This window comes from Rhinatrema bivittatum, chromosome 9 (genome assembly GCF_901001135.1).
Source record: "Rhinatrema bivittatum chromosome 9, aRhiBiv1.1, whole genome shotgun sequence".
Lineage (NCBI taxonomy): Eukaryota > Metazoa > Chordata > Amphibia > Gymnophiona > Rhinatrematidae > Rhinatrema > Rhinatrema bivittatum.
The window spans coordinates 53,365,659-53,641,894 of NC_042623.1; the positions used below are offsets into that span (position 1 = coordinate 53,365,659).

The following is a 276,236-nucleotide window of genomic DNA, read 5'->3' on the forward strand; positions in this document are numbered from 1 at the left end:
ACTTATTGCACTATAAACCACATCCTCAGGTGTTTCAAACTTGCTAAAAGATTGAAAAAAATTGAAATTCCTAAGCAATATATGCAAAAAATAGTAATTAAAAACTATTTTGTTTCCCTCTTGCAGTTGTCTTCCAAAGTAATACTCATACTGGAACAGGCTATAAGTGTTCACTGTTGAGTCAACGCAAGGTTAGCTCTGTCGTGGGGTTGTAAGATTTACAAAGTTGTGCTCCTTTAGAGCTATCCAATGTAACGAGGGTTTTGCTTTATGATCACACACTGCTGTATGTCCTCCTAGCTTTTACCCTGGCTCCTAGATAGCGCCTGGAGGATGCTCATTTTATTTTACAGCCAATCTAGGGTTGCTAGCTCTTGGGAAATATTATTACTGACCTGTTAAAGGGGGTTTTTTTATTTTCTTTTTACTGACAACTTCTTTACTATCGGTGAAAGATAAAAATGTCTACATCTCCCTGAAGAATTTGCTAAGCAGAGGGAGAGGAAGGTCTCCTGAACGTTTTTGTTGTCTGCCGCCACTGCTGGCAGTGGAAGTCTGAATAGAAAAGCGACCAGGGTTGCCAACCGCCTGGAAATTTACAGGCACTGTAAATATTGTACATTTACAAACAGATCTGTCTTTCAGCTATTTCTACTGCAAGCTACAAATTATGGGTGGTTGGCAACCCTAAGCCAGCTGCCTCAGTATTAAATCTTGCCTGTCACGGCTCTTATTTCATGCTATCTTGTCTCTTGCACTCACTTTGGATTTAGACTGAGTCAGGAACTTTGAACCCCCTAGTGACTAACAATATTTGAATGAGGGCTACTATAAAACCACATGCACTAACATTTCACAACCTTATTTTTAAATAAGGTATTGTAAATTACATATCATCCACCTATCTCTGTTTAGTGAAATCTCGCCACAAATAGGGGCTGAATTAGCACAAGCACCCCTGAGATCTTTCAATTTCCAGTCACCCTGAGACTTTCTGGATTTGGGGGTGGGGTGAGGGTGCACGTGTGCCAGTAGCAGCAGGCACACACTTTCTCATATATACACATGCACAACTAACACACTCGCATATTCACTCTGCAAAAAAAACAAAGACACCTAGAATCTTTCTACACCATATCATAACAGCACTAAATCTCAGGACTCTAACAGCAGCAACGTTATCTATGAAAAGGCAGCAATGCAAATATTATACCATGCCCTAGAACACTAATACACCATCTAGTAGGGAAACCGAATAAGTCGGACTGCTAGAAATCCTTACAGAGAAATTACACACTAACAGAAATGCTTCACCTCAGTTACACATGCAGAACACAGGTCAGCCCTTACCTAATACAGAATAAGGGGCTTCAAATACAGACAGAAATAAAATGCAAAACCTGAGAAACAAGGCTGAAGAAAGAACAAAATACAAATGTATAATGCACATTCCCAAAGATACTATAGCATATGCCAATCACTAAAAACTCAAAATATATACACATTTTTTTTTTACCTATGTTGTCTAAACTTATTTTTCTAATCAGTTGGTCCCAGCCTCTTTTTAACATGTTCCCCTTCTCGATCTTTTCATAATTACTTTTTCAGGATCTCTTTTTTTCTTTCTAGCAGGCCAATACGGAACGGTGCGCTCAGGTCGAATGCACCGTTAGCCCCCGTTTGGACGCGCATTTTCCACACGCTATTATTACCCCTTATACAGCCAAGCCGCACATTTTACTTTCAGAAATTAACTCCTGCCAAAGGCAGGAGTTAATTTCGGACAGTACCAGACAAGTGTACAGAAAAGCAGAAAAAGCATAAAAAATAAAAAACATCGGCCTGCAGGTTGGAAAACGGACGCTCAATTTTGCCGGCGTCCGTTTTCCGAACCTGTGGCTGTCAGCGGGTTTGACAACCGATGCCAGTGAAATTAAGTGTCGGCTGTCAAACCTGCGGACAGCCGCTGCTTCTGCCAATAAGGAGTCGCTAGGGATGCGCTAGTGTCCCTAGCACCTCCTTATTAGTGCGGGCCCTCATTTGAATATTGAATCACGCGCCCAGGAGAGGTGCCTGGGTGCGTGTCGAGAGAGCGGGCGCTCACCTCGGAGCGCCGGCTCTCCCGCGCACTTTACTGAATCTGCCTGTATGTCTTCTGTTTTGTCCTGTCTTCTTCTTTTCCTCCTTCAGACATGCATACAGGCTCTCTCTCATGCTATCTTTCTCACAAACACACACATTCTCTCTGTAATATATTGTCTCTCACACACATTCAGGCTTTTCACTCCAACATGCTATCACTCACACCCTCACTGTCTCATACACACACACACACACACAGTCGCGCTCACATGATCTCTTGCTCTCACACACACAGCATTCTCTCTCACACACACACTCTATCAGGGCCTCAGCTTCCCCTTTGCCTCAGGCCTTCCATCCTTAGGCTGCCAGGCGCTAAATTCTCTGCTGCTGGGCCTCTTCCTGGGCCACCATGGGATGGGCTTTGTGGTAGTCATGACCTTTTTGGGCTGCTGCAGAATGGGATCTGTGATGGCTGTGTTACAGAACCACATTTTTGGCCACCATGACAGATGCTTCCCTTCTTTCTTCTCCACATGAGCCTGACGCTCCTCTTCCTTCCTGCCAGTGCGGCTCCTGTAACTTTTCTTCCAGAGCACCCGAAGTTTTAGGGTATCAGCCTGGAGGTTTAGCAATTCCTTCAGAATTCCCGAGTCTCCCGGCCAAATCTGGAGAGTTTTCAGGTATTAATACAAGTTTCAGATTTGTAAACAGTAACGTCAGTTGTCAGGGCTTCAACTGTAACTACGCAAAAAGCGGTTGGACTGTTAGCTATAGTTAGTTTGGGTTACATCAAAAAAGAAAAATAAACAGGGATTGATAGTATTCTTCAAATGTAACAGCTGCACAGAGACAGTGGTAACTAGCCAATTAGCACATTTTATATGTTTTTATTTGTGAATATATGAATTTATTAGAGAATAAAATAGCTTTCACATCGCACTCAAGGGAAAGCACACATTTAACAGCTTGCACACTTCAGCTTTGTTGGTGTAGATGAAAAGATTAGACGATGCCAGATTTGCTTTCCGTTTTGTTATTGCTGGCTGATATGTCAAATTTACCTTTGTTTCTACAGCTCAAAACACTTCCCACTCTTTTTTTTTTTTTTTTTAACAATGTTTTCTATTTTTTGTATCTTCTTAACTAAAGCTGCATGGCATGATACAAACCTATGAAAACCAAGAAAGTATTGTGAATAAAATGTTTACCCAAGCAAAGCTTTGTGTAAATATAAATTGGCATCTAATGCAATTTATATGGCATGGGAAACAATATTAAAGAATTAAAATGATTTACAAAGAGTATAGAGTACACTATACTAGACTCATTTGGACTCCAGCTCTAACTGCTCTTTGTAGAGTGAATGGACAGGTTTTGAGTCAATTTCCTTAAAGGAAATCAGTTTCTTCTATGCTAGATCCCTGTCGTTTCCAACTTGTTAAAAATTGGAAAGATATTACGTTTGATATAATAAAAATGATGATAAATGGATCTTTGAGTGAGGGTGAAGTTCCAGAGATCTGGAAACAGGCTACCATAAGGCCCATCAAAAAGGATGTTAATTTGCCATCTTGTGAGCTGGCAAAAATTACCGCCCAATATCAAACTTATTCACCATAGCTAAGGTTTTGGAGAAAACTGTGTGGAGCAACTGGAATATTAAGTGCAGGATAGTCAGATTTTAGACATGTATCAATATGGTTTCCAGAGAAATCATTCTACGGAATACCTATTGCTCTGTCTTATGGATATATTATTGGGTTGCTTGGATCGGGGCACCTTGGGTATCCTGATTTAACTAGACTTATCAGCAGCCTTCAACATTGTCCACCTTGAGATTTTATTAGAAAGCTTGTGTGCTCATGGCCTAGGTGGTATGGTGTTGAAGTGGTTTCATTCATATCTGACTAATAGCAAAGATTTCAGATGGGTCAAACATACTCTGCATGGCATAAGATTCGAAGGGAGGTGCCACAGTGTTTAGCACTATCGTCGATGCTTTTTAACATTTATTTAGCTCTGATTGGAGCTCTTCTTTCTTCATTGAATGTCAAATATATTATATATGTGCCGAAGGCATCCAATTTTTTTTGCCATGTGGTCTAAGTGGTGATGTTCCAGAGGCTTGATTGCAAGACATAGAGGTACATTTTCAAAGGGGCACATGGGCATCCATGTGCAGGCAGTTCCCGGCGCGAGCACATGGATGCGCCGATTTCATAACATGCACACATTGATGCACGCATGTTATGAAATAGGCTACCCACGCTCATATGCACGTGTCCGATTTTATATTAGCGCGCACATATTAGGCCGGCCAATGGCACGGATACCCTGTCACATGGTAAGGGCAAAGGGCCATTGGCGCCATTTTGATTAGTGGCAGCCGACGGCCCAGGAGCAGGAGATCACTCCCGGGACCCCAAATGGACCACCAGGTACCTGTAAAATGTTTTGGGGGGGGGTCGGGAGGGTGGGGGAAGCAAAGGGATTAGTTTTAAAGGGTCGGTGTGGGTTTAGGGGTTATTTTTGTGTGCCGTTTTTCCCGCCCTCCCCCAAAACGATAAGAGAACCCCCACGATCAATATTGTGGGGTTTTCCTATCATTTCGGGGGAGCCCCCGATTTCTGACGATTTTGAAAATATCGACGATATTTTCAATCGTCCGAAGCCCGATTCACATCCCTATATATAGTTGACTTATGGAAAGCTGGACTGTTCCCCTTTCCAATGGTGCTCAATGCTAAGGAAGGTAATTACTCTTCTGAGGGTATCTGGCTTTTTCACAGCTTTAGAAAAAAGGAGTGAAGATTTAGATAATTTTTTTTAACTGTTCCAAGACTAACATTGTTTATGAGGATGAAAGGGGGATGGAGGGTTTTATTAGGAGTTTTTGAAGAATCTCCTTAAAGGACATATTTAGCAAATTGAGGAGTAGATTTTAAAAGGTTGCGAGTGCACTACCCATGTGCGCATGTTATAAAATTGGGGGTCAGCGTGCGCAAGGGCCTGGGAGGGAACTTCCCAACCCTCTAACCTAACCTCACTTCCCCTTCCCCTAACCTTCCTGCCCCCTAGCCCTCACCTAGATCTTCCCCCCCTCCCCCCGACCTTTATTTTGCCTGTTGCGCCCGCCTCTGGGCAGGCGTAGGTTGCGCCCGCCTGCAGCCTGCCGGCATGCAATCCCCCAATACAGTGGCAAATGGCTGCTGTGCCGGAAGCCTCTGACCCCGCCTCACCCCGCCTCCCAGACTGCCCAGCCCCCTCCCCACCCCTTTTTTGAAGCCCCGGGACAATCGCGCGTCACCGGGCCTTTCTAAAATAGGCCCGGCGCGTGTAACCTCACTTCTGCGCGTAGGCTTTTTAAAATCTATCCCTGAGTGTCTAAAACGGTCGACTATGGTTTTTTTTAATGTTTTGCAATGAGTTTTTTTCTTTATAAATGCATGTAATTGACTGAATCGTCTACACATAAGATGACGTCATACACTGTGATTATTTCTAATGGGCTCGTAAAAAAATCAGTGCTATAATCACTTGTTTTGCTATTAATATCTAGAGAGTAATAACATGATCCTAATTATATAAACAAGATCTGTCCCATATTCTGTGCTTTGAAATGCTACTACAGACCTATAAATCTTAGCGCTTGACAATTCTGTGACCAAGTGTCCATTAGCGTCTCCATTCATGTGACTTTGAGTAGAGTTCAGCCGGGTGAGCATAATGGGGGTAAACATCCAATCAGCCCATACACTGTATTTACTTTTCACCCACAGAGTATGCACCAATAATCAAAGTTAAACTAGGAGGGTAGTTTTGTTTTGATTCTTGCCTTTGGAAAAATGACCTGCAGAGATTTGTGCCAGCTTTCTCTGCATGTAGCTTTCCCATGAGAAACAGTGTTTAGGTTTGATTATACAAAACTGCTTGGGTTGTTGCATGTCCCACTCTTTCGCCACCTCCAGAAATGCCTTCAAACAATGCAGGTAAAATTATCCATACTGTAGAACAATGTGAGTAATTTGGCCTATATTGAGGGTGGGCAATATTTGAAGCCCCCATTTTCATGGGTACAACTGATTGCTGCCCTCCCTAGATATTGCACAATTAGCTCAGAGCTGCAAAGGCTCGCAGAAGCCATCACTGCTGTAAATGAGATGAATCGAGCTCTTTCTCCCCAATACACTTAAAGGTGAATTTTAAAAGCCCAGCGCACGCCAAAACCGGGAGACACCTGCACCAAACAGAATTTAAAAGCTGCCCATGTATGAGTGCAGCTCCTGCTATCTGCACAAATGAAAAGTTCAGAAAAGGGGGGAGGGGCACGGGCATTCCTGGATTTCACCTTGAAATTTACCCCTAAATACTTGTGCGCCCAGGCACATGCCGGGGCCCCTTGCTGCGTAACTTTACTTCTGCTATGGATGACATGTAAGTCATAAAACAAAAAAAACCCCAAACATCAGCAGGGTTTTAAGGGTCAAGGCCAACAGGGGAGAAGGGAGGCTATTAAGTTAGGGGGGTTTGGAAGTCCTATCCCTTACCTGGGTGAGCTGGGAATAAACTGGTAAAACCGGTCATGGCGTCGTCAGGCGTCTTTTAAAACCCCACCACTTACGGGGCAGAAGCGGCGTTTGTGCGCATAGGTGCGCATCCACTGAAAATTGCGCGCCCATGTACGGGTGTTCGGGCTATTTTAAAAGGTGTGCGCGTATACGTGTGTATGTTATAAAATGGGCGCGTCCCTGGGCGAGGGCCGATGAATGTGCGCACATGTGCGCCCGTGCACCTATTTAAAAGTTACCGGCTTAGTGACTCCTCCCTCACGTTGCCCTCTCCGCATGGAGGTGGTGCAATGCAAGTGGGAGAAGGGGTTTCCTTTGTACAGTTAAAGGACTGCTGTAATGTGCTTGTAACTTTTACCATTAGCAACACCACAAAAACAACTTTCAAATCAAAAATAATAATTAAAAGCACATACAATGACATGTTTTTTTTTCATAAGAGATTCCTCATACATTCCCAGTGCTGCCAAGTAACCACTGGCCCAGGCTCCTTACCTGGTGCACTCTTATCGAAAGAGCCTTCCAACCCCCATCCAATAACATTACAAATTAGAGACTGATTACCTTCACATTACTTTAGCAACAAATAAGTCTTCATGACATGTAAACAGAAATGCACCATCATATAGATTTATTTGGTTTTAGTTTGCTTTTACTGTTCTTAACAGCTAACTTATTTCATACTTTTTAACAGAGTTAGCCGTTACTATTTTATAATGTATTGTATTTATTTTATGTTTGATTTATGTAAACCATTGTGAAGGCACGTCTGATGTAACGGTATATAAATAACAATAAACTAAACTAAACATAAAGTCTTATGTAATAGGGAGAACTGATAAAGGGTCTATGAGCTAAAGGAGATAGGCTTCCCCTACTAGCGCAGTTAAGGGAACTGCTCTGTTAACTTAGCAACGGAGCGCCTAGTGAAAGACCAGAAGGTGGCAGCTCATGTCCTGGGATTCCAGCAGGCCAATAGAGTACAGTGCGCTCCGATGGAGCGCACTGTTAACCTGCCCTTGGACGCGCGTTTTCCTTTACCCCTTATTCAGTAAGGGGCGGAAAACGCGTGTCCAACCCGCGGAACCTAATAGCGCCCTCAACATGCAAATGCATGTTGATGGCCCTATTAGCAGGTCGATACAGTAAGGCCGCAGTAGAAACAGTGCGGCAGTGTCAGGCGCACCCTTCCTCCCCGCACGCACAGTCCTCTAGACCTAGCGCCTGATACTCTCTTCTAATCGCATGCAAATGCATGCCGAGGCTGTGAAGCGTTAGGGAAGGGTTATGCCCGCGCAACCCATTTTACTGTATAGGCGCTTAATACAGCGCCTATACAGTAACCTGGGTGCGCTGGTACCTGTCATTTCAAATGTCATTTGAAATGACAGGCACCGGGAGGAGGGAGGCGGGAGGCGGCGAAGCGACTTACTTTCTGCCTTTGGTTTTTTTGCTTTGCCGCTGTGTCTCACCTCCTCCCGGAGCAGGGCACGAAAGCAGTCTTGCTCCGGGAGGAGGTGAGACACAGCGGCAAGCAAAAAAAAACCAAAGGAAAAAAAAAAAACTTTTCTGAGCCATCAGCAGCGGCGGCGGGATCCGGGGGGGGGGGGGGGGTGGGTACGTGTTCAATCGGGCGAATAGGCAGGTAGGCGACAGCGGCGGCGGCGCAGCAAAAAAAACCAAAGCGACAAAAGTAACTTACTTTTCCGCGGCAGCGGGGCAGGGGCAGCGGCAGCGCGGGGGGGGGGGGGGGTAGGCGGCGTGTTCGATCTGAGCCATCAGTACCTCCCCCGATGAAGATGGCCGCCTGCACAGGGGAAAGCGTGCAATTGGCCGCTGAAGACGTGACGTCACGACGTTTGGCGTCACGGGGTGTGACGTCACGTCCTCAGCGGCCAATTGCACGCTTTCCCCCGTGCAGGCGGCCATCTTTTTGTCTTCGTCGGGGAGCTACTGATGGCTACTGATGGCTCAGAAAAGTTTTTTTTTTTCCCACCTACCCGCCCGCCCGATCGAACACGCCGCCTACCCCCCCCCCCCCCCCCCCCGATCCCACTCCCGCTGCCGCGGAAAAGTAAGTTACTTTTGTCGCTTTGGGTTTTTTTGCTGCGCCGCCGCCCCTGTCGCCTACCTGCCTACTCGCCCGATCGAACACGTACCCACCCACCCCCCCCCCCCCCCCCCCGGATCCCGCCGCCGCTGCTGATGGCTCAGAAAAGGTTTTTTTTTTCACCTACCTGCCCGCCCACCCGAACACGCCGCCGCTACTGATGGCTCACGCCGCCGCTGTTGCCTACCTGCCTACTCGCCCCGATCGAACACGTACCCACCCCCCTCCCCCCCGGATCCCGCCGCCGCTGCTAATGGCTCACGCCGCCGCTGTCGCCTACCTGCCTACTCGCCCGATCGAACACGTTACAGTGCAGATAAGTGTGGGATTGGGGAGAGGTCCCCCAGAAAATTAAAGAACCCCCCCCCCAGTGTTTAAAAAATTATAACAGTTCTTAATAAAAGTAAAACCTCTCTTTTCCCGTTCCCTTTCCCGTGCGATTTTGGCACTACACTACACTAACACCTACTAGGGGGAGGCGGTAAACCAACACGTTAAGGCCGCGGCAAAACAGCAGGTTACTGAGGAGATAGTATCAGCGCCCGTTACAGTATCGGAAGGGAATAGCTAATTCCTTCATTATACAGCTTTTTCGTTCATTTACATGCTGGGTGCGGAAAGGGTTATGTGTCTATTTTAGGAAGCGCTAAGGACGCGTGAAACTGGAGACTGTATCGCTGAATGGCCTTACTCGTCTGTATTGTGCGCTCCCAGCACGTTACAGACGGGGAATCTTTAACTGAACATTACTGTATCGACCTGTAGGTATTCCCACGCAATACAGAAAGTAAAATGTGCAGCCAAGCTGCACATTTTACTTTCAGAAATTAGCGCCTACCCAAAGGTAGGCGCTAGTTTCTGCCGGCACCGGGAAAGTGCACAGAAAAGCAGTAAAAACTGCTTTTCTGTGCACCTTCCAACTTAATATCATGGCAATATTAAGTCGGAGGTCCCGAAGGGTAAAAAAAGTAAAAAAAAAAATATGTTTAAATGGGCCAGCAACTGTCGGGTTGAAAACCGGAAGCTCAATTTTGCCGGCGTCCGGTTTCCGAGCCCATGGCTGTCAGCGGGCTCGAGAACCGACGCCGGCAAAATTGAGCATCAGCTGTCAAACCCGCTGACAGCCACCGCTCCGGGCTAAAAGGAGGCACTAGGGACGCGCTAGTGTCCCTAGCGCCTCCTTTTGCCCGTTTCTACCGCCGGGCCTCATTTAAATAGAGAATCGCGCACACAGGCAAATGGCCTGTGCGCGCGCCGGGAGAGCGGGCGTTCATCCGCTCTCCTGTGGACTTTACTGAATCGGCCTGCAGGTTAGAAAACAGGCTGTGCTGCTGCGGGCCTGCCACGGCCAGAGTGTAACCCTCCAAATGCATGCCCCTGCAGTAGGACTGTTTTTCCCCATCATGCAGTTGTCTAGTTACCTTCAATGTGACCTGCAGCCCGGATGCTGGCTGGATAATCTTGAAACGTTCTATTTAAAAAAAAAAAAAAAAAAAAGTAAAAAAAAATGTAAAATGACAGCAAATGCCAAAAGTTGTGGAAATGTCTGGAAAACTGTGGCATTCTTCCATTATATGGCATTCTATCCCAGGGAGCAATGAACAGTTTGAGGAAATTTTGAGTGACTGATCAGTAAATGTATAAGAGGGATTTCCCAGAAGTCCCCCGTTAAATTATATTTAAAAAAAAAAAAAAAAGTGGCTTATTTCACGAGAGACCTTCATAAAAAGACTTGGCACCATGAAACTTCAGAACCGGAAGTACTAAGCATTATTCTACTAGACTCAAAATGGGAAAACTCTTTTCAGGACATATGGTCTGAGTGTAATACTGCTCTACGATTACATGTCCCTCAAAGAAACCTCAGATCAGCCAATAAAGCACGACTAACCATTCCATCAGTCAAAACAGCAAAATTGACCCAAGTTAGAGAGAGAGCGCTATCCTTGGCAGGACCATCATTATGGAACACATTACCACTTGAGGCGAGCTTAGACTTATGAAAGAACTAAAACTCTTCAAAAAGAGCTTAAAAACTTGGCTATTCAAAAAAGCATTTCACAGTGAGGTCACTGAATAACAACAAATACCTAAAGCGGAAAGTCACCTATAAAAATCAGAATGTTTTTTTATTGCTTTAATCATAATTACATTTTAAATTAAAACAGTTATCACATATGATTACCACAGAATCATATAAACAGTATCTCAAACACACTTCTCATTTAGAGTATATTATGAACTATGTAACCGTAAAATATTGGCACCCCATGGATAACTTAGAAAGCAAACCAAACCTATTTTGTGCCTAAATGTGAACCGTTGTGATGGTGCATCACTGAATGACGGTATAGAAAAGTTTTTAAATAAAAAAAAAAAAATAAAATATTTTTGCATATTAAGGTCAAAGCATGGGGCTGGCCTCATGGCTCAGGTCACAGCGCTGTGGTAGGGGGAATCTGCATTCAAGGGTGTTCCAGATGCTGCACCCAAGAAGGGAGAAAAGACAGCTGCTGCTAAAGTCCAGTTGATATCCCTAGGAGCAGAGGGCATAATATGTATTCTACAATGGGCAGAAAGGGAGTGCAAGATTGTGCAGCACACGATTTGTGCAGAATCTGCCCCTATCCTCTATGGGTCCTATTCACTGATAGTTTTCACATGTAAATTTTGCTTTATTGGCAATTCATTTCCTGCAGGGCCTTTAGAAGAATTAGGTTGATTAGGCAGCCATTTAGAGGGTCACAGCCTTGGAGGGGTGGCATGAGGCGGGGATGGCATCTCCTTCTTCCCTCCTGCGCAGATCTGCGCTGGCGGAAAGGAGATGCCGTCCCAGCTGTTCTGGGTTATTCCACGTGGCCTGGAAAAGTGGGAGGCAGCAGGATCAGCCAGAGCATCGAAAGCAGGAGGCAGCAGGGTTGAGCCGCAGAGCTGGAAGGAGTGGGAGGCAGCAACATTGTGCTTCCAGAGAGAGACTGAACATGTGTGTGAGTGAGACTGAGCATGTGTGTGAGTGAGACTGAGCATTTGTGTCTGTGCAAGAATGTCTGAGCATGTATGCGTGGGATTGAGCATGTGTGTCTGAGCATGAATGTGAGACCGAGTATGTGTGTCTGAGCATGTATGCGTGGGATTGAGCATGTGTGTCTGAGCATGAATGTGAGACCGAGTATGTATGTCTGAGCATGTATGCGTGTGATTGAGCATGTGTGTCTGAGCATGAATGTGAGACCGAGTATGTGTGTCTGAGCATGTATGCATGGGATTGAGCATGTGTGTCTGAGCATGAATGTGAGACCGAGTATGTGTGTCTGAGCATGTATGCGTGTGATTGAGCATGTGTGTCTGAGCATGTGGATATGCATTTGTGAGTGAGCAGGTGTGTGTGAAAGAGAGAGCAGAAAGTTTATGTGTATTGTAATACCATGCCCACCTCCCGCTAATCCAAGATGATCTTGGAGCAGCTGGAAATGTTACCCTTACTATCTACTGTATTCTCTGAAGTATCTGATCCAAACTGTTTTGCTTCAGATTGCTTGGTAGCTCCTGAAAATAATCAGTTTTTAACAAAATTACCTCAAACAGTCTAACATTACTTCTGAAGCAGATGAAAGCCTCCTCCTTTCCTCTAAACCTCTACGTTCTATCTTCTTAAAGGGCTAAAGTTAAATTGCCACTTATTTCTTGCTTCTATTATTGACTCCAGTCTTGCACAGGGCTCTTTGCCATTTGAACTAAAGACTACTAAAATTCATCCAATATTCTAAAAGGCCTGCTTCGATCCCACTATTCCAAAAAATTATCAACCCATTTCAACTTACCAAAACATTAAGAAAGCTGTCTTCTTTCAGCTCTCTTCTTTTCTTGAAAAAACATGTCTTACATCCAAGTCAGTCAGGATATCGCAGAGGCTACGCCATTGAAACAGCATTATTGACACTTATTTCTGAAACTGGTTTAGGCCTCGACCAAGGAAGAGCTGTGCTAGTAGTAGTCTGTTTAGATATGACAGCAGTCCAACTGTTCCTATCAAGGTTATCAGATATAGGTATATTTAACGGCTTTAAATCGGTACAAATCTTTCCTCACTGATAGATTCTTCCATATTGATTGGAATTCCAAAGTATCTCCACCTCATCCATTGACATGTGGCATCTCTCAAGGCTCTCTATTGTCACCTATTCTTTTCCGTTTATAGATTTCACCATTAGCACCTCTTATTCAGAGTCTAGGGTTTAGTCCTTATCTGTACGCAGATGACATTCAAATAGTAGCCAGCTTTGAACCAAATTCTCCCTCTTCGATACCTGAACTCAATGATTGTCTAACCAAAATCGCTGAGTGGTTATTTTCCTTCAAATTGGCCTGGTCCACCTTAAGGCCCAGCCCAGAAGGGAATCCTGGCCCCTTAGAAGGGGAATAGGAGAGCAGGCCCAGGCAGGAACAGGGAGGTCCCGGAGAGAAGAAAGAACAGAATATGCTAAAACTATCTACATCTGATTGTGGTGAACTTTTCTTTAAAGACTGCTGAGGTAAGCAGGTCTTTCTGTGCTTATTTCATTTTGTGTAAATAACTGTAAAGAGCAGCCGGAGTCCCGACTCTTCTGTCCTCTGGCACATCCCCCCCAAATCACGGGCCGCTCCCAGGGCTTTACAGTCTATGCGCAGATTTCCCCCCCTTTAAATATCACTTCCTCAATGAAGGCCACAGATGCATAAGTCGCTGCAGAGTTTGCAAGTGCAGATACCCCACCAGGAAGTACATGCAGGGAGTGGAAAATAAACTGACTGCTGCTCATACCCTGCAGGACCATCTCTGGTCCTGCCCCTGCTACGCCCCCTTTCCCCATGGGCATGGTGGAATGAAATGCACCCATGCAGTTGACAGTATGGGCACTTTTCGGGGGGGGGGGAGGAGGGGGGCAATTTTTAAAGTGCCCTTCTCTGCGGGCACTGTGCCCACAAGAGAATACCTTTGGAAATTGCCCCGATATACCTAAACAGAGGAAAGATGATATTGCATTTCCTGTATTTCATCTCTAAACATACCAGTATAAATGGAAAAAAAGACAGTAAGAATATTTGCAACTGGAAGGAAGAAAATGTTAAGTTATCTGAGGAATATTCGTTTTCCCATATAGGAGCCCAAACACCCAAATAAAGAGACAGGCCTTAATCCTACTTCAAAATAGGCATTGAACACTGTAATTCATCTCTTGATAAAGCCATGAGTTAAATATTTCACTGAAACCTGCATTTCCTGAGATGCCAGAGTTGGCTGAAGGTTTCGTAGAGCAGACCAGTAAAGACGGAATGCGAAGAATTTAGATGCTGACAAATGAAGAGATAGTCACTACTTGACTTTTATCAGAAAGATCACAGAATGAAATTGGCAAAGCTGCTCGTTCTTCTAGGGTCTATATTTACATATATATTAGATCCCTTTTATAGAGAATGTTCTGGTATGCTGATGTTTTCTGAACTTCCAGTTCCTTGCAATGTATTTTGCTGAAACCCAAACTCCTGCTATTGTAAAAAAAAATGGGTGGGTAGCACATATTCTATACGTGCAGGGACAGATTTAGGATTCAGCCGCCTCTAGGAACTTTTGGTGCTTTTACCCCCACCCCCACAGATCTGTTACAGAGTAGTAGAAGGCTGTTCTGCACTCAATGTGATTCAGCAGAACTGAAAGGCAGCAAATATTAGGCAGCCTGCTGCCCCTAAATGTTTGCCGCCCTAGGCATAGCTGTAATGCCCATGGTGCACAGGCACCACCAATTTTAAAACGGGGTGTGCCATGCTCTACCAACTGCATACACATCCAGGAGAGCAGCGACAGAGAAGAGGAAGACGCTCACGAGGACGGCAGTGGATGACATTTTGCCGGTGGCTGAGAAGAGAAGCAGGACCAAGAGGCCGTCGGTGGACCCCATCTCATCGGTGGCCAAGAAGAGAAAAAGGCCCACAAGGCTGTCAGAGGTCTCCATCCCACCAGTGTCCGAGAAGATGAACAGGTCTGGGAGGCCATCGGCAGACCCCATCCCACTGGTGACCGAAGAAAGAAGAGGTCTGGGAGGCCACCTGTGGCCAGGAAGAGGCGCAGGCCCGGGAGCCCACCAGCGGCCAAGAAGAAGAAGCCCGTTTTCCCATTTCTCTAAGTGTGCCGGGCTTCAAATCATGTGCGGCCAGGATGTGCTCTATGCTGTTCTTGTACATTGCAAGATCACCATAGAGGAAGTACTAGCCCCACAAGTTTTGAATAGTGTGGGACAAGCACATGAGCAGCAGCGGCAGAACAGATTCTTTTCTCTTCTCAGCCACCGGCGGCCTCTCAGGACTGCCCCTCTTCTCGGCTGCTGGCAACCTCCTGGGCCTGCTCTTCTTCTCAGCTGCAGGTGGGATTGGGTCCACCGGTGGACTTCTGGACCTGATGGAGAGCCTGACTGTGTTTTGTCTTTGTGTATGTGAGTGCCTGTGTGTGTGTGTGTGTGTGTGTGTATGAATGGTAGCCAGCCTGGTTATGTGTGTGTGAGAGAATGGTAAGCTGTCTGCCTTTGTGTGAATGGTAACCTGCCTGGGTTGTGGGGGTGTGTGTAGTATGAATGGGATCCTACTTGGTGGAGGGGATGTGAATGGGAGCCTGCATGAGTGAGTGTGTGTGTGTGTGACAAAGAGAGAGAGCATGTGGATGTGAGAGCCTGTATGTGTGTATGTATATATGGGAGTGGGAGCCTGTGAGAGCCTTTTTGTCTGTGTGTGAGAGAACATGTAAGAGTGAGAGCCTGTGTGTGTCTGAGGGGGAATGGAAGCCTGTGTGTGAAACAGCAAGTGAGAGTGAGAGCCTGTATGTACGTCTGTGGGAATGGGAACATGCGTGTAAGAGTATGTAAGTGTGAGAGCTGTGTGTGTGTGGGAATGGGAATATGCGTGTAAGAGCATGTAAGTGTGAGAGCTGTATGTGTGTGAGTGTGAGCCTGTGTGTGAATGAGAGCATATAAAAGTGAGAGCTTACATACGTGTGAGGGAATGAGAGCTTGTGTATGAGAGTAGCATGTGAGAGCATGCATGTGAAAAGAGAGCATATGAGAGTGGGAGCCTTTGTGTATGTGAGAAAGAGCATGCAAGAGTATGATTCTGTGTGAGAGAAAGCTTGTTTATGAGAGCGCACATGTGAGAGAGAACCTGGGTGAGTATGTGGAAGAGAGAGAAGAAACAGAAAGAATAAATGAGACCCTGGAAAGGATTAAGGAAAGGACAGACAATGGGAAAAAAAGAGACTGGGACCAACTGATTAGAAAAATAAGATCAGACAACAAAAAAATTTTGCCTTTCAGCTATTGGAATATGCCATTTTTTGGAATGTGAATTTCATTTATATTTGTAGTTTGCTTTTTCTTCAATATTCCAGAGTTCACAGAGCCTAGTTTCTCTGGCTTTCCATTTCAGTTTTTCCTGCATGGTTCTGTTTCCAATGTGTAGTCTCTTATTCTGTATTAGGTAAGGTCTGTTTGTGATTGTGGGAAATATGCGCTTGCCAGCAAGCCATTTCATCAGGGTTAAACACTAACTTCCCTTCTCCCTGACATTTGCCTGAATAAAAGCATCACTTGTGCTTAAGCCCCTCTGCCTAGGAGAGGATACCTGACTTCATGTATTTCTCTGGCCTATAATTAATCCTGTTAGCCTGAAAGAAGGGCTGGGTTTTCCCTAGTCAGAGGCAGGACAAAGTCAGGAGGTATAGATTTCAGCAGCCAATGATATGATCCGTGCACACCCCCTGAGCCAAAGCCAATGGTGTAATGACTCTTCTGTTGCTATGGGAAAGTAGCCAATCATGTAATGACACATCATCTGCCTTTGTATGAATGTACAATAAAAGGAAGAGGCTCGGGAGGTCAAACCCTCTTTGCGCTCTTTGCCCTCCCTCCTCCTGCCTGCCATGAATGCTGCTGTCTGATGCCTATTCATTACTGCTACATGTGGTGACCCGCGACAGTGATGATAAACTCCATGCTTATTTCGGCTGGACATAGCCAAGGTACGTACCGTTCAACAGATTTGCTATTGTAATATATTTAAAAAAAGTACTTCTTAGTAATTTTTAAAAGTATTTCTCAGCAAGTTTGTTCCCCACACCCGTAAGCATGGGTAATGGTTTGACTGTACAGCAGCGGCTACATGCCAGACAGCTGCAGCAGATCATTAATAATCATTATTTCATCACCAGAAGAAAAATAGCGCAAGTCAGCCTGGGGGACTTAGAAAAATTAATAAGTGAAATAGCTTGCCGTTGCCCTTGGTATTCGATGGAGTCTGGAACTCTAAATACCCAGAACTGGGTCTCAATCGGCAATTATCTTCATACGGCTCCCAGAGCTCCCATAAATCTAAGATTAACCTGGCAAAAATGTACAGAAGCCATCGAATGCAAAGAAAAAAAAGGTTTAAAAACAGCAGTTTCAAACCATGTGCTTTTAGAAGCAGGCAGACATACCCTTCCCCCATCTTCTCAGTCTTCCTCAGAGCCAGCAAATTCTTTGTATCAGCTCTCCATAACCACACCCAAACTAGTTCACACCTTCCCCATTTCTTTAGAAAACCAGTCCTTGAGAACAATAGAGCCACCACCTGGCCTGGGTGGGGTGATTAGCATTGAATTTCAGCAGAAACTGCAGAAAGAAAACCTTACAGAAACAGAATTATTAGAAGGACTTCAAGCCTTCCCCATCTCAGAAAAGAACCATGAACAAAGGGGGACAGAAAATGAAATAGAACATCTGGGGACACACACTCACATGGCTCCTGTGGCTTCCTCTGCATCCACCTCAGAGAAAATGCCCCAGGAAATAGAAAACACTGAGGTCAGAAAAACTAGCCTTCCTCCATCTTGCCTGCAAGCCCTTCCCCCACCAACCACCATGGGATTTCACCTAGAACATGGAAATCTCACAAGAGAGGAATTATTGAAAGGGATTCAAGCCTTTCCCATTACAGAAAGAAACAAAGAACTAGGTGTGGCAGCAATAGAGTTGAGTGCCATGAGCAGTGGCTATGCCCACAGGTCTTCAAAGAAATCAGCATATCATTATGAAAAAAAAAGATTTAATTAGACTCCTGCGTTACAAGCAAAGAAAATATCAATATGAAAAAAATGATTTAATTAGACTCCTGCGTTACAAGCAAAGAAAATATCACTATGAAAGGAAAAAATGGTTTCCCTTTACAAACAGTACAAATTTGGAAAAAATGGTTTCCCTTTACAAACAGTACAAATTTGGAAAAAATGGTTTCCCTTTACAAACAGTACAGATTTGGAAAAAAAAAAAAAAATGATTCCTATTTGAAATTCAGTTACAAAAAATCTGCATACTTTGAGAGTATTTTCCCCCACAAAGTGTATGCAGAGCTTATGTTAAAAACTGTACTGAGATTTGAATAATATTCTGTGTAAATTACATGTGAAAGTTTCCCTTTTGCAAAGTTTATTTGGCTCACATTTAAAATGACTCCATTTCTCTAAGATTTAAGTTTATAGTTTGAATTGCTACTGTGATTCTACCTTCAGGACAAAAGTGGATTGGAATGGTGTCTGTCTGCAAAGAATCAGTCCTTGCCAAGCCATTGTCTGTGGTTGATGGTATCTATTGTTAAACAAAGTAAATCTTTAAGTTCCTATTGACTGAAGGATTAATTCCTTGGGTGCAGTTCTTTTCTTTTGAGAAACACTGCTCCTTCCCCCCTTTTTCTGTAACTCTTGCTAGCCACTCATGGGGGAGGGAGGGAGAACTTTTGAAAAGAGAAAAAAAAAAACTGGACTTAGTACTGCAGTTTCTCTCTCTAGTTTATATATGTTATAACTCAGACAGATTAATAGTAGTTACAGTCACTTTAGCATGCAGCAGACAGAGCTGAGCAAACAGCATGTTTAATTTCCTATTCTAATAATTATAAGAAGAAATTCTATTCTGATATTCCACATTGAAAGTAAGCTCAGAGTATTATTGATTGCAACCTGGAACAATAGTTGCAATCTATAATGTAATGATGAGGTCTCCACTAGGAGGCGCTATGTTATTCTACAAGTTATATTATATTATTGTTTTAATAATTCTGTTGTATAATAGTTTTTATTTTTCAGGCCTACAGACCTTCTGTATTAAGGACACTTCAGTTTTATTTTTCACAAAAATTTATACAGAATTCTGAACCTTAAAATTTTTACTGACAGAGGTTGCTACATCTAAAGCAATCCCTCCCAAACCTTTTCTTGCAAATCCAAATTGATTTTATTAAATTGAATAATAGAATTGATTTCTTCAAGGTTAAAAAAGTAAGAATTTCACTTTAATCCTTACCTTAATAAATTTTTGCTGTATGCCAGTTTTTAATATTTTCCAGATTGACACTGCCATGAAGAGATGTGAAGATGGACACTTTGCAGTTTATTTTAACATTTTCAAACATTTTTCTAACGCCTTTTGACTTTTGATTTTTGATCCTTGATCTAATTTTGTTTTTGATAACTTTTTGATAAGGTTTTTAGCTCATATTATGTGTTATCTGTTGTCTGTCTTGATGCAAGAAATATTTGCAGGATGGATGAATATGTGTCAGTTTTGTGTAAATTAATATTTGCAAGATGAATGAATATCTGTCAGTCTTGTGTAACATATGTTTAATGTAATGTCTAATATACTTGTCATTTGATTCTGCTTACTGCAAATGACTTTTCCTTTAAACGATTAATTTACATTTATTGCTATTTTACTGAATGAAAATTGATCACTGCATAAAAACTTTCTTGATAATGGGGTTACGTTCTGAAAACTAAAAATGGCTCTGCTTACTGCAGCCATTCCTTTGCATGAATTTTGTTAATTGAATATTAAATACTTATTTGGCATCCCCTACAACACCACAGGGCAAGCCATTGTGGAGAGAGCAAATCATACCCTTAAGAGCTCTGGACCAAACAAAAAGAAAAAAGGGGGATTGCCCCTGGATTTTCCCCTAAACAGGATTGGCTGAACAAAGTATTGTTTTAAATCACTTAAAATAAATTTAAGACCACAGCCATGAGTAATCATTATGGGACTAGGGTTAGTCACCCACAGCCATCAGTTTTGTATAGAATATTTAATGTCTGGTACAGTCCCGTTCCCTTAAAATGGGGAACGAGGATATGTTTCTCTGCTTGCTTCCACAGGTATCAAGCCGTGGAGAGATGGAAAGGTGTCCAGGTCTACAGGACCCGATCCCAAACTTCTCCCTGAGCCTCCACAGCCCTCAGAAGGACAGAGATCGGACTCCTTGCAAAAAGCAGCACCACATGACCTGGGGACAGATCAAGGCCCTATCCAACCAATCTGCACAACTCTTGGAACAGCAAGGCCTTGAGAAAACTCCAGAGAACTTATTAGCCGCTTTTTCTTGCCTGAATGCCAACTCATTAACAATTGTGTTCTGCATCCTCCTCCTTTGCCTTATTTCTCCAGCTATGGCGAATTCAGAACAAGGACTCTGACAGTACAACATGTACATCCTCTGCACAGAACTTTTCACACCTGTTGAATCGAACAGACTGTTGGATCTGCACACACATGCCAACCCAAGCCTGCGGAGAACTACTGATGCATGCTGTACCATTTAACCTTACAGTATGGACTAATTATCCTTTACAGAGAGGTTTTCATTACTTCTCCAGTTAATAATACCATACTACACATTGGTAGCTGTATTCAAGAGACTGCCGCTCTTTGTTGGGACTATGATACAGGGGATGGAAAGGGAATTCAGGTGGGAAATATCCATATTGTAACTGAACTTTTGTATTAATCACTGAACACTTACAAAATTATACCACATATATGTATGCAATTGGCAGATTACAGGATGTGCAGTGGGAGACCCAAGCAGGTACAGAAAGTATAGAGGGGATGAAGGATTTACCTTTTGTAGTTATATAGCCCAAATGATAACCAATGACATGTCCACTAATCTGTTAGGAAACATATGGATGTTATGTGGGCGTAGAGCATATATGTACATTTCCCCAAGATGGAGAGACAGATGCACTTTAGGCTACATCCTCCCCTCATACTATGCAGTCAAAAATTTACCCAAAGCAAGGCTCTGTAACAAAAGGGAGGCGATAAAAAATCCCATAGAAAAGTATACAGAAACTCAGATAGCTAGAAGCCAGTTTCCCCTAATGGGGACAGATATGAATTACAGAGACTTACACATCCTAGCTAACTGGACGACTGCCATATTTAATCAGACAGTCCATGCATTAAAACTACTCACAACAGAAGTCTCTCAGATTAGAGAAGTAGCATTACAGAACAGCTATACCTTAGACACTATTTTAGCTTTAACATTAGAAACCATCTTAGCCTTAAAGGGTGGTGTTTGTGCATTAATTGGATCTCATTGCTGTGTGTACATATCAGTTTATAAAGCAAACCTCACACATACCATAGAGCAGATAGAAACCATGGTTGCTGATGCACCACTTTCAGACAGAATACCAACTTCTCCATGGGACTGGCTATGGTCCTGGCTCCCTGATATTTCTGGTCTCAAAAGGGTGATTTCTATTATAATTACTGTAATTATCTTAATTATTTGCCTGTGATGCTGTATTCAGTGCATACCCAACCCTCATATCCTAAACAAAACCTTGCTCTCAGCCCGGATACAAAGATGTCTTGTAAGATGCCTAATAGGGAATCACGAGCCCTGCAGAGTTGGCACACCACCTGCACCTGCTCTGGGTGATATGGAGATTCAGAAGCTCATCGGCAGCTGGCACACCACGCCGAATCAGCTTTCTTCTCTCCATAATCCCTCATCCCCTATTTCCAGCCCATACCAAGACATAACAGATTTCAGTAAGGGTCTAAAGCTTTACTGAGCTGCCCTAAACAAAAACAGAAAGGGTGAGATGTGGGAAATATGCGCTTGCCAGCAAGCCATTTCATCAGGGTTAAACACTAACTTCCCTTCTCCCTGACATTTGCCTGAATAAAAGCATCACTTGTGCTTAAGCCCCTCTGCCTAGGAGAGGATACCTGACTTCATGTATTTCTCTGGCCTATAATTAATCCTGTTAGCCTGAAAGAAGGGCTGGGTTTTCCCTAGTCAGAGGCAGGACAAAGTCAGGAGGTATAGATTTCAGCAGCCAATGATATGATCCGTGCACACCCCCTGAGCCAAAGCCAATGGTGTAATGACTCTTCTGTTGCTATGGGAAAGTAGCCAATCATGTAATGACACATCATCTGCCTTTGTATGAATGTACAATAAAAGGAAGAGGCTCGGGAGGTCAAACCCTCTTTGCGCTCTTTGCCCTCCCTCCTCCTGCCTGCCATGAATGCTGCTGTCTGATGCCTATTCATTACCGCAACAGTGATGCACAAGTGTGACAGAGGTGCAGTATTTTGACTAGCATGTAGTTTCTCTGTAGGGATTTGAGGCAGTCTGGCTTGTTCTGTTTGCCCACTAAGTGGTGTATGAGTGTTCTAGGGCCTGGTGTGTCACATACAGACTCTCACAAGCACACACATGGGAGAGAGCATGTGTGTGTGTGTGAGAGAGGGAGTGTGTGTGAGAACATTGGCATATAAATGAGAGAGGAAGTATGAAAGAATGAATGTGTTAGTATGTGTGTGTGTGTGAATGAGAGAGACCTCCTACTTCTCCCAATCTATGATAATCTCAGGGTGAGTGGAAATCAACAGGTCCCAGATATGGAGAGCAGGAGTTTTTTAATCCTTAATAGTTTTAATTATTGGGTGTAATTTGATGTTTCTATTGTTTTGAAATATTTTATTGGGGGGTTTTTGGGAGAAATATTAGAACATTTTCTAATTAGTGAATGTTTTATGTTTTGAAATATTTTATTGATGTGTGGGGAATATTAGCACAAATTTATGCAAGTTTTTTTTAAATTATTGGAAGTTTGTCAGCTGTGTTGACATTCTTTTTATTAGCATGTTTTTAATGTTATGAATTATGCGTTTTATCTCTTGATTTTATTGTTTGATGTTTTGTGGGGAATAATAATACAGTCGGGCTTCTGGTTTCCACTACAGTTTTTGTTGGCATATTTCTATTTTGTAGTTGGTGAGAGTTTGTCTGTATTTTAAAGGTCCAGTTCTTGTGTAAATTGAATTCTTGCTGTGAAAATTATGGTACCTATTACTGGCTTTTACGGCATTATGTCCTCTCTTACTCATTCCTATTTTTAAAAAAGTTTGCTCTTTATTAATTTCATGTGCATGCAGAAAATATCGTAGCTGCTGTTAGTAAAGTAGATAAAGGGATGGATTTAGCTAATTTTCCCTTTTAAGGCTTGGGTTGCTATGAGCATAAAATTGATAGGCTTTTTACATCAAAGAAAGTAGTACTCCAAGGTAATGTAGGAGGGTGGACTATGTTCTAGGGCATCTGGCAGCAGTATATTTTCAGGTGCACCACCAACTTCAGCAGTGACCCTATGCCCCTGCCCTAGGCACAGTTATAATGGGTGCCTATTGACAAATCAAAGGCTGCATAAGTGGTTAACTTAACATACATCATTGTAAGTCTTTTCATGTTTTAAAGTCTTATTACAAATAGAAAAAAAAATCAACAACTAAATTGATTAAGAAACTAAAATATAGAAAAATGCCAGTCTTTGAGAGGAGGAGGAAAAGGGGTGCTGTCATTAATTTATAAATTCTTTATAGGTCTGTAGATGGTAAGTTATAAAATATGCTAACTTTTCAAAATTCGGAAAAGAAATAAGTTGGAAAGGCTATATTCCTAGAGGCAATACAGAGTGTAATGATCCAGGAGTGGTTAAGGTTGCTAGGTGATGTTGTTCTCTTGCTTAATTCCCACAGATAAATACAAAATATCTATACACTGCACTTAGATGATTTTCTCATTTATTGTCACTATAAATTGAATATATCTAATAATCTAAGACTAATAAAAATGGCAATGCACATAAGAATAGGGTATAATGTAAACTAGGAAAAATAGAAATGTAATAAGATACAAGAAAGTATATGCATAGAATAAGTAAATAAAAAAGCAGAGAATATAGATAGATAGATAGATATACAATACAATTCTAAATCTGCTTATGCCCCTGAGATTGTTCCATGAACCTCAGCAGTATAGCAGTCAATCACTCTCTAGGAACACAGCACAGCACAGTATGGCATGTCATCAACAGTATTGCGTTTCCACCAATACTGAGGTATTGATCTTGTGAGTTGGTTTATATAGACTATCCTATTCTTTGTCTGATTTTCACGCCAATATCCAGCCATCAATCATGCTGTGCTTCTGGCCTGCAAGAGAAAGGAGTAGGATAGTTGCTGGAGATGGTAAGTAAAGGTGTCTTTTTTTTTTTTTTTTTTTTAATTTATTTATTTATTATTTTTGTTATACCGAGTTTCATGACTGGTATCACATCAACCCGGTTTACAAATAACAAAGAGTGTAAAGCATAACGTAACGTAATAAACAATATTCTCAATAGGAACCTTGAACTTTAAATACAGTGAATCAGATAAAGGATGTGAGAAAGTTACAATAAAACAGGGAAAAATTAACTTGGAACTGGAAGAGGGGAGAGAATGAACAGAGCAATATTTACATTTCAGCCAATTGATGTAATAGAATAGCAAAGTGAATAAATGTGGTGGTACATCACTATGACACGGTACATAAGTAACTAATGGTAGGAGAGAGAGAGAGAGAGAGAGAGAGAGAGAGAGAGAGAGAGAGAGAGAGAGAGAGAGAGAGAGAGAGAGAGAGAGAGAGAGAGAGAGAGAGAGAGAGAGAGCACCTTACTATAGTGCCTATGCCCTACATAGGTATTTGAATCCCTATGGGAGGGCTACCTACTAACTCGGGGTGGGGATTAGGTATGAGCGTCGGGGATTGGGGGCCACTTTCGCATTCCACATGAGACCTACGGACAGAACAGTGGTCTCTAGTGCAGATTTGCTGGCCGTCGGAGTGAGGACGCTCACTCCAAGAAGTGGTTTGGGCAACGTTCTCTCTACCTAGCTTGATGGACACTCTACCTGGGCAACAACATGCTAGGTGGAGAGAATGTTGGCCAAATCTCCTCTTGGAGTGAGCGTCCTCCTTTTCCTCGTTTGCACCGTGTCGCCTAATTTAAATACTGGATCGCTCGCACCGGCGAGGGGCCGGTGCGCACGCCGGGAGAGCGGGCGTTAGTCTGCTCTCCCACGGACTTTACTGGATCGGGCTGATAGCTGGTTAGTTCCTGGCAACTAGCTGGCCTTTCTCACTTCATTTTCCTTGTAGTTTTTTTGTTTTTAGTGGGGTAGTTCAGATCTCACCCCTTTTATGATTAGTGTCCCATATATCTTCTGCAGCAGCATTCTGAAATCCCAAGGCTTGTATTTATTTTATTTATTTATTTAATAACTTTTATATACCGACGAACGTTGGGAACATCTCGTCGGTTTACATAGAACAGAACTTAGCAACAGGCTTTACAATTATTGCATAATTACATAAGGAACATTAAGAACATACAAATAACAGATTAGATTATACAAGTAGAAATTAGCAAAGTGGGATACGTGTATCTTTCCCTCCTCGTATGGTTCAAGTTCTATGTTTAACAATTTTTATTGGCACTCCTAAATTAACATCATCCTGCGAAGCTCTTTTAAGTTTATTTTTCTAGATTGACTGCCATTTTAATTGTTGGGTATTATGTCATCTGTCTGTTTTGGACATTTTTTTTTTTTTAAATATTTTTTATGAGTTTTTAATTGTTGGATGTTATTCTGTTCATCAGCTGTTTTGAAACATTTAATAGTATAGTTTTACAATTATTTCTGTGTGGGATTCTATAGCAGCTTGGCTTATTCTGTTTTCCTAATAGGAAGGGTATTAGTGTTTAGGGCCTGGTTTAATATTTGTAGTGTTACCTTTTCATAGATAGGGTTGTTACTGTTGGAGTGCATGCCATAATGCAGGTGTAACTTTGTGGAGATTAGTTTGTGTGCATTATAGATGTGAATCGTGTGCCAGATCGTCTTAACGATCAGATTCGGCTGGGGGGGGGGGGGGGGGGGGGGAATCTGATCGTTAAGACGATCTGGCACACGATTCACATCTCCTATTATAGTAATAGGCCAGATCCTGGGACTATGTTAGGTGCTCTATTATAATAATAGGCCAGGGGCTGATGAGTAAAGTGGCCATCCAGTGCTCCTACCATGTGACAGGGGCCGGCCAATGGCACGGATACCCTGTCACATGGAAAGGGCAAAGGGGCATCGGCGCCATATTTTTTTTTTTTAGAACAGCTGATGCCGAGAAATCTCTCCCCGAGGCCCCCCTGGATCTCTCCTCTCCCCGAGGCCCCCCTGGATCTCTCCCCGAGGCCCCCCTGGATCTCTCCTCTCCCCGAGGACCCCCTGGACCACCAGGTAATTTTAAAAGGTTTGGGGGGGGGGGTCGATTTAAAGGGTCGGGTGTTTTTTGTTTTTTTTAGCGGCGCGGGCCTCCCTAGCGATGTGAATTGGATCGGGAGGGTCGGGAGGGTGGGGGGTTGATTTAAAGGGTCGGGTGGGTTTTTTTTTTTATCGGGCCATCGGCGCCATTTTAATTAGTGGCAGCCAAAATGGCGCCGATGGCCCGAGAGCGGGAGATCGCGCCGGGGACCCCCCCCCCCCCACTGGACCACCAGGTAACTTAACATTTTGGGGGGGTTCGGGAGGGTAAGGAATTGGTTTTAAAGGGTCGGGGTGGGTTTAGGGCTTGTGTTGGTGTGCCGGTTTTCCCGCCCTCCCCCAAATAATTCCCGTGCCCTATTTAACGATACAATACAAATGCCCCTGACGATAAATCGGGGGCATTTGTATTGTATCGTGCACTCTAACGATTTTGGACGATTTTAAAATTATCTGACGATAATTTTAATCGTTCAAAAACGATTCACATCCCTAGTGTGCATTATTGCAGATCCTGGGACTATGTTAGGTGCTCTATTTGTTTCCATTTCTCCAGGTTTGCACTGCATGCAGAGTGGCTTTTTTTGGTTTTTCATTCCAGTTTCTGTCTCCATATTTATAATTTGTGGTATTTCTGTCCTTGGTGAAGGTCGGCTTTATGTGTGTGACCAAAGTGAGGTATTTTACTAGCATGTGGGCATTTTATCAATCTTATTTGTTGTGTTTTCTCATTAGGATATGCATTAGTGGTAAATTAAGTACATAAGAACATGCCATACTGGGTCAGACCAAGGGTCCATCAAGCCCAGCATTCTGTCTCCAATAGTGGCCAATCCAGGCCATAAGAACCTGGCAAGTACCCAAAAACTAAGTCTATCCCATGTTACTGCTGCTAGTAATAACAGTGGCTATTTTCTAAGTCAACTTAATTAATAGCAGGTAATGGACTTCTCCTCCAAGAACTCCAATCACTTTTTAAACCCAGCTGTACTAACTGCACTAACCACATCCCCTGGCAACAAATTCCAGAGTTTAATTGTGAGTTGAGTGAAAAAGAACTTTCTCCGATTAGTTTTAATTGTGCCACATGCCAACTTCATGGAGTGCCCCCTAGTCCTTCTATTACCAGAAAGACCTCTCATGATTTTAAACACCTCTATCATATCTCACCTCAGGCTATTTTGCCTGGTAGTAAAGGGAGTTTGTTTTGCTTTTACTGAAATGTCACCAGAACTAGAATATCTTTTTTGTATGGTGAGTTGTATGGGTAATGACCTAGTTCTGTTTTGACCCATTGTTGGGGGTTGAGGGGGTTCCCGTGGATGCAGAGTGTATGTTTACATATAGCCCTGTGATGGTCATATGTTCAGTGTGTCATGCATGTGAAAACCATCTGTCAGGTGTGTCCTGGCTGAAAAAGGTTTGAGAACCACTGTTCTAGAATATTGTATAATATTTGCATTGCTGCCATGTCATCGATAAGGCTGCTGCTGTATGAGTCCAGAGATAGTGCAGGTATGGTATGGCAAGGTTCTCTAGAATTTTTGTTTGGCAGTGGAGGATTTGCAATTGCTGAGATATGTGTCTGTAGAAGAGGAGGAAAACTGGTGAGTGTGCATGTAATGTAGGTGAGAGTCTGGGAAGTGAATGAAAGGAATAAGTGAGTATAAGTGTATGTTTGTGAGAATGAGCATATATATGTGAGAAAGCGTATGAGAGTGAATATGCAAGCGTGTTAATGTGTGTGTGTATGTGAGAAAATTTGTGTGCATACCAATGTTCCCTCTAACGACTGGGTCGCTGTGATCATAAAACTGATGGGCTTTTTGCATCAAAGAAAGTAGCGCTCACAGGGTAATGAAACAAAAAATGTTTGCACACAGCAACCCAATCCTTAGAGGGAACATTGGCAGGCAGGGAATTTCTGGCTCCTGGGGCTGAAGGCCGGAGCAGGCAGGGACTCTCCCTCTCCCATCCCCCAGGCTCGGCTCAGACGCAATCCCCGGGCTGGGTGGTTGCCATGGTTCCCAGGGTCACATGCGTGCTGTGGCTTCCCTCTGGCTGGGAAGCGGCGGCCGCGAGCGGGAGATGCTTCACTCCCCATCCCCAGTGCCATCCTCGCTCCGCACCGAGGAGACGGCGGGAGGGGGGGGGGGGGGAGGGGAGCGTCACCTCTTAAGAGAGTGAAGCGGGCGAGTCCAGAAGCCACCCCGAGCGGGAGCCGGGCGGCTGGAGCCGGGAGCGTGATGAGGCTCGCGGTCCTGCACTGACCGTGCGGGAGAGACGGCGGCGGTATTCGCGGTCCCCCTCCCCTCCCCAGCAGCATCTTCGGCGGGGGACGGAGGGGGGGGCGGCACCCTCCGATCCGGTCCTGCGCCGCGGAGCTCGTTTCGGTGCGGACAGGGGAGCCCCCCGCGCCGGCGCCCGCCCCGGGAGATGAGTATAGAAATCCCCGCAGGGCTGACCGAGCTGCTGCAGAGCTTTACCGTGGAGGTGCTGCGGAGCCAGCCCGGGGACCTGCTGGAGTTCGCCCTGCAGTACTTCACCCGCTTGAAGGAGACGCAGAGCAGGGGGGCCGCCTTCGGCCATGACGGCGACCTGGCGTTCAGGGCTTCCAGAGGGGTCAACTTCGCGGACGAGCCCATGCAGACCGATTCGGAAAACGGGGAGGACGAGGAAGAGGAGGAATTCATCGGTAAGGGCGCTGCGCTCGGATCGGGTCTGGGCTGCTGATGCACGTTGCTATTTTCCCCACTGGAATCAGTTGCAGTTTATATATATATATATATATTTTTTTTTAGAAGTCCAAAAATTCCAATGATCCAGATTTGGAAGCGGGTCAACAAAAGTACCAACCACTTTTTTTTTTAATAGAAAAAGAATAATTTAAGGAAGTCCTTTTATGTTTTGAGGCGCGTGTGGCTTTAGGGAAGCTCCTTCACCCCCACCCAACCGTAAAGAAGCCTTCAAAGATCGGTGGAAGGAAGCCTTTTATTAGCTTGCACCCAACTCTCCCAGATTGGCGATTTGAATTTTACACCAATTATGAGATGCCTAACAGGGATATTCTGTGGGTTTTTTTTTTTTCCTACATCATAAGGGATTCCTCCCTGCTGGGGCTGTAGGCTCACTTATGAAACGACTTCCCCCCCCGTACCGTGTGCACGGGGGCTGGCTTGGACTTAACCATCTTTTAATGAGGGAAACAGTATGAAAAATGTAAGTTGTAATGGGAAAAAAAAAAGATTCGGACTGAAGTCTTTTTTTTTTTTTTAAGCTGCAGGCGTCATTCATGCGGATCGACCGAGGTGTCTGGAATCGGTGACCTCTTTATGCAGTTTTCTGAATGAGTGCAGGGATGTTGGTGCGAAAGGAAAAGGCAACATAGTCTTTGGGGAGGAGGCATGCGTGCGTTGCCTGCAAGGGTTGGAGCAGAACGGCAGCAGGCGCTGTGTCTCAGGTGACAAAATCCTGGGTTGCCCTTACGTGCCATGGCAGACGGGAGAAACCTCCTTTTCTGGCATGGATTTCTTTATTAAACGGATCTGTGGAACCGGGCATGCCCAGTGTTTCGTGCGTGGGCTATTGCAGCAGATTTTTAGTTATACTAGGTCTGATGATTGATGGTGTGTGTAGGGTGATCTGCAGGTTATGTACAGAAGTGCATTTGGAAATCGGGCATATATATATTTTTTTGTAGCGGGTTCTACATAGTAATGACAGCAGCTAAGCAATTTGCTTATGGTAGTAACTTGCAGGGTAGACTTGATGGACCATTTGGTCTTTATCTGCTGTCATTACTATATGTTATTAAGCAGAACACACTATAAGAAAAAAAATGATCTGCCCGATTTCCAAATGCATTTCTGCACCAAAGCCATCAACTACTAGGCGCATTTTTAGTACAGTTTACTAGCAGTTTTTTTTTTTTAGTTGTTGGCCATTTCCATGAACGCTGATTGTGATGTGTTTTAGTATTTTAGTTTCTCCTCTGTGTGCTTCCTTTTTTTTTTTTTTGTCTTGTATTCACTTTGACAGAGGTATTTGAGACCATGGGCCTTTTTTAAAGGATACCAGTCAGATCCAGGTTTGCGGGGGTTACCTTGGGATTATTCTCATTCACTTAGAAACTCGATAAACCCACTGCATCTGGATGAAGAGTGAAAGCATAGGCCTTTTTTTTTGCCACAAGAAATGACTTTAGATCAGGGCCATCCTTGGTGAGGAGGGAAAACTAATAGGGGGCATCGCCATGGTAGCCCCATCTCCAACAATTTCGTGTCAGCTTGGAGGTGGATCCATGCACTTCAGCCTTGCAGGGCTCTGCAGCGGTTGATGCGTCCTGGGGCCGGCGCCCTCCTAAGGTCAGCCCTGCTGTATACCATCGTGCTGCACTGGAGGGCTTTACAAGGACTGGTGGCATGTATCATGTTACATAGCTGCGTCTGGGTATTTCCTGCTGCATCAAGCTATTTTATAAGCTAAGGAGAAGTAACCTTTCCAGCCTTCTTTGACCTTACTAGTGTAGTCCTGTCCTTTTGTGTCATGGATGACTGCAGTGCACACATCCATTTCATTGATCGTAATGCGCTTTCCTGTGACCACGCTAGGCGCATGGCATTGACCCACACAGCTGATTTCTGATAATAATATGGGGCGGGGTTCAGTTACATTCGACCTTGCCTGTTCAAAGCTAAAGGCTGGTTTGGAAGGACATGAAGTCATTCAAGGAGGTGGGCAGGTCGTTTCAGATTTGTTTTAAAAAAAAAATACAGGTCACCTTGTTCACAGATTGCAAATTCCTTTTGCATAATTTTCTTATCCACATTGAATAGATTTCACCTGATAGAATATTTTAATGTGATTATTCAATATGCCCATTGTAAACCAAAGAGAAAAGATGAATTCCTTAAGGCCAACTTTCGGGACGCGATGATGGTTGCGGGGCTCAGCCCGGCAAGCGTTGCTGAACGCTGAATGCACGACGGCGATGGGTAATAAACACTGATAATAAATCAGCAGCTAAGTTCAGCGTCGCCCCGTTCGGTTAGTGACCTTTCTGGAGCAGGTTTGCGGCTCGTCCAATAATACAATGGCGGTGCAGGAGATTTTTTGAGGAAGGTTGGGGGTGATCCGCTGATCGTCGGAAAGTTCTTTTGCTCGAAGCCCCGCGCCCTCGCCGGCGGTCCTGCGCCCGGGGTTGGGGGAGCGCGCGCGCGCGCGCGCGCGTGGTTAATAAAGGTCGGTGACGCCGGATTGGCTGCCGCAAATTTCCCTGCTAGTTTTTTGAACCCTGCTGTAATTGATTACGTCATCCCGCAGACTGAGAGAGAAAAAAAATCAAAACAACCCCCTCCCCTCTCTCTCTCTCTCTCTCTCTCTCCCCCCCCCCCCCAAGCTGTTATTTAAAAGCAGAGCAAGAATGGTGATGCGGGAGAATTAAACGGGAGCAGTCAGCACTGTGCCCTTGAACAATGTCTGTCAAATTTGGATCGTACAACAACGTCAAAAAGCCCGTGCATTTAACCAGCGGTAAGTGGATCGCTGGGCTTTATTTACTTCTCCCTGTGCAGCCTTCCTTGCAGGTCGGGTCTTGTGATGGGCAACCCTAAAGATAAAAGATTTTCTTATTTCCTCAACTTGGCTTTTTTTTTTTTTGTACGCAGCCCCCGGAATGGCATTGGGTATCATAATGCAAGAGGGAGACGGAATTGTTACGGACTGTAGGGCACCGCTCAGATATTTAGTTTTGCGTTATTCATTTATACAATGGTTTGCTGTGAAACACCTTGTCCTCTGACAGAAACACTTTCGATCACCCACAAGAAGAATATTTGAAGCCTCTGCCCCTCTTCACGACACACACCTTATTTTTTTCTTGATTCTGTGCTTGTGTTTTGGGGTCTTCTGCAGTGTTAGATGCATTGGACAGTGAATGATTAAAAGATCTCGGCAGGCAAAAATACTCTGGGAAGGAACTGCAGGTGCCGGGCTTACCGTAAATGCCTAGTGGTCAGGTTTCATGGTGCCGCGGTTCAGTTTTCTGACTGTGCTTTGAATTTCACATATTTACAGTCCCTTTATAATGGCTTCTTATTTTCTCTTTATTATTATTTTTTCATTGCTGAATGTATGAAAAATAAAATGACTTCTAGGCTGGGGTTTCAAAGTAGAGATCATACCATCACTACTACATAACAGGCTCTAATCAAAGTCTGCAATGAGCTTATTTTTATTTTTTTTGCTTCTGTCTAAATAGCTGCTGTCTAATTGCAATAAAACAACTTTAAAATATTGCAAGGCTGTTGGTTTTAAATGGTACTAAAATGGTACTAAAACAGAAGATACAATCCTTGTTCTTTGTTGGACTCTGGGTTTGGTGTCCTGATAGAGCAAGAAGGGGATGCTGAAAGGGTGAACTTGCAGGAGAACAGTCTGCTGCACTTTTAGGAGTCTTCCTTGTGATAACAGAATACTCAACACCACAGTATAATTGCCATTCTCAACCAGCTGGTTTTAGGGTAGACATCAAAGAGTCTTGAAAAGGTTATATTCACTCACTATTTGACAATATTTGTGGGCAGGATGGTTGAAGGCAGCTATTCCGTAAACTGACACAATGAACAACCATATCACACTTTGCAGTCCTGGAGTATTGCCAAATGTGTTCAAAAAGTTACTTTTTCAATAGTAGGGAAATTCAGATAACAGGTATTTTGGTCAGAGAACATGTGGTTGAGAAAAATGAGAAAGAAAGCTCCAAGAAATGAGATCTTATAATTCTTTTGCAAAAGTATAGTTTGAATTGAGTAAATTGATATTTAAATGATTTATTGGTTTTATTACACATTTTATTCTGTTTGGAACTTTTCTTTACCGAAGATTACACGCAAGCTAGACAGTTTGGTGACTTCAAGAGAGGGATGTGCCCCCACTCCTCATGCACCCCCCCCCCCCAGCCTTCTTTGATAAATCAGGGGCAAAAAACTGGTTCTTCCACCACATATCATCTCTGACAGCTGAAGTCAATGCTCCTGTCAAAGATGTTCCCCGTGCTACCACAGCATGCACCCCCCCTGGCTGTGGTCCTGACTGTTAGGCAGCTCCAGAATTGTACAGGTTATTTTCATCCATCAGAAAAAGGTACCCATCTCTTTTGTTGGTCCTTTAAAAATGAATCACAACTTAAAAATGCTCCCGTTTTCTACAGGATTCTGCACTACACTCAGTTTTATGGTAATTTTTATATTTGCTGTACTCCGTATATATAATCTTGCAAGCAAGAGCTGACTGTTGATTTACTGGGTGCACACAGTGCTAGAGAATTATTTTGTTCCCAAATTGAATCGGTCGTCAGTGACAGAGAGAGCTGCGGCTAACCTGGAGATGATTTGATATTTACTCCACTCCTGAAGGGACTCTCACTCTGCAGGACAGTAGCCTGAGAGGCACCATACTGACCAGCAATCATCAGCATCAGAAAATGTTTATTTTTTTTGTCTCACAAATAAGATTGAAGTAGTGCTTTTTTTTGTTTACTTATGGAGTGGGATGAGTTGTGTATGTATTATTTGTTTCTGAGGGACCCTGAGGATAAAATAAAGGAAGATAGTAAGGGGAAAAAAAGCATACTTCTTAAAATACATAAGCATGCTCTATTTATGTCATAACAATTATAGAATATATAAAACATCCATTATATATTACTCCAATTTATTATGGGCAGCTGTTTCATTATTTGCAAAGCATACTTTGCTTCAAAAGTGATGTTCATGTTAAGGTTAAATCTGCAGATAAAAGCTGACTGTTTTGGGGTTGGTTTTTTTTTTTTTTTGCTTTTCATCTAAAGGAGGTCCCAGGTGTCTGTTGCCAGCTGTCTGAGCAGCAGTTGGCTGGAAGGAGAACTTTGCATTGCTCTTACTGAAACAAGAATGTCCTTTGTTTTTGCCCAGGTTGTTTCGTTTTTTGGAGCTGTAGCACTATAGAAGTGTTGGGGGTTGGGTGAAACTTTTATTGTTATTATTGTTGGTGTTGTGCTCGATGGGCTTTGGCACGCTCTGTACCCTGAAGCCCTGGCAGGAGGATGTGTTGGGTGAGTCAGTTACATTTGCCATCCATTGTTTCTTCCTGAGGTGTTTGAATGGGAGTCCTGCTTTATTTTATTTATTGTTTATTCACAGATTTCTATTCCGCCTATTAAGCAGCAGTGCTGTCTAGAATGGGCGTAATGTTAGCCTGCTTATTTTTGGGCTCTTTTGCCTCTTCTTTTGATCTTGCCCTCATGCTCCCTTAGTGTTTTTTCCCTCTAATATAATTTATTTCTAATGTTCTCAGATTTCTAGCTGCATGTTTTATTTTGTCTAGGTATTTATCAGTCTGGTGATTGCTGGAGGTCTGATAAGGATCTGCACCCCAGTTTGCCTAGGACCACCTCAGAAATGTAATAACATCCAGGTTGAAAAAGGGAAATCATTATGATTTTATCTTTTTGGCTGCCAGTTGCCTTTCGTTTCTGCTGCCGTTGGCATTTTAATGAAACTCATGGTGCTGACTAACCATAGAATTTATCATTCCGCTATAACTATAGCGGAATGATGAGCCGCGGCCAGAGAAGGGGTGAGGATGGGGGTGATAGTGTGCAGCCGGCCGCATGGCGGCGGTGCATGTTCGCCCGCTGCAGTTGCAGCCGTGCCGTGCCGCACACTATCGCCCCCATGGCACCACTGGCAATAATGTCGGCGATAATGTGTAAAACATTATCGTCCACAGTGGAACAGGCATAAACATTTTTCTTACCCTGCCCAAACCCCGCCCCTTTCATTCATTTAAATGTTAAAGTCACGATGCAGTTGTTATCATGTGCTTTAGGGTGTTATCGCACGCGATAACGGCCCATTGCGATTTGAAAAAATGACCCCTTAATGATTAAGTATGGGAGGGATTTATCAAAGTTTTGCTGAATTTAAAAAATAATGAAACTATCCACCTATTCAAATTTCTTGTACAAAACTTGAGCAATTTTGTTTGTACCGGAACTGAAATTCAGTAAGCGACTTCCCCCTTCCCTCTCACTTTCTGTAGAAAAACTACCGAACTCCTTGAAAATGATACAAAACAGCCCCCTGAATTCCTCTCAACATCTCGCTTTATTGTAATAGTAGTAGTATTTTTTTTGCTTGGTTTTTTTTTTTTTTTTGGGATGTTCCAAAAATACATGGGTGACAGTTTTATTGTTCCCCTTGGCTAATAACAACCCATGTCAGCCAGCCCTTGTGCCGTAAATGTTCCATGTCAGTAAGTGAGTGGTGTGACTGGACAGGCATGAACCCAGACTGGGAGCAGGTTAGGTATCTGGAGAGAGAGTGAGAGAAAAACCAGGGCCCTAGACCTACGAAGTGCGCTGGACGTGGGACCTCACGCACTCAGACGTAGCCAGCCAGCTGCTCTTTAAAACATTTACCTCAAGACGTTTCTTGGGTATAAAACAGAGCAGAAAGGTAAAATCTAAACACACGGTTTGTGTTTCAGGATCTAAATATCCAAGCCAAGGACACGCACCCACATTCATTCCGGAAACTGGACTTTTTGTTTATTGATTTTTCACCATGAGCTGACATTATTTGATTTACTTACAGTAGATATTCCAAGTTAAAACAGGTCATAGTGTTTTGAAAAATGACTAAAAAATTGCATAAGAAAGGCAGCCCTATAAACCTTACATAGACAAACAGTTGAATTGGCACAGGTTTTCAACTTTTATTTTAAAGCAGAAGCTAAACATTTGTTTTTTAAATATAACCCAAAGACTCAAAACCGTGCCTGTAACAAAATGCTTTCTTGTTTTGTCTTTAGGAACAGATGACTCTAGACAGGGATGTTACTATATTTCAAGGGGAACTTTCCATAATGATGCCCGATATTTATATAAACCGTAACAGTTTGTCACAATCTGAGAACACCTTGAGATTCTCCTGATACTCAGTTCATTCTCTAAGGGATTTTTTTTCCTTTTGCACCCTTGCAGATTGTGGAACGAGTCACCCATTTGCAATATAGGGGGACGCCACCCAACTGTCCTCGTTCCTCAGTGCGTGAGCAGTCATAGCTTGTCCCTGGCTTAATTTGGGGGGGGATGGATGGCCCGGAATGCAATCCTGGCACTTCTTCTTTTCAGGCTCGAGAGGCAGAGCTGTCAGGGTGTTCTGCTCCGGTCCCTCCCTCCCAGGCCTGGCCGAGTTCCACCCCTTTTTTTGTGCCCATTGCCGAGGGCTTAACTTCTGGCAGAACCACCTTTTTTTCTGGGACCTGAGAAAGTGGAGCAGAGCCAGCAGAGTTTATATCAGTTCTGGCTCCCCTGCGAAAAGTTGCCAGTGGTTGCGTGGATCATTTATGGCCCACCCCCTCCCCAGGCCTCGGAGGAAGCAGAGCAGGACAGAGCGCGTTGGGACTCCCTATGAAGCCACATGGCTTTGATTTTTCTTCAGTTTCTCAGCACAATTGAGGCTGTGAGGGAGACCCAAGGTCAGAAAGACAGGGGGTGAATGACTGTCGGCCCCAGCGCTTCGGCCACTGCTGGTTGCGTTGGCTTCCTGCCTTTTATGCTGTCATTAGGCCCTGCCACCCCTGCTGCTGGTGACCACATAGGTGAGGGCAAAAAAAGGCCAAGAGAGAGAATGAGGGGATGTTGGGTGGGGGAAGGAGGGAAGGAGAATAAGTGAAGGGATTGGAGAGTGGGGAAGGAGAGTGAGTGAGGAAGTGTAGTGGGCATGAGGGGATCAGAGGGAGAGGAGGGCGGATGAGTGATGAGATGTGGGAGGGCAAAAGAGTGAGTGAAGGGCTTGGACGGACTGTGGGTTGTGTGGGGAGAGGGGGAAAAGTGAGTGAGGGGATCAAAGGTGCTGTGGAGCGTGAGTGAGGGGATTGGAGGGACTATGAGATGTAAGTGAGATGTTCAGAGTGGGGGGCAAGTCTGTAAGTGAAGTGATCAGAGGGGGTGGAGAAGGAGAGTGAAGGAGGGGGGGATAGGATTGGGTGTGGTAGGGGAGAGGGATAGAGGAGAGTAGGTGAGGAAAGCATGTGGCATTGCTCCCTTCATTTCACCCAAAGCAGGCCATGCTTTTGAATTCCAGGCCACACACCCCTGCCAGGAAGACTGAGGACAGCAGACAGCGCACACCACTTTGCTCCCACCCACCCCCAGGCAGACGTGAGTCAGCTGATTCGGGTTTGAAATGGATGCCTGTACCTTACTGGCTGAGGAGGAGAGTTGCTGGAGAGGATAATTTTCCAGGAGGAGGAAGGGCTCAAGGACTACCAGGGATAGGAGGTTAGACTTAGGGGCTTTAGGACTACGGGGGGGGGGGAGAGACAAGGACCACTTGGGAATTTATGGGGGGAGAGCTGGGGATAGAGGATCAGGATTGCCAGGGCAGAGAGGGGTGGGGGGTTAGAGTCCCATTCTCTCTGTCCAGATTCTCCTCCCTACCCCAGTGATCCTGCATCCCCACCCCCCAGCCGTCCTTGGCCTACCAGTGCTCATCGAGCATGTGAAGAGAATGAAGGGTATGTGCTATGTGAGAGAGTCCTGCCCCTTTGCACAGGTCACACTTGGCTCTGGCCCCACTATCTCATCCCCTCCACAGTTCCTCTTCCTTGAGTATCTAGGACATTGGGCCGTGGGTTCTCAAAAAAATGTATCTTGAGTTAAAATCAGAAATTCAATGTGATTATCATGAGCTAGAAATTTAGGAAATTCCTTTCTACCCTTTTTTATTGTCAGTTAGAGTGTACGAGCACCTTTACTTACTTTCTTTCACTTTTGAAAACATGATGGGCCGTATGCATCAAAACTCTGAAACATCCCAGTGGATTGATGCAGATTAAATGATAAAACTGTTGAATGAAATGATCAATAATTGTGATCATTTGGGTCACGTTCCTCTTGCTGGCAAAGTGAAAAAGTTGCAATAATTTCTCTCATGTTGGAATTTAAGATTCAGAATTTGGTAGGAAAATTTATGTTCACTTCATCAATCTTCCATACCATGTCCGAGAAGCAGGCCAGCAGCTTCAAGTTGTGTACTAAGTACAAACACAGGATGTCCATCACTGATCATCATGAGGTTTGCTAAAAGTATCTAAAACAGGGACACATAATGGTTTGGGCCAAGAAGGTCAAGTTTCCTGCCAGTTTATAACAAAAGTCCAGCTCATCAAAGCTGGCATCAGAAGACTGTGGAGCCACACTGATTGCTGTGACCAGGCCTTGGGAAAGAGACCCTCATTGAATGTGTCAAAAGAAATGTCATTCCTCTTATTTGAAATCCACAAAGAGAAAATGGAGTGAATGCTGCACTTCAAGTATACATTAATGGACGAAAGGGGAAGCGCAGCAAATTTTAATGAGTCCCAGAACAACTTCAACGTTGTAAATTTTTCAACACTTTATTAGCAGCAACTCCATTGCTTAAAGAGACATAATATTAAAACAGGACCCCCGACACGGACCCGTGTTTCGCCAAACGCGGCTGCATCGGGAGGGACGTATTTAAAGCGGGATTCAAATGCTGTAACAGAGAAACATTATTTAAAATAGGGGAGACTCAAAACAATGGATCCATACAATGAATTCACACATTGCAAAAGGACATTTAAACACGATATCCTCAAATTAAACAATAATTGAATAATTTGAATCCCGCTTTAAATACATCCCTCCCGATGCAGCCGCGTTTGGCGAAACACGGGTCCGTGTCGGGGGCCCTGTTTTAATATTATGTCTCTTTAAGCAATGGAGTTGCTGCTAATAAAGTGTTGAAAAATTTACAACGTTGAAGTTGTTCTGGGACTCATTAAAATTTGCTGCGCTTCCCCTTTCGTCCATTCCTCTTATTTGAACCATGACAAGGAATTTGTGTGCTCAAGTGCGAAACCAGAGAAGAGTCAACCTCAAGTAGAGGTGCTGAAGCATCAACATGCACAGCCCTGAGAGTAAGGAGATGGAGGATGTTCCACACTATCCAAAGCAACCACTTCTGGAGTTAAATTCTGCCTCCTAGACACAGCCAATGCTGCATCAGTCTACAAAGGTGTAGTCCAGAGTCTTCAACATTGACCTCTAGAGAGCAGAGGATGATGACTCCTTCCTTAAGAGGCCAACCCTGGTGTTCTAATCGGCACCTTTTGAGGGAGTGTTGGATAGGAGAATTGCCAAAGTGTTCGTAGAAGCAACTGAGAAACTGGAGGCTAGTATTATTTAGGGGTGTTGAGTGGGCTGAGGATATTGAGATATGATTGGATGGGCTATTTTAATATTAAATGGATATTTTGTTAACTGGTTTATGGCTTAGCCTCCCTAGTGAAAACAGGCTTGGTTTAATTTTTTTCCATTTTGATGTATTGATGTTTTTGATGTATAAATTGTTTTATATTAATATATTTTACTGATCTATTTTTTGATGTATTAGATTTATGTATTAATGTAAACCATTTTGATCTTGATTTGGAATGACGTTATATAACATTTTTAAATAAAATAAATACATTATATATTGATGTGTTATTGTACTATTTCTTTCTTTGTAAACTGCTTTGAGTTGTACTTTGGTGCAAAGAAGGCGGTTTAAAAATAGAAATTAACATAACATAACAAGTAGAAGTAGCACATTCAATATAGGTCATGGGCTTTTTCCTGAAACTATCATTGTAAACTAACTCACCAGGAGTCACCGAGGTGATGTATAATGTTGTTATAAACTGCTGTACACTCTTCCAAAGTGGAACCGACTTTGTTAAATAATGTTTTTCTTTTTTCTGTTGAATTTTCAGGGCTTATTCAGGCACTGCACTCTCTGTAATCCTCTAACCTCTTGCTGTGCCATAGCAGGGTGCTTTTCATGGAGTCTTAGACATCCAGTCAGGGTCCACTAGAGTATAGGAGAGATACAAGGGGAGGTACAAAACAGTTCCCAATGCTTGTTAACCTTGAAAATATGAAGGGCAGTTACTTAGTTTCAAGAAACTTATTTTTACCTGTGAAGAGTGATAACTTGTATGTTTCAGGTCCTAGCAGCACCAAATTTTCAGGATGTGTCAGGGGGTCCAAGGGGATCCTGACAGGTATTTTGTTTTTAATTCAGATTCATGCCAGGATGCTTATGCATGCATGTATGCATCCCAGAAACTAGATGTCACAGTTCTGAGTAGAACTTCTTGCTAATAACTGAATTCTTTGAATGTTGTGACTTCTTTTATTAGACAGATGTGAGAACAATCCCAAGATGTTGATATTTATTTATTTATTTATTTATTTATTCTTTTTCTATACCGACATTCTTGACCCATCATATCATATCAGTTTACATCAAACACATGAGAAGTATTTTGAACAGGGGATGACAACTTGGTTGGTAACAGGGTATTAACATTTTTCCAAACCATTTAGAGCATTATGAACCGCTTTCAAAATCAGGACTCATATTCAGTTTTGAACCTCTTTCAAAATCAGGTCTCATATTCAATTTTGAACCTCATATTCATTATGAACCGCTTTCAAAATCAGGTCTCATATTCAATTTTGTATAAAACCGAATCACTCTAGTTTTGTCTAGCATCAATATGGCTACTAGAATTTAGCACTACAGAATGGATGATCTAACTGGTCCTGAGCCTGGTGTGGGTGACCCAGGAGTATGCCATGTGCTCCCTACTAGCCATTCACCCCATGGTGCGACCATACCTTGAGTATTGTGTGCAGTTCTGGTCACAACATCTCAAAAAAGACATAGCAGAATTGGAAAAGGTACAGAGAAGGGTGACCAAAATGATAAAGGGGATGGAATGATTTCCCTATGAGGAAAGGCTAAAGAGGTTAGAACTCTTCAGCTTGGAGAAGAGACGACTGAGGGGAGATATGATAGAGATTTATAAAATAATGAGTGGAGTGGAACAGGTAAATATGAATCGGTTGTTTACTCTTTCAAAATGTACAAAGACTAGGGGATATTCAGTGAAGTTACTAGGTGATACATTTAAGACAAATAGAAGAAAATATATTTTTTACTCAACTTATAACTCTGGAATTTGTTGCCAGAGGATGTGGTGAAAATTGTTAGTGTAGCTGGGTTTAAAAAAGGTTTAGACAAGTAAGTCCATAACCCATTATTAAGGTGGAGTTGCAGAAATCCACTTCTTATCCCTGGGATAAGCAGCTTGGAATTTCTCTACGCCTTGGGATCCTATCAGGTTCTTGTGACCTGGCTTGGCCACTGTTGGAAACAGGATCCTGGGCTTGATGGACCTTTGGTCTGACCCAGTATTGCAAGTCTCATGTTCTTATGTTGAAACCTTGTCAGCAAGCTTCTCATGGATTTCGGGCATCATGCTGGAGCCTATCAGGAGTGCTAGAGAGGTATAAGTGGTCTTGAAGAGGATAAAAAATAACAGTCAAGAATAGGAACTTTACATTGCAGCTTGTTGCTGAACTTGAGTTGTCAGCTTTAATGTTGCATTTTCTGACAATCTAAGGCATTTTAGTTTTATGGCATTTATTGAGTTAAAACTATGGTTAAAGACTCTGATTTGGTTTTGTGGTCGATCCAGTGATTTTGTCTGAGCTTTTTAGTAGAACATGAAGCGAAAAGGGTTTGCACCCAGTGTTCTACAGAAATATGTCACTCACACTTGTATACTAGTCTAGCATTGTGAAGTGAATGTTATTGATTGATTGCTTAGCACATACTGCTTGACAGCAGAATTCAAAGCTTACAGAATGGAGAGGCTTCTACAATCCTATTTCTCTTATCGTTGTTGTTGTTTTTCTTAAACAGTAGCCATCTTTTGCCCTCATGTTTTGCAAAGTCAAAGGCCTGTGATGCTGATCGCAGGGCAAGAGTTGACCACAGCCACCAAGTTTTGCTATCAAATGTTATCAGCAGGGGAGGACACTGAATGGAGGCAAACAACTGATCCCCAGTTCTCTTACTAACTACATTAGTATTAATGCAATTATGGAATGATCTCTAAAAAAACAAAACTGTAAAAACCCCAAAAGCATGGAAAGTTTTGGCAAAGTTAAATTAGGAACAGAAAACTTCAATGAAGGTAAAGACTGTTAAATGATGACATCAGTGGCAGCTCATGTGTAGCATGATGATGCAATCTCACCATCAAAACTAAAGAGACTATGAAGATAATGTTGACAGGGTATGATGGAGGGGAGGAGTCTAGAGAGGGTGGGGGTGACAGAGGAGGAAGGGTGAAGTGAGATTCTGGGTGGTTAAGATAGGGAGAGGACACATAGAGGGGGGAGTAATGATGATACTGCTTGTTGCATTACCTAGTTTTTGACCCACCAACATCTACTGCACATCAAACCCTATAAAAGTAGTCTAGGGATGTGTTATCTGTTGTGCCATTCGTAAATAGCAATGACCAAGAGCATAACAAACTTAATTATAGCCAGGTACTTGACTAGAAAGATAGTCATACTATCAATGAACTCTGGTGCTTAACTTTCATTTTTATGGTTTCTTTAAGTGGTTTTATGTCATTGAGCTCTGAACTTCTCTTGTTATCACTGATAGATAATATCAGAAGGGGTTTGGATAATGGTCACCAATTTCTGCTTGTTTCACTGGATATTTCCTCAGATTTTGATACCATCGATCATGACATTCCCCAATATCAACTTTGAGAATGTGGTATCTCAGGGAATGTCCTAATTTGGTTCTCAGCATATCTTAGTAACCTTTCACAACAGGTTAAATTTTGTAATGATTTTTCACAATGGCAAATGTTAAAATCTGGTGTTCCACAAGCTTCTGCTTTGTCAGCAGTATTATTCAATATCTGTTTAGCACCAATTACTAAACGTCTAGCTAGTGTTTGTGATGGGTATAAAATTTATGCTGATGACATACAACTCTCCATTCGGTTACATCCAGCTTGGAGCGAAACTCTGGAACATCTTCAATTTGTATTTCCTCTAGTATTCAATGGCTACACCAAAATAAACTCTTACTTAATATGTCCAAAACAGAGTTCTTATTGATTCAGAGACCACATTCTACTCCTCTGCTGAATTCTATTTTGATTGACAGCTCAAAGTTTTCAATTAAAACTCCCATCAAAAGCTTAGGGATCTTGATTGACTCCTCTCTTTCTTTCCAGCCCCAAATTAAATCTGTAATCAAATCAGGGTTTTTTTATGTTACGTGTGTTAGCAGGATTAAGACATCTTCTGCATAATCATGATTTTCGTACAATTGTTCAAGCATTGATCTTTCCTCTTATTGATTACTGTGACGGTCTATATTTGAGTCTTTCGTTAAAATCCTTACATCCATTACACCTGTTGCTGAATTCTGCTGTGCGACTGATTACTGAGACTAAGCGACATGAATATATTATCCCGGTACTTAACAGTTTGCGCTGGTTGCCAATACAACAGTGAATTGTCTATAAGATCGGAATGACAGAATGTCTGATTGCATAAAAAAGTTTAGACTCCTCCTAAAAATTTTTTTGTTAAAACAGGCATTTGATGAAGAACTCTGCTGTTGACCTTCCTGCATAATATGGTGATGAGATATTGTGATTCTTTTATGTTTTTAATGTTTTTTTATATGTATTTATTATTAATATTTTATCTTTTTTGTACATCACTTAGGCCACTCGTGTTAAACGATAAATAAATCTTAATAAATGAAAATGAAATTGGAACCCAATGATGGAATATCAAAAGCAGAGAGACAAAACAATGATCACAAATAGTGATTACAGTTTTAGCCCTACCATGTACTCCAGATAACTTTTATTAGGTTGTGATTATACAAACTTGTTAAACTGAGAAAAAATACATAGTCCCCAATTGTTTCTAGGATTTTCTATTTTATTGAATTCATATAACTGCAGTCGGCAGTTTTGAGCCAAATAAACCCAGCTGATGAGCTAAATTAGAGTTGATAGTGAATGATCACAATCCCTGATCCAGATTATTTTGTCCGTCTCTAAACAAAGGATTTATTTATTTTTTTAATTTTTGGACTGGCAGGTTCCTCCTGCTATTTTGAGCCTTCTGTCACAACTATCTGGGGTTTTCCCCCTATTTGTATATTCCCCTCCCAACTCAGTCCAGCAAAGGTCCTTGGTGTTCTGGTACACCACAGCTCTCACTGGCACCGAGTTAATGTGGACCCGGAGTCTGACCACCAGGTGCTGCCACTGTGTAACGACTGGGACTCCCTCCCTCCCTCCCCCTGGGGCTCCTGCAGTATCCCATGCTCTGATCAACCCTGGGAGCAGACTCCCGGCTAAGAAATCAGACCCAGGTCTTCTGTGTAGCAATGGCCACTTGAGCCACTGGGCTGGCCTAAAAGCTTTAATTTAATTTAATTTAGTCATTTCTTAATTTCTTTCCTAAAACTTTGTCCAAAGTGATTAAAATTACTAGCCAAAATATAAAAAAGTGTGTCATAAAACATAATCCTATAAAAATCAACATAAAATATACAAACATACTAACATAACATAACATATACTACCATTAAAATATATAATCAGAATATACATCATCTACATGAATATCTGAAACCTAATATCCATTAAGCAATGCCCAACAGCACTAATCTTCCATTGTGCATAAGAAATAGATAAAAGTAGATAGATTTTAGATATTTTGGATTTTAGATTTTAACATCCATAAAATAATGCACATTGTCAATACTAAACCTTCCTTTTTACACAAAAAGCAGGCCAGGTAGTAGCCAAAGTTAACATTTTACTACTAATATTTGTTAAGTTTTCATTCACTTGTTAAGTTTTCATTCACGCATATCCAGCATAGCTCCCTGCTTCAACGGCAGGGGAGAAGAAAACCTGATACTTCACGCATATCCAGCATAGCTCTCTGCTTCAACGGCAGGGGAGAAGAAAAACTGATACTTCACGCATATCCAGCATAGCTCTCTGCTTCAACGGCAGGGGAGAAGAAAAACTGATACTTCACGCATATCCAGCATAGCTCTCTGCTTCAACGGCAGGGGAGAAGAAAAACTGATACTTCACGCATATCCAGCTTAGCTCCCTGCTTCAACGGCAGGGGAGAAGAAAACCTGATACTTCACGCATATCCAGCATAGCTCTCTGCTTCAACGGCAGGGGAGAAGAAAAACTGATACTTCACGCATATCCAGCATAGCTCTCTGCTTCAACGGCAGGGGAGAAGAAAAACTGATACTTCACGCATATCCAGCATAGCTCTCTGCTTCAACAGCAGGGGAGAAGAAAAAAGGATTCGCACTCACAAAGCGGGGAGTAGCTGGCTTGTTACGGCGGTTACTACCCCAAACCAAATAAGCCTGATACTTCACTTTCAATGCATATCCTGCTTCAACGGCAGGGGAGAAGAAAAACTGATACTTCACGCATATCCAGCATAGCTCTCTGCTTCAATGGCAGGGGAGAAGAAAAACTGATACTACAAGCATATCCAGCATAGCTCCCTGCTTCAACAGCAGGGGAGAAGAAAAACAACCAATAAGGGCTGAATAACACAGTCTGGGTAAAACAAATAAGCATGGGTGTAGCTTGCTTATTGCGGCGGTTACTTCCCCTACTACCCATAACTAATCAAGCTTGATATTTCACTTGGTTGCAGCTCCATCACTGCTCTCTACATTAATGGTGGGGGTGGAAGGGAAATAGAACCAAAGAGCTAAGAGAAACAGATAAGTATGAGAAAAAAATGTGAAGCTTGCTGGGCAGACTGGATGGGCCGTTTGGTCTTCTTCTGCCGTCATTTCTATGTTTCTATGTTTCTATATTCAGTAGTGACAGTCTTGAAAAACTACCACTTCCATGTTGCAAAGAAAGTGCCTGGATATTTCACAGGCCTGTAAGTAAACCCTATATTTATTTATTTGATGAAAGCCCTATATTTATTTATTTGTTTAAAATGTGCTCAAGGGCTGACTTTGGAATGTTTTAGGTTAAAATTAAACAGACTTATCAATGTATGGTGTACAGTGATGATGACTGGGAGAGTTTTTTTCTCAGGTAGATAGTAAACTCTGCTTTTATACTAGCAAGAGTAGTTTTCACACCGAGAGAAGCTACCTGAGTGACAAAAAAGTGTGTGTGTTTGAATGCATGTGCGTAGACAGACAGAAACTGAGAGGACAGAATAAGCAAAGCACCTCAGAATTTATTTTTATATGGTTTTTCAGAATTTGTAATTTAAGAGTGTGTAGTACAGTTGCTGCTAGTTGACCACACCCAGGCCCCTTTTGTGTTTTGGGATCATGTGTTTTTGTGTTTTTTTAACTCCAGTCTTTGAGTCTTCTGAAATTGAAGTCCTAGATGTCAAATTAATTTGTGGCCCACAATGCTGCACATGTCTAGTAGCACTATAGAATTGGTAAGTAGTAGTAGTAGTAGTAGTAGTGGTCAAAGGTCAAAATTTTCCATGTCTGGCTAACACTCTAAGCAGATCTGTTCATCCATTTGACCAGCAAAACATCTCCAATCTATTTATTTATTGATTATTGAATTTATTAATTTCATTCCAGCAAGATCCCAATGCAACTGGCAAACATATAGAAAAACAAATAAACCAATCAGTCAATAAAAATATATCTAACATAAAATATTAACTAGTACAGTCAAACCAGTCCCATCTTTATAAAAACAAACTGCATATTACCCCACCCACTGGACCACCATATTAACAAAAAGCTTGAGTAAATAACTATGATTTCAATAGTTTGCAAAATTGGGCTAGAGCATCAACAGATCTAATCTCCAAAGGAAGATCATTCCACAATATAGGAGCCGCTACTGAAACGATTCTGGTTCTAGTTCTTTCCAGCCTCACTTCCCAGACCCTTGGTACACAAAGGAGGCCCCACTAAAAGGAGCGTAACGACCTAGCGAGAGCATAGCGAACAAGCCCTTGATCTTATGGCCTATCTTGTATACTCCACAACTTCCCACAATCTTTAATTAAGATGAATTGCTCCATAAAACAAACTTTTAATAGGCTTCTTGCTACTGCTGCTTCTCTGGTGGTCTCTTTCCTAAAGGCAGCGGTTCAATTCAGTTTAAAGGAGGTTACTTTCAAATAAGTATAAAGATGAAAGACAATGAGTGGTGATAGAAAATAAACTGGTGAAGTGTGATGTCATTACTGCTTAATAATACACTCCACTCTGTTGAATACAATGTAAAAATAAATACTCTCCACTCTGATAAATAAAACCATGCAGTGCTTTTTTTCTGGGAAAAAGGGTGCTGTTATTCCTATGCAGGGCCTTCCTTGGGGGTAGGATGGGAAGGGGCAACCGCCCAGGGTCCCACCCCCTACATCTGGCTGCAGAGCCTATGGAATGACAGCATTGCAAATATTACACCCAACCCTAGAACACCAATACACCACCTATTTTGGAAAACAGAACAAGTCGGACCAATACAGAACACACCACTGAAATTAAAGGCTAGCAGAATACCTCACCTTGTTCACAGAGTCAGAACATGGATCAAACCTCACCAAATACAGAATAAGTGACCACAAATTATAGATAGAAATTTACTGACAAAAACGGAACTGGAAATCCCAAGAGGCCAGACTCTACATGCAGCGCAATACTGGAGACATAGAAGCAGAAGTGCGTTTCCTGTACTGTGCAAAATACAAAGATAGCAGACATGCTGCACATTCACGTTCCTAAAGTTGACATATTTCAATCACAAAACCAAAAGAAAAAGGCTTTTTTCCCCTACCTTTGTTGTTGACATTTTGGACCCTAATATAACACCACCCCCCTCCCCCCTTCACAACAACGATAGGTGCTCAGCAGCTCCAGCATAAGATCTCCCTTCCCCCACATTGAAATTGATGATGATGGGGCTTGGTGGTCCCAACATAAGATCCCTCCCCTCCCCCCACACACACACAAAAGAAATATGATGGGGGCTCAGGGACCCTATGGAGTACATTTAAAAAAAAAAGCGTGAGCGTGTACTTTGGTTTGCGCACCAGGCGCAAAGAAATGTACGCTGGATTTCAATAGATACGCGCGTAGCCGTAGCCCCCGGACTGGCACCACAACCCCCCGGAACGCCCCGAACATTGCGCCGCTCCCCGACACGTCCCCCTAGCAAAGCCCCGGGACTTACGCGCGTCCCGGGGCTTGCGAGCACCACCAAGCCTATGCAAAATAGGCTCGGCACAAGCAGGGTTTTTTTTTAAGGGTTACGTGCGTAACTTATGCGCTTAACCCTTTTAAAATCCGCCCCTATCCTAACATTTCCCACCCTCCTCACAGTACTTTGCCCTCTCCGTTCCCCCCATCAAGGTCCTCTCTGTCTCTGACCTCCCACCTCCCAGCAGGCAGGCTGAATCCCCTCTTTCTTTCTCCAGGGGCCTAGCTTCAGTCTTCTCTCTCCCATTTCCCTACCCAGACCGCAAACTCTCTTCCCCAAGAAGAGAGGATACAGGGCAGTGGCATCTGACACGCGTTTTTTTGAGGGACCATAGGACAATTCAAGCAGGTGGAGGAAAAGGTGTTGGTACTCAGAACCAGCATGAACCTGCTGAAAAAGCCCTGAAAAAAATGATAAACAACTCTACTCCACTTTATATTGCAAGACACCCCCTACATCAACAGAGATGCCCACTAACTCCAACTCATCAGGGCTATCTGACTGTCTTCTCTGAGCACATTGTGATTTGTAATTCCATATTTTACATTTAAAAAAGCAGAACCACAAATCTCAGAACATGGAGCGAAGGTAATTAAAAAATAGAGGGTTCGCTGAAGTGTGCCTTTTGACTTGGAGTTTGTTGGCAGCTTTAATGTTCTGCTTGCTGGTTTTAACCTTCAAGTACGAGGGCGGAATACTGTTTTATCCCTGCAGCAAAGCTGTCCTTGAAGTGATGGCTTCATGGAAACTGTTGTTAATATTTGTAAAAGAAGGCCAACCCGGTGACTCAACTGAGGACCTGAGTTGGACTCGCAAGTCAGGTCTTCTATCGCTCAGTCCGGCCAGGCTGAGGATGCTGAGGAGGGAGCGTTCACAGCCCCTGGGGGAGACGGAGTCCCAGCCAAAGTGCAACGTTGACGCTCACCAAGAGGATTTAGGGCCCATGCTCGCAGGGTTCCTGGAAGAGCTCAGGTGCATGGGCTGCTGAGTGAGGATTCTTGCTGCAAAGACTGGGATAGGCGATTTGGGTTTGTGTGGGAGGGGGAGGGGGAGGGGGGAGGATATTAAAATAAGGAAAAAAATCCATGGGTTGTTCTGAACGAAGGCTCATGGTACCAGATCCCAGCCCTGGCTCCAGAAGGAAATTGCCAGGTCCAAGAGAAAAAAAAAGTATAAAAGAGTATAAGCTGCTTTCAGCTTACAACCGGCCTTGAGAGAGTGAAAGGCAATCTGCATTGGGAGTTCTCAAGAGCCAATGTCATTGACTTGTCTTACAGCAGCAGCATAAGCTCGATTCTTCAAAATATCGACTAGACTGCCTCTTAGCTCTGTTCCTTCAGTTTTTTGCTCTCATTCCTAGGTGGCTTTATGGCTTTTTAAAATTTCCTTCATTTTCACACTCTTTTAATTCAAGGTTGTCCACCTTTTTTTATGATCGCACTTCCTATATTCTTACTTCACAGTGCAAGAAGGTTCTTAGGAAAGCCAACATAGGAGTCCTTTGATTTACTTCGATTCATAATGATGGGAGCAACTAAGCAGCAGAAGACTGCCAACCTTAAGGCATTAAATCAAAAAATCGGCCGAAGAAAGGAGCTAAAGACTTTGTTTCTTTTAACTACTGACTGAATTACCACTTTAATATAAGAAAAAAGATCCAGGGATTCACTTGTTACTAGCTGACGTTTGAGATGTCTTTTACCGAATCAACAAAAGCGTTTCTCTTAACTGTAGCTTGGCTTTAGAGTGTCTCAAAGGTCCCTCATTCAGCTCTCTGTGTAAAGAAGGTATCTTTAGGGTCCATGCTCAGCAGGGCGCCGTACGGCAGAAGTACGTGTGCACGTTGGAGCCCACCCAGGACCCAGCCAATTTTTCAAGGCAAGGTACCTGCGGTGCGCACTTGAATGATGGCATGAGGTACGCGCATTTGCAGTACCCCTACTGCGTACAGAGATTTTAGAAACGTATTCATAGCCGTGTAGTTTCAAACCCAGTTTCCTCCCCCTTGCTTCACCCAACTCCTCTTGTTAAAGCAGCTATAAGTACACACGGCATGGAAGTGCACGCAGCTGAAAACCCACTAACACAGACTCAGCCAGTCTGCGTTAATTCCTCTTCTGCGTACCTTGATACCAACTAAAGCCTCTGAAAATGTACTCCTCCATGTACAAGAAAGCACATTTTCATTTAACACAGATTTCCTTTGTGACTAATGAGAGTAAGATCTGTAAGCAAAACAAAGCTATGTCAGTTAAGTCGGGGTATATAGCAACAACTAGAAATGACTCACAGGTGTAACCATCATGAAAACAGTAATTATTATAATGACTGGGTGCTGCAATTAAGCCCACACCAGGATACTACAGCTCCCTACCATGCTGTCATAGTGCGACCTAATGGGCAGAGAAGTTGTTTTGTCAGAGCGAAGAACTTGTGTTTGTTAGGAGAGGGAGACACACTTGTTAGGTGCCATTAGGTGGTATAAGTTCACAAGTTCATGTGTATTAACTTCGTCTGACGTTGCAATTGTACCGACCAAATTGATAAACCAATGACATCAGAGTAAGATCTCTTAGCTCTAGCACAGTCATGGCATCTGTGTACGTCTAGGTAGGCCTGGTCTCCTGCGTCATACCACACTTGAGGTATGTTGTTCTTACAGCACGACCACGTAGCTGGGCATGTGTTGTATGCCTTTAGCTTGCAGAATGATGTCTTGTTTTGATCTGTGGCTGCATTCGTTTTTTGGCTCTGCTTACGGGTTGCTCGAGGAATGAAATAACGTTTTTCAGAACATGAGTTTGTTGACAAGATTCAGGGAAAAAAAAAGCAGATTGCACTGAAATCCTGTTTGTTCAACAGAGTGACACGATATCTATTAACCTATCTATATAATTTTTTAGCTAACAAGTGCAGTCACGTTCCATTTTTTTTGCTGTACACTTTCTTTGATGCAGCAGTTGGACAGTTCACAAACTGGACTTGCTTGATGGGATTCAGGCTTTTGCTCAGGTTCAATAAGGGGGTCTACTTGATCCAGGAGCAGCGCTATGTTTTGCCATACAGATTCTCTGCGTTTGACATCTGCCTCGGGCTTCTGCTCCCTGATTTTCAAGGGCCACATTCAACTACTGGGCAAAAAAACCTTTTGAGATTAAAATGCAAATATTGACTTCATTCTTCTTAGGTGGACTCGAAGTATTGTAGCGTAGAAGAGTCATGATGAGTATCTGGAAGTGTGGCATGTGACTCTGGACTTTCAGGTTGGGTATCATTATTGTATAAGGGGCGAGAAGTGGGGAGGGCAGGAAATAGGGGAAGCACTGGATACACAGGTTGGATTTCTGATGAAAGCCATTGGTCAGAGGGTGAGGAGAACAACCTTTCTTTGCAACACAAAGAGAATAAAAGAGAAGCCAGACCACAGTGGGCGTTTATGGATGTCACAGAGAAGAGTTGTCACTGGTTACAGGTTTTATGTTTTAAAATTTTGTTTAAGCAAAAGTGATATTTCTAAGACAGATCTATGGTTTTTGTGTCACCAGCTTATTATCTAAGTTCTCCGATTCAAACCTGCAGCATCATTATCATGAGCATGTTTTGGGGAGAAAGAGGGAGGGTTTGGCTTAATTTGATTAGTTTGTGGGGCAAAGACTAGCTAGTAGGTGGGCACCGTAATGTAGCAAACAGCGAGACCAAAATAATAAGGTGAAAAAGGAAGCAGAGAAAACTAAAGTGTGAGCTGATTTCAAGCTCAGAACAGCTGCAGGCACAGGCTTGAGAATTCTCCTTTTCTCTTTGAGGGATTGTAATCCATCACTTGCGACTCGCACAGTTGGCTGCAGTCTGAAAGTTGTGTGTTGCTTTTTTTCAAGCAGTTTGGAACGATCTGTAAGCAGGATGACCTCCATTTATCCTCCCGTCGCAGGGCTCGCTTGATTTTGGGTTTCCATTTCTTTGTGTGTGTGTGTGGTGAGAGCAGGAGTATGTGTGGGGAGGAGGGGGTGGGTGGGCGTAGGAATGTGAGGGCAGCATGGTGTGGAGCATGTGGTGGGTGTGAGAGCAGTGGACCGAGGTGTGTAGGGGTGGGGGGTGGATTGTGTGCTGGGGGAAGCACTTCTTTGCTTGCACCATCCTTTGTCAGTTGCTTCAGTTATTTTCCCTCTTTTTCTATCTGCTTGTGTTGCTTTGTCCCAAAGTGCTGGCAGGGTGTGTATGAATGTTGCTGGGGGGGGGAGGGGGTGCAATTTGAAATGCAGCACTAGTCAGCATGCTAACAGTTCAGACAACTTCTGTTTCCTATAAAAGGCAATGGGGAGTTTTTGGGAGGCCCAGCTCTTTGAAAATATTGACCTGATGTTTCTGGTTTCTGAACTCTTCCAAGATATTCACATTTCTGCCTGCATGCTAAATTTGGTGAATTTCTGTCCTGTTTTTTGGAGAATTATTGTGCCTACAGACAGATGGAAATCGCTCTCGTATATTGGAAAGCATAAACAAAAAGATGCAAGTTCTGATGGTATTGTAGGATCAGTACTGGGATGGGAGGCCTCCAAGCAAACAGGGTCCTTAGGAATTTTGTTGAGGGCACAGCAGAGGGCGCTCTTTCCTCTGACTCACTACTGAACCGAATATACAGGATCTTTTTAGAGTATACCATTTTGCTGGTAGGTATCTTTCATTTGAGATGTTAAACTATGGTTCTTTCTGTATGGATATGTAGGATCCCATGGAGAGTAGGGATGTTAATCTTTATTTATTTATTTTATTTATTTAAAGTCTCTTTTATACCGATGACCGTTCACACATCGCATCGGTTTACAATTAAACAGTAACAGATGGGCGGAAACCCTTACATATAACATTGTAAATCAGCGTAACTTTTGGGCGGGGCCCTTACATGTAACTGATAAAAAGGAGGCTAAAACTTGGAAGGGTATAGAGCTGACTATACTGGGCAGAGTCCATGTAGTCAATAAATAGATACAGCATAATCACTATATACATATAAGAACAAAACTATATACAATAGATAATGACATAAATAGCCGATTCAAAAGTACCAAATCGAAGGGCATAATACAGATTCCACAGGGTCGAATTCCTTAGTCATATAGTAGGATTATTAGTTAAAAAGAGTTTTAGTAGAACAGGGGGGGTTTAAGTAATGGCTGGTGAAATCTGGTAAGCTTGCTGGAAGAGCCATGTTTTCAGTTTTTTTTTGAAGGTAGGAGTGTATGTTTCCAGGCGTATATCAGAGGGCAGGGAGTTCCAAATAGATGGGCCGGCGAGAGAGAAAGCTCTGCTTATGGTGGAGGATAATTTAAAAGATTTGATAGGTTGGGCGCGTAGGGTTCCTTGGAGGGCTGTACGTGTTGGTCTATTCGAAGTACGGGGGAGGAGTGGGGGGTTAATCCAGTTAAGGTTAGAGTTCAGCAGACTTTTGTGGATGATAGAAAGGGCTTTATAGCGAATTCGGAAATGTATAGGGAGCCAGTGAAGTTCGATAAGTGTGGGGGTGATGTGATCTCTTTTTTTTGTATTAGTTAGAATCCTAGCGGCAGCATTTTGTAATAGTTGTAAGGGTTTAGTATGAGTAACGGGAATGCCTAGCAAGAGTGCATTACAATAGTCTACCTTAGATAAAATGATAGACTGGAGTACAGTGCGGAAATCAGAAAAGTGTAGCATAGGTCTAAGTTTTTTTATGGTTTGGAGCTTAAAATAGCATTCCTTGATGATGGATTTAATAAAGGGTTTGAAAGTAAGATGGTTATCAATAAGAACCCCAAGGTTGCGAACGTGTGATGGGAAAGATGTGGAAGAGTATGCAGGTGGGATGTCTGGGAGCGGGGGCCCATTTGATATGATTAATAGTTCAGTCTTACTGGGATTTAGAGCTAGTTGCATGTCGTTTAGTAATGTTTTGATAGAGGAGAGACAGGATTCCCATTTAAGAAGAGCAGTTTGAAGAGAGTCAGAGAAAGGGAAAATGAGTTGCACATCGTCCGCATATATGAAATGCATTAAAATGGCCTCATTTTAATGCAGGTTGGCCAATCTACCCTCTGTAGGAAGAACCCAATTAGGTGCAGAAATACACTTGGATGTATTATTTATCACATAAGCTTTGCAGCACTTTTAATAAAGAGCATTATGTAAGTGAATAAGGGGAATCTTTGCTGTCTGTTGATATGCTCACTTCTGCTACTCAATCCTCAAATAACTAAGATTTCACTATACCATAAAAGTTATCACAAGAATATTTCTGTTTGTTTACATAAACATGCAACAAGTTGAATAAATGCTGTGCTGGTTATTTGCTGGTTTAGTCATTAAAAATGAGATCTTGCAGCAAGGCTGGTGCAATGGTTTTAGGCGCCCTGGGGTGAACCTTACAACTTTGCATCCACTGGCCCCACCCTCTCCACACTCAATTAAAAATTATGCATTTATAATAATGGTGTTCTAGGGCCTGTGTAATATTTGCAGTGTTGCCTTTTCATAGTACCCCAAGTGGTCCATCCAGTCTGCCCCGCCTAAGTAGAGTTGTTATGGTTTGAGTGCCAGCACTTAGTACTGTTTTGATATGGGAGGTTTATTATATTGTAATTATGATTCTGTTTACTCAAGCCCATACCCAATGTGTGTTACAGTAGGCCTAATGCCATATGGGTTCCAAGTGTCTTTTTTGCAGCATTTTCTGGTTGGCACCACAATAGTGCATGTAAATATAATATACATGTTGTAACTGAAATGTTTACTACAGAAGATTGTACTTTGAATGTCCTTTTTCATGTACAATCTGATACACCTATTATAAAACAAAACAAACCAGGCTGCTATAGATCCTTACACAGAAACTATACGCTAGTAGAATACCTCATCTCAGTCACACCCTCATCAAATACAGAATAAAGGGATCATAAATATAAATAGAAACGCAGACAAAAATTGAACTGGAAACCGCAACTAGCCTGACTTTATATGTGGCAACACAATGTGAAAACAGAAACATCACCATTCCTTATAAAACATCAAACAATAAAATATAAAACAATCATAATAGTAAAACCATACTACTAAACAGAATAAATATTTCAAACCAGCTGCAAAATAGAATATCTAATCATTAAAAACTCATATAAAATGTTTAAATATTTTCCAAATGCCAATAAAATATTTCAAAATAGCAGACACAAATAACATGCAATAATTAAAACTAATAAGGATTTAAAAAATTCCCCATTCTCCATACTTGGGGAATTTTGATTTCCAGGTGCCCTGAGATTATCATGGATTAGCAGGGGGAGGCAGAAGATAGAGAGAAGTTGTTGCACACAATCTTTCTCTTCTCTCATATATTTTAGACTAGCTATCCCATCTTGTTAGGTTTACTATATAAAGCACGTATTTAATAGGGTTTTATGTGAGACATATTGTTCCTAATGCTCTAGAAGGGAAAGTTAGAATGATTTTATGTGGGGATTAAGTGGTTTAAGTTTGTCCATTTTTGTACATGTGATTGCATTTGAATAAAGATTTGTAGCAAATGTCTATATTGTAATTAGGTTTTGTGTAAATCCATAGGTGCTTTTTTCCCCACTCCCTTTGGAGTGTTTTTTGCATACAATAAGCACCAGTTAGCAACACATATTGCAGAAAAGGACCAAACCGTCCATCCAGTCTGCCCAGCAAGCTTATGGTAGAATCTGCCATGCCATACAAGTCACTCCCATACTTATCATGTACATACACACCCACACTCATATTCTCGCACACACACTTTTGGCCACATACTCCCACACACACACACATTCTCTCTCTCTCTCTCTGTAGAGTGAAGCACTTGTAGGTGAGTAAGAAGAGCTTGAACTGTATGTGGGAACACACAGGGAGCCTATATAGTGACTTTAGAAGAGGGGTTATATGGGTGTAGTAACTTTGGCAAAAGATAAGTCGTGTAGCTGAATTTTGAATAGATTGTAGTGGAGAGAAATTGCTCAGTGGGAGATCTATGAGGAGCAGGTTGCAATAGTCTAAGCGGGAGGAAATGAGAGAGTGGATAGTGGTCTCTCCCAAACTGCTCCCACCACTGTAGCCTTCTCAGTCCACCCCAGTCCAGCATTTACTCCTGGTGGAATTCTGTGCTACTGTGGAGTGCAAAATTTGCGCAGGATTTCCCTCCCGCGCAGAACTTGCATTATCCATGCAGAATTTGGAGGAAGGCTGGGTGGGCCTCAAGCTGAGCCCATCCTGTTCACGGTCAATGATCAACAAGGCCCGGTGGGGTGCAATTGGAACCCATTCTGCTCTTAGCCAAAGACTGGAAGAGGCCCTCCAGCGGGCCGTGAGCAATGCCTAGCGCGCTCGCTGCTGAGGAGAGAGGAGGCCTGGCAGCGAGCCATGAGCAAAGCTCATCCCGCTCACGACCAAGGAGCAACAAGGCCCAGCAGGCCATGAGTGGAGCCCATCCTGCTTGTAGCCAAAGATTGGAAGAGGCCCTGCAGCAGGCCACTAGCAGAGCCCATCCCACTTGCAGCCAAGGATAGAGGAGACCCGGCGACAAGCCACTAGCAAAGCTGATCCTGCTCACAGCCAAGGAGCAACAAGATCCAACTAGCCACAAGCAGAGCCCATCCTGCTCACGGCCAAGAATGAGGGAAATCCAGCAGCAGGCCATGGGTGGAGCCCATTCCGCTTGTGGCCAAAGATTAGGCCCAGAGGGAGAAAGAAGCAGAGGCCCAGGATAGCTGCAATCTTGCAGCAGAATGGGAGAGCTGACAGTTGAGTCTATGTAAAAGAAATAGTAAGTGAAGGTGGTTGGTGGGTGTGTGTATGAGAGAGAGAGGAATTGTGTGTGTGGGAGTGAGATGGGATGTTTGTGTATGAGAGGGGGAGTCTGTGTGAAGAACTGTGCGTGTTTGAGAAACAGAGGAAGCCTGTGTGAGAGTGTGTGTGTGAGGGAGAGAGAAAGAGAGGGAGCCTGGGTAAGAATGTGTGGGTGAGAGGGAGGGAGCCTTGATGAGGTTTTGTGTGTGTGGGTGAGAGAGGGGGAGCCTGTGGGAGGGTGTGTGTGTGTGTGCACAAGAGAGAAGGGAGCCTGTTTGAGGGATGTGTATTTGAGAGAGGGACAGAGGAAGCCTGTGTGAGGCTGTGTGTGTGTGTGAGAGAGGGACAGAGGGTGCCTGTGTGAGGGTGTGTGTGTGTGAGAGAGGGACAGAGGGTGCCTGTGTGAGGGTGGGTGTGTGTGAGAGAGGGACAGAGGGTGCCTGTGTGAGGGGCTGTATGAGACAGAGGTCAAACTCTGGTAAAGGAAGGCTAGGGGCTGGAGAAAGAGAGTGGAAGCAGGTTGAGCTTGGAGGGAGGTGGGAGAGTTAGTGGGGGCAGAAGAGTTGAGACCTGAGAGGGCATAGTGAAAAAGGTCTGGTCAGAGGAGAAGGTGGAAGGGACAGTCTTACAATGTACTTCGAGGGAAATTGTGCAAAAAAATGTCAAACTCTGCATCTTTGAATAATAACGTTTCTGTATTACTTTTTACATTAAGTACTCAAAGACCGTGATGTATATAAAGTTTGCAGAATTTACATTTCTGTGTGCAGAATTCCCTCAGGAGTAAGCGTTGCCCCCGTCACTGTCTCCTCATTGGCTGTCCTGCTCAGGCCCCTTCTCTCTAGCCTTGCCGGTCCAGATGGGCTGCTCGGCGCTTCCATGCCGAACCGGGGCTTCCCCTGGGCGGCTTGCACGCACCACACCGGCTCGTCCTCCGCTGGTCTCCTCGGCCCCGCAGTATTGGGAAACCCCCCCCCCAGAGGCAGCAGGAAGGAGCATCAGCGGTGACCTGAGTGGCGAGCAGGTCTGCAGGCAGGAGGCCCTCGGCTGCAGGGCTGTGCCGGTGTTCCCCTGGCATCTTCAAGGCCCTGCGGTCCGGGAAAGAAAGGCTCGGTGGGGAAGGACTGCTCTTGGTTCCTCTCCCTTTCAGCAGCAATGGCAGATTTACAGAACGTTACTTTTGCTCCTAGCAGCAGCTTGGTTTTTTTTTGTTAGCGTGTCATGAAGTACAATTTATTTGTGAACCCCCACTCCCACCCCAACATCAAGCTCCGCCCCCCCCCTTCACAAACCTGACCGCTCTCCACCCACCCCTTTGAAATGAATCTTCATCATGCTGGAGGGTCTTGTTCTTCACCAGCAGGAGGGACTTTGCCAGATGACTCTGCCTAGCGGTGCTTCACCATTTCAACACTAGTAGAGCGTAGCGGTGCTGGCAGGAGGGCTCTCACAGCCCTCCTGCTGTGAAGATTGGGACCCTCCAGAATGGGAAGGATACATTACAAGGGGGTAGACGTGCGGTCAAGCTGGTTTTGATGGGGGGAGGTCTGGATGCTGTAGGATGAAGGTGATGTCAGCGTTGGGGCTGGCCTTCATGTTGGAAGGATTGGACCTTAAAGGGAAGAGGTGGAAGTTTGATGTTAGGGAAATTAAACCTTTGAGGGGGGAATTGGAGCTTGATGTTGGGAAGGATCAGACCTTGAAGCAGGGCGTTGTGCAAGAGTCTGGCCTTGATAGAGAGGTTAGGGGTATGAAATACCTGCCCTTTTAATGTGGGCTGGTTAGCAAGGGGGATTTTGAGATGCAACTGGACACTTGTAGGCTTTAGCATGCATATTAAACCTATAAAAGCTGTCCTGAGGCAGCTGTTAAAATGTAGGCCTGGCGGGAGCATACATGAAATAGAACATGGGAGACAGCACACCACGCCATTTCACATGCACTTCAGAAAGCCCAATTTTCATATGACTTTTCCTCATTTAATGCAGGTACCTGCTAGCATGTGGGCCACCTGTAGCGTATCAGTAGCACATTACATGCTATATTTTGCACACACTATTCTTTAATGCTTAGCTCTAAACTAAGTGGTACAAATCACCAGTCATGGCAGATGTTAAATGTGTTTTTTTGTACTGTCAGTTTTCTCTCACTTTTTAAACTCCTTCCTCAGTAGGGTTGCCACCTCTTCCAGGTCAGTCCAAACAGGTCAATCCAGTCCTGGGTTTGCCCCATTGCATGCATTAGGTTTTAGTTCTACTTCTCCTAAGAAAAGCAGAACTATGTTTAAGAACATAAGAACATAAGAACATAAGAAAATGCCATACTGGGTCAGACCAAGGGTCCATCAAGCCCAGCATCCTGCTTCCAACAGTGGCCAATCCAGGCCATAAGAACCTGGCAAGTACCCAAAAACTAAGTCTATTCCATGTAACCATTGCTAATGGCAGTGGCTATTCTCTAGGTGACCTTAATAGCAGGTAATGGACTTCTCCTCCAAGAACTTATCCAATCCTTTTTTAAACACAGCTATACTAACTGCACTAACCACATCCTCTGGTAACAAATTCCAGAGTTTAATTGTGCGTTGAGTTAAAAAGAACTTTCTCCGATTAGTTTTAAATGTGCCCCATGCTAACTTCATGGAGTCAGTCCTGCATGCATGGTTTCCATGCATGCAGGACTGACTCAGCCTGCTCAAGTCAATCCAAGCCAGTTGACAGTCCTATTGCCCGGACAGAATCCTTAGACAACTCCATATCTTCTCACTGTCTGAAGATTGGAAGGGGAAGCCTCTTCCTGAGACTAAACCCCTCAAAAGGCCTCTTCTGCCAGCAGTGGTCACTGTAGTAAATGTAACTGCCTTCTAGTGCTGGAGCACATCACCTCCATGATACACCTGAGCTTAGTCAGATGGAAGGCTCAATCCCCAGTCTCCTGTGCTGCAGGGCCTGGCATTATGGCTAGGGCAGGGGGGTCAACTCCAGTTCTCAAGAGCCACAAACAGGATATCCATAATGAATATGCATGTGAGAGAAGTTTGCATACAATGGAGGCAGTGCATGGAGATCTACCTCATGCATATTCATTGTGCATATCCTAAAAACCTGGTGTGTTTGTGGCTCTCAAGGACTGGAGTTGGCCATCCCCTGGGCTAGGGACTCCAACTGGCTCCAGTTTTTTCTAGGATTAGGTTGATCCAGTCCTGGATTTACCCCACTGCCATGCATGATCTTGTAGTTCTGTTTTGCCTAAGGCAAGCAAGTTCATGTAGGCAGTGGGGTAAAAAAAAAAAAAAAAGGATTGGATTGGATCAGCCTGCAATCCTAGTTACTGGTATGGCTGAGTCATGGAGCAAAGTAAAGGTCAGATGTGGTTTGTCTATGGGAAAATGCTTTATACATATGGACCTTAATGTTATTCAATCATTTTTCACTGTATTGATTTTTATGTAAAATATTCCACCTATCAAATTTGAGAAAGAAGTAATAAAAGAGCATGATTTTCACAAACATCTCATACTATGGTTTTTGAATTGATGCCTTTACCTTTTGTCTACTTATGTTGGCAATATCTCTGTTTGATCTGTGCACACAGATATTATTAGACTGTTTTAAATTAAGAGCAAAAAGGGAACTTTGTTAGAAAAAGCCCCAGGAATAATTTTTCTATCATCAATTTATTATCATTTTTGCAAGCAGTGGAACAGAACAGACATTGAATAATACCAACACTTCAAGTTCAAGAAAGGATCACATCTTTCAGAGAAGAGATATTTTCAGCTGATGCCTGTGCCCCTCCTTCCTCTCCAGCATTGATGTGGTGGCACCACTTTGCCATGTAGAGCCATTATTAGCAAGGTTCACGAAGCATGGGACTGTGAGCTGGCACACGCTCACGGTCTCCACGAAGCCCCACCTCCTCTTCACATGAATTTCTTTCTCTAATAGGAAACCCCCATGAGGAGGGGCTGGGACTGGCATGCAGTCTGTGAGGGCAGGGCGGCTCACAGGCCCATGCTTCATAGAACCTGTTTGACAGCTCTGTACAGCAGAGCGGTGCTCAGCACACCGAGGCCAGGGCAGTCAAAGTCCAATTGCATTTCAATTTGCAAGTTTATGAATAGTATTCTTGAGGGTTGGGTCATATTTTTTTTTTTAAAGGAACATATTAAAAGCGCATAGCCAGGAAAGAAAATATACCATTTAAGTTGGCTTTGGAAATGCAAATAGAGTTGCTCGTTCTCAGAGAGATAATGAGAAGAAATTGTAGTCAGATGGGGGAAGAGCAGAACATCTTTATTTCTCCTGGTAGTCTGGATTAATCAGTGGTTTTCTGTCTGACAGTATCTCTAATGTGGCTCACAGCTTTGTAGTTCGGAACATTTTATCATTTACAGTTAATACATATTGCTACCTCTGAAGTAGATGATCCAGCAGCACATAGCTGATGCCCAAACCACATAAAAGATATCAAAGGGAAGAAAGGACCAATATGATTTTTATTATGCTATTACAGTAGCGTTCAGTGATTTGCTTAAGGTAGCACAGAGTGCCAGTGATATCAGGGTTTCAAACGTATGTCCCCAGAGTCCTCATGACTAGTATGGTTTTATGCTTTTCTTCTATCCAAGCAGAACAATGGAAATCATAAACAACTTTCAGGCCGATACAGTAAAATTCGCAGGAGAGCGGGCAAGCACCCGCTTTCCCGACGAGCACACAGGCCACTCTCCTGTGCGTGCGATTCAGTAAAAAAAAAATATTCAAATTAAGGCCCGCGGTAAAAAGAGGCGCTAGGGACACTAGCGCGTCCCTAGCACCTCTTTTTTGACAGGAGCGGTGGCTGTCAGCGAGTTTGACAGCCGACGCTCAATTTTGCTGGTGTCGGTTCTCAAACCCGCTGACAGCCATGGGTTCGGAAACCGGACGCCGGCAAAATTGAGCGTCTGGTTTTCAACCCGCGAACCACGGGCCGATTTTAAATTTTTTTTTTTTTAATTATTTTTAACTTTTGGGACCTCTGACTTAATATCGCCATGATATTAAGAAAGTGAACAGAAAAGCAGTTTTTACTGCTTTTCTGTTCAGTTTCCCGATGCCGGCAGAAATCAATGCCTACCTTTGGGTAGGCGCTAATTTCTGAAAGTAAAATGTACGGCTTGGCTGCACATTTTACTTACTGAATCGCGCGGGAATAACTAATAGGGCCATCAACATGCATTTGCATGTTGCGGGCGCTATTAGTTTTGGGGGGGGGGTGGGGGGTTGGACGCACGTTTTTGACTGAATAAGGGGTAAATCTAGCGCATCGAAAACGCGCGTCCAAAAGCGGGTTAACAGTGCACTCCACTGGAGCACACTTTACTGTATCGGCCTGCTAGTAAGGATGTGTGAGGGAGTACATTGGAAACTCTCTCAAACCTCTGCTATCTAGCCCAGTCCTCCTTAAGGATCAGCACCTCAGGGGATCTGGGTGAAGGGAGGCTCTCCTCACCATACTATAAGGAGTCAGGGCCCAGAAGGGTTTGACAGGAGCTGGGGAGCAGGCAGGAAGCCACTCTATGAGAAAACTTGTTATGTGTGATGTCTCTCTGTGACCTGAACTTTAAGGTGAGCTGCATCATTTATTTGCTTTGCACCTTGTTTTTTTCCACTGTAAATAAATTGCACAAAAGGAAACTACCAGAGTCTGCCTCCCTTCTGGCTTTTTTCAAGCTGCTATCGCCCAAGTTACCACATATGGTGGGAGAGGTGGGATTTCTTGCCTAAGGGGGAAGCACAGGCAGGAGCCCAAACAGCAGCAGCAGCAGCAGAAAAAATAAAAACAAAATAAAACCCTTGCAGTTTTTTTTTCTCTTTTTTCTGGGGCCTCCCAGTTCCTCTCACTCAGCTGAAGCTACAACAGGTGAAGGAGGCAACCCACCTGTGCAGTCAGGGTTCAAGCAGTGAATCGAGGACAGACAGACAGGCCAGCGGTTCTTATTTGGTTTTTTTCTCCTCTCCTTTCCCCAGAGAGGTACCCCGTTTGGAGGTGGCTCAGAAAGCAGGGAAGATGAAGCAAGTGATCCAGATCCTTGCTATAGGGCAGCAGCAATTACAGAACACCCTGCAAACTCCAATTGATCAGTAGCAGGCACTGTGAGAACAACTTATGTAGCAAAACACAGTGCTAACTCCAGTAGCACAGGCCATGCAGAGCACTGTGACCAGGCCACGTTCCGTGTTGCCAGACGTATTTAAGATGGCCCCAGGAGAAGATCCTGACTGTTTTCTGAAGAACATTGAACAAACCACTCAATTGGCAGGCTGGCCAGAAGATAATTGGACTACCTACCTAAGGAAACTACTCACTGGGAGTAGTCACGAGGCCTTCCAAACCGCCAGTCTAGAAGGGAGAGTCTTATATCAGGAAGTCAAGGCCACCATCTTAACGAGAGTGGGACTCACCCAGAAGTCTACCGACAGAGATTTCGACAAGGAGTTCTTCAACCTACAGAACCTTTTTCACCGACTTAAGGACGTGGCTTGGAAGGGGCTGCACCCGGAAGGGAAGATCGGGGTGGAGGTAGTCAATGCGGTTTTGCTGGAACAATTCCTAGAGGGTCTGGAATGCTCTTTGTGGCAGTGGGTACGTAGACACCTGAACCTTATGCTAGAGACTGCATTGGAAATGGAAGAGGCTTATTACCAAGCTCAGTCTATCCCTGAATCATCATGGGCTCAAGGGAGACCTCCTAATCCAGGCAAGGATTCTGGAGTCCTAAGGATAGGAGTCCCCAACAGCCAGTGGAGCTAGACTTTTCACCTCAATCACAAAAACCCACAGGATCGCCATGTTTCAGCTGTGGAGAGAGAGAGGCCATTTTCAACAGAACTGTCCATGCAGGGAAGAGAAATCAATGGATGTTAATGCCATAGCCCCACACTTTTTAATTTTGTGAATCTCCCCAGCTGGGGAGTCTCTACTTTTGTCATTGAGCTAGATGGTATTCCAATCCAGGCATTAGTAGACTCTGGGAGTGTAAAAACGCTCATTTGAAGAGAATTAGTAAGGCAAGTCCAGATTGACTACAACAGAGTTGTGACCTTGGCATGCATCCATGGGGCAAAGCAACAATAAAGATGGTGAAAGCCCAACTTACAATGATTGTAAGAAACAACAAAAGTAGGGCCAAAAAACTTTCTTGTCTAATTTCTTGTCTTTATTAATCATCCGTGTTTATATGACCACTCAGATGTATCATCAGATATGCAAATCTTAACAAAGGTTACATCTTAGTTAGTTAGTTATTTTATATACCGTCGTTCCAAATGAAGATCACAATGGTTTACAAGAATAAGATTCACATTTTTGGTCAACACATACTTTGGGAAGACATATACTCAGGTCAACAAGAAATTTGGTATAACATAGTCTATGGTATTATAAACTTAGATCCACACATATTTAGGTATAGTACGTGCTTTGGTATAATACAAAGAGTGGTCATGTGAGTCTATAGTAGTGTGCTTAAATGCCATAGAAAGAGAGATGTGGTTATAGTCATGAGATTCTTTCATTCTCTTGTTATTTAGTATTGTCTTTGTCCTTTTTAATATTACTCTGCATTCTGATAGGGTTAGGTTGAGTAATAAGCATTTTTAAATAGCCAAGTCTTTAGTTCTCGTTGGAATCTCTTTTTTTTCTGGGATCATTCGTATTGCCTCTGGTAGTGAATTCCATAATTTAGGACCTGCTATGATGACTAATAAAGACAAGAAATTGGACAACAAGAAATTTTTTGGCCTACTTTTGATGCATCCATGGGAACCAACAGAACAGAGGGGGGAGTTCTTCCTTGGCTCCCCTACCCTGTGGTGATAGGATGGGACTGTCCAAACTTTGAGATCCTGTGGATTCAACTTACATGCAGCCATAACAATGAAGAATTGGCATCTCCAGAACTCTTTCCCTTAGAAGATACAGACTTGTATCATAAAGATTTTAAGACTTCTATGTCCTGGAGGCATTTTTTTTTTTTAATTACAGGAAGAACAGGAAGAACATCAACCCACCCAGAATGTCATACCTGGCTCCTTTGAATAGGAAAAGGGGGGTGACCTGGGGGGGGGGGGGCTTCAGGCAGGCCCAGAAGCATAGACAGAGGGTAGACAGAAAGCTGGTCCCTGGAGCGCAGGGTACAGGGTACAGATCCTATTCCTCCGTATTTCTTAATTAAAGGGACCTGCTTTAGAGTCAAAAGAGGAAGTGTGGAGGGGGAATGGACAATTCCTAGTTCCAAAACCACATCGCCAGAAGGTCATGCAACTAGCACACAGCCATCTTCTAGGGGGGCACCTGGGGGAGGAAAAGACATGAAAGAAAAAATATTGGTACAGTTCTATAGCCAAGCCTACATAAACAAGAGCAGTTGTATTGCTGCTCCTAACCTACCTGCCAACTCACAAAGCCTGTCTGTGTACAGGTGGTACCTCTCATACCAATGCTCATAATCAAGACTCCTTTTAAAAAGGTGAGCGTGGACCTTGTGGGACCACTAGAGAGATCTAATTGAGGAAGTAAGTACATCCTCCTCATTTTGGACTGTGCCACAAGATATCTGGAGGCAGTACTGCTATGGAATATGAAGACCCCAATGGTGGCGACCACCCTAATGGAGGTTTTGTTCATGACTTGGGCTGCCCAAGGAGATCCTGATGGATCATGGAACCCTGTTCATGTCCAGGGTAATGAAACAACTCTGCACCTTGTTCACTGTAAAACTCTGTGTACCTCGGCATATCATCCACAGACCAATGGCCTTGTTGAGTGCTCCAATCAGATGCTCAAACAAATGCTGAGGAAATTTGTGGATGAAGACAGCAAGAACTGGGACGCATTGCTACCCTATGAGGTGTTTGCTATCCGTGAAGTGCCTGTTATGGTTAAGCGGTGTTTGGGTGGATTCTTGGGTACTGTGGCAGATGACCACGCCCAAGGGGAGGGGCCCCGAGGGGAGCCACAGTACTGGGCTAGACTCAGGACGCACAAACACAGAATTAGATCTTTTATTGTACAACTTGATGGATACCACCAGAGGTGGCAGTAGTGAGGTAGTCTGGATGTAGCAGTCTCGGGATCCTCGTCAGAGGGGACCCTTCTCACCCCGTTGGTATAGGGGAATTCCGGTGTAGGTTTCCCAGCAAGGCAGTGCTGTAGATGAGACAGACTGATAGTTAGATTACTCACTAGATGGTAGCTGTAGGTATGCGATTCTACCAGGCTGAAGTAGATGGTACTGGCATCAAGGCAGGGAGAGCAAGCCCTCAAGGAGCGAGTACCTGATCCCTGTAAGGCACCTGAAATAAACCAGAGGGCCCCCGAAGAGCGGGTACCCAGGTAGTCAATACCCCGAAGGGCAGAGAGAAAGCTTCCAGCAGCAGCACGGAAGTGGCAGAGTAGCATTGACCAGCCGAGACCAATCGTTGCTAACTTAACTAGCTAGCAAGCAAGGGCAGGCTAAATATCCAGATGACTTGACATCACTTGAGGGAGACGCTCTCGAGGTTCGCGCCAATGTTGGAATAAAGATGAGGGTAGCGCGCCCGCGCGCCCCCTCGTAGGTCCTTGGGAGGAGCATGGCGGGAGGCAGCACCATAGCCATTCCAGGGACGCCAGAGAAGGCGGCTTGCAGTCGCGGCGGTAGCCATTTTCCCAAGGTAAGCGGGAGGAGCCACAAACAAGGTGAGGCAAACGGGGCGAAGTCATCTAGTACCAACGGACACAACAGTGCCACAGAGCTCGATGGGATTTTCCCCTTTTGAGTTACTGTATGGGAGGAGACCAAGAGGAATCTTGGATGTAGCCCGTTAGACTTGGGAAGATGAAGGGAACCCCAGGCAGAACTTCACTGACTACATTCTCTGAGTGTAAAAAGGGCTGGGCAGGCAGCCTGCCTATGCCTAGAGAAGGCTCAGGCTACCTAATCCCAAGCTTAGAATGGCTCCACAACCCAAAGAGTATTCCAGTGGGGGAACCACATCCTTGTCCTCCTCCCATCTTTGTAAAGCAAGACGTTAGCCTGTTGGCAAGGACCCTATGAAGTTTTAGAGAAAACAAGGCCTGTGGATTACAAAATAGCGCAGCCAGATAGATGAAAGAAACTCAGATCTACCATGTAAACTTTCTGAAGATGTGAGTTCCACAAGTGTGTGGAGTGGTAGAAGAAGAAGAGTTTGGTCCAGAGGTCGAACCTGAAGAGGACCAAACCCAGATTCCTTTCGGAGAGCAGCTGTCTACCATACAGACAGTTGACTTAAAGCAGCTTGTAAAGCAAAATGCGATCATCTCGAACCTACCAGGTTGTACCCACCTAGTACAATATGACATCATCATGCATCCTGGAGGAGTTGTGCGGCAATGTTCCTATCAGATTCCCAAGGCCAGGCACTGCATCATTGAGACCAAAATGAAGGAGTTGCTCCGTCTCGGAGTGATAGAGGAGTATAATAGTGATTGGTCCTCACCCATAGTGTTGGTGCCAAAGCCAGATGAGAGCATAAGGTTTTGCATTGACTTTAAAAAGATCAATGAAATATGAAAACTTGATACCTACCTGATGCCTTGAATGGATGAGCTAATTGAGTGTCTGGATCATCCCAGTTCATCTCTACTCAGGACCTTACCAAAGGGTTCTGGCAGGTACCTCTCTCGCTAGTTGTGAAGGAGAAGACTGTGTTCTCGATGCCAAGGGGACATTTCCTCCCTTTTGGACTCCATGGTGCTCCCGAAAAGTTTCAGCACTTGGTCAATCGCATGCTCTGCCCACATCAAAGGTACACAGCCGTCTTCTTGTATGACATCGTGATGTACAGCCCAGATTGGAAGACACACCTAAGCCAACTCCAGGCCATGGTATCCGGTCTGAGGATAGCAGAATTGACAACCAGCCCTAAGAAGTGTCTTACTAGGAGGGCAAAAAGTCCAGTATCTTGGCTGGAAAAGGGCAAGATCCATCCACAAACCCAGAATCTGAAAGTGATTATCCGGGTGCCAGTCCTGCAAACAAAAGCGAATGTGAGAGCATTCCTAGGCTTTATGGGCTAAATAAATGAATAAATATTTTTTTAAAAATAAGTATTCTAATACTTATTGTAAACCGTTGTGTTGGCAAAACCGAAAGACGGTATATAAAACTTGATAAATAAATACAGACGGTTTATCCCCAATTACTTGGAGAAGGCAAAACCTCTCACCAAGCTTTTGTTAAAGAAAGCACCAGAGAAGGTCCAATGGCCAGCTGAAGCAGAAAAGGCCTTCCGGGCTCTGAAAGGTGTTATGCATTTGAACTGGTCCTGATAAGTCCAAACTTCACCGAACCTTTCACGGTGCAGACTGATGCCTCAGTTTATGAAGGATTTGAATGATGTGGGAATGGCTAGTACTGAAGGGTTGGAGGAATTCCACTCTGTAGGTTTAGTGGAGTTACAGAATATATTGGCTGTAAGTAAAGATTCAGATTGTGTGTTTGATCCATGCCCATTGTTTTTGATTAAACAAGTGCCTGAGGATTTAAAAGAGGAATTGTTGACAATCATAAATTCTTCTCTGTCATAGGGCTGTATGCCAGTCCTTTTGAAGCAAATGGTGATCTCTCCTTTGATTTAAAAAAAACAACCCAAAAAAAACAGCTTTGGATCAGAAAGATTGTGCTAGCTATAGACCAGTAGCTAAGAGCCGTTTCAAGTCCAGTTATTGAGAAAGTGGTATGTAAGCAGTTATCTTTGTATTTTAGAGGAGATTGATGGATTAGATGCACATCAATCAGGGTTTAGAAAGAGTTATAGCTCTGCAACTGCATTAGTGGCAGTTAATAATTGTCTTATGCAGTTAAGGAAAAAAGGTACATCAACCCTGTTGATTTTTTTTTTTTTAATTTAATTAGTGCGTTTCACCTAGTGGATCATGAGATCCTACTTTGGTGATGGGTGGAATAGTCATGCAATGGTTTGAGTCTTTTCTTTCACATAGGACTACTGTGAAAAAGGTGAATAAGGAATTCTCAGGTAAATTTTCATTGCATTGTGGGGTCTCTCAGGTTTCCCCTTTGTCTCCTCTTTTATTCAATATTTTTCTACAACCTTTGGGTCATTTTATTTGTTTGTTGGGTTTTAAGGTGTTGTATATGCAGATGATGTGCAATAGGTGTGGCCTTTAGGGGAAGATTTGAATTCATTCATGTTGTTGACTCAAGAGTTTAGAGAAGATTGTCAGTTGGATTGAGAGAAATAAATTGATTTTAAACGGCATGGATTTTTGTTGCAGGGAAGGAAGATGTTCCATCTCCTGGAGTTCTTTTGATTAGTGGAGAGACAGTAAAATCCTCATCTAAGGTTAGGGATCTGGGGATGATGTATGATGAGTTGTCTTTTGAGTTTCATATTTCTAACCAGGTTAGATCTACATTTTTTAAATTAACGTCAGCTACAGAGGTTAAGAAATATGTTGCGTTTTGAGTCTTTCCAAATGGTGGTTCAAGCTTTGGTCTCTCCAAAATGGGATCACTGTAACGGGGGTCTTACTCGGTATTTCTGAGAAGGCTGTGCAGCATCTTCAGATAATGCAAAATATGGCAGCAAGGGTGATATTTTTCTAGCCCCCGGCAAATTAGTGCTCGACCTCTGTTGATACAGTTACATTGATTACCTATCAAGGAGCAAATCCAATTTAAGATCTTGGTTTTGATGTTTAAGCTTAGGCAAGGTTCTGGGCCAGAAATAGCTGGTTAAACCTTATGTGCCTAATAGAAGCTTACATTCGGGGCATGGTTAATATGTCACTATATCCAAGTTAAATATTTAAATTATACAGTTTATATTACATAATTTTATTAATTACAAGTAAAACTATTCTATATTATTTATTATCATTATGTTAAATTGTCATCCAGTTATAATGTTCCATATGTACCACTGTTCTATGTAAAGCCCCCTTATCTCTGTTGGGCAGTTTATCGTTATATGTAAACCGGAGTGATTTATAGTCTCTATAAGAACCTCGGTATATAAAAATTAAAAATAAAATAAAATAAATAAATAAGAAGCATTGTTTACTATATCTACAGTTGAAGAGGTACGTACTGTTGGGTGCAGGAAGAGTGATCTCTGTAAGGGGTCCTGAATCATGAACTCTATCCCGTTAGACATTAGGATTGAGTCAAATTATTTGACATTCAGGAAAAGGGTGAAAGCCTTGTTGTTTTGGGGTGGGTGCAGTTAAAATTGTCTGATGTGGTCTGTTCTTAATCTGGGTATTTATTTATTTAGATGTTTAAATTCTGCTTTTTGCAGCACTTCAAAATGAATTACATTCAGGTACTGTAGGTATTTCTCTATCCCCAGAGGGCTTACACTCTCAGTTTTGTACCTATGGCAATGCAGGGTAAAGTGACTTGCCCAAGGTCACAAGGAGCAACAGTGGGACTTGAATACTGGTCTCCTGGTTCCTATTCTGAACCAAGAACAACCACTAGGCTACTCCTCCACTCTTAAGCATGATGTGGAAGATTTGTAATGTATTTTTAATGGTTTTTATTGTAGTTTATATTATTGTGTATTATATAGTGTTGTGCACCTTTCCAGTCAGCTTTTGCTGATTGTACGTATATAAAAGTTGAAACGTATATAAAAGTTGAAAATAAATAAAGTTGGCTTGGAAGCAGTCTTAGTCCAAGAGAAGGATAGTCAAGAACATCTTGTGACATACATTAGTCAGAAACCGATGCCTCGGGAGAGGCATTAGTCAACAGTTGAGGAGGCGGCCTTGGTAGTCAAATGGGCCTTAGAGGCCTTGCGCTACTGCCTGCTAGGACGGCAGTTCATACTCTTAACGGACCTATGGATAAATAGAAATAGATTTCTAGCCCTACAGCCCTTCAACTACAAAATATGACATAGGGCAGGAAAGGAAACCGCCAATGCAGATTTCCTGGCCATAGAGATGACATTGGTACAGGCAGCCACTCACCAAATAAGAGTGAGATGAGGGGAAGGGTATGTGAGGAATTATACCGGAAACTACCTTAAGGGGACCAGCCACTGCTAGCTAGCCAGGTCCTCCTTAAGGATCAGCCCCTCAAGGGATTCTGGGTGAAGGGAGGCCCTCCTCAACATACTGTAAGGAGTCAGGGCCCAGAAGAATTAGATAGGCCCCGGGGAGCAGACAGGAAACCACTCTGTGAGAAAACCTGCTATGTATGATGTCTCTGTGCTATCTGAACTTTAAGATGAGCTGCATTATTTGTTTGTTTTACTTTGCACCTCATTTTTTTCACTATAAATGGCCGGAGTCTGCCTCCTTATTCCTTCTGGCTGTTTCCAAGCCGCTATCGCCCAAGTTACCAGAAAATGGTGTAGGAAATAGGATACAGTGATATCACTGTGCTTCACCAGCTATGACACTGATGTGGTGATGCTGGTAATGGTCATACTGCTCGATTTCAGTTCCATGACAATTTACTTGAGGCACAACAAGAAATTCAAATCTAAACAATCACATTTCTTGAGCTCCCAAAACAATACAAATTATTACACCGGACTAGAAAGGAGCTTCCTGTCTGAAAAACAACCTATAAAAGTGCGTGTAGTGCTACAGTGACCAAATTTGGTCCTCCAGTGCAACAGGCAAGTCCAGTATTCAGGATACTACAATGAAGATGCAAGTTTACTGGACTTTTGGCTGACCTGGTAAATTTGGCCTTGTCAGAAGGTATAGTCCCACGTGGACTTAAGAGAACACAGCTTTGTCCAGTGTTTAAGAAGGGTATTTGTGGGTCAGCCCAATGTGGAGATTATAGGCCTATCTCAAACAATCTCAAATGGAAAGATTTTGGAAAAAGTTGTTTTTAAGCAGTTGAAAGTTTTTTTGGATATTAATAATGTTCTCCATGATAATCAGTGTAGATTTAGACAGTATCAAAATAATGAAACAGCATTGGTTGTGGTGAATGATTATTTACTTTGAAAGCTTGATTCAGGGGATGTTGCGATTGCAATTTATTTAGATGTATCCTCGGCCTTTGATTCGATTAGCCACTCTATGCTAATGGATCGATTTGAGGGAACTGGGTTTTGGAGGTTGAGTGTATCAATGGTTTCAGTCATTTTTGGATTCCAGGCAGCAACAGGTGTATCTCAACTCTAATACTTCACATTGGTTTATATCTAAGGTGGGTGTTCCTCGGGGTCTAGCCTGTCATCCATCCTCTTCAATATATATCTTCTTTCTTTGTGTTCCTTGTTGGGCTCTTTTGATGTCTTTTTTAGGTGTTATGCAGATGACATTCAATTGTATTTTGTTAGCTCAGGTGATAGCATTTTCTTAGTTGGCTTACTCAATGTTTGACAGCAGTTGGGGAATGGATGCACTCAAATGGTTTAGTTTTGAATTTTGATAAATCAAAAGCCCTATGGGTTTCGTGGAGGCCCAGACTGGAAACTTTACCAACTATTACAGTTGATGGGGAGATTGTTCCTTATGTGGATCGTGTAAAAAAAACTGGGAGTTATTTTTTATACCAGCCTGGATTTTAGGATCCAGCTGCGCCCTATTCTCTCCTTGGGTTATTTTAAGTTTCGTCTTCTTCGTCATTTAAGGCCTTGTTTGGATGTGTTGGTTTTCAGAACGGTAGTCCAAGCTTTCATTTTTACTACTGAGGATTATTGTAATTCATTGCATGTCAGAGTACCGCAAAATTGTCTGCGAGCATTGCAGCTGTTGCAAACCTTAGCAGCGCGTTTGGTTACAAAAAGGTCATTTCGTGAGAGTAACACTCCCCAATTGCAGCAGCTTCATTGTTTACTGATTTTATACCAGTTAAAGTTTAAAGTGTTGATCATGGTCTTTAAAAGCATTAAAAACTGTTCATTTTCCAATTATTGCTAAAATGTTCACATATTACCAATCTAGTCTACCTCTGAGATCTGCTAATCATCAGCAAATGGTGGTCCCTATGAGGGGGTAGCCCGATTGCGGGCAGCAAGGAATCGTGCTTTATCATTGATTGGTCCTAAATTATGGAATGAGTTGCCAGTAGAGCTTTGGATATTGTCTGATTTAAAAGCCTTTAGGAAACACCTTAAGACCTTACTGTTTAATGAAGCATTTAATTGATTTTATGTTATGTTTTTATTGTTATTTCTGTTTGTGATTATATTGCTTTATGTTAAGATGTGATCCACTTAGCTTAAAAAATTTCACTATAAGTGAACTAAAAATATTTTTAAATAAGGAACTACGTATGTCTGAGCCCCTTTTGCCATGAGACAGCCTCATAGGTAGAGCTCTGAGATCTGCACCAGCAGTGGGTGAGTGAGTCATAGCACAGGCCAAACTATGATTGAGTCCAAAAGTCTATACAAGGACCAGGCTGTAACTGAAGCCAGGCAGGGATAGGGCTGATGGCTTGAAACAAGACTGAGGCAGAGCTGAAGACTGCAGCAGAGCTACACGCAAAGACCAAAGCAAAGCTGAAGGCTGAGAAGACAGAACCAAGTAAAAGCCAAAGGCAAGAACCAGGCTGAAGGGCTTAAGCAAGACAGAAGACTAGAACCAGAAGGAACAGGAACCAAGGGAGTCAAATCAAGGTCCAGGCAGGCCAAGTAGTCGTGAGCATGTAACATCATCATCAGGATGGGTACCCGACTCTCCCGCCAACATGCGCCGAATCATATGCACCAATGCTCACGCATGCCCTAAGTGTCTCTTCACCAGGTCCTAGTATCACACACATCAGAGCATCCAATGGCAACTCCTTGCCTCACGATGAATGTCCACCACCGAGGAGTCTGGGAGGGCAGCTGGATTCCGACGTAGGATTTATGATATATTTCCATATGTTTGATCATCTGATTAGATTGATTTAGAAGATTTTGGTTATTCTGAAAACTAGACCTGCTTCTAGCCCTCGAAGACCACATTTGGCTATCACTGGTATAATTGATGTGAAACTGAAGCAGCTCAGGGTAAGGGGAATGCACACATCTGAAGTTTCATACAATATCGATGTAAATCTTCAGTCCCAAAATGTGTGACAGGAGACAGTGAAGAGTCATTTCCTATTAGCTTTGTTAAACCTAGCAAAACAAACCAGGGCTCAATGGATGAACAGTAATAGCCTAGTGCAAACAGAGATTTTAGAAGCTGCGTGACTGGGGTAGCGAGTAGTCATACTTCAAGTGCCTTAGCCTGAAATCTGACTGCGGAGTATGCAGCTGAAGCTGCCAAGGAAGTAATGACCTGATAGATGTTAACATAAGATAGCAGCCCATGATAAAGCCTTTAAAAGCGCAGTGCTGCCTCTGAACGTTTTTGTTGTTGTAAGTGCTGAGTGCCAGTAACAGTATTAATCTGGGGACGGGGAGGGTTGAGGGGGGATTTTTTTTTTTTTTGCAAGTGGTGATACCTTTTAATGGACCAGCGAAAGAATTATCCAGTGATGTTGCAACATGGAAGCATTTGAGACCAGACATTTCTCTTTTTCAGATGATCTTAGGATCATTGGGCCAATGGAAAAGGTATCACATCTTGCAAAGAATCCATCGTTTTAAAAACATGCTTGTCTGCAAATTTCTACTTGAGTGCTAAATTTTGAAAAAAGATTATATATATATATATATATATATAATTTATTTTATGTTTTTATTGTTATTTCTGTTTGTGATTGTATTACTTTATGTTAAGATGTGATCTACTTAGCTTGAAATTTTTCACTATAAGTGGACTAAAAATGTTTTTAAACAAATAAGGAACTGCGTATGTGTGAGCCCCTTTTGCCGTGAAAAAGCCTTGTAGGTAGAGCTCTGAGATCTGCACCAGCAGTGGGTGAGCGAACCTTAGCATGGGTTAGACTATGACTGAGTCCAAAAGTCTATACAAGGACCAGGCTGCAACTAAAGCCAGGCAAGGGACAAGACTGAGCATGTGATATCATCATTGGGGCGGGTACCCAATATGTATAGACTTTCAAACATTTCTAGCAGTAATCCAGTGGGAGAGGGCCTCAGCGATGGCCCGGTGTTCATTTCAGAATATTCTTGTTAATTCAGTATCTTTAAGCAATTACTTTGTAAAGTAGTATTGTATCATTTTTGGATTTAGTTTCTCTTGAGTGTGGATTCCCTTTGCCAGACCTTTCCAGTCTGGGCAGCAATTCTGGCTTTAATCCCCACCACAACTTTTTTTTTTTTTTTTTAAACCATCCCAATCTGGCAGAGTATCGCAAACTATGCAAAGTGAGCCTCTCCTCCCCAGTAGTGCGTTTGAGGTCTGGAAGCAGGGCCCTCGAGAGAAATCTGGGGTTGCCTCTCCTTCAAATAATCCTTCTAAACTTCATTGCCAACCTAATCCCTGTCATTTAAAAATCGTTTGATAAATCCTAAAAAAAAGCTTTTTTTTTTTTTTTACTTTCCTAGCTTCGATGATGAATTCATCACTGAGTTATGGTCCGTCTGCGTTCTCTTTGTTAATGTTTATCTTGCATGTATGTCTCATTCCTCAGGTTTATTACATTGTAACATCACTGCCAGTGCTCACCCGGAAAACTTTATTTACACACTTTTATTTCATCATTTTAGGCTGTCAGTTTAGTTTCAGAGTTTTGCTGCTTTGCTTTCTTTTGACTCCTGATTAATTCAGTCTTGTTTGAAATTTAGAAAGTACTTGGACCTGGTGCCTCTGTGATGCTTCCAGCTTCTTCTGATCCTTGTGTGTAAGACTCAAAGGAACTCTCCAGATGTTGTAGTAATCCAGTATATTTTCAGGTTACACAAAAAAATTGTTTGTTTGTTTTTTTGTTTAAGTTCCATGCAGGAATTTTTAAACCTAGTAGTTTTTCTTCCGAATATAAATTGCAGTTTTGGTAAACACGTGTGTCTTATATGTATGGATACATTTTCTAACCATATCCCTTTTTTTTTTCTTTTTAAAGCTCCAGTGATAAACAGATTCACCAGGCGGGCATCAGGTAAGTTTGTAACACTTTTTTTTGGGAAGGGGGGGGCATTGTAAGGGATGCACTATGTAGGTTGTTGTTACGGTGTCCCTGCAGCTTTATGTACATAAATGATAACCACTGTGACTCTTACAGATTGCTGTATAATAAGAGAAACCTAACTTTTCTTGTACGCTGATTAATCAGACTGGAGATGCAGGGCGGGTTGGTCAGAAATTCTGGTGTCACAGCATTGTGCAGGATAGCGCTTGTTTGTTCTGTGTCTGGTTCTCTTCTTTGAAAATCTTGGCTTGAAGATGGCAACTGCATTGCAAGAGCTAAAGTCTGCTTCTTCCCGCTTTGGAAAATGATTTTTGTGACACATATTCAAAAAGAGTGGGTTCTAGCCACACACAGACATTTTGGATTCACCCTTGGAGGCTCATGGACTGCATAATCCGAATAGCCTACTTTAGGCCATTTTGCTCTCACAGTCAACTTAGGCCTGGATTCACTATTCTCGCAACTTAGGCCTGGATTCACTATTCTCGCAGAGAATAGTGACTCACGCGGTATCGGGGGGCGGGGGGGGGGGCAAAGCGGGGGGCGGGCCTGCAAAAGCCGGCAGCCATCGCACCACTGCAGTGCGCTGGCTGCCAGCTTTCGCGCCGAATAGCTACACCATAAAAGGTGTAGCTATTCGGCGCGAAATTGGCGGCGATAAGGGTCCTTACCTTTCGCCGCCAGCGATGTCTCCCCAGCGTCGGCCCCCGTGCCGCCCCAACTCCTCCTCTTCCGGGGCCAACTCCACCCCGATCACCCTATCGTACGCGAAATGTCCCTTTTCGCGTGCAAAAGCTATTGAAAATGACCCCCTTAGATGGTGATCCTGCTTTTCTTTCTCCTCTGTTTGAGCAAGCTTCAGCCTACAGAAAAGGAAACTGATAACACTTACCCTCCCCACATTGCCTCTCTTCATTCGTCTCTCTTGGCCTTCCTTCCTTGGGCCTTTCTCTAAATCTATTTGCTCCCCGACCCCCCCCCCCCCCCCCCCCCCCAAAAAAAATATGAAAAGACTACCATAACGCACTCGTGGAAAACATTTGTTTCCTTGAGTTACGAAACCCTGTCAGATTCACATCTCGTTTCTCACAATGACATTTCCGCATGCAGTGAAAAATCTTCAGAGGAATATCCATGTTAGTCTAGTGTAGCAAAAATGACAGGAAGCGAGTAGCACCTACTAATTTATTAAAGCATTAGCTTTCAAAGACAAAGTCCACTTCATCAGAGTCCGTATGCGTACTAGTAAGAGGCATCAGTAAGTATTATTGAATACACTCCATGGGTAATGAACTGCATAGCCTGGCTTCCTCACTGCCCTGTAGATCAGATAAGTGGGATTCGTTCCCCTACCAACAGATGGAGGCAGAGGGCAAAATGTTTGACCCGATGTCCCTTCCTATGTAGCCTGGCACAGCAGGGAAGGCATCAATAGTTCTTTGCCTCCAGCAGATGGTAGGCAGAGGAGGAAGGTGTCTGGGGCAATGTTATGTTATGTTGTTTTTATTTATATACTGCTTATTTAAAAAAAAAAAAAAACCCTAAGCAGCTAATAAGATACATACAAAAATTGTGACATACAATTAAAATCGAAATGTAAGAATCTAAAATCATATTAAAAATAAAATTAAAACCAGCAAAAGATAAGATCAAACTATTGAAGATTGGATTAAGCATAGATTAAGCACGGACAGTTTTAAATTGCTTTTTTAAGGATTTTTGACATTGAATCAACTGTAAATCATCAGGTAGGCGGTTCCAATATTCAACTGCGGCAACAGAAAAAGCACATTTGCGGGATTCCATTAGTCAAGCCTGCCGGAAGGATGGAACTTCAAACAGAAATCTTTCTGAGGGTTGTAGGGCTCTTATTTATTTATTTATTTGTTTATTACTTGATTTTCTATACCGATGTTGGTATTTACCTTCACAACGGTACTGAGATAGTAAGGTGTTAACATAGAAGAAATCCTTGGAATTGATAATTGCAGAAACTGTGTATCAGATTAGCAATTTTATAGCTAATCCTAGACTGAATAGGGAGCTAGTGAAGGTCAGCCAATGCAGGGGATATATGTTCACAAATGGAAAATCTGGATATAAAGTGAGCTGCTGCGTTTTGTAATGGCTTAATGACTTAATCACAGACAGTGGCAGACCTAGATATAAAACATTACAATAATCTACAATAGGCATGTTCAACATCTGGACCTCAGACCTAAAATCCCCTGGAAGGAGCAGAGGTTTGAGAGGACGTAACAGTCTTGAGTTTATAGAAGCCAGATTTTACAATGGCTTCAATTTGGGAGATGAAAGACAAGGAAGAATCGATAATACTGAGATTCCGATCCTGAAGATTAACTTTCATTGACTCTCTATAAATTAAAATAGATAATTGTCTTGGAATGGCATTTTCAGGCAATAGTCTCTTAGACTGTAATCTCTAGGGAGTCCTTGGCCGAGCAGGGGGTTTGGAGACTGGGATGATAGGAAGGGGCTGTTCTTCTCTTCCACTAGGGCAATCAGAACATAAGATCCCTGGATTTCTCTTGAAGTACAATGCTTCCCCTTTAAGAAACTCTTCAAGAAAAAAAAAAAGAGAGAAGAGAAGTAAAGGGAAGGGCAAAGAGAGCCACAGTAGATAATCAGTATCCAGAGGCCCACAGTGGGGACTCGGCCAGAATTTTCAGTCTCACCGGGAACACCCCTTCCCTCTACTGTGCCTGGAGCAAGGTATGAAAGGCGGGAGGAAGTGCAGTGGATGTGAGGCCTACTATGTCGTGAGCATAGCCAGCTCCTTTTGTAAAAGCTGTGATGGCACTGAAACGAGTGCGGGACCAGTTAGGGAGGGGCCCGTGGCTAGGACAGTAACCATGGAGCTCCAGGCCCCAGCAGAGGTAGAATTTCCTGTGGGGCCTCAGTCAGGCAGAGCGCTCTAGATACTCTTCAGTGGTCTCAGACTTGTTCCTGGCAGGCCCCCAACAGGCACAGGAACCACAAAAATTGGAGGAGTGTAAGGAACTGGGCTTTCTTTACATCTGATTTTGTGATGGTACTGCACAAGGTATTTTGCAGGCTAAAGTCAGAAAGAAACAGGAGGAAAAGACAGATGATCTAGGAGAAATGGAGCCTAGGCAACAAAAAAAAGCCAAAATTGCAATCAGATCAATTGGTTCAGCTGCAGGAAGGCTCCATCTTAGATTTAAAAAAAAAAAAAAAGATATTGATTCCATGGTAGATTCATTAGAGGGATGGGAGGAAGGGGAAGTAGTAGAGCAAGCAGTAGATGCAGCAGTTCAGCTGTTCAGAGGTGAATAGTTGGGGCAGCTGATTGCTAAAGTTTCTCAGGCCTTGAAGATGGAAGATGATCAACCCAAACTAGAGGAGCCAAAAGGGGAAACGATACTGGCAGGGGTGCAGAAGCCTTCTAAGGCATTCCCAGTCCATGCAGCCATAATGAAAATGCTGGGACTGAAGTGGGAATGCCCAGCTGCAACGTTTAAGTGCAGAATGGAAAATTATACATACTACAGCAGGAACAAAAGGATCAGTTGTGCCAGTTATCTAAGATGGATGCAGTGGTAGCGGCAGTTACCAAGAGAACCACAATTCCATAGAAACATAGAAATGATGGCAGAAAAGGACCAAATGATCCACCCAGTCTGCCCAGCAAGCTTATGCCAGTATCTGCTGCACTGTTCAGCTTACCCTCATGTTTATCAGTTTCCCAGAGTGTAAAAGTCAGGGCCCTTGGATGCTGTCTGAATCCAATTTCCCTTTTCCCACTGTCATTGAAGCAGATAGCAATGATGGAGTTGCATTAAGCCTAGAAACTGTTATTTGTTAAGGGTAGCAAGTGCCACACCAGCAAGTTACCCCCATGTTTATTTGTTCCCCAAACCGTAAAAGTCGGGGTCCTTGTAGGTTGCTGTATGAATCCAATTCCCCTTTTCCCACTGCTGTTGAAGCAGAGAGCAATGATGGAGTTGCATTAAGCCTTGATACTGTTATTTGTTAAGGATAGCAACTGCTACACCAGCAAGTTACCCCCATGCACTCTTTTCTTTATTTCCATCCTCTAGCCTTTAGGGATCCACAGTGTTATCCCATGCCTCTTTTAATTCCTTCACTGTTTTAGTCTTCACCACCTCCTTCGGAAGAGCATTCCAAGCATCCACTACCCTCTCCATGAAGAAATATTTCCTGACGTTGGTTCTGAGTCTCCTCCCTGGAATTTCATTTCATGACCTCTAGTTCTATTGATTTCTTTCCAACAGAAAAGGTTTGACAATTGCGCATCATTAAAATCTTTCGGGTATTAAGGTCTATATCATATCTCCCCTGCACCTCCTCTCTTCCAGGGTATACATATTCAGATCTTTCAGCTTCTCCTCATAAGTCTTTCAATGCAGACCCTTCACCAATTTGATCGCTCATCTTTGGACTGCCTCTATCCTGTCTTTATCCTTTTTGTGATATGGGCACCAGTATTGAATGCAGTCCAGATGAGGCCTCACCAAGGACCTGTACTAGGGCGTTATCACCTCTTTGTTCTTACTGGTTATTCCTCTCTCTATGTAGCCTAGCATCCTTCTGGCTTTAGCTATTGCCTTGTCACATTGTTTTGCCACCTTCGGATCATCAAGGTCCCTGTCCTGGTCCGAACGCATTAGTCTTTCACATCCATCACATACAGCTATTTTGAATTGCCTCACCCCAGATGCATGACTCTGCACTTCTTGGCATTGAATCCCAGCTGCCAAAACTTCAACCACTCTTCAAGCTTTCTTAAATCACTTTTCATGTTATCTACCTCTTCAGGCGTGTCACTCTGTTGCAAATAGACAAACTTTACCATCTATTCCTTCCGCCAGGCCACTCACAAAGATATTGAACAGAATCAGTCCCAAAACCTATCCCTATGGCATTCCTCTTAACACCATTCTTTCTTTAGAGTTGGTTCCATTTACCATTACTCGCTATCTTCTATCTGTCAGTCAGTTTGCAATCCATGCTACCTTGGCACCCACTACCAAGCTTCTAATTTTGTTCACGATTCTCCTATGTGGGCTCGTATCAAAGTATTTACTAAAATCCAAGTAAGTCACATCCAGCATTCTTGCCTGATCCAATTCTCTAATCACCCAATCAAAAATATCAATCAGATTTGTCTGACAAAACCTTCCCCTGGTGAATCCATGCTGCCTCAGGTCGAGCAACCCACTGGATTGTAGATAGTTCATTATCCTTTCCTTCAGCAGAGTCTCCATTAATTTTCCCACTACTGAGGTGAGGCTAACCTGCCTGTAGTTTCCCCACCTCCTCTCTGCTCCCACTCTTGTGAAGAGGGACCACCACCACTCTTCTCCAATCTTGCGGCACCACTTTTACCAGGGATCTATTGAACAGGTCCTTCAGCGACCCCACCAGCACATCTCTGAGCTCCCTCAGTATCCTGGGATGAACCTCATCCAACTCCATGGTGTTGTCCACTTTCAGTTTTCCTAGCTCTTTCCATACATTCTCTTCTGTAAATGGAGTCTACTCCACCCCCATCCATAGTCTTGTCAACTAGTGATGGTCCTTCTCCAGGATCTTCTTTAGTGAACACCGAACTGTTTAATATTTCAGCCATTTCTTTGTCTCTCTCCACACACTCATCATTTTCATCTTTCAATTTCACTAAATTACTTCGGACCTTTCTCCTTTCTCTGACATATCTTGCTTTACCTCTTTGGCAATGCTTTCTTCCACCTGACTGTTTGCTTTCTTGATTTCTTTCTTCATCTCCCTCAGTTTCACCAGGTATTCTTCCCTGTGTTCCTCTTTATAGGATCCTTTATATTTCTTGAATGCTCCTTTTTTGTCTTTATTTTATCAGCCACCTCCTTTGAGAACCAGATGGGTTTCTTATTTCTCTTACTTTTGTTTACTTTTCTAATCACATCGATTTTGTTGCCTTTGTAATTGCTCTTTCTAGTTTGGCCCACTGTTCTTCCACCTCTCTCATTTTCTCCCAGTCTTCTAGTTCTACCTCCAGGGATGTCCCCACTTCAACAAAGTCTGTTTTTTTGAAATTCAAAACTCTGGTCTTCATACAACCTCTGTATGCTATTTGCGATATCAAACCATACCGTTTGATGATCACTGGTGCTGAGGTGGGCACCCACCCGGACATTAGAGACATTATGCCTGTTAGTGAGCACTAGGTTGAGTATAACTTCCTCCCTTGTGGGTTCCATTACCATTTGTTTGAACAGAGCCCCTTGCCAGGGCATCCACTCTCTCTCTACTTCTGTTAGATTCCACGGAAGGGATTCTCCAGTTTACGTCCAGCAGATTAAAATCTCCAACAATCAACACTTCTACCTTCTTTCCCATCTTGAAGGAGGAGCTGCACTGAAGGAGACCCACAGGATAGGAAGATGGAGTTCACTTTAAAGAGATCATTTGAAGTAGCCAGCCTTTCAATTCAGGCAGCCATTTGTGCAGGTTATGTGGCAAGAACATTGCTTAGATGGATGCAGTAGTCCCCTTGGGTCGAGGACCCGTTGCATCACAATCCAGCAGTACTCTGATATCACTGCTAGAGTCTGCAGTGGCTTTAATAGTGGATTCCCTGTATGATTTGGTCAGGGCATCGGTCAAACAAGTGGCAACAATTGTGTTGGCCAGGAGACTACTGTGGCTGAAAAACTTGGGCAGCAAACTTAGACTTCAAGGCCAGATTGAGCAGATATCCATTTAATGGTAGGCAGCTCTTTGGGGAGTTGCTAGAGAAGCTAGTTAGGCCTGGGGAAATTGAAGCCATAGAGGCTACTCAGGATAAAGGTAGGACTAGTTTTAGAGGGGCCACTAGCGGGGCCAGGGCAAAGGACTATAGTTAGTATAAGCCAGGTAGACCTCTGGCACAGCAAAAGTATAGACCACTAGGACAAGTAGAGCCCTTTTGAGGAAGCAGATGCAGTGGCACAGATAAGGACACCAAAGGGCCACAGCAGGCAGAAGCGGCTAGTGACAGTGCCCAGTGCCCCTCCTCAGTCCCACCAGTAGGAGGCCAACTACAACAATATTACAAGGAATAGGTAACAAAGGACCAATAGGTCCTAGAAATGATATGGTGGGCCTGGCAACAGCTCTCAGAACATTTATGAAGGTAATAGTCATAGTAGCAGCCGCCTTACACAGAGAGCAAATAAGGGTGCACCCATATCTGGATGGTTAATTGATAAGAGCAGACTCATTACAAGAGGGGCACCAGGCAACAGCCTGAGTATAGGAAGATAAAAAAAAAGTATCCTTGCCAGACAAAAGAATTCTCAAAGTGCAAGGCCCAAATAAGAGGAATGCACTTCGTGAGTATTGAAACTTGGTCCCGAGGGCATTCACAAACGCCCCATTTGAACCGCTGAAAGGAGCCACCATAAAAGACTTAATGCTAAAGACAGTCCTATTGGTAGCAGTTTGTTCTGCCAGAAGAATGTGTCCGAGTTACGGACCCTGTCATGCAGAGACCCTTACCTCTCCTTTTCTGGAGAAAATGTCAGAGTCCCATCCTTCCTACCAAAAGTAGTGCCAAAATTCCATGTAAATCAAGCGATTACTTACCAGGTTTCAGAAAGGAACAATATCAGGGACAGGAGAAGGATCTTAGATTTCTGGATCTAGAAGCTATGAATGTATTTAGAAAGTCTGAAAGGCTCTTTGTATTATTTGCAGGGGCGCACAGAGGGGAAGCGGCCTCAAAGGCATCAATTGCTAGATGGATTAATGAAGCAATGGCATCAGCATGCATAATGAAAGGAAAGCGAGTACCGCAGGGGCTGAAAGTCCACTCCACGAGGGCTCAGGCAGCCTCATGGGCAGAGGTAGACCCAGTAGAAATGTGTAATGCAGCTACCTGGTCATTACTGCATTCATTTCCAAAGCACTATAGGCTGAATCTTCAAGAAAGGAGATGCAGCCTTTGCCATGGGGATCTTACAAGCAACTCTAGGTTGCACTCCACCTGGGATAGGTACAGCTTAGGTACAGCCCGCTTGTCTAGACTTGCCTGCAGGATCTTACCTGCCAATTGGCTTTCTTTGCATCCTGACAGATCAGTCCAGACATGATGAGGGGGCGATAGAAAATATTTTTTTTCTTTTGATTTCACTTGTTGATCACAAGTATAATGAAATGAAAGACAATAGAAAATATCAAGCAAACAAGGGACTCCCTGTTCCCTTTGCTTTTTCCTTTTCACCAAAGGGCCACAAAATAAATGTGACACAGGGAGGGTGAGCCTGCTCATTCATATTTGTTTCCCAATTAGGGAGCTTGTATCTGAATATCATTTACAATATTCTTTTATCGAGTTCCAGAAGAAACCCTATCCTTTAGCTTGGGCAAAGAGACAACTGACACTTTCCCCGCTGGGGAGGGACATCAGGTAAAATATTTTGCCCTCTGCCTCTATCTGCTGGTTGGGGGATGGAATCCCACCTATCTGGACTGGTCTGTCAGGACTCAAGGAAAGACAATTAGCAGGCAAGATTGAATTGAACCTTTGCTGTATTCTCATTTGTCGTAGTAGGAGTAGCTTACTCTCGGTTACTAATAATATGAGCTAGGATATTTGGGGTGAAAAGGTAGGACTCAGAGTGGATAGGGACGTTGTCTGTTGGAGGACTAGAATGCAGCATGACGCAAACAGTCCCCTCTGATTCATAAATGCCATTGTGTTAGTACAAACAAATGATTGAGAATCGTGGTATCAGCAGAGTATGAGAGAAAATCTCTAAAGAGACCATTCCCAAGATTGTTAATGCTTTTCGTCTTCTAGGTGATAAATCTACTGCTCAGGGTGAGGCTGTGGGCAGAGAGTTGGATGCGAGAGAGAAATTATTAAATCTTGCTGGGGTTTTGGAAGATTCTGTTACTGAGGTTCAAGATGGGGCTACTTTGTTAGTCATTTTTGCTCGCGAATGTGATAAGCAATGGACTCAAACTTTTTTTTCCGTTTTTAAAGATCCTTCTTTTCTTGGTTCTAAGATAAATGTATTCCCAGATGTTGTTAAGAAGACACAGGCTCATAGAAAAATGTTCTTTATTAAAAAAAACCCTAGTGTTTTGGCGCTGGGTGCTTCCTTCTTACTTAGATTTCCCTTAAGTGCCTGTTAAATTTCAAGGTGTTAATTATATTTTCTATGATCCCATTCAATTGGAGAAGTTCCTACAAAACAAAACTACTCCTAAATGAGTTGTTTGTTAGCCATAGTGAGCCTGGGATGTACCAACTATCAGGCCGATACAGTACAGTGAGCTCCGGCGGAGCGCACTGTTATCCCGCGTTTGGACACGCGTTTTCAACACGCTAGCGTTACCCCTTATTCAGTAAGGGGTAATAGCGCGTCGAAAACGCGCGTCCAACTCCCCCGAAACTAATAGCGCCCGCAACGTGCAAATGCATGTTGATGGCCCTATTAGTTATTCCCGTGCGATTCACTAAGTAAAATGTGCAGCCAAGCCGCACATTTTGCTTTCAGAAATTAGCGCCTACCCAAAGGCTGGCGTTAATTTCTGCCAGGAAAGTGCACAGAAAAGCAGTAAAAACTGCTTTTCTGTACACCCTCCGACTTAATATCATGGCGACATTAAGTCGGAGGTCCCAAAAGTTAAAAATAATCAAAAATAAAAAATATTTAAAATCGGCCCGTGGCTCGCAGGTTGAAAACCGGACACTCAATTTTGCCGACGTCTGGTTTCCAAACCCGTGGCTCCTGTCAAAAAAGAGGCTCTAGGGATGCGCTAGTGTCCCTAACGCCTCTTTTTACCGCAGGCCCTAATTTACATATTTTGTTTTAGTGAATCGCGCGCACAGGAGAGTGGCCTGTGCATGCGCGAACTTTACTGTATCGGCCTGTATGTTAGGATAACAGGTGTTTTTTCCTTTTGTAATTTTTCTTTTTCTCTCCCCATTATGTGGTATGCAATAAATTTAACATTTGCTTTTGTATATTTTTTATGTTTTCTTTGTATACATTACAGATGTTTCCTAATGCAAGGTATTCTTGTAATAATGGTAGAACTTAATAAACAGAAAATTAAAAAAAAAAAAATTTGGCAGGACTAGCAATCTGACAATAACTAGTAGTCAAAATACAAATATCATGGTTAATAGGCACTGGCAAACGGCACATTAAGGGCCTGACTTTAAAAAGCATTAAACGCTTAAAATTGGGCTTTATATGTGTAAATGCACTTTACCCATGTAAGTGGGCTTTTGATAATTGCTACAATATAGGCCACTGAATTGTCCATAGGATATTCACGAGTAAGTGCACTTTACACCCGTAAATGGCTTTTTAAAATTGCTACCATTGTATGTTACATTTACACATGTAACTCCTTTTTAAAATTACCTCTAAATGAAGATCCAGTGGTGAAAACAGCCACCAGTCAGTGTTCTTAAATCTACAATGGAAGACAAGGACCCTATAATTAGAGGCTGCATTCTTCCCTCATTTCATGGATAATTTGATGTGCCTGCACTGAACGGAATAAATATAGTTTTTATGCTAATTGAGTAACAGCTAGACAAAATTGTTGAACATATTTGAGCTCTGCAGTAGCAATTGAATAGCACAATATGATGGCACATATTCAGTGACTGCCGAATACGCTCTGGTAAGGAAACGAAGATTATTTCTTAGAAGAACGTGGATGCACACAGCCCCCAGTTTCCTGTTGCAGCTCAGGGGTAGATTCTGCAGCAAGAGTTGGAAAGTTCTAAAGGGTCTCTGTGTCAGTGGCTCTCAACCCAGTCCTCGGGACACATGTAACAGTCAGGATTCCAGGATATCCATAATGAATATACACGTAGTAGATTTGCATGAGCTTCCTCCATTGTAAGATGAGCTATCTCATGCATAGTCATTCTGGATATCTTGAAAATCTGATTCGCTACGTGTGTTTTAATGACTGAGTTGAGAATCCCTGCCCTATATCATAGTGCTGGAATGAGTTATTCTAGCAACCTCCTATGGGGGTGCCTTCTGGAATGGTTTGATCCAGAAGGTGTTAGGAGCAATTCACAAGGTTAAAAAAAATATGTAGGAAGTGTGGATATTCTTAAACATTTCTCCCAGCATTTATACCCCTCAGTGCTACAACTGATAAATCTACTGACTATTCTAAATGTGACACATTTTGAATAGCCGTCATACTAGGCATCATCAGTAATAGCTTGTGCTTTATAGACCATCTGCTTTATGCATAGTCATAGGCTACATGTTTTTAAACATAGCAATAGTTCTCTTTTTTTTTTTCTTGTATATTTTCTTCTGCACATAAAACCACCAGATCAAAAAACTGCAGCACTTATCTGAACAATAAAGTAGGATCGTAGAGTCTTGATTATAGCATACATTTTGTTATTGAAAAATGCCAAACGACCCTTCAACACAGGCTGTGTTGTGACCGCATTCTTCCTTAGGTGAGGCATGATTACTCCATGTATTTCCAATTTAACATATTACAGCTTTTTATTAATGTTTCCAACAATAAACAGGGGGAAAAAAACATGTCTAGTGTTTTTTCAAAATCCAAGAGTGTTCTATTTCGCATTATAAAGGGAAAAGCTTCTGTTCAGTATTCAGCTGCTTCAAAATGGAAACTGGAAGTGACCTATACGGAACTTGCTGGTATTTATGCTCTTCTCCCAGGACAGAAGGATGTTAGTCTTCAAACATGGGTGACATCATCCAATGAAGCCCATCATGGAACTTTGATCTCAAAGATTCTAGAGCAGGGGTCAGGAACCTTTTTGGCTGAGAGAGCCATAAACGCCACATATTTTAAAATGTAATTCCATGAGAGCCATACAATATGTTTAAAACTAAATACAAGTAAATGTGTGCATTTTATGTAAGATCACACTTTTAAAGTACAATAAGTCTCTGAAAATATTACACCAGGCCTTAAGACACCAATACATCTCCTATTAGGAAAACGGACCAAGTCAGGCTGCTATAGAGTCCTACACAGAAACTACACGCCAGCAGAAAACCTCACCTGAATCACGTGCTGTCCCTCACCTAACATAGAATAAAGAGACCAAAACGCATAACAAGAAGCATGTAGACAAAAACTGAATTGGAAACTGCAACAAGCCAGAGTCTCTGTATGCAGTGTAACAAAGGAAAAAAGAAACATCACCCATCCTTATAAAACAAATCAAGAAATATAAAATCATCAGCAGTAAAACTGTACTAACAAAAAGAACAGATTTCGAAACAGCTGATGAGTGGAATATCCAATAATTAAAAACTCATATAAAACATTTCCAGATACCAACAAAATATTTCAAAATAGCAGACACAAAGATCCAGTAATGAAAAATAATAAGGATACAAAAATTTTTTTGCTCTGCATACCTGGGAACGTTTGATATCCAGGTGTCCTGAGATTGTTCTGAATTAGCAGGAGGTGGGGTGGTTTGCTTGGAACTTTCTCCTCTCTCAGTCACATACCAGTGCTCTCTCTCACACTGGCTCTCAATGACACACCTATACACACATGCTCTCAGTCACTCACATATACAAATGTTTTTTCTCTCTCACTTATATAGGCTCTTAATTACACATTTACACACATGCTGTCTATCTTTTCACGCTTACACACACACAGGCTTTCAATCACATAAATACATGCTGTCTTTTTCTCTCACACACAGACTCTCATTCACATGCTTACAAACATGTCCTCTCTTTCTCTCATTTACACACAGGCTCTCAATCACATACTCACATGCTCCCTCACCTAAACCAGCTGTCAATCAGACACAGACACACATGATCTCTCTCTTACTTATACACACAGGCTCTTAATCATACATACACATGATCTCTCTCACACACAAAGGATCTCAATCATACACACATACTCTTTCAAACAAACAGGTTTCAATTACAAACTTACACATACAGGTTCCCAATGGTAAACTTACATTCATGCTCTCTCTCTCACAGGCAGGATCTCAATCACAGACATACTCTCTTTCACATATACAGGCTCTCAATCATTCACATACATGCAATCTCTCACTCACACACACAGGATCTCAAACACACATGCTTGCTCGCTCATTCATTCACTCTCTCTCTCCCCCTTCCCCCCCCCCCCCCCGGGAACTCGCGGCAGCAGCAGCCACCTCCCAACGCTAACCTCCTTCATTTTCAGCCCTCGCGGAGGCGAAGGCGGAGTCCCATCGGCCGCGGTTGAAGATTTTCATTTTCCTCCGAGCCGCGCTGCAGTCTTCTTCCCGTCGGACACTAGCGTGCCTGCGCGGGTCTTCCCGCGCAGGCACCCGATGCTCTCCACTTCCTCTTCCGGGCCGCGGGAAGAAGAGAGCACGCCGGTGCTCTCTTCTTCCCGCGGCCCGGAAGAGGAAGTGGAGAGCATCGGGTGCCTGCACGGGAAGACCCGCGCAGGCACCCGATGACTCCAGCGCTGGCACCCGGCTGACACCCGATGACTCCCGCGCAGGCACCCGGATGACTCCAGTCGGCGTGCTCTCTTCTCCTCCCCCCCGCGGCCCGGAAGAGGAAGTGGTGAGCATCGGGTGCCTGCGCGGAAGAAGAGACCACGCTAGTGGGGGGGGGGGGGAGAAGAGACCATGCCGGTGCCGCTGACTCCAGCTGTCCTGCCGCGTTCCGCCCGGGCTGACAGCATTTTAAGCCCGGGCGGCGGAGGACCGGGGAGCAGCTGGGTCAGCGGGGAACCGCGAAGTATGGCGACACTTGTCTGCGAGCCAGATGCAGCCCTCAAAAGAGCCATATCTGGCTCGCGAGCCATGGGTTCCCGACCCCTGTTCTAGAGCTTTCAGCATGCTCTACTGAGCATGTGCAGCTGTAGTTATTTCCCTGCCTCCTAGGCAGAGTCTCTCAGTCTTTCTTTTTCCATGGAACTGTGTGGTCATGGTATTCAACTTTGCTCTCTCCCTCAAAGCTACTGCTATGATTTCATCTAAAGATGCAGCTATTTTTTTCTATAAAACCTTTTGGTTTTCCCTTTTTCATATTCTTATCTTGTGGTATTATTTTTTTTTCACATTTTTTCCTTCTATTCAGCTAGATAAGAAGGGGCCATTCCATAGGTGGGCAAGAGGCATTCCACTTATGTGGCATTCCACTTATGTCGCTAACTCTAGTCGGGCCGTAGTACTATCCTGCAAGTTAGCTGGATATGTTTATTTAGCTAACTAGCCAAGCTGCGTAACAGCTGAAACTAGATCCCTACAATTTTAATTGTAAAAAAAAAAAGAATTGGAAGAAGGATCCATCTGAAGAAAATAGGAAAAAGCATAAGCATTGTCAGTTAAGTGGAAAACATTGATAAGGCAGGCTAAGAGAGAATTTGAAAATAAATTGGCAGTAGAGGCAATAATTCATAATAAAAACTTTTTAAAATATATCCGAAGCAAGAAACCTGTGAGGGAGTTGGTTGGACCGTTAAATGACCGAAGGGTTAAAGGGGCTCTTAGGGAAGATAAGGCCATTGCAGAAAGACTAAATGAATTATTTGCTTCTGTGTTTACTAATGAGGATGTTGGGGAGATACCAGTTCCGGAGATGGTTTTCAAGGGTGATGATTCAGATGAACTGAACCAAATCACTGTGAACCTGGAAGATGTAGTAGGCCAGATTGACAAACTAAAGAGTAGCAAATCACCAGTTCTGAAGGAACTCAAACATGAAATTTCAGATCTATTAGTTAAAATTTGTACCTTATCATTAAAATCATCCATTATACCTGAAGACTGGAGGGTAGCCAATGTAACCCCAATATTTTAAAAAGGCTCCAGGGGCGATCCGGGAAACTATAGACTAGTGAGCCTGACTTCAGTGCCGGGAAAAATAATGGAAACTATTCTAAAGATCAAAATCACAGAGCATATAGAAAGACAGTTTAATGGAACACATTCAACATGGATTTACCCAAGGGAAGTCTTGCCTCACAAATCTGCTTCATTTTTTTGAAGGGGTTAATAAACATGTGGATAAAAGTGAACTGGTAGATGTAGTGTATTTGGATTTTCAGAAGGCGTTTGACAAAGTTCCTCATGAGAGGCTTCTAAGAAAACTAAAAAGTCATGGGATAGGAGACGATGTCCTTTCGTGGATTACAAACTGGTTAAAAGACAGGAAACAGAATAAGATTAAATGGTCAATTTTCTCAGTGGAAAAGGGTAAACAGTGCAGTGCCTCAGAGATCTGTACTTGGACCAGTGCTTTTCAATATATTTATAAATGATCTGGAAAGGAATATGACGAGTAAGGTTTTCAGATTTGCAGATGATACAAAATTATTCAGAGACGTTAAATCACAAGCAGATTGTGATTTAACATTGCAGGAGGACCTTGCAAGGCTGGAAGATTGGGCATCCAAATGACAGATGAAATTTATGTGGACAAGTGCAAGGTGTTGCATGTAGGGAAATATAACCCAAGCTGTAGTTACACGAAGTTAGGTTCCATATTAGGAGCTACCACCCAGGAAAAAGATCTAGACATCATAGTGGATAATACATTGAAATCGTCGGCTCGATGTACTGCAGCAGTCAAAAAAGCAAACAGAATGTTAGGAATTATTAGTAAGGAAATGGTGAATAAAACAAAAAATGTCATAATGCTTCTGTATCGCTCCATGGTGAGACTGTACCTTGAGTACTGTGTACAATTCTGGTCACCGCATCTCAAAAAAGATATAGTTGCACTGGAGAAGATACAGAGAAGGGTGACAAAAATGATAAAGGGGATGGAACAGCTCCCCTATGAGGAAAGGTTAAAGAAGTTAGGGCTGTTCAGCTTGGAGAAGAGATGGCTGAGGGGGGATACGATAGAGGTGTTTAAAATCATGAGAGGTCTAGAATGGGTAGATGTGAATCAGTTATTTACTCTTTCGGATAATAGAAGGCCTAGGGGGCACTCCATGAAGTTAGCATGTAGCATATTTAAAACTAATTGGAGACATTTCTTTTTCACTCAACACACAGTTAAGCTCTGGAATTTGTTGCCAGGGGATGTGGTTAGTGTAGTTAGTGTAGCTGGGTTTAAAAAAGGTTTGGATAAGTTCTTGGAGAAGCCCATTAACTGCTATTAATCAAGTTGTCTTAGGGAATAGCCTCTGATATTACTGGCATCAGTAGCATAGGATCTTCTTAGTGTTTGGGTACTTGCCAGGTACTTGTAGCCTGGTTTGGCCTCTGTTGGAAACAGGATGCTGGGTTTGATGGAACATTTGATGGAAGAAGTATGGCAACTTCTTATTTTTCTTAAATGGAAAGATCTGTATATAATTGAAAGGAGAATGGAACTGCATGGGTACAAACGATAGTCCTTTATCAAGGACAATGATCTGTGCAGCAATAAGAGGTTCACTCAACAGGTTTACAGTATAATTGCTGATCGAGTCGGGTCTGTAGTCTGATGTTGAATTGTGTGTTGTACCATGGCCACAGCTCTTCCTGTGTCTCGTGATAAGGACGGCATCCCCAATAAGTCCTTCTGGCCCTGTAAGATCCATGGGCTTCCTCTAAAAAAAAAAAAAAAGAACAGTGACACTTTTAAACTAACAAGCCATATGCTATGTCAAGACTCTATGATCATACTATATTGTTCAGATAAGTGCTGCATTTTTTGATCTGGTGGTTTTATGTGTAATAGAAAATATACAAAAATAGAGAACTATTTCTGTGTTTTAAATCATATAGCCTATGATTATGCATAAGGCAGATAGTCCAAGATGCCCAAGCTATTACTAATGTCTAATATGACGGCTATTCAAAATTTGTCATATTTAGAATGGCCAGAATTATGGATTGTAGCAATGAGGGGTTTAACAGTTGGGAGCACTATTACACCACTCCTTAAGTATTCACATTTTTCAGACTCTTTTTTTTGTCATTCTTAAAAATTACCATCCTTAAGGCCCAGACAAAATGTATTCCACAGTGATTTTGTTTAGTCACTCAGAATCATCACTATCAAAAAATGTTTCCAGTGTGGGTATGACCCAACATTCTCCTCAATAAGGACAGAGGCAAAGAATTCATTTAGTTTTTCTACTACTTCCTTGTCCTCTCTGACCACCCCTTTTATCCCTCAGTTATCAAGCAAACCAACAGACTCTTTCACAGGCTTTTTGCTTCAAATGAACTTGAAAACGTTTTTATTACTTGTTTTTATCTCTATGGCAAGCTTCTTTACAAATTCTCTCTTAGCCTGCTCATGTGGGTCTGCTTTCCATTTTCTGAAAGATGCTCTTTTGGCTTTAAATGCCTCTTTCACCTCATGCTGGCAGTCATTTGATTTTCCTTCTATGTAATTCATGAAACTTGAAGATGTAATAAATCAGATTGACAGACTAAAAAATAACAAATCACTGGGACCAGATGGTAGTCACCTCATAGATCAGAAGGAACTCAAACATGAAATTGCAGACCTGTTTCAAATGTATCTGAAGACTGGAGGGTGGCCGGTGATGCCAGTTTTTAAAAAGGGCTCTGGGTGATCTGGGAGACTATAGACCGATGAGCCTGATATTGGTGCCAGGCAAAGTGGTAGAGGCTATTCTCAAAAACAAAATTACTGACCACATAGATAGACATGGTTAAATTTGGGAGAATCAAAATAGTTTTTGCAAAGGAAAGCTTTGCCTTACCAATTTACTAGATATTTTTTTGAAGGTGTAAAACATGTGGATAAAGGTAAGCTGGTTGATACAGTGTATTTGGATTTTCAGAAGTCATTGACAAAGTTTCTCATGAGAGACTTGCCAGGAAATAGGAAGGTTATGTAATTGGAGACAGTTTCCTATCTGGATAAAAGACAGGAAGCAGAGGATAGGACTAAATGATCAGTTTTCCAAATGGAGAAAGGTCGTTATTGGAGTACCCCAGGGGTCTGTAGTAGGACCAGTGCTGTTTAGTATATTCATAAATGATCTGAAAAAAAGAATAACTAGTGAGGTGAGAATTTGCGGATGACACAAAATTGTTTCTTGTCATTAAAACAGCAGCAGATTGTAAGGAACTGCAGAATGATCTTGTGAGACTAGGAGACTGGTCATCTAAATGGAAGATTGCAATTTAATGCAGAAAAGTGCAAAGTAATGTACGTAGGGAAAAATAACCCCGACTACAGGTATTCGATGCTGGGTTCTGTGTTAGGAATGTCCACCCAGGAAAAGGACGTTGGAATCTTTGTGAACAGTACCTGGAAATCTTCGGCTTAACGTGCGGTGGCAGTCAAAAAGGCAAATAAAATGTTAGGAATTCTTTGGAAAGGAACAGAGGAAAAAAGTGAGACTATCATAATGCCTTTGTATAGATCCATGGTGCAACCACAGGGAGTATTGTATGCAGTTCTGGTCACCCCCATCTTAAAAAAGACAGAGCGGACATAGAAAAGGAGAGTGATGACAGAAAGGATAAAAGGGATGGAAAAGCTCCCTTATGGAGAAAGAAAGACTAAACAGAATAGGGCTTGGAAAAGAGACGACTGAGGGGGGAATATGATTGAGATTTATAAAATCATGAGTGGGATGGAATAGGTAAATAGGAAACGGGAATGGTTATTTATCCTTTCAAATAACAGTAGGACTAGGAGACACTCCATGAAACTAGCAACTGGCAGATTTAAAACAAATCATAAGAAGAATTTATTTTTTCACTTAGCGCACAATCAAGCTATGGAATCTGTAGCCAGAGGATGTGGTCAAGACAACTAACATAGTGGGGTTCAAAAGAGGATTGGACAAGGTTTCTGAAGGAAAAATCGATACCAGTTATTAGCCAGGAAGACTTGGGAGAGCCAGTGCTCATCCCTGGGAGTGAGAGACAAGAACTAGGTCAACCGTTGGAGATCTGCTCGGTACTCGTAGCCTGGATTTGCCACTGTTGGAAACAGGATACTGGACTTGATGTGCCTTTGGTCTGACCCAGTATGGCAAGTCTTAGGTGTGGACTGACCACTATCGGAGACAGTTTGCTGGGCTCCATGGACCTTTGTCTGACCCAGCATGGCATTTCTTATGTTCTTACATTCTCTCAACATATGCGGTCTACCGGGGACACACTGCTCTGCATTGGATCCAGTGGGTCCTACTAACTGTCCTATCCAATGGTACATTTATTCTGTCCACGTTACTAAGGATGCATCCGAGCTTCCAGCTACAGGCTGTGACTGCTTGTAATATATCTCTTCTTACCCACTTTGTTCCCTACAGTCTCGGGAAAATAATCATTCCAGATCCCCACTTATTTCCTTTCAGCACCCAACTTTCCCATGTCTAACCACAAGGCTCTGCAGTAATCTAAATCGGGGATCCCCAAACTCTTCAAGTGAAGAGAGGGCCGGAGGTGGGGGATGGGGTGACCTCCTTAGAGTTTACTGAGGGGAGGGAGCAGCATGTCTGGTCCTTTCATTGATTTGATATGCTGGTAAAGGGGGGAGGGGGAGGAAGTAGGGTGCAGAATTCTTGGGGGTGTGGCAGGTAGTAGGAATGTCAGTAATATGTCTAGATTTCTTGGATGATGACATCTGTCATATTCCTGGGAATCCTTCCCCCTGCATTTGCCCCCTGAAGTGTAGGGATGTGTGTGTGTGTATATATATGTATGGCGCACTCCTTCCATACATTCAGACTTCCCTTCATTTCCATCTCACTCACCCCTCTCCTCCTCCCCCTTTTTTATCCCCTCCCCCTTTGACTCTCACCTCTTTCCTCCCCTCATTTATCCTCTCCTCTTATCCTTTTACCCTCTCACCCCCGCCCACCTCCTCAGTAGGGTTTCCAACTGATCCCAGATCAACCAGACACACTGATCCAGCCCTAGTTTTGTCCCCTTGCATGCATGAACTTATAGTTCTGATTTTCATAGGGAAAGCAATGGGATAATCAGAACTACAAATCCATGTATGCAATGGGGCAAAGCCAGGACTGGAACAGCCTGTTTGGACAATCTGAGGTCAAATTAGCAACCTGCCTCTCATGGGAGACCAAAGGCCCTACCAGCAGCAGTAGTATCCCCCTTTCTAACCCATTCCCAGCAGCCTGACTTTTTTCTCTTCCTACTTGCTGCACTACGTTCCCTCCTGTGCAGCTCTTAGTCCTGTTGGTAGCAGGTCCTCCTCCTCACCATCTCCTACATGCTAGTCTCCTGCAGGCTTTCTCTTCCAACTCGGTGGCTGAATCTGAGGTGGCAACACCTCTCGAGGTCAGCAGCGATAGCAGCTCCTCTTAGCGAAGGTAATACTAAAAGTGGCAGTAGCAGCCAATCTTAGTGATGATCATGGCTGTGATGGCAACAGTTCTTCTCAGCAGCGCACACAGTTCCTTTCAGCCTCTTCCCATGTCCTGTGCTTGAGTCTACAGAAGCTGCTGGGGGGATGAACCCGGCCCACAAACAGAAGGAGTTTGGGGTGCAGTCAGAGGTGCGTTAGGCGCCATGGGTAACTGTATTTCGATGGGACTTAGTAGGCCGGTAAAAATGTGTCTGTGGGCCGGATGTGACCTGTGGGCCATAGTTTGCAGATCCCTGATCTACATACCCAGCCAGGAATACTGCATGGTTTGTATAGCAGATTGACAGTGGGCTTGTTTGTCGTCTTGCCATTTTGGGTCCAAAAGAGAGATTTTTGTAGGAAAGTTTGTGCTGCTGTACTGCTATTGTAATTGTTCAAAATGTATCTGTCAGGTGACTATTTTCACTACCATGCAGATTCTTGACCAATTCAAATTTAAGGTGATGTAAATGTGCATCAGCAGGATAGACACCTTCTAACCTTATTTTTGCCCAACAGCATCCTCTTGTTTCTTTGGGTTCCAGCTGCAGTGGGGCAATCTCCTATAGGGGCCATCGTATCATGAATCTTCATTCCTGGTTCCCTGAGAGTGTTCCTCTTCCCCGCTCCTATCTAAGTCCAGCTATCACAGCAACAGTCCTCATCCAGGAGCCACGTGCTATGGCCACCTCTGAAGACAGTATACTCGCATCACTTCTGAACCAGTATCTGGCACTCCCTCCCAAGAGCCATGAACATGGCGTCTATAGTTTCTATGGTCCCTACCAACCCAGGGAGCAATCACCAGGCTCACAAATCAAACCCTGAGCACTTGCATGTCATCGAGTAGTGCTGCCACCATGCCAAACCCTTTGAGAAGCCAGGACAGCACGAATCAGAAAATAACTTGGCATTAAGATTGATGTAATGTGACTTGATTCATTTTTATCGAGATTCTGGCAGATCTTTTAGGATGTTCTCATAGCTCCAAATTTTCAGTTCTACTATTAATAAGCTTTTAGTGAGAAAATCTTTATGAACGTAAACATATCTGCATTTTTGTGTCTTGCTGCTTTTCGTGATTATAAAATTGCTTGTGCAGATCACGCTGTTTTCAGCGAACCCCGGGGAAGGAAGCCAGATGTCTGGAATTCACAATTGTTGGTATCACACACAACTTTGATATTTCTTACCAGTTTGGCCTTTATAATTGGGCTCTAACCTTTCTGTTCCGGAACTCCTGAGGCACTGTTATCTAGGAGGACGGTTGGAAATAAACTGGTGTCTTGACTTCCAGCAGCTAAGAATAAACAGAACTGCAAAATTAATGGCAGTGGCTCCAGCAGGCTTTTTGTGGCATCCAAGAGACCAGATGTAACGGACGTTTGATTCATTGTTTACAGGATGTCAATATGGAATAGTAGAAAAATGAAGGAATATTTGTCTAAAGTACATGGGTTTATATTTTAATTTTTTATTCTTTTTTTTATATTTATTATCCCTTTTTACATAGAACTGTACTCAACATGTGTTACAAAAAAGTACATAAACTGCATCCTAGTAATGCAAAACTAAAATATCATTGTACAGTATAATAACCTAAACGTAAAACTTTATAATAAAGACAATGTAAGACAATAACATAATTCCAAACTGAAACTCACATTCCCTTTTTCTCCTCTCAGTGAAACTCCCCTACCCCACCAGTTGAACCAAACTAAATCCCAGTACCTAGCCCCAAAACTAAACCTGAATACCTCCACACCCGAAGGAGCTAAAATCTCGTCTGCTTCTTTATCTGCGATGTGGATTCTGTTTTCCTTTCAGATTTTCTCACCATTTTTGATGATCACATCTACTGATGTTTGACCTTTCTCAGCCGTGAGGATACGAGGAGAAAGATCTTCGGCTTCTTTTGCTGGCACCGTTCAACAATCAGCTGCAGCCACCGTTGTTTCATGTGATCATTTGCTTTTCCGTCAGAAGAGCTCCTTTCCTCCATGACTCTCGCTTCTGTTTACTTTCTTTGAAGTCTCTTTCATCATACTCCTTCTCACTCATGTCCTCCGGCATTTTTCCGGGTTTTGTGCTGCCTACTCCTACTTGTTCTATAGGGCAGCTTCCTGCAGGCCCCTTTTCATTGCTGGCGTCTCAGCGTTGGTTCTTCTGTAGCCACATCCGCACCACTTCACGCAACTTTACCTCCATTCCCGACTCCACTCCACCCAAATAACTGTGAGTGGGGCATCTTCAGGATTTCCAGTGTAAAGAGCAGACATCCAGCCCCAGTCAGAGCACTGATTGCTAGGAGGCTGACCCGAGGCCAGCATACTTCTATTTTGTAATGAAACACAGAAGCAGAGAATAGGACAGGCGATGACTTCTGCAAGGCCCATAGAGTCTGCCTATTTTCATTTCCTGTTACAATATCACAGACCCATTCTCCACCATTTTTCTTCCCTCCCCCTTACTCTCATCTTCCCCTAATTGAACTCTCTCCTTGTTATTGCCTATTTCTTTCCCCATCTTGCTCTCTTGTTCTCTCTCCCCCCCGCCCACACTCTTGCTCTCCCCTCTCCCTCCCCCCACATTCCTCTCCTCCTTGCTTGCCCCTTTCTCTTCCCATCCATGCTCTCCTGATGCACTCTCTTTCTCACACACACACACTCACCCACACCCACAAACTCATGCTGTCTCCTCTCACTGTCCCTTCCAGCACTCTCTGATCTCTCCTCTCACTGACCCTCCCCCCCCCCCACCCCACACACACCCATACACTCACTCTTCTCTCTCCTCCCTCCCCCTTTAATCTCTCACAAATGCACACTTTCTCTTGCCCCCTCCTCTACCGGGATCCAGGCGGGACTGGAGAGAAAGACAGCGCTTCCCTGCCTCTTGCTGCATTTTCGTTCTGACTACCACAATGAACCAATCAGAGGTGGGAGATGGAGAATTAGCAGCAGGGCTTCCTCCTGCCTCTTGCCTCAAACTCCATCCTGGTTGTCATTATTCAGCTCATACAGAGGAAGGAGGAAACTTGGTTGTATAGAAGGGAGGTGATTTCTAGGTGCTCTCCCAGAGAGACCTGGAGAAAAGGCAATAAACCCTGATTCTCCAAGTCATATCGGGAAAGTTGCCAGCTATGATGATTAATGCAAGTGCTCTGACTGTCTGTTGCTGTTTCCTGCTCTCTGTGGGAGCCGAGTTGGGATGTCATCGCTGGTGTGCCAGCGGGCTGACGAAAGGAGCTGCTAGGAAAGCTCAATTTTCAACGTTTTCTCCGTTGCCCAAGGCACTTTACCTGCTCTGTCTGCTGCTATTTCCTGCTAACGGGCCGATACAGTAAAGCGCTCCGGCGGAGCACACTGTTAGCCCGTGTTTGGCCGTGTGTTTTCGATGCGCTATTTTTACCCCTTTTGCAGTAAGGGGTAATAGTGCATCGAAAACGTGTGGCCAACCCCCCCCCCCCCGAAACTAATAGCGCCCGCAACATGCAAATGCATGTTGATGGCCTATTAGTCATTCCCGCGCGATACAGAAAGCAAAATGTGCAGTGAAGCCGCACATTTTAATTTCGGCCAGCACCGGGAAAGTGTACAGAAAAGCAGAAAAAACTGCTTTTCTATACACCCTCCGACTTAATATCATAGCGATATTAAGTCGGAGGCCCCAAAAATTAAAAAAAATTTAAAAAATTTAAAAAAAAATTAAAAATCTGTCCGCGGCCTGTGGGTTGGAAGACAGATGCTCAGTTTTGCCGGCGTCCATTTTCCAAACCCGTGGTTGTCAGCGAGTTCTCAAGAACCGATGCCGGTAAAATTGAGCGTCGACTGTCAAACCCGCTGACAGCCGCCACTTCTGTCAAAAAGAAGGCGCTAGGGACGCGCTAGTGTCCCTAGCGCCTCCTTTTACCGCGGGCCCTCATTTGCATGCGGGCCGATACTGAATCGCGCGCCCAGGACACTGGTCTGTGCTTGCGTCGGGAGAGCGGGCGCTCGCCGGCTCTCCCGTGCATTTTTCTGTATCCGTCATTGTGGGAGCCAAGTTGGGTAGCCCTGCCCACTCTGAAGTCATCGCTGGAGTGCCATCAGGCTGATAAAAGGAACTGCCCACCGGCAAAGGGCCGTGACCCTTTTCCTGGCCCTTCGCTTGGACTGATGTTTGGTATGTGGCTGTTTATTATTTTTGCTATAAATATGTCGGTCATTTCAACACTGATAGGGGAGAGGTTGATATAATCCTTGCAAGAAACCTTTACAAAACTCTTTTAGAGTTCGGTCCAGGTTGTTGGTCTATTCCCCTAGGGTATTGGCTCTGGAGATGAGATTGGTTTTATCAAGATCAGGGATCGCTATCTATTGCTTATGTTAATATCTGCTCTATTAAGGCTAAGATAGAAATAATAGAGCAGTAATTATTTGATGTAAGTCCAGAATTCTTTTTTTCTTTCAGAAACATGGCATGCAGCCTCGGATCTTTCTTTGCTGCAATTGATTTGTCCAAGGGGCTATCCAGTTTTTACATAAAAGTAGAGCTGGACGGGAGGGGGGTAATTTTTTTTAAAACCAAATTTCCATTAAAGGAAATTTATCTGGAGTTAGGGGCCAGAAGTGAAACTTTGGTGGTAAAATGGAGAGACTGAGTTCTAGTTCTTTTATATTGTCCGTCAGGTTCCCTGAATGGGGATCTGTCTATATTGGGAGATTTTTTAATGGCTGTCTCAACTTGAACGGTTAAAATTTTTTATGATTGGGGAATTTAATATGCACCCCGACCTATTATCCTAGAGTTGTTTTTCAAGAATTTGAATTGTTGATGTCTTCATTTGGATTAAGTCCTTTGATTAATGTGCCAGCTCCTAGAGCTGGATATATTTTGGATCAGGTCTATGTTTCAGATTCATATGTTGAGCAATTTGTCATGGGAAATATTAAGATGGAGGGTGAGCCATGGTCTGATCATAGTCTTGTTTCTTTAAAATGGAGCTTTGGTGTGCAGTTAGATCATGCTCCAGAGGGAATAGTTTTTAAAGAGGTTAGGGCTTTGATAGATGAAGATAAATTTAGAACAGAATGGGGAATTTTGAAAGGGAAGGTAGTTCAGGACTCTATTGAGTCCTTTGCCATGACTTTTCTTGATACCCTGGAGGAGGAGGTGTCAGATAAAATCGCGCCATTACAGCAAAAAGCAATAAACATTAAAACCGGGAGGGTACCTTGATATAATAGGGATTTACACGATAAGAAAAGAGTAGTCAGGGAAATCAGAACGGAGATGGCAAAGATCCCCAACTGTCGAGACTTGTATGTTGTATCAAGATGCTCGAAAGGTATTATAGGGCTCTAGTGAATTCTGCCTATAAAGCTTTTTTTTTTTTTTCTGTTAGGTTACTATGGTCACTAAATCGCCCAAAGGAGCTGTTTAGAACTATTAATGGGCTAATAAACCCATCAGATAAGTGACAGTCACAGCCTGGGTTTACAGCAAAAGAATTTGCAAATCACTGCATAGCTAAGTCAGACATTTTGCTGTCTAGGATACAGGGTCAGCAGAAGTGGAATATCAATGTGCTAACTGATACCTGGGAGATTACGTGGGATACATTTGAGCCCGTGTCGGGAAAAGAAGTGGAGGTCCTTCTGAATGAGTTTAGAGCTCATACTTTACTTTGGATTGGGCCCTTCATGGATTTTTTCTTTATTAAAAGAGGAGTTCATTGGATATCTGGTGGGTCTGAGAAACCTCTCTTTATTTGAGGGTTTAGTTCCTGAGAGACTTAAGAGATCACAAGTCCGCCTATTTCTAAAGAAGGGGAATTGGGGATCAGATCAATGTGGAGATTACACGCCTATTTCTAATCTAATTTCACTTGGGAAGGTTTTAGAAAGAGTATTTTTTAAACAATTGAAGGACTTTCTGGATACACATAGTGTCCTTCATAGAACCAATGTGGGTTTAGGCAGTACCAAAGTACTGAAACAGCTTTGGTTGCAGTTAATGACTATATATTCTGGAAAATTGACTTGGGGGAGGGTGTGGTTGCAATTGATTCAGATATTTCTTCAGCTTCTGACTCTGTTATTCATTTGAAGTTAATGGATTGCCTGAAGGAGTTGGGTTTTGGGGGTAAGATAGATTTGTGGTTTCAGTTTTTCTCAGAGTCCAGACAAGAAGAAGTGAGGATTAATTCTAATATATCAGAGTTGTTTGCATCCTCAGTGGGAGTATCCCAGGGATCCATACTATCGCCTACTCTGTTTAATATTAATCTTTCTTTATGTTCTTTGAGCTCTTTTGACATTTTCTTTAGATGTTACACAGTTGATGTTCAATTGTATTTTTCTAGTTCAGGGGATGGTGTACTTCTTTTTCCCCAGATTATCCAGTGTTTAACAGCAGATGGGGAATGGATGGGTTCCAATGGCTTGGTTTTGAATTTTGCAATATCTAAAGCCCTGTGGATCTCTAGAAGGTCCAGAGCTACTATTGTAATTAATGGGGAAGTAATCCCCTTTGTGAGTCAGGTAAAGAATCTTGGAGTCATTTTTTATATTCATTTGGATTTAAAGGCCCAGTTGTATACTGTTCTCTCATCAGGTTATTTTAAGCTTAGGCTTTTGTGCCATCTAAGGCCGATTCTGGATGGGGCAGATTTTAGAACTGTAGTTCAAGCTTTTATTTTGTCAACAGTGGATTATTGTAATTCACTGTCTGTGGGCTTCCGTCCAAAAACGTTTGCATTTTTTATAACTCCTGCAAAATTCAGCTGTGCGTTTAGTCACAAAAGGCACACTACAGGAGCGCATCACTCTCCAACTGCGACAGCTTCATTGCTGCCTATTTTATCTCAGGTGAAATTTAAAGTGTTGATTATGGTTTCTTAAAGCCTTGAAAAGTAACTATTTTCCTTACTTTGTGAAAATGTTTAAACCTTACCAACCCTCCCGATCCTTGTGGTCCGCTAGTCAACAGCTTTTAGTGATCCCTTCTATAGGGGAAGCCCGATTACAGGCAACAAGGAATTGAGCTTTGTCAAAAATCGGTCCAAAATTGTGGAATGATTTGTCCATAGAATTGCGGGAGTTGTCTGATTTGAAAATTTTTAGGAAACAGCTTAAAAGCTTATTGGTTTAAAGAAGTGTATAGTTGAAAATTGGTTTTAAATGGAAATAGTCTTGATGTTTGTTTGTGATTTTATTGTTATATGTTAAGGTATGATTTGTTTAGCTTGATTGTTTTCATTATAAGTGGACAATAAATATTTTCAAATAACTAAATAAGGGGTTAGATCAAATAAATTTCCACAACGCTTTTCAGAAACATGCAGGAAAGCCGCTGTTCTCAGTAACATATTCAGTGGCATTCTTAGCTCAGAAATATATTGCTGAAGTTTAAAAAAAAGAGGTCCAGAGTTGCACTATCTCATGTTTGCTTTTTGAGTGCAGCAGCACAGCTGGGGATAGATAGATAACAGATTGGCCCAGCCTTTTGGCTTCAGAAGAAGGGCTCGGTAGGTATGGCTCCTAAAATACTGCTACTTTCTATGGAAACCTGTCATTGATTTTTCAGGCCAGATCTAGTTATATAATTGTACAGCAGTAGTCTACTAGTTGTTTAATGTATTGTTTTATATAAAGATTAGCACTATATGAGTTAAGCAACTAGAAGGGTAATTTTCGGCGGGCCACAGAGGGCTAAAGTTTGAGTGTGTAAGGTGCATGCAGACTTCAGCCCGAATTTTCAAAACGGACTTCTCTGCATAAGTCCACACTGAAAATTAGCGGGGAAGCGCGAAGTGCAGCGCTTCATACGTACACCCATTTACATCCGCTCGTTGGCAGGCGTCGACCTGGGTCCAGATCTATGCACGGACTTCTGAAAATCAAAAGTCTGCAAGACTATGCGCATAAAACTGCGTTTTACGTGTGTAAATCGGGCCCCTAGTTTTGATCAGTTTTTTTACCTGGACATTTTTCCTTTCATTAGCGTGCTCTAGCTAATAACATCAAGTTGAAACACCGGAGGAAATTTGAAATCGGCAGCTTTCATATTTTCAGACTTTCCTTCCTTCCTTTCTCCTCTGACCCTTTTTTCGCTGGGTGTGTGACTTGCTGAGGATTATGAGAAAAGAGAACAGCTGGATGAGTACTTCCTCTCCATCTTAATTTCCTCTCTGGCCATTGTTCCCCCGGATTGAGCTCAGGCTCTGCTAGCTGTCAGCATATCGCCTTACTTCTCGCTGTGTAAGTGGTAGCTTTGTATGAAATAACCTGTCAGTGCCACTCCATCGGCTGGATGCCCTGAGTACTCTGAAAACTGCTGACCGGCAGTGATTAAAGCAAAACCCCTTTGTACAGGGCTCAGTGCTCTGTGGCGTTGAATTCGGCAGGGTTATGAATTCTCCAGTTTCAAACTAAGTCCTCAGGGCAGCTTTTATGTTTAAATCTTTTTATTAAACAAACAAGAGAACAAATATCGCGCAGCACACATTTTTTTCTTTCCTACGCTGTTCGTCTTGGTATGGAATACTGAAACATTCCCCAATACAAAATTCCACACATCCACCCCTATTATCCCCCCTAACCCTAGCTCTCCTCCCTCCCCAACTTAATCCATGTCCAGACTGCTAAAACAGTGCAACCTCAGATTGAAAAAAAGATGCCTAATCTTACTTAGAAATCAGTAAGTACCAAGCTTCTGGCTTTATGTGGTAAGAATTGCAAATAAGCCTCGCAGATCTCAAGATACTGCTTCCTATGTTTAAAAGTTCCCTCTGTGGCTTCACATTTTCCAGCACTACGAGATTATGCAATATATTTCTCCAGTGTGTTATAGACAGTGGTTCTGATTCAGTCCAAATGGCAAGAATAGCTAGCTTACCTAAAGGAAATGCCTTTTTTTAACAATGCATTTTCAACTTTATATCCAGGCGAGAAAAGTGTTTTGATAGCCCCTATCATAAAGACCTGGAGACGAGTGTGTATGAAATTGCAGCCCGGTTATAAAGGTTCCTCTTCTCTGTCCATTAGAAGAAATAATAACTTTCTTCCAGAATACATCATAGATTTTTTTTTTACACTTTGGAAGGCTAAAAGGGTACTTTTAGTTGATCGATTGACAGATGGGGAGGGGGCACAGTTACATCCTTCAGAGACAAACAATTGAGGAATAAATTGGAGCTGTGGACACGTGACCTGGTCCACAAACCATCCTTATCTTTCCCACAGGCCTCCAAATGTAACATAACCCTGAAAGTCTAACCAAATTGAAGTGTGGTCTGAAATTTCAAGGGAGACCCATTTTCTAGTTACTAATAAATAATCCAGCCAAGATTGACTTTTATAAGCACTAGCGATATGCATGTAATTGCGCTTTAATGGATGTAGAGCTCTCCTTGTGTCAATCAGGTGTAAACTTGTGCACATAAAAGACCATTCCTCTGTCCAAGTGAAACACTAGTGCCCTGAGAAGATCTGTCCAAATGATTATCAAAAACACAGTTAAAATCCCCTCCTATAACCCAGGCACTAACAGGATACTCCATTAAAACATTTTTCATTTTGATAAAGAAAGGGGGATTATGCGAATGAGGCGCATATATATTGCAGTGTACTACAGGAAATCCAGGTGGGCATTGACTGCGCCCCTTTTGTTGAAGTTACACTGGTTGCCAGTGAGGCTGCGATGTACATTTAAGCTTTTGGACCTAGCATTTAAGATCTTGCGAGGCTTGGTCCTCCTCACATGTCTGGTAAGATTAACTGGAGACCTTCTTTTAGACATATACATTCTCAGTATTGTCATCAACTCTAGCTTCCCCCCAGACAAAGCTTACCGTCATGTTAAATTGCAGAATCACTCATTTTCCATCTCAGTGCCCAAAGTTTGGAATGATCTACCGTTATGTATCAGAAAAGAGCTGGACCTGATGCATTTTAGGTGTAAGGTGAAAACCTGGTTGATGGAGTTAGAGGCATCTTAAGGAGACAACAACAATGATTGTCTCATATATATTTTATGCCAGTTTAGCCAAACCAAAAATGAATTACAATGGTTTATAAGTTTTTTTATATTTTTTACATTGTATTTTATTTTTGTTTTTATGATTTCATTGATATTTGTTTATAATTATATACATTGCTTTGAAAGATTTCATTGTGAAAGCTGAAAAAGATTCATAAATTGCACATAAATAAACTAACAAATTAATAAATTAATAAAGAGTTGCTTCAACAATCAAGTATCTACTTTCCTCATCCCTTATTATCTTAACGCTTTGCAGAGGAATGTGTTTACTCACTAATAGTCAGCCCTGCACAACTTCTTTCCGAAGAAGCAAACACCACCTACCCATCAGAGCCGTAGCATGCCTATGGCCAATATGGCCTCAGCCGTAGGTGCTGCTCTCCGAAGGGCGTGTTAGTGCCACAGGTGATGTCACCTATCACTGTTGTCAGCGTGGCGTAGCCCCACCAGAATCACCGGCAGGGCCTTAAAAGGAGGAGGAGCACTGCGGCCCCTCTGGAATCGACGACGGGGTTGCCCTGAGGAGGAGAAAGAGAGACCATCACAGCCTCACCAGAATTGTCGGCAGAGTTTCAGTAGGAAGAAAAGCACCGCTGAAATCATTGGCAGGGCCTGAGGAAAATGAGAGGCATAGCAGCCTCATTGGAATTGCCGATGCGGCATTAGGAGATGGAGGGGAAATGCTGCAGCCCCGCTGGAAACATCAAAGGGGCCTTAGGAGAAGCGCTGCAGCCTTCCTGGAGATTCTGTCAGGGCCTTCGGAGGATGAGGAATAGAGCTGCCTGCTCTACAGGAAGTGCCCTAGGCCAGAGCTGGGTTGACCCCAAAAAGAAGTCATCCTGTTGGCCACAGGGGCTGAAGACTGAGCCTGCTTCTGTTGCTGCTTCTTGAAGTGAGAGAAAAGTGAAAGAGAGCATGTGTGTATGTGTGAAAGATCATTTGTGTGTTGTAAAGCACACTATGTTTATGGCCAGGGACACAAGAACACTTAGACTCAGTAGAAAGAATAATTTCTTTTTATTAATCAGTATGAGTAGTTCTTGTGTCCCTGGCCATAAGCATAGAGTGTGCTTTAGAGTGTGTGAGACTGAGACCCTATCTGAGAGAAAGCATATGTGTATGTGTGTGAGTGAGAGTGACAGCATGTGTATGTGTATTTGTAAGAGACCAAGAGCGCGCATATCTGTGTTTGTGTGGAGAAAGTTTGTATGCAACAGCCCTCCTTCCAATCTGCCTGTTAATCCATGACAATCTCAGAGCCTCTGAAAATCAAAAGTTCCCAGGTATGGAAAACAAGGATTTAAAAAAAATATTTATTAGCTTGAATTATTGGGTGTTATTTGATGTCTATTTTGAATTATTTTATTGGTGTTTGAAAAATGTTTATATGTTTTAACTACTGGATGTTATTCTATTCATTAGCTGTTTTGAATTACCTATACTTATTATTGGTGTGGATTTACTACCATTGATGAAATTTATATTTCTTGATTTTATTGTTTTATGAGGAATGGTAATGTTTCTTACAGAATTTTGCTCGTTGAGCTTTCCTGTACAATTTTTGCCTGTACATGTCTATTTATATTTTATGTTCTCTTCTGTTTTTGAAGGTCTGTCTATGTTCTGCATGTGTGACTAGAGTGTAGTTTCTGTGTAGGGATCTATAGCAGCCTGGCTTGTTCTGCTTTCCTAATAGGGGGTGTTTTAGGGCCTGGTGTGATATTTTCAGGGTTACCTTTTCTTAGGAAGTTCTTGCTGTTTGAATGCTGGCAGTTAGTGCTGTGTTGATATAGAAAGTTTATTGTATTGTAATTCTATTTTCTCCGGGCTTTCTGAAGGCTATGCCCATGCCCTTAGCACTTTACAGTATGACTAATACCATATGGGTTCCACGTGGTTTGCTTTTTTGCAGAATTTTCTGGTTGGCATTACAGCAGTGCCTGTAAATACAATATGCATATTTACAGTGATATCTCAGAATACTGTACTTGGAATATCCTTTTGTATGTAAATTCTGCTGTTATAAATGTATAGCTTTTAATTATGTATATGGAGGGTGTGACAGGGTGGAAGGTAGGTGCAGGACTGTAAGGTTTGCCTAGGAGCTTCTAATACCTTGCACCAGCCTTCAGCATTGCTGCACAAACATCTAACAGACTCCCAACTCTGGTTTCATGTGTTGTAATGGGTGAGGGTGCAATTTTTCACTTGGCCATAGGTGCCAAATTGCATGCCTACAGCTCTGCTACCCATTGTTTTCTTAATTTGACATGCTTGAGATCATTCAGCTTGGTTTCTTGAAGCATGGCTATATCAGTCTTGAATCTCCTAAGAGCTTGTAAAATTTTATACTGCTTTATGACCAAGCCAATACCCAAGATATTCCAGGAGGTAACTCTAATTGTGCTAGGAACCATTAGTCCACATACCTTCAGTCAGCAGAGACCTCTCAGCCTAGATCTCTGTGACCCCCCTCCCCCTCCCCCTGAGGTTGTCACCCACCCATTGCCCTTCCCTGAAGCCCAGCTTCCCTATCGTCTCCATTTTCCTCCTTACTAACCCCTATCCCTTAACCTACTAATACCCTCAACAATCTAACCAGAACTCACCCCCAACCTTGGTGCCTATCATATTATAACACTTGAGGCCCCTGAACCCCTCCATATAAATGATCCTTTATATTGCAACTCCAATAGATAATTCAGAAATAGTACAGAGTTCTATTTATTATCTATTTGTTTATTTTAGTATATAATGATTTATTGGGATTAATTATTCTAGGGGTTTGTGATTATCTTTATTTTCTTTTTATTGTATCTTTAATTTTTTAATTGATTTTATTCTGTTTTACTTTAATGATGTATGAATTGTTTGTCATAAATGATATATAATTAGTTACTATTCTATTTTACTCATTTTATGGATATATTAGTTATCTGCATTTGTAACATGTTTTTATTTTATTTTTGCTTTATTATACATTGCTTAGGCTACAGTTGTAAGATAGTTCAATCAAGTGTGCATAAATAAATAAAACAAAAAAGGAGGAAGAAGAAAGTGGAGGAAGGTAGAACACCCCCTTCCTTGAGAAAAAGATTGAAATGTTATCGGAAAAGAGAGAAAAAACCCAATGCATACAGAAATTCCAAATCAGAAACCAAACGAAAAAGCTCACAGTGATGGATGATTCTGTCATCAGAGGCATTAATATCTTCCCTTGCACAAATGCAAAGAGAAAAGTGGATAACAAACCTCAACTAAATAGGTCACAAAAGGAGTCCAGGAACAGCAGTAACCTGAGCAAAGAAAGCTGGAAAGCTATGAGCACAAATGCTCGTAGTTTGGGTAATAAAATCCCAGAGCTGCAAGCCCTAATGGTGGAGGCGGACTTGGACATTGTTGCTGTCACGGAAACATGGTTTACGGAATATCATGACTGGGATACGGCAATACCAGGCTATAACTTGTTAAGGAAGGACAGAGAGGATAGGAAAGGGGGAGGAGTGGCTCTATATGTCAGAAACAATATCCAAGCATCTGAGCTGCAAGGAAGATGGGGCAAAGAAGAAGCACTATGGGCAGACTTAAAAAAAGATGGGGCATCCATTTTTATTGGAGTGGTTTACAGGCCTCCAAACCAAAAGGAAGAGCTGGACAGAGATCTGATTGAAGACATCCACAGGATAGCAAAGAAAGGAGAAGTGGTGATCGTTGGAGACTTTAATATGCCAGATGTAGACTGGAGAATCCCATCTGCAGAATCTAAAAATAGTAGAGAAATAGTAGATGCCCTGCAAGTAGCTTTATTCAAACAAATGGTAATGGAACCCACGAGAGAAGGAGCTATACTCGACTTAGTGCTCACTAATGGAGATAATGTCTCAGACGTCCAGGTGGGTGCCCACCTCAGCACCAGTGATCACAAAAAGGACACAAAAAAGAAGCACAAAAACCCAAGTTTTGATGTTCAAAAACACAGACTTTGATGAAATGGGGAAGTACCTGGAGGAAGAACTAAAAGGCTGGGAAAACGAGAGAGATGTGGATCAACAGTGGACCAATCTAAAAGGAGCAATCACCAAGGCAACTAATCTATATGTTAGAAAAGTAAAGAAAAGCAAAAGAAAAATGAAACCTATCTGGTTCTCAAAGGAGGTGGCTGACAAAATAAAGGCTAAAAGAACAGCATTCAAGAAATATAAAAGATCCCAAAAGGAGGAACACAAAGAAGAATATCTGGTAGAACTGAGGGAGACGAAGAAATTAATCAAGATGGCAAAAAGTCAAGCGGAAGAGAGGATTGCCAAAGAGGTAAAGAGTGGTAACAAAACATTTTTCAGATATATCAGTGAAAAGAGAAAAGTTCAAAATGGTATAGTGAAATTGAAAGGTGGAAAGGATCAATGCGTGGAGAGAGACGAAGAAATGGCAGAAATATTAAATGAATACTTCAGTTCTGTGTTCACTAAAGAGGACCCTGGAGAAGGACCGACACTAGTTAACAAGAAACTGGAGGGGAATGGAGTAGATGTAACTCCATTTACAGTAGAAAATGTATGGGAAGAGCTGGTGAAACTGAAAGTGGACAAAGCCATGGGGCCTGATGAAGTTCATCCCAGAATACTGAGGGAGCTCAGAGATGTGCTGGCAGGTCCGCTGTGTGACCTATTCAATAGATCCCTAGAAACGGGAGTGGTGCCGAATGATTGGAGGAGAGCGGTGGTGGTCCCGCTTCACAAGAGTGGGAACAGAGAAGAGGCTGGTAACTACAGACCGGTTAGCCTCACTTCGGTGGTGGGAAAAGTAATGGAGTCACTGTTGAAAGAGAGAATAGTGAACTATCTACAGTCGGGAGAATTGCTGGACCAGAGGCAGCATGGATTCACCATTGGAAGATCCTGTCAGACAAATCTGATTGACTTTTTTGACTGGGTAACCAAGGAATTGGATCGAGGAAGAGCACTCGATGTCATCTACTTGGATTTCAGCAAAGCTTTTGACACTGTCCCGCACAGGAGACTGGTGAATAAAATGAGAAGCTTAGGAGTGAGTGCCGAGGTGGTGGCCTGGATTGCAAACTGGTTGACGGACAGAAGACAATGTGTGATGGTAAATGGAACTCTCTCTGAAGAGAGAGCGGTTTTAAGCGGTGTACCGCAGGGATCGGTGTTGGGACCGGTCCTTTTCAATATCTTTGTGAGCGACATTGCGGAAGGGATAGAAGGTAAGGTATGTCTTTTTGCGGATGACACTAAGATCTGCAACAGAGTGGACACGCCGGAAGGAGTGGAGAGAATGAGACGGGATTTAAGGAAGATGGAAGAGTGGTCGAAGACATGGCAGCTGACATTCAATGCCAAGAAGTGCAAAGTCATGCATATGGGGAGTGGAAATCCGAATGAACTGTATTCGATGGGGGGAGAAAGGCTGATGTGCACGGAGCAGGAGAGAGACCTTGGGGTGATGGTGTCTAATGATCTGAAGTCGGCGAAACAATGTGACAAGGCGATAGCTAAAGCCAGAAGAATGCTGGGCTGCATAGAGAGAGGAATATCGAGTAAGAAAAGGGAAGTGATTATCCCCTTGTACAGGTCCTTGGTGAGACCTCACCTGGAGTATTGTGTTCAGTTCTGGAGACCGTATCTCCGAAGAGACAGAGACAAGATGGAGGCGGTCCAGAGAAGGGTGACCAAAAAGGTGGAAGGTCTTCATCAAATGACTTATGAGGAGAGATTGAAGAATCTAAATATGTACACCCTGGAGGAAAGGAGGAGCAGAGGTGATATGATACAGACTTTCAGATACTTGAAAGGTTTTAATGATCCAATGACAACGACAAACCTTTTCCATAGGAAAAAAATCAGCAGAACCAGGGGTCACGATTTGAAGCTCCAGGGAGGAAGATTCAGAACCAATGTCAGGAAGTATTTCTTCACGGAGAGGGTGGTGGATGCCTGGAATGCCCTTCCGAAGGAAGTGGTGAAGACCAGAACTGTGAAGGACTTCAAAGGGGCGTGGGATAAACACTGTGGATCCATAAAATCAAGAGGCCGTCAATAAAGAGTGGGTGGCTCGCCAGAATGACGGCTACTGCCTGGAGATAATACCCTTATTCAATAAACATACACATGGTTACTGTGACTCCAACATCACTCTAAGCTACAACAGCAAGAGGAAATGTGGAAAAAAGGATTCGCACTCACAAAGTGGGGAGTAGCTGGCTTGTTACGGCGGTTACTACCCCAAACCAAATAAGCCTGATACTTCACTTTCAATACATATCCAGCATAGCTCTCTGCTTCAACGGCAGGGGAGAAGAAAAACTGATACTTCACGCATAGCTCTCTGCTTCAACGGCAGGGGAGAAGAAAAACTGATACTTCACGCATATCCAGCATAGCTCTCTGCTTCAATGGCAGGGGAGAAGAAAAAAGGATTCGCACTCACAAAGCGGGGAGTAGCTGGCTTGTTACGGCGGTTACTACCCCAAACCAAATAAGCCTGATACTTCACTTTCAATGCATATCCTGCTTCAACCGCAGGGGAGAAGAAAAACTGATACTTCACGCATATCCAGCATAGCTCTCTACTTCAACGGCAGGGGAGAAGAAAAACTGATACTACACGCATATCCAGCATAGCTCCCTGCTTCAACGGCAGGGGAGAAGAAAAACAACCAATAAGGGCTGAATAACACAGTCTGGGTAAAACAAATAAACATGGGTGTAGCTTGCTTATTGCGGCGGTTACTACCCCTACTACCCCTAACTAATCAAGCTTGATATTTTACTTGGTTGCAGCTCCATCACTGCTCTCTACATTAATGGTGGGGGTGGAAGGGAAATAGAACCAAAGAGCTAAGAGAAACAGATAAGTATGAGAAAAAAATGTGAAGCTTGCTGGGCAGACTGGATGGGCCGTTTGGTCTTCTTCTGCCGTCATTTCTATGTTTCTATGTTTCTATGTTTCCTCTGATGTAACATAAATACTATTCTACTTTGGTGATCCAGCAGGAGATGAAATCAGAACTAAAAATTATATAATTAAGTCATCTGCTTCTTTCCCTAGATTCTCACTGCACTGCCATCCAATGGAATCTAGCATGTCCATCAGTAGCTCTCAATAGTGGAGATATACAAAGAAAGAAGTAGGGGTCGCCTTTAACCCTCTCAGCGATAATCCCATCATGAAAGGCTCTGCGTGGGTGCAAATATCATCTTGAAATGGGGACTTGTTGCTTTGATGATATTCAGGGGCATGATTGTCAAAATCCACGGGCCACATCAAACCTTTAACAATGGCCCATATTCATTATGCTAACTCCATTTAAAGCTGTTCTAGTGGTAGCCTATATCTATCAAGGGCGCAGAAAGCCAAACTTTTGCCTCCCCATCGCAAGCACAGACTATTAGCCTACATATCATGCAGCCTGCAGGGACTGCAAAAAGATCTTTTTAGTGGAGAATGGTAAACAGTGGAGTGCCTCAGGGATCTGTAGTGGGATCAGTGCCTTTTAATATATTTATAAATGATCTGGAAAATGGACTGAGTGAAGTGTTCAAATTTGCAGACAATACAAAATTGTTCCAAGTTGTTAAATCACAAGTGGATTGTGAAAAATTGCCGGAGGATCTTCCGAGACTGGAACATTGGGCATTTAAATAGCAGATGTGGACAAGTTCAAAGTGATGCACATGGGAAAAAGTCACACACTATAGTAACACAATGTTAAGATTCCATATTAGGAGTTACCATGCAGGAAAAAGTCTTGGGTATCATAGTGGGCAATACTTTGAAATCCTCGGTTCAGTGTGCAGTGGCAGTAAAAAAGAAAACAGAAATTAAGGAATTATTAGGAAAGGCTTGAAGAATAAGACCGCACCTGCATCGTTCCATGGTGAAGACCACACTTAAGAGTACTGAGAACAGTTCTGATCGCCACATTTCAAAAATATATAGTTGCGCCAGAAAAATGATAAAAAGGATAGAATGGCTCCCCTACAAGGAATGGGTAAAGAGGATGGGTCTGTTCAGTTTAGAGAAGAAACGTCTGAGGTGGGATATGATAGAGGTCTAGAAAATCATGAGTGAAATACAACAGGTATATATAAATCAGTTATTTATTCTTTAAAAAATACAGACTAGAGGGCACTCCATGAAGTTAGGAAGAAGCACATTCAAAACAAATTGGAGAAACCTTTTTTCACTCAACATACAATTAATCTCTGGGATTCATTACCGGAGGATGTGGTTAAGGCAGTTAGCTTAGCTAGGTTTAAAAATTCTTGGAGGAGAATACAATAAACTGTTATTAACAAAGCAGACTTCAGAAATAGCTATTACTTATCACTGCGCGATAAACTATTTACTGTTTGGGATCTTGTCAGGTACTTGTGACCTGGATTGTCCACTGTTTATAGGCTTGATGGATCCTCAGTCTGACCCAGTATGGCAAGTTCTTATGTTCTTATCTCTGCATTTTCTGCCATTTGAAAAAAAAACTGTGCTCTTTCTTGATATTGCACTCTGAGCTTTGCAGGAAACTGCAGGGTAAATCTGATTTTTTTTTTCTCCACCAGCCGGGAGCAAATCAAGGAAAATGCCCTGCATCTAGCTGCTCCCTCACAAAGTAGCCTTGAAATACCAGGACCTTAGATCCTACATATTCAAGCTCCCTCACTGCCAGTAGGCTCTCATTATTTCCATTTTGTGGGAGAAATTAAGGATTTTTGCTATTACAATACTGGGCTTTGCAATTTCCCCTTCTGTGGGTCTAAGAGGTGAGCTCTCTCAATCCACAGAGGACCATCATCAACAAAAGCTCCAAAATCCCCACCAAAAGGTACAGATTGTTGCGACGTGACCTATTTTCTAGATCTTGTGGCTTCTCTGTAATCTGATTACTGGTCTGTTTCAGAGTGCTCAGCTTGGATTCAAACCTCCGGGCATTGTCTTCTGTCCCTGATATGCACATCTCAGCCTCCCGCAGCTGCAGCTCAAAGGGGCTGATGCAGTATTTGTGCGCAGAAAACGGCCGCTCAGTGTTGAGCGCCTGTTTTCCTAACACGCGCCCAACTACCTCTCCTGGGCCTGCGATCCAATATTTAAATTAGGGGTCGCACAAAAAAAGGAGGTGCTAGGGAAAATTTGTGCATTCCTAGCACCACCTCGGAATCGGGTGCACAGGAGATGTGACTGTGAAGCGGGTTGGGAAAGCGGACACTCAATCTTTGAGAGTCCGTTATCTCCCGCTACCAGCATAGACACGCATAATGTTGCTTGTGCCGGCCGCAGCAGACCCGCGGTTGGGCCCACTTACCCCCGTTTGCCTCCTCCAGCGCCAGGTTCCGCCTCTCTTGCGGCCGTGGACAGCCGCCTCCATGCTCGTGCTGCTCCCAGCTCCTCCGCAGATGTCCCAGCTCCACAGGGAGACGCCGTCGTCTTGCGCCATGCCTCTCCCTAGGCGCGCGCACTTGCTCTACCTTTAAAGGGGCCACGGCAGGAACCCAGCCCGTGGCCCCGGATGATGATGTCACTGGGTCCCAGTATATAAGACCGGGCCCAGCCCAGGGCTTCCTTGCCTTGCCAACAGGTCTCCACGCTTGTCGTGTCTAGTTGTTTGTTCCTGCTTCGTCTGTGTTCCTGATTCCTGGTCTTGCCTTGTTCTTGATATCTGTTCCTGTTCCTGTGTTCATCTCTACCCCTTGTCTTGCTACTGACTGATTCCCAGCTTGACCTCTGCTTAATCTGACTACGCTACTGATTGATACCTGGCTAGACCTCTGCTTCGTCTGACCACGCTACTGATTGATACCTGGCTTGACCTCTGCTTCGTCTGACTACGCTATTGATTGATACCTGGCCTGAACCCCGCTTGTCTGACTTCGTTTCTGCCTGACTCTTGGTTTTGACTTTTGCCTTGCCTGACCATCCTGTGCTTGACTTCCAGTTTGATCCGAGCCTGTGTTGCCACTTTTCCTTGCCTGCTGCCTGCTCTGACCACAGTCTCTTCTTTCACGCCTCTGCTGAATCTGCTCTGCACTTAGCCTCTCAGACTTCAGCCTGTTCTTATTCAGGTGCCCTCTGTCTAGTTCCTGTTCTCCTTGGCGCCCAGGCCTCCGGGACTCTGCCTTGTCTGGACTTGTTCTCCTACCGCTGCTGACCCCTGGCTGACTCTCTCACCGCCTCTCGGAAGACCTCGGACAGAGGCCCACTTAAGACCAGCCGGCCCCAGTACCCAAGGGCTCAACTTGCGGGGAATGAGGGCTGGTATTGGCGAAGCTCCAGCCGGCCTCTGTCAATCAGCCAGCTCCGCCTACTGACGGTGGGGACCCTTAGGGCCTGCCCTGCGGGTAGCGTCAACCCCACTTCGGCCCAAGGGTCCACCTCCTGTGCAACACACAAGATACATGGTCCAGGCAGTGTATCTTGTGTGTGTCTATTGGGCGTCCATATTTTTTTTTTAAACTAAATCTGCTTTATTTGATTCTTCCTACTTAGAATCGTAATGATACTATTAGGAGGAATCATAGAAAGCAGGATTTTTCTTTTTTTCTATGTGCTTTTGAGTGTGGCACACCTTTATGCCAGCTCTGGGCTGGCGTAAAATTTTCCACGTTGCAATGGGCGCATTAGCTACTTGAGAAATTTTTTGCATCGTGGGGATTAGCTAATAGCCTCATCTACATGGAATTTACATGTGATGAGCACTATTAGCTACGCGGTGATTTGGACATGCGGTTTGGACACACTAATCCTTGTATTGCATCGGGGGTTATGGCCGCACCTCCAAAACACACATCCAATCGCGTGTTAAACTATGCGATAACCACTGCGCATGGCAATGCATCAGCCCCAAAAGTTGTTAATTGTCCACTTACTCTTTCCAGTTTATAAAAAATGTTTTAGAATTTTGTTCTAAGGCAAACACCACTGCTGAGAGACATTGAGGGTCACTCAATGGGGATGATGGATTTTCCTCCAGTGTGTCGGCCATTTTGCGTTCCATTGTTCTGCCCTTGTCTTTCTTCTTCCTCACTGTGTTTGTGGACATAATGGCTCCTCACTGTTGTCAAAACCTCTCCATTCCAACTCAATAAGCTTCTTGCACTGTGGCATCACCTTAGAATTAAAAATATCTGCTTGATTTTCCCCATAGTTTTGATGGGTGAGGGGCCTCAGGAACATTCAAGGATCTTGTCTCGTGCCTTTCATAGCATCATATGCCCCCTCATTTCAGGATTTGGCCCCTTCTAACCCTTCTCTGGCAGGGTGGGAATGCAGTCCTTTAAATGGCTTACACAACTGGTTCCACAGACTATGCAAAATGTATTTACAATGGAAGGGTGCAACAATTAAAGAAAAAAAAACCTTCCCAGCCCGTAGAAATAAAAGAAAACCTGTTTCTTTCTGAGCACTGCAGGTCCTTGAGGCCTTTTTGGACAGCTCCCTGCCATCACCAATCTGCCACACCAAACTGGTCAACGCAAAGAGCATGTAGCCTGCCAGACAAGAGCCGGCTAGATGCGCACCTGTGTTTCTGCTAGGATTTATTGTGCTTGCAGCCTTCCCAGCTGGAGTGTCCGTACCGATATTGTATCTGTCTCTTACACCAGACAACAACACAACCCGCAGCCAATTCCTCACCTTCCTCTCCCTTCTATATTTCTCATTCCCTCTGCCTTCACTCCCGCCACTCTTTATTCTCTTTCACCTCCCATCTCAGTTGCTCCCTCTTCTCTCACCTTTTTTTCCCCCTCGTTCCCCTCCCCTAACTTCTCTAGCTACCCTTAGATATGCCTTTGACTTCTGGAGCTCAGCTGCCTTGTCATTTCCCACCCCAGCAGAGAGCACCATATCCCCTGCTGCTGCTGCTGCTCTGTATCCTGCCTGCCCCTGGCCACGCCCCTCCTCAGTGACGCAGAACTGCTTGTCCACCTAACACTGCTCCAGCACAGAGCCAGGCTCCTCCTTCCTCTGCTATATCCCAGTTCATGGAGCGCTCAGAGCTGTGCTCCCCTGCTGCTGCTTGTACGCTCCTCCTCTCCACCTGACTCCAGCATTTTAGAGCCTTTCAAAAATAGAGATGACTGAAAATGTGCTAGAGACCTGAAGTAAGACAGAACCACGGTGAAAACCTGAAGTGTCATCCAGCAAACTCTGAAATTGCAACTGCAGTTTTATAACATGCACTCTCAAACAACAGAACAATATAATTTAACAAGTTAAAATCACAATATAAAGCAGTCAAGCTTAACCAAATGACAGGAATAAATATGAATAAAATACATAATAATCCATACTTGCTAATAATACTAAAGTGTTAAAACAGCACAATATAAAACCCACAAAAGATAAAACAAATATTCAAAAACTATAGATTCCTGATTAAATAGAGATATGTTAATAACTTAACTATGAGCATCTTTTTTTTTTTTTTTTTAACAGGAGGTGGCAGGATACCCCCTCCTCCATTCAACAGCATTCAATAATCTCAGCCAAAGGATAAGAAGGGACCATCCTTAGCACATCACTCAAAACCCCATCTTTGACACTATGCTTGATCTTAGTAAAAAAGCTGTCAGCATCTTTCTGACCTACTTACACAGAGCAGGAGGCTAATTATTTTACATTCCAGAAAGACTTAAAACCTCTGGTTTTTACAAATGTTTTAAACTATTAGTTAATTGTTTTGTTTTTTAAAATATAGTTTGGTCTCCTACCTAGATTGTTTCTGATTATTTTGCTCTTGAGCATTTGCTGTTATTCTGTATTCTGTTTAGCATTTTTTATTCACTATTTGTTTTATTATTATTTAATGTTTATCATTTTAATATTTTCTGTATTTCTTATTCGCATTATAACGAATGTCTATTTTCATCTTGTTTTACTGCTTTGGCATCCATTTTTATGGAAAAGCAGAATATTAAGTTTACTCATACACATCTCAGGCAAGTGTTTTGCTGAGGTTGCCTGCTTTGCAACCAACATTGGCTTGGGGTTTGTCCCAAAATTAAATCAGTCTTTTTTTTTTTCCTTCAGCATCTCCAAATTGGTTTACAATTTGCTTTTTATCTCCTAACTTAATAATGCCATGTAATTAAAATGAAAAAGCACTGTTAAATCATTCCAGCCATTCCATGTTGCCTCCTTCTGCATATTCTAGTTTTCTCAGACTTCCTTTTCCTGGGTTACTTTGGAATTCCACTGTCTCTGTGAAACCAAATTGTTTAATTACTATAGTTCAGTGCAATTCTATTTTATTTATTATTTATTTTATTTATTTTATTTATTTTACTATTTTTCTATACCGGCTTTCACGACTGGGGGTCGCATCAAACCGTTTTACAATTAACATTTCGTGCATTGAACAAAAAACTTGGGGAACTAAACTGGTGCAGGTTTTATAATTTACCAATTTATATATTGGTAAATTATAAAACACTTTTCTAAAGGAAAACAGTTTTTCTTGGTCATTGAAACAAACTACAACTGAAAGTCACCTGCCATTTAAAAACAAAAAAAAAGTCTCATGCATTGACTTTACCATGCAGTAGATCTGTTAGATTTTCCCAGATTTCTGCAGTCATTTTGAGGATATCTGTTTCTAATTTGGCTGCTTGCATATGATTTACCCTTTGTATTGCTAAGTGGTGCTAAACTTTGCACAGTCAGAAGTTAATTAGTGAAACACCCGCTGACAGCAGTTAAAAAGATGTATTATTTAGCAGTCTGGCTCCAGCATACTGTGAATCTCCTAACATGGTGCCACAGGTTTACTTTTTTCCATGTAGGATGAGTAGAAAGAGAAAATGTCAATCTCTGCTCGCCCTGGGATTCTCATATTGAAAATTTAATGTATGTTTGGGTGGCAGTGTTGCTGATATGATTGCGAAATCCAACCATACAGGGCTTTTGCAAATATTTTCAGACCTCACATTTTAATAAAATTGTTTCTCCTGATTGCATTTCTGTTTATGCTGAAAATATTGTGGTAGTTTATGGTTTAAAGTAAAACTGGCTTGTACATGAAGCTTGTCTAATCAGGATATTGTATATATTAGGGACACTCTTTAAGAGCATGATTTTGAATCCTAACAGTATCATTTCTGTGCAGTTACCTCTGTATTAAGACCACCTTTACATAAGGGCCAATATGTCTGTCATTGATATGGTCCTCAGTGCCCTGAAGCAGCAGTTCGAGTTTGGAAATGCATAGTGGTACCATGGTGCATTATCAGCTTAAAATTGAATGGGTGACTTTCTAAGTGTTGAAGTCCCTTTTTCAGTTTGCTATTGAGCAGGGGAGGGAGGTGGGAAGTGTTTGGGTTGGGGATAGGTGGAGGTTAAGGAGTCAGTGGGAAAACGTACCATTTGTTCTGTTTTGGGTCAACAATGAGCATTTTCTGTTTGCTTCTAATATTTATTGTTGTCTTTCATGTAGTGCATGGTTTAATAAACTTTTAAACTGAAAAAGAAATTGTGTTGTAGACCATCCTGGTGACTCAGGTGGTAAATGTAGTGCTCCACTATGCAGAGTGATACCTGGTGGTCAGATTCAGGGCCACTCTGGACTTTCACCTTGTGGAAAAAACATACAACCTCTCTTTTAAGTTCTGACTGCAGTTCTTAATAACATTTAGCTGTGAGGATATATCTTATTTATTTATTTATTTCAAGTTTTTATATACCGGTACTCGTTTTCACATCATTTCGGTTTACATAGAACGGTTTAACAAAACGAAGAGGTACATAGAACCAGAAGAGTTAACATAAGGGCAGGAAGATTAAGAAGGTAACAGCATTTAAATATAATTCGAACAGGGTTGTAATATTTACAATTTCTGCAGGAAGCGGTATTTATTTACACATTCACTGTTCTATGTAAAGCCCCTTATCTCTGTTGGGCAGTTTATTGTTATATGTAAACCGGAGTGATTTGTAGTCTCTATAAGAACCTCGGTATATAAAAAATTAAAAAATAAAATAAAATAAATAAACATTCAGTCGGGCAGGTAGCAGACAGGAGAATATGTACCATACCTTAGACCAGTGATGGCCAACCTTTTGAGCTCAGTGTGTCAAAATTCATAAAAAAAACCGAGCATAACTCGGGTGGTGTGTCACTTCTAGAAAAATCCATAATTTTGTGATATTTGTAGCTCTAATCAACAAAGTTATAATTTTAATATATATACTGTATTTATTAATAAAGCAAAAACAAATAATTCTTTACCTTACCTGCTTAGTGACTTTTTTGTTGCTGAATTTCATTGGCTAAATCTTCAATTGAAGGTTGGTATTTCGTACACTTCAAGTCCAAGCAAGCATTACAAACTTCATCTGTCAGTCGGTTTCTTTTATTGGCTCCCATTCATGTTCACAACACTCCCTCCCCATCTCCCAGGCATGCACACATTCATTCTCAGACACACAGACCCCCAGGCAGGCACCCATGCATTCACACACATACACCCCCAGGCAGAGTCCCATTCATACACATTCACACACTAAAGGTAGACCCCCCCTCTCTTTCTTTTGCCAGCAACCTCAGAACCTCTCTCATTCCTCTGCTGCCACTGTCACTGATGCCGCGTGGCTATTGCGGAGGTGCCGATTGCTGCTACTGACACTGAAGTCCATTCTGCTGCCTCCTCTGTGCAGGCCCCGTGGGCTTCCACTTTCTCCATGCTGATCTCGTACATTGTGAGATCCGTTGAGAAAGTGCTATTCTTGCACATTCCCAAAGAGTACATGTGCCAATCACTAAAAAGTACATTTTTTTTTTTTTGCCTTTGCTGTCTGATCTTAGTTTTCTAATTGGTTGGTCACAGGCTTTTTTTTTTACCTTCCCTTTCTTATTTTTTTGCCAATTCCTTTTATATTGTCTTTTTTTCTGTTTCTTTTTTCTCCATCTTCTTCCCTCAAACACACAGTCAGGTTCTCATTCTCACATGCATTTCTCTTTCTCACACACACAGGCTCTCACTGGCACATGCTCTCTCTCATACAATCATTCATATACACAGGCTCTCACTGGCACATGCTCTCTCTCATACAATCATTCATACACACAGGTTCTCACTTGCACATGCTCTCTCATACAATCATTCATACACACAGGCTCTCACTGGCACATGCTCTCTCTCATACAATCATTCATACACACAGGCTCTCACTGGCACATGCTCTCTCATACAATCATTCATATACACAGGCTCTCACTGGCACATGCTCTCTCTCATACAATCATTCATATACACAGGCTCTCACTGGCACATGCTCTCTCTCATACAATCATTCATACACACAGGCTCTCACTGGCACATGCTCTCTCTCATACAATCATTCATACACACAGGCTCTCACTGGCACATGCTCTCTCATACAATCATTCATATACACAGGCTCTCACTGGCACATGCTCTCTCTCTCTCTCACACACACACACACACACACACACACAGGCTCTCACATGCTGACTCTGCAAACATTCAGGTCCTCTCTCTCAACTCACCTCATACACGCACTCTACGGGCCCTCAGCCTCTCTCTCACCTCTGGGCCTCCTCTTCGCGGGTCGCCGCAGGATGGGCTCTGCAGCGGCCCTGATCTTCTCGGGCCGCGGCAGCCCTGCTACCGGGCCTCTTCCTCTTCTTGGGCCGCTGCGACTTGGGATTCGCAGCGACCCGCGGCGGCTCCTCCTCTTCTGCACGCGCTGATTCGCTTCCTCCTTCCTGCCCACGCGGCTCCGGCAACGTTTACTTGCGGGGCCTCACAGGCAGGAAGAAGGAGCATCAGCGCGTTGTCTTGAGCCTCATCGCTGCGACGCATGAGCCTCCCTGCGCCCGGGGGCATTGGTGGAGGGTAGGGGGAAACTAAAAAACACATTTAAAGGCTCGGCGCAGCTGAAAAAGAAAAGGCTCGGCACAGCCGATAAAAAAAAAAAAAAATTCCTGATAGTCCTCGAAACGCTGCGCGTGTCAGCCAAAACGGCTCGGCGTGTCACCTCTGACATGTGTGTCATAGGTTAGCCATCACTGCCTTAGACTATAGGCCATAACTGCATTTTCTCTTCCAAGAATATGAATTAATTCTTTGAAATACTTTTGTTGAATTAACAAGGGAGACTGTGCATAGTGGGATATATTTTCAATCTGATTATAACAGAGCTCATTAATTGGTCAAAAGAAAGAGGAATGGTAGAGAATGAGGTGACGGCTACCTTGATTATTTGTTAGTAATAATTTTGTTAGGTTTCCCACAGTGACAGTAATCTCTGAATTAGATTTTCACTGGTATAATGAGATATAGCCGGGGCACTGTTCCCTAATGGAAAACATTGCTCTTGACATATCAGAGCAACGCAGATCCTGACAGTCTTCGGCCACAGTCCCTTACTCCCTATGTGTCAAATCCAGAGAAATTTGCTCCAACCATAACCTTCAAATCACATTTCTAGGCTTGTTTGTACCAGTGCTGTTCCTGCAGCACAAAGCCGTGGTGGAAGATGGGCCACCTCTTGGGCTACATTTGTGACAAAGAACATTCTTAGCTCTCGCACTGCTGCAGGCTTTCTTCCTATTATAAAATTTATTTATTTATTTATTTATTTTTAATTTTTATATACCGGAATTCCTGTATGCAATACAAATCAATCCGGTTTACAAGTAACGAAAAGGTTGCCCTGGTCTGGGAGGTTAGACTGGGGTTTTTTACATAGAACATTGAACAATAACAATCAACCATTGAACATTATTACAAGGAACAGTGAAAGTAACAATAGTATTTAACAAACAAATATTATTATTATAACATTATTCAACAGAAAGAATAAATAATAGCAAAGCTCTAATTCTTCCTTGTATGTTCACAGGTTTCTTTAAGAAGTCACCTGCCTTTGTAAAAGCTGTCTTAAGCTTCCGCTATGTATGAGGAATAATATTCACTAAATAGTGAAATGCAAATTTGGCCTTGTGCATTTAACTGTAACCCTTCATGTAAAATGGGCCCAATTCCTGAAAACTGGAGGGTGGGCAATGTGATGAAGATTTTTTAAAAGGACTCCGGGGTGAGCCTGATGTCTGTGCTGGGCAAAATGGGCCATTCTTAAAAAAAAAAACACAGCCACTTGCCATACAGATAAACATCACTTTAATAGGGAAGTGGCAACATGGTTTTAGCAAGGGAAGTCTTGCCTTACCAATCTATTAGAAGTTTTTGAAGGTGTAAATAAACATCTGGAATAAAGGTAAGCCGGTTATCTGGTTTTTCCAGAGGCATGTGACAAAATCCCCCATGAGAGTCTTGGAATAGGAGGTAATATTCTGTTGTGGACTGATAACTGGTTAAAAGGCAGGAAACAAAGGATTAAATGGTCAGTTTTCCAGATGGAGAAAGGTTATCCATGGAGTGTACTGGATCCTGTGCTGTTTAACATATTCATAGATGATCTGGAAACGGGATCAACGACTGAGGTGATCAAATATGCAGATGACATAAAATTATCTCGGGTTTTTAAAACATCAGCAGATTGTGAGGAACTGCAGAAGGACTTTGGGAGACTGGGAGAATGGACGACTGAATGGCAGATAAAATTTAATGTAGAAAAGTACAAAGGGTGGAGGGTCACTTATAATTGAACTTTTTTATACCACTCTAAGAGGGGGCATTATGAACTTGGGATGAGGTTTGAAGGGTGGGGTGGGTTTTGGGGGGTACGAACAGCACAGTTACCATCCTTGAAGATTTAACGTGATTTGGAGGGATGAAAGGTGAAAGAAGAATAGATTTTTACACTTTGCTCTCTACCTATCTTGATTGCAGCTAGGTAGAGAAAGCATCAAGCTAGGTAGAGAGAACATGGTACAAATCTACTTTTCTTTTACCTTTTATAATAAGGGGATTAGCGCATCCAAAACAACGCATAGCTAATAGTGCTCATCGCATGTAAATTCATGTCAATGAGGCTATTAGCTATTACCCCCCCCCCGATGCAAAACATTGGCCATGGCGCCCATTTTATCGCTGCAAATTTAATGCCTGTCTGGGAGCAGGTGTTACAGCATGCAGTGCTCAAGGCTGATGAAAAAACTGCAAAAAATCGTGCTTTCTCTGATTCGTCCCTATTAGTATCCTAGTCGTACTAAATAGGAGGAACCACAGAAAGTAGAATTATGTTCCGCTCAAGGGCTTTACAAGGGGCAACCACAGAAAGCTGCATCCCCAAGGTCTGGCCCAATCGGAGCCCCTGCCGGCAGTAAGTGAAGGAGTGCATACATTAGTATTAAGGGTCGGTCACTTGATATTAATTTATTCACTCCTTCACTTCCTGCCGATTGGTCCATTCCTGTCACATGTCAGTGAGAGCACCAATCCCCTTTCAGAAGGCTGCCCTGAAAGGGGATTGGTCCTTTCACTGACAAGTGTCATTGAAAAGGATCAATCAGGAACAGCCCTGCTGGTGGTGGGGAGGTAGCTCTGGCCAGGCTGTTCCAGATGCACAGCCACTTCTCCTGGGTGCCCGATGCAGTGCGCTAGGGATGTACAAATTACCCATTGCGCGTCCCTTTAGCGCAGCAGCTCATTTGCCTATTGCATCAAGCGCCCAGCACAGGTGGACGTGCGTGCGTTCAAAAAACGTGCGCCCGGTTTGGACGCACATTTTTTATGCACTGATATTGCATCGGCCCACAAGAGGGCAAGTTTCAAAAGTCATTTACTTGAGCAATTTGGCTGTCTGAAAATGGCCCGCCCTTTCCATGGATCCAAATAGACACAGGGATTGACAACGTGCACACTTCTACCTGTGGGGAAAAATAGGCAGGATTAGGGCAGAGAGGTAACAGCGCACACAGTCCTGTGTTTTCAGAGAAGAATGCATTATTCGTGCATTACTGTTCTCCTGGTCATTTTATCCTCAGTGGAAACACCAAGTATAACTTTGAGGAAGTGTGAGTTATGCAGGGGTTTCATAACTCCTGAATAAGTACTAGCAAGCAGAGATTCCCAAACCTATCCTGGAGGATCCCCCACCAACTGGGATTTCAGCATATTTGCAATGAATATGCATGAGACAGATTTGCATGCAGCTCTATCTATCTCATGCATATGCATTGTGGATATCTGGAAAACCCGACTGGCCAGGGGTCCCCAGGGACAGGTTAGGTAACCACTGCCATCCCTGTGTACCTAATGTTAAATTGGTTCCTTAGTGAGAAGGACTCCTGGTGAAGTTAATGAGTGCTAATGAACTGATTACATGCAAATGTCACATTGCCCTTGATAATACATAACACAGATGTTGAGGGATTACACCACATTCAACATTTTCCATGATGCATAGACGTAGTTTCACATTTGGTAACTGTGTGTGTCAGAGACAGACCCTGAAAAGTCAAACAATTTTCCTTGTCTGACAGCGCAGCTTAAAATATTTACAAACATTATACACTTTATACAGGAATATTTTAAATAACATGGATTAATCAATTAGTTGCATGCAAACCAAAAAGATGCAGAATGTTAATGAGCAAACCAAGAAATAAAAGTTTCAAATAGTGGCTATGCTAAAAGAGAGAGAACCAGATCCGCATGAACCAGAGGCGGCTCGAGGCAATCTGCTGCCCGAGGTGAGGGATGAGATGGCACCCCTCTCCCTCTCCCTTTTCCACACCCACCCATACCCCTTCCCAAAACGCAAAAACGTTATTTCACACGGCAGCAATGTTGCATTCCAAGCCACTTTGCTTCTGGCTCATTTCCGTGGGTCGCCCGAGGCATTAACGGATACCGCGATCACCCCGCCACCATCCTTCATCCGTCAGGAGAGGGACTTCCCATCCCCCCCCCCCCCCCCCACCTCCAAACCCCGGGCAGTGGCTCAGGGGTCCGTGCCAGTGCCGGCAGGCTCCCCTCTCACCTCCGCCCTTATTTCTCAGCTCTCCATCCTACCGGGCTTGTTGCAGCAGCCAGAGCTGTAGCCAGGCAATTTGGCGCCTATGGGCCAAGTAAAATGTGTGCCCTCACTCTATACACGACATGAGCTTGAAGACTATCTTAAATGTTTTAACTTAAAATTTAACATCATTATTTGTAATCTATAAGTGTGACCCTGATCCCAAAATTGTGACCCATAGGTCTGTATGGATGTGACCCTTAACGTTTGCCCAACTGATTATTTTTTCATTTATTCTTTCAATTTAATATAACACTGGCTATTAAACAAATCTCTAAACTGTGCACAGTGATTATAACATCCACAACCCATCCCAACATATTCTAAAACAAAAATGATCTCTTTTTTTCTATAAGCAAATAGGGATGGAAAAAGGCATGTGTGTCTTAAACCGTAATATCATGCCTTTTTCTCTTCTGTTGAATTATGGTATTTTTTATTATATTAAATTTAAATCATTTCTCTTTGCTTCGGCCGTTAATCCCCTCCCGATGCCTTAATAAACTGACTACTGCTCACAAATCACTATCTCTGGAGCCTCTCCCCTTTTATATTTTCCTTCCCTCCTTATCTCTTACATTTTGGTTTGCCTCTTGTTACATGTTTTATTGTTTTGCTTTTATGTGACTTTTATTATGTATATTTATTTGAAATAATTTTGCCTGACTTTTTAGTTGTAAAAGTGCTATATAAACGTTTTTAAATAAATAAAAATAATTAAAGTCTAGATTTCACTGACAACAAAACACTCTCTCCATTACCAGGTGCATTGTGCTGCACTACAAAACCCTGCTAAAAACATACTCAGAACTTTTGTAGAAAACTGCAAGACAGCAGTTTTCTACAAAACAGCAAAACAGCAACAACCTTACTTATGAGAGGGAAGCACTACAAATACTACTACAGGCCCTAGAACACCAATACACCTCCTATTGGAAAAACAGAACAAGCTATAGATCCCTACACAGACAGTACATGCTAACAGAATCCCTCAATGCAGTCATACAAGCACAACACGGGCTGACCCTTACCTAATACAAAATAAGGGTCCACAAATTAGATTCAGACACATGCAGATAAAAATCCAAAATGGAAACCACAGTGCAACAAGGGAGAAAGAGAAGCAGAAATAGAAATGCAACATATAACGATATAAGAAATGCGCATTCCCAAAGCTTGACACATTCCTCTCTTGTTAAGATGAAAATAAAATGTTATCTTTTCTACCTATTGTGTGGGCAATTAATCTAGTCTTGATCTCCTTCCCATTTTCCATTTTTTCTCTCTCCTCCTGCTTCTCCCTTTCCTTTCCTACATCTGTCTCTGACAGTGATCTTTCCCTTACATTTTTATTCTTGATTTCTCTTCTCTGCCCTCTAATCTCAGACATAACTTTCAACTCTCCTCTTCCCCCTCTAATCCTCCAGTCCTCAGTCTCCCTCTTTTTACCTGTCACCTACCTACCAGCTTTTTATCTCCCACCCCTTCCCGTTCCCCCCATCTTTCATGCATCCCCAAACTCGTATTCCTTTTCTGGTTTTCACCCATTCCTTAGTTTCCCATTTCCACCTTCTGTACTCACACCCAGCCCAACCCTTATCTCCCTTCCTCTGCCTCTCTCAGCTCCAGCTCCCTTCCTTCTCACACTTTTCCTCCTTGGCCCCTTTGTTTTGTCCCTTGCCTCCTTTCACTGCCTTCTGAGCCCCTTTCCCACCCTCTCTCACCTTCACAACTCCCAACTCCTTTTCCACTGCCTCTCATGCTCTCTCCAGTACTCCAGATCCTTCACACCCTCACTCATACTTTCCCCATCTCATCTAACACCCCCTCCCCCACTCATACTCACCCAACTGCCAAGTTCCTACTGTCTGCCACAAGTGACTGCTCAGTCTGTGTCCCTGTTCTACCCCCCCCCCCCCCCATCTCAGATTCTCTGCCCTCCTGAGACCCCAGATTCCCAGTCACTGAGATCCTGCTCTTACCCCCTGGTCACAGAGTCCCCATTCTTCCCCTAGTCTCCAAGTCTCTGTTCCTTCCCACCACCCAGTATCTGAGCCATTGTCCTTCACCTGCTCTCTCTCTCCCTATCCCCAAGGGACCACCCTGTTCGCCCCTGCTCTCCCACTCCCATGTGACAGTGCCATTCTTCCCCTGCTCTCCCGGGCTCCCTTCTACACCTTATCTTCCCAGAAATCCCCACATCTTTTGTTTGGCAGGCTCCTACTACAAATACAACATCTTTTCTTCTGACCCGGTTATGGGTTCAGACCGTGCACACTGGTATCCTATCCAAGGGCTCTACCTGGGGGGCTTATCTGATATAAACACACACAATTACTGGGATTATACCTGGTGGCTTGAACCCAGAAGCGTATCCCCTATACAAATGGCCACACACAATTACTGGGATTATACTTGGGGGCTTGAATCCAGGAGCTTATCCCCAACTCAAAGTGCCACACTCAGACTTTGATTCAGTACATCACAGTTCCAGGTAAGAAGGTAAGTTTGTTTGAGCAATAGGAGGATAGAACAAATAAAATCAGATCGTATAGAAGAAGTAATGGTAGATAATAACAATTGCTACATAGATATAAAAAGCTTACATTTCCAAAGGATCAGCCGTACCATCACGTCCAGGGCTCTCTCTCCTCCTCTCTCCCCCTCTCTTTCTCGCTGTCTCTCCTTATACACTACAAATGTTTGTGGAAAAAAGCGATGTTCCCTCCCTCTGAGGTCTTAGCAAATTTCAGACACAGCTGTGTGGCCTTCATTCTCTCTCTCAGGCTTTCTCATAGTAGGACCTAGTGGATTAACTAAATAAACAGACTCTTGTCTGTTCGAAAACATTTCACAGTGCAAGACAGTAAACAGGAGTTCACTCAGAGGTTGGCCCGTGGCCTTCAATATAGTTTGTGTCTGGGTGAAAACTCTGAATCCATACAGCGTAACCTCTATATACATCCTCGGCAAAAGTAACAAAAAAATGACTCCAGCAGACCTGCAGTTGAAATCTCAGCCCCGTTGTTTGAACCGCCGGGCTCTGTCTCTACGGAGCCCCATGTGGTTCAAACAACTGCAGTCTGAATTACACTCCAGGGCTTAAACTGCTGCTGTTTGAACCCTGTGGAGATCTGTAGAGACAGAAAGCCCTGCAGTTCAAATAGTGGGGCTGAGGTTTTAGTCGCTGGGTGGAAGAGGCACCGGCTGCCAAGCTTGAGGTGGGAAAGGGGAAGCACGCGCTTCTCTTGCACTGCCAGCACCGCGATGGATTTGTCGTTCACGCGGTGGGCTGGTGGTGTCCTTGGGCATTGGCGCCTACGGACGAAGCCGTATTGGCCTTAGATTAGCTATGGCTCAGCTCCCGATCGTTTTTATTCTCTGCCCTTGGCCCTTTCCGCTCTTTTTTTTTTTTTTTCTGGGCGACTGGTGCGGTGGGAGAGGAGTAGTGGCAAGAGGCCAAAACAACCCCCCAAAACAGCAAAATCATGAGGAGGGGAGAAGAAAAGAGACAGGGTGAAGCGGCTGCTAGAGGAGTTTGGAGGGGGGACGACGACAGATTTTGCTGTTTCCAAATTTTGCCGCCTGAAGCGACCGCCTCACCCTGCCTCATTATAGAAGCACCCCTGGGTCTGAATTAAGCACTTTGTAACCTACTTCACTGATGCTTTAGGCAGATTTTTTACCTTTGGTTGGTGAGATGGGCCTGCAGTCTTTTGCTTTCACTTCTATAGCCCTTAAGCTGCAAAGTCCCTGGCTTGGAGCTTTCCAGACGTGTCCCAGTCACCTCCACAATGAATGCATTTGCATACAGGAGGACTCCAGTGGCTGCATTTGTATCTCCTGGATGTTGGTTGGAGATGTCCTGGTCACTGGGACAGGCTTGGCAAGCTGTGCCCTCACTGGACTGACTGGGTACTGAGCGTGTTGTTCAGCCTAGAAATCTCACCCCCCTCCTCTTTCGCAGAAGTTGGCACATTAACGTGTGCTTTCAGAGTCAGACGTCTGCATTTACAGAGGAGAAGCTGGCACCTCAAGACATTCAAATTCTTTTTGCTTGCATCATACCCAAGTACCATGCAGAGCATGAGCTGTGGAGGGGGCAGTATTTCACGAGCTTGTTTCCTTGCTCGGTTTCCATTCATAATGTGTTACATAAAGTGTGTTTGCACTGTCAGCTGAAAGGGTCTAAGCATTATTCTTTTTAATGCTGTGGCAGATTTTTGGCTTCCTCCCTTAAGTTTTGCAAGGCACTGATACGCAGACAAATGTAGCACCAGTCTCAGAGGTATCCAAAGAAAATACAGGCAAGAGTATTCTGCACATAGGAAAATGTCAGCAGGGAAAGAAAAAGGATGGTGTTCCTAGAAAGAGAAGTAAATGCAGTTGTATCTTCTCATCAGATACTCTTAGGCAGGGCTCAGTTTGGAGACAGGAAGTGGAACTGTGAAGGGAGTGAGGTGGGGGGCACCAGCTTTGACCTGTGCAAAGGGGCAGGATCAGGGCTAGGTGTCAACTCTCTTTCTCTCACTCACACACATACACGCACGCACACGTATGTACCTGAATCCAAGCCATGCGGCTGCCCTTGTCTCAGGGTAAGCAGCTCCAACGCCCTCTGTTCTTCTCTGCTTCTTCCAAGGGCCCAGGACAGGGGGAGGCCATAAATGATCCATGCAACTACTGGCTCTGTTCTTCTATTTCTGGGGAGCCAGAACTGATTTACACTGCTGGCTCTGCTCCTCTTTCTCGTGTCCCAGGAAAAAAAAAGGTGGCAGAATGCCATTCTGGGTTGTTCTGTCAGAAATGGACACAAAAAGGGGTGGAATTAGCATAAGTTTGAAAGTTGTGAGCAGTCGTGCCATTCATCAGGACCAGGATTAAAGCCTTGACAATTGGCACGACGGCTCACAATTTTCAAATTTGTGCTAATTCAAACCTTTTCTTTGTCTGTTCTTTGGTCTGCAGTGTCTTCCTCTTCTGTTCCCTGCAATACAGGAAAAATCTGGAGGGGGAAGAAGCGAGGAGGGGCTGGATTAGAGAGCGGACTCCATGTTCCCTTCTCTGTGTGCTTCAGGCTCAGCCCCTCCTCTTCTCTTCCCTGCAGGCTGCCTGGAGGGGAGGGGCTGGAGCCGAACACTCCTGCTGCTCTGACTCTTAAGCCTGAAAAGAAGTGCCTGCCGGACCTGTGTCCCACCCCATTCCCTCACACATTGACTCATTCTGTGAGATCTGTCAAGAGAATTGCAAAGCGGATCCATCTTTTTAGCATTTATAATTTTCATAGAAACAGAGACCACACTACTAAATATTAGACACTGAATTTCAGGGCATGATATATGTTGATATTCAGTATTGTTCTGATTTCATTTTGTGTGTATGGTCTAAATGTATGACCCCTTTACCTAAGATAAGTAAATCCATACCCTCACACAGGGAGTGGTTCAATCCAGAACACCTCTCCTATTTCACAGCATTTGATCTCGGCCAGTAGGTGGGTTACTCGGACCTTGGAAAGAAGTCTAGAGATGTCACCAGGAGGAGTGAGAACTATTTCTAGCAGTTCCGTGGAGAGCCAGTTTGCCAGAAAAATTGGGAGTAACTGTGAAGATTCAGCAGGATCACCTTGAGCCCTCTCTTTTGAATAGAAACCTCTTGCTAGCTGCAACCTTAACAGGTTTGGCACCAGGAGAGGCTTCCTGGAATCCAGTGGATCAGTCTTATCAGTACCCAAGTCCATTCTTCCATGGGATCAATGAGTAGACTCCATTTGCGGAATGGCATCCCTGATCAGCCTTTAATCATCTTCTGGTGAGAGGGGAGTGACACACCCCATGGTTTGGGCTGGTGGCCAGACATAGCAATAGTTTCTTACATTGGCTGTTAAAAGCCCGATGTATCGCCGGCATTCAGTTAACTCAGGTTCCTCCACGTGATATTTTGTTTGATTGGTCACTTCTGCAGGGTGCGTGTTCAGCCCGCGGGTTGTTTTAATCATTGCCAGATAAGTTATTTTATGCTTTAAAACTGATTTTATGAAGTGAATTGTACAAAAGCACAAACGTAGCATAGAATATGAAAGCAATCTCAGTAATTTTAAAAATCTCTACAGAAGGGCTTTGACCCCTCGTATTCTACTAGGGTCAATCATCTGAGGCCATTGTGACTCAGAGACAAAAATCACTCACAGTAATCACATATCCTTAGAAGCTGTCCATATTTTATTTAATTTGAGAAAATATGTCTAAAAATTATCTGAAATATAGAAATCAGCAACCATCGTAGAACCTGAGGCAGCTCATATTTCAAGGGGGAAATCAAGTCTTTTAGAAGACTGTTGAAATGTACTCTTAGGGTACAATTTTTGTGAGCAGTCTTCTTTCTTCATTTGAACACTGTCCCTTAACCCATTCCTCTGACAATTTTTCAGAAATATTTGCTAAGAGGGCTGAGCTACTCGGTGACTTCCTTGGATTCTGATTTCTAAATGGGAATTAAGAGGGCAATATTCAAACTGCCTGCATTGGGGCAAAGCCCGCGGATACATTTTACTTGCAGAATTTGCACCAGTAATCAAAGCAGAACAATCCAGGTAGTCTTGCTTCCATTATCGCTCTCGTAAAAATCACCCACAGAGATGTGCGCATGTTTATTTCAGTGGATAATTTTTCCATTGGAAACAAGAATTTCAGTATTCAAAGCAATCCATTTAGGTAACTTAGGCAGATAAGACTTATCCAGCTAACTTACATGGGATATTTAGCAGCACAGCTGTGCTGCTGAATTTCCCCGTATTTACTGCTAAATGCATGGTTTTGATTATAGAAGATTACGAGTGTTGTTGCATAGCCTGCCTTCTTCCACTCCCTCCACCCACCCCATTAGCTTCTCCAAACAATGTGTGGGTAAAATTAGCCATAATATAGAACCACACAGGTAATTTTGCCCACTTTAAGGGTGGCAAATTTTCAAAGCTCCCATTTCCACAGGTAAAATGCTTTTTTACCAGCAGAAAGAGTTTGAAAATTGCCCTTCCCAGCTGAGATTGCAGACATCAGCTAGGATTGGTTAAATCATGAATTTTTTTATTTATTTAAAGAAACTTAGAAACATGACGGCAGAAAAAGACCATAAGGCCCATCCAGACTGCCCCTCCATCCAATTAATTTAGCTTTATAATTCTCATCACTTTCATAGAGATCCTCAGCAATTATTTATTTATTTGCAAATTGTTTTTTTATACCACCTATATGACCATGCTTTGTTGAATTCAGATACTTTTTTGACTCCACTTATACCTATAGCCGCGATCTGGCAGAGATGGCTGCAATGCACAAAACAAATAGCAGCCCCTGAAACCAGGCCGCACACAACAAGCTAAATCTAAACCCTAACAAAACAGATTCTATTCACAGATAACGATCCTTTACTCAAATTGTCAACCTTAATCTGAGGCTCAACAGACAAGCCAGAAGGTTTCTTCTATTCAATAGCAGTAAAACAATACTGCTTTAATTAACAAGGTAAAATTAGTCCTGGGGGAATTTGCAGAGAATCCCCCTCTGCGCAGAATTTACATTTTATGCACAGAATTTGGCAAAAAGGGAGCAGGCCCTGGCATGCTGTGAGCAGAGATCACCCCGCTTGCAGCGAAGATGGAACAGGCCCCAGTGTGCTGCGAGCAGAGCCCATCCCTCTCGCAGCGAAGATGGAGCAGGCCCTGACATGCTGCGAGCGGAGTCCGTCCTCTTGCAGTAGAGATTGAGCAGACTCGTGGCAAAGATGAAGCAGGACCCAGTGAGAGTGAGGCTATGTGTAGAGGTGTGTGTTTGTGACTCCGTGTGTAGAGGTGTGTGTAGAGGTGTGTGTAGAGTTTGTGACTCCGTGTGTAGAGGTGTGTGTATGACTCCGAGCCTCAGGGAGGAGTGTGTATGAGAGCATATGTATGTGAGTGCCAGAGAGAGTATGTGTATGGGTGTGGGTGCTAGAGAGAGGGAGCCTATGTGAGGAGTTTGTGAAAGAGTGTGTATATGTGTTAGAGATTGGGAGCTGGTTTGTGTGAAAAAGGGACTGTGTGTATGTGAGGGAGTGAGGGTGTTTGTGAGAGAAGGAGCCTGTGTGAGGGGGTGTGTATGTGTGTGAGAAGGAGAGCCTGTGTGAGCATATATGTGTCTGTATGTGAGAGAGGGAGCCTATGTGCAGGTGTGTGTGAGAAAGACAGGTAGCCTGCTGAAGATATATTTGTGAGAGAGAAAGGGACCCTGTGTGTGTGTGTGTGTGCAAGAGAGAGGGAGCCTATATGAGGGGATGTGTGTGTGAGAGAGAGAGAGGGAGCCTGTATGTGGGTGTGTGTGAAAGAGAAGGAGCCTGTATGAGGGTATGTGTGTGTGAGAGTGAGAGGGACAGAGGTATCCTAAGTGAGGGGCAATACTGAGAGAGGGGGTCAAACTCTGGGAGTGGAGATAGAGTGGAAGGGGTTGAGCCAAGGGGGGGGAGAGAGAGATGTGGAGGAGTTGGGGCTTGAGAGGGCAAAGTGAAAGGAGACTGGCCAGGGAGTAGGGAGAGAGGCTAGAAGGGACACTTTTATAGTGAATTTCTAGGGAAATTCTGCTCAAAATATTTAAAATCCTGCATCTTTAAGTAATAACTTTTTTCTGTATTACATTTTAAATTAGTTACTTAAAGACTGTCATGTATATTGTGTTTTTTTGACCAATGTAAACTATGCAGAGATTTGCAGACTTTTCAGATTTGTGTGCAGAATTTTAAATGTTTTTGCTCAGAATTCCCCCAGGAGTATAAAATGGAGCTGTAAGCAATGAGCAGCTCAACTTGCACAGAAACAGGAATGGATCAGCTCTCATTCTGTGTGCTTGGAAACAATTGTACTTGTCTACCAGTAACTTGAGGAAAGACGATTCAGATTGATGATAGCTCCTGCATACTATTGCGATTTTTGGAAGGCATCTGGCTCTTACTGGTAATGCAGGTGGAGCACCTCCCTTTTTGGTCTCCGGCAATGTAGAATTAAATGTACTTTACCAGGCAGTCTGTTTGCTGCATATGCACACTTGCTGCTCATTAATGTGCCATATACATTCCTCAGGTTTTTCACAGTGACATCTTTTCCTTACTTTAGTGTGCGCAGAAGCCTACAACCCTGACGAAGAAGATGATGACGCAGAATCAAGGGTAAGTTTGTAAGTAGTCTTCATATTACCAGCTTGAAGCAAAATAAGCAGTGGAGGGCGACCATTTTGGTGTTAGTAAATTCTTTAAAGAATATCATGTTTATATAAAATTCTGGTGTCTGTATTAGAACCTCATGTGTTCATGAGAACATTCAATTTATTTACACAACATATATACTCAATAAAGAGCAAATGTATTATTTGCTTGATTAACGCATGACACTGCGTTAATCAAGCATTATTTGCTAGGCCAAATAATGAGAACCATTTTCAGAATGATCTAGCTGAATAACTAAAGAGTTAGCTGCTAGATCAGAGTGGCTAGTTATACTAGGGGGGCTATATTTAGCTGCTGAAAAAAAGGGTGTTTCTGGAGGGGTGAGGAGATCGGGGGAAGGGGAGAAAAAATAAGCACATATATTCGCATTTTCAAATAGGTGCACGTACTTTCCAGCACAGAGACTTGTACGTTCAAAAATACCACTTACCTTAGGGAATTTTCAGACAGAATCTACCTGAGTTTCTCTGTGAGAATTCGCTAAAAGCTACACGAGTATAAAAATATCTGTGGGTGGCATACCAGAAATTGCCAAGAGCTGCTGAAAGATTCTGGAGTAAAAATCCTACCTCCGTTCTGATTTTATTTCAGCAGGGCTGAGTTAGCCGTGATGAGTGGGTGACTTCATCCGCTCATCATGGCTCATTCATCCTCTGTTGACAAGTAAGCCAACTTGCTTTACTTCTCTCTAAAGTAAATGAAATTGGAGCTGGTGGCAATAACCAAAGAGTCATATTTCTGACGTTTGAACATATCAATTCATGCATTGGTTGCGATGGTTTGTTTATTTATGCATTGGTTGGGATGTTGCTAATCCTGCTGTTTCTCGCTTGGAGCATCTCACAATGATCAAGCAGGTTAAAAGTTAAGTAAAATAAATTCTGTTCTTCATATGTCTAGCAAAGAAACATCTGTTTATCATCAAGAATGTTAGATAATAGCATGGGTCTGATTTATCTTTCTCCTGCTCTGTGCCTCCGAGAACAAACCGATTCATTGGGCTGTAGACAACACCAGGATACATTTGAAAGTCATGGGCCTGGTATTTTATTTACATTTATTCAAGTATTATTTCCGCTGGGCACATTTTCAGTTGGTCTGTTACACTGCTGCTTTGTTTGGTTATTGTCCATTTGTTGTAGCTGCGGAACAGATATTCAATCCATTATTTTCCCACTGAACAAGTAGACAGATGGATACATTGTCTTATGAGGTGCCAAGGCACTCTTGGTACACGACGGAAATCCAAAATGCTATTAGGCTGGTAGCAAACTGACACTGCAGTTATTTTGTGGCTTAGAGTAATTATGATTTTACTTGTTGTGTGCTGGTAGGACGCTGTCCTAAGTCGAAGGGGATCCATTAATTAACGATAGGGCTTTCATATCTTCACCTGTTTCCAGCCTCTTTAAAGTTTGCATGTCATGTTGTCTCTTTGATGATGGCTGTTACACAGGATTGAGAGCTTTCTGCTAGTACACATATGTGCCAGTAAGTGTTCCTGTAGGCAAGAAAAGTATTTGTGCCTATTTCTTTGATGGACCTCATAGTTTGACAGTCAAGAAAATTCAGAAATACTGGAATTGAAAATTATGCGCTTAACTCGTGCTTTCTCTGCTTTGTGCATCATAAGACAATAAAAAATAAAAAAAAAACCCTGAGACCTGACAAGAATATATCAGCCGTAACGTAGGCCTTTTATTAAAGGAGGAAATAAATTGTGGTCCGCACAGATGGCCCTAGCAGCAGATCTCTGTCCTGTATGCAGGAGACCCATATTTAGTATTCAGACCTGACTCCTGTACCTCAAGGCAAAGGAAGGAAACCCTGCAAAGGGGGACTTGGAGTTGAAGGCTGGGAGCCTCACTCATCATACGCTGTCCCCACTCTCTACAGGCCGACCTGTAGAGAGTGGGGACATGGAGAGAAGTAAAAATTCTGCCTGCCAGAAATGAAGGACCATGTCACCTTAAGTTTGCCTCCCCCGGTTGAGCGGATGCCCAGGAATTAGAGTAGGCTAGCCAGCTAAAACATGTCTTTTTGCTCCCGGTAATCTGCCTTGCGGGTGGTTACGAAATGTCTGTGGAATTCCCAACCTAAAAAAGTTTAGTAGGTTTCATTACAACAGGTGTGAGGCCAGATGCTGGTAGGGGAATGCAAGATGGAAATGTCTGCTGTACAGGGACTTTAAATCCACCAGCACAGAGTGACTTTGTTGCAGCGTAGTTGACACAGCTTCATAGGCAAACACCAGCAGCAGGTGAACGTTCCCTGTAGCGGGTCAGATTGGAGCATCACCTCTTCCAGCCGCTTCCCCCGCAGGTTGAGCCCTTGGGTTCTGGTGGCCAGCAAGCCTTAGGCAGGTCCTTAGGGCAGTGGCTAGAGCAAGAGTCCAATAGCATGCTGAGGTCAGGGCAGGCAGCAGGCCAACAGAGTCGGAGTCAGGCCAAGGTCAGGGTAGGCAGCAGACAAGGGTGGTCAGGTCCAGGCAGCAGGCAATCGTGGTAAGGTTCAGGCAAGAGGTCAGATCTGGAAGCCAAGGGTGGATGAGGGCACAGAAGACACTGCATGAATCGGGTAATACAAGGCAAGGCTGGACGAGGCAAGACTTGGAGAGGCAAGACTGGATGAAGCAAGGCTTGGAGAGGCATGACTGGATGAAGAATCAGGAATGCAATACACAGGAACCAGGAACTCAAAGACAGGAGACTCATTATTGAGGTGAGGTAGTACTTGCTTAAGTAGGCCGGTCAGCCTGACTTCATAGGAAGGTGCTACTCAATATTTCCTGCTGCGGGGCCTATGTAATTAGTGCATACGCGTGAGCACACACCTAAGGGGCGGCAGTGGGAGCAGAAGCTGGTGGCATCTTGGGCTGCGCTGGGCAGAGAAAAAGGCTATGTGCTGACCGCAGGATTGGCCATGTCGGGGTTGAGAGAGGCAAGCTGGACCCTTCCGTGAGCAGTCATATGTAATAATATGCACCCCCCAAAGACCCCCTCCCCAGTTTTCTGGGCTTAGGTTTCCTGGGGAATCTCCGGTGGAACTTGTGTATAGCTGAGAGGCTTGGAGGTTGGATGTTGGCTCCCAAGAATTCTCCTCGGGTCCATAGTTTTTCCATGAGATTAGATACCGTAATTAATTCCAGACCCTCTGGGAATCTAAGATCTCCTGGACTTCGAATTAGGTGTCCTCTTCTGTGAAGACTTTGGTGACCTGGAGAGACAGGCAGCCCAGCCAAGAGAGAATTGCAGGTTTTACTAGAGATACATGGAAGACATCATTGATGTTTAGAGACGGAGGTAATTTGAGTTTGAAGGCTACATGATAGAGTGGTTGTTCAATAGGGAATGGTCCCATGAATCATGGAGCAAATTTCAATTCAGGCATTTTCAATCACAGGTTTTTAGTTTCGAGCCAAACCAGGCTTCCCAGGCGAAGTTGAGGGGCCAGGTGACATTTCTTGTCTGCTTGTTTTTTTAAACTGCTCTGCTGCTTGCTTTAGGAGGTGGTGTGTCTTCTGCCAAAGTTCCTGGAGTTCAGGACCCATCACGTTAGCTGTCATGCAAGTGACTGAAATCGGAACAGGGCTTGGTGTATAGCAGGGGTCAGGAACCTTTTTGGCATGAACGCCACATATTTAAAAATGTAATTCCATGAGAGCCATACAATATGTTTAAAACTAAATACAAGTAAATGTGTGCATTTTATGTAAGATCACACTTTTAAAGTACAATAAGTCTCTGAAAATATTACACCAGGCCTTACGACACCAATACATCTCCTATTAGGAAAACGGACCAAGTCAGGCTGCTATAGAGTCCTACACAGAAACTACATGCCAGCAGAAAACCTCACCTGAATCACATGCTGTCCCTCACCTAACATAGAATAAAGAGACCAAAACGCATAACAAGAAGCATGCAGAAAAAACTGAATTGGAAACTGCAACAAGCCAGAGTCTCTGTATGCAGTGTAACAAAGGAAAAAGAGAAAAATCACCCACCCTTATAAAACAAATCAAGAAATATAAAATCATCAGCAGTAAAACTGTACTAACAAAAAGAACATATTTCGAAACAGCTGATGAGTGGAATATCCAATAATTAAAAACTCATATAAAACATTTCCAGATACCAACAAAATATTTCAAAATAGCAGACACAAAGACCCAGTAATGAAAAATAATAAGGATACAAAAATTTTTTTGCTCTGCATACCTGGGAACGTTTGATATCCAGGTGTCCTGAGATTGTTCTGAATTAGCAGGAGGTGGGGTGGTTTGCTTGGAACTTTCTCCTCTCTCAGTCACATACCAGCACTCTCTCTCACACTGGCTCTCAATGACACACCTATACACACATGCTCTCAGTACTCACATATACACATGTTTTTTCTCTCTCACTTATATAGGCTCTTAATTACACATTTACACACATGCTGTCTATCTTTTCACGCTTACACACACACACAGGCTTTCAATCACATAAATACATGCTGTCTTTTTCTCTCACACACAGACTCTCATTCACATGCTTATAAACATGTCCTCTCTTTCTCTCATTTACACACAGGCTCTCAATCACATACTCACATGCTCCCTCACCTAAATCAGCTCTCAATCACACACAGACACACATGGTCTCTCTCTCTCATTTAAACACAGGCTCTCTATCACATACTCACATGCTCCATCACCTAAACCAGCTCTCAATCACACACAGATACACATGATCTCTCTCTTACTTATACACACAGGCTCTTAATCATACATACACATAATCTCTCTCACACACAAAGGATCTCAATCATACACACATACTCTTTCACACAAACAGGTTTTCAATCACAAACTTACACATACAGGTTCCCAATGGTAAACTTACATTCATGCTCTCTCTCTCACAGGCAGGCTCTCAATCACAGACATACTCTCTTTCACATATACAGGCTCTCAATCATTCACATACATGCAATCTCTCACTCACACATATACACACACACAGGATCACAACCTAACCTGCACTCAGCCACGTTTCCTGGGCGCCTGATGCCAAAGTCGCGCAGTTTTCCCTAGCGTGTCCTTTTTAGCGAGGCAGCTCATTTACCTATTGCATTGGACGCCCAAGAGAAGTGAATGTGTACTCATTAAAAAAATGGGCGCCCAGTTTGGAAGCGTGTTTTTTACGCGTACTTTATTGCATCGGCGCCAACAATAGGCAGAGAGTGGGGAGGAGTTGCTGCTGGAGGCCAGAAGGCTAATTTAATTTGCAGGCTCAGATTTTGGTGGCACTCTGGTCCTTGCGGTCCACTCCGTTCTGGTGCCAATGAGCGCAGTGATTCTCCCCCTTCATAAGCTGAGAAGGGAAAGGACCGCTGCTGGCAGAATGCAGACAACACAGCTGCGTGTGCATATGCAGTCGGGAGCAACAATTTAACCTCAGAAGAGCCGCATGTGGCTTACGAGACACCGGTTGGCTATGACATTCTTAATATATAATCCCACCCCTCCACCAATTGTATCTGCCCTGTCATGTTAATAAGCATCTCGGAGACCTGGTGGAAGGTGGATAATCAACGGGACATACATTCTAACTCTCCAGTCTTATTTTTCAGACTTCTGGCATTTGCATACAGATATTTTAAAGTAGGTTTATTAAAAATTAGCGCCAGCAGCCTGCTTCTGGTTTAGTTAAGCTGGAGCCCATCCTGTTGGAATAGGCTCCCCATTCCCCAGAATGTTCCTCATCTCCTCCTAACAAATCCCTCTTCCCTGCACCAAGGTCTCATCCATGCATTGAGACTCTGGAGCTCAGCCTGTAACTCTGGAGGTTCTGGATTTCAGTTTCCTACCTAAGAGCTTAACTGTAACCTCCAGAACCTCCCTCCTGCACCTTTCTATGTCATTGGTACTCACATGTATCACAACAGCACTCTCTAAAATCTTATCTAGGTGGCGCATGAGGTCTGCTACCTTTGTTCCAAGCATGCAAGTCACCTAGCCATCCTCACGCCTACCAGCCACCCAGCTATCTACATTCCTAATAATCAAATCACACACTACAGTGGCTATCCTGGCCCTTCCCTCCCGGGCATGGTTTCCTGGAGACACGTCCTCGGTGTGAGAGGATAAAGCATCACCTGGAGGGCAAGGTTCTAGCTACAGGATCATTTCCTGCCATACCAAGGTAGTCTCCAGTTAGGTGACCTTGCTCCTCCAAAGCAGCACAAGGGCTGCTAGACTAGAGTTAGGACCTCTCTACTATTTGCCTCTGAATGTCGCATCTATATATCTCTGTCTGCCTCAACTCCTTCAGATCTACCACTCTGGCCTCCAAATATCAGACTCATTCTATGAGAACCAGGAGCTCTTTACACCGAGTTCAGTCGTACGATCTCTCACCAACAGGTAGATAATTATACATGTTGCACTCGGTGCAAAAAATGGCAACCCTCTTCTCACTGCTTGGCTTCTGTCTGTATCTTAATTTGTTGAGTTGCTAAAGTTTTAAAAGCTGATTAAGAAGTGGGTATATCTCAGTTTAAGAGTTGTTAAATTTGAATAGGGTTTTTAAATGTATTTATTACGTGTCTTTTAAATCTATGTTTTTTAAATTTGATTACTAGGTGACCAATGATAGTTGATAAATGACTAGAAACTGTCACTAAAATCAGGGTTAATTTAATGTTATTCTACCTCACAAATTGACTCTTATTTTGAAGATTTTGATCCTAGTCGGGGTGATAATCTATATATCAAAAATGTGACTGGGGTGGGTAGGAGGGTGGTGGGATATCAAACCAGAGAATAGTTGCCCAGATACCAGTACTCTGATCTTCTGGGATCAAGATACTAAGGAGTTCAGGGAATCCTGGAAAGCTCACTTGTTCAAACAGTTCTAACACTGGCAAACACATACTAACCTTAAAACTAGCACACAATATAAATAGTCAGGAATAGCTTAACCCTCCAAGAAAACGTTTTCTTAGTATTTAATCTCTTTCCCAGCATGTCCAAAATACCAGCAGCAGATGAAGATTCTGCTATCAGTACTCCTAGACTGAGGTTTTCTCGTTCTTGCTTTTCTATATACTGTATCTGTGCTTCATAGGCAATTGCTTCAAACAATAATACTTCAAAAACAAACTCCTCTGAGTGATTCACACTGGAAGTAGATTACAGTTGGCCCTCTCAGCTAATCTCTCTTCTTGTTTCTAACAATACTTGTCCTTAACACCTTTTTAGATCAAATAATAGTGACTAGTTGCCCAGGAACCGGAGGTCCAGAGTGACCTACCCTTTTCTGCCGTCATTTCTATGTTTCTATAAAGATTTCAGAGGGGCATGGATAAACACTGTGGATTCCTAAAGGCTAGAACAGTGGTTCTCAACCTTTTTCCAGTCGTGACACACCTGACAGACCACGCTCACATGTGTGACACACTGCTCATTACAATTCATGGCGGAAATAAAAAATAAAGGTCCAGTATTATTTTTATTGTTAAGAATGACACAAAGGAAAGACAAGTACTCTGTCTGAACAGAAATCGCATAAATTGTAAACATCCCACACCAAGCACCAATTTCCAGCACTTAAACAGTAACCACCTTACCTAAGAAAAGGCAACACTGAAAATATTACACCAGGCCTGAAGACACCAATGCAGCTGTTAGGAAAACAGACCAAGCCAGGCTGCTATAGAGCCCTACACAGAAGCTACACGCCAGCAGAAAACCTCACCTGAATCACATGTGCTGACCCTCACTTAACAAAGAATAAAGAGACCATAAAGCATAACTAGAAACATGCAGACAATAAGTGAACTGGAAACCACAACAAGCCAGAGTCTCTGTATGCAGTGCAATAAAGGAAAAAGAGAAACTTCACCAGTCCTCAAAACAAATCAAGAAATATAAAATCAATAACAGGAAAACCATACTACCAAAAAAACAGATTTCAAAATAGCTGATGAATAGAATACCCAATAATTAAAAACTCATATCAAAAAGTTCTAGATATACCAATAAAATATTTCAAAATAGCTGCCACGAAGACCCAATAATGAAAAATAAGGATTAAAAAAATGCTTTGTTCTGCATACCTGGGAATGTTTGATATCCAGGTGCCCTGAGATTGTTTTGAATTTGCAGAAGGAGGGATGTTTTGCTTGCAACTTTCTCCTCTCTCTCAGTCACACACAGGCTCTCTCTCTCTCTCACACTGGCTCTCAATCACGCACATATACACATGCTTTTTCTCTCTCACTTATATAGGCTCTTAATCACACATTTAAACACATGCTGTCTTTTCACACGTACACAGCCTTTCAATCACACATGTACATGCTTGCCTCTTTCTCTCACACACATAGACTTTCATTCACACACTCACACATGCTATCTCTTTCTCTCACTTTCATACTTTCATACTCACATGCTCTCTCACCTACACCAGCTCTCAATCACACACAGACACACATGCTCTCTCTATTTATACACATAGGCTCTTAATCATTCATACACATGATCTCTCGCACGCATACAGGTTCTCAATCATACACTTACATTCATGCTCTCTCACACACAAAAGATCTCAAGCACATACAGGCTCTCAATCACGCACTTACATACATGCTGTTTCTCTCTCTCATACACACACACACAGGATCTCAAACACATATGCTTGCTCACTCACTCACTTTCTCTCTCTCTCTCCCCACCAAACTAGCGACTGCAGCCTCCTCCACTTCCAGCCCTCGCGGCAGCAGCAGCCTCCTCTACTTCCAGCCCTCGTGGCCTCGAGAAAGGACTCCCATCGACCGCAGGGGCTGACATTGCTCCTCTTTTGCTCGACGCCACGCTGCTCTTCTTCAGGCTGCGCCGCTCTTCTTTGGGCTGATGCTGCATGCACTAGCAGGGTCTCTTCTTCCCATGTGCTTGGCCACTGCTCACCACTTTCTCTTCAGGGCCGCGGGGGGGTGGGGGGGGGTGGTGGTGGTGTCAAGAAGAGACTATGTTGGTGCTGCTGACTCCAGCTCTCTTGCTGCGTTTTGCCCAGGCTATCAGCATTTTAAGCCCAGGTGGAGGATGAATTCCTATTTTGCTGGGACAGGGGGAACATCTGGGTCAGCAGGGAACCAGGAAGTGTGGCAACACACCTGCTTGTGCTTGGTGACACAGTGGTGTGTCGCGACACACCGGTTGAGAACTGCTGGGCTAGAAGATGGAAATGAAGAAAAGAGTGCATGGCAGTTACTTGCTGGTGTGGCAGTTACTACCCTTAACCAATAAGCCTTCATACTGTTGATGCAACTCCATTATTGCTCTCTGCTTTAACGGCAGGGGGAAAAGAGGGAAAAGGGGAATTAGTTTCAGACAGCAACCAACAAGACATTGAATTTTACGGTCTGGGAAAACAAATAAGCATTGGGGTAACTTGCTGATGCTGCTGTTACTATCCTAAACCAATAAACCTTATACTTGTGATGCAGCTCCAACATTGCTCTCTGCTTCAACGGGAAGAAGTAATGGGGAATTGGACTCAGACAGCAACCAACAAGAGTCCTGACTGACGGTTTGGGAAACTAAGTATGGGGGTAACTTGTATGGCTTGGCAAAGGCCACCCCCCTGATGCTACCATTATGGGGGAGGCCTGTATGGCATGGCTGATGCTACCATAAGCTTGCTGGATGGACCGTTTGGTCCTTTTCTGTCTTCATATCTATGTTTCTATATTTCAAGAATTTTCCAGAAATCTCAGTCTTGGTTGGGAATGCAAATAAAGCAGATCACTGCACATCCTTGTGAAGACAGCCAGACACTACATAAATACAGTGAAACTTGTCTAGTTAGCATTAACCTCATGAATCCTTATTTTACCAAGTTGCAAATTCATTCCTTTTTTGTTTACTGTTCTTACTATTTGTTAATAAACTCTTTGGCTTGTTAGCTCTGTCCTGTGGCTGATTGATGATTTCAGTATATTTTATATTTGGTCTGTAGGTGTTTTTCTAGGAATTGTGTGACCCTTGGATTGAGTGGGGTCTCAGTGTCTCTAATAACCACCAAAGGGATAGCTTGCGGGTATGGTACTTGCCTAGAGGCAAGCGGGAACTAGTTGGTGGGTAGGAGGTTGCCAGCATAGGGACACTTGCACAGATGCATGTGGCGAGTTTCCATGAGGTTAACCCTGAGTGGGTGTTATGGGTAATGCTAAGGCATTATGTGATTATTACGCTTTACAATTTTGTGTTAACACAATTTTTTTTTTTGGTTATGATACATTTATTTTGGCCAACTTAAGAATAAACAAAGAAATGTAGTACATGAGCTTTTGAGATCGCATAGGTTCTTTCTTCAGATGTGACTGCAAGACCAAAGGAAACAAAGGAACTCTGAAATAACACAAAAAAATATTAAACCAAGAATTTCTTTGATATTTTGTAGATTATTCACCCAAAAACAGATGATCAGAGAAACAGGTTGCAAGAAGCTTGTAAAGACATTCTTCTCTTCAAGAACCTTGATCCGGTAAGATAGTTGTTTATAATAAACATAAATCAGCTGTTCCTGGAAAGAACAAATTAGTTCTGGAATGTTGCTTAATTACGTCTGTCACATCCTGCAGCATCAGTTGCATGCCTGCTTCCCTTTCTGTCTGTTTACTGCCCTCTGGACCATTTTTCATACTTCCATGTTGTGTAGCATCTGCAAAAGCAGCAATCGTGTAAAATGGAGAAATTCTGCAAAAGAGAAGTCTTCAAGCTCTCTTTACTGCGGTGCTTAGTAAAGAGAGTAAAAGTTGGGAAACAGTGTGAAAAAACGTTCACCATAAGAGATGGCTCAACAGTGTGTGATCATTGATGGTAAAACCGATGGTATTAAGACATTGAATGTGGTAGGCATTGGCCTAGTTGGTCCAGTTAATCACATGTGTTTTGGTGGAGCAGACTTTGTTTTCCTTATGTATGTGCATGCTGCAGAGTGTATGTATGTGTACGTGCATGTTTTCTTTCTCTGTAACCAACATATGCAGGCTTTGAATTTCACTGTAAACCCATGCTAATCTGTACCTCTGCCTCTTATCACACAGAAAGAATATTAATTCCCTGACAGCTAAATTGTGGTTTTTAAGTCAGATATTGCCTCTTGGGAATGAATGGACCGTATATCACAGAAAGGTCCCTACTTCGCCTGGCTAACTCCCTACTTACCTTGCATGATAGCAATTTGGATGGCTCTTGTCTGCTGGTTTGTATATGCAGCAGTCTCGACATTATGCCATGCGAGAAGAGTGGGAAACTAGGCCCAATTTAATGACATCTAACTGCAAAACACAAAATTTATAAACCAAATCAAAAAACCCATATAAAACACAAATATCAGTCCCACATGTTATAGTAAAAATGAAATGCGCTTTAGATTAGTACTTTTGTTTTCAGGACTGGTCTTTGTGCGGATGGGAGTAGAGGGATGATAGAGAGGATTTGACCTGACAGTTCCCTCTGCTTTATAACTTCCATCTTGATCGGAATCAGCATCTGTTGATCTATGGCGCCATGAGCCTTCATTTGAAAAAAACCTGCAGGTTTTCTCCCCTTTTTTTTACATCCTTCTCCCAACCCATTTTAGTCCAATCGTTGTATCAACAGTCCTCAGCTGGAAGGTCACACAGCAGGTCTCCTTCTGGAAACCTGCAATTATAGGCTCTAAATCCGGCCACTAGGTGTCACTGTTGCGCAAAAACTATAATCCCACCTCCACCAGGGGCTATGAATGCTGCCTCCGCAGTACCCCCAGCCCTGGTCAACCTGAGTAGCAGAAGATCTGGTCTGAGAATGAAAGCCAGGTCCCTCTGCATTGCACAGCCACCAGGCCAGCCCTGGTCTATGTGTTTTATATATGTTTTTATACTGGCTTTTAAATTCTGTGTGTTGTAGCTATATATGATGTGAACAAGGAGTGTGAAAATTAGTGCCAATTTAATGAAATTATTACTATTACCTAACATTTCAATAGAGCTTCTCGACATATGCACCGCTGTACAACACAAAAGAGACATTCCCTGCTCAATGGAGCTTACAGTATAATCAAGACAAACATACAGGTCAATAGACAATTGTTAAAATTAGTTAATGAGGCTGAAGGTGAACCAACAGGCTTCAGATTTAAAAGCAGCCTCAAAAAGGTGGTGCTTTAGATGGGATTCAAAGAAGGTGAGAGAGGGAGCATGATGCACCAGCTCAGGAAGTCTATTCCAAGCACATGATGCAGCCAGGTGGAAAGCACAGAGGCTTAAAACATATATTTACAGAAAGACTAGGTAATATGGAATTGTATAAGGTGCTCAACAAACAAACCAAAGAACACTATAAAGGAGTGGAAAAAGAGCACTTGTGTGAATGATATAGTAACAATTTAAAAATAATCTTTATTGATATTATTTGAAACAAATAAAATAGAAGAACACTTTAATACTGTTAAATATAGCACATCAAACAACCAAAACACATGTCCCTATGTGCATGCATAGGATGGACAATCTAATATGACTGTCTCCCTGCCAGTATACAGCTTCTGTAGGAATACTAGGCCACTATTATAGCACATAATAATTATTCGCATGCCAAGATCATACAGCGTTACAATGTATTACAGTATGGTTTAACTCAAAAATGTATATATAGACATTGCAAATATATCAAAAAGAAATAGCAATGTGTTGTGAATGCCAACTCAAAAAAACTTTGTTCAAAAGTATACAGAACAAACACCTGATACAGAGGTCAATATGAACAATTTACGTTTATTCAAAAACCAGCTTGAAGATTGCGCATGAAAATGGTGTTCCTGCTGGGTATGATGTCAGATGCCCCGACAAGGCTCTTGTTTTGCCGAATGCGGCTTCCTCAGGGGGAAACCCTGATGTATCGGACACCCAAAAATCTGCCAAAGGTATATGTGAAGAAGTGGGATAATTTATTATTGTGAGAACTTATTATTAAAAACATCCCACTGGAAAGTTCAAAAGAACCACCCTATGAGAGTGCCATAAAGGGGACACACGTTAGGTTTTACTCAAAATCTTAACGGATTTAAAAATATTCAAAAAAGGAATATATCAAATGACCTTATATGGCTCCAGACATGCCAAAGCAGGCGGAGCCATCTTTTACGGGCAGACACTGGCCCCTGTGGGCCTTGATTCCATGACTGAGTGAGAAGCTTTTCTGTGAGCAAGGTTAGGGTACATAATTTTGTTACAATTACTCTTCAAGTAACTCTATGTTCTAGTTACTTTTTTTCCTCACACAGGAAGGCGTAGATACATAATTTTGCTACAAATGTCTCCAAGAATTTCATTGGGCGTTCTGCTGTTTTCTCTTTATTCTTTATTTTTTATTCAAGGCAAAGCAACATTGTTCCATGTTTTGTCATTCCACATTCTTCTAAACTGTGTCTTAGTTGCTCGTGAATCTGTTTCTCTGGGGTTCCCCTCTGATTGGCCCATTCTCGTCATGTATAAGTCTTTTTCTAGCCTATTTAACCTCATTAGCAACCAAGCTGTGCGCGCCTCGATTTCACTTCCTGTTGGCATGTAAGGTACGGGAGGAAGGCTCCGCTGTGGGTAAGATATTTCTTTTCTTGCTTCATGATTCGCTTTACAAACAAAGATTTTTCCAGTTTGTTGCTTTAACATTGTCAACACGGAGTGTGCGCCTCGCTACTTAGCATGAGGAGCAGGCGGGTGGCTCTTTCATGAGTAAGCTGCTTTCGGTTAAGGTCTGCAATTATACAACGGTGCCGCTTATTTTTGTGCGAACAGTTTTTTTCTAATTCAGTTCGTACTTGTTTGCACGCAGGCTAAACTCAATCTTGTTTTTCTAGGAAGCGTTTAAACTTTTCTGGTTTGTGATCTTTCATCGCACGGCCGCCTGGTAAAAGGGGCGATCCCACGCACATAAATCCGGTCGTTTCCTATCAGTGTGGAAATTCCTATATGTGTGACAAATATAACCATTCAGGTAATTCAGTAGCGCTTTTGTGGCACTTCCGTTGTTTCATCTTCTTTTTCTTTATTGCATGCAGTTTGGTCCAGTGCTTTTATCGTGTTTTACTTTATACAGCCGTTGAAGGTTGCCTTCTCACATCTCCCCCTTTAAGTGAAGTAACCGTCCTATGGATATTAACATAATCGTCACTTTCTGTCCTTCTTCTGTTTCTAAATGACCCTGAGCTAAGTAAGTGAATCTGATCATCTTGTACACTTTTCTTTTACCCTTTTATTGAGATCATAATTCTAAATTTGCCGAGTATTGAAGTATGGGGTCTCTATTTGGCATTTGCTGTATTGGGCATGCTGGATGCTTTTTGTTACTTCCTTATGTCTGGTCAGTTATTCTGCTTCCATATACTTTTTATGTGCTGTTGGCGATCCTCTGGTTGGGGTCTCTGCTGCGATTTATGGGGCATCCCCAATTGGGAGCAGCTGTTTGTGGTTGGAGTTGTTGATGCCACTTTTAGTGCCAGCTGTTTAGCTTTTGGTATGAGGGATTTCACTTGGGAATATACATAGCCAACTGTACATTAATACAGAATTCTTTCATTTTATTTATTTTTTCAGCTTAAGCTGGCATAACAAGCCTGTTGGCATTTTAAACCTAGATGAACCTTTGATTCCCTCTGCTTTGGCATGTATGCAGTCATATAAGGTCATTTGATATATATATTTTTGAATATTTTTAAATCCGTTAAGTTTTTGTGCAAATACCTAACGTGTATCCCCTTTATGGCACTCTCATAGGGTGGTTCATTTGAATTTCCCAGTGGTTTCTTTTTTAAATAATAAGTTCTCACAATAACAGATTATCCCATTTCTTCACATATACCTTTGGCAGATTTTTGGGTGTCCGATACATCGATTTCCCCCTTGAGGAAGCCACATTCGGCAAAACAAGAGCCTTGTCGTGGCATTTGACATCATACCCAGGAGGAACACCATTATCATGTGCAACTTCAAGCTGGTTTTTGAATAAACGTAAATTGTTCATATTGACCTCTGTATCAGGTGTTTGTTCTGTATACTTTTGAGCAAAGTTTTTTTGAGTTGGCATTCACAACACATTGCTATTTCTTTTTGATATATAAACATTTGCAATGTCTATATACACATTTTTTAGTTAAACCATATGTAATACATTGTAATGCTGTACGATCTTGGCATGTGAATCATTGTTATGTGCTATAATTATGACCTAGAATTCGTACAGAAACTGTATACATGCAGGGAGATAGTCATATTAGATTGTCCATCCTATGCATGCACATAGGGACATGTGTTTTGGTTGTTTGATGTGCTATATTTAATAGTATTAAGGTGGTCTTTTATTTTACTTGTTTCAAATAATATCAATAAAGATTATTTTTAAATTGTTGCTATATCATTCACACAAGTGCTCTTTTTCCACTCCTTTGGTTTATATCTATGTATACAAGCCATTAGGCCCGTTCAAAAGGGCGAGATTCCGTCAGTCAGACTGGCACGTCGGTCTGAGCCGCTCTCTTTTCCTCTCTTCTCCACAACTTCTTGCCCTTCCCACTTACTCGCTCATATCCTCTTACCTTTTCCTTCCATCCCCTCTCATCTTCCCTTTCCTTCCCCTTTCACTTCATCCACAACCCCTTCCCTCTCTCTCAGCCCTCCTCCACTCCTTCTTTTTCTCTCCTGCACAACTTTTTACCCTTCCCACTTACTCACTCATATCCTCTTCCCTTTTCCTTCCATCCCCTCTCACCTCATCCACAACCCCTTCCCTCTCCCTCAGCCCTCCTCCACTCCCTCTTTTTCTCTTCTACAGGGCCGGCTGTTGTCCCTTTGCGTGCCGGTTAAAACGGGCGAGATTTAGCTCTGCTCCGGCCGTCCCTACTCCCTCCCCCCTTCCCCGTTGGCGGACGGACGGGCTCTGTGACTTTTCTGCCTTTTCCTCCTCCTGTCCCTGTGCGTGACGGTCCGGCCATCCCTACTCCCTTCCCCCTTCCCCGGCGGCGGAGGGACGGGCTCAGGCTGTTAACATGTTGGAGGAGCCGTTTCTCGGAGCGGCGGCTCGTCTGCCCTTTCCTCCTCCCCTCTGTGACACCCTGGTCCGATCTCTCTGCCTTGGGGCGTAATGTCAATGCGTCGCTCAGAGCTCTCTGTTCCGTGCATGTGCGGTAGAGCTGCTCTCTACAGCGCATTTGCGGCACGTCATTCAGGGCTCATTTATCTGTATTGATATATCTATTGTGCAGCGATCATGTAACATGGAGAAATGTCTGCGACACGGAAGTAGCAGGGTTGTGGCATGCGGAGGGACCTGGGTTTGTTGACGCCCATCCTTTGCTCTGTGGTGTCCTTCGCCTCTTTTTTATTTCCACATTATGCTACACAACAGATGATCCCTCATAGTCAGCCACCTTTAGTTGCTTCTCCGAAATCCAAACCTTGATTGCTCACGTCAGCCATAAAATTATAAATGTTTCATCGCCTTTATTGAGTGCCTTCATGAAGGTGCACATGATTCATATGATGGTGAAATGGTAGGAAACATGGAGCACAAAGATGTTTCTTAGTGACAACAATGAAGTGAGCATCCCACTATCAATTACTGAACCAGGGGAAAAGGATGAAAGGATTCATGGCCAAGGCCTTTCCCCAAACCTGTGATAGCTGGAGTGGATGCTATTGCTAATATAAAAACAGAAAATAGAAGTTATTCTCATTTTTTTTTAAACTGCATTTTTTTGGTGCTTTCAAATTAAGCACTGTTCTTTATTTGCACTAGCACTGGGCTGCTTTAGCTCAACAGTTCAATCAGTCAGTAAACAAGGTACACATATTGTCGTCTTAAGGTTAAAGGTCAGATCCAGGTACATCTTTATTACAAAGCCTCAGATCTTGTTGATGATTCATGCCACCTGCTCTAGCAGAAGATAGAATGGACTTGTGCATTGGCATCGACCAGAATTGTGTGAGTCACTGAATTGAAAATAATAATCTGAATTTAATAGCAACTTTCATTCAGACAGGAATCTAACAGACTTTGAGGCCTATGAAATAAAACTTAGACAAAAAAATGTTTAGCATGCATGCTGGTAGAATTTTAAGGTGCACACAAAAATGTCACGTAATGTGCGATACAATAAAGTTTACTAAACATTGCATGCTAAAGGTTGCTCGCAGTAGCATGTGGATGATAATATCATGGGCACTAACACAAAGATTCACACACTATCTTGAAATCCCCCATGCTATCCAGCCCAGCGTTGAAAAGGTCATTTAGTATGGGGGATTTTCTCTCCCCACCAATGACAATCTAGCCCTTCAAGTCCTCCTCCTCCAAACACCATCTGCTCCCACTCCCACCCTACCTACAGCCATCAGATACTTCCCCAACACCCCTAAGGAATATTGGGCATCCTAAAACCATCCCAAAACCCCTCACCCAATCCTCCAGAATGAGGTCCCACCATTTTGGAGGGTCTGGTTCTTCACGAGCAGGAGGGACATCAAAACCCTCCTGCCTGCGCCATTGTAGCCTGCTGAATGATGCCACAAGATGGCACTTAACTTATTACATGGTAATGCACCATCTAGTGGTATCACTCTGCAGGCTGCCCACCGTGCATCCTCCTGCCTGTGAAAAGCTAGAGCCTCCAGAATGATAGGACCTTGAGAGGGTTTAGGGCTTCATGAGGTGAAGGAGTACTTTTGTTGAATGGTCAGAGGTTACTTGGGGAGGTTCAGTCCTTGTTGGGGAGCTGGTGTTAGCGATCTGTTAGCGATTTGCTAGGGAGTTAGCAATCTGTTGTATATCTGCTGCTCGAGTTAGCAGTCTGTTATGGAGGCGATGCTTGATGGGAGGAGCAATCAGACAGGAAGAGCAATCTGTAGAGAAAGCTCTGTGTAGCGGGCTCCAGGAGAGGGAGGAGTCAGCAATATTGTAGTGTCTCAGATATTGTCTTGCTAAGGAGTAGCAATCTGTAATGAATCTGATATAGTTGTGGGTGGATCCCTGGGCCGATGGCAGATGACCATGCTCTCGGGAGGATACCCCGAGAGGGACCACCGGCTAGGCTGGAGTATGGAGACAGATACACATTAGTTCTTTTATTAAACAGGTTATTATAAACCACCAGAGGTGGCAGTAGTGAGCTGATATGCCCGGCAGGGCTGTAGTCCCTTAGGTACTGGAACAGCGATCCCAGGATGGCTGAGCTGTTGAGAAACTGTAGAAAGTGAGTAGACAGAGTAGGCAAAGCTCATGAATAGAACTAGATGACAAAACTCACGTAAGGTCTCAAGTAAGCTCAGGAGCTGGAAAGGATTAGGCCCTCGAGGAGCGAGTACCTGGTTCCAGGGAAGGCTCTGAGAGAGCGTTGGTAACTTACAGTTGTTAGTAGCAGCAATAGCTTCCAGGCAGTAGAGAATCTTCAGAGTGTCCAGGAACATGGGCCCACAAGGAGTGAGTACCGGTTCCTATCTGTAATCTGAAAATAAAGAAAAGAACGAGGCCCCCGAGGAGCGGGTACCTCTGGTAAGTCCGAGGAGGCAGAGTAGCTTGGAACGAATCTCCTTGCGTATCCTTGTTAACTCGATTTGTTAGCATTTTCAAAGACCTTTAAATATTGGAAGCAGATGACGTCATCTCAGGGGGACGCCCCTGAGGTTTGCGCCCTTGCTGGTACAAGAGTGCGTGCGCGCGCCCTAGGCATCAGGACAAGATGGCAGAGTTGCAGCGGTGAGCCGGTCCGGGGACGCCGGAGGGAGACGGCATGGAGACGCCGTGGTAGCCAGCCGTCCATCAGACCCGGAGGGAGTCGCCACAGAGGTAAAGAGGGCGGAGTGAGGGCGTCGAGCAGCGACGGACGCAACAGCTGGGAGTGATGTCAGCGGGGAGGGGAGATTGGCTAGTGCTCAGGAAGAGGATCGAATGGTGCTGGTGGAGAGGTTGGTGGGGGCATATTGTCATGGGGAGAGTTCAGAGGAAAGGAGTGGGCTACTGATTAGAACGGCAGGTTAAGAACCAGGGAAGCCAGGCTTCAAATCCTGCCACTGATGTTCCTTGAGACCTGCACGAGTGGCAGTTACTGCCTTAAACAACTTGCTGGGCAGACTGAATGGACCATTTGTTTCTTTATCTGCCATCATATACTATTTATTTGGTACCATTACTGCGGATACCAGCTTACCCCCTAGATTCACTAAGCTGCAATGTTTCATCGCAGGAGGGGGTCCCACCATTGCGGGGGGTGTTGCCACAATAGTGGGACCCCTCCCTCGAAAAAGCATCATGGCATATTCTTTTGTGACCTGTCCAAACACCACAGCACAAAAGAATGTGACAAGCGGTCCTTTAACCTAATGGCGGCCCTAACCTCACAGAACCGCCATTGCCTTAAAGGGCCGCTGACCCGAAAAATAAAAGATGCAGCAAAGAGGGAGGTTGAGCAGAGGTCAATGCTGATCCCCATCTCAACCTGGGGCTGCAGGTTGAGACAACCCTGTCTCCCCAAAAAAGTAAAAAATAGAAAACTTTAAGCACGCAGTGATGGCCCCCATCCCCCTCCCCCATGTCCATCAAGAATCCCCCTCCCCCCAAGACTAACATTAAGATTCCCCGACCCCCCCGAACCTGTCAAGGAATCCCGCATAGGGACTGGGTGCACCCTTGCACCTGGCCCAGTCAGTGCCATTTTCCAAAATGTTGCCGACTTGAGCTTGCCCCAGCCATGTGACTGTGGCAGGGTTCAGGGATCGGACCATGGCCACGTGGCCTGGGTCCAATTCCCAGACCATACCCAGACATATGGCTAGGAAAATGGTGCCGACTGGGCCAGGTGTAAGGGTGCACCCAATCCCTATGCGGAATCTCTTGACAGGTTTCGGGAGGGTTGGGGGTGGAGGGAGGGTGCGGGGGGGGGGGTCTAGCTTCTTTTTTTGTGGGTGGGGTTTTTTTATGTTGGACTTGGGGGGGCTTCTTGATGGACATGCGGTGGGGGCTGTCACCACGTGCGGGTTAGATGGGGGTCAGCACTAACCACCCCCCCCCTCAAAATCCATTTGCTGCATCTTTTATTTTTTTTATTTTTCTGCCACTTTAAATGTGCGGCGGGAGCTTCAGGACCCGCGTTGGAGTCCCGGGTCTCCTGCCACAAATCTAACTAATTTCAATGAGGTATTGTTATTTTATTGAGGCTGACTGTACCTGACCTTCTTTGCATGTGATCTGCATAAATCATGCATGTAAATCACATGCAAAGAAGGACATTGTAATAGGGGAGGGTATCTGGTCAGGGAGATGCAAAATATCTTGTATATTGCGCGATATGTGCAACATAACATACAGAGCCCTAACACGACTTGATGAATCACCCTATTAGATTGTAAGACTTCGTGGGCAGGGTCCTAGCAACTTCAATTTGTAGCTCGCTTTGAGCTCAGATTTGGGAAGGTGAATAATTAAATTTAAAATCCAAATCCATGGGGACATTCAGAGGGAGAGAGGAAATTCCCGATGCTAACCACGTCTTTTATACTGGGCCAGCTAGCTCAGGCAATTTTAAGAGGCTGAACAATTTTAATCTGTAGCATGCATGATAAAGATTTGACATCTGCTGTGAGGCATTAGCAAGTGCACAGTAGATAACCTGTGAAGGAGGGCATATCGTCATTTTCCTCGCACATGATGTCCAATCATTTACATGCACATACTCGCTAAGTTTAGCATGTCTTCTGACCCAGTTTAGCTTGCATACGGGCCGATACAGTAAAAAACGCGGGCGAGTGCAGGACACTCTCCTGTGCGCGCGATACAGTAAAGTAATTAGGGCCGGCGGTAAAAAGAGGTGCTAGGGACACTAGCATGTCCCTAGCACCTCTTTTTAGACAGGAGCGGCGGCTGTCAGCGGGTTTGACAACCGATGCTCAATTTTGCTGGCGTCGGTTCTCGAGCCCGCTGACAGCCACGGGTTCAGAAACCGGACACTGGCAAAATTGAGCATCCGGTTTCCGAGCCGCGGGCCTATTTCAAAATTTTTTTTTTAACTTTCGGGACCTCTGACTTAATATCGCCCGTTTACCGGTCTCAAAAAGTTCACTCCGAAACGCCGAAAGAATGGCACTTGGATACATATTAAAAGAATAAGCATCCTGATGGCTGGCCGGGATGAACATGCGGGTTCGGGAAACATAAACAGTGTTCATAATTGAAGTAGAAGGATTTAGCTGTGAGGCAATGTTGAACCCGGTGATTTTTCTGACTCACTCCTTGATGATAAGGTGGGAGAGAGTTCAGAATCAAGTGGTCGGGGTGATTTACTCACTGTTGATCGTTCCTTTTTGAAATATTCCCCTGAAGAAGCCGGGAAGGTGAAACAAGGGACTTGTTGGGAAAGGATATAATATAATCAGGAACACCACAGATGAGAGTTGAACTACGTGTTACATCTTAAATATTCGCATGTTAATTTATGAATTATTAAACGGGGGTTACAATGTTTCAAAAAAAATTTTCAATGAATGTTGAATGTTAATAGCAATGTTATCATGTGGATATGATGATGAATGAAGAATTTTTCTCAGCTAATGATATTTATCAACAGTGACCAATATTGTATGGTTTAAAAGGAGACATATTATTATTGAGGGTTAGCTCGAGTTTAGCAATAGTATAGAGGTAAGGGCTGTGAATAGTGATATATATGCAGTTTTGCACATGATTTAATGTATGTTTAAGTGTTGTTTTACTCAAAAGAATAATTGGATTATATTCAGAAGGTGATATTGGAAATGAAAATGTTTTTATAAAATTTATAATTGAAATAAAAATTGTTTTAATATATAATCAAAAATGTTTTGATGTATGGTGTTTAAGAGACATACTAAAGTGCTTTTTTCCATTCTCCAATTTTTGGGGGTAATTTTGTGTGTGTGTGTGTGTGTATGTATTATGTATATATATATATATATGTATGTATATGTATATATATATATATATATATATATACTAGCTGTACCCGGCCACGCGTTGCCGTGGCTCAGTCTGGGTTAATTTCACAATGCGCATTAGCTCTGCTCCGGCCGTCCCAACTCCCTCCCCCTCTTCCCCGGCGGTGGATGGACCGGCTCGGCGACTCTTTTACCCTTTCCTCCTCCTGTGTGTAACTGTCCGGCAGTCCCTACTCCCTCCCCCCTTCCCCAGCAGGGGAGGAACGGGCTGAGCCATTTCTCGGAGCAGCGACTCGTCTGCCCTTTCCTCCTCCTCTCTGTGACACCCAGCACGTGGCGCAGAGTTCTATGGTCCGCACATGCGCGGTAGAGCTGCTCTCTACTGCGCATTTGCGGTCCGTCGGTCAGAGCCCGTTTATATTGTAGATAGCGTGTGTTGCTTGTACGTCCAACAGATGGCGCTGTTTTTCCAAAAAAGCATGTTTTTACCTGTCACAGGTGTGACATCTATACAATACAGGTATATAAAAACGCGTGCGTATTCGAATGCAAAGCTGGGTCAAAATTTCAAAGCAATCGGTGAAGAACTTTCGGAGATTTAAGATTTTGAACAAACAAACATTTACATTTTTATTTATTATAGATATATAGATATATATATATATATATCAGGTGGTACCTTTTTATTGGACTAACTTAATACATTTCTTGAGTAGCTTTCAAGAGCTAATATTCTCCCCTTCAGATCAGAATAGAATGAGCAAAAAATGACATTATGAGAAAATATAAAGTAGTGGGGCTGCCATAATTGAATACTAAAAGCCATTCCAGTGATAGGGGGAAGGGCCCCCCCCCTTACCCATCTCTCCCTCCCATCCCTTTCACCCTGACCTGAGGAAAAGGGTCTTAGCTCTGGAAAGAAAGCTAGTCAGGAAATGTATTGTTAGTCCAATAAAAAAGGATCAACTGATATATACACGGTATATATATATTTGTAATGTTTGTATTATTTGTTAACTTTTATTTCTGTAGATAGTGACAGATTTCAAATTTCTCACCAGGGTCTCATTTTAAAGCTTTTTTTTTTTTTTTTTTTTTTTAAGCAGTCAGGCTTGTGCTACAGTAAATGGCATTTTGACAACCTTTTTACACCATTGACTTATAGCGGCATGCTTAACTTCTTGCATTATTGAAGGCTTTACTAGTTTCACAAGTCACTGAGGTTGATTTCTAAACTGGAAAACACTGTTAAATACTGGACAACAGTTTCTGGTAGTAAAATGTCAAATTATGTATGTACCTTTTCTATAATAGTCTGAACTTCCTGGTTAGAGCAGGGAAGCCAGGGTTCAAATCCTGCTTCTCCTGCAGATGCTCCTTGTGATCTTGGACAAGTCACTTCACGCTTCACTGCCTCAGATACAAACTTCAGCCCCAGCATGAGGCCTTACGGAGGTACACCAGCATGGGATTCTTCTTTGATTCCACTGTGGGCTCCGTGCCTGGAAGACCCAGTGTCTTCATAGTCTGGGACATTAGGGTTGGTAATTCGTCCTTGTAGAAGAATCAGAGCATGGACCGGTATGGCTCCATCCCTGGGGGAATTTCTCCTTCATCCAGGGTGTCGGTTTCATCCTCTGAGGTATCTGGATCCCTATCAGAGAGGCTCTTGGTTAGGAGAGGCATGTCTTGAGAAGCCTGAGAGGTGCCGGGAAGGGCTTGAGCTTCCAGCAGGGTTTGAGTCAGGTAGGCAGCAGGGGCTGGTTGTACCTGGACAAAGGTTTGCAGCCCTTTGAAAAACTCCACCCAGGAGAAGGTTCCTGGATTCACGTTGATCCCAGGAGAGGTTGTAGTGGTAGCCCCGGAGGAATTTTCCTGTGGGGGCGCCGAATTGGAAATACTTAGGTCTGGGATGCCATCATCAGTGGCACCGGATCCCTCTCCTGGCTGTAGAGGGTCTTGATTTGGTTCGCCCTGGTTCTGTTCGCACTGTTGACACAGGAGGGATTCCAATCCAGGCTGCGCGGCTCTTAAGTGGCAGGCTGGGCAAAGGAAGGGTCCCTTGGCTTTCTTGGATGGCGGTGCCATTGTTTGTGCTTAAGAACTCGCCCGTGTGTGGAGTTATGCGCGTGGATGCGCTTAGTTGTGAGCGTTGAATGCGCAGAAGTTATGCGCATGAAGTGCGCAGAAGTTGTGCATGCGGGCAACGGAGTTTGTGCGCGCAGCACAGTTATGCGCACAGTTGCGCGTGCGGCCTAGTTGTGTGCGTCGCTGTGCGCACAACCCAGATGTGCACGCCACTGTGCACTCACCCCGTAGATAAGCGTTTAAGTTAGGCGCTTCAGGCCTCCAGCCTGCCCCGTGCGTACCACCGGTCGAGGGGGGAAAATGGCGCCGACGACCCCGAAGGCAAGATGGCGACCCCCCCCCCCAAAGAGGGTCTCCATGTGTGTGGACCCTCGTACCGAATCGGGGCCTGTCCAAGGAGGGCTGCTCAACCTGATTTTAAAGCCTCGTCGGAGGAAGGATGATACGGCGATTCGAGCCTTGGAGACCGGAGACTTAGAAGTAAAGGTTTCTACCTTACCTGGTCTCGGCGCTTACCGGTCGCGTGCCAGGCGGTCTCCAGCTGCAGGGGGAGAGGGAAATATCTTCACTGCCGCGCTCGAATCTGCACCCGCTGCCTTTCAGCCACCCTGAGGGCTAAGTCCACGCTGGGAATCAGCTGTCGGACCAAGGCTCACCTCTGAGGGATATCGAAAATCATCTCAGGAAAGTCTCGACTGGGGGAGGGACCGTTAGGTTTCACCGCAGGAGAAGCGGGGCTTTCTTCTTAAGGTAAATTTTCTTTCTTCTTTCTTGCTATAAATGTTACACTATTCTTGTTTGGGATAGTGTCCGCATCTGCTATGGAGAAGGAGAAATACTGAAGAGCTAAGCACGCTGAATGGGGTATATGTAGGCTGACGTCAGCTTTGAAATCTGACTCCGTCTCCCATCTGCTATCAGGAGAGCACAATACCCATTGGTCCTGAGTCCATCTGGCTATACGCTAGGAAATCATATTTTTTGCAGTGTGTATATGTGCCCAAATTGTGATTTGCATTCATAAATCATGTCTTATGCATGGTGAACGTGTGTTTGTGCGCACATTTTCACTTTTAAACTCCTAGTCCATTAGCATACTAATAACTTACTGTGTTGAAAGTTAGTCATTTTTTAGCATGCCAGTAAAGAAAAATGGGTGCTGAAGTTCAGTGCACAGTTATTACTCACATCGGGGCCTTAGATTGTAAAGCATATGGGTCAGGGAAATGCCTACGGTACCTGAATATAACTTGCCTTGAACTCAGGTTCGAAAGGCAAGTAATCAAATCTAAAATCCAAATCCATCATGCCAATGCTAGCAAAAAATGAGGTCATTTTCTAACACCGTTTAGCCAGCATAAACCATCCATCCATAAATGTGTCTGATGGTTGACTCAGTGCACTTTATCAGTGCTATATTTAGGTGAACATCTTCTAAACAGGGCAAATAGGTCAATCCTGTACCTGCTCTTTTCTTTATTGCAAAGTCACTCGTTCTAATGGAGGGTAATGTAATGCATTTTCTGTCTGTTTACAGTACAGAGTGCAGAATAAAACACGACAAACCATAAAACATGAGCAAGGGGGTCAGCGAGAACAGCATTGGGCCGGAAAGAGAAAGCCGCAATGTGGGTCCGCTAGGGCTGAAGAGAGAGGAGGCGGCGGCAGCCTTGGCCACATGGGCCAGGAGGAGGAGGCAGCAGTTTTGGGGAGCTGGCGGCATCGGCACGTGCAGGTCAAAGACAGAGGAAGTGGCAGCCTTGACCTGCATGGGCCGAAGAAAAAAAGAGTCAGCAGTATTGGCCCACGAGGGCTTAAGGAAGAGGCAGCAGCACTGACCCATGAAGGCCAAAGAGGGAGGAGACGGCGGCAGCAGCAGCCCACAAAGAGGAAGCAGTAGCATCAGTCTGTGCAGGCCAGGATGGGGGGGGGGGGGGGGAGGGAAATGAAGTCGAGCCTGGGAAAGGAGAGAGGAAGAGAGATAGCTATGTCTTTGACCTGGGAGGAGAGAGAGAATGGGGGGGTTTGAGCTGGAGGAGGGAAGAGCACGAGAGGGACCAGCAGAGAGGGGGAGAGACCTGGGGAGTTTCAAAGCCTGGGAGCAGCAGGGAGGCAAGCAGGGTGGTGGATGGAAACGGGGCAGGGAAGGAAAGAGCCGGGGGGGGGGGGGGGTAGAGACCAGGCCTTCTGGTTGTACCGATATACACAGTACTCAAGCGATACAGAGGCATTATGACATGCTCCATGTTATTCACCATTCCCTTCCTAATAATTCCTAATATTTGCTTTTTTGACTGCCGCAGTACATTGGGCTGACAATTTCAATGTATATTCCATTATTATGCCTTGATCTCTTTCCTGGGCGGTAGCTCCTAATATGGAACCTAACATCATGTAACTGCAGCAAGGGTTATTTTTCCCTATATGCAACACCTTGCACTTGTTCACATTAAATTTCATCTGCCATTTAGATGCCCAATCTTCCAATCTCACAAGGTCTTCCTGTAATGTATCACAGTCCGTTTGTGATTTAACTACTCTGAATAATTTTGTATCATTTGCAAATTTGATTACCTCACTGTTGCGTCCGTCGCTGCTCGACGCCCTCACTCCACCCTTTTTACCTCTGTGGCGACTCCCTCCGGGTCTGATGGACAGGTTGCTGCCGCGGCCTCTTCTTGCCGTCTCTCTCCGGCGTCCCCGGACCGGCATGACGCTGTGGATCCGCCGTGTTGCCTGATGACGTAGGGCGCGCGCGCACCGATTGATGCACCAGCAAGGGCGCGAACCTCGGGGGCGTCCCCCTGAGATGACGTCATCCACTTCCAATATAAAAGGTCTCAGTATTTGCTAACACATCGAGTTAGCAAGGGTTTCGCTACCTAAGCTACTCTGCCTCCTTGGACTTACCAGGGGTACCTGCTCCTCGGGGGCCTCGCTCTCTTTATTTCAGATTACAGATAGGAACCGGTACTCGCTCCTCGAGGGCCCATGTTCTTGAACACTCTGAAGATTCTTTACTGCCTGGAAGCCATCGCTGATGCAGACATTTGTGAGTTATCTTTATTTCAGATTGCCAATAGGAACCGGTACTTGCTCCTCGAGGGCCCATGTTCTTGAACACTCTGAAGATTCTCTACTGCCTGGAAGCTATCGTAGATACAGACATTTGTGAATTACCACCGCTCTCTCAGAGCTTTCCCTGGAACCAGGTACTCGCTCCTCGAGGGCCTAAACCTTTCCAGCTACTGAGCTTTCTAAAGACCTTATGTGAGTTTTGTCATCTTGTTCTGGCTATGAACACAGCATACCCTGTCTACTACTATCTATAGTTTCTCTACAGCTCAGCAACCCTGGGATCGCTGTTCCAGTACCTAAGGGACTTCAGCCCTGCCGGGCATATCTGCTCACTACTGCCACCTCTGGTGGTTCTACTAACCTGTCTAATAAAAAAACTATCTGTGTCTGTGTCTCCATACACCAGTCTAGCCGGTGGTCCCTCTCAGGATATCCTCCTGGGGGCGCAGTCATCTGCCATCGGCCCAAGGACCCACCTATCTACTTTCCTCTACAGCTGAGTGCCCTCTCCAAGCACTCCACTGGTAACAGATTGCTACTCTCTCCATCAGGAGTCTTCAGCAACAGATTCATAATAGATTGCTACTCCGCAGTCTTAACCCTAACAGATTGTTTACTGCTCTCTCTACAGGAGCTGAGCATATCAGACTGCTACGTCCTCCTTCCATAGGAGCTAGTTTATAACAGATTGCTAACTCCTCACGGAGTTCCTAACAGACTGCAATTACACCTCCCTTCGTCAGGAGTCGCTCTACTTCAGATTATTAACTCCTCCCCTCTGGAGGGAATCGATAACAGACTGCTAACTCCTTAGCAGATTCTTAAACTCCCTAGCAAGTCTATAACAGATTGTTCCTCCTATCTGATTGCTCTGCCCACCAGGCATCAGATTTACAACAGATTGCTAACTCATTAGCAGATTCATAACACTCACTTGTTGTATTCCTTTCCAGATCATTTATAAATATATTGAAAAGCACCGGTCCAAGGAGCGGTCCACTGTTTACCCTTTTGCACTGAGAAAACTGTCCATTTAATCCAACTCTCTGTTTCCTGTCTTTTAACTGGTTTGTAATCCATGAAAGGACTTCGCCTCCTATCCCATGACTTTTTACTTTTCTTAGAATCCTCTCATGAGGGACTTTGTGAAAAGCCTCTGAAAATCCAAGTATACTACCGGTTAACCTTTATTTACATGTTTATTAACCCCTTCAATAAAATGAAGCAGATTTGTGAGGGTAAATCCATGCTGATTGTGAGGGTAAATCCATGCTGATTGTGTTCCATTAAACCATGTCTTTCTGGATGTTCTGTGATTTTGATCTTTAGAATAATTTCCACTATTTTTCCCAGCACTGAAGTCAGGCTCACTGGTCTATAGTTTCCTGGTTTGCCCCTGAAGCCCTATTTAAATATTGGGGTTACAGTGGCCACCTTCCAGTCTTAGGTACAATGGATGTTTTTAATGAAAGGTTACAAATTTTAACTAATAGATCTGAAATTCCATTTTTTAGTTCCTTGAGAACCCTGGGGTGCTTACCATCTGGTCCAGGTGATTTGCTACTCTTTAGTTTGGCCTACTACATCTTCCAGGTTCACTGTGATTTGGTTCAGAACATGACTTATCACCCTTAAAAACCATCCCCGGAACCGGTATCTCCCCAACATCCTCATTAGTAAACAAAGAAGCAAAGAATTAATTTATTCTTTCCATGATGGCCTTATCTTCCCCTCGGTTATCTAATGATCCAGCTGACTCCCTCGCAGGCTTCCTGCTTTGCATATATTTTTAAAAGATTTTGTTATGAGGTTTTGCCTCTATAGCCAACTTCATTTCACAAAAAGATATAGTTGCACTGAAAAAGGTACAGAGAAGGGCGACCAAAATGATAAAAGGGATGGAACAGCTCCCCTATGAGAAAAGGCTAAAGCGATTAGGGCTGTTCAGCCTAGAGAAGAAACAGCCGAGGAGAAATATGATAGAGGACTATAAAATTACGAGTGGACTGGAATGGATAAATGTGGATCAGTTATTTACTCTTTCAGATAAAACAAGGACAGGGAGCATGCCATGAAGTTAGCAAGTAGCATATTTAAAAGAAACTGGAAAAAATTGTTTTCACTCAACGCATAATCAAGTTCTGGAATTCATTACCAGAAGATGTGGTTAAGGCAATTAGCATAGCTGGGTTTAAAAATGGTTTGGATGACAGAGGAGTCCAAGATGGCTGCCCAGTAGAGAGGACGCAGCAAATCTCGCTCCGTGGAGAGAAATTTTTCTTTGCCTTTCTTGCAAAACATTGCCTTGAAAAATTTGCCTTTAATGCCTCACACTAAAAGAAAGGCAAAATTGAAGCCTTTAGTTACCTCGACGCCGATAACGGATCTTTCCCAGCCACGAATCGAGACGATGTTTGCAGGTACCCTGAGAAATCAGCCGGCAGGAGGAAACGCGGGACTGCCCGACGCTGAGCAGGCTACGGCAACCCATGTGGAAGAGGCATCCCTCAGTCCCGGCGCGCCACTCACCCCGGATCAACTGACTGAAATCTTCAGCTCGTCCGGACAGCTGGAAGGAAAATTGGAACCCGTGAAGATCATTGCCCCGAGAAAGGAGGAGAGCAAGCTACCCCTTTCGGAGAGCCAAGGAGAACGAGGCTCCAGGGGCCGGGTGGCCATGGAACAACTGTCTGACGGTAAGACCGGGGACATGGAGGCCTCAGGGAGGAGTGAGACTGGAATACATATTTTAGGAACTCTTCCTCTGGTAAAACCACAAGAAATAACTATTGAAAGTATTTGGAGTATGTTTGTTTCCATGGATACATCTATAAAATCAATGTCAAGTTTATTAAGGGAAAACCTGCAACATATAAAGAGTATGGATGAAAAAATGTTAACTTTAGAGAAAAAAGTCTCTGAGAATGAGGAAAAAATCAAGGACATCAAGGAGATTCAACATAACTTAATAAAATCTGAGCCTATCAGTTACAACAGGCTTGAGAGGTTGGAAAATGAAAATAGACGAGTGAATTTAAGGATCCTTAATTTCCCAAAAATGAAAGGACATTCACCACGAGACTTGTTTAAAAGTTATCTTAATAACATCTTGAAGTTCCCAGAGGAGGGTATGCCAGTTTTATCCAAAATATATTATTTACCTAGGTCTAAGGAAAAGATGCCAGAAAATAATTCACAATTACAAGCAAGAAAAGAAGAATCCTTGAATATTTCTGCGCTCCTGGAAATGACTTTAGAAACAGTAATTGAAACAAGAGAAACCTTGTTAGAAACGTTTTTGTTTATATCAGAAAGAGATGCTGTTCTAAGAAATTTTCTTAGAAATCAAGACAAAGTATTCCATGGTTATAGAATCTGGATTTATCCAGACATTACTAAAGCGACTCAAGAAAAAAGAAGGAAGTTTCTACAAATGAGATCTGAAGTGATAAACAGGGGTGCAAAATTTATATTACGTTTTCCGTGCAGATGTATAGTGATATTTCAAGAAAATAGGTACATTTTTCTAGACCCGGTATCAAGTGCCTGCTTTTCTATCGCGCACCTAGCCACCTCTCCTGAGTGCGTGATAGAATTATTTAAATGAGGGGATGCGCTACCCCTAGCGCCTCCTTGGCAGCGGGTGCCCAGGAGAGGTGGCTGTCAGGGGTTAGGATAAACGGACGCTCAATTTTACGAGCATCCGTTTTCCTAACCTGTGCACAGCCACAGGTTAGGACAGAGCTTTCCAAACTGTGTGTCGGGACACATTAGTGTGTCGCCTGCAGTGTGCAGGTGTGTCGCGCAAGCCCGGTCAACTGTGACGCAAGTTTGGGCTTTTTTTTTTCTAGAGATTCACTTTTTTTTTTCAGTTTATGGGTTGCTTATTATTGGGTGATTTTTGCTGTCAATCGCGTTTTTTGGGGGGGCTTGGTGGGTGGAACGAGCCCAGCCATCCTTGCATTGGCTGCTGCTGCCGATGAGGCCTGGCCATGAGGAGTACTGACTGCAAGCAGCAGTGTCTGGTGATCATGGAAGGGAGTGAAGCACTTAACTGGCAACAATCAAAAAGAAGAGGTACATGAGTGTGGGGGCCAGACATGTGCTGGGGAGAGAGAGATGAGTGAGTGGGGGGCAAACATGCTGGGGGGACAGACATGTGCTTGAGGGGGAGAGATATGAGTGTGTGGGGGCCAGACATGTGCTGGGGGGAGGAGAGAGATGAGTGTGTGGGGACAGACAATTTGTTTTATTATTGTTTCTCATAAATTATAACAATAACATGAATCTTGGAATATATATTTTTAATATAAATTTAAGGTTTTCATGAGAGAGGTTGTGTCGTGAAACATTTTATTTATGTATATATTTAAGGAAACATACATAAATTGTCAAAATATGTTTCGTTCGTTTAACCTTTAACCTCTGGTTTACTAGTAGACTGAATTACTGTGTCCCGAAATTATGTTTGTCTAAAAAGTGTGTCACCAACATGAAAAGTTTGGAAAGCTCTGGGTTAGGAAAATGGGTGCTCCTTAATTGAGCGTCTCTTTTCCTAACCTGAACGCCAGCACACTTTTTTTTTTTTTAAACCTTTTGGTTCCTCCGACTTAATATCGCCACGATATTAAGTCAGAGGATGTACAGAAAAGCAGTATTTTCTGCTTTTCTGTACAAATTTTTTGGGCTGCTTAGAAAATTCCAGCTCCGGGCAGGCGTTAATATCTGATGGTAAAAATGTGCGGGTCGGGTGCACATTTTTTTTTGATCTGGGGAGAATAGCTAATAGCCTCTCAACATGCATTTGCATGGGATGAGCACTGCTATTTTTGAGGGGGGGGGTGGATGTACATTTTGGATGCACTAATCCCCTTAAAAGCATAAGAGGTTGTGGACGCGTGTCCAAAATGTGGGTTAAACAGTGCGCTCAGCTGAGAACGCTGTATTGTATCGGCCTGACAGTTCCTTTTCTCCTCCTGACAGGATAGCCATTATGTATGAAGGTCTTATAGTCTTCCCAGGAGCTAATAGCTTCACCAGGAGCCTGCGATTTCTTCACCACGTTTTTCAGTGGCATGTAGTCAGAGCCTTCAAGGGATTCAGTGAATCCCCAGCTCTAACCAATTTCTTTTATGTATTTGAGGTTTTTTTCTTCTTTTTTTTTTCTTTATTTGGTTTTTTTCGAGTTGGGCAGGGCTAAACCAAACCCCTATCCAAGCTGATGCTGCCCTCAGCCTTGCAATTCACTTCATTGACCCACAGCTGACAGCAGGCGTCGCGTTTAAGTGAACGTATCTCCTGCTACCACAGGGCCAGTCTCGCAGCTCTTATTGTGAGATCGGCCCCATGGCAGCAGATAACGTTGCATCAATGCGACTCCTGCTACAACAATGCCACAAAAATAACCTGTGATCCAGCAGGCCGTTTCAGAGTCCATTCTGAGATCGGCTGGAGAAGAAAGGAAACCCCAGGCCACCAGCGGAACCCATCTGTTTGGTGGCTGAAGATGAGGTCTGACAGGCCAGATCATAGTTCATACTGCAGTGGTCAAAGGAAGGACCCGCGACCCTGCAGCTTTTGGTGGAGAGGAGACCCGGAAGCCCTGAGCCTGTGTGAGTGAGAGTGAGTGTGTTTACAAGTGAGCAAGCCACTGAATGTGACAGTGCCTGTGTCTATGTGTGTGTGTGAGAGCCACTCAGTGTGAGAGCATCTGTATCACAGGTTTGATTTCTTCAAGGTACCGATTAATTGTGCAATACTGGCTTAAGAAAAGAAAATACATCCAGATGGAGGAAGACATTTTGATCAGTCACTGTTCAAGAAACAAAATAAGGCATGTTAGTTATGGTAAAGATCATAGTCATTGTAAAATCTTTATGTCTGGGAGAAGAATCTAGCCAGCCTGTGTATATGAGGGAGAGAGAGCCACTGAATGTGAGAGTCCTTGGGTGTACGAGGGAGAGAGAGCCACAGTGAGTGTGTATGAGGGAGGTAGAGCCACTGAGTCTATTTGAGCCAGTAGGGGGCAGGGGCTTGTGAATGTGCATGTGTGTGAGGGAGAGAGAGAGTCACTAAGTATAAGTATGCATATGTGTGAGTGAGAAAGCGCTACTGAGCGTGTGTGTGCATGTGTGTGAAGGAGAGACAGCCACTGAATGTGAGTGTGCATGTGTATGAAGGATAGAGTGCCTTTTTAGTGGGGGAGAATGAGTGCCTATGTGTATGAGAGAGTCCCTTTGTGTTTGTGTGTGTGTGAGGGAGAGTGAACTACCGAGTGTAAGAGAGTGAGTGTGTGTGTGTATGTATGAGGTTTGTGTGTATGAGAGCCACTGAGTGTGAGAGTGTGTGTGTGTGTAAAGAAGTGAGAGCCACTGAATATGAGAGAGAGAAAGCGTGTGTGTGAAAGAGAATGAACATATGCGTTAGAATATTTATTTATTTATTTAAAAACTTTTCTATACCGTTGCTAAGTTAAATACCATCGGAACGGTTTACATGTAGGCACATATTTAATGTAGGTAAAAGTGTACTATAGTACATTCTAACAGGTGCCATCAAAGGTTCGGTTACAATATATCATTAGACATAGTCATTTAGCGAAGTAGTTCATGACCAATTGTACCAAGGTACTTACACCGGTAGTTTTATCACACATAGTATTATAGTTATGCTTTATTGAGGTGTAGAGTTCATGGACTAATCTAATGTACAGTCCTAAGGACTGTGTGTCGGTGCCTTTCTGTCTTTTCCCGAATAATTTCTCTCTATTCTCCTGTCTCTTTGTAAAATGCTTGTTTAAAAAGCCATGGAAAGAAGGCAAAACGATTATCGGCATGGTTAAACGGGGAGGTGAAAGAAGCTATTTTAGCCAAAAGATCTTCATTCAAAAATTGGAAGAAGGATCCAACAGAAGAAAATAGAAGAGAAAGAATAAAGTTTGTGCACTCTCTCCCCTGCCAACTAATCCAGAACAATCTCAGGGTGACTGGAAATCAAACGATCCCCAGTATGAAGAGCAGAGGATGGTTTTTTTGGGTTTTTTTTAATCCCTATTAATTATAATCGTTGGATGTTTGCTATGTCTACTGATTTTAAATATTTTATTGATGTAATATTTACAATGCTGCTCTTTCCTAGATAGGGTGGTTGATGTTTGAGTCCTGGGAGTAAGTAGTGTTTTGGTATGGCAGATTTGACTCTTGAGGTAACTGTATTCTTAACACTCTGATAGCTTTTATTGGATCTGTACATGAACTACAGTACTGAAGCAGTATGGAACCTGTCTTTAGATGTGAATGTCTCCGAGTTGACATCTGAAGAAGGGACCTATGTAGTTTTAAAATCTTTTGTACAATCTTTTTAGGTACAGGTATTTTTTATTTTACAGGTATTTTTAGGCAGCCTGGCTTGTTCTGTTTACCTAATAGATGATGTGTTGGTATTTAGGGCCTAATGTAATATTTTTAATGTTGCCTTTTTATAGGTAGGGTTGTTGCTGTCTGAAAGCCGGCAGTTAGTGTTGTTTTGGTAAGGGAGGTTTACTAAATTGTAATTTGTTTATTCATGGCTTTCTGATGGGCAAGCCCACACCCAATGCATGTTATAAAAGGCCAGATACCCTAGGGGTTCCAACTGGCTTTTGTATGTTGGGAAGAGGGGACAGAGGAAGTGAGACTGCTGAAGAATTGGGAGGGGGGGGGGGTGAGGTGTGTAGGAGGGAAGAGGAGATGAAGGGAGTGAGGCTGCTGGTGACTTGGGGGTGAGGGGTGGAAATGGGGCTGAGGGAGCAAGACTGCATCTCCTCATATAAATGTTACCGCATGCCACTGAAGCTTTTAGTAGATTTTCTCTCTGTTCCTTCCAGTTCACTTATTCTCAGCACATATTCAGCTACTGAACATCATATTGATTATCTCCCTCTAGAGCAGAGGGGGGGCAGAATGAAAATACAAACAAAAAACAAACTTTGAAATGTTTGTATGCTAATGCCAGAAGTCTAAGAAGTAAGATAGATGGGAGAATTAGAATGTACAGCAGTGAATGATAATAAAAACCTCAAAACCAATCCTTCATAATATCTGTATGGCTTCTCTCTGTTCAACTCCTCAATCCTCATAAAAGAGTGTAAAGATTTAACTTTTAGCAAGAAAAAAAATTTTTTTTTGGAAGGAGAGGAACGTTTCATATGCAATAATCATGAATCCCCACCGGGGTGATATGATTGTAGATGTAATCATAAACGTCCCTCCTCCAACCAGTATGTACAGTCAATGTGCAAACAGTGCTACAATCCAAAAGCTTTTTTTTAAATAATTTTTTGTGTGTGTTTCTCTAAAACATTTTTCATTATTGATCAAGGTGAAATCAATCACTCCAAATTTTCAAATGCTTTCAAATGAACGCTCCTCGCAGCCTTGTAACTGATCCCAACAAAGGGTATAGATGGATCTTTAAAAAACGCTGATTACGCGACCTGGATAGGCTTAATCGGCAGTCTCTTATGGCTTAAAGATAAGCTCGTACAACACCCCGACTTATCTGGTGGTTTGGCGGGTCACCGACGTAGCCACGTGACCCGCCAAACCACCAGATAAGTCGGGGTGTTGTACGAGCTTATCTTTAAGCCATAAGAGACTGCCGATTAAGCCTATCCAGGTCGCGTAATCAGCGTTTTTTAAAGATCCATCTATACCCTTTGTTGGGATCAGTTACAAGGCTGCGAGGAGCGTTCATTTGAAAGCATTTGAAAATTTGGAGTGATTGATTTCACCTTGATCAATAATGAAAAATGTTTTAGAGAAACACACACAAAAAATTATTTAAAAAAAAGCTTTTGGATTGTAGCACTGTTTGCACATTGACTGTACATACTGGTTGGAGGAGGGACGTTTATGATTACATCTACAATCATATCACCCCGGTGGGGATTCATGATTATTGCATATGAAACGTTCCTCTCCTTCCAAAAAATTTTTTTTTTCTTGCTAAAAGTTGAATCTTTACACTCTTTTATGAGGATTGAGGAGTTGAACAGAGAGAAGCCATACAGGTATTATGAAGGATTGGTTTTGAGGTTTTTATTAGCATTGTAAGGATCCTTCTTAAATCGCTTTGGTGCCCATTGATAATAGGTCAGCAGTGAATGATGACATAGACTTAATTGGCATCTCAGAGACATGGTGGAAGGAAGATAACCAATGGGACAGTGCTATACCGGGGTACAAATTATATTGCAATGACAGAGAGGAGCACCTGGGAGGCGGTGTGGTGCTTTATGTCCGGGATGGCATAGAGTCCAACAGGATAAACATCCTGCATGAGACTAAATGCACAATTGAATCTTTATGGGTAGAAATCCCTTGTATGTCAGGGAAGACTATAGTGATAGGAGTATACTACCGTCTACCTGGTCAAGATAGGAGTATACTACCGTCTACCTGGTGAGACTGACAGTGAAATGCTAAGAGAAATTAGGGAAGCTAACCAAATTGGTAGTGCGGTAATAATGGGAGACTTCAATTACCCAGGAACACTGGTGCAGGATAGAATACTCACTTCCACTAAACAGTAGAAACAGTTTAATTTATTAAGAGAAATTCAAATGACAAATGTTCATTACGGCAACTCCATCAGTAATAACACAGGTAACTTAAAGTCCCCCGACACGGTCCCGTGTTTCGCAATTGCTGCATCGGGAGGGACCAAGTATCAATCTGCAATATAACAAAATGTGTAAGGAGTGGAACAGATAGGGCTACGGTGAAGCATTACAGTGCACGCACATACCTTTAAAGTGATCTCTGGAGCGCAAGCGCCCTCCAAATTGACAGCCATTTAAAGCACAAAAAAGGCGCGAAAGGAAACCTCTCGCGAGATGTGGCTACTGTCAGACCTCTTCTCTCAGTAAAACAAGTCCAGCATCCTGTTTCCAACAATGGCCAATCCAGGATACAAGTACCTGACAATTACCCAAACATGAAATAGATCCCATGCTACTAATGCTGGTAATAAGCAGTGTGGCTATTTCCTAAATCAACTTGGCTAGTAGGAACTTGTCCAAAGTGTTTTTAAACCCAGCTAAGCTAATTGCCTTATCACTTCCTCTGGCAATGAATTCCAGAGCTTAATTGTGCGTTATACCCAATTGCATAAAGCATCTGTGGAGGCACTCATTTTGGTTTTATTTCTTTCCTATTTATCAGGTAGCTCCATGTCCTAGCACAGCCCCTAAGATGCTACTCGTGTGCAGAAAACATCATTTATCTGACAGTGTGGAAATAGCCGGCTATGAAACTCTCCTAGAATTCAATAGCAGAGGGGAATGACCTTAGTTAATTAATTTGACTGTAACTCTTTAGTTTATTAAACATTTCAGTAGTCTTTGGTGTGAAATAAGAGACTAGAGTTTGCAACTCTAATCTCTCACCTTACATCTTAGTCATTTGTACTTTTTAATCCTGAAGAAAAATTAGACTAATTGTATAATATAAATAATAGGCCATTGTACTCTGCATTTTTTAATTATAATTTATATTTGAGTCCTTACAGATTCTGACTAGGCTGTCTTCCCACCAGGGACCATCCCTCTAGTCTTTTCCCTATGAACATGTTCGATTGGGTCCCACCATCTTCAGTGGTAGAAAAAGGTAGATTGGGGCCGTTGGATGGGTAGACTCTGACATCCAAAATTTATGAGGAAAATCTTGAATCTTGTTGAGACTTCAGTGTAACAATGGTAGGGACTACCACAGAGTTGAAAAGTAACATATTAAGAAATATAAAAATAATCTTGCAAGTAGAGATGGCACTCATACTAAATAGGAAGATATCATAAGTAGGTCTTTGCTCAAATTGTGCTAGACACAGTTGTGGCTCATGTTTATTTTATTTGAGCTATCCTGAAAGTTAGGTGGTTTACAGCCCTTGCTTGCGATGGGCATCTCAAATTCACTGGAAGGAAATGTGATATGAAGAAACATTTGCTAGGTGATTAAATATTCTATGACAGAGTACAACGCTAAGCACAAGGTGAATATTATGATGATTCGCATTTGCAGTTAATTTTATCTTTTGATAAAAATTATCTGATGCCAAAGTTTATCTTCTTGGCTTTGTAAAATTTCTTTTAATTTTACTGTGACATTGGATACATTATGTAGGCTGCTCACTGCCATGCAAAACCTAGAAAAAGACAACATATATATAAAACATGTGAACATCAAAAGTAAATCCTAATTAGGGAATGAACGCTGTGACACAGTAGGTTATGCCCACCAGGCCTTCGGGTTAGAGAGAGAGAGAGATGGGGAGAAAGGTGAGAAGGGAAGAAATGAAGCCCTTTGAGGAGGAGAGAATAATTATATCTCAGACATACTGCTCGTGCAACTGTCAGATTTTTTTTTTAGCAACAGGGTTTGATAGTACATCAGAGAAGGCAGCTGTCAACACAGTAACAATGAGTATCAACGAATTTTGCCATGTTCAGAAGCCAAAAAATACATCTATTAGTGGAATTATATTAGAAATGTTTTCTTTGCTTGAAGTGCTCTTCTGCTATTTTCCGAGGTAGTTATAAATAAGTCATGCCTGATGATCCTCTACCACTTTGAGAACATGCAGGAAGCTCTTAATTAATTAAAAAGCATGATCTTATCAATATCTGATGAAAAATTCTAGCAAATAGCAATAAAATAGCATGACACAAAGTGTAAGAAGTGTGATCAACTGCATACTAGATAAACTAGGAAGGGTCGCAAGTTGAACAAGACAACCAGAGAGAACCAAACGGAGAGAACTCCAAAACCCGTTTCAGCTGCTGTAGAAATTCCAGTCTACGCCTGATGCAACTCTTACATTGCAACCTAACCAGTAACACCTACAAACTAATCCAGCGATGCTTCCAAAATTGCCACATGTACTTTTGAAAGGGTGGCTACAGGGTGATGTGGGCAAAGGAATTGTGAACCGTTCAATTAGTCTGTTCTTGAAGAAGGGAAGCACAGCCTACGTAAAGAATCTTGAATATGATCAGATAAAGGCAACCATTTTAGACTGACAATCATGCTCAAAAAGGCAAAAACCAAATATGTTAAAGGCTGAAATGTTCAAAAGTAGGATGAGACTCTGGACTTTTGCACAGCCTATGAAAGGTTTAGTAAATCAACAGCTAAAGCCAGAGATGTAAACAGTAACTGAAGTATTAGACGTGATTTTCTTATTAACAGCACCTTGCTAAATTAACAGAAATACTTCATAGATGGCTGCATATGGATAATTATGCTATGTTCCTTCATGAATTTCAGCTGCCTAAAGAACTTGATTCATCCTAATAAACCAAAGTACCAGGCAGTTATCTAATGTGGTCTGGGAATCCAAGGAGAGAAAGAGAAAAGTGATGGGCTGACAGGATTTAAAGATCTGGAGAAATACAGTAACAACAACATCAGGGAATGGAATATGAGAGAGTGCCCTTACTGGGCATAGATCACCATGAGACTTTATTCAGTACTGTCTTGGATTTTTCGGTCTTTTTTTTTTTAACCCCTCACATCTAGATTAGCCATCAACAAGGGTGGTTTTATAATTAGGCAGAGTGAGGCAGCCGCTTCAGGTGACAGAATTTTGGGGTAGCAGCAAGTGCCTCCCAAAATATCCCTATGGCGGCCGACTCACTTTGCATTCTTAATGTCAGTGGGGTGGTCTTCCGGCGATGAAGTGCTACTGAGCAGACATCACTGCTCCTGCCTTCCGGGGAATCAAAGATAATTCTTGCCTTTCTGCCTATCTTACCTGCATTTAGCCATTCTAATTTGCAGCAGGAACGCTGCAACAGCATCTTTGTCAACTGGACAATTTTTTTTTTTCATTTCCATAACTTGTTGTCTGGCCGACAGAAGAAATCGGTGGCAGAGAAAATGGTGACCCAGGAGGACAAGATAGCCATGGAACCAGTTTTGGAAAATTTAATCCACGAGTTTACAAAGGCAGTGATGACAGCTTTAAATGATTTGTTGACTAAGTTACAGTCTTCTCTTGACGAAATCCACAAAAAAATGGAAACGAATCGGATGGCAGTAGCAGTCCTTGAACAGAAGGTAGGACCCCAAGATGAATAGCTGGAAGATGTGGAATCTACAATTCAACAATTTAACCAAAAACATCAAGAGCTGGAATCTAAGCTGGATGAACTAGAAAACCGCAGCAGGAGAAAGAACATTTGGGTTTGGGACTGCCTGAATCATTGCAGGGTGAGGCGTTGCTGCAATGATTCGAGTCCTGGAAGTGGTGGGAATGGGCCACCCAATTTTAGTGGGTGAGCTCACCACTTAGGAGCCATGGCAGCAACCAGCACCAAGCCTAGGCAAGCAATTGCTAAGTATCTTAATTATATTGATAAAGAAAAAGTTTTGGAAGGTTACAAAAGAACATTTATATGAAGGTCACAAGTTGTTATTGTTTCCCGATTTTTCAGCACTGGTGCTTGCTGATCAGAAAGAAATCACACCCTACTGCACCCAGCTGTTTCTTAAGGGCATCAAATTTGCCTTGCAATATCTGCCTCGTCTAAGAGTGTTCCTTCAGGATATATCTCAAGTTTTGGTTTCCAAGGAGGAAATAAAGACAATTTTGAACTCGATTTGACTTTGTGCCGGTGAGGGTGGATGGCTTTTTGTTTTGTCATTAGGGGGTAGGGATTTTGTTCTTCCCCCTTGATCACAATGGCTATTGGTGCATACTGTTCCTGGGATGTCTTGGCATTGATGTTTGTTTGATCGGGTGAGGTACCGGCATTGTGAGCAAGCGCTCTTTTTTTTTTTTTTTTGGTTACGTGTCCTGGACTCTCTTTTTTTTTCTGTAGGAGGGTAGTGATATATTCCTCAAGGCGTACCAGTTTTTCTTTTTGGTTTTTGCGGTCCTACACACCGTTCTTCTGTTTTGGCCCTTCTGTGGTTGGATGCCTTGGATATTTTTCTTTTATCTTGCATATTTTTATCATCTCTGTCTCCCAGAGGCTCAGGACCCATGAAGAAGCTCAGGGTACCTGTGTGGCGTGGTTTGATCCCTTGCAGAGTAGCAGAGGACCTGGAGTGGATCGGGGTTCTTGGGTTTTGGAGTGGAAAAAATGTTTTTCTGGGCTATTTGGGGTTTGTGTTTGTGTGTGGAATGTGTATGTGTGGGCAAATATGATTGGCTCGCTGTGTTTTTTCTTTGGATTCTTGCGATGATAGCCCCTGATATATTGTATGGATGGGTGAGAGCCGTGGCTTGGGGGCTTTATTCTGCTATTGTACATTTCCCAGTTGAATGCTGACTGATATTACTCTTGGCTTTCTTAATATAAATGGATTGAATTCACCTGTTAAGAGGAAAAAGATGTTGCCCGAGCTCTGTAAACACAAGGTTCAGATAGCTTTTCTATAGGAGACCCACCTGACAGACTTGGAACATCGCAAATTGCAGAGAGAGTGGGTTGGACAATGTTATTTTCCTTCTTTTACATCTCATCAGAGAGGTGTGGATATACTTATTCATAAGAATGTCTCATTTGTTAAAGAACAAGTTGGCACTGACCCTAATGGTAGAGTGGTATTAGTGATTGGTATTCTCCAAGGAGTTAAGGTAGTATTGGCTTATGTTTAAACTCCAAATAAATATTCTCACACCTTTTTTACTACTCTCATGGCTAAATTGACGCAGTGGGGTGATTATGCTATTCTAATGAGGGGTGATTTTAACTTCTCGGACAGCCCTTTGGTTGACTGCAAACCACCTAGAATGCCTAAGAGGAACCAGCAAGCAATGGGTATTGTTTTTTGGTGCAAGGAGCTTCAGTTGATAGATTCCTTGTGCTCTTTGCATTTGGAGGCGTTTGAGTTTACTCATTTTCTCATGTGCATAAGGTATATATGCGTAATGACTGACTGCTGAGTGCCTTTTTAGTAAACTATCCTCTAGTGATATTTGTGATGTTCCATTTTATGATCATGCCTTGGTTCTCACCTCTCTGAAGCTACAGTCGGGGAGAGCTGGCACCAGGGCGTCTCCCCTAATGTATGAGGATAAACAATTTGCCCTTTTCCTCAAAGACAAGTGGAAAGAATATTCCCAATTTAAGATGCACCTGGCATTGACAAGGTTATATACTGGAATGCAGCTAAAACTGTGACGCGTGGACATATCTTGGCATATCAATCAGGAAAAAAGAGGGAGAGGGACAGGAAAATGTTTACCCTGTCTCAGCAAATTACCACGCTGAAGCAGACGCATGTGCGTGACATGACTGATGCTATTAAAGAAGAGTTGCAAACAGCACAACGGGAATTAGATACCCTGTTAACCATTCGAGCACATCAGAATTTGAATTTTTATAAATATAGATTATCTTAGTGGGGAAATAAATCTGGGAAGCTGTTAGCCCAATTGGTTAAATCTGAATTGCGCCCCACACTGTGTATAATGCGGTTGATATCTGACCCACGTACACTCCTCCTCTATAATGAGGGCTTTTGAGAAATATTATCAGTCATTATATTCATCAGGTGCATCATTGCTAGAGGATAGGAATTCTTTTTTTTGAAGGTCTGACTCCCCCTTGTCTAGATGTTACAACCAGAGAGGGGCTAAACGCTCCTATCCACAAGCATGAGGTTCTGTGGGTTATTAAGCAGTTGCGTTTGGCCAAGCCTCCGGGACCTGATGCATTGGGTTTGGAATTTTATAAACTCATGGGGGAACTTATCCTTACTCCCCTTAAGGACATGTATCATGCAACGTGTGAAAAGGGAGAGTTTGAAAATGGGCATAATTTGGCAACAGTGGTGCTTCTGCCTGAGCTGGCGTACTGCCCGATTTCGTTGCTGAATCAGGATCTTAAAATCTTAGCGGCGATTCTTGCTCACAGGTTGAATAAAGTTATTCAGACTTTTGTTTCCAGGGATCAGTCTGGCATTGTTAAAGGCAGAATGTCGAATAATAACATTTTTAATGCCGTTTTGACTCTGCAGAGTGTGCAAGCTGCCAATCGAGATGGTCTTCTAGTTAGCCTAGATGCTGAAAAGGTTTTCGATTGCGTAGAATGGCCGTATCTTGTGTGGGTCTTGGAGAAATTTGGGCTGGGGGAGCACTTTATAAAGTGGGTCCAATTACTATATAATAAGCCAGCGGTTCAGCTTATAGGTTTTATGGTTTTATTATTTTTTATATACTGTCACATCGGCAAAGCCTTCACAACCGTTTACAAGCGAATACAATAGAGAAATACAATAATACAATAAATAGTAAGATCAGCTAAAATAATTTAAGAGTACAAAAATTTTGCAGTTTAGCTGTTAAAATAGAAATTAAAATCTAAGACATACTGCATAACTATTCCTAAAAGAAGTTGTTAAGAACACATAAAACATTAGACTTCAGTATTAATATCATAAATATGAATTAAAAAGAACAGTAAAAAGAGAGCAAGGGTTATGCCTGTGTGTGCCTGTTACTCGTTTTCTGTGTATGCGCATTGGAAAAGCCATGTTTTGAGCTCTGCCTTATGGTGAATGGGTTATTATCTACCTCCTTTCTTTTGGGCGGGGCACCAGACAGGGATGCCCATTGTCGCCTTTGCTCTTTGCGTTGGCCCTGGAGCCTTTGGCCATTAAATTGTGCAGTTTACCCTCCTTTGAAGGCATATCTATCAGGAATTCTGTAATCAAACTGAGTTTCTTCTCAGATGTTATGCTGCGATTCGTGGGCAATCCTTTAATCTGCTTATGGGACATCATACAGACTATTGCATTTTTGGGGAAATTTGCAGGGCTCAAGATTAATTTATACCAAATCTGAAGCATTTCCTTTGGATAGGTCTTTGATGGTGAGGATCATTTCCTCTGTCATGGGCCATGGACCAAATGCGCTATTTAGGTATCCATCTAGCTCGTACTGTGGCGGATCTATATGAACATAATTTTAGAGCAGTGTTGGACATGTTTAAAAGATTATTACAGAAGTGGAGGTCCCTCCCTTTGTCGTTTTTCAGCAGGTGTGCACTGGTAAAGATGGTTCTTCCAAAATTCTTATATTGTCTACAAATGCTTCCAATTTGGATTAAAAATAACAGCCTTCATATGGGGGTCATAGAAGAGCACGGATAGCATTTGACACCTTATGGTTGGGGAGAAACAAGGAGGGCTAAATGTGCCCAATTTGAGGCTGTATAATGTTGCATGCCTCCTATGTCATATGCAAGATTGGGTTACTGATAATGCTAAATTTGAGGTTGACAGGTTAATGTGGGCGTGGACTGCTCCTTATAATCCATGCAATTTACTCCCATCTTTTGAGTGGTTCTTTCCAGGCACTTTCTTGCTCCTCTTTCTGGCTGACAGCCATGAGGAGGGTGTGGATTTGGTGGAGGAAGTTATTGGGGCGCAGCCCAGTAGTATCCCCCTTTTTAACCATCTTAGGTAAAGAGATTTTTTGCCCGGTTTGGAATGTAAGATATTTCAAGAGTGGGCTAGGAAAGGGTTCAGGGATTTGGGCCCATGGGTTGACACTGAGACCTCTAGTTTTGTCTCTTTTCATCAACTGCAAGACACATGGGATCTCCCTAATTCTCATTTCTTTGCTTATCTTCAGGGGTATCATTACTGTCTAATGGTATGTAAGGGAGATCTTGAGGTGATCTCTCCCACAGATGAAGAAGAGAGCTTTCAAGAAAACATCCCTAAATTTAATAAACTCGCAATACGGGTGACTCATTTGAAGGCTCAATTGCCAGAGCCGCATGCCCTTGAATTGGTATGGCTGTGGAGTGATGATCTTAGAGTGGAGGAGGAGGATAGGGGCATTTATCTTGCTTTTTCCTTGTTATATAAACACTTGTTATCTGCTGCTGTGAGGGAAACACAACTGAAATTGCTGCATCGGGTATATGTTACTAGGGTGCTAGGAGCTAAAATGCACCTACGGGATACCGATTTATGTCTAAAATGTAATATACATAATGGGAATTTATGCCATATGTTTACCGGTTGCCATAAAATGCAAGCATATTGGGGCAAAGTCTGTGATTATGTTGACCGCTTGTTCAGTGCCTTGCTCGGAGGGTTTGATTTATTTGCATGTAAATAATAAGGGGCTGGAGCTACCTCGTTGGGGAATGAAATTCTCTTGCCAGTTGCCTTGCTGCTGGCGAAGAAGGAGGTGTTGTGTAATTGAATGAGTGTGAATCGTCCCTCCTTTTTCTCTTGGAAAGAATCCATGCTTCATACTGCTAACATGGAATTGTTTTGTAAAAGGGAATTGCAGCACTCGAACGATTGATTTCTCAATTGGGGTATTTTCAGTTATGGGACAAAGTACTGAAACTTGGTTGAGGGGTTCCTGTAATTCATTTTTCTTCACTTTTTTTTTTTTTTTTTGGGTAGCGTGGTTAATGGGTTGTCTTTGCGGGGTGAGGTCTGGCGAGCTGGTGTGTTAAAAGAGGTGCTGAGTATGGTTGACAGTATGTATGGATTGTGTGACTGGGGGGGGGGGGGGGGGTAACGCACACAGGCGGAAGGAGAAAAATGAAAACCCTGACATGGTATTACAACGTGAAACACCAGAAATAATTTGGACTTTTCTGAGTTGGACTTTGTATTGTTTTCTGTGTATTCATTGCTTTTAACAGATATATGTTCTTTTGCCCTTTGTGGAGGGCTGGTTATTGTGAATTCTGGACTCCTTGAATAAAGAGATATTTAAAAAATATGCCAGTAGGGTTCCCAATGCGCCACTAGCAGGAAGACTTGTGTGACACTGGTACCAGTTGAGGTGGTGGCAAGGTTCCCACTCCCTGCCAGCAGTAAGAGGACACTGCCATGGGGCTGCAGGATTACATGCTGGCTGGATTCCCACCCCACCAGCAGGATGAAGACATGCCGACAGGGTTCTCGCATCCTGCCTGCAAGAAGACTTTAGGGGAGGTGCAGGCATGAAAAAGAAGACCTGGGGGGGGGTGTGAGGGAAGGGATGGATGGGATTAGTGAGAAAGAAGGGAGGAGGGTGAGAGGAGAAAGGAGGGGAAAGCAAAGGAAAGGGAGTGTGATTGACAGGCAAAGGAAGAGGGTGAGAGAGAAGGGAAAGGGAATTTGAATGACAGAGGAAAGGGAAGGGGTGATGGAGTGAGAAGGTAGGGATGTATGAGTGAGGGGGAAGGGGGATGAGGGGGAAGGAAAAGGTGGTGTGAGGTGAAAGTGGAGGGAAGGAAAGGGGGTGTGAGTAAGAGGGGAGAGAAGAAAAATAAGGGGGTGTGAGTGAGGTAGAAGAGGGAAGTGAGAGGAAAAGAGGGGAAAGGGTGGCAAGTAGAGGAGGTGTGAGTGGGAGAGTGCAGGGCTGATGGAAATATTAGGCAAACTAAGTGGCTACCTAGAGTGCAACAGTTTTGGGGGTGGGGCAGCAGGGCAGGATCAATTCTCCTTGTTCTTCCTGCCGGTATAGATTGAAAGAAATAGAACATAAGAGCTTACAGTACTTGGTCAGAACAAGGATCCATCAAGCCCAGTATCCTGTTTGCAACAGTTGTGCTGCATGGGCCTGCACGGATAGAAAGGAGGTTGTGCAATCTCTGTGAATGGAAGAAGCAGGAGCAGTGACAGCCCATGGCATCAGAAGAAAGAAGCAGAAGAAGTGTTGACCCGCACCCCAAGAGGAAAGAGGAGTCCTGTAGGAAGCATGGGCTGAAGGTGGAGGCCACTGCCATTTTTATGTTCCAGAGGGGGAGAAGAATGAGTGAGTGTGTGAGTGAGAGAGAGATTTGTATATGTTTGTGAGTTTGTGTGAGTAAGCATGTGTGAGAGTGTGTGTGTGAGTGAGCATGCGTGAGAGAGAAAACATGTGTATGTTAGAGAGTGAAGTGTATATGAGAGAAGGCAAACTTTGTGTGCAGCCTTCCACTCCATTAATCCACAAGCTCAGGGTGACTGGAAATGAAAAGCTCCCAAGTATGGAGAGTGGGGAAATTTTTTATACTTAATTTTAATTATTGCACGTTATTTAATATGGTACATTCAAATATTGTACTGGTTTTTGGGAAATTAAAAAAATGTTTATACAAGTTTAATTATTGGATGTCCTATTTAGCTGCTTTGATATATTTATTCTTTTTATTAGAATGGTTTACTATTATGATTGCAGTTTTATATTTCTTGATTTGTATGTTATATGAGAAAAAGTGATGTTTCTGGTTTTCCATTGTTGCACTGCTTACAGCGTCTGGCTTATTGTGATTTCTAGTTCAGTTTTTGTTTGTATGTTTATATTTATTTTTCTGATCTCTTTATTCTGTATTTCATGAGGGTCTGTCCGTGTTCTGCTTGTGGGACTGAGGTGAGGCATTCTGCTGACATGTAGTTTCTGTGCAGAGATCTATAACAGCTTGGCTTGTTCTGTTTTCTTAATCGGAGGTGTATTGGTGCTTTAGAGCCTGCTGTAATATTTGCAGTGTTGGCTTTTCATAGGTAGGGGTGTTGCTGTTTGAGGGCTGGCAGTTATGGTATGGAAGGTTTACTGTATTGTAATTGTAATTCAGTTTATTCATGGCTTTCTGAGGACCAAGCCCATACCCAATGCAGTTTACAATAGGCTTAGTACCATATGGGTTCCAAGTATCTTTTCTGCAGGGTTTTCTGCTTGGCTGCACAGCAGTGCATGCAAATATAATGCATATGTTGTAAGGGATATTTTTACCACTGAAGATTGCACTTTGAATGTCCCTTTTCCATATAAAATCTCCCTTTTTTGGGTTGGAGAAGCAGTTAATAAGAAATTTTAAAATGAAAGCATAAATGCATCACTTTTCATTGTGTGTGGAGAAGGGAGGGGGCAAAAGTTTGTACGGTTCGCCTAGGGCACCTAATACCCTTGCACCGGTCTTAACAGAGTGTTCCCCACACACAGCCCCATCAATCACCCATCTCCTATGTTCCCAGGGTGCAGGCGGGTGAGAGGCAGAGTCGCCAGCTTCCTAGAAATATTAGCACTGACTCTGTATGTGCTACTCCTCTGGGACCCCTGCCCCCTGCCTCCCTTCCCCAGCATTACAAATCACTGAAAGGGGCCAGACTCCCCCCCCCCCTCCCATTGGCCCTCTTGGTAATCTGATTTGCACCACACCTCGGGGGGGAGGCACCATCTCACCACACGCCTCAGGCACCAGATTGCCTTGAGCCGCCTCTGGCCATCACAGACCACTTTCCTCCAGACCTGGCTCAAGTGTGCTGTTGAGTCTGTAGTCAGCATTGCTTTTGCACAATAGCTTGGACACAGCCCCCCCGCCTCCTAGTTCTGGTCAGGCTGAAGAGAAGAAGCCAGGCTCAGGAACTGGACCCAGGTCTCCTGCATGGCAGCGCACACAGCAGCTGCCCAGCTCTCAGGCAGGCCCAGTTCTGACGGGCTTCTGGGAGAGAAAAAAAATGTCTACAGGAAATATTCTGCAAGTAGAAGCCGAACGGGCTCACATTAAGAATTGGAGCTTTGCACACCAGCTTTTGCTTGCCTTGCATAACCATTTCTTCTGTGGACTTTTTTTTCCTTACAGAAGCGGCCAGAATTTAAATCCTTGGCCCAAATAGGCACTTATCAAACTTGTGCAAACAAATGGACTTGTAGGTGTTTTGTACCTTGTTTGCTTTCTTTATCCTGAATCTTAAATCTGGCCTGAAATGTCCTCCAGTATGTAGTCTATAAGAAATATATTATTTTCTAAGGGTTTAGGATCCTAATTTTCAGAGTTTGAAAACTGACTGGAACTGAGCATCAAAATTTAGGGGGCCTAAAAAGTGGGCAGGGCCAAGGAGAAGGTACAGTAAGTTGGGCACTCAGGCTCTTAGGCGTCTATCTTAAGTGCCTACATTTAGGCGAGTGAGTGGGAAGCTTAAAACTGAGGCTGATGTTCCGCCAAACCTTAGGCCCCTAAGAGATGCTTAGCCCAAGCACTAAGCCCCCTTTGAATATCTGCCCGCACGCTAATGTCTTCCTTTTTTTGCAGGAACAGATGTCTCAGGTGTTAGATGCCATGTTTGAAAAACTGGTAAAATGTGAGGAACACGTCATCGATCAAGGGGACGATGGTGACAATTTTTATGTAATTGATAGGTAAGCGCTCTCTCTCTCTCTCTCTACTTTTCAAGCATCTTCATGTTGCTAAAAGTCACTTGGTGAAAATGAGATCTTTGTGTTTCATGCTACCATTAGACCATATCTGCTTGGCCATTCTGAATAACGCCAGCCTTCTGCTACTGCTTGTTGAGAACGAAATGTTCAGCCCAGGCAACTTCCTCCCTCATCAGACAGTTACATGTCCCGGTCCACTCTCTGGCTTCATCCATCTGAAAAGCAAATCTTGCGCTGAGCAGCACATTCCTCCTGTATGTAGGGGAACAAGGTGATTTTAGTTTGAAGGCAGTGCATGGGATCTAGACAGCATAGAGCTGTGGTTCTCAGCCCCGTCCTGGGGATGCACCTTAGCCAATCAGCTTTTCAGGGTGTCCACAATGACTATGCCTGAAGGGTATTTGCACGCACTGCCTCTCTCTTGTGCATATTCATTGTGGATATCTTGAAAATCCGACTAGCCATGTGTGTCCTGAGGACTGGGTTGAGAACTGCCATCGCAGAGCATGTGCACACTTGAAACTCTCTTTTTTTTTTATAACATGATGTTTCAGCATTGAAGAGACACTTTCATGTCAAATTACTCAGTGTTTTCTTCACTCCTATCAACGTTAAAGCTGTGAAGAAAAAAAATCCATTTTTATTTTAGTTTCAAAGACGTTATATTTTGTTCTAGATCCCAAGATTCTGTCAGACGGGGAGAGAGAGAGAGAGATCTTTTTTTTACAGTATTGTAATTTGTATATATCAATTTCATCTATAGGCCATAAAAATTGGTTCCCCTTTTTCACCTCTGAAGATGCCCCTTGCCATTATGGAGGTAATTTTCAAATGCATTTCTTTACACACAGCAATAGGCTTTTAGTACACTGCCCGCTCAGTTTGTGGGTAAACGTGTGTGCTTATGCCATGAGCATGCAGAAGTTTCGCTGGACTGTGTGGAGGCGGGGTTGGAGGGAGGAGCTTTCACCTCAGCACATGCTTTTCGATTTTAAAAGGTACGCGTGTAAGTTTACACACTGCAGATAGCAGGTGTAATTTATATGGGATTATTTTCAAAGCCAACACACATGCATACATTCCTTTTGAAATCTGGTGTAACTTGTGCATGGATTTATTTATTTAGCACTTTTATATACCGATATTCATGTAACAAGTTACATATCACTTCGGTTTACATTAGAACGATAACAAGCACGTAAGATTTGCCACATAATAGGCTCACCACACCTCTGACATTCATTATGAAGGTTATCGTTGTTAATATTAAAATTATTAGTAGCTTTACAGTGCAATTAAAAAAAAACCCCAACAAAAAACCTTGCTTGGGACTCAAAATGTCCTTCTCAAGTGCCACGGATGAGCCCATGATTAAGCTGTCCCGTGACCTGCAGGACTGCGCTTCATTTCACCATGGAGTCTTCCTGCTTCCAAAACAGAGAAGATGAATATGACAACAGATAAACACAACAAGCCCTCTCTAGCTTGTCCATTCTGCCTTTTTTTTCTTTTTTTTTGCAATACTGCAACCCCTACTTGATCTCTGGCTCCACCTTTGCTTCTCTGCAGCTAAATTTCCTGCTCTTCTCCCGCGCTTTCTTGAATTCCAATTCCATTTTGCCTCCACCTTCCTGCAGAAGCTGTTCCATGGATCCACCAGTTTCTCCTGGGGGAATTCTACACATAAAATTTTAAATTTCTGCAAACTTCTGCATACTTTATGTTGATCAAAATAACGCAATATACATCACAGTGAGCAATTAACTTAAAATGTGATACAGAAAAATTGTTATTCAAAGATTCAGAGTTTTGAATATTTTGAGCAGAATTCACTTAGAAGTACACTGTAGGAGTGTCCCTTCCACCCTCTCTTCCTACTCCCCTGGCCAGACCCCTTTCACTCTGCCCTCTCAGGCTCTAACTTCACTATTTCTCCCCTCCCCTCCAGGCTAAACTCCTTCCACTGTCTCCACCCTGCAGCCCTCCACTCCTAGAATTTGACCACTCTTTTATACAGTCTTTCACACAGGCTCCCTCTGTTCCACTCTCTCTCATACACACACACACACGCATCCTCACACAGGCTCCCTCTTTCTTGCACATAAGAAGAACATAAGAACATGCCATACTGGGTCAGACAAAGGGTCCATCAAGCCCAGCATCCTGTTTCCAACAGTGGCCAATCCAGGCCATAAGAACCTGGCAAGTACCCAAAAACTAAGTCTATTCCATGTTACCATTGCTAGTAATAGCAGTGGCTATTTTCTAAGTCAGCTTAATTAATAGCAGGTAATGGACTTCTCCTCCAAGAACTTATCCAATCCTTTTTTAAACACAGCTATACTAACTGCACTAACCACATCCTCTGGCAACAAATTCCAGAGTTTAATTGTGCGTTGAGTAAAAAAGAACTTTCTCCGATTAGTTTTAAATGTGCCACATGCAAACTTCATTGAGTGCCCCCTAGTCTTTCTATTATCCAAAAGAGTAAATAACTGATTCACATCTACCCTGTTCTAGACCTCTCATGATTTTAAACACCTCTACCATATCCCACCTCAGCCGTCTCTTCTCCAAGCTGAAAAGTCCTAACCTTTTTAGTCTTTCCTCATAGGGGAGCTGTTCTATTCCGTTTATCATTTTGGTAGCCCTTCTCTGTACCTTCTCCATCGCAATTATATCTTTTTTGACATGCGGCTGTTGTGGGAGAGTCTGTTTAGTGAACCCTTGGCCCGGCTGTCTGAACGATGGAGTCCAGATGGTGGAAAGAGAGCCGGGAGGCGGTACGGATCAGGCGTGGAGTAGAGAGTCTTCGCCCTGGAAACCCGAGACCCCCCCAGGAGGAGCCCGTAGGGGTCCGGGTCGCTGGGACTTAGGAGAACCGGTGTTCAAGGCTGGCTGAGGACGAGAAGAGTCGAGCAGAAGTCCGAGGGTCAAGGCTGGCGGCAGACGAGAAGAGTCAAGCAGGAATCCGAGGGTCGAGGCTGGCGGCAGACGAGAAGAGTCAAGCAGGAATCCGAGGGTCAAGGCTGGCGGCAGACGAGAAGAGGCAAGCAGGAATCCGAGGGTCAAGGCTGGCGGCAGTCGAGAAGAGTCAAGCAGGAGTGGATTCAACGGAGCGGGAACTGGAACAAGCAGGAACGGAACAAGGCAAGGATCTCAGGAGCAACCACAAGAACAAGCAGGAACAAGCAGGGAAGAAGCAAGCTGAATCCAGGAACGCAACTAAGCACTCACAGGAGCGACCTCGTTGCAAGGCAAGGAAACAGAGACTGAGGCTGCCTTAAATAGCCAGCCGAGCTCCGACGTCAGAAAGGGGGCGGTTCAGCACTTCCGGGTGCTGGACCTTCAAGAGCCACCCCTTCGCGCGCGCGCGTACCCGGCAGGGGGGAGGAGTCAGAATCGGGCTCGACGGCGTCTCCACGAGGGAGACGCCGCTGCCACGCGGCCGACCAGGCCCGAAACTGCAGCGGAGCGCGGCGGACCCGGGACCCCCGGCATGGAGGTAAGGGCCCGGTCGCTAGCCTGGCGACCGGGATCGCAACAGTACCCCCCCGTTTAGGCCCCCTCTTTAAAGGCCCAGGCTTGTCAGGATGATCCAGGTGGAACTGACGCAGAAGAGACTTATCTAAGATGTTACGAGCTGGCTCCCAAGTATTGTCCTCGTTGCCACAGCCCTCCCACGCTAGCAAATATTCCCAACGTCTGTTCACAAAACGAGTGTCCAATACCTCACGTACTTGAAAGGTGGGATCTTCTGCAGTAGGCGCTGGAGAAGAGTCCTGTGGCCTAGGGTGAAATTTAGAAAGTATAACTGGCTTCAGTAGAGAAACGTGAAAGACGTTGTGGATACGCAGCAAAGAGGGTAATCGTAATCGGTAAGATACCATGCCCACTCTTTCCGCGACGCGGAAAGGTCCGCAGAACTTGGGTGCCAACTTCTTCGAGGGTTGTCGGAGATGAAGGTGTTTAGTGCTGAGCCAGACTTTGTCCCCTGGGAGGAACTGTGGTGCTGCTGTTCGATGGCGGTCGGCAAACCGCTTAGATGAGAGTGCCACCCTTTGGAGCCGGTGCTGTGTAGAATCCCAAAGCGTACCCAGTTGATCCGCAACTGCCTGAGCGGCGGGCGATGAGACTGGTACCGGTAGCGGCAAGGGTGGTTTGAGCTGCTTGCCGTATACAATTTGGAAGGGGGATCTTCCAGTTGCGGTGTGATTGTTGTAGGCGAATTCCGCCCAAGGTAGAAGATCCACCCAATTGTCTTGCTTTTGGTTGATAAACGTTCTCAGGAACGACTTCAAGGAACGGTTCATGCGTTCCGTTTGGCCATTACTTTGCGGGTGAAATGCAGTAGAGAAACTTAATTGTTCCTTGAATTTTTTGCACAAGGCTCTCCAATATCTAGCGGTGAACTGGGGTCCCCGGTCGGAAACTATATCCATAGGTAGACCATGAATGCGGAATATATGATGAACAAACAACAAAGCCAATTCCGTGGCGGAGGGAAGTTTAGGTAAGGGCACAAAGTGGGCCATTTTAGAAAACCGGTCCACAGTGACCCAGACCACAGTCTTGCCTTGAGAAGGTGGAAGCTCTACCAGAAAGTCTGTAGCAATATGCGTCCACGGTTCCATAGGAACTGGTAATGGTTGTAACAAGCCTCTACGGGGACCGGTTAATGGTTTCTGTAGTGCGCAGATAGGACAGGAGCTAACATAGAGAGAGACATCTCTTCGTAGTCCAGGCCACCAATAAAAGCGGGCTATAAGGTCAAGTGTTCTTTGTACTCCTGCATGCCCACCAGTTAAAGAATCATGACCCCAACATAGAACTTTCCTACGAAGTCTTAAAGGCACAGGAGTCTTAGAAGAAGGGTCTAGCGGAGTGAAATTTAATTGAATACTTGCGGGATCCACAATGTGCTGCAGAGGCTCCTCCTCCTCAGGCTGGGAATTGCGAGATAGAGCGTCTGCTCGAACATTCTTGTCAGCGGGGCGATACTTAAGAATGAAATTGAAGCGACTGAAGAACAATGACCACCTTGCTTGGCGAGGGTTCAATCGTTGAGCCTGAGCCAAGTATTGTAAATTTTTATGATCAGTATACACAGTCACTGGATGGTTGGCTCCCTCAAGCCATTGTCTCCATTCTTCGAAAGCGAGCTTAATAGCAAGGAGTTCTTTGTCGCCGATGCCGTAATTGCACTCCGCTGGAGAGAATTTCCTTGAAAAGTAAGAGCAAGGCATCAATTTGTCAGAAGCATCGTGTTGACTGAGAACGGCCCCTACTGCCAAAGTGGAGGCGTCAACCTCAACAATGAAAGGGCGCTGTGGATCTGGATGGCGCAAACAAGAGTCCTGTAGAAAGGCCTTTTTTAACTCTTCAAAGGCGAGGCAAGCTGAGGCAGACCAAGCGTGAGTGTTGGCGCCCTTGCGGGTGAGTGCCGTGAGGGGAGCCACCTTTTGGGAATAGTGTGGAATAAAGTGTCTGTAAAAGTTGGCAAAACCGAGAAATCGCTGCAGGGCCTTTAAACCCACTGGTTGAGGCCAATTGGTGATAGCTGCAACCTTCTCCGGATCCATTTGAAAGCCAGACGAAGAAATAATGTATCCCAAGAAAGGAAGTGTTTCGCACTCAAACAGACACTTTTCGAGTTTGGCATATAAATGATTGTCTCTTAATGCGTGCAAGACACGTTTGACGTGACGGCGATGAGAGACGAGGTCTGGAGAGTAGATCAAAACATCGTCGAGATAAACGATGACAAAGGAGTGGAGCATCTCTCGCAGTACCTCATTCATTAAGTTTTGGAAGACAGCTGGAGCGTTACATAATCCGAACGGCATTACTAGATATTCATAATGACCGTCCCGGGTGTTGAAAGCTGTCTTCCACTCGTCCCCGGGACGAATCCGGACGAGGTTGTAGGCTCCACGTAAGTCAAGTTTTGTGAAAACTTTAGCACCCTGAAGTCTGTCCAAAAGTTCAGGAATGAGAGGAAGCGGATAGCGATCCTTTTTAGTGATAGTATTCAACCCTCGGTAATCAATACATGGCCTGAGGGTACCGTCTTTTTTGGCCACAAAGAAAAACCCCGCCCCCGCTGGGGAGTGAGATGGCCGAATAAAGCCCTTGGCTAGATTTTCAGACACATATTCCGACATCGCTTGCGTCTCAGGTATAGACAGGGGGTAAACCCTGCCTCGCGGAGGGATTGAATCTGGAAGTAGATCAATGGCACAATCGAACGGACGATGAGCTGGAAGAAGTTCCGCCTTCTGTTTAGAGAATACGTCCGCAAAGCTTTGATACTAAGCTGGTAGTTCCAAAAGAGTTTGACAGAGCGGAAGAGTAGATTTCAGAGGCGATTCCAAACAGTTTTGGAAGCAATAGGAGCTCCACTGAGCGATTTGAAGAGAGTCCCAGTGAATAATTGGAGCATGCAGTTGCAACCAAGGAAGACCAAGTACTATTGGGTGCACAGATTTCTCTAGCAGCATAAAAGAGAGTCTTTCGGTATGGAGTATCCCAGTCTGAAGTGTGATAGGTTCCGTGACCTCCGAGATGTCTCCCGACAATGGAGTCCCTTGGATAGAGGTGACTCGGAGTGGAGGCTTCCGGGGTATTGTAGGAAGCCCCAGTTGACAAACCAAGTCTTTTAAAATAAAGTTTCCCCCAGCTCCGGAATCGATAAAGGCTAGAGTCTGAAAGGAACCCCCTGAGTACTGCAGGGTAACAGGTACCGTACATTGAGGAGCAGGATTAAGGCAACCTAGAGAGGTCTCCTCCCTCTTCCCTAGGTTCAAGCGTTTTCCGGCCTTGCGGGGCACTGAGCCAGCAAGTGACCCTTGGTACCACAGTACAAGCATAATCCTAGAGTGCGCCGTCGTCTTCTTTCTTCTTCGGTTAACGGCGTTCGCCCAATTTGCATGGGTTCCTCAGAAGAATTGTGAGTGGGAGTAGACTGTGGCTTGTGAGGTGAGGAGAGAGACCTTGAAAAGGTTGGCGCCAAGGAAACCGGTCGTCGAGGCGGACGGCCCTCCTTAGCACGCTGTTGCAGCCGCCGATCGATTCTCCCGGCCAAATCTATCACCTCATTCAGAGTAGTGGGAATATCCCGTGTCATCAGTTCGTCCTTGATACGACTTGCGAGGCCCTCCAAGAATATGCCTCGCAAACAGTCGTCTTGCCACCCCAGCTCCATGGCCAGAGTGCGAAATTCAATAGCGTAGTCTGCTAACGAGCGAGACCCTTGTCTTAACTGTAGAATTTCCGTAGTAGCGGTAGTCTGTCGTGCTGGTTCATCAAAGGTTTGTTTGAAATGGTCCACGAACCGTTGCAGATTCTGGAGTATGGCATCTTGGTGTTCCCATAGCGGCGAGGCCCATATCATGGCCTTTCCGTCCAGCAGGGACAAAATGTAGGCCACTTTGACCGCATCGGAAGGAAATTGTCCCGGAAGCAAAGTAAAGCGAATGAAGCACTGATTCAAGAAGGCCCTACAAGTCTTGGCATCCCCCGAGTAACGCGTGGGAGCCGGAAGTTGGGTCTGTACGGACGGGTGAGGTACAGCGGCTGGAGGTGGAGGTGGTACCACTACGTCCACGGGTTGAGCATCCAAGCGACTCGCCAGTCGATCCACAGTGGCAGCCAAAACTTCTATACATTGCTGCTGCTGCTGGATTCTTTGGGCCATTCCCGGGATGGCCTGTAGACCGGGAGTCTCCGCCGGGTCCATGGCCTTGCAAACTGTTGTGGGAGAGTCTGTTTAGTGAACCCTTGGCCCGGCTGTCTGAACGATGGAGTCCAGATGGTGGAAAGAGAGCCGGGAGGCGGTACGGATCAGGCGTGGAGTAGAGAGTCTTCGCCCTGGAAACCCGAGACCCCCCCAGGAGGAGCCCGTAGGGGTCCGGGTCGCTGGGACTTAGGAGAACCGGTGTTCAAGGCTGGCTGAGGACGAGAAGAGTCGAGCAGAAGTCCGAGGGTCAAGGCTGGCGGCAGACGAGAAGAGTCAAGCAGGAATCCGAGGGTCGAGGCTGGCGGCAGACGAGAAGAGGCAAGCAGGAATCCGAGGGTCAAGGCTGGCGGCAGACGAGAAGAGTCAAGCAGGAGTGGATTCAACGGAGCGGGAACTGGAACAAGCAGGAACGGAACAAGGCAAGGATCTCAGGAGCAACCACAAGAACAAGCAGGAACAAGCAGCGGAACAAGCAGGGAAGAAGCAAGCTGAATCCAGGAACGCAACTAAGCACTCACAGGAGCGACCTCGTTGCAAGGCAAGGAAACAGAGACTGAGGCTGCCTTAAATAGCCAGCCGAGCTCCGACGTCAGAAAGGGGGCGGTTCAGCACTTCCGGGTGCTGGACCTTCAAGAGCCACCCCTTCGCGCGCGCGCGCGTACCCGGCAGGGGGGAGGAGTCAGAATCGGGCTCGACGGCGTCTCCACGAGGGAGACGCCGCTGCCACGCGGCCGACCAGGCCCGAAACTGCAGCGGAGCGCGGCGGACCCGGGACCCCCGGCATGGAGGTAAGGGCCCGGTCGCTAGCCTGGCGACCGGGATCGCAACAGCGGCGACCAGAATTGCACACAGTATTCAAGGTGCATTCTCACCATGGAGCGATACAGAAGCATTATGACATTTTCTGTTTTATTCACCATTCCCTTTCTAATAATTCCCAACATTCTGTTTGCTTTTTTGACTGCCGAGGCACACTGAGCCGACAATTTCAATGTGTTATCCACTATGATGCCTAGATCTCTTTCTTGGGTTGTAGCACCTAATATGGAACCTAACATTGTGTAACTATAGCATGGGTTATTTTTCCCTATATGCATCACCTTGCACTTATCCACATTAAATTTCATCTGCAATTTTGATGCCCAATTTTCCAGTCTCACAAGGTCTTCCTGCCATTTATCACAATCTGCTTGTGATTTAACTACTCTAAACAATTTTGTATCATCTGCAAATTTGATTACCTCACTCGTCATATTTCTTTCCGGATAATTTATAAATATATTGAAAAGTAAGGGTCCCAATACAGATCCCTAAGGCACTCCACTGCACACTCCCTTCCACTGAGAAAATTGTCCATTTAATCCTACTCTCTGTTTCCTGTCTTTTAGCCAGTTTGCAATCCACGAAAGGACATCACACCTATCCCATGACTTTTTACTTTTCCTAGAAGCCTCTCATGAGGAACTTTGTCAAACACCTTCTGAAAATCCAAGTACACTACATCTACCAGTTCACCTTTATCCACATGTTTATTAACTCCTTCAAAATCCCTCAAACAAAATCCCTCAAACACACACACCCTCACTCAGACACACACACACATACACTCTCAAACAGGTTCCCTCTATCCTCACACACATACACACACACCCACAGGCTCCTTCTCTGTCGCACACACACACACACATACCCTCACATAGACTCTATCACTCTATTGCACACACCCCTTCCCTCTCCCATAGGCTCCATCTCTCTCTGGCAAATGCACATTCACACAGACTCCTTTTCTCTCTTGCACATAGACTCTCTCCTCACAAACACCCCTTCACACAAGCTACTTGTCACACACAAACATATATTCTCACAAAATCCCTCAAACACACACACCCTCACTCAGACACACAGGCTCCAAAAATACACACATACACCCTCCTGTGTCTGTCATTCTGCGCATACACACACTCACAGGCTGCATTGATTTCGTCATCTGTTCACTGGTCCTCAGTCATGATCTGCTCGCAGCTCACCGGCATCTCCCTCGTCTTCATCCGCAAGCAGAATGGGCTCCGCTTGTGGCCTACTGGCACCTCTTTCCACTTTGGCCACAAGCAGGATGGGCTCTGCTCACTATCGGGGCCTCCTCTAACTTTGGTCGCGAGCGGGATGGGCTCCCCTTACAACCTGCTGGGCAGCTTAAAATTCTGGAGAAAAAAAGAAAATTCTGCACAGGAAGGGAATTCTGTGCAAATTTTACCCCCTTGCAGTAGCGCAGAATTCCCCCAGGAGTAACTAATGTTTCTGTGCAGAAGTATTTCCTTAGTCTATGGAGTATAGGATTGCCTGCTGGCTCCAGATTTTCAGGACAGGTTGATCCAGTCCTGCATGATGGGACTTATTCTGATTTCCCTATTACATTCCCTAAGCAAAGCAAGACTATAATTATCTGCATGCAGGGGAGTAAAACCAGGACTGTATTAACCTTTCTTGAAAATCTGGCAACCCTAATGGAGTAACATATCTCCCTACTATCTTAGGTCATGACCACTTGTTCTAAACCTTCCTTTTCATAGAAAAGTGCTCACTTCATTTGCATTATTCATACCTCTGAAGTACTAATGAAACAGGAGAGTTAGGGCATCCCAACAGAGAGGTTCCAATAAAAGCAAACGTCCATGTTCCTATAAGTAAAGAATCACCTGAGGTAAAGAATTCCAAATTATCCCTATCAACTGCAAAGCAAGTTGTTAACACATACAAAAAACGCACTTTGAAATGTCTGTATGCCAATGCCAGAAGTCTTAGAAGTAAGGTGGGAGAGGTAGAGTGTATAGCAGCAAATGATGAGACAGACTTAATTGGCATCTCAGAGACCTGGTGGAAGGAGGATAACCAATGGGACAGTGCTAGATCAGGGTACAAATTATATCACAATGATAGGGTGGCTCAACTTGGTGGGGTGTGGCACTTTATGTCTGGAAGGATATAGAGTCCAACAGGATAAAGATCATACAAGAGACTAAAGGCTCAGTAGAATCTATATGGGTAGAAATCCCATGTGTGTTAGGTAAGAGTATAATGATAGGAGTATACTACCGTCCACATGGACATAATGGTCAGACAGATGATGAAATGCTAAGAGAAATCAGAGAAGCTAACCAATTTGGCAGTACAGTAATAATGGGAGATTTCAACTACTCCAATATTGACTGGGTAAATGTAACATCAGGACATGCTAGAGACATAAAGTTCCAGGATGGAATAAACGGCTGCTTCATGGAGCAATTGGTTCAGGAACCAACAAGAGAGGGAGCTATTTTAGATTTAATTCTTAGTAGAATGCAGGATTTGGTGAGAGAAGTAACGGTCGTGGGGCCACTTGGCAACAGTGATCATAACATGATCAGATTTGAACTAATGACTGGAAGGGGGACAATATGTAAATCTAGAGCTCTAAAACTAAATTTTCAACAGGGAAACTTTGATAAATAAGGAACATTTTTAGAAAAACTGAAAGGTGCAGCTGCAAAGATTAAAAGTGTACAACAGGCGTGGACATTGTTTGAAAATACAATCTTAGAAGCGCAGTCCAGTTGTATTCCATGCATTAAGAAAGGTGGAAGGAAGGCAAAATGATTAATGGCATGGTTAAAAGCTGACATGAAATGGGCTATTTTAGTAAACAAAAAAATAGTCTTCAAAAATTTGAAGAAAGATCCATCTGAAGAAAATAGGAAAAAGCATAAGCATTAAAAACATTGATAAGGCAGGCTAAGAGAGAATTTGAAATGAAGTTGGCCATAGAAGCAAAAACTCATAATAAAAACTTTTTGAAATAAATCCAAAGCAAGAAACCTGTGAGGGAGTCAGTTGGACCGTTAGATGTCCGAGGAGTTAAAGGGGCTCTTAGGGAAGAGAAGGCCATTACAGAAAGACTAAATGAATTCTTCTGTGTTTACTAATGAGGATGTTGGGGAGATACCGGTTCCGGAGATGGTTTTCAAGGGTGATGAATCAGATGAACTGAACCAAATTTGTTATACTTGAACTTGGTTTGTGGGCCTTTGGGTCGTGGAGAGAGCTGACTCCACCCATAGGGAGGAGCCCTGTGGGGACTTTCCATGACAGGCGGGGTCTCAGCAGTGATGGACACAGGAGTCAGAGATATATTTATTATACAGCAAAGAGAAACCCGAGGAGAGGGTTTGTAAACTCAGTCCTTGAGTAGGAAGACCTGAGATGGATTCTCCAGTAGTGGACCGCAGAGCGGGTTAACCCGGGAAATACTTCCTTCTTGGTAGTTCTTGTGTGTGGTAGCTCCAGTAGTGGTCCGCAGCACGGGGTAGGCCAGAGATAGATGTTGGCAGCAGGCACAAGACAGCGTGGATCCGGTAGTGGTCCGCAGAGCGGGGTAACCCGAGGATCCGCACAGCAAGAGAGAAGCAGAGTTGTAGATCAGGTCTAGTACTCACTCCGTGGTGTTGCAGTAGAGATATCGTTGTAGCAGCAGCAGAGACCCGGAGCAGGAACACTGAAGGGTCGCCGTAGAAGTAGCGAGAGGTACTCACTAAGCTGGTGAAGGTGAGACTCGCAGAGAAGGCTCTCCGAGGAGCGGATAGCCCTGAGTGCAGCAAGGCTCCCAAGGAACGGGTACCTGAGTCACTCAGTCTGGAACGCAGGAACAGCGAGGAGAAGCATCTCTGAGAAAAGGAATTGAGCAAGATGGAATCCTTGCTAACTCGTTGGTAGGAAGGTCCAGTAGGCTTAAGTACACGTAGGCAGTGATGTCATGCGGAGGGGATGCCCCTGAGGTTCCTGCCATGACTTGGATAAGACGGAGGCAGGCGCACACGTGCCCTAAGTTACACCAGATTCAAAATTACGACCGGGATCGCCCACGCCGTCCCTGGAACGCCAGGGAGGTCGGTGTGCAGAGGCAATGGTGGCCATCTTTGCCAGAATCAGAGCTACAGGGCAAAATGAGGTGAGCAGCAAAGGTCGCAGCCGTCTGCGAACGGGCGCAACAAAATTACTGTGAACCTTGAAGATGTAATAGGCCAGAATGACAAAATAAAGAGTAGCAAATCACCTGGACCAGATGGTATGCATCCCAGGGTTCTGAAGGAACTCAACAATGAAATTTCAGATCTATGAGCTAACATTTTTAACCTATCATTAAAATCATCCATTGTAACTGAAGACTGGAAGGTGGCTAATGTAACCCCAATATTTAAAAAGGACTAGGGGGCACTCCATGAAGTTATCAAGTAGCACATTTAAAACTAATCGTAGAAACTTATTTTTCACTCAGTGCACAATTAAACTCTGGAATTTGTTGCCAGAGTGTGTGATTAGTGTAGCTGGGTTTAAAAAAGGTTTGGATAGGTTCTTGGAGGAGCGGTCCATTGACTGCTATTGATCGGGTTGACTTGGGGAATAGCCACTGCTATTGCTGGCAGTGGTAGCATGGGATCTATTTAGTGTTTGGGTACTTGCCAGGTACTTGTAGCGTGGATTGGCCACTGTTGGAAACAGGATGCTGAGCTTGATGGACCTTTGGTCTGGCCCAGTATGGCAATTTCTTATGTTCTTATGTATGGGATTGTCTATCATACTTTCCATCCTCCCCTCTGTGGTTTACATATTCAGGTCCTTAGGTTTTGCTTTTTAGGGCTTATGCTGCTGATATTGCAACATTGTGGTAGCCTTCCTCTGAATCGCCTCTGCTCTGTCTATATCCTTTCCAAGATGTGGCCACCAGAATTGGACAGAAGAATCCAGATGAGGATTCAACAATGATTTGTACAGAGACATTATCACATCTTTTTATTTTCAGATAATACTTTCCTCTATCCACCCTAGTTATTGTCAAAACCTTACAAGGATAAGAGGATTGAAGTTAGGAGCTTTAAAAATAGAGAGCCTTTTGGTATTTCTGTCTTTCAAAACAGTGTGCAAATTCTTACTATTTTAGATTTTATACACTCCTTTCCTATAGGTAACCTGACTTTATAAGATCATCCCGTCTGTGTTTCTGTCCCTCCTACTCTGATAACTTTTGAACCATTTAAGTGATTTCATTCAAATATCTACTACAGACATCAGAGGACCAGTGTCCCTCTGGCTTACATTTTTCAAGTGCCTTTGATACTCTCAACATTTAAGAATCCACTTTTCTTTTAATTTCCTATACAGAAACAAGCTGGCTTTCCCTAGATTAATCAAAATGCGTTATTAACACATCGATAATGCCCGCGTTAAGAAAAAGGGGCTTGTTTAGGAACATTTTAGAATTACCACACCACGCGTTAATCTGTTTGCTTCACATCGGTAGTATCGCGTGGTGCGGTAAACTTAGCGCACCCTGTGATAATCCCTAAGAGAGCGAGAACGAGCCTAGTGAGGGCCTCCAGTGTACAACTATTTATCTCTCTATGGGAGTGCCATCTAATAGCTCGAGATGAGGTGGTGGTGGTAGTTTAGGGGCCAGTTTCGCATGTAGAGTGAGACATACAAACAGCACAGTATATCTTGGTGAAGATTTGACATCATTTGGAGTGAGGAAAGTCTCACAAAGATGTTCTGTGTTTTTCGTACGCCTCACTCTACATGAGAACTGGCCCCTAAAGCACCACCAATGCCTCACCTCGACCTATTAGATGGCCCTCCTATAAAGAGATAAATAGTCGCACACTGTGAGGCCCTCCCCAGTCTCTCTCTCTCTCTCTGTCTTCCATTCCTCTCCTCTTCTCCCTTCCCAATTCCAGAAATGGCCAAAATGCGAAAAAATGTTTCACTAATTGCGTTAGGGCCATTTAGGGTACATCACACAGCCTAATGCCAGGAAAAAAGGTGTAGCTATTTTCATCATTAAAACGGTGTGATATTGCCCCTCATTTTATTAAATCCCACCCAAACTCCTCCCTGATTCTGCCCCTCCAAAAAATTTGCATTTGCGCCATGTATTATTGTTCTTAACGCATGTGTTATGGCATTAATGTGTTTTCAAGTGTGTTAATGCCGTAACGCATTTTGACGAATGACCCTATTGGTTTGGTTGAAGTGTCAGGAAGGTCTGAGCACACTGTGATGTCTTGGAGCATTTTTAAAGCTGTTTTGCCATTGGTTGACATTAAGCATTTTTTGAAAACTGCCCTCCCTGCAGTCAAAGTCAGAAAATGGGCATCAGGAAAGGTTCACACATCTCCTTGATTTTTTTTCATCATACCAAGATGACACGACTGGCTGAATGAATGCCCTCTGGTGCTATGTACTGAAAAGCACTGGGACTGTTCGGTAAAGAATTTTCTCCCATTTTGGGCCATAGGGAAAATCTTTTCTCAATCAATTCAGTAGGAAGATCCTGTCAGTATAACTTAAATCTGGCTCATTTGTATGCAAGAGGGGAACCAAATGAATGCAGAGAAGCTGAGGAGTAGAATCTCATCATCGATTAATTATTAGCAAAAGTTGAAGGTGGGTTGTATTCCTGTGACAGATTTCCTCCCAGTTCTTTTTTTTCTCCACTTGGGGGTCAAATATGCAAAGGAAAGATAGATATTCAGAGAACACTAGCCCCAGACAGCTTTCAAGTGCTGAAATCAGTCAGGCTTCCTGTCTGGAATTAAGCCACCGACAGAGGAGAGCTTCCAGAGCAACAGCAGCGGGATGTTCTGTGTGAGGAAAACAACTGACAGGTCTGGACAGTGTCTACGATACAGGAGACATGTCCACAAAGAAACAGAACACGTCTTAAAAGCTGTTTTATTCTTTCCTGGGGAAATCACGTTCCTGTTTACATCATTCTTTCCCTCTAGATGAGTACAGGTTTGGTTTTTTTTGTAGCATACTTATTTCCAGGTATAACAAGAAAACATTTTTAGAAATACTTATTCCTTATCACCCTACCGAGCTCAGCCCAGACGTGTGTGGGTTTATTCCACCCAACCAGCAAATAGAGACAGAACACTACCTGTATCAGTGACATCATCATTGATATTTCGGATGGTGCCACCCAAGCTATTTGCCAGTATTCTCTGTCTTCAGCAGATGGGAGCAGGTTCTGGGCTGGCAGAAGGTGCAGGCCTGGGAGGCAGTCTACCTCCGACCAACATGTTTAGAGGCCACTCCTTTCATGGAGCCAAAAAAGCCCAGGAGTGAGATTGCTGATTCTTCGGGAACCAACCAATCTACTCAATGAGAAGGGTAGAATCCCCTCCCAAGGAGGTGCTGTTGGGGGGTCACTTTCAGCCATACTACCTATAGTGGACCCCGATCACATTGAGTAGTGGGTCCTGGCTGTAGTGCAGAACAGTTATTCTCTTGAATTCACCACTCCTGTCCCCGACACCTGCTGTCCTCATGCATTTCACTCGCCAAGAGATTGGCAGTAAGAGCTACTCTGGTAAGGCTTCAGTGCTTGCAGGCAATGGCCCCAATATTGTACGAAGGCCAAGATCATAGTCAGTATTCCATTTGCTTTATGGTTCCAAAGAAGGATTGTTCTTATCGGAAGATTATTTACCCTTCCCATTCCTGGCGCCAGTCCAGTCTGTGGTTTAAAGGACCTGAATTATTCCCCCAGACTTTCCAAATGCTCAGTAATGACCCTGACCAAAGTGCTGCCAGCAAGATCTGCTGCTGTTGTCGGTTTCTGTCAAGCCTTTTGCTATGTTTCCATGGCAGAGGGCTAATTTATTTAGTGTATCCATGTCTGAGAGAAGATTCTTCTTTCTAGCTGGCATTTTCCTTTTCAGTTCATGGAGGTAGGAAGATATATCAGTCAGGAATGCAAGCATGTGCATTGTACTTTTATCAGTGATCAAATCTGCTTGCATCGATTTTTGCTAAAGTAAAGAAAATGTAAATCTTCATTCTCACTTCACACTCGCACAAGAAACATTTTCCACTAGAAAGCCAGCATACTTCTACGTGAAAAAGTAAGGTCCTCGCACATCATGAAATCTGCTAGTTTCATGGCTGCAACGAAGATCTCCTCCACCTTATTGATAGACTATCATCCTGAAAACTTCCTTTTAGCTATGAAGCTGGGCAGCTCATTACAAAATGAGAACATTTTCTTTGACGCTGTCTCCGTTGACATACCGGTACTTGATACTGGCCAAAAGCTGAGCCCGGTCACTGTGACAGTTGTTGATTCTTCAACCTGCAGTGCTAATTTTCCCTTTGATTTAACATTTTCTTGGAGAACCACTGCAACTTTACCAAACAATGTTGCCGATGAGGTGACTAATCGTGTTTTCTGAAAGAGACGCTTGGGTGAATTCCTTAATGACACCTATTATTTACACTCATGGCTTATTTGGAGACTAATACAAGTAATATGTTTGCTGCAAACTCAGTGACCCAGTAGCTTGCTTGCTTCCTCACGTTATCAGAAACAGTCTCCCATCAAATGCTCTCGTTTTTCATTCAGATCCTTCTTGCCATCTTTGTTGGCAAGGAACAAATGCCTGCTTATGAGAAGCTCTTTTAACTTACTTGGCACTGTGACATTATTTGAGAATTTCTCCCCACACACAAGACATTGTGGCAGAGGGCAAAATGGTTCATCGTCATTCCACAAAGATCACTCTGTTGTCAGATCACCACTTTGAATTTCTTATTTTCCAGTTGATGCTTTATGTGAGGAGACACAAAATCTCTTACCTCCAAATATTTGTCCATAGGATTGGAAAATACAAACATGGCTGCCATGTCCTTCCGGAAACCCAGTGTGATGTGATTGTGAGGCTGCATCATGGTTTTTGCCCTTTCTTCTTCATGTGTGCGAAAGCAAAAATGAAGAATGCCCTCACTGATCAAAATAACAGAAAATTCCCCAGCCTTGTTCCCCGGACACAACTTTCTGAATTTTCCATTGCTCACCCATGCATACCTTGTAGCCACCTTTGAAACATTGCCTGCTAATTGGGTAACAGTGGCTTATATAATTTGTATAGCATAAAGGCATCTTGATGCAGGAAAGGCATAACTGAATTGCTTGAACTTTTTGTTTTCAAAATAAAAATCAGGTTTTTTTGTGGATTCCTTTATTTTTTCAAATAGAAATGTAGGTTTATAAAAAGTATTTAAAAAAAATAATTGTAACAGGGACATAAAAATCCTAGTCTGTCTGAGTCAACCTAAAACATGAACACCATGAACAACTCGGGATGCTGCACACTGACCCAGGGGATGCTTACAGTACCTGGGAAAGGTGTAACATTGCTTCATTGTCCCGGCTTTCCTTCCCTTCCTACCCTTTATGGCACTTTAGTAGCAGAGGAGGCTATAGAGAGGAACCACTGCCCACCAGTAACTGAGATCACATTTGAGGAAGAAACTCCATGCTAATCCCTTTAGCATCCCCTTCTCTCTTCCCACCTTGAGGCAGGCCACGGGAGTGAGGGCTCAGCAGGTAAAAGCAAAGAGTAAAAGGCTGCAAAGGAGAGCAAGCACTGACCACTTCCCCCCCCCCCCCCCCTCAGCTCAGCCCACAGCAAGACTGCAGGATGTCTGTCACAGGCTTAGCAGATTGGCTGCAGGTAGCCAGGAAGCAGAACTGGAGGGCAGCCAAGCATGAACCTGCGCACAGGTACACAAGTTGTGTGTGGCCATGCACCCACATAGCTTAGAGGGGATCATTGCTCCACTGTCAAAGTAGTTTGAGCCATGCCAACTTCTTTTCCCTTAGCTGTGCCTGAATATATTAAAAGGTGTAGGACTTGTAATAATCTCTAGTGAGCTAAGGTAAATTGAGGCTGAGGCGAAACAGAGAATAAACAATGAGGCCGAGCTTGGTCAACTGTACTGTCCTTAGGTTTAAATGCACAGGTCTGACTGATTGGTTTATATTCTACAACAGTGGTTCTCAGATCTGTCCTGATTGACCCCCAGTCAGTTAGGTTTGGGAACCTCTGTTCTACAACACAAAAAAAAAAGCGAGATAATGAGAGAAGATGGCAACTACAAGACTCATCCTTCTGGCCAAGTTTTCTCTGCCCTCATAATGGGGATATAAACCGTTGGAATTGGTCCAGAGGGTGTCTGCTAAAATGATCATATGGGGATAGACTTAAAGATCTAAACATGTGTACCCTGGAGGAAAGGGGAGATATGATAGAGACATTTAAATGCTTCAAAGTTTTCCATAAACAGGCAGCAAACCTCTTTCAATGGAAAGGAGGCTTTAGAACAAGGGGTCATGGGATGAGGGTGAAAGGGGGTAGACTCAGGAGTAATCTTAGGAAATATTTCTTCACAGAGAGAGTGGCAGATGCATGGAATGGACACCCAGTGAAGGCTGTGGAGGCTAAAACAATATCTGAATTCAAGAAAGCATGGGATAAATACAGGGGATCTCTGAGAGAGTGATGGAAACTATAAGGACTAGATAAATTGGACAGATGACCATCATGTTTCTATATTTCTAGAATCCTGCAAACACTACTTTTACTCCTGTTTCTCTGCACTTGCCCAGTGTTTTCTTGAGTTCCAGGATTATTTTTGCCTCTGTATCCATCGGGAGGCTTTTCCATTCCGTGAAGAAATATTTCTTTATATTACTTATTTAACCTCATACCATGACCCCTTGTTCTAGGAAGGTGATGGTTAACTGGCAGCCTGGGGGCCGCATGCAACCTTCAGGTCCGCAGCTTGCCAGTTGGCCTCAGTGGGGAGAGGAGGACATCTGTCACACATTTGGGCCTTCTCTCTTCCATGCAAACATTATACTGTTTCATACGCAATGAGATTTTATACAGTATGTGCTAGGAAGGAGACCCCAGCTGCTGAAGGATAGGTTCCTAGACTATTGTGACCATCCTCCAGTTACCAATGGTCTATTCGGGCCCCCCCCCCCCTTGTTTTTCACCTCCACCACTGTTGGAGTGCTTAAAGACGATCTCCCCTACCCCCAAGGGTTTCTCCCCCACCCTTTCACCCCACCAGGGTGGTGAGGTTCAGCCACATTGCTCTCAATATCTCACTGCCTCTCCCACGCTCTGAAAATGGGCAGTTTGCAGGGCCTTTCAAAGGTCCCCAGGCCAGTAGATCTTGCGATGTGACCTCTGAAGCACTGGGAGGGGGAGGCTGGGAGGGGGGAGCCTCTGCTTGGGTTAGACCAAGTCACTGAAGGAGGCTGTGACCAAGTCTGGCCTATGTGTACCTTAGTGTCTGCAACAGATCGAGGCAAAAGTAAAACGCAACTGAGACAGGAAAGCAGGAACCTTAAAAAGCCAACTCTGAAGAAGATGGTAAGAAAGAGAGAAAAATGAACCAGCCTAAATACCTTTTGTAGATTATTTGTATCATAGAGGTATTTGAATATCTCTGTCCTGTCTGCCCCGTGCCACCCCCTCCTCTGCAGTAGACGTATTTAGGTTCTTAAGTCCCAAAGCCTCATCTTGGCGTGAACCGGCTCTTGCTTTGGTTTTTGTATTAAACCACACTGTCTGACGATCTTCCCTGTTTGTAAGCAGCAGGTCCAGTATTGCCCCTGGTGTGGCTTCTCTTTCCCCTGGCCCGAGGACAGCTCCCTGAAAGGAAGTCCAGGATTTCCATGCTTCTGACTGATGGCAATAGCCAAAACGCTGCCGTCAACAACTGGCAGATTGAAGTCTTCCACCCGGAGCCCCTCTCCCCTTCCATGGCGTTCTCTGACTAAATCTCTATGCAAATCCTTTCCCTGCGCTAGAGGTCTGCAGATCGTACAGATGCAAATGAAAGTTTAATTTCCCTCCTCTCGTGCCGCTTCCCTTGGTTACTAATTTCGAGATTTGTATGCCGCCTATTCAAAGCCCTAGGCGGCTAACGGTTTACCTATCAGTGTTAATATTATGCTTTATGAAAAATGCCACGCTCACACCCTCCCCATCCTGCCTCCTCTGTCTTTAAAGGATTATATTTTGTTCTTGTAAGCTGTTGCAGGATGTGTTTTGTAATTGTTGTAAGATTACAGCCTGGTACTGATATCCCCATCAGGGTGTTGGTGGTTATACCACACCTGTATGATAGAAACCGGAAGGGCATCCAGGTCCGGGATTTCATTGCAGCTGTGCGTGTAGCCTGCCTGAGATTTTGCCCTCTCCTCTTCCTGGTTCTTTTGCAAAAGCTTTGAGGGCTTCCCGCCTTTGCATGTTTTCTCCCACCAGCCCGAGTTGTGGGAGGATGAGAGGGGAAGCGGAAGCCCGATGATCTATAGGCTCCCGCTCGCGACTTCCCAGCTGTTGTCTTTGGTATGGAGACAGCTCCGTGAATTCCCCACCCCGCTGTGCCAGGAGGCTTGAGGGGGGAGGGGTCACTTCTGCCTCAGGGCATTGCCCCCGAGCTCAGTCACGGAGCAGGACCCATGATTTTGAGTTTTGATTTCCCCCCTCCCCCCTAAATTCATTGCTGATCTTCAGCCAGAGTTTTGTCACTTGTGCCATTAGGCAGTATCTCACGCTTAACTCAGTGCAATTGTGTTTTATTCACAGGGGAACATATGACATTTATGTAAAGTGTGATGGTGTTGGAAGGTGTGTTGGTACCTATGATAACCGTGGAAGCTTTGGTGAGTTGGCCTTGATGTACAATACACCTAGAGCAGCTACAATAATTGCTACCTCTCCTGGTGCTATATGGGGTTTGGTAAGTAACATTTTATGAAGAAAATGTGCTTTTCAGTCTTAAACTAAGTTTATCGGTGATGACACTTATCGCTTATTACTGCCTTTTGCCATGCTAGTAATATTTATTATTTCTATTGCTCTGTCACTTAACATGGCACTGAACAAAATAAGCAAAACAGTTTAGTGAAGGTAAAGGTATGAGGGCCGTGCAAAATCCTGTGACCTGTCTGCCAGCTTACTCCAAATCCCGCCCTCTCCAGAGGGCTACGCGTTGGACTGCGTGAGCGCTGACAAACATACTCAGAGCTCTTAACTTGCCCTGACTCTGCAGCCGCAGCAAGTGTGACAGAATTGTGGTAAAACTGCCTTCCTTCTGTGGTGCTCAGGGCCCTGCCGCTGCCTTTCTCCCTACTGTGCCAAGTTGAGGCTCCAACCTTCAGCAGCCCGATGCTCCCAGCGATCGCTGTTCCTCTCTCTCCCTCCATCCAAGGCCGCTGCTGCCTAGCTCTCCCAAGGCCCCAGGGCCATTGCTGCCTGTCACACTCTCCTGCAGCCCTGGGACCACTGCTTTCTCTCTCTTTTTCTTGCTTGGCCCCCCTGGGCCACACGTCACCGCCTTTCGCTCTTTCCAGCAGCTTTTGGGGTGGGGGGTGGGGGGCAGTACTGCCACTTATCGCCCTGCCACTCGGTTGCTCCCTATTCTCTCCTATTGTGCAGCTCAAAAAACAAAACCAAAACAAGCCAGGTGGGGGCCAGCGGCAAGAAGGAGACAGCTGAGGTGGTGGGAAAGGTGGGCTGGAGTGGTTTGAGGAGAAAAACTGAGGAGTGAAGGGGAGATGAAACATGTGACAGAATGAAAAATGGAGGGAGCTTGGCTTTCTCCTTCAGTGTTGCCTAACTAGAGGGAGGGAAACGTTGAGTGACTGATGAGGAGGGAAGGATGGGCGAAACAGAAGGAGGTGAGAAGGCAGGGACGTACCTGAAAGACTGGAGGAGAAAGAGGAGAGGACGGAAACGAAGGGAAGGAGGGACAGATACATTGGGGAAGCAGAGTAAAATGAGGAAAAATGAGGGAAGAGGCAGGTTGTGTAGGAAGGGTGGAGTAAGGGGGGAGAGAAGAAAGGAAGTGGGAGAAAGAAGAAGGAAATGAAAAATAAAGGAAAACAGAAAGAGGGAGATGATAAAGGAAAGACAAATAGAAAGTTTAGACCCAAAACAAAACTCATTTTATTTCATTTTTAATGATAAACATTTGAAACTTGAAAGATCGTCCAAAAAAAATGGAGGTCCGTGTTCAGAAGCATTTACGTTTCCCAGGGGCGTAACTGGGAGGAGCTGAGTTAGACCAATAAGATTTCTGGCTAACTCGGACATTCATCCGGTAGACCTGGACTAACGTTAGCCACAGAAATCTCTGGCTAACTTTAGGACAGGTCTGTGGGACGTTCGGACTTACCTGGATAAGTTATCTGGCTAACTCTGACACATCCAGCTAATCTTAAGATAGCTGAGCACATTCCGTGCTGTGCCTGCGCCGCTGAACGTTGAGGCTAAGTTAGCTGGATAGTTTTATCTGGCTAACTAGCCGAGCCGCACAGCAGCTTGAATACGAACCCCTTGGCTGTTAGGTGGGTATTAATTTACGTCCATATGCAAATAGATATAAATGTGTTGCAGATGGCTGCAGAATCTCACACATGGTGCTGGAGAATTCTCTAATCCTTGCCACTGAATCTGGCATCGACCTGTGACAGGAAACGTAGAAAATAATGCGCAGAACGATCTCTTGCCATCTTGTCATATTTTAATGTACTGTACCAGACCCTGGCTATGACAGTCTGCTCTCTCTTCTCCTTCCCTCTTACATGAATGGCAATGAGTTGCCATTTATCACACTGGAGCATCCTTAATTACCGGCAAAAACAACAAGCTTATCAGTGCCCCCTTGTGGTACAATCCAGACATGTTTAATAAAGCGATGGTTGATTTGTTCAGTATATGGGCATTGGGCAGTGTAAACCTATGAACCAGATCTTGTTGGTTGATACCGAACTGTGTTCTATGTTAAAAATTTAATAAAAGAAATTTAAACATAAATTGATGGTTTAATATTGCAGTCCACTGATGTCTTTTATCATAGGATCAGGAATGAAAATATTTGCTGGGTTGGTTTTTTTTTTCTGTGTCTACAAAGATAGTTATAAAACAAGAAGCATTTTCAAATCTAAAAGACCTGTAACACAGTGATATTTTTATGTGCGTCTACAATGTTAACTTGAGGCGTATGCTTGTTGCAGACCCCAGCTGTACCATATAACTCATTTGAAACACCTTAAATACATTTTTCATTTCACATGATTATATTCCTTGTGAGAGCTGGTCCCTAACCGTCTTCTTGTGGCCCCCTTAGCTGTGACAAAATCTTGGGACCCCCACAAAAAAAAAAAAAAAGGACAAATAGTTCTGAATCACAATTTTAAATAGCTTCCCCCTCCCCCACCCCTCCTGCTCCCCGCCCTCCCACGTTCTCACATTTTGTCCTGTGAATACTGTCACCAGAGTCAAGGCTAACAGTGCCTATTGAAATCGAGACGTGTCAATAGTGGCCGGTGTTCCTGTTTCTCAGTTTACCTTCCTCCGGTGGGTGACCCGTGAACCGTTTTGAGTACCCACTTCCCAGGCTGATAACTGCTGTCTTATAGCTCCTCCTCGCACTGGTCCGGTTGTGTCCCACAGTAATGGTTCTTTCTGCAGGGGTGTGCACATCTGGAAGCTTTCAAAGCAGATGTGCGGTTATAATGTGCTCTGCATGTTGTTTTTTTTTTGTCTTTCTGCTACAGGATAGGGTAACCTTCCGGAGAATCATTGTAAAAAACAATGCCATAAAGAGAAGAATGTATGAAACTTTTATAGAGTCACTCCCATTCCTTAAATCTCTAGAAGTAAGTCTTTTATTAAGTTTCTCTAATAGGTGACCAGCTACTTGCTTCAAAAATGTAATTATTTTTGGCTCTCTTTTCTTTCATTAGCTCTCAGAACGCATGAAAGTGGTCGATGTGATAGGCACCAAAATATACCGAGACGGTGAACAAATCATTGCACAGGTGCAGTCTTTTTTTTTTTCTCTGTGTTTCTTTTCCCTTCAGAGTGAAAATTCTCTATAATGAGTCATCCACACTTCCCTTTTGATTGGATGTGTCCCCAGTTTATTTTCAGATTTAGTACTGACATAGGCAGGGGTTCAAATGGAAAACAGTGGGAATGATCTCTGCCCCATTAGATCTAATGTGTCCCGCCCCCTCATCCATATCACGTTTCCATCTCTCTTCTGTACCCCTCTTCTCTCCATCATCTCTTCAGCCCTCCCCTTTCTCTCCATCCTGTCTCCCTACTACGCCATTGTTACCGTCTTTTCTCCTCATCTCCTCTTCTTCCCCACCACCGTCCCCTTCCGCACCCCACTGCTCCCATCTCTTCCTTCCCGCCCCGTCTCTCCCTCCCCCTTTCCCCCTCACCCCGTCTCACCTCCATCGAATTTCCGAGGTCTCAGGTGGAGTAGGAGGGCGGAGCTGGCACACGTTGAAAGCGTGCGCACAACCTCGCCCCATTGCTGCTGTTTCCCTTGGCTTGAGGGTGTGCGGGGGTGGGGGGCGAGGAGAGCAGGTCCTGCGTCAGCTCCAGGGCTTCCGCGTCAGCAGCTGACAAGAGGGACTTTGGGGGCCGCACAACCGTTCCTCTCCTCTCCTCTCCTCGGGGCCAGGACACTGCGTATGCCCCTGATTTTAACATTTGGGCCCTCTCTTTGGCACAATAAGTTTTAAGATAATCAGAAGCAATTGTACCTGTGAGAGTGACTCCCATCTAACTCACTTTAAAGCCGCAGTACTAGGAAAAGATCTCGAGACGAGTTAGTTGGTTCTTAAAATTGTGAAGATTCTATTTTTTCATTTGCCAAATAAAAAAAAAAAAAAAAGCAAAAATTCTTTTAAGAAACCCCTTGGCAAAATGTCACTAATGTACATGTTGTAATGTTACTGTGGCCCACAAGTGCAGGGACTTCATTTAGGTGTGATACATTTTATGACGTTTTACTCACACTGTGTGTTGCTGAATTGGTTTTATCATCAGTGCCACGAATTACATCTTTACCTGGGAATTGTTTCACGGCTGTTAAGGGCATTTTCTGCAATGCAGAGGAGAAACTTTCCTCTGCTGCGACGTGATCGTTTTACATCATTGGTGCAGCTCTGATTGGTGCCAGGAGTGTTTGACGCAATTAAAAGTATCACGAATAAGGGAAGATTCGCTTTTGGTTAAAAATGCTGTCTTATGGCACAGGGGAAAGTGGAAGGGCTTGAATGAATAGGTCTTGAATTTACAGTGGGAACATTCCCGAATGTGTTAGCATCTGTGGTATGGAATAGATTTCAGCTCATTGAATGAGAGACGACTGCTTAGGAAATGGAGGGGGGGTTAGGGTCTCTGGGAGGGAGGGGGTTGCATAATGTTGTTTCAGCTGCTTAAAGATGTTTGATGTTTATGGAGTTTGCCTGTGGGGAAAGCTGTATGAATTCTGAAAAAGCAATAAAGAAGTTGTTTTAAAATAAGTATCATGAATTAGTTTGTAAAAAATCTTACCCACACTTTTGTGTACTCGGCTTTCCCATTGCCAGGGCCTGAATTATACATATTTAATCCTTTGAGAGTTTTGATGCTTTCGCTTTTGGAGGGATTTCTGTAGTCTTATTACAATTGCAGAAGAGCAGGAACCTGAAGAGTATAACGTTCATCTTGCTTGATAGTGAAGGATTCACCCTTCAAGGAGGCACTACACGCTGCTACAGCCTCATGTCCATTCTGGTATCTGCCCTTTTCTAGCTTCAGACCGGTGACCTTACTGCCAAGCTAAAACAGGGTTTTCCAATCCAGTCCTGGTCCCACACCTGGTCCCACACCAGGCCCAAATTGTAATAGGTGCCGGAGCATTGCCCCAGCTGCCATGTCACCATTCATTGAAACATAGAAATGTGGCAGCCGAAAAAGACAATACGGCCTATATAGCCTCCCAGCCACACTAGCTGCTTCCACTTCCTCAGGGATCCCTTGTGTTTAACCCATGCTGTTTTGAATTCAGACACTGTCCTTGTCTCCGCCACCTCCATGGGAAGGCTGTTTCATGCCTCCACTGCCCTCTCTGTAAAGAAATAATTTCCTTTGATTACTCCCGAGCCTACCTGCCTTTCACCCTCATCCCATGACCCCTCATTCCAGAGTCGTCTTCCTATTTGAAAGAGGCCTGCCTCCTGTACTTATTTATTTAAATTCATTTATTTATTGCCTAACAGAAAATATCTTCCTAAGCGATTTACAACATAATTCAAAACATAATATATACAATTACAAAACGCATAGGATCAAAATGCATAATAACATCCTCAGTACTTCTGGGCACGTTTTTTAATTCCTCTCTACCAGGACCTTCTGTTTACTAAACAAGCAGGTTTTTAAAACTTCCCTGAATTTCAGAACATCTGCCTCTTCTCTCAGACTAAGCGGTAAGTTGTTCCAGAGATTGGGAATCGTTCCAGGGAATGATCTTGCCTTCAGACGGGCGTGCTGGAACATTTTGACATCCTGAACTCTTAGAAACAGCCTTTCTGGGACCTTATACTTCTTCTAGGTCTATACCAACTAAGACGATTCTTCGGTTGTTGTGAACCAATTCCTTTCAGGGTTTTAAAAGCCAAAGTCAAATTCTTAAACTTACACATAGATCTCACCTGTAACTAATGTAATTCCAGTAGCAGCGGCTCTGCTGGTGTTCTCCTGGAACTTCCAGTTACTATCAGGCCGATACAGTACAGTGCGCATTTGGGCGCGTGTTTTCGACGTGCTAGCTTTACTTCTTATTCAGTAAGGGGTAATAGTGCGTCGAAAACGCACGTCCAACCCCCCCCACCCCGAAACTAATAGCGCCCGCAACATGCAAATGCATATTGATAGCCCTATTAGTTATTCCCGCGCGATACAGAAAGTAAAATGTGCAGCCAAGCCGCACATTTTACTTTCAGAAATTAGCGCCTACCCAAAGGTAGGCGCTAATTTCTCTCGGCACCAGGAAAGTGCACAGAAAAGCATTAAAACTGCTTTTCTGTACACCCTCTGACTTAATATCATGGAGATATTAAGTCGGAGGGCCCAAAAGTTAAAAATAATCAAAAATTTAAAAAAAAAATTTTTTTAATCGGTTCGCAGGTTGAAAACCGGACGCTCAATTTTGCCGGCGTCCGGTTTCCGAACCTGTGGCTGTCAGCAGGTTTGAGAACCGACGCTGGCAAAATTGAGCATCGGCTGTCAAACCCGCTGACAGCCACCACTCCTGTCCAAAAAGAGGCGCTAGGGATGCGCTAATGTCCCTAGCGCCTCTTTTTACCTCGGGCCCTAATTTGAATAATTTGTTTTTCTGAATAGCGCACACAGGAGAGTGGCCTGTGCGCGCGCCGTGAGAGTGGGCATTGTCCCGTGATTTTTACTGTATCGGCCTGTATGCGAGCCGCCATATTCTGAATAATCTGCAGCTTTCAGATAGTTCTAACAGGCAATCCCAAGAATAAAGCATTGGATTAATTGATGTACGATAGAATTAAAGTGAAAACTACAGATCTCAATATCATCGCATCCAAAAATGGTCTAATTTGTTTAAGTAATTTGATTTGCAAATAACATTTCCTCACCAATGAAGAAATGTGTTTTTCTAAATTCAAAGCTGAATCTAATTGTACTCCAAGAGATTTATCCTCCCCCTTTGGAAAAATCTCCACATCCCTCCACTTCAACGGGAAATCAAATTTATTAATTCCCAAAAACGGAAGTTCCATTTTCTTAGGATTCAATACCAATTTACTATCTGAAAGCCATTTTTTCACTGAATCCAGACAGGATAACAATCACTCATAATGAGCTTCCTTATTTAGTCCCAAGGGCACAAGGATCTGGATATCATTTGTATAAGTATACGGATGGTACCCAGCTTTCTGAATAATCTCACCGATACTGCTCATAAAAACATTAAACAGTATCGGTGAGATAGAGGAGCCCTGTGGTATTCCAACTCTCTACTCTGGAGGTATTTCAAAAATGTCTCTTTCATATCTCCCCTGTGCTGCTTGTCTTCTGGGTATCACATGTTTAGATCTTTAAGTCTGTCCCCATATATTTTAGAACAAAGACCACTGACCATTTTAATAGCCACCCTCTAACTCGATCTGGTACATATCATTTTGAAGGTGCGGTCTTCAGAACTGTACACAGTGTTTCAAATGATATCTCACTAGGGACTTATACAGGAGCTTTTTTTCTGTTGACCATTCCTCTGCCTATGCACCCAAGAATGTTTGGCCACCTTAAATCGTCAGATACCATCACCATCAGACCCCACTCTTGTTTCATGCCTAGAATTTCACCCCCTAGACCAGGGATAGTGATCTCCAGTCTTCAAGTGCCACAAACAGGCCAAGTTTTCAGGATCTCCATACTGAATGTGCACGAGCTAGATTTGCAGGAGGCAGGGCATGTAAATCTTTCTCTTGTATTTTCATTGTAGATATTCTGAAAACTTGGCCTGTTTGTGGCACTTAAGGACTGGAGTTCACCCTCCCTGCCCTAGACTATACCATTCCCTTGGATTTTTGCAGCCCAAATCCATGACTGCATTCTTTAGTATTAAATCTTAGCTGCCACAGACTCTAGACCAGGATGGGCAAACTATGCCCATCATTGACTTTTATCCCGCCCGGTAAATGTTTTAAAATTAACATCAGGTGCGGCCCTTGATGTCATCATAAAGGCCCATGCAGTCCCCTCTAAATGACGCCCAGTCCTGGCCTTTGCTGATGACATTGGCACCCAAAGGGGGGGAGGAGGTAAGCACGCGGCCAAACATTTTTCTCTCCATGAGGGCAGGTGAGCGTTGGTGTCATGTGGCATCCTGAATAAAGTTTACTCCTGGGGGAATTCTGCACAGAACTTGGACCAGGCCCTATCGCGCTCTGAGTGGAGCCCATCCCGCTTGCAGCGAAGATGGTGACGGTCCTGGCGTGCCATGAGCGGAGCCCATACCGTTTGCGGCGAAGAGGGGGCAGACCCTGGCGTGCCACAAGCAGAGCCCTTCCCACTAGTGGTAAAGATGGCGCAGGCCCTGGCATATACCGCAAGCAGAGCCTATCCCGCTCACAGTGAAAATGATGAAGGCCTCGCTCGGGGCACAGACACTCACCTACCTGCCCGCCTTTCCCCTGTATAAGTGCTGCAATTTGCTGTAAGAGCCAATCACAATACTTATACGGGGGAAAGGAGAGGAGAGACTAAGGGGGTCATTTTCCAACTTGCGTTATGGCGTTTTCGCATGCGAAAAACGCCTTAACACATGCAAAAAGCACCATAATGCATGGTGCGATGCTAATTTTTAAAAGAGGAGGGATTGGGGCAGAGTCAGGGGCGGGATTTTTGTAAACGTGGGCTGGCTTCGCAAAGCCATAACGCATGATATCGCACAATTTTAACGCCGAAAATAATTGCACCTTTTTCATTACCCAGGTTGAGAGTCCATCAAACTAGGTTGAGAGAACATTGTACAAATCTCATCGTTGTGTGAGTTTCCTCATGCGGAAGGACATCAAATCGTACTGCTCTGTTCGTACGTCACACTTTGCATGTCAAAGTGGCCCCTAACCCCTCCCTACACTACTACCTAAACCTCACCTCACGTTACTAGGTGGGCCTCCTATAGTAGCATACATAGCTAACTACCACAAGGGCCTTATAGTCAGTCTCTCTCTCTCTCTCTCTCTCTCCCCCCCACCCCAGTGATTGCAGGTAGGAAATGCAATAATTGTGGTATTACTGCAAAGTGTGAAAAGGTAACACACTTTGCGGTGAAACCTCTGTGAAGCGTTAAGATAACGCACATTGTGATAAATAAGCTATTACCATAAAACATGCCCCTCTTCTTATCACATGTGGTATTTTGATGAATCTAGCCCTAAGTGTATTGGTGCTGACAGGGTTACCATTCCCTACCAGCGAGGAGAGAACTATTACATTGGCACTGGCTGGGTTTCCAACCCCCCACCCCCAGTGAAAAGAGGCCCAGTTGTTGGCATGCTGCTGGGGTTTCCAATCCCCCCACCAGCAAGGAGAGACCTGGTGCACCAGTGCTGGCAGGGTTTCTACCCCTGCCAGTGAGTTCAGGCATCACACTGCTGTGAGGAGTGGTGAGTAATAGGGAAGCAAGGGAAGGGACAGAGAGGGAAGGAAGGGAAAGTGGCGAGGATGGTGAGAGAGGGAAAGTGACTGAGAGGGAGGTGGACAGCATCAGGGAAGGGAATGAGTGGGTGGGTGGGAGAGGGGGGCTAGTTACTGAGTGGGAAGGGGGTGAGAATGAGAAACAGGAGAGGGTGGGTAGGAGTAGGGTGAGTGTCTGAGAAGGAAGGGGATTGAGTGGGAGGGTGAGTGACAGAAGGGAAGAGGATGAGGGGGTTGAGTGACTGAGAGGGAAGGAGGGAGAATGATAGAAGAGGAGTGAGAGGGAAGGGAAAAGGGAGGAGAAAGTAGAAGAGGGGAGCGAGAAGAAGAGAGAGTAGAAAAGTACATGTGTATGTGAATGAACTTCTAAACATGGAAATGAAGGCAGAAAAGGACCAAATGATCCACCCAGTCTGCCCAGCAAGCTTATTCCAGTATCTGCTGCACTGCGCAGGTTACCCTCATGCTTATCAGTTTCCCAGACCGTAAAAGTCAGGGCCCTTGGATACTGTCTGAATCCAATTCCCCTTTTCCCAGTTCCGTGGAAGCAGAGAGCAATGATGGAGCCGCAACAAAAGTATCAGGCTTAATGATTATGGTTAGTAAAAACCGCATCAGCAAGTTACCCCCATATTTATTTGTTCCCCAGACCATAAAAGTCAGGGCCCTTGTTGGTTACTGTATGAATCCAATTCCCCTTTTCCCACTGCTGTTGAAGCAGAGGGCAATGATGGAGTTGCATTAAGCCTTGATACTGTTATTTGTTAAGGGTAGCAACTGCCACACCAGCAAGTTACCCCCATGTACTCTTTAATTCCATCCTCTAGCCTTTAGGGATCTACAGAGTTTATCTCTTTGAATTCCTTCACTATTTTCATCTTCACCTCCTCCTCCGGAAGGGCATTCCAGGCATTCACCACCCTCTCCTTGAAGAAATATTTCCTGACATTGGTTCTGAGTCATCCTCCCTGGAGTTTCATTTTATGACCTCTAGTTCTATTGATTTCTTTCCAACGGAAAAGGTTTTACAATTGTGCATCATTAAAACCTTTCATGTATCTAAAGGTCTGTATCATATCTCCCCTGGACCTCCTTTCTTCCAGGGTGTACATGTTCAGATCCTTCAGCTTCTCCTCATAAGTCTTCCAATGCTGACCCCTCACCATTTTGGTCACTCTTCTTTGGACTGCCTCTATCCTGTCTTTATCCTTTTTTAGATACTTGCACCAGTACTGAACGCAGTACTCCAGGTGAGGCCTCACCAAGGACCTGTACAAGGGAATTATCACCTCTTTTTTCTTACTGGTTATTCCTCTCTCTGTGCAGCCCAGCATTCTTCTGGCTTTAGCTATCGCCTTGTCACATTGCTTTGCTGCCTTCAGATCAGACACTATCGCACTAAGGTCCGTCTCCCGGTCTGTGCGCATTAGTTTTTCACCGCCTATCACATACAGCTCTTTTGGACTCTGCACTTCTTGGCATTTAATCCCAGGTGCCAAGTCTTCGACCACTCTTCTGTGTATATGAGAGAGAAAAGAGGACGTTTGTGAGTACCCTCTTCTCCTTTCCCCTACTAATCCAAGTCTACAGTCTCAGGGTGACTGGAAATGAAGTTTCCAAGTATGGCGAGGTGGGGGAATTTTTTAATCCTTATTCGTTTTAATTATTGGGTGCTATTTTGAAATATTTGATTGATGGAGAAGTGTTTAAAGATTTTTTTTATCCTTATGCTTACTTATTCGGTGGTGGTCTATTTGTCGTCTGTTTTGAAATATGCTATTTATTAGTATGGTTTCCTCACTGTTATGATTGATTTGTATTTCTTGACTTTGTTTTATGAGGAATGGTGATATTTCTGTGTTTGATTTATGGCACTGCATATGAGTTTGGCTTTTAGGGTTTCCAATCCACTTTATGGCCTGCCTTTGTGACTGAGGTGAAGTAGTCTGCTAGCTGGGAAACACCTTTTACCTGTTGGGTTGAAGTTTTTTCTGATTTTGGTAGAGGCTGGAATCTATGATTGAAGGGGCTCCTTGGGTGCTAAAAATGATGGTACTTAAGCCTGCTGGATACTGAAATGCCTGTAGCAAGTGGTAGAGATTTGATTGCAGTGTTGAGGACCAGCCCTGCCACGCCCTGGCCCGCCCCACCCTACCCACCATCTCTGCTGCATTAAATCTTTCCTCATGGTTTCCCCCCTTTCCTGGGTGTCTACGCAGCTGCAGATTTTGATATCATCCACAAAAAGACAAACTTTTTCCGCAATATCACTTATAAAAGTGTTGAAAAGAACCGGACCAAGGATTGATCCCTGCAGCACATCATTAGGGGCTGCCCCTCTCCTGAGAGTAAACCACTACCCTTTGTTGCCTTGCACTCAACCAGTTTCTAACCTAGTCAGTCACTTTAGGACTTATACCAAGGGCGCTGAATTTATTTGTACTTTGTCGATGTGATGTGTTATCAATGAACATTGATGGGCCAGCTTTTTGATGTTTTGGTTGTCAGCTGCTTTGACTACACATGCAGAGTTTATTTATTTTATTTTATTTAACGTATTTTATATACCAACAATCGTTTTGAACATCTTATCGGTTTACAGAAAAAGTGATACAGCAACAGGCTTTACATTAAACATGGAACATTGAGTTGTGTCCTGGTCATACTCTATAGATTTATGTTTAATTTTACTTTCTTGTGGTACTGTAGTTTTGGTTTTATTTGTTTTATAGTTTTTCTTTTTTATGATACTTGTTTTATTGGTTGTGGATAAAATATTGTTCTCTGCTCAGAACTGTAGATGAGTGGATTATAAATTCTAAAAATAAATAAATGGATGAGCAGCCTATGTGGAACTGTGTCAGAGGCCTTGTGGAAATCCAAGTGCACAACATCCAGCACGTGGCCTTGTGGTGGCTCCGATTCTCGCATGGGTTTCCTTGGTAGGAACCCCATGCGGGAGGAGGAGGCGGGGGGCCACCTCAAGACCTGTGAGCACGTGTGCCGGTTCCCAGGACAGACACTTTTACTCAGCTTATTAATGCAGTCCTGCTGACGAGGACGGTGATGACAGGCCGCATCATCACTAGAGGTGGGGGAGGGGAGCAGGGGGCCCAGGAAAGAGGAGAAGATCTGGACAGGGGCCCTTGCACCTTCTGATGATTTCAAAGTGGGGGGGCGAGACTTCCCTCTTCTTTATCCTGCACCCTCCGATGTTATCTGGGGGCAGGGAGGGGAGGAGCAACCCTGCCCCTGCAAGTGCCTATAGCTGCCCATATTTTAAAGCCTGCACCTAAGCTGTCAGGTTTTTCTGGATAGCCACGATGAATATCCGTGAGATAGATTTGCCTACGCTGGGTCTCCAGGATATGAAAATCAATTTCTACTGCTTGTTCATTGCTGAGATAATGAAAACCAGACTGTTTAGGTGTGCCTGCAGGACAGGGAGCTCAGGGTCCTCTAGTTCAGTGGTCCTTTCCTCAGGTCCTCCCCTAGCCAGTCCGGTTTTCAGGTCATTCCTAATGAATATGTATTCAATACATTTTCATACAGTACCAGGGCCGGATTAAACTGGCATGCACCCATAGACGATAGGGGAGGGACAGTTATTTTTCCCCTCCTGCAAGTGGGCATGGGGGGTGGGGTGGGCAGCGAAGGTACAATTCCTCCTACCCTTCTTCTTAGGGTAGCTCTCCCTCCCCTTCTCACCTTGATGCAGTAACTGAAAACTCAGCCACGGGGCATTCAGCAGCCCTCTCTTGCTGATGGACCCTCTGCCATCCTGCACAGGCTTCCTGTTACCAGGGAAACCCATGTAAGGGGCAGGGACGCCACAGGGTCAGTCAGCGTGAGAGGGCTGCTGAAGGCCCAGTGCTGATTTTTCATAGTCTTCCTTTTACTAACCGGAGCCCATGCTGCTGGAGGAGAGAAACAGCGCGTAGCCGACGAGTTGGATTTATAGTTAGACAGCGTCATTGACTCTCCAGCGCCCATAAGAAATTGGCACTGGAGGTAGTTCCCTACGTTGCCTGAGCCTAAATCCGGGCCTGCTGGAGACATTACATGTAAATCCATTTTATGCATATCTATCTCATGCATATTTGTCAAGGATATCCTGAAAACCAGGCTGGCTGTGGGGAAGAGCCTGGGACAGGTTTGAGGCCTGCTGCCCTGGAAATGCACTGGAGCCTGGTTACTCACTTCACAAGGCGTATTACCCTGCCCTGTCATGAGACAACGTCCGGGTAGCCTGTGAGGGAGCGTGGTTGCATGTGAATGCACCAGAGAAGCTGTGGCTTTCATCAAATAAAGAAGAGTACATTTTACCTTGCTTTCAGCTGGCTGGGGATGATTTATTGAGCAAACAGAATGCGAAGTCATTTTTAAGCTGTGCAGGATGTACTCGGAGAACAGAAATAAACCAGACAAGCTGACCTTTTGAAGATTCTAGTTAATACTGCTACTTCAATGTGATATGACACAAACCGGTGTGCAGCACACCACATTAAACTGTCACTTAAGCAATGTTATCAGTAAAATCTTTTTAAGACAGTAATCCCCCTTCCAAGTGTTATAAAACTCCCTATTCAATTTGAGCCCATTCCTTTCTTTTTGTGTTGTTTTTTTTTGACATCGCAGTTTCCTCTTGCTCCTTTTTTTTTGGACTTCAGACTCAGTCGGAACCAGGCCTGGGATCTGGCGCTATGGAGAGCCTTCATTCGCAGTTTCCTGGGGACTGACACTGCAAGATTTATTGCAGTGACCGTCATGGTCTGGGGGGGTGCCAAGCACCCGGACATCTTCCAGAGCCCGGCAATCACAGACCCTGACTCTGTCTGCTAGGTGTCACCTTGAGGGATTACCACAAATCCCACCCCCAACCCCATCCTCGGGGGACGTGAACGCTGCCGCCGCAAGCTGATTCAGAGCTGATTCTGCGTGGCAGCACACGGCGCCTGCCACTCGAGGCACTGGCCAGCCCCATTTATTTCCAGTAATATCAACAAAACAGCACTGGCTTTATTCTGTAGTATTCCTGAGCTCTTTGAACCGCTGAAGATTTGGAGATAGTCAACCAGTGACTTTTTTCTTGTACGGCAAAAACTATATTCAGGCTGGCCCAGGTAATGTTCAATGCATTAATCATGAATTTCACAGAGAAGGCACCCAAGTCCCACCAAAGTTAAATTATAGTCTTCTCAGCAAGATATTCTCTTTGAATCTGGGATATTCGAGATAAACAAGCTATACAGAAGTAGGAAACAGATTTTTTTTTTTTTTTTTTTTTTTAAATCATGAGGGATGTAGAGTAGCAAGAATATAGGAGTCAATATTTAGGAGCATTTAGCCAGATAACATCACAAGTTATCTGGCTAAATGCTGACTTTTCAGTATTTCCCCTACTTTTTCAGCCGAAATTTAGCCACATAATTCATTATCTGACTAAAATGTAGCCAGATTATATAGGGATGTTCCGGAGTGGAGTTAAATTAGCAAATAAGTTATGCAGCTAACTCTGTTTGTGCCATAGAGTAACCCTAAAGGTAGCCAGATAAACTTATCCGGCTATATTCAACAGTGCGGCTGCAGCGCTGAATATCCCTTCAGAGTTAGCCAGATGTGCTTGTCCGGCTAACTTTGCAGTCTGCAATATTACTTCCATAGAGTCTAACATTGCATTTATGCATTTTACAGAGATGGGGTTTTCAAATAAAAGTAGGGAGGCTGCACTCTTGCCATATGTGACTTTAAAACCCAAAAGGTCCATCATTCTAGCCGAGCTCTAGGCTTGGGCATCTGAAATGCTCCCTGTGCAAGCCAGAATATCTGTCTAACTCACGCACATTTTTAGCATGCACGACGAATACTCATGAGCAGATGGGGCATTTCTGGAATACGAGACAAAATTACATCTTTAGCCTTTCTGCTTTTCTAAGTGCAGCTAGGATGCTTTGATTCTTCCCCTGTGTAATGTTTGATCTTCCTGATTTCATTCTCCATAATAAGTCCACCTCTGCAGCCTGTGTTAGACGGATCGTCTCTCAAACAGTAAGGGAGTCAGCTGGATAAGTCCAACTTAATTGGCTAAATGTCATTTGAATGTCAGTCTCACAGTGGCTTTCGTCAGGCAAAGTAGCAGCCGATGACTATCCGGCTAAGTTCAGTGACTGTCACGTAGCCAGATAGGTCACTTATCCGGCTTAGATTTTAATAGTAATTTATCTGAGGATATTCAGCTGCATAGCCGTGCAGCTGAATATCCCGTCTAAGTTAGTCGGGTAAGTCTATGTTAGCTTGATAAACGGCTATGGTTAGAATATCTACTCCTGTGGTTTCAGAAGAAGCTACATGAGAAGGTACTGCAGTGATGAAGTGGTCCATGGCTCAGTGGGCACATGGCAACTAGAACCTGCTGACAGAGTGCCATGCTGAATCACGAATAGATCGGAAGCCTGTAACCAGATGGCCTGAAACCTTCACCGAGATCCAGCTTTTTAGCACCAGCTCCCTGTCCCCAGGGCTGGTGCAAGGGTATTAGGCACCCTAGGCGAAGCTTCAGCCATGCCAACCCCTCCCCCCCCCCCCCCATATCCACACACTCAATTAATTTACATTGTGCATTAATATGAATAATAAAGTCTGCATTTATAACAACATTTATTTGACTAGAAAAGGTGAATGATAACATACAATAACCAGTCTAGCTTGAGGCAGAATACTGTAAATATTCAACAAAATAGAATGGGAAAGCGTAAACCAAGGCTATACTTTTTGCTCAGACACAACAAAACAATTTACAGTACAGAACAGTCAACAGGACAAAAAATATTAAATATTCAGTCCAAATGTAAACAATTTATGCTACATTTTATACAGGATCTGTATTAGAAAGACTGTACATTAGAATTTTACTTTCCTTGCTTCAGTTTAGCAAATGTAGAAACAAGTTTCTTCAAGTCAAGGTTTTGTTGCAATTTCATTTTCTGTTGACAAGGTGGCCAGCCCAACAAGTCTTTCTTGCATCAACAAGTTTTTCTTGCATCAACTTTAGCTTGGAAAAGCTTCACTCACCACCGGCCACAGAAATAGGAAAAGTTAAGAGGATGCAGAGGGCAAGAAATATGTTAAGGAAACTACAGTATGCCAGTTTATGTCTGCATATAAAGTTCAGAACATCTTGTGGTGATGAGCTCTTTTGAATTCATCTTGCGATGGCTTGCAATTCACTGCACATGTCAGAAGCAACAATATCTTTGGAATTCCCATATTGTAAAGCTTTCTCCTATTTCAAGCACTGTTCCAGAATTTCATTTGATGTACTAATCTGCAAAATGTGACTATTATAGAGGAAGCTTGGAGAAGAGACGGCTGAGGGGGGATATGATAGAGGTGTTTAATATCATGAGAGGTCTAGAATGGGTAAATGTGAATCAGTTATTTACTCTTTCGGATAACAGAAGGACTAGAGGGCACTCCATGAAGTTAGCATGGGGCACATTTAAAACTAATCGGAGAAAATTCGTTTTCACTCAATGCACAATTAAACTCTGGAATTTGTTGCCAGAGGATGTGGTTAGTGCAGTTAGTGTAGCTGGGATTAAAAAAGGTTTGTATAAGTTCTTGGAGGAGAAGTCCATTACCTGCTATTAATCAAGTTGACTTAGAAAATAGCCACTGCTATTACTAGCATCAGTAGCATGGGATCTTTGTAGTATTTGGGTACTTGCCAGGTACTTGAAGCCTGGATTGGCTACTGTTGGAAACAGGATGCTGGGCTTGATGGACCCTTGGTCTGACCCAGTATGGCAGTTTCTTATGTTTTTATGTTCTTAAGCCAAACACAGAACTAATTTGATGCATCTGTGTGAATCTTTCCTCAACTGATTATATTGCAGTGTCAAGGACTGCAAAATAAAATTTTATTTTGAAGTTTTTCTCAGCACTCTGAATAGGGTTAACATCGGCTTCATATGTGAACTGCTTCTTTTTTTTTTTCCTAATCCGGATTGGATCTGGTTTAAAGCATGCTGGTATCTCCAACTCCTCGGCAAGTTCACATGCATCTACCAGTGTTTTCGCAAACCTTCCATCACTCCTGCAGTCTAAAAGAAATTTCTTGGTTCCACTCAGTTGCCCAGTGGCATTGTGTATGTCAAAATCCTTCATTTGAAGTTGTTTGCTAGTCATATTGTTCTCAAAAAAAGATGTTATGCCACACAACAAGAGAAACCACAAACTTGAAGCTTGAAATATTTTGTACAGGAGGGAGACCAAGATGGCCGCCACACCGTGAGCACGTAAGAAGCTCAGCTCCGCAGCTGTCTGAAACTTCTCCCTTTCTTCCTTTTTTGAATTGCCTATACAATTTTCCTGATGCCACACACTAAAAGGAAAGCAAGGATTCGGGAAGTTCCTTCACCTTTACCTGAAATTTCCTTGTGACAAATGCAGATTGACGAGGCTCTGTGGGCTATGCAACCGATACCAGAGGGAGGGGCCACCAGCGTTGTCGGCTGTAAGCAGCCGCCGGACGCTATGGCCAAGGATTTGTCACTCAGCCCTGGGGCTCCAACAGTACCTCCCCTGCAGTATATGCTCTGGAGGAAGAGAGGACAGGACACCAAACTTCAACCCAGAGAAGAGATGGTTTTACATCTTCTTCAGAGAGCCCGATGACTGCGGGCTCCAGGAGAAATTTAGATGAAGCACGGCATATGGACTTCAGCAGAGAAGGCCTCATGGACCGAGGAAGTAAGGAGCCTGAGATACAGGTAGTTTTGAATACTTCCTTAGTAATACCGGATAAAATAACACTGGAAGAGATTTGGAAGGCGATTATAACTATGAACAAAGCCATAAATGATTTGACAAGTGTGGTAAAACGGAATATGGAAGAAACACGCAAGTTGGATAATAAGATACAAGTGGTGGAAACATCTGTGACTAATTTATAGTCTGAAATTAAGAATATGAAAGAAGTGCAATGTAATCTGATAAAATCTGAGACTTTGGCAATAAATAAGATTGATTACCTGGAGAATGAGCTAAGGAGAAATAACTTGAGACTATTGAATTTTCCTAAATCAAAATGGATTACACCAAAAGATCTCTTAAAGAGTTATTTCATTAATATCTTGGGTTTTGCAGAAACTAGTTTACCTCTAATATCGAAAATGTATTACTTACCTGGAAAAGAAGAAGAGAAACAACAACAGCAGGAATGTATTTCCCCAGATAATCTCACTGATATACTGGAAAAATCTTATGGGGGTAAAATAGAAACAAGAGCAATATTACTTGTGACTTTTATACAATCCTCGGACAGAGATAATGTATTGAGACTAGCTTTCAGGAATCAGTCTCAGCTTTTCTATGGTTCGCAAATACGAATTTTTCCTGATATTACGAAAAAAATGCAGGAATAAAGGAAATCTTTCTTATTAATGAAGAATGAAGTGGTTTCTCGGGGAGCCAAATTCTGTTTCTCTGTAATGTATATTGATACATCAGAATGATAGATATATCTTTCAAGAGCCAGAATCACTATGCGTATACTTGGACTTGCACTCCTAAAATGATCCAGGAGGTGTTGGTTAAATTAGAAAGTTGCATAACAAGGTGTTAGTTGGTGTTAAATGTGAATTAATATTTCCTAGGGTTCCGCTTTGATAACTTGGTCTCCCCACTATTCTTATAGGGGTAGATTTTCAAAAAGCGCAAATAGGCCTACTTTTGCTTGCGCATCAGACTCAAGCAAAAGTACGCCTGATTTTAGTAGATACGCGCGGAGCCGCGCGTATCCACTAAAATCCCTGGATCGGCGCGCGCAAGGCTATTGATTTTGTATAGCCGGCGCGCGCCGAGCCGTGCTGCCTACCCCGTTCCCTCCAAGGCCGCTCCGAAATCGGAGCGGCCTCGGAGGGAACTTTCCTTTGCCCTCCCCTCACCTTCCCCTCCCTTCCCCTACCTAACCCACCCGCCCAGCCCTGTCTAAACCCCCCCCTTACCTTTGTCGGGGGATTTACGCCTCCCGGAGGGAGACGTAAATCCCCGCGCGCCAGCGGGCCTCCTGCGCGCCGGGCCGCAACCTGGGGGCGGGTACGGAGGGCGCGGCCACGCCCCCGGGCCGCCCCGGGCCGTAGCCACGCCCACGGTCCCGCCCCCGGAACGCTCCCGACACGCCCCGAAAACGCCGCGCGGTTCGGGCCCGCCCCCCGACACGCCCCCTCCGAAAACCCCGGGACTTACGCGAGTCCCGGGGCTCTGCGCGCGCCGGTAGGCCTATGTAAAATAGGCTTCCCGGCGCGCAGGGCCCTGCTCGCGTAAATCCGCCCGGTTTTGGGCGGATTTACGCGAGCAGGGCTCTGAAAATCCGCCCCATAATATATAATAATGCATTTCTTAAAATTTAAACAAGAGAGTTGTATTTCTTTTTTTTTCCATTGGAATATTGTTTCAATGTATATTCATCTGAAACTTTAATTAAAAAAAAAAAAGAAAGAAATACTTTGTACAAGAGCTTGGCCTCTACCCGCGAGGTATTGCCAGATGATCCTGTTAGGGTAGTGTTGACAGCAATTTCAATTAGTGCATCATAGATATCACCTAGTTGATAGCAAAGAGGTTTCAGTGCATGAAATCGACTTTCCTATCTTGCTTCACTCAGGGGTAGATTTTAAATACTTGCGCGATCGCGTACTTTTGTTCGCGCACCAGGCGCGAACAAAAGTACGCTGGATTTTATAAGATACGCGCGTAGCCGCGCGTATCTTATAAAATCCAGGGTTAGCGCGTGCAAGGGGGTGCACATTTGTGCAATCTGCGCGCGCCGAGCCCAGCGCGCGCTGCCTGTTCCTCCGAGGCCGCTCCGATTTCAGAGCGGCCTCGGAGGGAACTTTACTTCACCTTCCCCCCCCCCCCCTGGCCCTATCCAACCCCCCCCCCCCCCACCTTTGTCGGCAAAGTTACGCCTGCTGAAAGCAGGCGTAACTTTGCGCGTGCCAGCCGGCAGCCCCGCTCCGTCCTCCGGTCCCGGGGGCTGGTCCGGAGGCCTCGACCACGCCCCCAGGCCGGCGCCATGCCCCCGGGCCCGCCCCCAAAATGCCACGGCACGCCCCCAAAACGCCGCGTCGTTTCGGGAACGCCCCGGACACGCCCCCTCCCACCCCTTTTCGAAAGCCCCGGGACTTAGGCACGTCCCGGGGCTTTACGCGCGCCGGCGGCCTATGCAAAACAGGCACGCGGGCCTTTTAAAATCCGCCCCTCAATGTTTTGACTGTAAGAGCAGGCACATGGTGCATTAGAACTTCCCAACGATGTATTGAAGCTGAGAAATACACATAAGCATTTTGTACTAGGATAAAGAAAGCCATTGCTTCCAAGCAACATTTAGCAGCATCACTAACAACCAAATTCAAAGAATGTGCACTGCAAGGAACAAATAAAGCTCGTGGATTAATATCCAAAATTCTTCGTTGTACACCATTTTCTTTCCCTTTCATATTGTTTCCATTATCATAGCTTTGACGACGTAAGTTTTCAATGGGCAATGACATATCTTCTAATTGATGAAGGATAGTGTCTGTCATTACATCAACAGTGGTCTCCTGGAGTGGCACAAAGCTCAAGAAATGTTCCTTTATGCTTACAGGTTGAAAATGATCAGGGTCTGAATCAATGTCCACAAAGTGAAGGATCATAGTCATTTGTTCAACATGGCCTACATCTGCTGTACAATCTAAAATGATTGAAAAGTACTTGGCAGCATGAGCAGATATTAGGATTTCCTCTTTGATAGCGTTGGATAAAAGCCGAATCAATTCATTTTGTAAATCTTTGCCAAGGTAGTAGATATGTGTCTCAGCATTTCTTATCTTACGAAGATGCTCATCCATAAGTGGATCAAACAAAGCTAGATATTCTACAGATTTCAGGAAGTTTCCATTACCAGGTGTGTGCAATCTTGCATGTGTTTCCCGAAAGGCCAGATTTTGCATACCAAGAACTCTCACCAAAGAAATCAGTCGTAAACAGATTTGTTGCCAATACTTTTCGTGTTGTTTAATGAGACGCAAAATTTTCTTCATCAATTGTTTTCTTGTTTTTCAATTGCAATTCAAGTTCCTTCCACTTTTGAAAGTTCTCCAAGTGTTCACCATTTCTCTCATGCGATGCTAGAATTGCAGACAAGTTCTTCCAGTCTTTGGAACCTTTCTTAGCAAGAGACGATGCATCAGTGTTAGTGGTAAACAGCATGGAACAAAAGCAAAACACAGTCCTTTGACACAGAGTACTGTAGCCACGGATGGGGAATTTTGTCTCCATTGGCAAGTCCCCTTTTGTAATGAACTGTTGAGAATTTTCTTTGATTACCATCTTTAGGGAAATCAAATTGCAGAACTTGTTCTGGTCCATGTTCACCAAAATTTGTCACACACAATCATCGCTTTTGGGTAGTAAATTGATCCAAGTAGCAGGATCACCATAGTTCAACTTGATGGCATGTTCTTCTTCACATCTTTTCAAATCTTGATCCTTCTGGACCTCACTTGGTTCGTCTTCTATATTTCTTATGTTCTTCAAATTCTGCTTCTGATTGTGAAACTGTAGGCAAACAGTCAACTCTGCTTCAGCCTCAGACAGATTCCTTGCACTATCTTCATCTTGAACTGAAATATTTCAGCAAGGAATCTTCTTGCTTTGGCTGTTCTTTTTCCCTTTCAGCCCTCCGTTTACGATACTGTGCCCCAGGCAATTTTCTTTTCTTTCTGCCATAATGCCACGTCACGTGAACTGAAAAATCAAAATGTTGTACTAACTAGATATGTGTTTCTAGATATTTTTTACTGTGGTATGCATATCACATTTAAATGCACTGCTGTGGTGCTAACCAGACCAAACACTGAAATCCGTGTAAAATAGATACTCAAAACATATGTAGGAAAACTGCCATACCATAGCAGCACTAACTCCCAGGGCTCAAACAGCAACAATCCTAGCTATGAAAAATATTACAATAGGTGCTAGATACATCAATACACCTTCTACTGGAAACGAGAACAAGCTGGATTGCTCTAGATCCCTACACAGAAAACAATAGCAGAATATTTCACCTTGGTCAAACATAACACAGACACAGACCCTTAGCAAATGCAAAATAAGTGACTGCAAATTATAAATTAGAACACAAAAACTGAAATGGAAACAACAAGTAGCCAGACTCTGCATGTAGTGCAATACTGTAGAAACCAACATATTTCATTCCTGAGGGAATTCTGCAATTCAAAATTTCCCTCCCACACAGAATTCTAAAAATCTGCACAGGATTTGCAACTGTGGATGGGCAATAGTGAAGACAGCATGGATGGTCTGTGTAGACTGAAAGAGAAGGGGATGTCAGAGATGGGGGTGGGAGGAAAGAACCTGGCTTGGTAATGTGTGCAGAATTTGATGTTATACCAGGAGTGAAAAATACAAACATAAAAGTTGCACATTTCCAAAGCTGACATATTGCTATCACTAAATAGAAAATGGTGGGTCAAACAAAGCACACACATGCACACCTCCCCCACCCAAACAGGCTCCTTCTCTCTCACATACACACGCCCACTCACACTGTCCTCTCTCTCACACACACACACACACACCCCTCACACAGGCTCCCTCTCTCACATACACAAGCCTACTCACACTGTCCTCTCTCTCACACTCACACCCCTCACACAGACTCCCTCTCTCACATACCCACGCCCACACACACACCTCACACAGGCTCCCTCTCTCTCACATACACATGCCCACTCACACTGTCCTCTCTCTCACACACACACACCCCTCACACAGGCTCCCTCTCTCACATACACACGCCTACTCACACTGTCCTCTCTCTCACACACACACACACCCCTCACACAGGCTCCCTCTCTCACATACACACGCCTACTCACACTGTCCTCTCCCTCACACACACACACACCCCTCACACAGGCTCCCTCTCTCACATACACACGCCTACTCACACTGTCCTCTCTCTCACACACACACCCCCCCTCACACAGGCTCCCTCTCTCACATACCCACGCCCACACACACACCTCACACAGGCTCCCTCTCTCTCACATACACATGCCCACTCACACTGTCTTCTCTCTCACACACAAACACACCCCTCACACAGGCTCCCTCTCTCACATACACACGCCTACTCACACTGTCCTCTCTCTCACACACACACACCTCACACAGGCTCCCTCTCTCTCACATACACATGCCCACTCACACTGTCCTCTCTCTCTCACACACACACACCTCACACAGGCTCTCTCTCTCTCACATACACATACACCCTTACATAGACTCCCTTTCTGTATTTGCACATACCCCCCCCCCCCCTCACATTGGCTCCATCTCTTTCTAGCAAACATGTACCTGCTCTCTCCTTCAGATGCATCCCCAAATTTCTATGCTCAGTCTGCTACTCCCTCAATACTTCCCTATTGTTCTCTCCAGCCATCTCTTTCTCCCTCCATGCCATGTCTCCAGGCCCTGCTATCAGAGTTCCTGTTCTCCTTCTCCCCTCAAGGCTGCTCCTCTCCCGCCCTCCGCTGTCTAATTTGGCTATAATTGGCCCAGCCATTGTTGTCCTCTCTGCTCTCTGACTCTTGAGTTTTCCACCCTCCCCCCCCAAGCAGAGGAAGCATTGGCTTGTGATTTACCTGCAAGCAGGCTGATCTGGTCAGTGGGGCACGGACCTTGAGGTGGGATAGTCACAGGTCTCCTCTTCACAGTGCCCTGCTGCACTGCTCCTGTTCTGCTCCTCCTCGAGTGCACACGCAGCAGATAGCACGAGCTTCCCTGCTGCATCTGCACACTCGACTACAGGCTCAGCCAGCCTTCTGTTTGCAGGGGGGGGGGCCGCCGACTCGCCAACAGCCGTGAAGGAGACGAAGCATTTGGGGGCCGAATCGCCGAGAGATTCAGATGAAGCCTTCTTTGAGCCAATAGTTGCCGTCGGGTCGGTCGCACTCGTTGGTTCACTGTCACGATTGAAATATCCTGCCGGGGCCGGCAGCTGCCGAGCTGCCACTACCGGCGCCATGGCAGCGGCCGTCTGTTCTCCAGCGGCACGGCATGTCAATGGCTCCCTCTTGCTGCGTGCCGGTGCCACGGCTGCTGCCCCTGGGACCCTGACGCCCTGGGCCCTCGCCTAGTTCTTCCTCCGGCCCTGCCTGTCCCTGAATTCCGTCAGGATGGTGGAGTAGCCTGAGTGACTTTCAGACTGGCTTCCATGAACAGGAGCAGCTAAAAAAAATCCGAGGAGCAAAACAGCTCCAGTACAGCAACTAACTAGAGAAGGTCTACTTGGCTTATGTTTTCTTTTCTTTTTCTTTTTTTTGTAATCCCTTATTCTGAAGAAATGAGGCAGTATAGATTTCACAGTAACAGGTATTTTACCCATATGAACATTGCTTAGCTGGACTTCCTCCTCTGTTGCTCTAGACAGGGTCAAGCTGTTGTTGCCTATATAATTAACTGTTTATTATTTTTAGATTAAAGAATGTAGCAATAACAGAGCTAACTCATGCTTTCCATAAGAATAACCTTGTTTCAAATGAAACTTGCTTTCTTTTCCTATAAAGAACACTCATGCTGCTTTGCTTCAGAAGCTCAACCGGCAGTACTGGGGTAATGCTCACCAGGTCTCAGTTGCAGACTGAACTGTTGATTTGTTAATTTTGATCCTTAAGTTGTCCCCTTGCTATTTCCTTTCCAACCCTGCCAGCATCCTTATTAGCAGGAGTCACAAATTACGTCACACAGGGTAGAGTATTTGATTGGTTACTGTGGTGCACGTGTGTCAGGTGGTTTGGATCCAGCATGCATCGTAATTGGTTGTTCTGAGACACCAAGGGATTACTTTAAAACAGTAGCGTTCAAACTGGTCCTTCAGCTCCTCCTCCAGCCAGTCATGTTTGCAGGCTGTTCCTTAGGAAGAACCATGAGGTATCTTTGGATCCATTGTACGTAAATGTAAATCTTATGCGTATTTATTAGGAATGTCCTGAAAAAAACAAAAAAGAATGGCTGGGGGAAGAGAGAGGGAGTGAGACGTAAGGATTAGTGCTTGGTATGTTTATATTTAAAAAGTGGAGTAAGGCATGGTGGATGCATCTTTCCTACCTGCATTTTAACCCCTTGGTGCCTGGATTTTGTGACACGGGGCACCGATGAAATTTGGTTCAGCATTACAATAACAGTTCCTGGAGGAAAAGTCCATAAACCATTATTAAGGTGGAGGTGCAGAAATTCACCGCTTATCCCTGGGATAAGCAGCTTGGAATATTTCTACCTCTGGGGATTCTGCCAAATACTTGTGACCTGGATTGGCCACTTTTCAAAACAGGATACTGGGCTTGCGACACCTTTGGTCTAACCCAATATGGCAAGTCTTATAACTCTTATAAAGTGTCTTCAGTTTGTGGTAAAAATTAAAATGAACCATAAATGCTATACTAGGACAGCAAATTGCTACAATTAGGCAAATCTTGGGGATGCTTTTTTTTCTAAAATGGCCCATTATTAGGTGAAATGGAGTAAGAGTGAGACTGGGGGAGGGGAGGTGCGTCCCACCTGCTATATCATATCTCCAAGTTTATCAAATTTTAACAACGTTTAGAAAAAATGTTGGGCCACTTTCCAAAAAAAGCTTCACGCTGGGAGGGTCTCAGTCTGCAGGCTTTAGACGTATACATTTTATTGCAGCTACGAAGGGAGAGATTCAAGTGTAATACTGATTCCATAGCCACCATCTTGTGTTTATTTTTCAGGGTGATGGAGCCGACAGTTTTTTTATCGTAGAATCCGGAGAAGTGAGAATTACCATGAAAAGTAAGGTAAAAAATAATTCTGTGAACCTCATTTCAGCTTCTGGCCTCTGATCAATGCTGTATGAGGTTGTATAGGTGCATCTTCCCACCACAGCAAGGAATACAGAAGCTGGGTCTACCAAAACATCACAGGATCTTCAAGCACTCAGATAGGCAAACCGATTTGGAAATGAACTGTACTTCTTAAGAAACACTACCCAGGCCAGGGCACACACAGACCTAGAAAGCCTGAAGGCAGTCATTGAATATGTTTCCCACATGGGAGCTGACTCGCTAAAGGCTTTTCTGCTATTCTGTGCCTATAGGAAAAAACTTGGATGAATCATTGCTGGAGATTTTTTTTTTTGACCTGGCAGCTTCCTTCTGCACTTTTGACCTTCCAGATGAATTGCAAGCAGGGTTGGGACCTGCCATGAGCCATAATTCACAACTACTTGGGAATGTTTCCCTTATTTTGTTATCTACGTCCAGTTATTGCAGTGATGGTCCTCCTCTGGGGGCCTGAAATCCACCACTGTCACCATTATTTAATGACCGAGACCCTCCCCTCTCTCCCCCCCCCCTCCCCTCCCCACAAGGGCTATGAATGCTGCCTCCATATCATCTCCAACCCCAGCCAACACAGGGAGCAGAAACCCTGAGCTGGAAATTGAATTGAGCCATCAGGCCAGTTCCAATTTGGCCTTTTCTATTGCATAAAATCCTTCTGTATACTGCCATGAGCGGTGTGATTTACCCTCACAACAGCTGTTAAGTTTCTAGTTTTATACAACATTGGTGAATCAAGTACATAACTAAATGTAAAGGCTTGCAAAATGTTCAATCATCTCATACTTTGGCATTCAGATTTTTTCATTTACTGGGAACAATAATGCAAGCTGGTTTGCAGATAATAAAAAAAAAACCAAAACCCCAACAAAATGTTTCCGTCCACCATTACTGAAAACATTTTCAGGTATATTGATCTATTCCTCTGTGAATAAGAGGAAATTGTAACTTTTAAAACATTATAAATAACTTGCTAAAGATAAACACCATCAGCAGACAGATCAGAGAGCCTGTGCAGGCAGATTACGCGGCCACCAGGGAGGAGAGAAAATGCCATTCTGGCAGGTACAAGGGCAAACCTCTGGAGAATCGCAAAATGTGCATTAAATAACCCCACGGAAGGAACAGAATAGTCAGTCCTGTTGCTTTATTGAGAGCAAGCCACCTGTGGCAAAGGCCTTCTAGCACCAATAATTTTCTTCTTTATTGGACTTTTCAGAGTAAACCGGATGTGGAAGAGAACGGAGCAGTGGAAATTGCCCGCTATTCCAGAGGACAGTATTTTGGAGAACTCGCCTTGGTAACAAATAAGCCCCGAGCGGCGTCGGCGTTTGCTGTTGGGAATGTCAAGTGTTTAGGTAGCGGCCTAACTTTTTATTTGTGGCTTTGATCAACTTCCTAAGGGTCCTAGAGTTTTCCTCTGTTTCCTCTCCCCGGCAAGTCCTCAGAATTTCCCCCTCAGTCTCCTTGGCAGCAAGGAGCATGAATGTCATCACCAGCCCCATGGGGCCTGTGCGTCGTGCATGATTTTAAAAAGAACCACGCGCAACGTAGTGAAACATCACAAGTGACAGCTGTAGAGAGTAAGAAGGAAAATAATAGGCCAATAATTTTCTTCAACTCAGAACGAAGTTCGTCACAATCGTAAATTTCTACACAGCAGCTCACATTTTCCACATTCATATCTGACACGCAGTCAATAGCAGAGCAGGGCCTCTGCAGTTTTATGCCACAACTGGGGGACCGCACACGTCGGCCTTCAGCGCAGAATGAAGATAATTCTCCTCATGCTGTTACTTCATTGCAGTACAGGTATGAGGTCCTCTGTTTCCTTGGCAACCTTCTTATTACTCTGTGGAGTATTGTGCGAACCATCGAGAAGCAAATCTGGATCATCAAACAGGAGGGGCCTCACTTTTCCCTGTTAAGAGAACAGACTTTTCCATGCCTGAGCGATTAAGTAATTGAAGATTTTAATTTCTCTTGTCACATGCAGGACAATTATATTTTGTGATATTTAAAAAAAAAAAAAAAAATGAAAGAGCCAGTTGTTGAAAAAAACCCCAAGAAGATTAAAAAAAAAAAAGCCACTAGAACAATGTTAATAGCCTTATATATGATGAGGTCCATATTCAGCCATGGGCAGACTGGTCAAGCTCTTCAGATAAACTTATCTGCATAACTTAAACCGGAAATTCAGCAGTGCAGCTGCACTGCCAAATATACTCAGATAAATCAGAGTTATCCGGATTACTTTGTCCAGATAATTTGTTGCATGATTGGATTTAGCTGGATAATGGTGAATATCACATTATCAGGATAAGTCAGCCCCATCCCAGAATGCCCCTGACTTCCCGGGGTAAATTGGGTGGGGGTGGGGTGAATGCAGTGGGAAATTTAAAACCCGCAGTTTGTCCCAAACTTAGCCGGATTAACCATCTGAATATTGATCTAGATCTATTTAAGAGCCTTATAAATACTATTTTAGTATCCTCAGGTCTCATATTTTTATCCATAAGAGATCGCTGGAATATACCCTTTTGTGTGTCCTTTGAATGCGATAATCCCTAAAATGTATACATTGCAGTCCAGTTCTCTGGAAACAAACTGCAGAGCTGCTGGGGGATTATGTGGACAACTTACAGAGCTTTTAACTTATGTAAAAAGGCTGTTTGGAACGTGCACCCCCCCCCCCAGAGCAGCTAAAAGTGCAGCATGTAAACTCACAAGAAAAAAGGGGCGGGGTTAGGTTGGGGGAGGGGATGCACATGTGCCAATTTCAACTTGAAATGCCCATAGGGACCTTCGTTTCCAGGTTTTATTTTATTTTTCATGAGAATTTCAATGCTTTAAATAAAAAAAAATTCAGTGGAAAAATGACTTTTTTAAAATTGATTTTTCTCCTGTTTGTTATATTTTCTTTGGTTATAACATTGAAAATCCCAGGGGAAATAAAATAAAAACTGAAAACGAAGGTCCCTAATTATGCATTGTACACGCCGGCCCACTTTTTCAAAGCAAAACTCCTCTGGTGAAATTTCTGTATGAAAATGAGCTTGCAGCCCCCTCGGGCAGTTCATAGATTGCACCCCCCACTCTTGCCCCTTGTGTGTGCAATTCTTCTGCAGCATAAACCTTGCCTAAAAGAACCATCATACAAAGAGCCACTAAAAAGCTTAACGCTGGTGGCTCATTTGGATTTCAGTCATCAGTCCTTATACTGAATGTCCATACTTAGAGATCTTTAACACAATATCATAATTAGGTATTTATCTTGCATGTAAAACCATCACTTAACTTTGTGGTGCTGGAGAGCACGTGAAGACACCCCAACGTGGGACCTTGCTTTGAGCTTCTCTACTTCGGGGGAGAAGAAAACTCTCTGCTCTGCTAGTTTTTACAATCCGTTGCTCACAGCATCGTCTGTATCCTATCTGTCAGAAGCACACTAGAAATTTCTAATGGCTATCTGAGCTTCAGTATTCCCCCATTCAGTGATGTGGCTATAACCTCCAAATGGCTGAGGTGGCCCTCTGTGCCAATCAGTTTTCCCATGGACACAAAATGGAAGAAAACCTTTCCTAAATAGGCCCCCCAAATACAAAATCATGGCGGCAACTCTCTCTTCCGAGCATCGTCTGACATCCCATCCATGCATAAGAATTGCCAGATGGGGTCGGATGTCAGTGACAACCAGTGGGGTGCTCAGAGAATGTGTATTAAAGACCTGCGCATATGCAGAGTAGTTAATTTGCCGTCACACCCTTCCAGTGTCTGGCAGCCATGTTTTAGGGTTGCATGGAAGCCAAAGTGACATCCCTGACTGTTGGGTTGAATAGGCTTTGACTGATCCAGCAGCCATCAATGAGTCTAATTCCGGTGTGAGCCCATGGTGTTCTCTGGCATTGCTTTCCATAGTTCAAGGTGCACTGTGAGAAGGATTGCCTTTTCATTGCTTTAAACCTGCCACCCAACCCTTTCCTTGGGTGCTCCTTCGTAATTGTATTATGAGACTTGGGGGTAACTTTCAAAAGGAGTTACCCGCGTCCATGTAACTATTATCGTAGCAATTTTCTAAAGCCATGTACTCAAGTAAGGTGCACTTGCGCAAGTAAATCCTATGGACAATTCAATGGCATATATTGTCGCAATTTTCAAAAGCCCACTTACGCGAGTGAATGCTTTTTAAAATCAGGCCCTTAGTGAGTAATACTGACCTGTTTGTATTTTTCTGCTCCCTTCATGATTTTATAGGCCTCTGTCACAGAGGTTCCCAACCCTCTCCTGGAGACACACCTAACCAGTCGGGTTTTCAGGATTGCCACAATGAATATGCATGAGATAGGTTTGCATACACTGGAGATCCAGGATATGCAAATCTATGTCATGCATATTCATTGTGGCAATCCTGAAAACCCGACTGGCTAGGTGTTTCTCCAAGAGAGGGTTGGGAACCTTTGCTCTTTCATATCTCCCTTCCGCCACCTCTTTTGCAAGCTGGAGTCCTCAAGTCTCCTCGTATGGAAGTTGCTCAGTACTTTTAATCATGCATGTGCCCATTTTCTAGGCAGATTATGTCTTTTTTGAAATGGAGTGACCAGAACTGCACACCCTGTTCAAGATGCAGACACACCATGCATTTGTATAATGGCGTAATGGTGTTCTATGTTTTGTTTCAGGTACGAACAAAATGAGAGTAACCTGTAGTTTTCTGATCACCTCCATAATGAGTTCCTGCTCATTCTGTCCTGGATATTTCTTGTAGCTTGGCCACATTGGCAGAGTTCTTTAAATGTGGAACTCCTTTTATTGTAATGGATACCAAAATAGTTTGGGTCAGAAGATCCTCATCTTATGGTCATTCATTATCCAAAACAGGTCCTCCCCACCCTCTCCTGCCACAAAACCTGGCAGACTAATAGCACGTATGATGACTGTGTGCCATACACGGAATTAAACCAGGCGTACAGCTCATAAAGCAATTTATACAGTTCGGTTTTGTTTTTTTATAATTTTCTCTTTATTAGATTTTCCAATGTAAATACATTTATGTTTATAAAATAAAAGGAAATAACATGCATCAATATATAGAAACATAACACTCTACCAAAATAAACATATATATCTGCATATATAACCTATAATCAGGGGGAGAAATAAGAATATAATATATACTAACCCATAGTATCTACCTATAGGTATATAATTTATACAGTTCTTAATACAATTACCTAAAACTTTGTCAGCCCAGAAGTTTTCTCTGCGTGCAGATTAGCTGGTCCGTGCAGACTAGAGCTGCAGGGCTGGCAGAAAGGTGTATTTCTAGGGTTTTTTTTCTTGGGAAGGTGCCTTAGCAGAAGTCCAAGATAATGAGCTGTTTTGCACACTATTGCACCACTGCAGCTCATTAGCACCCAATTTTGGTAAGCTTGCACACGTAGCGGGCCGTGCACACATGTCTGTGGTATACGAGAGGGTCGTTTTGCAAAAGGTTCTCTCAGTAAAGCCCTACCTGCCTGCCTAAAAATGCACAAATGCTGGACACACACTGGCATTTCTTTGCTTTCTGGAACATTTTTGTTTTACACGTGTAGGCCCCCCCATCTGAAGAAAACATCTGAAACTTAGTACATCAGCCCCCAGAGGTAGTTCTGCTTTCATCCTCAGGTTTTGCCATTGACTGCTGGTGGTTTTCTTCCACTCTATTGCTTGTAGAACCCAGGGCAGCTTGTTCCAATCGATGAAAAACTCTTGGGAAATGTGTCCTGGTTTTTTTACATTTTGCAGCCCTGAAATGGATCTTCGTGGTTTTTGTTTCTGTTTATTTTACCTCCTCTCCCCTTTCTTCATTGCAGTCATGGATGTGCAAGCATTTGAAAGGCTTTTGGGACCTTGTATGGAAATTATGAAAAGAAACATTGCAAATTATGAGGAGCAGCTGGTCGCCCTTTTTGGGACCAACATGGACATTACCGACCCCAGCGCATGAGCAGAGAACGAGGAGCGACAGGACGTGGCAGGGGAGAATAATAGCACAGCGGTGGGCAGTCCACTGACAACATGTGTCTATCTTTGTGTAGATGCCAAGCATATTTTGTGATTTTAGGAGGGTTTTTGGTTTTTTTTTGCTTTTATACATATTACTACAAAATGTATCAGTAAGCAAAAGTAGTGAGCTGATAGCCAATAGACTTTATCTACGACATTAGTAGGGATTTAGCAATTCCGTATGCGGATAAGCTTCTTTCTTCAGCTTCTGCTTCACAAAATGGTTAACGCTTTTCCGGAGAGGCTGCTCCAACGAACACGGCACACGTAAGAGCACGGGAGGGTTTCAGTGTTTGTTAATACTGAGAACATGGGGCGGGGGAGGGGGAGGGGATACACTATTTTCCATCTGGTCCAACCAGCATGAGTTCAGTCATGAGGCAGCGGCATTTAAAAAGCATGACGTGGCATTCCTGAGTAGGCTTCCTCGCATACAAGTTTCATTTCAGTTCTTTGTAACTGGTTTCAGAGTTGCCCTTGCCTACCGGTAGGTACGGCACGTGCTCATTTCAAGCCAACCACTTTGGGTGACATCCCGAGACACCGTACGCAAGTGGGAACAGTCGTGGGCTTACTACAATAAATTCAGTGTAGATCATTTTGTCTTCGTAAATGTGCAACGCCCTAAGCATTTCAAGGATGTCAGAGCTAGGAGCTTAAACGGTATAAGGGTGGGGAGAAGAAGTTGGGTTGGGGGAACCAGCCCAATCGATTTGTAAAGGGGCCACGATAGTCTTTTATTTTATTTTTTGGGTTGTTTTTTTTCATGTAGCTTTCGGCTTCTTCATTGTGATTGCTTTACCGTTGCTGCTGGACTTTCAGGCAGCCTTCATTTGTTTGCTCCTTTCCTGTTTTCACATGGTGGAATTAGGGGCCATACTTCAGTCAGTTCTCCCTCTGTCTGGAGCATCAGGCGAGTAAATACAACATTATGCTAGCCCACTGACAAAAATGAAAGTAGTCAACCTCTCCGTGTTCAGCAAACCCACACCCGTAGGCACAGTCCCTCAGGCCCGAGCCTACATTTTCTACAGCCACACAGGCGCTCTCATTCCCCCCGCTGCCCCCCGATTCTCTCATTCCCCCTTTAGTCGGAGAGGCAAGAAGTTTCCACCCCGCCTCCTCCCCTGTTCCTCCCCATTTAGCAGCTCTTTTAGCAGGGTTTCCCCACACACCGCGAGAAGTTGCCAACAGAAAAGGAGCGCCATTACCACGTGATAAGAGCTAGAGAGCCCAAGTCCTATTAAAGTCTTCCATTCAGCATTCCCCCTCCCCGTTTCACTTCGTCAGGGCATCCTGGTAACCAGTCAGCGCAGGCTCTGGACAAAGTGGGGCCTCAGGCAAGGGTTGCTTTTGGAGCTCGACTCCCCCTGCCTTCCGGGCTCACATGCTCATAGACTCAGACTAACTCAAAAGGGTAATGTGGTGCCACCTCTGACTTGGCACCCAGGTTGCTTGCCCTTCTATCCGACCCCTTGCAACAGTCCTGTAACCAGCCAGTGCCCTCTAGTGCTTCCAGACATTATGGTACAGTGGCCACTCTAACCTGAGCTGGTTGATGGCCAAATCAAGAAATTGGTGGCCTTCGTTCCCAGCCCTCAAAGGCAGCAAACAGGTCAGGTTTTCAGGATATCCTTGATAGGTACGCATAAGATAGATTTGGATAAACACTGTCTCCATTGCTTGCAAATCTCTTTCATGCACATTCAGTAGGGATAGCCTGAAAACCTAGCGTCTCTGTGGTGTACAAAGGCTAGGAGTGAATAGCACTGCCTGAGGCTGTTGGGTGATTATGAATGTAAATGACTGAACAAGCTCCCAGTGAGGAACGGATGTGTAATATTTCAGTCAAAGTATGTTCCTAGGAGCATAACTTTTTCTCCTTTAGTATCAACTATCTGAAAGACTTTCTTCAACCCAGCGGTTGGCAGCTCTGGTTTTCAGGATATCCACAATGACTAGGCAAAGGTTCAAATCCCACTGCCACTCCTGACGACCTTAGGCAAGTCCCTTCACCCTCAGATACAAACTAACCCCTGGATTCATCATCCCGCTATAAGTATAGCGGGATGATGAGCCTCGCACAGGAAAGGGCAGGGGTGGGGGGCAATAGTGAGTCCTCTACCCCTGCTTTAACCTTTTAAATGATTTATAGGGCCAGGTGAAAAATACTTCAAGGCCACTACAAAATACACCTCGGCAGAACTGCACAAAATGATTTTTTGTCTGGGACTATGACAAGAATAAAAAATAAACACTTTTAAGCGGCGAGTGAGGGTTGCAAGGAAGAATGGGCACCACCATCCTGTCGCCTTGTTTAATGAGCCAGCCCACTTGCTGCAGAACCTGGGATTCAAAGGGGTTTTGCTTTAATCTGTCTTTTCTGGCCAACACATTTGAACATATTGAAGGAAAGAGCAAAAACGTGTGGAGATGTTTTCCAAAGAATTTGTCCAATGTAGTAAAAACTGTTGTGATTATGTAATTTGAGTTATATGTTACATGACAAAGAGTTTTTGGGCCTGCTAAAACTACGACAATGTAATCTATAAAGCATATCATTTCTGGTATTTCAACACAATATGCATTCCTAAATTTTAACATTGTTATACATCCTGAGTGAAATGTAGCCAACATTGGCATTATTTTAAATAAGGCAACGGGTCCTGGACATCGCATACATTTGGTAAGGTCGTTACTCATTTTTATATTTGTTATATTTTGAGTTACTGAAACATGCTGCTTGTGTCTTGCACAGGACAGGAATCTTGGCTAACCAAAATCTACAGTATTTTACTTATTTTTTATTTAATTATATAAAGGTATTGATATACTGCTTCCCTGGCTGTAATTAGCTATCCAAAGTGGTGTACAAAAGTCACAGAGATCGCAGAACAAAAATGTATAATTCTCATACGTATGAAGCATCAAAATTAATCCAAATTTAGAATAATCATAGGTACATCTCTCTGGCTGCTTATTCTCTGTAAAAGAAACCTATTTTATTGCACTAGCTTAATGGTAATTATTCAAGCCAATTATGAATGAATACTTGGATGACTGAAAAAACAAAATTTATGGCAATGAATGCCAGTCACAATATTTTCAGTATTGTTGATTATATTTAAAGTTTCCTTACAATAAACACTTTTATATAAAAAAAAGAAAAACGTTGGTTTTATTGTTTGTTTTTTACACAAATCAATAAAAGTGACCATTTGATCTCTCTCTAAATTTGACAAGAGCAAATGGTGATTGTACAGTGGACCCTCGAGTTACAACTGGCTTGACTTACAAACAACTTGGGTTACAACCAAAATTTAAGTTTTGAGTTACAATCAAAGTCTTGAGTTACAGCCTGAATGCCGGCCAAGGCCATGTGTATCCGCGCGTGCGTGCGGTTGCTTCTAATTGGGCGTTTTTTCCTGTCAATCTCGTTTTTTGGAGCTTGGTGGATGGGACATCTGCTCTGCTGTTGCAGTGATTGGCTGCTGCCGCCAATGAGGCCTGTCTATCTCAGGCTCACCCAGAGCTGCTAATGTTCACAGGAGCACGTAGGTAGACCCAGCACGGCATTGCAGCAAGCAACAGCATCACTGGTGACCAAGGAAGCTTCTGTGCAGCAGCAGAAAGGGAGCGTAGCACTCAGCTGGCTACAGCAAGGTATCAGGAGGGGAGGAATGAGTATGCTGGGAGGGGGAAATGAGTGTGCTCTGAGGGGGTGGGGAGGGGGGGAATCCTCCCCCTCCTCCCTTCCTGCAAGCCAAAGATGTCAACTTGAATGGTGAGTACAGTATGAAATTATTGTTTCTGGTAGGCTCGGCACATTCTATAACTTTTTGGTGAGTACACTAGGAACATTATAGGTGTTTCTGGTAATTCCGCATATTATACAAACCTTGTTTATTATGAAAATGTTAGGTAAGGATTGCTTTGGGAGGTTCGGAATGCATTATGGGTATTTCCATTAATTCTTATGGAAAAAATAGTCTTGACTTACAACCAACTTGAGTTACAACCAGCCCTCTGGCACGAATTGAGTTCGTAAGTCAAGGGTCCATTGTAGTTATAAAATAATTACACTTTTTAGTTTGTTATTTTAACAATGCTAGTTTCAAGAAAAAGGCCATAACCTTCATTGAATGAAGTACTTTACATCTTTGACTTCCTGCTGTCGTTAGGGGAAAGCTTTATTCTCTGGCATGGCCATATTACAAATTAGTACTGGACAGCAGGAGAGAGACAGAGGGAAACAGAGAGCAGCAGCAGCAGTCTGGGGCAGTGACATCAAAACAATGGTGCAGACCCGAAACCAGGAGCAAAAAGAAAGCTGGCGCACCAGTGTCGCAGTCCCTTTGCAGTGAAGACAAAATTTGGAGGACAATAATGAAAACATCCACGGGGCAAGCTCATTTTCAAAAGGGGAAGGCTGGCACACAGATCGCAGGTGACATTTACCGCATACTTTGGCACCTATATGGCAGCAGGTGCCAAAGTTTGGACCAGAAACTGTGACTCCACCCCTTTTGCCCGACAGGTCAAGGATGCCTCAGGTGTCATCAAGCATGCTTTTGTGGTCACGGGGGGTAGGAGTAATAAGCAGGCCATGATTGTGGGTAAGGACAAGTTTACCATGGAAATCTCACTGATGATTGTCTCCTTCATTACTACTGCTATTGCTAATCACTTCTATAGTGCTACTGAACGTATACAACACACTGGACAATAACATGCAAAGAAATGGTGCCTTCTCAATAGAGCTTACAATCTAACCAAGAAAACATACAGGGCAAAAGAGATTTTGGGAATTTCATTTATTAAGGAAATGATTAACATCCATAAGACTGCAAGCAGAATAATCTGGGGGTTAAGATTTAAAAGCCGTCACAAAAGATGATGAGGATGATTTCAAACAGTTTAGAAGCAAATTTAATTTAGTACTGGGAAGCAGGATGGGAGGGTATAAGAGATGAGGGGAAACGGCAGACTAGGGCAATGACGTCTGGATATTTATTTATTTATTTAAAAACTTTTATATACCGGTATTAGTATGCATACATCATACCGGTTTACAATGTAACTTTAAAGGTAGAAATTACAATGAACAGGGAGGGCGAACAAGGAGGAGTATACAAAGAGCAGGAGGTGGAGGAATTAAAGCAATAAATAAAAACTGCAACGGACTATTTACAGGAATATACAGGAATATACACATACACATATGTGTATGTGTATACACATACAGGATATGTGAGTGAAGGAAAGAAAAAAGCACACCAGAGCTGCCGACCTTTATGTCAGAGATGGTGCTTGATGAAGATGACGACGAGGAAGAGCTCAGAGCGGGCATCAGCAGCACGACTAGCTTCATGTTTATTGCTGTGCCAGTGAAAGGATGAGCAGTGCTTGTGCACAATCAACACACTAATTTCACATGTACTGTATGTGTGCTTTAACTATAAAGTCAATTCTAATACATTCAGATGTAGAGATATAGGCGGAAAGATTCACAGATGATGATATTGGGAAGGAGGACTGCTATTGTGATTTGTTATTTTTCTCTATTGTTATATTCTCTATTTAAAAGAGCCCATAGCTCCCCTCACTCCCAGTCTGCGACTTTTCCACTACACATGGCAACCCTGCTAATAGAATACATAACGGCTGAAGTGTGCCTTTGAAAATTTACCTTAAGAGAACCCTGGTTTGCAATAAACATGCTGTCTAGAGCAATCTGGGTAAGTGTCATTTGTAATCCACACAAACCTGCTGACTTTGTAGGGAGCTGAATACTTTTGCAAGCTACACTATAATTTATATCCTGGTCTGGTGTTCAAGTCTCTTGCCAATCAATTGGCTGTTGAGCCAGGTGCCAATTATTGAGACAACCACACCGCCAGCCAGTATCTAGAATGGCGGTGTGGTTTCAGATTAAAAAAACGTTATTGGTACAGACACACACTCCTGACCCCCCCAAGACTTGCCAAAAGTCCCTGGTGGTCCAGCGGCGGTCCTGGAGCGATCTCCTGCACTCGGGCTGTCGGCTGCCAGTATTCAAAATGGTGCCGATAGCTTTTGCCCTTACTATCTCACAGGTGCCATTGGTCGGCCTCTGTCACATGGTAGGAGCACAAGATGGCGCCGGCCGTCCATTGCTCCTACCATATGACAGGGGCTGACCAATGGCACCGGTAGCCCCTGTGACATCGTAAGGGCAAAGGGCCATCGGCGCCATATTGATTTGTAGCAGGCCCGACGGCACGGAGGGAGAGATCACTCGTGGGACCCCGCTGGACCATCAGGGCTTTTAGTAAGTCTTGGGGAGGGATCGGGATGGTGCGGGGGGGGGGTTTGTAAGCAAATAAAATTGAAGGGTTGGGGGTGGGGGTTTTTTCCAATTCTGGGTTGGGTTTTTTTATTCATTTTTCCGGGTTCGGGTTGGGTTCCAGCTTCGTTTTTGGCGAAAACGATCCGTGGGAAAACTCATTTTCCCACCAAGCGCCCAAACTGAAACCCAACCCGAGCCAGAACAACGAAGGTTCGGGTTGGGTTCCAGCTTCGTTTTTGGCGAAAACGATCCGTGGGAAAACGAGTCCAAACTGAAACCCAACCCGAGCCAGAACAACGAAGCTCATCTCTATAAATTACAATGACAATTTAATAAACTTCCCATACCAAAGCAACACTAACTGCCAGCACTCGAACAGTAACAACCCTACCTAGGAAAAGGCAACAATGCAAATATTAATTCCAGGCCTTAACACACCAGTATACCTCCTATCAGAGAAAAAGAACAAGCCAAGATGCTACATATAGAAATTACACACTAGCAGAATACCTCACCTCAGTCACCAAATACAGAATAAAGAGACCATAAAGTATAGAAAATGAGCCATTTCTCAGCCTAAACCTTAGATTCTCCTATAAGCAAATTTCAGATCAAGCATTTTCTTTCTATATCCTAAGAAGGGGAAGCAGTAACGACATCCCTGAATAAACTCTCAACACCTGCTTGCACCATCAAACACCTTTGGGTATGGAGGAGGGACATAATCCCCAAATCCCATGGTTACCATTCAGGGTGTGGTGGCCAATCACAAGGACGTTTTTGTGAAGGTAAACTGCACATCAGTCTGTAGAAAGCTTTTACTAAAAGTCACAATTCTTTATAGCAGTGTAAAACAGACACTGGATTGTAATCAGGATTGCTGCATAGCTTCGAAGAAAACTAGCTTGCAGGGTGTGGCACATGGTTTAGGCAGAGCGTCGAGATGCAAATCTAGCTACAGCCTAATGGTTGGGATAGCTCACAGCTGTGGAGTGTGTCTCTTTCCAGCACATAAAATAAAACTCTAGTTCTAACCAAGCACTGACATGATTTAATTCTCAAGCCAACCACTGACCAGGGCTAGATCTGTTTTAGTCTGAAAACAAACAAAAAAACCTACAGGGATTGCATCTTAGAATGGCTGCGTCCACTCGGGGACACCGGAGAAGAGTTTGCAACATCTAAAGAGGAGAGGGGCTGCCTTTAGCATGCTCACCCTGAAAACCTAGCTTCAAATACAGCAGCTTATAGTGGCAAAAAACCCCCCAAATAAATCTCAGAGTTGTAGCCTTTTTTTCTCTGGCTAGCTATCTGCATAAGCTTAGAGGCAGCATGTTATCAGGTTAGGGGCTTCTACAGTGCTCTCACATGTATTGTGCCTAGTGTATACTGGTTTCTTTAATAACAGTGACAAAATAACATTTCCTGACTAATGCACGGTGAACTTAAACAAATCACTCATTTTGGGTAAAGCTTATCTCCAGTCCAGGTATTCAGTCCAGATCAGTTCACAGTAGATTCTCTTCATAGATAGCACACAAACACAACTTGAGACCAGACTTCTACTTATAGGCGTGGCACAGGATTTGCATCACATCATAACATTTATACACCAGAAAAAGAGCTCCCAGAGCTTCCTCCAGGATCCCAAACCTTTTGGCCTCCTAGCCACCAACATGCTAGGAACACTTTCTACATCTTCCAGTGCTCATCTCGAATCCCCTGAGAACCAATCTGGATCCTCAGGGGCGGGTCCATATAGAAGATAAGCCACAATTTGAAGATAGCTTTCTCTGAGACAGTCTGTAGTTCCATACATAAGCCACCAGCCTCTAAACCAGGCATACATGGTTCAAAGCCAGAAATGACACTTTAACAAAAAAAAAAAAATGTCCTTACCTCAGAGGCAGGCTCCATCATTTATACCTTCATCACCTTCAGGCAGCAGCTGATTGGTGCTTTACCTTCTCCCACATTCTAAGGAGCACACCTGCAGCATCCAGAAAGAGGTGGTGAAGCTACAGCTAAATATAAGATGAAGTTACATTTAATCAGAGGTGGTCTTAGTGATTCTGGGGCCTTGTGCAAACGTTAAGGACAGGGCCTTAACTTTTCTCACCCACCCACTCTAAACAGGAACAAAGTGACCAATTTTCACAATGCATGCCCTTCAATAATGCTCTGTATGCCATGCCACTTAATGGTCAGATTTCCCAATGAAGAAAGGTAAATAGTGGAGTACTCCAAGGATCTTTACTGGAACCAATGATGGTTAACTTATTCATTAAGAGTATGGAAGAGGGAGCAATGAGTGAAGTGATCAAATTTGCACATGACACAAAATATTCAAAGTACTTAAAACACAAACAGGAACTGCAGAAGGACCTTACAAGACTGGAGACCCGGGTTTCTTAATGGCAGATGAAACTTAATGTGGACAAATGCAAAGTGATGCATATAGGAAAATGTAATCTTAACTACAGGTACACACAATGCTGAGTTTCACATTTGGAGAAGCTACCCAGGAAAAGGATCTTGCATACATTGTGGACCATACATTGAAAGTCTTTGCTCATTGTGTGGCAGTGATCAAAAAAACAAATAGAATATTAGGAATTATTCAGAAAAGAATGGAGAATAAACCTATTAATGTTACTCCTGGGGGAATTCTGTGCTACTGCAGAGCGCAGAATTCCCCTCGTGCAGAATTTGGAGAAAGGCGTGCAGGCCGTGAGCATCCCTCTTACATCTACAAAAAAAGAAGGCTCCAGTAGATCATGAGCGGAGTCCATCCCGCTTGCGGCCGAAGTCGGGGGGGGGGGGGGGGATCTGCAGTCTGCAAGTGGAGCCCATCCCACTGGTGGCAGAAGAAGAGGGAGCTGGTGGCTGCGACTAGAGCCCATCACGCTCAGGCAGAAGAGGGAGACTGGCGGCCACTAGTGGAGCATATCCTGCTTGTGGCAGAAGAAGATAGAAGAAGCAAGAAAGCCTGTGTGAGAAGTATGGCACTGTGTGTGTGAGGGTGAGCATGTGTGCCAGAGAGAGAGTGAGTGTATATGTGAGAGAGATTAGGAGCCTGTATGTGTGAGAGAAGAATTGGGTATGTCTATGCATGTGTGAGGAAGTGTGCATTTTATGTGTGTGTGAGAGAGAGGTAGCTTTTGTGAAGGTGGGTGTGTGCACAAGAGAGGGAGAGTGTGTATGTGTGAGAGAGAGAGTGAGGGTATATGTGAGAGAGATTAGGAGCCTGTATGTGCGAGAGAAGAATTGGGTATGTCTATGCATGTGTGAGGAAGCGTGCATTTTATGTATGTGTGTGTGTGTGAGAGAGAGAGGTAGCTTTTGTGAAGGTGGGTGTGTGCACAAGAAAGGGAGAGTGTGTATGTGTGAGAGAGGGTGTGTGTGCGTGCAAAAGAAAGAGAGAGGGAGCCTGTGTGAGGGGCTATATGAGAAAGGGCTCAAACTCTGGGAGGGTAGGGCTAGGGGGTGGAGATAGAGTGGAAGGGGTTGAGCATGGAGGGGAATGGGAGAGTTAGTGGAGTTGGGGGCCTGCGAGGACAGAGTGAAAGGAGTCTGGCCAAGGGAGTAAGGAGGGAAGCAGAAGGGACACTCCTACAGTGCACTTCTATGGGAATTCTGCTCAAAATATTTAAAACTCTGCACTTTGAGTAATAACTTTTCTGCACTACATTTTAAATGAATAATTCTGACAAATATAAAGAATGCAGAATTTTGCAGAATTTTTAATTTTTGTGCACAGAATTTAACATTTTTGTGTGCAGAATTTCCCCAGGAGCATAAGGTCATGTAATTCCCTCTTGGTTTTGGGCCACCCAACTGAAAGGTCATTCCAAAGTCCCAGGGCTGTCTTCACTCTCCCGGATCTACAGAAACATTCAAACACCAAACTTCAGCCCTGGGGGAGGCCTAAGCCTCTGGGCCCTATGTGCCGTGGTGGAGTAACCTGGCTGCACAGTCTCTCTCTCTCTCTCACACGTATCTCAGTACTCACAGCGAGGGGATCCGATGATCCAAAGGCTCACTTAAATAAAAAGGCTCGGAGTTCACAGGTGTGTTCAAATAATAATAAAAAAGGTTTAGTCAGGGGCGGCTTGTGGCAGTCTGCCGCCTGAGGCGAGGGATGAGACGGTGCCCCCCTCGCCCCTCCCCACCTCTTGCTCTGTCCCCTGTTCGCCCTGCCCCTGGATCTCACAAGACAGAGCTAAGAGCAGGAGGGTCATCAAAAGAGGGACCAAGGACAGAGAAACCAATTTTTTTTTTCTTGATTTGCATTCTCCTTATACTATTCATGATTTTTGGAATTATTGCCTGGATCCTGCTTTTCAAGCTTAAGCAAACCCAGGGGCAGTTCTATAAAGAGGCAGGGTGAGGCGACCTTTACAGGCGGCAGAATTTTGAGGCGGCAAAAAAATGCCCCTCTCAGAACGCCACTGTGGCATCCGCCTCACCCTGCCTGCCCCTGCCGCGGCTGCCGACCCAGGCCAGCAGCGGCGGCATTGAAGAGGAGGGTTGCCGAAGCTTGAAGCAAGGTCCCGCCTTTTACCTCATGCAAAAAGCAGAGGCTAAGAAAGCATGTGTGGAACTGGGACAGCCCTGGGAAGATCCAACAGCAGGAGGACACAGAGGCAGGATATAAGTGGCTGGACACAGGGTCTGGACTTTATTATGAAAAGTTCGGAGTCTAGGGTGAGAGGATGCTGAGGCCGTTTGTTTGCATCACGGTGCCTGCGGTAGCGTTTGAGTGTTGGAGCCCCCCCATACTTTCTCAGACTCTCACTGTGAATGTGACCTTAACAGAGGGGAGAGGGGGCTGGGAGAAATGGGGATCAAGCAAAACTGCTGGGGATGGGTGTAAGAAAGGAGATGGGGATGGGCAGCAAGACTGCTAGGGACTGGGAAATCTGCGGATGAGCAAAACTGCTAGGGACTGGGAGGGGGCTGTGGAGCAAGACTGCTAGGGACTGGGCGGTCCCATGGATTTTATAACACGTGCGCGCCAGCGTGAGCATGTTTTAAAATCCGCGTGTCCATGTGCGCGCGCCGGGAACCACGCACACATGGACGCGCGTGCGCACCTTTTAAAATCTACCCCATAAGAGCTTACTGTTGTGGTTGCCAGTTCAGTTTTTGTCTGCACATCTTTCATTTTTACTTTATGGTCCCTCTATTCTCTATTTGGTAAGGGTCTGTCCTTGTTCTGCATGTGTGACTGAGGTGAGATATTCTGCTTAGTGTGAAGTTTCTATGTAGGGATCTATAACAGCCCGACTTGTTCTGATTTCCTAATAGGAGGTGTATTGGTGTTTTAGGGCCTAGTATAATATTTACAGCATTACCTTTTCATGGATAGGGTTGTTATGGATTGAGTGCTGGCAGTTGGTGCTATTTTGGTATGGGAAGTTAACTATATTGTAATTGTAATTGTATTTTAGTTTACTCAAGGCTTTCAAAGTGCCAAGCCCACCCCCAACACACATATGGGTTCCAAGTGTCTTTTTTTCTTTTTTAGCAGGATATTCTGGTTGCCATACACTATGTATATTAGATTTACATGCACAGCTATAAGTGATATTTTTACCTCAGAAAACTGTATTTTGAATGTTCTTTTTCAGTAAAATCTATTATAATAAATGCACAGTTTTTAATTGCGTGTGTGGGATGGGACAGGAGAAGGCGTTCGAGGCTGGGGCCAGGGTCGGGGCCGGGGAGGGACACAAGGCTGAAGGTTCGCCTAGGGCACACAATACCCTTGCATCAGCCCTGCGTCCATTACATGTTAAAATAGGCCTAATCCCAAGCAAATCGGGGAAACATGCACGCTCAAGGAAGATCAAATCTAATAGAGGGGGCATGAGAGAAGTTTAATGTCCTCAGGAAACTCCTGAGCACAATGGGCCTAATGCCATACGGGTTCCATGTGTCTTTTGTGTTTAGGGGCGAAGGGGTTGAGGGAGCAAGACTGCTGGAGACTGTGAAGGGGTGGGGATGGAGGGATGGCAGCTGGCAGATGTGAGAGGGGAAATGAGACTGAGGGACTTGGGGAGGGGGGTGGGATGGGAGCTGAAAGGGGACCCGGGAGCTGCTATTTAATAGGCTTTCAATTTTTGCATCCCTCTTTTAATCCTTAATTGCCCTGCCCATGCCCTGCCCACTCATCACCCTGCCCCACCCTGAGGGTGCTTCAAAATGTAGTGCCTGTGGGCTCTAAAATCATAAATCTGGCCCTGGTGCAACCCTGTTATAGTGGACTCTGCTGTACTGATTTGGCTGATGAATGAACGTTTCTTCAATATAAAAAGAGCAATACATTTGTTATAGTGGAAAATCAGTTTCATGCTCAGTCTTCTAGCCCTGTCCTGGTGGCACACCAAACCGGTTGGGTTTGCTAGATATCCATACTAAATAAGCATGAGATAAAGTTGCATACCCTGGGACTCTGATATATGCAAGTCTATCTCGTGCATATTCATTGTGGCTATCCAGAACATGTGACTGGTTCGGTGCGTCTCCCGCCAGGACTAGGCTAGGAAACGCTGGTTTCATGGACACATTGAGATTTTTGTTTTTTCAAACTGAAATCATACATACAAAAAGGACATGATTCCCAGTTGCATAAAGCTGCGATAGAGATAAAAATCCCATACAACATATATCTGTTCTGGGGCCTAGTGTGTTTTAGATATAGATTGGTGTAGAAAGAGTTCTCATATACTGTAAAGAATTTTTTTTTCCATGAAAAACTGTTCACGTTACAATTATTGCGCTGTATTTATATGTTCTGTTTTAATTGATGAAGTGCATGACAGCATTAGTTTTTGTTGTTGGGTTTTTTGGGGTTTTTTTTACTTTAAATCCACCTAAAGTTACATGGGTAGAAAGCACTTATGTACTGCATGTCTCCACTAGGCAGCTTATGGAAAAATACCTCTAGCCCTCCCTATTTCCTTTTTATTATAATTGTAATTTTTGTTAGCACTTTTCAACCACAGCTGGGGACACAATAACTTCTGTAAGTAGTTTGCCACTTATCCAATTGAAATGACATAGATTTGATAAGAATAAGGTCATTTTCAATAGTGTCAAATCTGAAAAGCATTAGAAAATCCATGGATAAGTAGGGTTTTCACCTCCTTGCTTGTTTTAATGCTTATAAATATTTTCTTCAACATAAACTGCTGCTTCTAAGGCCCCGGTGTGATATGGCTCCTGCATTGAAACACGAATGAGCAAATCTAATCAACTCGGGTCCTTCAGAGCCACATACAGGTCTATTTGTCTGGCTAGCCAATATAAATATTCAGCAGACATACCGGTATTTCGCATACATTTAGTCTAAGATCTCTCCCCCAGTTTATTTTCACATTTGGATATTTGGTTAGTTTGACAACTAGGTCTGCTTGCACCGCTTGTAGCTGTCCCAGTACAAGAGCTCATCAGGGTTATGGTAGAGCAGTGAGAGCAAACAGTATGCACCTTCCATAGCATGCAGGGACGTTCAACCCATATCAGACGCTCATCATTTGTTTCCATTAAAGTCAATAGTGGAAGCCATCCATCTTATTTTGCAACCCCCCCCCCCCCCTCCCCAGCTGGGATTGGCTGATTGAGAAAGTGCTGAAACACGATAGGCCCCGTTCCTTCTTTGTCCCATCCACAACTGGTTCCGCTCTGTCTTGCTTTACTTCCCATATAGACTTTAATAGGACCAAACCGAATGAGCCAAAAATACTTTGGATTTTTTTTTTGGGGGGGGGGTCGGTCCTCTGTCCAATTGAAAAATTAGTCATTTGGATCAAATTTTACATTCAGATCATCTGCATGCACATCCCTACCTGTAATGTCTTTCCTTACAGAAGCAAGAGACACCACATGGACGCAAATGCCAGAACTGGTGTATCTGATGCCCACCATCTTCCTTCCACTGACTACTTATCTGACTCTTCCAATTATCTGACCTTCCTCAGATCCCAATTATAGGTCAGTGATGGTGTGCATATGCAGTGCATTCAGAAAGGATTCAGACCCCTTTACTTTTTCCACTTTTTGTTATGTTACAGCCTTATTCTGAAATGGATAATATGCATTTTATCCCCTTCTCAATCTACACCCAATACCCCATAATGACAAAGCGAAAACAGGTTTATAGAAATTTGTGGAAATTAATTAAAAAAAAAACCTGGAAATACCACATTTACATAAGTATTCAGACCCTTTACTCGGCGCTTTGTTGCAGCACCTTTTGCAGTGATTACAGTCTCAAGTCTTCTTGGATATGATGCTACACCTGGATTTGGGGATTTTCTCCCAGTCTTCTCTGTAGATCTTCTCAAGCTCTCATAGGTTGGATGGGGAGCATCGATGCACAGCTATTTTCAGGTCTCTCCAGAGATGTTCAATCAGGTTTAAGTCCAGGCTGTGGCTGGGCCACTCAAGAGCATTCACAGACTTGTCCCAAAGACACTCCTGCATTGTTGGCTGTGTATTTGGAGTCATTGTCCTATTGGAAGGTGAATTGTTGCTCCAATTTGAGGTCCAGAGCACTCAAGCACGTCTTTTTTTTTAATCAAAATCTCTCTATTCTTTGCTCCTTCAACTTTCCCTCGATCCTGAAATATCTCCCAGGTCCTGCATCTGAAAAACATCCCCACAGCATGATGCTGCCACCACCATGCTTCAACGTAGGGATGGTGTTTGCTAGATGATGAGCGCTGCCTGGTTTCCTCCAGATATGACGCTTGGCATTCAGGCCAAAGAGTTCAAGCTTGGCTTCATCAGACCACAGAATTTTGTTTCTCATGCTCTGAGAGTCCTTCAAGTGCTTTTTGCCAGACTCCAAGTGGGCTTTCGTGCCTTTTACTGAGGAATGGCTTCTCTTGGCCACTCTACTATAAAGCCGGATTGGTGGAGTGCTGCAGAGATGGTTGTCTCTCGGGAAGGTTCTCAGAGTGACCATCAGATTTTTGGTCACCTCCCTGACCAAGGCCCTTCTCCCCCGATTGCTCGGTTGGGCTGGTTTGTCCTGGCTTGTCCTAGTCTGTCTTGCCCTTGTTTCAGTTTCAGTGATCCAGTCTCACATCTCATTCAGTTCCACATTTACCTGCACCCTGTTCCTATGTTCCAAATCCACCCTTACCTGCATCCAGCTCCAGTCTGTTCCAGTCCACATGTACCTGTATTCAATTCCATTCTTACCCACACTCTGTTCCAGTCCACCCTTACCTGCACCCAGCTCCAGTCTGTTCCAGTCCACATGTACCTGTATTCAATTCCATTCTTACCCACACTCTGTTCCAGTCCACCCTTACCTGCACCCAGCTCCAGTCTGTTCCAGTGTTCCAGGTCACTCTTGCCTCCATTCAGCTCCAGTGTGTTCCAGTTCATTCTTACTTCCAGTCAGCTTCAATGTGCTCCAGTCCACTCTTACCTGCATCCAGCTCCAATCTGTTCTAGTTTTCCGGTTCACTCTTGCCTCCATTCAGCTCCAGTGTATTCCAGTTCACTCTTACCTCCACTCAGCTCCAATGTGCTCCAGTTCACTTTTATCTGCACCCATCTCCAGTCTGCTCCAGTTCACTCTTATCTGCACCCATCTCCAGTCTGCTCCAGTTGTTCCTGCTTCACGCTTACCTGTATCCAGGCTTCAGCCCTGTCTGCAGTCCATTCCAGAGGTCTGGCCCATCTGCATTCCATTCCTGAACTCCAGTCCAGCCTGCACATTATTCCGTGCTCTAGCCTCACTGGACCACTCCCACTGAGTTCCAGCCTTGCCGTCCTGTGCCACTCTGGAGCTGGTGTCCACAATATCACCTCTACAACACTTACCATTATTCTGTCTGAATAACTTGTTGAACTGTACACATAATGTAACTTTGCAATAAAAAGCATGTGACGCTTAAAGTATATGCTAAAAGGATATCTTAAGAAGACAGTTTTCCCATAGGATTTTAGCATTGCTTTTATCACAAAAGACTGCATTTTCAAAGTACTTGGTAACATTAGAAGCTAATAGGCACTAATTGGAACATAAGGCAAAAAGCACTGTATTAAGTTGACAGGTGTGGCTAAATGGATGAAGCTTGTTGGTAGATGGAGAGTTCTCACAACAATTACAATACATTTAAGAAACCAAGAGGAAACTCTTTATAATTTAAAGTAATCCCATGAATACCTACCTTCAGGCTCTGGAAAGACCATATGAAGCAAATCATTGAGAAGACATGAGATACCACATTTTAGGGCTATGATATTTCAAGAAAATATTTTCAATTTTGGGAGAAAGTTAACAGGAATATCTAAGTTTTCTAGTTTATACTTTTTGTTATCTGGTGGGCAATTACCACTTCTAATCTGTTTATTTGGATTTAGTCTGGACCGCCTTTTGCGTGATTTGTGTGAGTATGGTGTGCATGTGGTGGCTTATGGCGGAAAACTGAGCTGATTTGTTAAAGCTCCTTTGGAAGCATGTCTCCTTGGTTACTTGTATCTTTTTATGCTGACTTATTTAAAAGAATATTTATTTAAAAAATCCCATAAAATGCAGGTTTCAAAGGTCAAGGAAAAAAAGCAAAGAAAGGCAAAAATGCTTCATAAAGTGGATTTGATACGAGATTTAGAAAGGGGAAATGTTGGGTTGCGGATGACTAGAGAACAGAAATCTGTGCAGAAGGCAGGGTTCACCTAGAAGTGTTTTTCTGCTAGGATGACCAGCCTGTGTTATGGTATATTGGATATTATTGGAACAGGGACTATAAGAGCCTAGAATTTTACCAATGCTCCATCGAAAGGCACTGTACATAAACTGACATTCATTCTGCTACAGTCAACTCTTACCTTCTAGGTGTGAGAATCTCTGCTGTAACATGAAGCTCACACAACATGCAAACCATCCAAGCAGTGTTTACTCTGTCATTCAGCTGAGCCCATAATCTTTTTTTTTAAATCATTCCCCTACTTGCTCCATAGAATTTTTTTGTCCCCAGTTTCGCAAGCTTTTCGTTGATAGATTTTATCTGTGATTTCATAGGGCTGTATTTATCCTGATGGGCAGTACTCAGTCGTTTATTGACCGATGGATCATTTCTTACGTTCTGGCAACTTTTGCTATATAACACTATTACACTTTTCAAGTTACAGTTGTTTGTAAGTTTACATCCGATCATAAACCATGTTCTTAAACCTTCTGTTCCTTAGCATTTCTACAGCGTGATAAAACATACGCAGCACTGTAAAACTCTTGCCAAAATCCAGGTATGAACCAGAAGCCTCAAAAATACTTTGATCACAAATACTCTACCAATAAAGCCTAAAAGGTTTACCTGGTTTATTTTAGATCATGCTTTCTAGAAGTTGACATTTACGTCTTCCAAAGTTTAGCAGGACAAAATTATCACTCAGCAAGAAGGATATATTAACATTAAAGAACTATAAAACTGGCAATTTTCAAAGCCCAGTCAGTGCATGTGATAACTGAGTACTTTGTAGGTGGATTTCTAAACACTAAGGGGTAGATTTTAAAAGAATGCACGCGTGCTACTCGGCGCGCACACATGGATGCCCAATTTTATAACATGAGCGAGCAGGTGCATGCATGTTATAAAATCGAGGGTTGGCGAGCGAAAAGGGGTGCACACTTGTGCATCCTCCGCGTGCCGACGCCCGCGGCCTTCCTCGGTTCCCTCCCAGTCCGCTCCAATTTCCGAGCGGACTGGGAGAGAACTTCCCAACCCCCTACGCTAACCTCCCTTCCCCTAACCTACCCCCCCCCCCCAAATCGTTATTTTACCTCTTGCGCACGCCGGCACCCTGCCAGCGCACAATCCCCCGGCACAGCAGCAAATGGACGCTGTGCCGGGGGCCTCATTCCCCGCCCCTCTCTGCCCCTTTCCCAAAGCCCCAGGACTTATGTCCTGGGGCTTTATGCACGTGGCCGGGCCTTTAAAAATAGGCCCGGCGCGCATAACGCCACCTATGTGTGTAAATCCCTTTAAAATCTGGCCCTAACTACCAAGGTACTTTGTGTTTGGAAATTTACCAAAAGCTAGCAGAAAAAAAGCACTCACATAGAGTCGTTCCTGCTATTTCTGCCTGTGGACTTAGGTGGGAAAACCTAAGCACAAGTATTGGAAAATCCAATATACGTGCGTAGTTGTTAATGTGTATGGGGAGGGGAGGGGGGGGGAGGAGGAGGTGATCAATATGCCCTCAAAATTTTGAAATACCGCGTGCACAAAAATGTCCTTTTTGTGCAACTTTTCATAAGCCAAGTTCAAAATTGTGCACCATGAGCCAGTATAATGCAAATACAGGGTTCACATCTTTTGCCAGCTTAGGCCTAGATTCATCAGGTTGCTATAAATTGGGCTGCAGATAGAGAGAGAGAGAAAGAGCAAGAGAGAGAGAAAGACTCTTTATAAGGCTCTCATATAAGTAAACTATTTATACCACTGCAAGAGGAGGTAACTAGTAACTCGGGGTGAGGTTTTGGGGGGTGGCCTAGGTTTGGGGGGGGGGGGGCATTTTTACATGCACAGGCAGAGGTACGAACAGCACGGTAGACATCAGTGGGGATTTTATGTGATTTGGAGTGATGATAGGTACACTAAGATGAGATTTGTACATTGCTCGGTAGCAGCTAGGTAGAGAGTGCATCAAGCTAGGTCGAGAGTACATTGTACAAATCTCACTTTTATACCTTTCATCACTCCAAATCACATAAAATCTTCACTGATGTCTACTGTGCTGTTTGTACCTCTGACTGTGCATGTAGGGCCCGCGATAAGGCCCTAACGCAATTTGATGAATGACCCCCTTAGAAAGAACAGTGTGTGTGTGTGTGTGTGTGTATGTTTGTGTGTTGTAGAGGAAGGGATGCATTTCATTTTCACCCCAACTGATCTAGCTGGGTAACTCCTTAACTAACCGGCTGGATCCATTTGAATGATTTCCCTCACAGGAGGTTCAGAAGTTTTAAACTGAAAGTTCTTTCATATCATTTTTTTTTTTGGGGGGGGGGGAGCAAGGAGGATAAGCAATGAGAAACAACAATTAATTTATTAACAATTTGATGATAAAAGTTTTTCAGTTCTGTATGTGAAAACACTACACAAAATGCCTGGTTGCTCGGAAGTCCCATATTGTTGCTTAGAGTGAAAGAACATATTCCTGGACGCGGGATGGAAAATCTTCTCCCCACACATCTGTTCCAATGACAGGAATATCTGGATATTTGCCTCCAGTGCATAATCTTTCACATGCTAGATGCGGAACCTTGATTTATTTTTGACCGGTTTCAACTTGTGCAAAAAAAAAAAAAAAGGTTGGTTCAATCCATCTATCTGCCCAGGTCCAAACTTGGAAGGAGATGGAAGAAGGGTTCCTACCCACTTTAAAATGACCTGGATCTAATTAGGCAGAGGTTATTTTCAATAGGATCTAAGCTGAAAGGTACTAGAAAATCCACGCAGAAGCATTGCTTTTACTTCCCCCCTCGTTTTCTCTAACGGGATGGACTTTAAGTCTTAGGCCCTGACGTGTTTTTGGGGTCTTACATGAGGAAGCATTCTGTCATGGACAGAAATGCTGAGCATCTTCTGGAACAATCTGTGATGATTAAGATGTAGCTTGTCAGAAACTGTAGCAAGTTGGCTTCAGTTAAGATCCTAAAGCTATCCAGTCATTGGTGATCTGATTTCATGGCCCTTTCCTCAAAGCACATTAAGTCAGTGGCGTGCATATGTGACAGTTCAAAATAAAACAATTAAGCAGAGTTTGCAACTACAGGTGTTATTTGAAAATTGCCTCCACAGTATACAGAATTGCTCTGTTTATGTGATGAAATACTGCTGGTGGCACTAAAATCCTTGCTTCCTGATGGCTGATCTGCTGCAGGCTCCTTTTCTTGCATACTTAATATTTTAATGATTTTCCAGCTCAAGGTGACATTGTGTTCTCCTGTTTTCATTTTTTCCTGGTACAGCAGTTTTGTTTCGCTCCATCAGGTAAGCAGGACAAATCAAAGACTATAGAGCAGACAAGCCCATTGGAATCATATTTATTTATTTGTTTAAAACTTATATATCACTTATCAACATTGCTAAGCAATTTACAAAACAACATTCACAAATCAATGTTAATAACACATCTTAAAAAATCAGAAGCTAAAACAAATAAGTTAAAAATCAATAAGATAAAAAAAGAACATAAAACACTGTCCAACTTATTCTCTATATGTCACTAAGAAATCTAAAGCCTGCTCAAAACAGAAAAGCCATCATCAGCTTTCTAAAAGTTGTTTACCCTATTTCGCTCTTTACTTGTTGCGGAAGAATATTACAGCATGTTGGTCCCTATATATAGAACAGGCGATCACCCGACTCATCCAAGCGAGTCAAGAGATCGCTCGCTCTCGTGATTTTCTAAGAAATCTAGAGTCTGTTGAAAGCAATCTATATGCACCAGACTAAGCTGCTTCACTGGCTCTAAAAAGTCTTGGCCATTGGTGATCACAGGTAGTGTTTAAAGCAAACTAACAAAACCCACCTTCCTTGTCTGAAGTTAAAATAAATTGAGCAGGTCAACAAGAGACAAGAAATTGCCCTACCTACTGCACTGTCAGAAATGGGAACAGAATATAAACCCCCATTTACCGCCAAACCTGTACAAATTAAATTCAAATACTTGTTGCACAATTGATCCACAGCTCAGCTCATCCAGTTTTAGCATTCCACCTGAACACGAGCCCAGTATTATTGGCTTCTCTCCAGTAGTAGAAAGGTCAGGCCTCAGAAAGGGGCCGATGCAATTATGTGTGCTGCAATTATGTACGCTGAAAGCGGGCGCTGACTTTTCAGCACCTGCTTTTTTAATGCCCGCATGGCGCCCGCAACGGGGGTGCCATGCAATATGGAAATTAGGGGGTTGCGGCTGCCGGTTATGAAGACAGACGCCGGTAAACTCGGCCTTGGTCTTCATAACTCGGCGGTCTGCAGAGTTATTTTATTTTTTTTACTTTAAAAAAGAAGTATAGAAAAGCAGTTTTTTCTGAGACGCACATTTATCTTTTTGCATTTGCAGTGAATGAATAATAGGCTCATTCACATGCATTAGCATGTGATGAGCTCTATCTCATTCACTCCGCGTTGGACGCGCATTAAATAGGCGCTAATCCCCCTATTGCATTAGGGGATGGATTAGCGCCTATTTAACCCATTTCCATTTCCATTTATTAAAACTTATTAAACGCCTAACGCAAAAAGGTCTAGGCGATTTACAACGTACATACATATCATTAAAATAACAACATGACAAACGTATCAAAAACACAAATCATCAAATTTCATAGAAACCACAATCTCAACAATATTATGTAAACACATAATACAAATGTAATTGAACAAAGATAAATCGTAAATCATAACTAACAAAAAGGTATAAAAACTCTGTCATGGTCATAAATTCTAGAAAATACTCAAGACCCGATGGAGCAGAAAATCTTTCAAAAGCCTCTTAAAATTGCTTTACGTTGTCCAAAGAATGCAGCTCAAGAGGAATGAGATTCAATAAAGATGGAGCAAAAATTGAAAACGATGTCTCTCTTGTATAGAATAAACGAGCTCGCTGCACAGAAGGAATATCGAGCAAGTTTAGTTAAGAAGATCTCAAACCTCTAGTTGGTTTATAAATACGTAGTAATGCACTTGCCCAATGAGAACCATCCAGACTGAGAAGCTTAAACACGATCATTACAATTTTAAATTCAATGCGTTCACCCACAGGTAACCAATTCAATTTACAAAGGATTGGTGAAATATGTTCAGTCCGTTTCGTATGAGAAACCAGCCGGGCAGCAGTATTTAATAAAAGTTGCATAGGTTGCAACGTGATCTTGGGTAACCCTAAAAACAGGCTGTTACAATAATCTAGATGTGGAAACATTATAGAACGAACTACAGTCAGAAAATCATGATCATAGAAAAGATGCCTTAAACCAGCGATCAAACGAAGCTTAAAAAACCAGTTTTGATGACCGTTCTAACCTGGACAAGGACGCATCAAGCAGAATTCCCAGACTCTTTAAGGGCTTAGTAATAGAAAATGAAATATTGTCAATCACAATGAACTCTTAATCAGGTTTAACATAAGAATGAATTAACAATATTTCAGTTTTCTTAGTATTTAAAGATAATTTATTTTGTTTTAATCAACACTTTATCGAATCAATACACAACTGAAGCAGATCTACAGTTTCTTGCCAAGACTTCTGCACCTTGATATAGAACTGTATATCATCGGTGTAGAGTTTATATCGTCCGTGATAATGGCCAACAGCTTTGTGTTGGGGCAAGATATACATTGGATAATGTGGGCGACAAAGCCGACCTTTGTGGGATCCCTGTTTTTAACTGTTGTGAGGCAGATGATTGTTGATTCAGCCTAAATACTTGGTTCCGGTCAGTGAGATAGCTCTTAAACCAAGAAAAAACTATACCTGTTATATCGCATTCACGAAGGTGGTATAATAGAATCCCATGGTCAATGGAATCAAAAGCAGAAGAAATATCTAATGATACCAAAAGGAACTGTTGTCCCTGATCTAATCTACGTTTAATAGAATCGATCAATGATATAAGAAGAAGCTCAGTACTTAAGCCTTGTCAAAAACCGAATTGATGAGGATTTAATACTTCATTATTTTCAAGAAATTCTGCCAATTGTTTGAGAACAGCACCTTCAATAATTTTTGCGATAAGCGGAAGACAGCGGGTTAAATAGTGCACTCGGCTGAGCGCACTGTATTGCATCGGCCCCAAAGGCTGGTTCAATCCCTGTGGATTATATTCTAAGATCCCATCTATACTGGTGCTCTTCAGCCGGTTTAACATGGAGCCCCTACGTTGGTTTGCATTCTTGTTGAACGGTAGTTAAGACAATTGTTGGGAATGCAGTGTGTGGACTGGCCTTTCTTGATGAGGAAGTGAGGAGAGTGGAAAGGAGAGGAGAGAATGGCAAGAAAGCGGATATTTATTTATTTAGATTATTATTGATTATTATTATTTTGATTTAGTTCACACCTTTTCATTAGTAGCTCAAGAAGATTAATATTCAGGTAGAGTAGGACAGGGATAGGGAGATGAGAATTAGGGAAGGGGAAGAGAAGAAAAGAGTAGAGTTGGAAAGGAAGGAGAGTGAGAGGAGCTTGTAAGAGGGAAATAGGATTGGCAACTCAGGAAAATAAATGCCAACCCCATCTTGACCTCATCTTTCCCTCTCCCTGCCCAAACCTTTCCCCTCCTCTTGAGCCTTTTTCTTCAGAAGCAAGGCTGTTCCTAGGCAGTGGCATCTCTAAACAGAAGTATTTGTGGGGGGAGAGGGGATGACTTGGGGCAAGCTAAATATGGAAGGGGCAAGCGAAAGTGACATTTCCACACAAAACACTCACCCCAATAGCTTGGCCCCTGCCTTTAAACTGGCTATAAAAGAGGCAAAAAGCAAAAGTCCCAAGGTCCCTTTGTGCACTTATAACATCTGGCCAGTTTCAACCTCTCAGTAAAACTACCATTAAAATTATTTGATAGCCTCATACAACCAGTTCTTCCATATGGATATGAGAGTGAATTCTGGAGTCTACACAGGAAGGGACAGAATCTTACTATAAATCCTGAACTTCTAGTTTTGTAACACTCTCTGCATCCACAGAAATTCTTCCAACAAGGGACTTAGGATGTTGCCACTTACCAGACAAAGAAATGTATTCTAATGTCACCTCAGTAACAGCAATAAACTTCTGCTGCCAGACACTTGGTGAAATAACACAAAACTGAAAAAGACACTCAGAACCTACATAGCAAACTTATCATACCATAACAGCACCAACTCCCAAAATTCAAACAACAACCGCCCTACCTATGGAAAAGCAGCATAGTAAACATTACACCAGGCCCTAAAATGCCAATATACCTCCATCAGGGAAACCAAACAAACCATATTGCTAAAGATCCCTAAACAGGAACTACACATTAGCAAAATCTCTCACCTTGGTCACACATGCAGGACATGGGCAGAAGCTCACCTAATACAGAATAAAAGATCACAAATTAGAATCAGAAACATGAAGAAAAAAAACAGAAATGGAAAACCCAAGAAGCCAGACTCTCTGAGCAATGCAATACAGAAAGAGAAACAGAAATGCATTTCATCCTCTACTTTGCAAAATACAAAAATAAAGAACAGATTCACATTTCCCAGAGCTGACATATTCCAATCTTTAAAAATATAAATTACATTTTTTCCTTTCTATCTTTGTTGTCTTGGTATTTTTTCTAATTAGGCTGGTCTTGTTCTCTGTCTTTCATTTTTCTATTGCCAATCTTTTTCTGGGGTCAATATTCTGCAGCACTTAGCCGTTTAACTCACGTTTTCAATATTTCCCCCCTTATCTGGCTAAACTTTAGCGGGCTAACTCATTATCTAGCTAAATTTTAGCTGAATTCTGTACGGGTGTTCTGGGGCCGGGTAAGTTATCTGCTAACTCTGGTTGTGTAGTAAAGTAGTCCTAAAGATAGCTGGCGAGAGTCAATAGATCAACTGCACCACTAAATATCCCTCCAAGATTAGCCGGATAGGTTTATCTGGCTAACTGCAATTCAGCCAGTGACCGAATATTACACCCCTAATTTCTTTATTGCTAAATCAACTTACAGAAAATTTTGGCCAGGGAGTTTTGAACGTTTGCCTGGTTAGCACAAACTGACTACAGATTGATATGGATTAGTGGCTGGGGGCACAATTTTTCACCCCTCTGACCCCAGCATTCTCCCCATTCCCCCCATCAATCTAGTGCTAGTCTTAGAAATGCAGAAATGCACATTCTTCTGCATATAGAAAAGCTGCATTTCTAGAAAAAACCCCAGACATATTTTCATCTTCTCTCATGAATCCCTGGATTAACACAACCAGCAGAATTAAGCCAAAAAATCTCCAACACAAATTTCAAATCTTTCCTAAATAACCAAGAAGTAGATCACAGCCCTGGACTATGCATACCTTGGCTTGACATTAACTGTATCTGACATGTTGGCTATAAGACATTGCAAGAAAAACTCCTAATGACCTTATATGCAATAAAGTCGTCCCTGGCCAGTTTTAGCCAACCAGCAAAACTACCTTTAAAATCATTTGAAAGTATTAAATCAACTATTTTAGAAAATGGATGTAAGATCTTATTCAGATGATATTTAACACCTCATAGATTAAACAAAATATACCCACAGGTGTCAGTTAACTATTGGAGACAAATTCAGAATAAAGAGACGATAAAGCATAAATAGAAATGTGCAGACAAAAACTGAACTGGAAATTGCAACAAGCCAGATGCTGTATGCAGTACAACAATGCAAAAATAGAAACATCATCATTCCTCAGAAAATATATAACAATCAAATCAAGAAATTTAAAACATCAATCACAATGGTAAATCATATTAATAAAAAGCATAAATATTTTAAAATTGCTGATGAAAAGAACATCCAATAATAAAAAATTCACATAAATGTGTTTTAATGTTTTCCAAATATCAATAACACATTTCAAATAGGCAGCACATCAAATAAACTCAATATCAAAAAGATATCTTCTTCAGACGTGGGCTCTTTTGATTTCCAATCATTCTGGGATTGTCATGAATTGGGGGAGGGGAGCCACAAACCTTTTTTCCTCTCTCTCTCTCACACACACACACACACACACACACACACACATACATGCTCTCTCTCACTCAGTCACACTGGTTCACACATACACTCTCAAGGTCTCCCCCTTTCTTCTGGGCCTCTTTTTCAACCTCCAGTGGAATGGGATGTGCTGGTGTCCGCTGGGTCCTCTGCGCCTCTCTCTTCTTCAGTCACCAGCAGGATGGGTCGGCTGGTGGCTGCTTGGTTCCCTCTCTTCTTCGGCCACTGCCTCATGTTTTATTTGGTTATTCGTTGGTTTGTCCACATCATAGGTTGATATTATTTTATGCTGATTTGTTTTATGTTAAGGTGTGTTTGAATATTTATAGATATGTGTTACCTGCTTAAAATATCTAGATAGGTGGGATATAAATATTTAAATAAATACATACATTATTTTACATTTGAGGGGGGTCAATGCCCCCTCAAACTTTGCCCATGATTACGATGTGGGCAGGAGCAGGAGTCATATTTAAGCAACATCACCTACTGCTGTGGGGCTGGTCTTGTAGTAAGAGCTGTGAGATTGGTCTTGTGGCAGCAAGAGAAGATATTCACTTAAATGCAATTCCTACTTCCAGCTGGGGGTGGGGCTGGGTGAGTGGGAGGTGGATTTAAGGAAGAGGATTGCACAGATGACAGCAGTGCATCTCTACACTGGTTCAGGCAAGAGTTTCGTTTATCCCTGCCTGATCCAATGTATAAAACTCGGGTGGCATTTGCTACTTTTTGCTACTCCATAGTGACACCTATGATCCTAGATCTGGCCATGGCAGCAGTTTTGACAGGTTATGAAGGTGCATGGTCAGGACTGAGCCATCACACTCTTCTCCTGGCCTCAAGGTGACTGTGCTGCCTTTTGGCTTCTATTTGGGAGATGGGGCATAGGAGTTCAGTGTGTCCTGGCTCAGTCCACATATCTTTACAACCTGTAGAAAAAGTCCATGGAAGAGAGCAGTGGATGAGAGAAGATGGGAGGAGGATTTCCTGCTGTAGAGGCTGGTGGTTAGCAGAATAAAGGTCCTGCTAGATAGCAGCCTCCCTAATGAAAACTGGTCAGCTAGCTGGCAACCCTAGGAGGAGGAAGGTGAGAAGGATATATAAGCATGAGAAATAAGAGATGAAGGATTAGAGGGCAAGAGAAAAGCAAGTTGTCTTGGGTGACGTTATCCGATGGCACACAGTCTGGAACCTTCTCAAAGTAGCAGAGCTGTGCTGCTCTGCTCATGTGCGGCAGTTCCCGTTTGATTGTCCCACTCTAGTTTCCTCAATTGATATCAAATCAGCTTTCTAAAAGTTGTTTACCCTATTTCGCTCGGGCCATCCATTGCTCCTACCATGTGACAGGGGCCGGCCAATGGCACCGATAGCCTCTGTCACATGGTAAGGGCAAAGGGCCATTGGTGCCATTTTGATTAGTGGCAGCCAACAGCCCGAGAATGGAAGATCGTTCCCAGGACCCCCGCTGGACCACCAGGTACTTTAAGAAAGTTTGGGGGAGGGGGGGGGTCGGGAGGGTGGGGGATGCTAAAGAACTAGATTTAAAGGGTTGCGGTGGGTTTTTTTGTTTATCAGCTCGGGTGCAGCCGATAAAAAAAAAAACGGATCGGACTACGGGAAAAATAATTTCCCGATGGTCCACGAAACCGAAACTGGAACCGATTCCGGTTCTGATTCGCATCTCTAGTCTCTAGTGACCACTTATAGAATTCAGCACTGCTCTGCCTAGGGTACTCTTATATTCTGATAACTTGTCCAGGCAATAGTAAGTTGTAAAGGCGTGAACCAATGACCAAGTTGCAGCTTTGCAGATATCAGCAATAACATTGTTCATATGCACTAAGGAAGATGTGGTGGATCATACTTGATGAGCCCTGCCCGTCCTAGATAGTGGTAGGGAGGTTATGTTACAGCAATATCGAATGCAGTTTGTTATCCAATTGGATAAAATTCTTTAGGTTACTGCAACCCCTGGTTTATTAGGGTCATAAGAGTTGAACAGCTGGAAAGCCAATCTCTGGTTCTATGTCATTTCCTTGTAGTATGCTAAGGCTTCTTTACAATCTAAGGTGTGTAGAGTGTTTTCTTTGTCATTCTTATGAGGTTTTGGAAAGAAAATTGATAAGGAGATCGATTCATTTAGATGAATGGTGGTTACTACTTTTGGCAAGAATTTTGGATGTGGTCTGAGTTCTACTTTGTCATAGAAGAATTGCAGGTATTTGGGGGGGGGGGGGGGGGGGGGGGGGGGGGGGGGGGGGAGAGTGGTATGCACCAAAGCCTGTAGTTCACTGACTCTCCTTGAAGAGGTGTCTGCTATAAGGAACAGCACCTTCTATGTGAGAAACTTTAGAGGTACAGTCTGCATGGGTTCAAATGGATTTGTCATTAGGGCCTTCAGGACTATATTGATATCCCGAGGTACTGGAGGGTTTTGTATCATAGGGTGTAGGTACAGCAAACCCTTCATGAAACAAAAAATTAATGGATGTGTTACTATGGAAAGATTTTCAATCTTGTGGTGATAGGCTGCAATAGCACTTAGGTGGACCCTTATTGATGATGTCTGCAGACTTGTTTGGGACAGATAATATAGGTAGTCTAGCAGCAACTCCAGAGAGCAATCGAAAGGGTCTAGCGAGTGTGGCTTACACCAATCTGTGTAACGTTTCCATTTGAAGGAATAGTTGCATCGAGTGGAAAGCTTCTGAGAGGAGAGAAGGACATCTTGTATGTGTCTCGGAAGTAGCAACGATGGTAAGACTTTGCACTCAATCTCCATGCTGTTAGATGGATTGAGGGAAGAAGTGGGTGGAGGAGCATCCCGGCTTCCGGAGTTAGAAGATTCTGGCAATTCTCCAATAGTCTTGGTTGTTGAATCGAGAGTTGTACGAGATAAGCATACCATGGCGGTCTCAGCCAAGCTGGTGCTATGAGAATCATTATTTGCTTTGTCCTGCATGCACTTCTGTACTGTTCGTGTAATAAGTGGAATTGGTGGAAAGGCATACAGAAGCCCTGTGGAGCACATAGGAGAAATGCATCTTGCGATTCTCTCCTTGGACTGGACAGAAGAGAGCAAAACCTCTGCAGCTTTGCATTGTGATCTGTTGCAAAGAGGTCTATGTCTGCTGACTCCACTGGAAGATGATGTCGTTTCCCATGTCTTGGTAGTGTTCCCATTCATGTGGATGGAATACTTGGCTGAGTCTGTCTGCTTATACTTTAGCTATGCATGGCAGGTAGGTCACCTGAAGTGTAATCGAACACCTGATCACCCAGTTATATATCACAGTTATTTATTTATTTATTTATTTATTTATTTATTGTTTTTGTTATACCGAGTTTCATGACTGGCATCACATCAACCCGGTTTACAATTAACAATGTGTGAAAAGCATAAGGTAACGTGATAACAATATTCCCAATAGAACTGTGAACTTTAAATACAGAGAATCAATTGAAGGGTGAGAAAGTTACAATAAAACAATAAAACAGGGAAAATTAACTTGGAGCTGGAAGAGGGGAGAGACTGAACAATGCAATATTTACATTTCAGCCAATTAGTGTAGTAGTATAGCGGAGTGAATAAATAAGCCTATGTGAATAAATGGGACAGTACATAAATATGAAACGGTAAAATAAGTAACCAAGAGAATAAATATGACACAGTAGTGAATGATAATAATATGATAAAACTCCGCAGGTAATGATGTGCGTAAGTTTATGGTAGTTGGATTCTTATTTATTTATTTATTTTTATTTTATTTATTTAATTTTATATACCGGCAACCGTTTGCACATCGTGCCGGTTTACAGATAACTTAAAACAAGGATATATATAGGCAAAGCCTTTACAAGGAACATTGTGTAACCTAGAACATAGTAACAGATCAATAACTAAATAAATAGGGGAGGGAGGGGAGGGGGTGGTCGAGACAAAGGGGGGGGCAGGGGGGGTGAAGACGGAAACGTGAGGAGAAAATATGTACAGGGAAACAATGAACAAGTGGTATGTACATAGGTTGTGTGCAATATTTGAAAATGTGCAAGGGCAACAGTGAAAGGGGTAAGAAGATATGTACGGTTCTAATAAGAGATAGATTATTGTGTGCATGATAAGTGAGGGGTTTGTGGTTGTCTTGAGGGGATGGGTGTAGGTCCTGTGGTAGGGGTGTTAGTACTAGTACTAGATGGAGGTTGGGTTAAGGTGTTTATAGGTGGTGAAGGTGATTGGGGGTATGCTTGGAGGAAGAGCCAGGTTTTGAGTTTCTTTTTAAAGGTGGGTGTGGAGGTTTCGGTGCGAAGGTCAAGTGGCATGGAGTTCCACAGGGAAGGGCCTGCGAGGGAAAGGGCCCTATTGGTGGTGGAGATGAGTCTTGTGGATTTTATAGATGGGGGGATAAGAGTTCCACGAAGGGAGGAGCGTGTAGGTCTTGTGGAGGTACGAGGGAGGAAGGGTGGGCTTAACCAGTTGTAGTGTTCATTAGTAATACTTTTGTGGATGAGGGTAAGGGTCTTGTATAGGATGCGTGAATGGATGGGCAGCCAATGGAGGTTGATGAGGGTGGGGGTAATGTGGTCTTTCTTCTTGACATTAGAGAGGATGCGTGCAGTAGCGTTTTGAAGGAGTTGGAGAGGTCTGAGGTGGGTGGCAGGGAGTCCAAGTAAGAGTGCGTTACAGTAATCGATTTTTGAAAAAATTAGTGATTGGAGTACTGTGCGGAAGTCATGGAAGTAGAGGAGGGGTTTGAGTTTTTTGAGGGTTTGGAGTTTGAAATAGCAACTGCTAATGATAGATTTGATATATGGTTTGAAGGTTAGTTGGTTGTCAAGTATAACACCCAAGTTTCTTGTGTCGGAGATAAAGTTAGGAGTCTGAAGCGTGGAGGGACAGGGTATGGGTGCATGTTTGGAGGAGATGAGGAGGAGTTCAGTTTTTTGAGGGTTGAGGGCTAAGTGCATGTCGGTGAGAAGTTGGTTAATGGAAGTGAGAATGGTGTCCCATCTATGTAGAGCAGTGAGTACATTATCTGTGAAAGGAATGAGTATTTGCACATCATCTGCATAGATGAAGTGTGTAATACCAAGGTTAGAAAGGAGGTTTGTGAGGGGGAGCATGTAAATGTTGAATAGCGTGGAAGAGAGGGAGGATCCTTGGGGGACGCCACAGTCGAGATTAACAGGGGGGGATGTGAAATTATCAATGAGGACTGTGTAGGTGCGGTTTTGGAGGAAGGACTTTATCCAGGAGAGGGCAGTACCTGAGATTCCTATACTGGTGAGAGTGTTGATAAGGATGTTATGATTTACAGTATCGAAGGCGGCGGAAATATCTAGCATGGCAATGAGATAGGATTTACCGGCATCCATTCCTTTGATGATGGTGTCTGTGAGGGAAAGGAGTAGGGATTCGGTACTGAGGTGTTTACGAAAGCCATGTTGTGTAGGTGGGAGTATGTTGGATTGTTCTATGTGGTCAGAGAGGCGGGAATTAACTAGTTTCTCAATGATTTTGGAGAGGAAAGGGAGATTGGAGATGGGACGGAGGTTGGATAGGTTGGAAGGATCAAGGGAGGGTTTTTTTAGGATAGGTTTGACCACAGCTTGTTTCAGGGAGTTGGGTACCAGGCCGTGTTCCAGGGAGCAATTCACGATTTTGGAGAGTGAGGTGGCTATTGTTTTAGGAATAGCAAGTAGTAGTTTAGTAGGGATAGTGTCTGAGGGGTGGGAGGAGGGTCTCATCTTTTTTAAAATGTTTTCTATTTCTAGTGTTGAGGAGGGTTCAAAAGAAGTGAGGATGTTAGGTGTGTGTAGGATGGAGGGGGTTATACTGTTAGTGTTGGGGGAATTTTTGGGGTTGGGGGTAAACTTGGCGGTGATGTTAGCTATTTTGTTCTTAAAGAATAGGGCAATATCATTGCATCGGGTCTGTGTGGAGGGGACTTGGGGTGCAGACATATTAGGTTTGATAAGATTTGAGACTAGGGTGAACAGTGCTTTTGGGTTGAATTGGAGGTGGTGAATTTTCTTGGCATAGTATTCCTTTTTTGTAGTTTGAATGGCGTTTCTATATGCGTGCATGAGTTGGTAATAAATGGTTTTTTTGGCAGTGGTGGGGTGTTTGCGCCAGTGTCTTTCTGCTGTTCTAAGCTGGATTTTTTGGGTTTTGAGTGTCTGGGTGTACCAGGGTTTTTTAGATGATTTGGTTTGGGTGATTGTTTTTTGAATGGATGGACATAGGTTGTTGGCGATTTTCAGGGTAGTTTCTGTCCAGGTGGATATAGCACTGTCTGCTGACTCTTGGTCAATATGGTTTGTGATGTTGGAGCAAGCCGTGGCCAGGGTATCTATAAGGCAGGTTTTACGGAATTGGAAGGATTTAGGCTGGGTAGGGGGGGAGGTGGGAGGGGTTTGTAGAGAGAGAATTGTGTTGATGATGGAGTGATCGGACCAGGGGACAGGAAGGCATGTAGGGGAGTGGATGATGTTTATGAGTGAATTGGTGAAAATGAGGTCAAGGGTATGACCAGCTTTGTGGGTTGGAGAGTGGATGAGTTGGGTAAGGCCCATTGCGTCTAAGGTTGTGATGAAGGCTTCGCATGTAGGGGATTGTGGGATGGTGTCGACATGCAGGTTAAAGTCGCCAAGGAGTATCGTGGGGATGTCGGGGGAGAGGGAGATGGTGAGGAATTCAATGAGGGGGGAGGGGTCTTTTTCTAGTAGACCAGGAGGGGTATATATGAGGCATATTTGTAGGGATTGCGATTTGAACAGGCCTACTTCATATTGGTTGGGAATATTGCAGGTTTGTGAGGTGAGCTTGAATTCTTTTTTAGCTATGAGGAGTAGGCCCCCTCCTCTTTTCTTTTTTCGGGGGATAGAGAAAATGTCATAGTTTTCGGAAGGTAGTTGGTTAATGAGAGGGGTGTTGCAGGGTTTGAACCAGGTTTCGGTTACTGCAAAGATTTCTGGTTTGGAGTCAGTTAGAATGTCATTGAGAAGGTGTGTTTTTTGTTTAAGGGATTGGGCGTTGATGAGTAGAAGTGAAATGAGGGAGATGGTAAGGGCCTGGGAGGTGGGAGATATAGGGATGGAGGTCAGACGCCTTTTTTGAGTGTTGTGGTGGCTGTAAGAGGGGAGGAATAGTTTGGAAGTGGGTCCGAGTGGGTAAGTGGGTGGACGATGGTGAGCGTGTGGGGGCATTATTGGATGGGGGGCTAGTAAACAGATGGGGGGCTAGTAAACAGATGTATTGGAAAGCAAAACAAATTGGGATGTGAGGGAACCTTAAGGCAATGTGAGGGATGTGAGGGATGTGAGGGAACCTTAAGGCAATTAAATAGATTTAAAACAATTGTAGCAGAATAATGCAGATGCATGCACGGTATTACAATGAAGAGATTGAGGCAACTTAAACAAACTATTGCACTTGGTGGGAGTAGTGGAGTTGGTGTAGAAGACATGCAATTTCACAGCTGACAGCAGTTGGTAAGGGTAATGCAGGAGAATAGCTTAATGTAATATAGCAAACAATTGCAAATTGTAGTTGTAATATAACAACTAGTAGTATTATAACAGTTACAGTTACAAATGGTAGTCAGGCATTTAGATAACGTAGGTTATGAAATGCAGATACTGGACTCACGTTTGATACGCTTGACGTGAAAAGAACACAGTATTCGACATTTGTAACATGGGGTGGCAGAAGTTTGTGTATAGTCCATGGCCTGTTCTTAGTGTATTCTTGTCTCCAAAGGGCAAGCGTCGGATTTTGACGGGGTGATCTTAGACTTAGTCACATTACTAGATCCAGTTATTGCATGCGAGTTTGTGTTGAAGAGTGGAGGTTTTATTCAAGGCTTGGAAATGCTTTTTTGAAAAGCCAAGTTTTTAGTCTTTTTCTAAATGTTAGAGAGCATGGTTCCTGTCTCAAATCCGGTGGGATAGAGTTCCAAAGAGATGGACCTGCTGAAGAGAAGGCTCTGAGACTCAAGGATTTATGTTGGAAGGTTTTGGCATTTGGAATTTGGAGTGACTCTTTGTAGTATTCCCTGATGGGTCTGGCGGAAGTGTATTTTTTAAGTGGTATTTGTAGATCGAGTTGTGTGTGTTGGTTAATGGTCTTGTATATGATGTTGATGGATTTGTACATGATTCTATAGTGGATAGGTAACCAATGGAGGTTTTTGAGGATGGGGGAGATGTGGTCAATTTTCCTGGAATTTGTAAGCACTCTGGCTGCAGAGTTCTGAACCATTTGAAGGGGTTTGGTATAAGAAGCTGGGAGGCCTAGTAGTAATGAGTTGCAATAATCTAGTTTAGAAAAGATTATTGCTTGCAAGATTGTTCTAAAGTCTTGAGCGTGGAAAAGTGGTTTAATTCTTTTCAGAATATGTAATTTGTAGAAGCAATCTTTGGTGGTATGGTTAATGAATGTTTTGAGGTTGAGACGATTGTCTAAGATAGCTCCTAGATCTCTTACGTGGGTTGTTTGAAGGAGTGTGGGTGGTTTTGGAAGTGAGTTATTGTTTTCCGGTGATATGAGCAGGAATTCCGTTTTCGAAGCATTGAGTACGAGGTTTAGGCTGGTGAGGAGAAGTTTAATTTCTAATAAGCAACTGTCCCAGAATTCCATTGTTTTTGAGATTGTTTCTTTTATGGGAATCACGATCTGTACATCGTCTGCGAACAGGAAGTGTTTCAGGCTTAATTTTGTAAGAAGTTGACATAGTGGTAACAGGTAGACATTAAAGAGCGTGGGTGAAAGTGATGAACCTTGCGGCACTCCTCTGTTAGAAGGGTGGTAATGGGATTCTTTATTGTGGATTTTGACTCTATATCCTCTGTTTTCTAGGAATGTTTTGAACCAGTTTAGTGTAGCACCTGTCAATCCAATGTTTGCCAGTTGTTTTAGAAGGAGGGCGTGATTGACGGTGTCGAAGGCCGCCGAGAAGTCTAGGAGGATTAGTAAAAATGTTTGGCCTTTATCAATTCCAGAAATGAGGTAGTCCGTGAGAGAGAGTAGTAGTGTTTCGGTGCTTGCGGCTTTGGTCCTCTAGGTATTTGGATAGATTTGGTTTTTTTAGCAGAGGCTTGATTGAGGCAGTTTTTAGGTCATCTGGGTAGATACCGTGTGATAGGGAGCAGTTTATGATTTCTGCCAGGGTTTTTGCTATAGTGTCAGGGATGAGAAGAAGCATTTTAGAAGGGATTTGATCAAATGGGTGTGATGACGGTTTCATTCTCTTTAACACCGAATGTATCTCTGTGATTGTAATGGGTTCGAAGGCGTTTAGCTGTATGTCTTTGTTTTGGGGGAGATATGAGTTGTCTGGAGCAGTAGTGTTTGTAATCAGCTGATTAAGGAGATCAGATATTTTTTTGTTGAAATGAAGAGCCAGTTCATCTGCCTTAGTCTGGGCTAACTCGGGTGGGATATCTGGAATGACAGGTTTAGTGAGGCTGGAAACGAAGGCGAATAAAGCTTTTGAGTCAAAGATGAGATGATGAACCTTCCTGGCATAATAGTCTCTTTTGGTTTTCAGCGTGCTACTTTTGTATAGATGGAGTGAGCGTTTGTAGTCAGATAGTGAGGCCGGTGAAGGGGCTTTGCGCCATTTTCTTTCTTTCTGCCGAAGTAGTTGTTTGAGCTTTCGCAGTTCATCATTAAACCAGGGTTGTCTTTTGGATGCATTAGACGACCTTATTTTGGTTGTCAGTGGGCAGAGAGTGTTTGCTATAGATTTTGTTATTTTGGACCAGGATTGAAGGGCAGAGTTGGGCGTAGAGACATCGATGAGTGGTAGATCTGAGGTTAGGAGGTTGCTGAGGTGTTCCGAGGTGCAAGGTTTTCTGTATAGGAAAGAGGGTCTTGAGTTAAGATTGGAGTCTGATCTTGGTAAAGAAAAGCTGGTGGAGATTAGCGAATGGTCAGACCATGGGACTTTTTTGCAATTTGGTTGTTTTGTAAGGGAAATACCAGAGTTTGTAAAGAAGAGATCGAGCGTGTGGCCTGCTTTGTGGGTGGGTTTGTTGATTTGTTGTTTGAAACCCATCGCTGACATTGCGGTGAGGAAAGCTTCACAGTTTGTTGAAAGGGGGACTTTGTCAACATGTAAGTTGAAGTCGCCCAGGATTATAGCAGGGGAGTCAAGATTGAGATGTAAAGTTATGGTTTCGATAATAGGTGAGGCATCTGACTCTAGTAATCCTGGAGGGGCATAGACTAGAAGGATTTGGAGATGTTCTGATTTGAACAATCCTAGTTCTAGTTTGGTAGCTGTACTGATGTGGTGGTGTGTGAACCTTAAGGATTTTTTTGCAGCTAAGAAGATACCCCCTCCTCTTTTTT

General features: G+C 43.6%; 1 protein-coding gene across 2 annotated transcripts; it reads left to right on the forward strand.

Annotated features, from left to right (window-relative positions):
• Nucleotides 1–28,317: 28,317 nt before the first annotated feature.
• PRKAR2B (protein kinase cAMP-dependent type II regulatory subunit beta) lies at nucleotides 28,318–242,953 on the forward strand. Of its 2 annotated transcripts, none has more exons than XM_029616276.1 (11): nucleotides 28,318–28,956; nucleotides 76,258–76,293; nucleotides 136,771–136,823; nucleotides 147,329–147,412; nucleotides 186,049–186,155; nucleotides 207,387–207,540; nucleotides 210,362–210,463; nucleotides 210,551–210,625; nucleotides 233,651–233,716; nucleotides 234,978–235,116; nucleotides 239,614–242,953. In XM_029616276.1, the coding sequence occupies exons 1-11, from the start codon at nucleotides 28,698–28,700 to the stop codon at nucleotides 239,745–239,747; spliced, it is 1,209 nt and encodes a 402-aa protein (XP_029472136.1). In that variant the 5' UTR covers nucleotides 28,318–28,697; the 3' UTR covers nucleotides 239,748–242,953. The 2 variants fall into 2 exon arrangements, with proteins under 2 accessions (XP_029472136.1, XP_029472137.1); XM_029616277.1 differs by having other exon boundaries at nucleotides 186,055–186,155.
• The last annotated feature ends 33,283 nt before the right edge of the window (nucleotides 242,954–276,236 follow it).

Coding starts and splice junctions, on each gene's coding strand:
- PRKAR2B (XM_029616276.1), top strand. CDS start 28,698: ATGAGTATAGAAATCCCCGCAGGGCTGACCGAGCTGCTGCAGAGCTTT. Junction 136,824..147,328: donor ATGATGACGCAGAATCAAGG/GTAAGTTTGTAA, acceptor GATATTTTGTAG/ATTATTCACCCAAAAACAGA. Junction 207,541..210,361: donor CTGGTGCTATATGGGGTTTG/GTAAGTAACATT, acceptor TTTCTGCTACAG/GATAGGGTAACCTTCCGGAG.